This window comes from Chelonia mydas, chromosome 10, assembly GCF_015237465.2.
Source record: "Chelonia mydas isolate rCheMyd1 chromosome 10, rCheMyd1.pri.v2, whole genome shotgun sequence".
NCBI lineage: Eukaryota > Metazoa > Chordata > Testudines > Cheloniidae > Chelonia > Chelonia mydas.
The window spans coordinates 78,657,195-78,945,552 of NC_051250.2; the positions used below are offsets into that span (position 1 = coordinate 78,657,195).

Genomic DNA, 288,358 nt, shown 5'->3' on the forward strand with positions numbered 1-288,358 from the left:
ATATGTAATGGCCCTATGCTACTCGGTTACCTCCTCTGGCACCATTCTTCTTGCGGGTTTGGCAGACGGGCCTGGCTTCTTCTGGGTCCTGTCTCTAGCCGAGCCTGAGTGTTTTCATTGTCTTGTCCCAGTACACAATCACTTGGCAGTTCTTCCACCTCCCTGGCAAAAGTACCAGCGGGTGCTGCTTGGAAGGAAAAATTTCTAACTATTGTCTAACCCTGGCCCAGCCACCTGATGTATGGAGATTCCCAGGGAATAACCCAGAGACATACAATGTGTCAAACCAAGTAATTTTAATAAAGGTAAACATTAATTAACAGTGCAAACAAATACTTTTATGGTCACCAATGCCCAACCCTGTGACTTACCCCAGAAGGGAATAATGTCCAGTGTTCAGGGGCCCTGGCTGGCTGGTGCGGGTGATGTGGGTCGATGAACAGAGAGCAAGTTATCCCAATGCTTTAGGTCACAGTTGTTGTATAGGTGACTTCCATCCAGTGGCCCAAACTACCTAGCTAAGGGTTGATGCACTCACAAACTACATGATGTGGGTGATCTTCAGGTTCGGATCCTGGCCTGGCTCCCTCAGCAGCTGTAGGAGGGGTCTGACAGTCTCAGTCAAGATCCATGCTATCCTATGCTGGTCATGTGGCATTTTTCACTGCCAAAAGTATCTTGCTTCTGCCTCTGAGGTAACTTTCCCCATAGAGGGACTCAGGGAACAGGCCCAGACTATATAAAAATAATTCTAAAAAATCACAAATCCTCATTTCTTATTCTGTATAGCCCAGCTGCAGATTAAAGCAGGCAGGAACTCCAGAGCTAGCAACAAGAAGGATTTATTGCTGCGTAATAACTGCTTTAGCTAGAGAGCTAAGGGACTAACCTAGTGCTAAACTAGGTGAGAGCTTTCCCAGCTGAAACCTATAAATTGAGAGCTACCATGAACAGGGACTGGAACACGCTGAAGTCTATGGCTGCCAAGGCCCTAGAGGCCAGTTTTTGGGGATGATCCTGCATGCAGGCATAGGACTCCTCAGCTCTCCAAAAAGCATGTTCTCCCTTCAGTAGCTGGCTCCTCTCTACCCTGACAAGGCTCGTCTCTCCTCATAACATGGCTCCTCAGGGGCCTGCTCATCACGAGAGCCTTCCTCATTGGTTAGGCTAATTCATTGCCCTTGGCTTAACCTGTCAATTATCCACACATTAAACCAGCCTCCCCCCCCCCCCCCCATGTGCATCTTTGAGCAGGCATGCTGGTGGCCTTCTAGACACCTGCTGCAATAACTTCCCCATGGCCTCTACCGCTCGAAGGAGCATCTCCTCTCTCTCCCTCTTGGTTGCCTAGTGCCCAGGATTCTGAGTCTATCCTTGACCCCCCTGCCTCCAAGGCACAGAGGGCCTCTCCCTGAGCTATTACCACAGAGACACCCAAGAACCAAGGTAAGGTCCACAGGGGTTACATTTAGATTGATTCGGTTTCTTGCAGATCCAGAATGCACAGTCCTCGTGTCTCTAGGAAGCGAAATGTACAGCTGTTGGATTTTTTTTACCCAGCAAAACTCTATCAGTGTAAAAGGAAGCCACTTTTCCAACCCTCCTCATCTAAGATGATTTCAGTAAACCAGAACGGAGGCTATATTGTGGAAGAAACTTGAATTCACAGCTACACTTCGGCATGATCTTTGTTCCCGACTGGTGGAAAAGAGCTTGGAATTTCAGCACAATGTGGATTTAAGGTCTGCTTTTCACACACATGCGTTAACAAAAAACCCCTTCTGTACATGGAACTCAATAGCCAGTTTGTCTAACTGCTATGACATTTTTATCCATGGGCCAGGAGATGGAGGCTACAGGAGGTTTGTAATGAAAAGCATCGCTCTCCTGTCGGTGCCTCTGGACTTGCTGGAGGAATTTATGCTAGAGCAATATTTCCAACAGATATTCAATAGAGGCAAGGAGAAAAGTCCTAATTTATTTTTCCCCTCCTTGCATAGTAAACATCTGGAATGTACATGGGTCTTTTCATAAATTAGCGTTAGTATTGCCAGACCTGTGGGTTTCCTGCGGAACTGGGTGGCTTTTTTAATGGAGAGCAGCAGGATCATTTTAATATCGTGTTTTCTGGTGCACCAATCACTTTTTTCTTTCTGTTCCCTTGCTCTGGCCACCACTGGAAGTGCTCGTTCAAGTCCGAGCTGCAAGAAGTAGTGAGAGGCTGTAATGTAGTGGTTGATGTGAGCTTCAGCTCCTTTCGTGTTATTATGTTTTGGTTGGGGCTGGGAATGGTATGGTGTAGCTGTTCTGAGAGCCGGTTTGAGACTGTGTATTATTGTGATCCCCTGACTGTTTGCCAGAGCAGCAACAACCAATACCTGGAAATCTCTCTCTCTCTCTTTGTCTTGCCAACTGATGATTTTATCACGTTTCATTACGTTTGGGGTGAAATTCTGGCAGCGTTAAAATCAATGGGAGTTTTTGCATTGACTTAAATGGGGCCAGGATTTTACGTTTTTTGGTAAAGTGTCAGGTCCTGGAGCCACGTGATTACATGAGAAACTCAGCTTTCATTTAAAATAAAAGGAAATGTCCAGTCCTCGTGGTTTCAGAGAAAAGCTTGAAAATATGAACCTTAAAAGGCTCAGAAACTAGAAGGCCAATAAAGTGATCCGCAAATATATTGTTTTTTAAACCTTCTGATTTTTAAGCCAGTCTTGTGACTTCTTTTTTGCCCTGCCTCAATTTGTGAACACTTGGGGTTGACAGTACTGCTCTCAATCTCGCTGTTTCTCCCTGCACCAAATAATTCAATACATTTCTGAAATTCTACACTTCTATAATTGTATAAGCTGTAGAAAGGAAAAGGACAAAAACAGCCCAAGTTTTATAAAAGCACATACTAACGGTGCATGCACAAAATGCACAGGGTGTGTACAAATCGATGTGTGCACCCAAAAACTGTATGTTAGTTTCTGGGATTTACAAATGTGCTTCTGAAAATGCAGGCCCTCATGGAGAAACAGTTATTTTTCAAGTCTGAGAGAAATGTGTCATTTTTACACAGATCTTATTTGAAAACTTAGGGAAAAATAAGACATATGGGGCCAGATTCTGCTTTCAGTTTCATTGGTGCAAATCCAGAGTGGATTTGCCTTCAGTGGAGTTATCCTGAATTTATTTTGGTGCTATTGAGAGCGGAATTTGGCCCATAATCTCTATCCCTGTATGTTTCTTTGGGAATTCAGACTCTTTGTTTATATGTTGTGTTGCATAATGATATTTTACGTTAACAGGTGGCCTTTCATGCCCTTGATCCCAAACCACTTTACATCTAACCTAGATATAGAAATGACTTCATCTACCACTGAAGAGGAGCTTGGCAGTGCTGTAAGATCCCTCTCCTACCTGGTACAGAGCACCTTCAGCTCCCACTGGAGACTGTAATTTTCTTGAATTGGTTTTTGCCTGGGAGTCAGATCTGGGATCTATTTATGGTTGTTCCTCCAAGGGTATGTCTAGACGATGATTAAAATGTGGGAGGACAGGCTGGGGGTGGGGTTTAGAATGTATTAGCTAGCATATTGTAATTAACACCTTCTAAACCTCTGCTGTAGACAAGGCAAGTTGTACTTTGGCACATAGGAGCTGGTTGAGTGGAAGCCTAGGCTCCAAAATAACTATTATTTTCCTTCTAAAAATGACAGCTTACATTAGGCTGTTTCTGATGGGGCCAGGAGGGAACTGCTGATGCCAAACAAGAATGGCTTCAGACCCCTGGCTAGACTCCTGTCTCCCAGCTCTGTGCCTTAACCACAAGACCACTCCTTCTCCCCTTTGATATGGCCATTTCTTAGTCGACCAAAAGGCACTGACAAAAGCCACCAAACAGTATCCAAGCTAGAAAAAAGCACGTGCTGTGCATTCAGAACGTCATTTCAGTCAAGTTCAGGGATCAATAGACTAGACTCTGTTCTGTTAGACAGCTTCTGTGTGCCACCACGGAGATGGTTGTAATTCAGTGGTGGATAATCGCTATATGTTCTTTGGGATGAAAAGCTCTATACAAATTTTATATTCCTTTCCCCCTCTAAGTTCAGCCTTTGGCTTGGACTATCCAAAGCAGTCAAAAGTTTATTAATAGTCTGTTTCTGGAGTCTAAGTGACTCCATAGAGGGGAAATATTCTGTGCAAACAAAACAGGAAAATAAAACAATATCCAAATCCTCTATTCTGCAGTTGAGCTCAGAATGCTGTATTGTTTTATCTTTCCCTGTGAAGCAGAGATCTTAAGACAGAGTAGCCATTGCTTAAAGTATGTGATGTGATCTGATATAGAAGGGCTGCAGGAAGAGGGACGCAGGGAATATTCAGGAGTGAAATATGACTGACTCTTCTGAAAAGTAGTCTGTTTATAGCCAAGTCACTGATTTAGGAATTCGGCAGGAGAATCAAAGAGAGAAACTTCACACACAGCATGGTTTGTTATTTGATGGAATCCAAATGTTGGCATGTCATTGTGAATATGACCCTCATTACTGTTACCAAACGCATGTGTGGTACAGGTGAAATTCGTAGGGTCTACAAAAGGCCTATGCAGCAATTAAGCCCCATTTAAACCCTAAGTTTTGTGCTTGCCTTCTGCATAGGGGCCAGTTCTCCTTATATGTCCTCTTCCATCATTAATTAAACTAGCCTTATCTTTTGGGTTTTGTTCTATTATGTGCAGCTACCCCACAGGCTCTAACAAACTTGGGGAGAAAATATGACAAAAAAAAATCTCCCAGTAACAATCAAGATACAGGAGAGCAGGGTGAACAGAAGGATATGTGGATGGGCAGCCAGATGGTAATTCTGACAGGGTCTGATCAAATTACTGTGGAAGTCAATTGATACCCGTGTGTTTTGGATTGGGCCCTTAGTAGCGCTGAACTGGCTTACAACTGATAAAAATGAAGTTTGCCATCCTGGAAGTCCAGTATCATCATCATTTTGCTATCAAACTTGTGATTATTTATTTATTTTTCCTCAGAGGTGTTCTGCCTATCTCAGCTCATAAATCCATCTAAGCTGAAAAGAACCAGGGGAGAAAATGCATGTTTGCCCTAATTGACAATTTCAGCATGAACTCAAGAACCAATGGAGACACAAGTTCATCCTCACATATTTTCTTTTTTAAGTTAATTATAAGAATAAAGCACATAAGCCTTTCCTGTGTCCGCGGGTTACCCCTAGCTGTGCTTTTCATCAGGAAAAGCATCCGGCTCACTCTTTGTCCCTATGCTGCATCAGTATAAAACAATCCCCCATGGTATATTCCACTGGGATTTTGACAGCTGTTAGTGGAGAATTGTTTTTTTCATCGCCACGTTTAAACGTATGCCTCACATGACAGCTAAGTGCATTTCCAGAGTCATGTCTCTTTAGATAAATAACCCGTTAATTTTGCCCAGAGAGCATGAATAAAGAGCAGGATAGGTACATTGGAGCTAAAGTATGAGGGAAGAGTTTTAATGAGACATACACTAGTACAGAAATGGCTGCATGTTTCAGCAAGCAGCAGCTTGGAGCCATCTTTTCATTCCAGCAGTTCCAGCCTGGGTTCCTTCAGCCTCACTTTGCATCCTCCTTATAATAACCTGGATCACCTGAGAAGGAATTGTTTTCCTGGGTTTGGCTTACGTGTGAGACATCCAGGTTGGGTCTTTAACTTACAGTCGCTCATCAGTGAAGAGGAACGCATGATCTACTCACCAGTGATTTATTAGAGAAGGGTCCAGAGTTCTGTAAAACAGCTGAACTTCAAAACAAACAACAAAGTCTTGTTCCAAAGAGCTAATAGTCTAAGGGGCCTATTCTACTCCCACTGAACACAACAACAAAACTCCCATTGGCTTTAATGGAGGCAGGGACAGGCCCTTACAATGATCAGCTCCTACAGTAATATATTGCAACTTACATATTGAAGAGGAAAATATACGGCTCCCAAGATATGCAATGTGACAACGTGGTTAATCTTAGCAATACACACTCTACTTGGGCATTGAAGTGTGCTTAGTCTTTGGGCCAAACTCAGCACTAAATTGACCTTGGTGTAAATGTGGAGTAACTCCGTAAAAGCCAGCAGAGTTACTTCAGTGAGCGCAGAATTTTGTCCTGGTCTTTGCACTACAGCCTTACATATAAGTGGAGAATCTTGGAGTAGTTGTAAACAATCAGAGCTTGCTAGCTCAAAGAATCACCCCAGTGTCCTGGTGCAGGAATGATGATGGGGGAGGTTTAGATTGGATATTAGGAAAAACTTTTTCACTAGGAGGGTGGTGAAACACTGGAATGCGTTACCTAGGGAGGTGGTAGAATCTCCTTCCTTAGAGGTTTTTAAGGTCAGGCTTGACAAAGCCCTGGCTGGGATGATTTAACTGGGACTTGGTCCTGCTTTGAGCAGGGGGTTGGACTAGATGACCTTCTGGGGTCCCTTCCAACCCTGATATTCTATGATTCTATGATTCTATGATTCTATTTTATGCAGAGCAACTTTTTGGTTAAATTTCTCTTGGTCAATTTCAGTGCAGGATGTAGCAATGTCAGCAGCAGAGGAGGATTTCTACATGTCTCTTCATTTACCTGAGGCAGCTTATTGGTCTCCAGCGGAAGTGGAAATATTATGGTTGCTTTGGCAACAGAGGTGTCACATCCTCAGGTAGGTGATGAGATGTCAGAGCAAGCAGCTCCTGGGAAAGGCCCAGTTCCTCAAAGGCACCTACCTCCCATTGATTTCTATGGGATCTGGGCCAAAGTCCCATGGAGAGAAGCAGCGGGATTGTTCAGAAATATTTGTAAAACATTTGAGAAATCTTCAAATGTTAATAAAAATAAACCATATTTCAGCCATTCATATCTACTGCCAACACCCCATTGAGGTAGCTTGATATTATAAATCACGTTTTACAGATAGGGATGTGAAGGCACTGACACTAAGTGACTTCCCCAAGGCCACACAGGTAAACCAGTCTCAGAATTTAGGAATTCCTGGTTCTTAGTCTCCTGCCTAATCCATTAGACTCTGGTATGTCTCAATAATAAAATTAAAAGAATTGACTTGCATATCACTTCTCTGTAGAGTAAGCTGTGTGGCTGTCATCAAGGCCCAGGTACCCTGTGGTAAGCTGTACCTAAATTGTAGAGCAGGAGTCCTTGATTCGGCAGCACTCCCGTGGAAATTCAGCAGCAGCCTCAGATAAATTTGCAAAATTGAGGTTTGTAATGCAATACACACGAAAATAAACAATAGTTAGTGCATTTATTTTGATATTAAATTCAGGTTATTTTATGCTGTCTCCACGTTACGAGTTTTCTAATATATAGCAGACTGTCTTCTTTAGGTTTCAGAGTTAATGTCTGCTTTAGATGAATGGGACAATTCACACCTCTCAGAGCTATTGTTCTAGGCTGCCTGCTAGTTCAGATAGACATCACTACATCAGTTACTCTTGGGTCACGTTTTCTATGTTTTCCCCACAATTGTGAAGGCTAGAAACATACTTTTTCTTTTAAATGAAAGCTGAGATTCCAGGGCACAGTTCTGCTGCATGAGGGGAATTCTGCAGCAAATTCTGTCACTGTGGAATGATAGCACACTGATGGCACTGGCTCTAACGAGAGCTGGTTGGAAAGACTCTGATGAAACATGATTTCATTCAGCAAAATTTGCTGATTAGTCAAAATTGAAACATTTTGTGGTGAGGGTTTGATGTTGACGAAGTTCTGATGGAACCTAGCATGTTTCAAAACATGGCAGGCTGATGCATAGAGGAACACCTGGGAGCCCAGGCTCATGGCAGCCCATGCTCTTGGGTCTTCCAACATCCCTGTCTCTATGGAATCCCACCAGGCAGCCTGCCCTGGAACCGGGGCTCTATTTCCTTTCTCAGAGAATTTCAAAATTGTTGATTTTTGTTCAGAGTTGGAGTGAAACCAGATTTCGAAATATCTAAATCCTCCACAAAATGGAATGACCTTTCTCCTCCCAGCTCCATTGCTAACCTCACCCTGTCCACAGGTTTTCTCACACTTAGAGAGATCTGCCTCTTTCTCTACATGGTTCCAGTTTGTGAGTACTCTCACAGCCTTGCCAATGAAGGCACATCTGAATCTAGTTTCACCGGACACTTAAGTTTAATTATTGGAAAGAGTTATTGGTCTCTGAAGATTTTTACGCTGACAATGGATTTGTAACATAGTTTCTTTTAAGTGTCTCTTTGATTTTCCCTCTTTGCTTTGTGATGTCTGAGCAGTCTCTGATAGGCAGGAAAGGGGAAAGGGGAAAGATGTTTTCCAACAGGAAACACAGGAGCTTCATCTACATCAGGACAGAGGCTTCTGCACCAATCCAGCAGCAAAGGTGGTAGCCATAATGCAGACAGGACCCAGTCCTTTTTACCCCCATTGGAGCATCTAAACTTGCTCAGAGAGAGGATGGAAAAAAGGCCCACACAATACAGCTAGTCCAGGCAGAGCAGCACGCCAGTGGTGAACTCGGGGTCCAGGTTTTCCTCACGAAGACAAACCTAAATGCTCTATTTCCTTTTCATGCACATCGGAGTCAATCAGCAGTAATTCAGTTGAAGGCTGTAAGGTTACACCAGTGGAATACCCATGTAAGTAAGTGGAAAATCAGTCCTGGAGACAATAATCTGAGCGATGATAATCTCTGCATTGGAGCTGAGCAAAAGGGTAGAGATGGTAGAGATGTGGGGTGCCTGTGAATTGGGCCCCTCAGTCCACACTCTGTTCTGTTGCTTTGAGCATATCAAAAGCAGAAGCTAGAGCACTACTGATTGGCTTGCACAAAGCTTAGATCAAATTCCCATTTTTAATGTAGTCCATATGCTGTAACCACTTACTTACTTGTGTTTTTGCCTTGGACCCCAATCCTATGAGGTGTTGAGTACCTCTGCTTCTGATGGATCGAGCCCTTTGAAAGCACTGAAAATCCAATTGCATCCCAAACAAGGATACTGTTTTCCTTTGTGTTTCTTTGGGGAGCAAAACAAATTAAATCTTCATGGAAAAATTGAAAGGCAACATGGTCTAGTGAGTGGGGCATTGGGCTAAGCATCAGGAGCGCTGGGTTCTGTTCCCAGCTGTTCTGTGAGACCTTGGACAAATCAGTTCACCTCTGCTTCTCCTCCCGCCTTTGGTCTATTTAGAGTGCAAGCTCTTTGGGGGCAGAGACTGTCTCGTACTTTGGCTTATGTCTACAGTAGCATGGTAGTATAGATGCTTGCTACATTGATGGAATGGGTTATTCTGTCACTGTAGTAAAACCACACCTCTGAGAGTCGATGGAAGAATTTTTCTGTCAGTCTAGTGGTGTCTACACCAGGGCTTAGGTCAGCTTAATTATGTCTCTCAGTGGTGTGAATTTTTCACAGCCCTGAGCTAGGTTGTCCTGAGTTTTAGGTGTAGACCAGGCCTATGTGTCTGTACAGTGCATACTACAGTGTGGCCCAGACATCAGCTGAGGCATCTAGGCACGACTGCATTATAAATAAATAATAATACAATTTACTAATGACTGTCCTTAAATAATATTCCCCACCCTCCCTAATGCCCTGTTACAACCAATACAAAATAAGAATGCAGGAAAACTGAAAATCCCTTGGAACCGCCGCAGTGAACTGGTTTTCCTCCTTTTTAAAAATTGCTTTCGGTCGGCTTTTTCCTCCTTTCCTCTTTTTCAGGCACACGTTATTCGGTGCCGCTGGCACAGTGACAACACAGGGTAGAGATTCAATGAAAATGTACGCACAGTTCTGACAGGGAGAGCGGCACTGACGGGCAGCACATTCCTATCCCTCTTGATGTCAGAGCCTTCCAGAGCAGACAGAGAACAATGCACCAGTGTCAAAGAATGGGAACGTCTAGCACTGACAACACTTTCTTTCTCTTCTAAGAACATATGAATATAAGCTGAAGTCATTTTGTCAGCTGGGCAGGGGAGTAATTAGAGGGCTCACATTAGCAGCCGACGGCCAGGCTCTGAGTTGTGATATGACCAATCGTGCTAGAAAACTGGGACAAAAAGCCATGCAGCCAGCATGACCAGGGAGAGTGACCTCTGGGTAGGGGACTCCTGCAATAGGCAGAGCTGGCATAGTGCTCCTACACATCCCTTCCTAAGTGCAGGCTTGGGGAAAAGAGGGCACCTGGGGTAACTCCGCACCCTCACAGTCCTTGGCTGCTGTACCAATGTCTTGGTAACTGGCCCCTGGACACCTGACGCCATGTAGAGCAGCCTCTAGCCCTGTTTAATACTGAGCTCTAATGCAGGAAAGCTGCCAAGGAAGGAAGACTTTGCTCTGTGATTTGAATCTTCAGCAGCAGCACACACAAAATTGTACAAGATCTGACCTGTGACGTGTTGCTAAGGATATGTCTATGCTGCAAAGAAACCCGCTCTGCCATGAGTCTCAGAGCCCAGGTCAATTGACTTGGGCTCACAGCAGTCATGAGGTTTGGGCTTGGGCTTGGGCTGGAGCTCGGGCTCTGAAAGCCGGCAAAGGAGGAAGGTCTTGGAGCCCAGTCTCCAGCCCACACGGGAACAGCCATACTGCTATGTTTAGCCCTGCAGTCCGAGCCCCACAAGCCTGTGGCAATTGACCCAGACTCTGAAACTGGGCACCACTGGTTTTTCTTTGCAGTATGGACATAAATAGCTCCACAAAAACAACCCCTAAGAATGCTGATGGTCTTGGGTGTAGGTAGCAATGAGTGTGTTTGTTCTCTAGCATGGCCTCAGGTCACTCCTGCCCCTCTGTTCAGCAGCACGTTGTCAGCGTGATACTGTGTCTCTAAGGAGCGAGTATAATCTACCACACGGATCCTTAAATTCTGAGTCTTGCCTTAGACCCATGTGTTCCCAGGGAAGTTAACGGGAACCATACATGCATCTGTGGGCAGAATTTAGCCCTTGCTTTGCCAATGGATTATGCCACACCCATTATAGTCTGAGCCGTGATGTCCATCTGCCTGGGACATGAAGCGGCATGTGGTCACTCTGGGCTTGAAAAGCCTCATGGAATTTTAGGGCTTGTCTAGAGAGCAGCAGCGCGTACTGAGGGTGTGATTTCGAAAGCGCACTAATGTGTTGCAAATTACTTAGGCTGTGTAGACCCTGCTAGTGAGAAATAAATGTTCCCGAGTGTACTTTAATGCAATATTGTTTACCAGCACTCCTGTAGTTTGCACCAACAGGGTCTATGCAGATCGTTTAATATGCAGCATCTTAGTGCATGGTAGAATCACACCCCCACAGTGTCCACTGGTGCTCTATGTAGAAAAGCACTTAGTGTGTAGGGATGGAAAATCAGACTTTTAAACCAATAATGTGGTGGTTACTAATGTTTTTCCAGAACACCCAAAGGCACCTTATATGTAGACAATGAATGGCCTGCACAGGTTTAGTTAAAATGTGAAGCCGTTTTCCAGTTACAAGACTCATCCCAAGCTGCTTTTTGCTTTTGTTCCCCCCACCCCCAATAAGTTAGCTACCAGGTAGATTTCTCATGGCCCCAAATTTGCTTCAAGAGATAGAAGCAAATAGTCATGGCTGCATTTCAAACCCCTTAATAAAATGGGAGGACAGTTATCTAAGTGCTGACCCAGCCTTAACTATGGAGGTGCAAAGAGTGGGCCTGGTTCTGCCATAACTAATACCTCACTCCAGGAGTCAGCCTCATTCATGTTAATGGGACTAGTTATGCAGTAAGGAGGGTATCGTAGTCTGGCCCTGTGGCTGTAATCCACTGAGCTGGTCTAGAGGCTACACCAGTGTTAATTGTCAGTTGCAGAGAGTCCGGAATGGTATCGAGGGCCCTGACTCCAGCCTGGTTTTAATGCCAAGTGATTTAGCTGGTCAAAGAAACAAACCTATCAGAGACTTTCCATGACAAAGAGATGTTGTTTAAAGCAACTCCAGGAACAAAAGCAGCTTTTATAGGTTCATTTCCTTGAACATAGCTCCTATGGCTAAAACTGCAGCCCAAAGTAGTGCAAGTTTGGCTGGTAGTCATTAAGCAATAGGATTACCATTTTTGGTTTGAAAGCAGACTTAAAATAGAAAGACAGTCTGGAGCAAGGAAGAAACTCTGTTGACAGAACATAGGGAACATTCTTCCAATGTACATTTGTAGAGGACTATCTCTGTCTTTAATCTCAGCACTATTTCCTGCACGTCTCCTGGGTCTAGATTCCCTCTCATTGTTAGGGGTAAATCTGGAAATGACCTCAGGCAGTTCTCAGTGACTGGCGACCCATGGTCAGAATGACTAACCCAGTCTGTCTCCAGCCCTTGGACATGTCCTATTGACTAAAAAAATGACAGGCACTGACATATGAATAGAAACAAAAACAGGCTAAGAAGTGAAATCTTAACTCTTTGTAGCAAATGGAGTTTGCAATAAACATTTCAACCCCTCAGTAACTAAATGTAACTAGAAAAGGAGTACTTGTGGCACCTTAGAGACTAACAAATTTATTTGAGGATAAGCTTTCGTGAGCTACAGCTCACTTCATCGGATGCATTCAGTGGAAAATACCTGAGTGCATCCGATGAAGTGAGCTGTAGCTCACGAAAGCTTATGCTCAAATAAATTGGTTAGTCTCTAAGGTGCCACAAGTCCTCCTTTTCTTTTTGAGAATACAGACTAACACGGCTGCTACTCTGAAACCTGTCTAAATGTAACTAAACTCAATATAACTAAACATCATGCACATTTGTTTCGATGGTGATAATGTAGCAAGGTTCAGTGAGATTAGCTGTTAAGGGGAACAGGCCAATACATAGGAAGCATATAGGGTGCAAAGACCTCGAATATTCTTAACTGAACTGCTTAAAAACTGTTTTAAAAGCCTTCTTGTCTTTGTATTTCTTTAACTAAGAATATATTTGTGTATAGATAAATGTTCCTTAGACTTGATTCAGTAACCCTCCTGGGAGGAATCCCATTGAGCTCCACTTTTGTAAGTAAGGATTACTCATGTGAGTAAGGGCTGTGGGAGCAGATGCTGAGTTTGCCATTGGATCCTGGGGAGTGGACCATGTGGAGGTTTGCCGGTATAATTTAACTCCAGGATTGGGGCCTTTATTGCATCCATCCTAACAATAGCCATTACTAGTCAGTGGCCAGCAAATAGACCATTCCCTGCTATTACCACCTTCTGCCCAATGAAAATACGCACCCGGGACTTTGTAGCCCATCCTTCTTCCATTGAAATCAATGGCCAAACTCCCACTAAGGGAGCAGGATTGGGATCTACATCCTTATGCCTCTCCCAAAGGCTGCCAATTTCAGGTTCTGTCAGACCTAAAGAAGGAGGGCCCCTATTAACAATATCCCACCCCCAGATAAATGCTGGCACAGAGAGCAAGAGCATCCCAGGTAATCACAGTGTGATGTATTTTTAAGCACCAATCTGACTCTCTTTGGAATCCAATGCTAGTTTCACCATTGTCGTTACTGGGAGCAGCATTAGCATCAACAAATTACATCACGGATGTCTCTTGGCTGGCAAAACATTCCTTTTAATATAACCAAAATATACTTTAAATGCTGCAGTAATAACAATGAATACTAATGCTACTTAGAAGTGATCGAGCACTCAGTGTGTTGTAAGGATAACTGCATTGGGCAAGGGTTAACAATGAGAATAATATAAATCCTGGAGAAGAAGTAATGATATGAGGGGTGGATGTGCTGCTGTGGTCTGTTGGCTTTTTGCTTTAATGTAAGTAACAAATAATTCCCTCTGGCTCTCTGCACTTGTGGATAAGGCCATAAAAAATAAAGAAACCTCAGCTAATAAATATGCTACTCTTGCTTTTATGCCTTAGAGAGCAACATTTGTTGTTTGTCTAATGACGATATTCGTAACTAGCTGTGATCGCTGCTGTTATTATTTAGTACGATGTATTTAATATCTGCATCTAGGGAGTGAAGACCCTGAGCCTGCATTTCAAGGGATGCTGAGCCACCTCCTGTTGTTACCTGAAGGTTTTTGGGCATCTCTGTCTGGATAGTTGGGAATCCATTCTATTGTTTTCCCAGACTGTGACCCATTATAATAACTTCATATGGAAAGTGGAAATATTGGTGAGTCAGTCAGCAACACTCTTAAGTCTGAGCCAGGTATAGAACCTATGCCCAGCTATGGGGCTAGAGAGCTCGGTAGTGTTGGCAGTTGCATCTTTCAGGTAACATATAGGTCATGACCTAATCCTGGTGATTTAGTCAAAGTAATGACCTTCCTTCCTAAATTCTTCCTGTCCTAAGCTGTTGTGCGCAGTTAAACAGCAGCTGTGCTCCAGTCCAGAGGTGGATACTTTTCAGTGGTGATTGAAAACATACCACGTGCAGATGAAAAGTGCTGTAGAAATGCCAAGCAGTCGTATTGTTCCATTGTATCTATCATATGGCTGTGGCCTCCTGAGCACCCAACCTGACAGCTTGCTTTGGGGCCCCTAAATTAATAACAAACCTTCCTCCGTCCTCCCTGTCTTTCTCTGTGTCTCTCTGAGTTAATCCTCTTTGGTGTAGAGATGTGCTTAATTAACAGCTATCTACTTATTAATTAAAGTTAAAAAAACAGATGACTAAAAATCATCAACTTTTATTTCCATTCTATGCATCCGATGAAGTGAGCCGTAGCTCATGAAAGCTGATGCTCAAATAAATTGGTTAGTCTCTAAGGTGCCACAAGTCCTCCTGTTCTTTTTATTTAAAGGACATTTTAAAACAGGTAATAGACCCACATACACGGTCTTCATGAGACGCAGGGTGTTCTTGCCACATATTATCAGTGTATATAACCTGATGGGCCACAGGAAGCAATTAGTTGTAGTGGTTTTTTAAGTATCTAAAAACTGATAACGACGGGTAAGTTTTCAAAGCTTTCTGTGAATTTCTGCAGATAGTTGGTACTGTGCAATTGGCAAAGCACTGTCTGCAGATTCTACTCCAGAAACGTGCTGACCGATGTGCTTTGAATAGGGTGGATAAAATTCAGCTACCAGGTCTAGGTCAGGTATTGGTGTAAGTCCCCAGGTAATCATCCACAAAAGACAGGTGAACTTAAATGTATGGGCCAGCACCACAGCTGGTAGAAACTGGTGTAGCTCCAATTGCCTTCCATGGAGCTGTGCTGATGCACGCCAGCTGAGGACCTGGCCCCATGGAGGCTTGTTACCCAAATGTTAAGAGAAATGTGTCTCAGCTTTGTGTCTCAGATGCAGAGAGAGATTTGGAAATCTTCAATTAAGAGTCCTAAGAAATAGGATTGGGTTCTACAAGGGAGGTAGATATGTCCTGTCCCAAGTGGGAAACACCACAAGGGATTATCTGATTGATCTTGATCTTGCAAAGAGATTTTGTTTTGTCCAGACAGAGAAAGAGAAGTTGATGTCCAGGTCTAGGCCTACGCCGTCTTATAACAGCGTCTGAGATTGCATCCTAGTGTGGAGGCAGATTTTTGTTAAAGATGTTTTGGAAAATAAGCCACTGCTTCTGTTCTTCTCGCAGCAAAACCAAGGGGTTTTTTGGAGAGAGATTTCTCTTCACTATTTAGCAGTGAAACACTTAATATATGGATACAGCATTCAGAATGGGGATCTCTTTCCACTGGCATATCATGGGCAACAGAATAGACAAGGCTCTCCAGAGATAGGTGTGACTTTTGAACCACATCTTCCTTTCTTAGCAGAGTTTATTCCCGTTAACACCTAGGATTCTATTGATACCCTGACTTGCCTGATGTGTATTTAAAGATGATGTACCCTCTGTTACACCCATGAGCACCAAGGACTTCCAGGTCAGATCCTTTCCTCCGCATCCCATCACTTTCCATGTTTACATACCTCTTTACTTCCTGAGCTGGCTTTGTAGAGCTTGCAAGTCAACCAGAAAGTAGAATGATTGCTCATATGCTCAGGGTTTAGCTGATCGCCATATCTGGGGTCGGGAAGGAATTTTCCTCCAGGGGAGATTGGAAGAGGCCCTGGAGGTTTTTCGCCTTCCTCTGTAGCGTAGGGCACAGGTCACTTGCTGGAGGATTCTCTGCTCCTTGAAGTCTTTAAACCACGATTTGAGGACTTCAATAGCTCAGACATAGGTGAGAGGTTTTTCGCAGGAGTGGGTGGGTGAAATTCTGTGGCCTGTGTTGTGCAGGAGGTCAGACTAGATGATCATAATGGTCCTTTCTGACCTTAGTATCTATGAATCTATGAATCCAGAGGTGGTTGACATTTTGACCAAAAAAGGGATGAATTTTTTTGTAAAAAAATTCCCCATACTTTCGATCAGCTCTAATTGAAAGAGACCTGTTTTTTTAATGAGACCCACATCCCAGTTTGGAAGACCCAAGAGGTCTGGATAGAGCCTGGGGGAAGCATCTGACACATTTGAACGAGCCTTTTGAAGTGGACCCATTCACTCTCACTTTGATGATCCTCCTTAGCCAGTCACTCAGAATCAATAGTTTTCATTTTCTTTGGACGTTCAGGGGCAGTTTCCCCCTCTTCCTTCCCCTGTTCCTGCTGCTCCAAACTTTTGCTCTGTCCCAGCAGCTTTTTGCTGATTGGTATTTTGTGGCATTTCTGTACTGCTCCATTTGAGTTATTATTGGAGATGACTCTGAAATAACAGTGCTGCCCTATAAGATCGCTACTGCACCACTGCAGAAAATATTTACCAAAGATGTGGTAAGCAGCTCTTTACTGGAGTGACTGGCGTCTGCTCTGAAATGTACCAGACGCCAGTCACTTCAGCAAAGAGCTGCTGCAACAGAACAAATTGCCCAGGGCAGCAGATCTAGGGGAGGGAGGAAAGCCAGCAGCCCTGTCTGTCTGTCTTTGTGTTTTCCAAGGGAAAAAAATTATCTTTTTTACAAGCCTGCCCTAGTTGGCGTTGACCAGCTCTTCCCAGAAAATACCAACATAAATAGAAGAGCAAACTCTTGCATAAAAGGACAGAATACCATTTATATCTGACCTCTCTCAGGTCTGCTTTGATGTTTTGGTCAAGTTATGCTTCCTTTTCATCCCATCCCACCACATTTTTAGCTCACAGGACTCCACTGAATGCATCCGATGAAGTGAGCTGTAGCTCACGAAAGCTTATGCTCAGATAAATTGGTTAGTCTCTAAGGTGCCACGAGTACTCCTTTTCTTTTTGCGAATACAGACTAACACGGCTGCTACGCTGAAACAGGGCTACAATGGTAGCATGGGTGCCCCTCAGCCATTTGCTGCGGAGAGCAAGAGAGTTTTGTTAATTAAAGTCAATTTTTTTTATTAAAAATGTTTTTTTTTTAATGTGGGGTTGGCAGGTTGTTTCCAGTCTGTTTCCAGATCAGGTTTGTGGCACATACAAAGCCAGAGTGTTTTTGTTACTGTCGAACGTTTCCAAATGGAAAAGGACAATCCACAACAATTGTGCCAAAAAAATTAAGGGCAGTTTCAGCACTGGGTGTTATCTGCCTGGAAAAGACGCCAGAAAGGCAAACTGTTGCCATAGGCTGCTGAATAAATGCTGATAAAAAAGACAAAATATGACGTGTTTGTTATGGGTGGTAGCTTTTGTAGAATGTATCCCCATGTGCACACTGGTTGCTGTACTCCCCTTCCGATTTGAACGAAGTGTCTGTTTTCTGTGATATCATCTAACTCCTGTAGTCATAACAGAGCCAGCGGAATTCAAACTGCTAAACCCTCTTGTCTGTGTAAAGCTGGAAATATCAAAGAATGGGAGAAATGAAGCTTGAGACATGGGCTCCGTGAGACTCTTAGGTGCTGTTCATGTGTATACCGCAGCCTGGATCAGCATCTTCCCAGTGGGAAGGGCAGCACAGAGTCGTGCTGTCCCTGGAGCAGAGCAGGGACTGAATTGTGATTGAGACTCCCTGCTTCCACCTCTGCTTAATGGAGCCGGTGAACTGCTCTGCTCTTTTTCCCAGCACATTTTACTGCCTCTTCAGCACTGGCTGTTGTACTGGAGGGATGGAGCCCAGGCTCTGTCCACCTTTGGCACGGATGACAAACGCAGCTCACTCCCCGCAGCATGAGCACATGGCCAGGGTCATGATAGGGCCCCATATCGGTTTGGCTAACCATGAATTCCCTTCACCATATTTTTATCCCTCCTCCAGTGGTGCCTCCTCTGGGTGAACTCTGCAGCCAGAGCCAGGCCCCCAGGCAACTGACCACTCAAACCCCTAGTCATGTTCATTCAGTTCCAGTGTGTGTGGTGCAAGAATGTCAAGCCATGTGAATCCCATGTATTCCGCCTGCTCAGCCCCTACCGTATGTATTGGGAGGCAGGGTGTCCTAGTGGGTAAGGCACCAGACTGGGATTCAGGAGACCCCCTCCTGCCCTTTGTCCTGCCTACTTCGTTTGTAAGCACTGAAAATAATTCCAAATGTTACAGTATGCTGGTTTGGTGGCTAGCAGTGTGTTCCCCCAGAGCAGCGCTTCTGTCTTTATGCTACAAAACACAGAGCATTGACCCTACCTGTTACTCACATCCTTGTGACATTAGGGCTGGACTGTGACCCTGGAGGCTGAAGTCCTGGGTCACCCCGAGAATAAGTAAAGCAGAGGCAGAGTGACATGACCCGGCCAATGTGTCTAAGGCCCTTCCTGTTGTGACCAGCTCAAGATGATGGTCTTGTCTCCGGGACCCATTCAGCCCTTGGTGAACACTTGCCCACTGAAAACCGAGCAGAATCCACCAACCTTATTTCACTGCCTGGCAATTGGATGGCAACAACATTTTGTGGGCTACCATTCTGGGCTGGCTTTGAACAGGAGATCAAGAAATGAAGGGTGCATGGACCTATTACTGCTCCCCTGAGTCAACCGGTCCCTCTGCATTATCCACCACGTTAGAAATAATATGCACACAGTACACATCAATTCAGGGTTAGTGGAAGAGAAGGTGGATGGTCCAATGGGTAGGGCCCTCGCCTAGGACTTTGGATATCTGGGTTCAATTCCTTGTTCTGTCACAGAGGCGCTGTGTGACTATAGGTGGGTCTCTCTGTGCCTCAGTTCTCAATCTGGGTGGGGATAAGAGTAGTTCTCTATGTAACTGGGGTGTTATGAGAATAAATGTATTAAAGATACTATAATGGAGGGGCACAGGCAGATTATAGCAGGCAAAGCTCAGAGGGTTTGAAGGTTCAGTCTGCAGAGGCAGTGACAGCTTTGGAAGCTTAACTGAAGCTTGAGTCTGCAACATTGGGAAGGACATCTTGTGAGAATGGGCTCACCCGTGACCGCACCATCACTTCTGGTTCAGACAGCAATCAGGAGGGGAAAGCAATTTGTTAAAGCTCAGAAGAAGTTTGGTTTGGTTCAGATCAGACCATTTTTTATTTTACCCTGACCTATTTGCTCATCTCCCGTCAGAATTGCCTAGTGTTCAAAACTCAGCTAAGTGTGAAGGTCCAGACTAAAAGCAGGCGAGGCTGACCTACCTTTGATTCTGACATGTCTGTTTTAGAGTTCTGTATTGCTGACCATCACCATCTGTGAACTTCCCCATAACTTCAGTGAGGCGTGGGCAAAGGCGATGGTGAAACAGAGTCCCACGTGGCCTCCGTGAGGTCTCTAGTTCTTCACCCTTTTCAGGGTACAGAAAGCTCTGCTTAGGTTTGGTTTCTCTTGTTCTTATGACATCACCTAGCTGTGTCTGCTCGTGAGCAACTTGCTCCTATCATCTGTGATTTTTGTTTTTCATTTTCTGCACCACCAGAAACTGTTAGCAGGGCTATGCCTGTACTTGGTTTCCATATTTCAATGTCTCTCCTAAAACTGACAGGAGAGCTGAGAACCATCCAACTTCTTATTTCATTTGGAGCACATCAGAGGAGTTTTGGAGTAACATACAGGAAACATTTGATGCAGATTCTTTTAAAAATCCTACGAAGTCTGAATTCATTACACTAAATGTCTGCTGTGATATTTTGCTGTGCTCTGGCTTTTCCATGGATTTGGTTTAGAGAGGGCCCTGAAGTAGAAACCCTAACCTTTGAGAACTGCAATTATTTCTGTCTCTGGGGATTGGGACCTCGTTTGACACTGGCAGAAAATGACATGACCCAGGCTGTGAATTTGGCCTCTTTAAAATCAGCCTGAGTTGTCCATCTGGGTTACAATCTATCCTTTTTGACAATACCAGAGAAGAATACTTGCTGGAATATATACTATCAAACTTGTATAGTAAGGATGTATTTCAAGGGAGGAGGATGGAAAGTATTTTAAGGTAGCCACTCATGATTTATGATCACTGCTGTGAGCATTCATCTCTTGCTGGACTGTGAAATTACACCATGAGATACAGGGGTTAAAAATATTATTTTGGCTGCATTATGAGAGTGTCCGAGTCAAAGACATTTGAGGGGACAGTAGGCCAGACAATGAACCATATTCTTAGCTCGGTGCTGTCTGCAGATTGGAGTCTCTGTTACTTTTCTTCTTCTGCCCACAGCTATGTACTGAATAGGGATTGAAAATTTTTGCAGCAATAAGAAATTTTCTTCCTGGGGCAAAAGAGGAAAGAAAGAAAGGGGGGGCTGGGGAGAGAGAATGGAGAAACCCAGTGAGGAGGAGTAGGAATGATCGCCACGAAGCAGCAGAAAGGAAGAGAGCAGGGAGGAAATCTATTAAGAAAAGGCATCTTTATCTGCTGCTGGGGTTTGCAATATGCCCGTTGCTGTCAGCCCCTGAGGCTGTGGGGCCTAATAAAGACTGTACATGTTGAAATACTACTACAGCCCTGGAAACGCTGGGCTAGCCTCGCCCCACCCACAGCTGATACTCGGGAGATGGGCTTTGGAAGGCCTGGAAACTCAGCAAAGTTTGTCTTGTCAAGTTTCCATTAACTCTTCCCCATACTCAGCACCTTGTTCTCCTGCTGATGTGGGCATGAGGGTAGTAAAAGAAGCCGGGGGTGAGGCCTCCCAGGACCCACAAAGGCCCTGGATCTGCAAGGAAAATACTTGCGCTCCCCTTAGTGCCTCTTTGCTCCCTCTCGGCTCTCCTAGCAGCACCGAGGCCAGTGGGCAAGCAACTGAGACCTGCCCAAGAGCCTGTCCCAGAGAGGAGGGCTCTGGTGTGGGGAGAGGGAGACTGATCTAACACTCCTGGAAGCAGTAAATGCATGATGTATTCTCGCTCTCCCCTAAGCCATGGGTTATCACTCTGGGGGCTTGCACCCATCCTGGCCTTCCCAAATTGCTAAAGGGGAGGGGGGCTCCCGACTAGGTGGGAGGGGGGTTCTGCCATGGAAAGAGTTGAGAACCACTGGTCTAAGGCATTCGCTGACAGAACAAGGAGCAATGGTCTCAAGTTGCAGTGGGGTGGTTAAGGTTGGATATTCGGAAAAACTTTTTCACTAGGAGGGTGCTGAAGCACTGGAATGGGTTACCTAGGGAGGTGGTGGAATCTCCTTCCTTAGAGGTTTTTAAGGTCAGGCTTGACAAAGCCCTGGCTGGGATGATTTAACTGGGGATTGGTCCTGCTTTGAGCAGGGGGTTGGTCTAGATGACCTCCTGAGGTCCCTTCCAACCCTGATATTCTATGATTCTATGATTTGTAGTGCACCCATCCGTGCAGCATCTAGGGCCCAGACCCTCACAGGGACTTAGGGGCCTAACTCGCTGAGAAGGGCAGGCTTTGGACACGCCCCTCTCCTCGGCACCTGCTGTTGGCTGGCTCAGGCAGTTCCCTGCCTAATACGCTGGGGCAGTATATAAATCTATTGGGGGCGGGGGGGCGGGTATCTCCTGCCTGGGAGGGTAGATACTTCTGTGGCACTGTAGTATCAGAGCACCTTTACAATCTTTAATGTAACACTCTCCCAACACCCCCAGGTGGTGGGGCATTATCCCCATGTTACAAATGGGGAACTGGGACATGGAGAGAGATGAAGTGCCTCGGCCAAGGTCGCACAGGGAGTCTGTGGCAGAGCAGGAAATTGAATCCAATTGAGGTAAGCGCACTAGCCATCCCGCCCCCTTCCTCTTCCACTGCTTAGATCCCACAAAGCCCAGTCTCTGGGAGCCTCGGCTGAGGGACTGCTGCAGGGTCAGGAAGGAAGGGGAGCAGGATGCACAGATGACTTCTCTCTTCTGTGTCTCCCTCCCCGCCTCTGATCTTCATGTTCGTCTTCCACTGGCTGGCAGGGGTGTGAACTCTTTGGGTCTTCCTGGGGAACCTTCGGCAAGTCACAAGAGGATGGAAGTTTGGTTTCCCGAAGAATTTCAAGATTTCTATATTTGGTTTGGTTCCAAACTGGAACCCCCGAATTTTGAAATTCCTCACGAAGCAGGCGGCCAGGCATTTTGTGTATGGGATGATTGAAATGCTCTGTTTCAATTCTGACATTTTAAATTTTGTATTATATAATATAGCACAAGAGCTAAACAATTCAAAACAAAATCACTTCAAAATGAAAAATCAAAATGTTCCATTCAGAAAATGTTCAAACCAGGATGGGTCAGCAAGGTCAGAACTTGTTTTTCCCACTGGTTTTCTTCCTAAACAAAATTCGGGCAAAAGCAACTCGATTTCACAAGACTTTTTGATTTCGAAGGAGTCGCATCTTCTGAAGGAATCGGATTCCGTTGAAATTTCTCAAACCAACTCTACAAGTCACTGAAGTTGGCTGTGACTCAATTCCTTATTATGTCAAAGGGGAATGATCATTCTTCCTTTCTCCTAGCCTTTGTGTGTCTTGTCCGTTGAGGCTGTAACCTCTGTGAGGCAGGGACTATCTCTTACCACATGTAAGTACAGCACCCTGCCCAACAGGGCTTGAACGGAGTTCAGCCCTCCAGGTACTACTGCAATACAAATAATAATATCTGGGATTTTTAAAATTTACATGTTAATTATTCAGATTTTTTAAAATCTCTTCTTAAAGCCTTTTAAATATACTGAAGGTATAAAATCTAGAAAATTACCAGATTATTTTTCTTATTAAAAGAATAAAATAAAATGGTCCCTGTATGCAGGATTTGACCTCAGTTTCCCCTTTTGCTGGTGTGGCAGCCACTGCAGGTCTGTGCTCTGTCTCCCATCTCCCTGCATAATGCATCTGCATCCTGGCTCTCTCTGGGCGGGAGAAACAGGCTGATTCATTCCCCTGTCTTTGGGGCCACTTGTGGTCCTTCTAGAGGATTTGACCTTGTACAGTACCTTTGGGAAGAATTAAAAAAGGATCAATTTTAGGTAACTGGCAAACTTTTAAAACCTTCTGATGCTTTATCTAGCTTTTATTCTGAGACCTATATGACAAGCTTGAGAGCATCTCACAAGAATGTGTGCCCTTATAAGAGGCCAAAAAAAAATGTAGTGAAATAACACACCACTATTAATTACTAAAAATCCTTTAATAACCAACATTATTATAAATTATATGCACATTATGACAAGTACAATTGAGGTCTCTGTTTTTCTTGCCCCATTTTAGAGTGCCAAAAAATGTGATCTTGTTGGGAAAAAAATGAAATCAATGGCACATTTAGTCAACTTGGGACTCCTGTGTTGCATACCTGTGCTTACAATGATAGCAGGCCTTCGTTATTATCTTGAAGGCTCCATTGTTCTTTGAGCCATACTGTATGCAGGATGATTATACACTGTTGAGAAGCATGATACTTTGCTTGCCAAAACAATAACATGTCAGTTACTTAAATGAGGTACTATTTCAGATTTTTATATTTAGATGCCACTAGTAATTGCACATTTGTGACAGTCTAATTTGGGCACCAGTTTGCAATGCTGATATTAGAAAGAAAAGAGTTGGCAAATTTTTAAAGGCATTGGAATCCATCAAGTTCTGACCTATAAAAAAGCATGAATTCTGAGTAGCTAGAGGCCGGGTCTGGTCTAAACACAGCCCTTGGATTTCAGAAGTCCTGAATTCTGCTGGCAGCTCTGAAACTGACTTCCTCTGTGATCTTAGCAAATCATGTAACCTCTGCCCTGGTTCCCCATTGCAAAATGAGGATAAATACTTACCTGCCTCTGTGGGGCGTTGGCTAATGTTTGTAAATTGCTTTGAAGCATTAGATAAGTGCAAAGTGTTGTTAGGCTGCAGATCACTACTGAGCAATGAGACATCCTAGTATTATCATGGTCTGTCACATGACATAATTTCCATGCCTTGTGAGTAACATTCAAATGAGATTCCCTGTATTCACTCCCAACCAGATTTCTGCGTAGAAATCTAGTGGGTCTGCTGGAGACAGTACTGCAGAGAATAGCTAATCCCCTGCTCTGCCCCCTAAAGCCCTGAAAACCCTATGGAGGTGGAGAGAGGTGAGTGCTCCCCACTTGCAGAGAGACTCCTGGTACATGCGCACACACACACATGGAATATTTTGGATATTAGGAAAAACTTTTTCACTAGGAGGGTGGTGAAACACTGGAATGCGTTACCTAGGGAGGTGGTGGAATCTCCTTCCTTAGAAGTCTTTAAGGTCAGGCTTGACAAAGCCCTGGCTGGGATGATTTAATTGCGGATCGGTCCTGCTTTGAGCAGGGGGTTGGACTAGATGACCTCCTGAGGTCCCTTCCAACCCTGATATTCTATGATTCTATGATGCTCTGGCCTCGTATTCATTATATGAGGCAGCCGTGTAGTTCGAATACGGTGCTGGAGTGACCAACAGAAACAAAGTGGATTTATTACAGGGCTAAGTGCAGTGAGTTATCAATGGCAACTTCTGTCTTCCTCCACACACAATATATAATACAGTCACACAGCTAGCTGCTAATAGGGATCATCAAGCATTTCCACTTGAAATGGTGAATTCACCTTTCTACCCCTTTTTAGTTTGTCTTCTCAAGCCATGGAAGCATAAACTGGGAAACTGAAAAAATACGAGCCGAGGAATCCACCCTTTGGAGCCTTGGGTGTCAGAAAGCAGCCAGAGATGTGTCAGGTAAGCTCTTTAGGGGCAGGGACTGTCTTTTTATTCTCTGTGTGTACAGCCCCTAGCACACTGGGGTCCTGCTTCATGACTGGGGTGACTAGGAGCTATGGTCAGACAAATAATAAATAATGACAATCAGAGGGTAGCATTTTATTTTTTGTCATGGAAATTACCTAGGAAGGTTCATCAGTTGGAGCCAGACTGAAGTCTGGGGTAAACAGGAGCAACTGAAATTACGTGGAGTAGTGCCAGCTGATGCCAGGGTGGCATGGTGCCCTATGACTCTAAGGGCCTGTAAATAATGGGGATGTCTGTACTGATGGAGCTATAATGCAAACGCCCAGTATAGGACCACTGCCCTGCTGCCAGCCGGCTATTACAGCTGCACGGGAGGTTTGCCTCGGTGTAGCTACAGCAGGACACACGTCCCCATTGTAGACAGGCCCTTAATAAGTGTTATTGATTTATTTTGATTTAAGATCAGAAAAAGATGCCTAGCCCAAGCTCTAGGCACGCTGCCCTCAATGCAACGTACAGGTCAGAACCATATAAAACCAAAACAGCCCCAAGTCCCACCCAGCACATACCAGCCAGGCAGCAAAGTCACATCACCAAACCCAAACTCCCCATTATCTTCAGTTCCCAAAGGAAACACCACTCCACAGCCTGATTTTAAAAGAAAAGAAGAAGAGGAAGAAGAAGAAAGAGTTGCACAGCTTGTCCTGCAGGTCACCACATTTGGGCTGATTTGGAATGGAGCGGAAGAGAATTCCAAAGTCAAGGGCCTTGTCTATCCACAAATGTAGCTAAACCAGTGCAAACCCCTGTGCGGACACACTTAGACTAGTTTAAAAGTGGTTACGTTGGAATGTACAGGGGAAAGCTAAACTGCTATTGGCCAGGTTTAAATCAGTTTAAGTATCCACACAAAATTGTGCTGATTTAACAAAATCAGTTTAGAGTCACAGCTTTAGTTGAAGTCGTGCAACTCTGTGTTTAGACCAGGCCTAGGGGTCCTTGCAGAGAACTGTATAAATAAGACTGCGATGCTGCAGAGGAGAGGGAAGAAAGCATGAACATTTTAATTTTATGATTTTTTTTATTGAAATTTCATTTTCATTGACATGTCCTGAGCAGTTCAATCACTGGTTGGGAACGGGAGGGGTAGGTGGCATGGGGGTAAATTATGAGTATGTATGGTTTGTGTGCGTTATCAAAAATTTTCAACTGGTTCTAGGACCAGCGTTAAAGGGTCTGTTATAGTTGTTGGTTATATTTGTCTCTGATGTATAGCTCTGAATTCCCAAACAATTATTTCATTAAGCATTTGTGTCTGTGAAAAACCTCCATCCTTAGCTGCAAAACTACCTTGTTTTGATGGCTGAGAATGAAGAGAGAAAGGGGAATTGAGCAGCTAAAAGCCCAGAGAAATGATGGCGTGTGGAGAACTCTTTTACTACCTGTAGCACAATAAAAAATACTTGGCAGGGAGTTTGGAAGGGTCTCCTGCTACTCAAGAGCGACCTTTCACCACGTCTGCGCCCTTTATAACACTGGTAGGAGAGAGTTGCATTGCGAACATCAGTCAAGCAGGGGTTCACTACCAGAGCAAAGTTATCTCACAGGAGCAACCTCTCCCTTGCTATTTACACATTTTTATACATGTCCCTTCCTGACAAGGTAAACATCCAAAATGTTGTACAATAAAGGTAACATTTAATAAGCGGCCGGTTTGCAGTATCACTCAGAAATCTCCCCAAGGTGGCGGCTGCCACTTAAAAGAGACATTCAATGTGATTGGAAAGGTCATACAAATTATAAGTCAGTATTTTAACTATAATAAGCCCATCTAGTTTTTAATACACTTTTTTAATCCGCAGATAAGTAGTTCAGGGGAACACGTTTGTTAGCCACTCAGTTGCACGCCAAAGATTATGTTCCGAGCAGGAGAAAGCTGCTGCTACTTTTAACAAACTCTAACCTATTAATGGGCGGAATAAATCCATTTCTCTGCCCCAGAAAACGTTGTTTTAAGTGTTTAACAAAAACATTGAGGCTTTGAGCTGCCAGAGCCGCCCTCTAGTGGACTGACCTTGTAAGACAGCTGCATTGTTGGGATCTGTGACAGAGAGACGTACATACAGCCGGCTGAAGTGCTCATAACATAGGGTGTCATCTGAATAATTAAATTCGCTGCCATCTAATAATTAATCTCTCACTAGTAGTTTCTAGCCCAATATTCATGGTCATTTTATTTGGTGCTTCCGGCACGTGGGGTCTGGGCATTCTCATTAAATGAGAGACACTGTTCACAGCCCTTTTACATGCAAAATCTAAAGCCTCCGAAATTCCGGAGTGAGACTTACTCCGGAGTGAGGCAGTCAAACTGCCGAGAACTAAAGCTAGAGTAATGCTGAGAGCTACAGGGTGTGAGAGCAAGCCAGCAAGTAAGAAATCAAATCTACTCTGGAGCAGATTATAAACAGGAACAAAACCGAACGCAAAGGCTCGTGCTGGTGTCTTGTGAAATCACGGATTGCTTCTTTTTTTATTGCAAGCGCCTAGGCATTATACCAGACTGCACGAACCAACATAACGTGAATGATGCATAAACACCGCGGAGGACCAATGACGATAACGGAATTTCTTTCATTCAGTGACAATCGGTGATCTAAAGTAGGTTGCTCCAGGTCACTAGCCCAACCAATCCGCATTGAAGGGGCGAGGCACATTTCTGCTGAGAGCCAATCGAGACTTTACAAGCCTGAACTTTTGCCACCCTGAACAAGTTAATACATCCAGGAGGTGTGTCCCAGTCTCCCTGACTCCAGCGGAGGAAACGACATTAACTCTTCATGTGCTGAACGGCCAGCTGGAACAGTCCTAGCTTAGCCAGGCTTTTCTGACCGGCTTTTCCCAGTGCACCTGTCAAACGGCGCAGCGCTCAGCAGCATCCGGAACCAGAAAACAAAAAGGCCAATTGGGGGAAAACAAACAAACAAACAAAAAAAAAACAACCCGCCACCCTCGTGGTGAGGGTGTAAATTAATGTTAAATAGAAAGAACAGGAGGACTTGTGGCACCTTAGAGACTAACCAATTTATTTGAGCATAAGCTTTCGTGAGCTACAGCTCTCTTCATCGGATGTATTCAGTGGAAAATACAGTGGGGAGATTTTATATCCACAGAGAACATGAAACAATGGGTGTTACCATCCACACTGTAAGGAGAGTGATCAGGTAAGGGGAGCTATTACCAGCAGGGGGGGACGGGACCTTTTGTAGTGATAATCAAGGTGGGCCATTTCCAGCTGTTGACAAGAAAGTCTGAGGGGGGGGGGGAATAAACATTGGGAAATAGTTTTACTTTGTGTAATGACCCATCCACTCCCAGTCTCTATTCAAGCCTAAGTTAATTGTATCCAATTTGCAAATTAATTCCAATTCAGCAGTCTCTCCTTGGAGTCTGTTTCTGAAGTGTTTTTTGTTGAAGAATTGCCACTTTTAGGTCTGTAATCGAGTGACCAAAGAGATGGAAGTGTTCTCCGACTGGTTTTTGAATGTTATAATTCTTGGCATCTGATTTGTGTCCATTTATTCTTTTACATAGAGACTGTCCAGTCTGACCAATGTACATGGCAGAGGGGCATTGCTGGCACATGATGGCATATATCACATTGGTAGATGTGCAGGTGACAGATTGACAGACCCAGAAGAGTACCCAGAAGTCACCTACTACAGGGCAGGCCCAACAAACAAAATAACAGACTGCCACTAGCCATCACCTTCAGCCTGCAGCTAAAACCTCTCCAGCGCATCATCAAGGATCTACAACCTATCCCGAAGGACGACCCATCACTCTCACAGATCTTGGGAGACAGGCCAGTCCTTGCTTACAGACAGCCCCCCAACCTGAAGCAAATACTCACCAGCAACCACACAACAAAAGCACTAACCCAGGAACCTATCCTTGCAACAAAGCCTGTTGCCAACTGTGTCCACATATCTACTCAGGGGACACCATCACAGGGCCTAATCACATCAGCCACACTATCAGAGGCTCGTTCACCTGCACATCTACCAATGTGATATATGCCATCATGTGCCAGCAATGCCCCTCTGCCATGTACATTGGCCAAACTGGGCAGTCGCTACATAAAAGAATAAATGGACACAAATCAGACATCAAGAATTATACCATTCAAAAACCAGTTGGAGAACACTTCAATCTCTCTGGTCACTTGATTACAGACCTAAAAGTGGCAATTCTTCAACAAAAAAACTTCAAAAACAGACTCCAAAGAGAGACTGCTGAATTGGAATTAATTTGCAAACTGGATACAATTAGCTTAGGCTTGAATAAAGACTGGGAGTGGATGGGTCATTACACAAAGTAAAACTATTTCCCCATGTTTAACCCCCCACCCCCACCCCACTGTTCCTCAGACGTTCTTGTCAACTGCTGGAAATGGCCCACCTTGATTATCACTACAAAAGGTCCCCCCCCTCCTGCTGGTAATAGCTCACCTTACCTGGTCACTCTCCTTACAGTGTGGATGGTAACACCCATTGTTTCATGTTCTCTGTGTATATAAATCTCCCCACTGCATGCATCTGATGAAGTGAGCTGTAGCTCACAAAAGCTTATGCTCAAATAAATTGGTTAGTCTCTAAGGTGCCCCAAGTCCTCCTTTTCTTTTTGTGGATACAGACTAACAGGGCTGCTACTCTGAAACCTGTTAAATAGGAAGTTATTTTAAGTGAAATGTTACATGACTGGGTCAAAGTGAAATGGACAGATTAAAGCTTGGTGATGAATTGCAGATCAATTGATCCTGCACTGCATCTTGGAACTGCTCCTTCAATAACCATAGACGACCAATAATTAATAAATAAAACCTAAACAAAAGACCCGAAGGTTGTGTGTGAGTTACTGTTTATAACATCAATAAAGAGCAGCCTCAGAACTCCAGGGCGTCCCAAGGCGTCTCTGGGAAGCACTTCTTGGAAATACGCTTGTATTAGGGCAGGAACAGAAAACACTGTAACAAGAGGTACTTTTTGTTTCAGCTCAAAGGTGGCTTAGCGGTGCTGCAAGGAGAGGGCTCACTTCCTGGGTCGCCAGCCACGTCTTTTCGTTCCCCCTGCAGTGATGGTGAATTCGGGGGGATTCGCTGCTGGTCCATGCCCAGGCATTACCCTTCTGCCTCTGCCAAGCAAGATCAAAGTCCTCTACAGCCGCCGGCGATTAAGGACGGCATGGGCAAGACACTGCTTTTCATACAATTAAAAAATGAAGGGTGGTGGATGCTATCAATGACTTCGCATTTACCAGCTGAAACAAGACCAGATGCGCCACGCACCCCACGTTACTCCCGGCACCGGAGTTCAGCTGGAGAGTTTCCCCTGGACCGGCAAGCACTTTGGGTTTTGATCCCCAAATTTCCCCTTCCATTTGTGCTCGGGGTCCATCTTTTAGCAAACGGTGACTGGGTGTGTGCAGGGGCTGGCTGTCACGCGGCCGGGGAAAGACCATGCCCCCCCCCCCCCCAACCTTTCCCCCGTGTCTGCGCCTTTGCAAGGGATGTGTTTTCCTTTAAGAGTTAAGAAACTTGAAACCTTGTTTGCGCAACAATCAGTGCAGCAGAGAGCCGCCAAAGTGTCTAGACTGGCACATGATGGGAGGCAGCCAATGACTCCAGTTCTCTCCTAGGGGGCCCTGTGTGTGTTTTAGAAGAACAAAAAAGAGAGAGAGAAAGAGAGAGCGAGAGAGAGAGAGAGGGAGAAGGGGAAAGAAAGAAAGGCACAGTGCTCTTTAAACAGATCCCATCGCAACAGAGCAAGCAGAAGTCACTTTTTGGGGTGGGGGCTGCTCCAGGACCATATTCCAGGCGTTCCAACGTGCAGGATAGTGGATTGGTGTTTTTTGTTGGTGTTTTCCTTAATTAAGGATTTCCAGCCGCTCTCTCCGGGATATTTACAATTTCCATTCATGTGCTGAAACGTGTGTGGGTTGTTTTTTTTTCTTTTGTTGTTGTTTTGTTTTGTTTTTTTTAAAGGGAAATAACTCCCAAGTGTCTCCAAGTCTAGGACCCGGTGCAAGTGTACTGATCCAGAGCAGCCGTTCCGGATTTGCCACCTCCCCTGTTACTGTTTTCATGGCAAAGAAAGACAGTCGATGGGGCTAGTTTTCAAGGAAGGGATTTTTGTTTGAGCAGCAGCAGCAGCAGCAGCCGCGTTTGCCTTTGACCCCTCTGGCTGCTTTGTCTTTGGCTGCAAATTGCTAGTAAATGCAGGGCATCTCCTGAGCGCCTCCCGGGCCCGCCGCTGCCAAGGAGCGTTTGCAGGCGACCCCCCCGCCCCACGCCCCCCAGTGTGTGTCGATGTAGCCCCCCGCGGCGCGTCCTCGGCCCTGGCTTCCTCCCCTCCCCGCCGTCTCCCTCATGTTTCAGCCCCGTCGCAGTCTCCCGGCGATTAGCTGTGCAAGGCTTTTGCACGGCGGTGCGAGGGGCCGCCGCTTCAGGCGGGGTGGCGATCGCGGGGCTTGCGCCGGGGAAGGAGCGGGCATCAAATAAAATCATCCCCCTCCCCCCCCGGAAAAAAAAACCCCCCGAAATTACCAGCTCCGAGCTGTCGTATGTTCAGGTCCAAACGCGCAGGGCTTGTGCGGCGACTTTGGAGAAGCCGTGTCGTCCCGGACAGGGAAGGGGGAGATGGGAGCTCCAGGCACAGCCACGACCACGGGGGTGGCCCCAGCCGCAGCAAAACCCCGGAGAAAAACCCCTCCTCGGAAATCCGCCCGGTAACCCGCACCCTGGCGAGGGACCCCGCGGAGCTGCGCGCCCGGGAGCCGGGCCAGGCGGGCAGGGGGGGCCCCGCGGCGGAGCGGGACGGGCCCCGGGGCTGCCCCGGGCGGCGGCAGCGGCCGGCGGAGGACGGGGAGGAGGAGAGCCCGTGGCGGGCGCCGGAGCGCGAGGGCAAAACCGTGACTTGCTGCCTCTTCAAGGAGCGGGAGCCGGGCAGCCCCGGGCCCGCGGGCGCCTCCCCCCGCGGCCGGGAGCGGCGGTCCCGCGACTTCAGCCGGCCGGAGCCGCGCAGCCGGGAGGCCAGGTCCCGGCTCCTGCTGCTGGAGCAGGAGCTCAAGTCCGTCACCTACTCGCTGCTGAAGCGGCTGAAGGAGCGGTCGCTGGACAGCCTGGTGGAGGCGGTGGAGTCCCGCGGGGGGATGCCCGGCGGCTGCGTCCTGGTCGCCCGCACCGAGCTGCGCCTCGGGGGCCAGGCGGCGCCCCCGCAGCTGCTCCTGGGCAAGCTGTTCCGCTGGCCGGACCTGCAGCACCCGGCGGAGCTGAAGCCGCTGTGCGAATGCCAGAGCTTCGGGCGGGCCGACAGCCCCACGGTCTGCTGCAACCCCTACCACTTCAGCAGGCTCTGTGGGCCAGGTACGGAGCGGCCCCGCGGGGGTCCGGGGGGGGGTGCTCAGAGACATCCCGCGTAGGGGAGACGGGGCGCTGGAGCGGGGTGATTTCACCCCCAGCCTCGAGAGTCCTTCCCCCGCCCCAGCCTTGAGAGCAGAGGTCGCGCCCCGTCGAGCTGGGTGGGGGGGGGGGGTGGCACGGGAATTAGCCGGACTTCTAAGCCAGGTGTTGGGAAGCCCTCCTCTAGAGTCCCCGCTTGGTTTAGTCGCCGCGTACGATTTAAGTTTTGAATGCAGTTGGTTGGGCAACCCAGGTGCACCTGGCGGGCTTGCTAGGTTTGCAGGGCTGGGTCCGTTTTTATTTTTGTCTGTCCTCTTCCCCGCCCCCCCAGTAAAATTCTTTGCAGGATTTTTTGTCTCCATCATGAGCAAAACCTGTCAGATCTGCATCTGATTAACCGCAATAACTTGCACTTGAACCTGATACCCTTTAAGAAGACCTCTACCCAAAGTGCCTATCCCTGGTGCATTCAGGATCTCACAATATCCAGGCATGAGAGTTAAGGGGCATATGCAAAGATGCATAAAGGCCTACACAAGCCAAAAGCCCTAAAGCCAAGAAAATTGGCAACATCGCCTTTTTGCTCCTATTTCATGATTAGATTGTCGTTTGCTGTGTAGGCAGCCATCAGGAACTATTCATCCCCAGAGCTTTTTTTCACTAGAGTGAAAGATGGTAGGATCGGTGGGTTAGGTGTTTCAGACAACCAACCAAAACTAAAGTGGGGCCAGTGGGAAGGAATATTTTAGTTCTTGCAACACCTGGACCATTATTTTCTGTTTTAATTAAGACTATTTGTACCCTGATTTAGGTTTAAGATTTTATGCTCTTTGCTTGGATCAGTAGCCCATCACATGTGTTTCAGAAGCCCGTGTTGAAATTTAGCTCTTGATAATTCTCAATGGGATAATGGTGAACCGTTTGTGTGGGATCTCCACGCCTCTTGCAGTTAAATGCCTTGACACTTTGTGTGTAGCAGTTTATCCCGAGCCTTGCGGGACTGGATTTTAGGAAGGTACAGGACCTTTTCCCGTGTGCATCATACATTGTACCTATGTCCATCTGTCAAGCCTGAACTTCCTCCTGATTTTCACCGATTTGGTGTAGTCCATGAATTGCACCATTGTTTCCAAATGGAGTCAAGGAAACACTCTTAATACGCAGCCAGCCGGTCGATGTTATGAATCGTATTTTTCCACCCATTCAAGGAGTTTGAGAATGGCTCAGTGCACTGGAGCTGCGTGTGCATTTTCAGGCAACCCAGCATAGACACTCCTCTCCCCCCTGCAGCCTCTGTCTCCCTCTTAGCCTGGCAGGGGCGTTTCTGTCCCACTGGGCAAGGGCCAGTAGGAGGCACTAGTGCGGAGGGAGGAAGAAGGGTGCTCTAAATTGCGGCTGCTCCAATTCGGAGTCGAACAGAAGCCGCCCAGGGCACCAGTAGTAGGTCTCAGCCCCAGCCCCCCTGCACTCTGCTGGTCTGCACCAGCCCCATGACACAACAGACGAGGGAGTTCGGGTGGCATGGGGCAGAAATGGCAAACTCTGTCGCCCTGGTATCTTGGTGAGAGCCGGGCTGAGACCCATTTCATCAGCTCTCCTGGTGCTGGTCTGCCTACTTGCTGGGATCTGTTGTTTTTGTCCGCCAGGGGCCACAACTGTCCCAGGGGCATATGTGTGTGTGTGTGTGTAGGCAGGGAGGGAGCGGGAGCGGCCAGGTGGGGCAATAGACTCTACACGAGGCAAAGCCCATGGTGAGTTTGTAGGTTTAATCTACTCAGATCCCCGGAATGAATTAACCCCCAACAGTGGAGATGGCCTGTGTGAGGATGAGGGGTTTATAAACAATGGGGGAGGAGGCTCCCAAAGCTGGAGAAAGTCTCGTACCCCCCTTACAATCACCCCTTTTTGAGCTCGCCCTCCCCAAAGGGAGCCCGCAGCCCCTCTTTCAGAAGGCGGCCGGGCTCTGGTTGCGTTATGCGCATAGCTGGCACTCATTGATGCGTGGCTTGATAAGGCTCTGTGTAATTTCTGTCATTGAGGGAGACAAACTGGACTTTTCCTTGGGCTCTTTCTCCAAACATGCTTTTAAAAGGACATCTGAAAGAGTGGCACTTCCTCCCCCCCCCCTTCTCCCCATTTCGAGACAGCAGGAAAACTTCCAGAGAGCTGCATTTGCTGAGATCCGTGCTTTGGAGCTATCTTTAAAAGGAGCCTGCCTTTGACCCAACAGATCATAGACTGTTTCATGTCTGTGGATGGACATTTTAAGAAATACTTTAATCACTAATACAACTGATGTTTTAAAAGCTCCTCCTCCCAGAAGCCTCCGTGAACTAGGAATAAACCCCAGTCTCTTTGCTTCCCCATTTGTTATTTTGCTGTCATAATAGTAATTTTGTGACTATAAGCTAAATCACACCGAAGGAGACACAACTTTTAAGTGACTTTAGAAGGCAGCCTAGAAAAACATAGGTTTGCTGAAGCAAAGAATACAGGAATTAAACAGACAAAAACTTTTCTTTTATTTGGCCCGGCATTATCCCCTTTGAATTGAGATCAGTTTCAAGTTGTGCTTAAAAAGCCCTTTTTTTCCTAAGGAGGGTCCCCCTCTGCTATTTAGGTGAAGAAGTGGTGATAATATGCAGTTTGCATATTGCTGGCGCCAGTCTGACTAGCTGTTTATCTGACTGACTGGGGATCTAGGCAATTACTGCTGCCTTTCTTAAAGCTGCAGTGACCCTTTTTTTAACTTCTTCCAGCCAGTTTAGGCTTTATGAGGGGAAGAAAGCACATACTCCTTTGTGATAGCTGTTTTAGTGCAAAGAAAACCTGGCGGAGGGAACCAAATAGCCCACCCTAAATAATGGAAGTTACTTATCCTTTTTCTGTGTAAAAATACAGGGTGAGAATAGAAGAACGAAAGAAATTCCAAGATGGAAAGTCCTGACCAAAGAAAATTCTTAACTTTCACATAGTCTGAAGTTTCTTGAGGTTCATTAGCTCATGCATAAATGCTGTTTTTCTTTTGTTAAATATCTTGTTAATGTTCCTTTTTCTTGGGAAGAGCTTTTTATTTATTTATTTATTTTGCAAGCAGAAATCCTGTTTAGCTCTGTACCAATTTTTTTGTAAGAAACGACTGTATTTTATGCAGAGAACTAATGCAGTTCTTTCCCCCTGAAGATTACGGTGCCTGAGCATGAAATCACATTTTAATTGTAGCAGATGTGTATTTACGTTAGAGAAGGCTACATCTGCAGAAACGTACAGGTTACCTTTTTATGGAAAAGCTTTCCAAACAATGTAGAATTAAAACCACAAAGAAACAGCACAGATCTTAACTGTCTTTTTATCATTTTCATACTGCCAATTTGTGTTGGGACCCACCCACTTGGGGCTGGATTTTGCTCCCATTGAGGGCAATCTGGAAATGAGATTCAGTAAGAGTTGGATCTGGCCTTGATGCCCTTTCTTCAGACATGTCTATGTGCCTACTCTGGATTCCGATGTGTGTGTTCACATTGGATACCCACCCCTTTATCACTAGGTTTACAGTGTGTAACTAACAGAAGGGTGTGAAAATGCTATCTGTGCGTGACACAGGAAATCTAGTGCTGTGATAGGTCTGTTTTTAGAATGTAAAAAGTACATTTTGCAGACACCACTAATGCAATTAGATCCCATTCCTTTAGAATCAGCACAATCTGGAACGTTGGCTACTTTTTTTTGTTCTTTGAAGCTCTTAAATACTTGGGAGAAAGCGGTCTTGCCTGTGCAGATCCTGTGCACTGGAGCAGAGGAAGAGAATTGTGTGCCCTTGTTTTATTATCGTTACTGATGCTCATTTCAAGATGTAGGACCTTTACTCTTGCAGAAGCAGTGAATGACCGCAGTCTAAATCAAAACCATCATGCTCTGGAGATTGAGGTTATTTTTAATAAAGTAATCCAAACTGAACTGCAGATAGGTTAGGGAGTCATTGTGTTGCCCAAACCGTTTGTTTACAGGTCACAGTAGAAAACACACGAATCTCAATAGTCTGGGGGCCACATCAGGCCATTGAATTGTAAGCAGAACTCCTCATTGAAGCCAGTGGGAATTTCTGCTTAACAGGAATTAATTGATATGACCCTGCCAATAGCATTTGGCCCTCACTTTTTAGAATGTTAAATTTTTAAAAGCAAATTTATATAACAATTAAAAAAAAGAAAGAACATAGGAATGGCCCTGCTGGGTCAGTTTATCAAGTGATCCATCCCCTGTCATGAAGTCCCAGCTTCTGGCAGTCAGAGGTTTAGGGACACCTAGAGCATGAGGCTGTGTCCCTGACCATCTCGGCTGATAGCCATTAATGGACCTCTGTGAATTTATCTAATTCTTTTTTGAACCCAGTTATACTTTTGACCCTCACAGCATCCCCTGGCAACGAGTCCCACAGGTTGACTGTGCGTTGTGTGAAGAACAACTTGCTTTTGTGTTTAAACCTGCTCTCTATTAATTTAGTTAAGTGACCCCCTAATTTGTGTGTTATATGAATGGGTAAATGACACTTATTCAGTTTCTCCTCACCATTCATGATTTTATAAACTTCTATCATATCCCCCATTAGTCTTCTCTTTTCTAAGCTGAACAATGCCAGTCTTTTAAATCCTCCCGTGGATGCTGTTCCATACCCCTCATCATTTTTGTTGCCCATCTCTGTACCTTTTCCAATTCTAATATATTTTTTGAGATGGAGTGATCAGAACTGCACGCAGTATTCAAGGTGTGGATGTACCAGGGATTTATATAATGTTCTGCCACTTTCCTAATGGTGCCTCACATGCTGTGCTGTTCGCTTTTTTGACTGCTGCTGCACACTGAGCAGATGAGTCCAGAGAACTACCCACAGTGACTCCAAGATCTCTTTCTTGAGGGGTAACATCTAGTTTAAACCCCATCATTTTTTCTGTATAGCTTGGATTATGTTTTCCAATGCACATTACTTTGCATTTATCAGCAGTGAATTTCATCTGTCATTTTGGTGCCCAGTCACTCAGTTTTGTGAGATCCCCTTGTAACTCTTTGCATTCTGCTTTGGACTAAACTATCTTGAGTAATTTTATATTATCTGCAAACTTTGTGACCTCATTGTTTACCCTTTTTTTCCAGATCATTTATGAATATGTTGAACAGCACTGGTCCCACTGCAGATCCTTGGGGGACCCTGCTATTTACCTCTCTCCACTGTGAAAACTGATCATTTATTCCTGCCCTTTGTTTTGTATCTTGTAGCCAGTTACTGATCCATGAGAAGACCTTCCTTCTTATCCCATGACTGCTTACTTTGTTTAAGAGCCTTTCGTGAGGGACATTGTCAAAACCTTTCTAAAGGTCCAAGTACGCTATATCTACTGGATCACGCTTGTCCACATGTTTGTTGACCTCCTCAAAGAATTCAAATAGATTGGCAAGGCATGAGTTCCTTTTATAAAAGCCATGTTGACTCTTCTCCATCATATTGTGTTCACCTACGTGTGTGACAATTCTGTTCTTAATTATAGTTTCAACCAGTTTGCCTGGTACTGAAGTTAGGCTTACCAGCCTGTAATTGTCAGGATTGCCTCCGGAGCCTTTTTAAAAAATCGGCATTACATTAACTGTCCGACCGTCATCTGGTACAGAGGCCAATTTAAATAATAGGTTAAATACCACAGTTAGTAGTTCTGTGATTTCATATCTAAATTCCTTTAGAACTCTTGAGTGAATCCCATCTGGCTGTGTTGACTTATTACTGTTTAATGTATCAATTTGTTTCAAAACTTCCTCTATTGACACCTTAGTCTGGGACAGTTCCTCAGATTTGTCACCTAAAAAGAAAGGCTCAGGTGTGGGAATCTCCCTCACATCCTTTGCAGGGAAGACCGATGTAAAGAATTAATTTAGCTTCTCCGCAATGGCCTTGTCTTCCTTCCTTGAGTGATCCTTTATCATCGCTTGTCCAGTGGCCCCACTGATTGTTTGGCAGGCTTCCTGATTCTGATGTACTTAAAAACAATTTTACTGTTAGTTTTTATGTCTTTTGCTAGCTGCTCTTCAAATTCTTTTTGGCCTGTCTGATTATACTTTCACACTTTAGTGGCCAGAGTTTATGTTCCTTTGTATTTTCCTCAGTAGGATATGACTTCCAATTTTAAAAATAATATTTTAAAAATCTCTAATGGCCTCTTTTACTCTGTTGTTTAGCCATGGTAGCAATTTTTGTGGTCCTCTGTTTTTTTAAAATATGGGGTATACATATAGTTTGACTCTCTTACGGTGTTTTAAAAAAAATTCCATGCAGTTTGCAGGCATTTCACACTTGTGACTGTTCCTTTTACTATCTTTTTAACTAGCCTCCTTGTTTTTGTGTAGTTCCCTTTTCTGAAGTTAAATGTGGTGGGTTTCTTTGGTATTTTCCTCTCTACAAGGATGTTAAATTTAATTACCTTATGGTTGCTATTACCGTGCGGTTCAGCCATATTCACGTCTTGAACCACATCCTGTGTGCCACTTAGGACTGAATCAAGAATTGCCTCTCCCCTCATGGGTTCCAGAACTAGCTGCTCCAAAAAGCAATCATTAGTGTGTCTAGAAATTTTATCTCTGCATTCGGTCCTGAGGTGACAGTCAATATGGAGATAGATGAAATCCTCCATCATTGGGTTTTCTGTTTTTGTAGCCTCTCTACACTTTCTGAGCATTTCACAATCACCGTCGCCATCTTGGTCAGGTGGTAGGTAGAATATTCCTACTGCTATACTCTCATTATTCAAGCCTGATCAATTAAAGAGAAGTCTGACCAATTAAAGGGTGTTATTGTACAACCATTATTTTCGTGAGTAGTCCTTGTCTGTGCAAGTGGTCCAAGAGCTAGGTAGGTGGCCCTGATTCAAAAAGCATTTAAGCACATGCTCAACTTTGAGTCAACTGTCAGTAGACCTACTCACGTTTAAAGCTAAGCACATGCTTAAGTACTTTGTTGAATCAAGGCTGGGGTAGTGTAGCTAGATTGGATAACATGCCATTATGGTAGGCTATTACTACTGACCTTTTTATTCTATCTAGGAAGTTATAGGGACAGACCTAAGTTGCTTCATTGGGTTTACTGGATTTACGTTGGTGTGAATGAGATCAGAATCTGGATCATAATGTTTTCTTTTATGTCTGACAATAGTGTCTTTTCATTTATGCTATGCAGCTTCTTAGTCTTTGTGACACAATATCCAGCTAATTCTTGTTAAGCCCATGTTTATGTTTTGAAACAGGAATATTTTAGACAGATGACCAGACGATAAAAGCCAAGCTTTTCAAAAGGGACTGATGATTTTGGGTAACTGGATTTTTGGAGATGCACTAAAGGAGCCTGATTTCCAGAGGGTGGGTGCTCAGCACTTTTGGAAACCCCTTACAGGTGTGTTAAATTGGGCACCAAAAATCACCAGCTGCTTTTTGAAATATCTTGGCCAAGAGTTATTTGCATATGACTTTTCTGCCGTGTTATAAATGGGGATTTACCTTACCACCGAAGTATTACTTCCTAGGAGGGAAAACTTGAGGGTTTGAACTTTTAACCTGATAGAGCGCTAATATGAGGTCTTGTTTTTCCAGAGTCTCCCCCGCCTCCTTATTCTCGGCTGTCTCCTCATGACGAGCAAAAGCCACTGGGTAAGTATTTTCTCTTTACAAACTCTTAGGACATTCACGGTTCATAACCAAAATGTTGTATTGTTTTCTACCGGGGTCGTTTCCAGGCTGGTGTGTAAGGCAAATGTCAAAATATAGGAACGTGGAGCTCATCGCTAATTCTGAACAAGCATCAGCTGACAAGTTATCAGAAATACACAATAAAAATAAAATCTTCTGTATGTTTTTTATCATATCTTTATTACGAAGGCTTTTATATATGAATACACATTCTTTGCTACATCTGTATTTTTCAGAATAAATCTGCATTCAGGTGAAACACTGTCATTATTAATGAAGATGTAATGACTGGTTATCAGACTTAAATTTTTTATTGGATATTAGATTGGATTTCAGGCTGGAGTGGGGGTCAGAACTCTTGGGATCTATCCCCAGCTCTGTAACTGTCCTGCTCTGTCACCTGGGGCCTATCACCCTGTAAAATAGGGACGATTATACTTTCACTGTAAAGTTCTTTAAGATCTCCAGATGAAGAGTGCTATGTAAGAGCTAAGGATTATTAGTACAGTGTTTATTAAGAGACATGAGCTCTATAAGCTCCATACTGTAAAACATTTGAATGGAATTTCAGTTTTTCCAGTGAATTATTCTGACTTTTAAAAATATCATTGAAATAAATCTGGTCACAGCGAGGCATAAAATGTGACCTACTTTAAAATTGGCAAAATTCAATAGCGAATGCCTTCCAAAGCATATATTCCCTTAGTAGATGCTGTGCCAAATTCTGCCCTGGCTTTCACGGTATCCAGGTAAATAGGAAGTAACAAGTGCACCTCAAAGGGGGGAAGTTTGATGTGGTTTTTTTGAGAGACTCTGTAGGCAATGGGCCAGATTCTTCCAATGACAGTCACTTTGAATGGTATCTTACTCCTTTAGTTCTCCCATGGTCAGTAATGCTGGCTCACAAAAGAGGAAGTACACAAAGAGAGCCATGTTCATCACAGAGCTGTTAGAATCACAGAGAGGGGGGGATGAGGAAACATTCAGAATTTGCCAAATAGATAAGGACTCACTTGGCAAATACGTTACTCTGAGGTCTCAAAGGGGTTTAGAGAGGGCCCACTCTTGAACTCTCTGTGCACCCAGGAACACCAGACTGGGAATTGTGGGGTCATACAGACCCAAAGGACTGAGGAAAGATTTCAAAATGGCTACTTTGATCTTTTCTAAAAAAAACCCAGAACAAGCTAACAAGAAAACCGAGCAACCAAAAAAATCCCAACAAAAGCCAAAGGCTGGACCATGGTGGGCACAGTGCACCTATGCAGAGGCCTAATGGGAAGTGAGAACTTCCTTTACACTCCTTATGCAGGCTATTCAGACCTTGGGCCGGGCTGCTGAGGAGCACATGGGTGTTGTGTACCTGGTATTCTCTACATTGGTGGCGGGCAACCCGCAGGCTGCACACGGCCCGCCAGCGGATTACCCTGACGGGCCGCAGGTTGCCCACCACTGCTCTACATCCTGGAGCAGGTAGGCAGGGAGGGGTGGGTAGTGCCAGCTGAGCTGGTGTGGGAAGTTTCTTAATTCCCTGATGGTCTGGGCCAGCAGCAAATTACTAACCCCCAGAGCAAGGGAATTAGGGAGGGAGCTGTGTCCTGGCAGGATGTTTCTGAGTCACAGTGTTTCCTGGGACTGTACTTGGGGTGGTGCAGTGTATTTGCTGCCCCTTGCTAAGAGGCACAATCTGACCCGGAGAAGTAGCTCACGGTGGTTTTTGCAGTGGAGGATAGTCTGCTTCATGGCTAATGGTTCACACCAGAGGTCCAGCCATAGCGTATTCCGGAAAACAAAAGGGCTGGTCGTGTAAGTTGACATTACATAAGAAAAATAAGCTCAGAATTAATTCCTTTTAGAAGCTGCTTGTGCTGCAGGTATGGAAACCAGTGAGATGTGCTTCGTGGGTTTATTTGACTGAAAAAATAATCTGTGAGCAAACATTTGAGTGCTTAATTAAAGGGGTAAGCAAGAGAGAATAACAAGGACTCTTAACTTGTTAAAACAAAGTTTCCTTCGCTTCAGCAAAGAGGAAGGAAGGAAAGAAGCAAGAATAAACAGCTTCAAGAATTTTAATGGTGATAATTAGGTATAGTAACTATGAATTGTTTAGAGGCTTAACGTAACTTTATCCAGTACGCACCAAGTTTCTACTTGTTTAATCAACTGAACTGTAGTTATTTTTGTGGTCGAAGCAATTGAAACTTTTCATTTTTGCATGTCAGAGAAGAAAAGTTAAGCACTTACTTTCCGCCCTGGGTCAGCAGCAGTTTCACTGTGGAAGGTGTGGGCAGGCAGAGTGGCACAGTGTGTCCGTGAGCGGGTGCACTGTGCTTGTGGCACAGAAGTACTAAATGTTCTCCTTCTGTTTTCCAGATCTATCAGATTCCACGTTGTCTTACACTGAAACAGAGGCTACTAACTCACCACACATCACTCCTGGAGACTTCTCAGGTTGGCAGACGTTAACACATCAGCCGTTGAATGGTTATTGTGTTGGAGCTGTACTTGCTGGTTTTAGCAGAAGAGCAGAACTAAATATAGTTTTGTATGTGAGATTCTCAGGGAAAACAGAAAAAAAACGAAGGGGCTGTTCAAGTTGGTTGGTCAAATAGAGCTATTCGCACAATCCAAGCTGTATTAAAATGTTGTTAATTGTCTGATGCACCTTTGGAAAAGCAAGGAGATTCGGAGTTAGGGCAGGAACCTCATTCCTACTCTGGAGGGTGATAAAATCACCCTCTGTTAAAAGATCCTGCTCAAACCTTGACACAGAAGGGTGAGTTAAGAATGGTCTCTAAGTGCCAGATATTTTATCATAAAAAGAATGAATGGGCAGTTCAGATTTAATAGAGTTTTTTGTACTGTCCCTGGTGAATACTTACAGCATGAATTAACTGTTGTGTTTCGGGACTTAGCGTGCAAACCCTTGCTCAGGCGAGCAGAATCTTCTATCCCATACAGTCCTGTTGAAGCCAGTGAGCAAGAGTTTGCAAAATGAGGCCCATAGGCCCTTCTTCTGGAATTGGCTCCCCATCATCTGTGCAGAACCTCATTGATTTTAATGGGGCTTCACGTAGGCCGAGAGGTCGACTCGCTGGCAAGACTTTGTAGGTTTGGAGACTTAGATTGTAAGATGCTTTGGACAGGAACCATGGTGCAATTCCATGGAATTCATCCCTGGTGTAACTCCACTTACTGCAGTGGAGTGGTGGGCCGAACCATTCTTTCTGGTGAAACTCAGACAGCAAGGATAAAATGTTGGCGGAATGGCTGGCGAATCTTTCATGTTCAATCAATGGCACGTGCACTTATGGAGTGGGCGTCCTTTGATCGTTCTTTTGTAACGGTTCACAGAATTATAGAAGTCATGTCTGTTAGGTCAACTTGCCCATTCCTTGGCCAGCCTGAGATTTCCCCATACGGTATATCCTCGAGTGCAGGTGTTCCCAAACCATAACGATACGTGAGCTTGATGTTCCATCCATTCACAGCAGTTTTTAAAACAGTGGTTCAGAGGTGTAGGGTAATGTGCCACCAATCTCGGGCCAATACCTGAATCCCAGGTTGAGAATGCCAAACTCCAGTTCAAAGCCCATTCAGGTGGATCTGAATTTACTACTGTACGTGTGTCATGCCCATGTTTTGGGGGGAGGGATAGCTCACAGGTTTGAGCATTGGCCTGCTAAACCCAGGGTTGTGAGTTCAATCCTTGAGGGGGCCATTTAGGGATCTGGGCAAAAATTGGGGATTGGTCCTGCTTTGAGCAGGGGGTTGGACTAGGTGACCTGCTGAGGTCCCTTCCAACCCTGATATTCTATGATTCTAACCAATAAAGTCGAGGAGCTGCTGCTCTAGTCCTTATGGCTCCTTTGCCTAGTGGTACTGTTTTGTCACACCTACTTGTTATTGTTCCAGAATTACATATCTGAAAGATACAGCTACTTTTAATTAGTTTTGGTAGTGGCTGTTAATACACTCACATGTAGTGCAGTATTAGAGATGAGTCTTGTTTGTTTTGTTCAGTGACAAGGCGAGCCCAGATGGGCAAGGCTCAATTTTTAAATACACCAGAAGGTATGAGCTTTCTTGTCCCTTTGTTTTCTTAATCCCAATTTTGCTGGTTGTTGGGTTTACAGACATGCTTAAAGATCATCAGAGGATTGTGGCTCCCCCTAGGGGACTGAGTGATGTTGCCTGTATAATAGTGTTAGGAGACTGCCTCTTTGCCCTACTCCTTTTATCTCGTCAAAGAGTTTATCGCAGGCTTTGGGAGAGTGATGTATTTCTTGGGGCATTTAAATAGTTCCATACCACATGGCATTTTGAAGAGGAATGTGGTGGTGGCTGGCACTGCAGCACAATAATAACTTAGAGCTCTTCTCCCTTACACATTTTTTCATTTTCATTGCCCTTTAGGATTCTTTTGGTGCAGAATATGTCTTGGTGTTTTGACAAACTGAATCAAATGTGCCTGTTGTCAATTGTCCATAGCAGGGGAAAACTTGATAGCGGGGAGTTGGATTGTTTTGAGTTTCATTGTAATAAATATATGTTTGCAATTTCTAACAAATTCCTTGTGCTGTGTATAAGTACATAATGCTTCTGATGTCCCTAGCTTTTATGGCACTTGGATGATAGCCGTTAATTGTAGCTGCAGAATTTTAGAAACAGAGTTCCTATGGATGGTGTTGATTTAGTTACTGTGTTATCTGAGTTGGACGTCTGCAAGGTTTTCCGCAGTAGAAGAGATATTTTAGCTTTTACTTGAACAAAATAATGTTAACGTGACCAGGATTGCACTGAAATTGGATACCTTCTCTCCCACTGTGTAGTTTCAAGTGGTGCAACTCTTAATAAGAGTCTGGGGCTAGGTGATTTATTTTCTCCCAGTGGCCATGGTTACAGATAGAGGATAAGAGTTTCATTGAAATTAACCCATGTGTGTTGTCAAGCAGGAAGTGAAAAACTTAACATAGAACAATGTAAGTGCCATATTTTGGTCTGTTTAGTTTCTGGTGCAACTTACATATATGCAATGACATACAAAACTTAGGTCTGCCATGCCTTCTCTGTGTATCTAAGAAACCAAAGTGTGCATTTAACTCCTGTTCCAAAAATAAGAAAACTTTGGATCTAGCCTCAAGCCGCTACTATTTATTACTTTAGCTTTGATCACCAAAAATGCTTTTCCTACTAAAACCACAAAATTCACTTTCTGGTAACAAAGAGGTCCATTCTTCACTGTTGTTAGTTTAGCTGATGAACTTCTAGCCAGGAAGTTTTAGCAAGAAGTCAAATGGTTATCTCTGTAAAACAAAACAAAACCCCTCTCCTTTTGAACTTGACCTTATTTTCATGAGCACTGTATTGACCCTAGGAATCTTGAAAAGTCTCTAATGAACCAGCAAATCCACTATGAAAATTGAAAAGTATGGGTGGCTTAATCATAGCCTGGAAAAGGACACACCAAAGCTAATCTTATCTTTTCTCTTTATCAAAAGCCTTCTTAAGATTGCATTGGAAAAAACAGACATTTATCAAGCTATAAAGGAAAGCTTCTTAAATGTATTGTGCAGAATGTTCACACTTTTGTTCTGTGCAAATGCACACAACCATGGAATCCCTGGACCCTCCCTCAGCTGGGGCTTAAAACATTTTGGTCAGTAAAGTAAATCTTTTATTCCGGGATAATGCTATGCCAAGTGTACTCTCCCATGAGCAAGCAACCCGTAAAGGCAGCGCAGTCTGGAGCCTGGGTTGCTGCTTCTGGTTTCTTGATAAGATATAACAGGTTTTGAAGATTAGGATTGCACAGAAAAGGCAAATACAAATGTTTGGTTCCAAAGTCTCCAGTCTCTTAGTTCAAGTAGCTGCAGATTTAGGGTTTGGGAGTATAAAGAGAGGTCATATATTTTCCTCATTGGAGTTATTTCCCCTGCTATATATTATTACTGCTGATTGTTGTGGGTCTGTATTTAAGGGGGTCGGGGGACAGGACAAGTAGGTCTTGATCCTGCAATGGCCTGAGAACATCAGAGAGACTGGTACACATGCTTACATTAAGCATATGCTTAAGGGCCTTCTTGGATCAGGACCGGAATGCTGAGCCCTTTTCAGAATCAAGTCCTTATCTGTGCACACGCACACACACTCATGCACGCACATGTGCACATACAGAGTGACACATGGCTCAGTCGTGAGAAGGGGCGTGTGGTTGGTCCAGTGATGGCCAGGTCGAAACTTTGGTAAGAACGACTTACGTATTGCTAGTAGAACCGCTCAGTGTGAGCAGGACCCAGCTTGGGCCCCGATCCTGGGAGTCGTTATGTGATACACGGCGGGGGCGCTGGCTGCAGTGCACTGGTGAGCGGATGCTAAGTACGAACACAAGTGAAGTCAGACTCAAACAATGTGCAATCTTCCATCTTCAGCAGACGCTCTCCTTGCCTACTCCCTTACTTGCAAGTCAAAGGGCAGAAAAGGGATGGGCGTGACAGTGCTATTCTCTCAGGCTTCTCCCCCCACCCCGCCCCACCCCAGACTTGCTCTTCTGCTACTAGTCATGGGAAGCTTGGCAGCCATCCATCAGTACTCTCATTAGTGCCCTGCTCACTACTGTTTACCTTGCAGTTGTGTGTGCAACACACTGCACCAGAGCTGAGCAGCATACCCGCCCGCACTGACTGCAGAGAGCAAATCTCCAGACTGGGTCCGCAGTGCTGCAGTGTTCACCCCTGGGCTCCTTGCAGTCCCATGGGGAGAAGGTGGGGCCTGCTAGTTCAAAGGACAAAAAACACCAACAGCCCAAAATCAAAACCTCAGCCCCGTGACTCATCATTGATGGAACATTAGCAGTAATTTTTTTCCCAGACAGTTGGCTCCTGTTCGAAATGCCAAGAAGCTGTTGTTCCCGTTAGACTTGCCTGGCATTTAGAGGGCTGCGCTGTTGTGGAAACTGGTTCTTTACTGTTGTGACACGCTCAAGCAGATGGAGCCATGCTTTGCAGTAGGCACTGTGTAGGACGGTCCATGGGGCAGTGGAATTTGCTCACCTTTCTAGGTCCCTGAGCACTGAGGGATGTCTTCTCCTGCACAGCCAGCTTTTCAAAACCCCATAGCCTGGCACTTCATTACTGTCCACGGCCAAGCACCCAGCAGGCTGTACATCAGCTCAGTGTCTGTCCAGCTAGCCAGCTGTAATAAATGAATGTGAACAGTGACCCTCAGTTCTAATTTAGCGGGGCTGTCGACTCCTCCAGGAGTCTGGAGGGGTATATGCTATGTGCTGTATGAAGAGTAGTGGCTGTGTTGGGGGTATTATCCCTAGTACTGTGCATGCTACAGTTTTCCAGTCTCCTTCTCTTAGAGCTTTGCATCTCTAGCATTTCAACAGCAAATCTGACTTCCTAACAGGCTCAGTCTGTCACTCGGTTCTCATTCCATCATCAGACTCAGTTCCTAGGGGCCCAAATCCTGAATGGGGCTGAGCATCTGTAACTTCCAGGAACTGCAGCAGGGGTTCCAAATGCTCAGGCACCACTCAAGATGGGTCCCATTTGGAGCCTACTCTGAATACTGACTATGTCCCCATTCCTTCCCCAGTGCTTTGAGGGGAGCCAGTCAGCTTGATGGCATGCACCTGGCTTGATCACATAACAAATAACCCCACTCCCACTCCTAGGAGCTGAGCGTTGTCCCCTACGGCTCCGTCATTTCCATAGGAAGATCCCCATTCAGAGGCTCTGAGCCCGTGGGTAGAGCCTGGGGTTGGGAGTCAGGACTCCTGGTTTTTAGTCCTGGCACTGTCAGTGACTCACAAATTCCCTTTCACTTTTCCATGCCTCAGTTTCTTCATCTATAAAATTGGGTTAACAGCGTATACTTCACAGGGACCTCAGATGTTCATTAATGGTTTGAAAACATATTGATCTGCTTGGGTGGAAGGTGAAAAATATTATTGTCTTTATTATTATCTACGATGGAGCAGTTAGCTGCCCTCTGGGGCTTCAGGAGCAAGCAGAGGTATTGGGATGCTAGATTCCTTTTGGAACAACAGTAGAAGGGCATAAATATTAGATGCAGAAACAGGCTGGCATCAGCTTTGCAGTAACTGTGGGTGAAATTCACTCCTGTGCAGGGGGCCCTGGGACATTTAACCCAGTGTGCGCACATTAGGCCAGACGGAGATCGATCTGTGTGCCTCCACGGAAACTGTTCAGTGAATAATGGGTGGTGCCCTGTTCCATGCCAGAGTCAGTGCCAAGCTTCTGTGAAGGCTATTTTCTCTCAACATGAGCAGCTAGTCTCCACAACTTCTCATGTGTCGCTACGTGCCTGTGCTTTATTTCTCTCTTAATCAGGGGCGGTATAGATCTTTGTGTTGTGCTTATGGAAATTCCTTTGAGAATTGAGTGTTTGCTGCAAAGTGCTAACCCTGGGTGTCAACATTGTCCGAAGGGAAACTTTATTCCCTTCATAGGGTGTGTGTCTGTGTTATATGTGTAATGATGCCTACTGATCCAATGCAATTCAGTTTTATTTTCTACCAGGCCAGCCTGCATAACCTGTGGGCCCCACCCTGTAAGATGTTGCACACCTTCAAGCTCCTGTTTGGAGTCAGTATTCTTGGGTGGACTTTTGGAGTCAATATTCTGACTCTGGAGGCACTAAGCACCTTGCAGAGTCATGTACAATACGTCAAAGTGATTTCGAGTTAAATACTGTGTAAAAGCAAAGGGGGGGAGGATAAGAACTACAGGAAAGGGAGAAAAACGAGTTATGGGCCAAGAATTGAAATGAAATGGAGAGGCGGTGGATGGGGAGCTAGACAGGAAAGCAGCTGCAGATGGCAGGAGCTGAAAAGGAGAAGGCTCTCGCGCTAATAATGGCAGATGTTGTGGAGCAGAGGTGGGCAAACGCAGCAGACATTTTTCCGCATGCGTTCTTCCGGATTTTAAAATTATTCACTTCTGCTGCGTTCACACCCCTGATGAATTTGCATCCCACAGACATCGAGCGTGCTGACGGGAATGTGTATCTGAAACAGTGACTGTTAGTACTGTGAGAATATTAGTGAAAAGCAGATTTCAGCTTTGGGATCATGGCTGTTCACATCAGAATCCTTATTCACGGTCTCCAGTGAGGGCGCAGAAAGCTCACCATGTGGCCTCCCTGCCTCCGCTCAGACCAGCTCGAATGTCAAATGCTCATACCAGACAAAGAATTATTTGTGGAAATTAATGAACATTTTGAATAAGGAGTAGAGTCTAGAAAATACAGCTCTGTTTGCAGATGGCTCCCAAAGACAAGAGGTGAGAGTTGTCAAATAAATGGTTTGTTACAAATTATTCACCCTGCACTAATGTGGAGGGACAGAGAGGGGAGGCCAGTGCTAACCTAGCAGAGGAACAAGAAATGGAATAGAGAGAGAGACTGGCTATGAAGCAGCCTGAAGGAAATCCTTGGAGGGTTTTTAAATACAATGAGGGCGGTTTTGATCTAGGGTTTGTTTGAGGTTGGGGGTGACACGTAGGTGTCATGGAGGGTTTTTAAATACAATGACGGTGGTTTTGATCTAGGCTTTGTTTGAGGTTGGGGGTGACACATAGGTGGGTGTGCGAATGGGGCAGAAGAAGGAGGGAGGCTGTAGAAATGGAATTGTCCGAGTGATCAAGAAGGAATACGCCCCTGAATTGCAACTCAAAACAATGCTAAGGCACAAAGCAATGGGCATGGTATTTTCTGCTTTCAGCAAGCATTTAGGATGAACATAAGGGAACATGTTTTGAGGCCCAACTGACTGGAGAAATGAATACCCCCTCTCCACCGCCCATCCCTCCCAAAAGACTGCCAAGATTTGTGCTAAGAAGGAAATTTATGAAGATCTCCTCTGTTAGGAGTATGAAAAAAAAAAAGCCTCTAAATATCTGAGGCGGATGTGTGTGGAAACTGGGCAAACATTAACCTTTCCAGGTTTGAAGAGAGATTGTGAAATTATCTGTTAATAGAAAACCCGACATTATTTTTCACATAAATTAAACCGGGAAGGAATTTTTTGTTGGTGGTGAAACGTTTGTTTCTGTAGTGGTGCCTGCGGGCCTGGGAACGCGGGTTCCGCCTCTTGCAGCCATTTCGCTCTGTATTTGGGATTGTGGCAATAGATGAAATCATTCTTTGTACCAGGCTCTCCATTTCTTTGTGTAGGCAACAGTCACTGCTCCCTGAGTTAGGCCTTGATCCTGCAATTTACCATGTACAGCAGCCTGCTGGGCTCGGGGCCCCTTTTATTTCATTGGGGCTCCATGCAAGTGGGTAGTCTGCATTTGCAGGATCAGGGTCTTAAATAGTAAAATTATTGCATCGTTTTTTAAAAGTTCATTTTGAAAAAGCCAGTGCATGTCTGTGCGTCCAGGTTAATCGTAGACAGATGTTTATTTGCGCCTGTAATGTTTTTCCTTTTTCTTTCATATTTAACTTCAGGTTAGTTGGCATGTCTCCCCACTCTGAGCAGACTATAACAATCAGGGCTCGGCTAAAAAGTTTTCTTGTCAGGGTAGCGTGTTTGTTGCCAAGAGCTACTTCTTTGATGCAAAAAAATACATCCTGGAGGTGCTTTGTCAGATGTTTTTATATTAAATATTTTCCCTCCATAGTCCTAGTTTGCCAACGGGAAATAAAGTGCATCTATTTTCCAGTTTACTTTAGAAAATAATTCTTGGCTTCTTTCCCCATATAAAGGCTCTATAAACCTTTAAATTAAAATCACAGAGCATGATTGAGCAATATCATTACTCAGTAAGTTGAAAAAACCCAACCCAAAACAGTAAGGTACCTTCACTTTGTTTTTGTTAATACAGAATTTTTACCATGTCTGGAATTGACATCAAAGCCAACACTTGCATATAACAAGGTGAATCACTGTTCAGATAACTAATTAATCTTTAAAAGGAAAGTTAGGGAAAGTCTGTGATATGGCATGTGTAATATTTTGGAACACGCAGGTGGCAGGGAAATCCAGGTGTTGTAGTTTATTTTACAGCAAAAGTTTAAAGTCTTTCTGGATCGGCATTAAATACACCAAAAGCCAACAGGTTTAAGGGAAGACACTGATGGGCGTCTGCACTGGATTTAGAATTGTACCTACCGCTGTAGGTGGCCTAGATGACAACTTTATGAATGAAATTTATTTTCTAAGAGAAGGCTAAAAAACAAGCAATAGACTGTGCAGGTTGGTTGACTTTTAGTAACATAGAAAGAGAGTCCATTATATTAGTGTAGGAATAAGGAATATAATATAATACAGGATGGTCCACTAGCGCCATGTGCTGCTGAAAACGTCGTCCAGAACCATTGGACTTAATGAATATAACCTGGTGTATGTTTTGCAAATGGAAGGAAAAGCTCCCAAGATCAAGCTGAATGTTATATGTCCTATAATCTATAGCAGACTGCAGAGGATAAATCCCTGTGCACAGTTTTTGCTTCATTTAAATATTGCAACACATCACCGATTGGGTTGCAAAATTAAATATGAACCTTGTACTTGAGTCTGCTGTCATTTGTGCATGCGTGTAACTATTCAAACAAAACCTGCAGGCGAATATTTAAGGCCTTCTCCCATTGACATCAGTGAGAAAATTCCCATTGATTTCAGTGGGAGCAAGATCGAACCCTGAGTGGAGACTCACTTGGGAAATGTAGGCCTTAGTGTCAGGCGTCTGAATGGAGAAGAAATTCAGCCAACAGGTCAGCAATTGCAGAAGAATTTCTGAGGTGAGTTACACCTGTTCATTAAAAAGCCTACCTTGTTATGGGCCTACCTGCAGCCTTCTCCTCTTTGAAATAAAACCTAAATAGAGCTGTGTTAGTAGCCAATGAAAAATAAGCATGTCGAGTGAGCAGGGCCTTCAGAGTATTCCATTGTGGATGCAGTAAGATACTTATGTATAATGAAATCAATTAACTCTCCAGCTCTTGCTAACATCAAGTAAAGTTTGTTGTTCTCAGCTCATCTACCTTTTACATGGCCGAAAGGAAGTAATCACATAATCGTATTGGCTTCCTGAGAAGGGCATTTTCCAGGCTGGGATGAGGGAAAATGTCCCTGGCTGTGACATCACAATCAGGTATGCAGAGACCGTGAGCTTTTACACCACATCCTTCTTGCTGAAAGGCTGGAAAGGGAACTCAGCCAAGAGTAGCCTTCTTCCCAGCTTCATTTTAGGGGAGCAGAGAGGGGCAGCTGGAGGAAGACCATGGCATGGACCTGTATCTTGTAGGACCCATGTCCACTTGGCATCTTGTTTCCCTGCACACTGCACATCATAATGCCATACGGTAGCCATGCATGGTGCTTTACAGGTAAATAAAAGACACTTTCCTTGCCTGGAGGAGGTTCTTTTATCAGTGTTTTTGTACCCTGGGACCAAACTACGATGATACTAGTTCCCCAACTGATTTTCCACACGGATTGCACAGTAGGTGTGCGTGTGCCCCATGCATCTGAGACCGGATACTTTTTGAACAGCAGTGTTTGTTGGGGCCACACCTGCCTCTTGGGAGCCCTCGTGACCACTGTAGCCCAGGTTATAAAGGGTGGAGTGGCCTCAACCACCTCTCGTTTCCTTGCTAGCGATGGTGGCTGTGAGACAGAGCCCACAGTGTCTGAGTTACTGTTAGTTGGTGGTTAGTTCACTAGATACATTTTATTTAACCCGTTCTATTGCCCAGCTACTTTTGGACTTTGTTTTCTTGTTCCCCTCACCCCCTTGTGCAAGGTATAGACTCCCGCAAACATATGCTCCAAAGGGCCCAAGTTAAGTCTCCAGGGTTCGAGATTAGTCCATCTTTGACACAGTAATGCCATAAATACCGGGCACTCGCCCTGCCTCTTGTGGCTAGGAGAAGGGCATGTTCCTGAGCACTGTTCAGTATGCAAATCCCCTCGAAGCGCGCTCAGAGAAGATAGAGTGAAGCAGCATCTCTGAGGAAGATCAGTGCAGATGTCTTCCTATCCAGGCAAGCAACCAGAGAGGACCCCCTCCCGCCATGGTCAGTTACGCTCCCTGGTGACTGCCCCCCGTCTCTCCCCGTGATGTTATTCTGTGCTCAAAGGGTGCTCAATAGCTTCACTGGTCCACCATTCATGCGCTGAGCCAGGAGAAGGCCATCAGAAGCAATTCTCCAGAGACCAGGGCATGCACAGATCTCCCGCCCCAGGCAGGAGACAAAAGTTCTTCCCCAAAGCTCTGACATCGAAGAGCCTCAAGGCAGAGTCTTGGAAAATCGGCTCAGGTGGTCGCGTCACGCAGCAATGATTGTGCGGCCCCTGGTGCCACTCATGCAGCAGAACCTACTTCATTGCTGAGTGGCACTGAAAATATCCATGCCCATTTTATTGGCACCAAAGCTAAGGTGGCTTGGGTGCAGATGGCATGGACGGATTCGTCAGCACCAAGACGGTTCTCGGCACTTGCTGGTTAGCTGTGGGACTGGTACCAGACTTTCCCATCTTGGACAGGCTGAGAGACGAGAGGATGACCCTCCATTCGCTGGAACTGGGTACGTTCTGGATGTGCAGTGCAAACGACGACAGCACAGTGCTGGGTGTGGTGAGAGCCTGGTGCTTTTATTTAGACGGGACTGGGTCAGTTAGAGCCTCACCTAGACTATTTGTTGCATTTGCAGAACAAATGAGAGGACAGCTGGTATCCTTGCCAAAACTATCTCAGTGGGTGGCAGAAAGGTCTCAGGCTAACTGAACCCAGGCAGCGTCCGCAGCTTTGTTGAGTATCGTCCCCTTGACTGAGGTACATAGGGCGGTGACCTGGAGTTCAGTCCCTACTTTTAGTACTTGCTATGCCTTGCGGCAGGCTCCGAGAGCAGATGTAGATTTCAGTAGGTCCTTCCGTTGATATTTAAATAGAATTCCTGTTTCCTGCCTCTGAGCATGGGTTATGGCTCGCTAAGCGTCAGGTGTGGGATCTGCATGGACCGTCCCTCGAAGACGCAAGGATGGTTACTTACCTTACAGTAACTGTGGTTCTTTGAGAGGTGTCCCTGATAATTCGGCATCCTGACGTATGGGATTCTTTCTTGGCGAAGGAACTGAGAGGTGCCTCAGGCTGCCCTGCCCCTTACGCTCTAGGCTATGGTAGTTGCAACAGCTCCCAGAGTGCGGGGCCTCAGTGGACATCTTGGTTCAAAAAGAATCTGATCTTGCGTGCATGGGGTGCATGTGCGCCAAGAGTGGAATCTGTGTGGACATCACGTCTTGAAGAACCACAATCACTGTAGGGTAAGTGACCATGGTAGCACTAGTACAATAGTGTTTAGAAGCCTCAGTCAAGATCAGGGTCCCGTTGTGTAAGGTGCTGTACAAACCCTGACCCGAAGAGCTTATGTCTAAATAGACCAGATAGATGAAGATTAGGAGAAAATGATTTTTACCCCACGTTCACAGACGTGGTACCAAGGCACTGAGAGAGTAAGTGATTTGTTCAGGGTCACCCAGAAAATCTGTCACAGAGCTGGGAATTGAGTCGAGATCTCCTGAGTCCCAGCCCAGGCCCTTAGCCAAAGAACTGGGCTTCCTCTCCCATTATGATGAATATTGCTTGCACTTCTCTATAGATCTTACGGCATTTTAAAAAAGTGGAAAATCGCCATTGTCTCCATGTAAAAAATGGGAAAATGAAGCACCGAGAAATGACTTGTGCAGGGTCAAATAAACAGTCAGTGGTAGAACTGGCACTCAAAGTTAGGTCTCATCAGCGTTTTGCCTGGGCCAAATCCACTGTATCAGAGCTACCCCGCAGACCAGACTTCTACATTCAGACATGCACGTGTAGCTCCGGTTGATTTAAATGGGATGCCCAGGGACCATGCAGAATGCAATCGTGGGTACATTGCCACATAATTCCAGATCATTTTTAAATTGCTGTATGATTTGTGCTCCAGAATCTCACGTGTGATTTACAAAGAAATAAATTCTCTAACCCTTACGTTTGCAACGGAAGCCTTCCAAACCTGAACTCACTGTGAACTGGTGCAGCAATGCCTGTCTGAATTTGCAGACAGCCCGAAACAATAACTCCAAGAGCACTTTGTTTTTCAACAGAGCTGATTTGTCTAATCAGAAAGACTTTGGCTTGGACAGGTGAAATAGCCGGGACAGGCAATATTTGAGGACTGACTTTCCCATTTAAGTAGCTTAGTGAAGGGAAGGTTCACTGTTCATTTTACAAAAAAGACAAACAGTTTGCCTTCCTCCCCCCTTACCTGGAATTGGAAGCGGGTTTGAGTAGTTAGCAAGAATGTTTTCCATGTAGAAGTTCTCTGAATAAGCATAACACCAGATAAACTATGTTTTTGTCTCTGTTTCATTGAGTAGCTATGATGTTTGACCTTGAATCACAGAATAATCATAGCCCTCGTTTCTCCAAGCATCGCACTTAAAAAGGAAACTTCAGGAAATAAACAAGTTATTTAAAAATAAATGAATTTAGTCTTTCTAGCCAAAACATTACAATCTTGTTCCCTGTTAGGAATTGGATGTGACTTTCTAGGTAGTAAAAACGTGTTTGATGTAACTCCCGTTGTATCTTTTAAATAGTGCATATCTGATGGGACAGCTTCGTTTGAGCTTGACTTTTTTCTCTGTATGTGTGTGTGTGTTTTGTTTTTTAAACAGATTTGCTGAATGCTGGAGATAACTTATTTACAACCTTTGAATATGGTGAATGGTATGAAGGAGAAATTCTGGCTTCTGATATGAACTGGTAGGGAGAAGTTAGAATTCAGAGTTACAGTCATAGATGTTTTGTTTTGGTGCTTTAAGGAGGAGAGGTGTTTATAGGCTTGATTTATAACTGAGTTACTAAGGTTTTCCATGGAAATAACTTATTAAAAGCGTGGCGCACACCGAAACGATTGAAGTCTGTAGATTTGGTATTCATCAAAGGTACCTCCTTTCCTGGAAGCCGATAGCTAACTCAGCAGTTCACCTCTGGAGGACGCTCAAGGCTAAAAGGGGTGTGCGGTGTGAGACATGTTTTAGTAAGGGGGAAAAAAACAACAAAAAGCCCCTCCTCCTAAGACAAACTGGAAAGAAAAAAAACAGTGACTCCAGGAAAACATCCACCGTTCTTCAGAGATCCTGATGGTTAAACCTGCCTCTCTGGAACACAGGATATTTGTGTGGATTTTACTGTGCAATTCAGCAGCTGACAAGTACAGGCCTTACCGTTTCTGGCTGTGCTGCCTAAGACTTTGAACTGCTTAGCTTCCCTGGGACCACAGGCTAAATCTACTGGCAGAGCAGTCTTGGCTCTGGGTCGGAGGGGACTACAGACATGTGCATTGCTGTTTGTATCTCCACCTCCGCGCTCGATTCTGCCCTGTCCTGGTTGGTGTGGAGGTCAGGGGGAAGAGAAAGCATGGAATCCTAGTCCTCTGGGCGGGGTCTGCTGGAAGCCTGGGGCTAGGCATTCCAGAGGGGATGAGGGGAGCCCCATTCCATCTCCACGTGGGGGCTAAGGGAGGAGCTGGCTCCAGGAGCAGAATGTATGCTGAGGACAGCAGCGGCTGCGCTCCCAGGGGCATTGTGTTTGAGGCACAGTGCATCCTGGGAGCTCACACTGAGACAGTGCGTCCACCGCCCACTCCCAGTGCCGCTCCCGTGGGCTAACTGCAGTGTACTTTTGTTGGTTGCCTTCCCTGGGATCCTCAGCCATGTGATGATGTGCTTCCTGGCCTCCATTACGCATGGCCTCCGTCCACAGGGCAGCAGTCCAGAGAAGTTTGTTCCGATTCTTTAATATCAAGGCAGTGTTTATTACTCCCCACTGTTCACCTTTGGCCAGAAAAGTGATCCACTATGCAAATATCCTCAGAAATATCTTGCCCCCTAGAGGCAAAGAATTGCAGAATGATGGATGCCACACATAGAGAATGTGGGGAGGGATAGCTCAGTGGTTTGAGCATTGGCCTGCTAAACCCAGGCTTCTGAGTTCAAGCCTTGAGGGGGCCATTTAGGGATCTGGGGCAAAAATTGTGGATTGGTCCTGCTTTGAGCAGGGGGTTGGACTAGATGACCTCCTCAGGTCCCTTCCAACCCTGATATTCTATGATATTCTATGATTGTAAAACGCCAGCTTTATCTAGTGCTTTCTCCCAGCAGCGAGCTGCATTTCCTGTCCCTTATAGCTCACATTCCTGCCTCAGACGCTTCCCTCAGGACGAGGGTACCAGGGTTAATCTGAAGAAAGCGTTGCTGTGGGTCTAAGTACCCGCGCAGCCCTCAAGCAGAAAGGAGGGCTGGAGTGACCTGCTGCAGTAAGAAGAGAGTTGTGCAATAAGCCACCAGCACTAAGACTGATAAAACCGGCTGTTTGGTGTTCTTGTAAGTATAAAAATATTTTGCATGGAAATGCCCGTCTTGGCTGACCTCCTCCTAAATTACTAAATGCTGAACTGTAATGGCCTTTACAGCTCCTTGGTTTGGAACAGGGATTAGACCATGTCCAGCGATAAAACCCTGGAGCATGTTAACAGTCTGTTCCGCTGGCCCCTTCCTTGATTTATTTGCTTGGTTTATTGCCCTTGATGGGAATCTGAATGTCAGTTTAGTTAGTCATAAAGGGAGTTCAGTTTGTTGACAGCATCAGACCTGGAAGTAGATGCAGTTTAAAATCACCCCCAAAAGCGAACCCCTCTGCTGAACTTTATCATGTATTTTTAAAAATATTTGATGTCAGTTTGCTGACAGTTCTGGAAGCATTTTGCTTTTAGCACACAACAGTCTCTGTGTGCATGGATCTGTTGGCAACACCGTTCTCCCTGGCCCAGAAAACTCTGGGTTCGAACCCGACATCAGGGTGTTGGGTCATGCCCGTGTCTGGTTCTGCGGTGCAGCACCGAAGGGTGGCAGTCCATCAGAGGTGCCAGCCTTCAGGGAGCTATTGAGCTGAGATTTCTGGTCACCGTCTAAATGGAGGTAAACAAACATCCCAAGCTGCTTGTTGTGACTAAGGAGCAACCTTGGTTTCCAGGCTTATGTTCTCTTGTGTAATAAAACCTGTTCTTTCTTGAGTCTAAAGCTGGGTGTAAGAATTGCTGAGCACGGACGAACTGCTGTGCTGACCTATGCCGTTGCTGTACCAGCATTGTTAAACTCCTTGGTTTGTAATGCACATTATGTATGAAAGGTGCTGCAGAAAACCAAATAGTCAAAATTCTCCACTGGTGTGAATGGGAGACACCCAGTTGAAGTCATTGGATCAGAAGATCACAGAATATCCATTGTCTGAGAAGTGGGAAATCCTGTCTCCTTCCTGAGGGCAGAGGGCCATCGGGCTACAGGACCAGTGTGGTTCTGCTGTGTGGCATTTGCAAGGGCTGTACATAGGGCAGGCACCCCCGTTGTAGGGTGAGGCCCAGCTGTATGTACTTTCCCTGTGGGCAGAGGAGACCTTGAGGCAGGGGAGGGACAGTGCCGGCAGATCCGTTCTTATGTGGCTTCTCCATCTCTCCTGCGAGGGAAGGACTAGAACCATGGAGGTGACTCTGACTCTTAATCGAAAATAGCAGCCTCAGAACAGCTCCGCCAGCTCTTTGCACTCAGGCGGGAGGATTATTCACCGCCTTCCTAGCCTCTCGCCCCATTACTCCGGCACAGAGGGTTTTGCCTTAAGAGAACACCAGGCAATTGAAAGGCTCAATGCCGTAGTAGCAAAGAAGCTTTTGAAACTCACCTTCTATTCAGCTCAAGAGTGATGTTTCCTTGTGGCTGCTCGGATGCTGGTGTGACTGCAGTATACTGTGCGACCACCTGCCGCATCTCAGCGGCACATGACACTGGGACGTATGTTCTTAGACCACCTAACAGGTATGTTTCATTGAAAGGATGTGGGCTGAGGGCTTGTCTTCATCTACAACGCTACGGTGCAGCCGCACCACTGTACCCCTTAAGTGAAGACGCTACTCCGCTGACAGCAAAGCTTCTCCCATTGGCATAGTTCATCCATCTCCCCGAGGAGCGGTAGCTGAGTCGACAGGAAAAGCTCTCCCATCAGCATAGCGCTGTCCACTCCGGGGGTTAGGTCTCCTGGCTCCCAGCTGCGCAGCCGGCACGTGCTGGGGGGCGGTTCCCCCTCCCCCCAAGCCTGGGAGCCAGGGGAGCGGAGCAGGCTGGGGCCGGGTCACTCCACTTATCACAGCGGTGAGTTCAGGGTCGGGCCTGGCTGCAATCTTCAGGGGAGTGGGGCCAGGGCTGGGGCGGGGCGAAGCAGGGGCGGGGGCCTGGGGAAGAGCTGGAGCAGGAGCTGGAGCAGCACGGTGCCCCACATTTCCTGGTGCCCTACGCAGCTGCGTGCTTTGTGTATGGGTAAGGACGGCCCTGATCGTCGTGTTCTTCCCGGTGACTTTCCTGGTTCTTTTTTCTTAGTTTGTGTTGCAGCTGGAGGGAGGCAACATCAGCATGCTTAGTTTAGGGAAGCCACAGAAGTTGAGCTGTGTAGTTGATTGGTTGGAGGTCCCCACCCTTGATCCAGCTCCGCAAGGAACCTTCTCCCTTTCCCTAGCTCCGTTCCTACCATTTCCCCTCGCAACATATCTCAGCCCCGCTCCCTCCTTTCCCAGTACAGTCTGCTCTGTGCCTCACTGTTCCCGCCACTGAGCCTAAACTCAACAGCTCCCGTTTCCCCTCCCAGCAGCCGTTTTGCCAGCGCCCCTGTGTACCATGTGTTCCATCGCAGTGGGCCCCTGAGTCGCAGCTGGGCTGGCTGTAGACTTGGAACCTCACACTCTGCTTTGTTTATTTGGGAGGATTTCTGCCCTCCCCACTCCACCGCCCACACCCTGATTTTACAAGTTTGGGGCGCTCTCTTGTCAGAAGTACTCTTCAGAGGCAGGGGTGAGAGGGACATGTTCCTCTTCCTCCCCAAAGGCTGCTGCTGAAAAGGAAGAGTAGGCATGAGTCTTTCTCCTGCTGCTAGGCACCTCCTGATAGCACATAGCAGAGGCCACCTTTCCACTGCACTCCTGGAGCATCAAGCTCTCCTGCACTGTGTTGTCCTCCGATGAATTCCCTCTTACATGGACTGTAGCTCACTTGGGAGGGCAGTAGCATGTGTCTAATTTTGGTCACGTGCCTACTATTAACCAATGGGATTTCAGAAAGCACCAACCCCTTTTAAAAAGCTGTATAACGTCCGAGAAGAACGTCATCTGAAATACCTGGGCTTGGGAGCGGGTTCTTCAGCAGACGTGTAGCGCCCTAGCAATGAGTGTGTCAGATTTATCTACATAGCCCATTGAGGGAAGAAAAATGCTCCAGCAGGCCAACTATTTTTTGGATCTTTCCATTTATTAGGGCCTAGTTTGAGATTTTTTTCCATGGGAAAAGCCAAAGAATGCTAAAGGCTTTGTTTAAAAAAAAAAAAAAGACAGTTGACCATTTTCTTTGTTTTTTAACACAGTTTGCTTCAAATAATTGCCTATTAAAAAAACAAACCGCAAGCATTCCTTGATTGAAGAGAAGGGTCTCACTCCAGGTTGCACAGAAAGCGGTGTGGGGACATGTACTTCTGAACGTTGGAGCCAGATCCTCAGCTGATGTAAACTGGACCAGCTCCATTCAGTGGGGATACGTTGATTTACACCAGCTGAGGTTCTGGCCCCCGCCGGTGCCAGGTTGACATACGTGCTGATCCGCAGCACTTCACCTTCCTTCCTTCCTTTTCGTGACTGTTGCAAAGTGTGACCCTCGACAACTGAACACTTGTTCCCCATTCTTGTCAGAGAATTGGGATTCAGACAACGGTCTGTGTGTGAGGCGATACGCTGGGAAAATGTGAGTTTGTCTAGTTCAGAGAATGACTTGGTTGAGTCATCCTTTCCAGCCAAGAGGCTCAGTAATCTGTGAACATCCCTGGCTGCTCCTCAACAGTGCACATGGAGCAGAGAAAGCAAACATTGACCGTTGGGACTGTAAACTCCCCAAGCTCTGTTTTTAGTCACTTCTGAATGAATGACAAGTTATCCTTATTCACTAGGGCCAAACACTGCCTTTGAAAACACATACACAGCTTTCGGCCAGGCCAACAGGAGCAGTACGTACATACACAAGGGCAGAATCGGCCCCCTGAATCCTTACGCATCTTTTATAGTTGTGATCTCGGAGCATTAAAACTGTGCTCCCATTTACCCTCACAGCTGCCGTTCACACTACATGTGACATATGTAACAAGCTACATATGTTAGTTTTTTTCCCCTACATTCATAGAATTTAGGTCCAGAAGGAACCATTGGATAGTCTGACTTCCTGCAAAAGGCAAACCATGGAATGTCACCCACTGACTCCTGGTAACGAGACCAGTAAGTTGTGTTTGACTAAATCACCTCTTCTGTATATTTGATGTCCACCATGTACAACTCACCCAGCCTTTAATGATACTCTTGTAGGGAGTCACCCATATGCATAAAACAGAAGATAGGTCAGATCCTCAGCTATTGAAGTCAATGGAGCTACCTTGATTTCCACCAGCTGAGGATCTGGCCCAAATACTTAACTCCTCCCTATAAGGAGGTTTTCTCTTCAGTCTTCTGTACTGGTTCAGAAACCTGAGCCCGGGCTGGAGTAGTAGATCTTGAAGAAAGAAAATTAATAGGTAGGGAAAATTTTCCCCTTTCTGGATTTACAGAGAAAGGATCTGAGCACAGAGCTAGGAACTTTGTGGGTGGAGTATGCTACATATTTACTAACAACTGTTATTTTAAGATACCACACAAAAATAACATTCATGAATATATAGGCTACTTTTGGGGCGATGTAGCTAATATCACTTGTTAGGAATACAGTTTTCTACTTCTTGGAGTTCTCTGTTTGTGCCATAATGTTGAGCATATTGTTCACACACCTAAGTCTGCATTATTAGCCTTTAACATTCATGTGTTGTGATTCACATATCGCTGTGGTGGGATTTGGTATGGCATAAAAAATGTAGTGGCATTTCATAGTGCAAAAACAGGAGGAGAAGAGTTGGAACTCCCCTCACTTTCCTAGTTATCTGTGTTTTTAGTGACTATGTCCCAGTGCTGCTTGTGTTCTCAGAATCATTCATTTTTGCAGGCCTAACAGGTAATGGAGCTGCTGATAAAATAAATATCACTTCTGTTAATGAACGACTGAACCCCTCCATTCTAGTGGGTCTGGGCTGAGCTGGGGTGACAGGAGCAGTGATGTAGTCTTGCTATTCTCCTAAACATGTGTCCGCTCGACTCAAGCTTAACTTTGTGTGAAATAGTTGTTCATAGTTAGTGACAAGCCCAAGCTCCCAAACTCAGATCTGGATTCCAACCTCCCCAAAGTTTGGTTGTGTCCAGTGCAAGGTGTAGGTTCATCCAGTTATAGAGAGAGAGGCCAGAAGTGAAATCCAGGTCTGGGGTGGATTCTGAAAACACATTCCTCAGAGATTACGGGGGTTCACGTCCACAACTTCCACTGAGGTCAGTAAGTGCTGCAGCTGCATAGCTGATGGTGGGATGACTGGGTCCCTGTTCCCCTGGCCAGTTACATTGCTGGGGCTTCTGGTCACCCTAGGTGTGAAAGCCAGTGGAGATATCTGCAGTGGTGGTGTAGCAGTGTTGGTCCCGGTTTGTTCTTCTTCAAGTCTGAAGAAGAGCTCTGTGTAGCTCAGAAGCTTAAGTGTTTGTCAAGCTCAGATGGCAGCAGAGGGAGACATTCCTAGAGGCTGTGCGTCACCGCCGCGAAGCTGTCTAGCCCATCGGTGGCTGCTAGTGCAGACCCACAATCTTTTGGATGTTTTGCTCTTCTGAAAGGCCTCATGAGGTGCTCTATGGAGAAGCAGCCCTGGGGGTCTGCTGCTGATGCCGTGTACAGGGTACACTCTACCCCCACATACAGCAGAAGCAACTAGTAGATCAGGCTTTTATCCCACTCCTCTTCACGTTTCCAGCCTCTCCCTATGAAGCAAGAGAGGGCCAGATTTACTGTGGGCATGGCCAGGCGCAACACCATTGAAGGCAGTGGGGCTGGGTTCATGCCAGCTGGGAACTTGGTGGAGGGAGAGGGACAGCACGCACGCTGCCAGCCTAACACTCAGGCCAGTCACCTGTTCCGGTTCGGTATCACTGCCCTGTGCTGGAGGCAGGCACCCAGCGGACCTCAGGCAGGATCCTTGCCTGGCACAATTTCAGAAGGGGATTTCAGAGGTTCCCGGGTGATGCACGTGGTGCTGCAGCTCAGAAAGAAAGGAGGAGAAATAGAGATGGCTCCGTTCAGGCAGGCTGCAAAGGAGATCTTTTCTGAACTTTTGAGACCCTCTGTTGTCTGGAGTCACTTGATCTCAGGGAATATATTATTGTCCTGCTTTAACACCCCCCCCCCCAACACCCATATTTCTTTTGTGTCAGTGTCTTTTATCCAATGGGAAAGAGAAACCTGGGGGAGGGTTGTGGGGGGCAGGTAAGAGGAATTCTCCGGCTTTTTAATTCCCCCCCCCCCCCCCCCCCAAATTTGGTAATATGCTGCCCACTCTGAATCTGTCTGCTGTCTATGGCCCTCACGTTGGATGAGCTGAGCTTCTGAGGGCTCATCTGTATGAGAAAACTGCACTGGTATGTGGACTCATATGCGTAAAAGAGTGGCTTATTTCAGTTTAATTAACCTGTTCCTAATCGACTTAAGCTAAACTGCAATAAGCTGCTCTTATGCAGAAATCAGAGTCTCCACACAGCCTCTTGCACCAGTTTAACTACACTGATGCTGGTGCAACTTTCTCATGGAGATAAGTTCTAAAAGACAAGTAATTTCTTAAGGGCCAGATTCTGAAATCCTTGCTCCACCTTACTCCACCGAAACTAAGTAAGGGCTAGATTGTTCCATCCTCATTCATACCAAAGTAATACCTCACTCCTTGAGTAGTGCTATCAAACCCAGTGTGGAATAAGCTGTGGGTGAAATCCTGGCCCAGCTGAAGTCCATGGGAGTTTTGCCATGGGATGGGAGCCAGAATATCACCCATTGTGTGTAGGGATTTCAGAATGTGGCCCATAATGTTCCCATTAGGACTTAACAGCACTGGAGTTAGTCAGAGGAGGTGGGGGTGCAGAACCGAAACCAGAGATGGTTCTGACCCACCAAAGCTGGCAAAGGGTGCAGAAGTTTGGAGGAAAGGCGTTTTTTTGTGCTTGGGTTGGTTTTGGGGTTTTTTAGGCCCATCTCTAAACACAGTAAGATGTTCCCTGTGTGGGAGCCCTTGCTACTTCATCGTCAGCATTGCGGCTTACAATGTACTTTGTGGGGGGACCCTGGTGAAAGTATCGTCAACTTTCTCCTTTTTAAAAACTGGAGTCCAAACTTTTGTGGCCTGCCAAGTGAAATGAAAGGCGAAGTTTCTGTTTTCTGCTGTTGTTAACCGAACAGGTTGATGTGTCACTGGCAAGAATGAATACGTCAACCTAAAGTGGTGGTTTAAGGTTTTTTGCCAACAGTTTAAAGCAACTGTTTGTTGTTTGTAGCCAGCTGCACAGTATTAAGAGGTCTCCTCCCCATCCCTCTTTCTCCTCCATCTCCTCCCTGCCTCCAGGCACCTCTATGGCTAATCCACAACTGTTTGGCATGGAGGCAGGGCAGCTCTTTCAAGTTTACCTCTGGGAACCCCAGTGCTTAAGAGGTGTTTTCACAGGGATGGCATGCTTTTTACCAGAGGTGGTTTTTACCGCCCTGGAAAAAACTAGCGAGGCCCAGTTTATTTATTTATTTTTTTAAAAGTAAAATTGCAAATGGGGCTAATACTAGTATAAGTAATTAGACTATTGAACATCGGAATGTCTGTATATGATTTGGTTTGGTATTTTTTCAAGGAAGTTACACATGTCATGACTCCTATTTCAGTTTTCAATATTGTATAAACAAAAGTCAAACACATTCAGTTCCATGAAAACGCCAGTAATGCAGTGTTGTAGGCTTGAAGCATTTAAGCCGTCGGAAGCATGCAGAGCTGCAGACTCAGTCCAGGTGCATTTAGCCATGCAGCATTCTGCAGCAGAAGACCAACTCTGGCGCAGCAGGTAGACCAAGCCTGTCCCTCAGTTTTGAATGGATGCATCCAAAGTATGAAGAGCTTCGTTCTGGGCTTGCTGGACACTGATCCAATTATTGTTCCCAGTTTCCCGGTTTAAACTGGGTTTAAGATGGTATTAAACTAGTTTTTCCTGGGAAATTTCCAACCCTGCATGTTCACCCAGTTGATAATATGTCACATCTGTATTCTCTTAGCTGAACTCATTTATGCCCATTCTGGAAAGGTTTATGCCCATGTCCCGTCAAAAGAAACAAGTGAAAGAGATTGAACCCATTTTTGCCATACTGCAGGACACTTTCCTAAGTGAATTGCATGCAGTGTAAGCCTGAGATGTATGGAAATTTCCACTCTGGAGGAGATCAAGGAAATTCCTTTGCAAGTACAAAGTAAGGTAAAGATCCTGTATGCATGGAGAGTTGTTTTCCCCCTCATTATTGAGCTATTTTAATGAAAGGGAAATGTCAGCACAAGTATGTACAAACACAGAGCTGGTTTTAGAATGGAAACACTCTGGGCAGCTCCTTTGCTTTATGAAACAAAAAAATCCAGTGGCTTTTTAAAGTTTTCAGGTAATTATGGCCATATATTCTTAAAATACCCTTAGTGTTTTCCACTCAGAACCAGCGATATGAATCTTTCGAGCTGGAATTGAATTCAGCTGTGCTTGAAAGGGTCAGTCATTTGAAACTTTTAACATTAAAGATCTTTGCAAATTAGTTTTGCTCTTGCCATACTGAATTTGTTTGTGCAGAAAACCTCAGCGACTTTTGGTATGTGTCCTTCTTTGAAGGGGTTTGCTTCAAAGGCTCACTCACACTTCGTATTTTAGACTCTGAGATACACTGCCCATGAGGCTTGTTGCTTTTGGTGGAAGCCTCAGCGACTGGCTGAGTTCAAATCTTAAGGAAAGAAAAACGAGGCTTACATTTTCAAAGCCACCTATGGATTTGGATGCCCAATTCTCGTTCTTAATAGAAATTGAACATGTAGATTCTTTAGGCACTTGGAAATGTGTAGGTGTGCACATATATGCACATGCATGCGCATACATTTGCTCACATATGTTGCATGTATGACAGGGATGCGTGGTCAGTCTGGTTTTTATCTGCAGTAAGGTGGTGTGTGAAACTGGAAGTGCAAAATTGGGAGGCTGTTTGGAAATTTGGCCAATGGAATGTTTGCCATCTGAGTGGACAAAATCAAGTAGGACCCATTTAATATTGGGGTTTGTTGGGTGCTTACTTTTCCCTTTGTTACATGTTGACACTCTCTTCCCCAAAACCACAACCACTTCTCCCTTGAAATGGAACTACATTGACTTAAGATGGAGTGATTGGCTTCTAGTCACTTGTCTGAGAATCTGAAACCCTAATTGAACCTTGGTGTAAATGGCTGTACCTCCTATAGGGCTACATTTCATCTTGCAACACCATTGATTTCAATGGCGGTGCAAGTGTTGTAAATCAGAACAGAATCTGTCCCCCTCTACACTGAACTCTCTTGCATCAGGACACCGTTTGGTCCCATTCTAAATATTGCTAAAATGAGACTTTATGCCTGATCCTTCCTGCACTTCATGGCTTCACTCCTGTTTTGCACAGGTGTGAGAGGAGAAACTTTTATCAATGAAACTTAGATGCTGGAGAACATGGAAAATGCGGGCCGAAGCTACAGCTCCTAAAATTTTGGCACCAGTCCCAACAAACCTCTGCCCAAACTGTCCTGTGCAGGGGACTAGACGTGAAACTATTTCATTATTTCATGAGAGCACTGCATGAAATGAGTGGTCACTCTTCAGCCTATAACAAAAGGAACGACTTCTTCAAACAACATGTATCCGTCTTGCGGAATTCTTTGCTGTAGATGGCCATTCAGTCAAAACATTGGCTGGATTTTACAAGAGCTGGATTAGTTTGTGACCAGTAATAACATTTTTAGTTAAACATACATGCTAGGGCACAGGAAATCAAAGCTCATGTTTCAAGGCATAAGCAGATAGCATAAAGGGAACTGGAAGATAGTGTCTTCTGGGACCGCATAGTGTCCATTGACTTTTCCGTGTTTGCATTGTCAGGGTGGAGCATCATACATTGGCATCAGGGTGTTGCCCATGATGGGCCCGTGTTGTAACTTGGAAGGGTATATCCTTCATTCATAAAAATTCATCAACTCTTGTCCGAGGACATAGGAAATTCAAGGAATCCATGTTGTTTGTCTATCTATCTAGCAGAGAAATAATCTATTTCAAACCGAGTGACTGATTTAATGCCAGAAGGTATTTTCCTCCATTACTACTGTCCTGCCCCTCTTCCTTAATATATTGATCTTTTGGGAGGAAAAAGAAGAGTTTTCCCTGTTTGTTGCCTTGTGGCTGTATTTGGTGCTGGGAATTGTTTATGTTGTAGTTTTTGCACCTTCCTTGTCAAGCATATTTCCAAAAACACCCACAGAATACAATACACTCAATTACTGTTCCAACACTCTTCTACAAATGTACCTGCCAGAAGTGGATTAACAATAATAATGTATTGGCATTTCAGTACTTGCTTACAGACTACTGGGGCCATTGTCCACAGACGGCATCTTACGTTTTTCGGACGTGTTGTCAGAATGCTGCAAGACTTTCCGGGGAACGCTGTTCTCCAGGAGGCTTGCAACATCTGGGATATAATTCCGCTGACCGACGGGTGGAGGCAGCCCACAGGCAGACCCCTGTTACATGGGTGTGTCAAGTCTGTTCCACATTGGGCTCTTGTCCCGTCGATCCCTTGTGGTCGCACAGGAATGGACTGAATGGCGAATGATCACTATGTCCGACTCTTTGGTTAGGAGTTGAAGAAGAACAGTTGCTTGAGGCTCCAACGAGATTAAGGGATTGTGCTAGGTGCTGTACAAACATATAGTAGGAGATGGTCCCTGCCCCAAGAAGTTTACAATCTAAATAGACAATCAAAAGGTGGCGAAAGCAATACAGTATTATTATCCCGTTTACAGATGAGGAACTGAGAGGTAGAATGAGTTCCCCAGAGTCTGTGGCTAGGGTCAAAAAAGTCAGAGGCCTGGCTAAAACTCCATGTCTACCTCCTCCCTTTGCCATCCACCAATAGGCCCCAGTGTTGCAGAACTCACACTAACCAGATCTGCATTTCTGAGATCTCTAAAAAGAGGAACATAATCATGCAGAAACTAAATGAATTGACAACATCAGTGTAGGTTCTGTATGCAGAGCAGCTGCAGGAGCTTGTTCTAAATTGGTTGCCATTCCTAGGCGCGACGGGGGAAACACATTGAAAAATTCCCAAGCAGTCATATAAAACAATTTTAAAAATGAGATAACTGCAAAAATACCCATTTAATTACTGCCGTGGCCATCTGCGTCCTTCCTTGTAAGAAAGAGCTTATGGTACGTGTCACATTCCTTTAAGAATAAAAGATACAGCAGTTGTCAATCACTGAGATCTCTGCTAAACTGATTTCTGTTTCTTTTTTCAAGTGTGAATTTAAGGGCTAGGCAAAGGGTGTTGCATGGGCAGTCGTGGGAGACAGAAGTTCTCATTCTTCACAGAACAGGAGAGTACAGGCAGTGGCATTGGAAGGATTAAAGAACACTTCAGTCTCCATGAGCATTTAGTCCTTGGGCTGATTGTTGTGACCGTCAACCGAAGGAACATGCTGGTGGATTTTGAGATTTGAAGACGACTGGCCACTAGCAACTGAACTGAGACCATTGGTTTAGTTCACTCAGTCAGCAGCTTTCTGATGGCTACGGAAGCTACTTACCTGAGCTGGATTTGAACCGGTGATGGTTCACCAGTAGATGGCCATTTAATAAAAAAATACGGAAAGGCTCGGCACTTTAAAATTTCTTTTTCCAAAAGTAACCTAGTTTTGAATGCAAAAATGTCAGAAACTGGCAAACATAACATATTTTGCAGACGATATCTGCATGCAGAGTTTCAGTGCAGTGCAAATTTTAATGACTGCTTTTTAAATGCAGGAGAAAAAGATACTAATAGAACTGCCTTCGGATGCTTGGGTATTGTGATGCTAGTGGGAACTGCTTTAATAGCAGAATACAGAACGACCGTAGGCATTGTGTAAAAAATGCAGGTTTGTTGTCCCCTTCAAATGTAAATGCTTCATTTGTGGCGAATTATATTTGGATTGTGTTACCCAGCTGATCCGAATGAATAGACTGCGTTTGAGAGGTTTATTTGTATTACACGAGCAATCCCAGTTTAAATGGGGACAAACTAAATAACACAAGAACATTTTTGAGAGCTAAGAGATAATCCTAGATCAGCTGTAGTTTGAACTTCTCTAGTACCCCGGTGTATAAAAATCTTGTTTTCCTGCCCTTCCCCCTTTTCCACTCTCATTGAGATTTATACACAATATTATTGAAATCCTTACACTCTCCAACCTCCCACCCCCAGGTAGTTAGGCAGGCTGTGAAAAGTACACAATTGGAAACAGCTGACTATGAAAATGAATTTTCCCTTGAAGGCAGGAGCAAGCTGTGTGCAGAGGCCTGGCAAGGTTGAAATTGGCTTACAGCAACGCCAGTGCACGTTCATTGCTTGTTTCTTGGTGCCTGTCTGGCATTCTTTCAGCTCTCATAGTCTTCAAAACGCTTTGCTCCTGGGTCTGTTGCTTTTGAAACATACAATATTCTCATGGGTTTTCCCCCTTTACCGCTGGGCCATGTAAACATGTTTTGCTTCAGGTTTATGGAGAAACTTCCAAAGAAGTTTGGCATGCTGGAACCTCAAGGGAATTTCTGTGTCCTGCTTAGGTGCTCCCGAGAATCCCACTACACACCGATCTGCATCTTTCAGTGTATTTGAAAATCAGGCCCTTAGTGCCTCAGACTGGCTGGAGGTGCTTGCAGTAGAAAAGTTTTGAACTTGAAATGTAGCCCAAACATATACAGGGAATTATGTTTATATTACAGATGATATATTCTGCGGGATCTGCTGTATAGATCATATCTCTGCAGCGATTACTCTACCCGCGGCTGAAATGCGACCACCTCCAGGGTGAAATCAAGTCTTTGCTTAGTAGTGCATAGCCGTATGATTCACCACAGATTAGGATGGGAAGTGTCCAGAATACTGTAGAGTTTCCAGCTCCTCCTCCCCATTTGGGAAAGCCCTATAGAATTGAGTAGGGATTAAACCAATAGATTTCTATAGAAAGTATACTAAGGAGCTATAGAATTCATCAAAGAATGCTATTTCTCTAGGCTTTCTGATATGGAAGTCTATAGTAGAGATGCAATTTTCTGTTCAATTCAGTTGGACAGTCCGAAAAATCCTATTGGAAAGTTATAATTTGTGCTAAGTGTTTTCGGATTGATTCCTGGGGCAGTGATGATGGTAACGAATGCACTGACCTTTACAAAGCTACACTTGGTTCAGGGCGCAGCAATCAGTTTCCTCAGCAAGACAGCCCACTTAGAACTCCTCATCCTAGGGCTCCATTCTCTTCACTGACTGCCAGTTCGGGATGGATTGGAACCAGTGACTGAGCCACTTCATATATCCACCGATCGCCGGCAGTGGTTTCCTTTGGTTTGGTAAAACAAAAAGACTGATGGAATAATAATTGGTCATCAGGCTTTTGGTTCTCACTTCAGATCCCTCACTGGCATCCATCTAAATTACCAGAGGGAACTGCTTTACCCTTTGTGATCACAGCCTGCCATCACACATACATTCCTCTGGGGCAATGGAGATGCCAGCCCTAGGAGTGAGAGTGGGGTCTGCTGAAGACAGAACTTCCTTGGTGCCCAGCCCGTGAATCCAGAACTCACTCCCAAGAGATCAGAATGCACGTGATCCTCTGCACCTTCGCAGCGAGACACAAAACCCACTTCCTCAACAGTATTGACAAGAGTCGAACAGAGTTTACCTGTTGCATATGGTGTCGGACTGACTCAGCAAAGGACAAGGAGCCATTTTCAGCCCCGGTGTGACTGTAGAGGAGTTTTGTCCGCTTACCTAGGAGCTGAATTTGTCTCACAGATTCCATGGGTCTGGAGAGAACCTTTGTTTCATACCCTTTTCTGTATGTTAGCAGTAATAGCCCTGAGCCTTCTTTTGAGGGGTTTACTTTTTTCCTCTTTAATATGAATGTCGTGCTGATGTCATGCGAACAGGCTGATACGCTCTACAAGACACGCCACATCACCAGCGGCCACGTAGGTTTCCCCACAGTGCCCCATCAAGCTGCATCAACTTTGACTTGGCAGCGTGCCCTCCAACGCCGTTCAGTCCCTGGTCCTCCTGATTGGTTTTAGTGGTCATTCTTGTGATCTGTGCAGCTGGTCTGAGACCACTGTGTGAACTGACAGTGCGCAGTTGACCAGCTACCATCACAGGATGGATTTGAACCAGTCACCTAAAGGCAAAGGGGTTAGCAGCCCACAGCCACTTCGTATTATTATTATTTGCCTGTTTTATTACTGTAGTGCCTGGGGACTTTGTATCCACATTTCCCCCTTTAGTGCCTTTCTTCTGATGGGGTAAAACTCACAGAGTCAGATGCAGGGAAACATCTGAATGATGCAAAGAGTTTCCGAGCCTGTGGAATGCTAGTCCCATCCTGTGTGTGGGATAATGACTGAATTGCTCCACGGGGGAAAAGGTAGAGTGTTCATATGTGGAGGCTCTGTTTCATTCTCCTTTCAGCCTCACTCTCAGAGACTACTGTTGTTTGGCTGCTTTGGCCGGTGTTCAGTTTCCAAGATGCTCTCTAGCCCAATGGAACTCCCGTGGGGAGGTGAATAAATCAGGAATCAAGATTTGGAAATAATGCGACTCGAGTACTTCCACAGTGGTGCCTCTCTGTTTTGAATAAGGTTGTGGATTGTTTATTTGAGGGAAGAGAAGCCTAGGCCAAGCATCCTGCTTTTCAAACCCGACTTCGCAGCAGGAGCAAAGACCTCTGAAGCGGTGTGTGTGTGTGAATAGTCTTTTAGTGTGACTGTGTAGAATTCTCCGTGAACAGAAGGTGTGCTTTGCAGCAAGGTAAAGAAGTAAACTGGAAGTCATCTCCATTTATCGTAGGGTTTTTCAGCCATGCATGAATAAGAGGGCTCTTCTATTCCTTTTCGTTTTCAAAATGACAACCCTTGACTGACAAGAAAAGATGCCTGTGGAAAGGTCTGAGATTAGTCTAGGGGCTGGGTTGGTACAGGGCTCCACAAATCTCAGCGCTTTCAGAATCATGGGAGTCTGAGCCCTGAGTTTTGCGATCAAACAAAACTTGTCCGAAACTGCCAAGTATTTTTTTCCTGGTTTTTGGTTAAAACTGCTGCTTTTTCCCCTTATTTCAGTCCCGGGCACTGGCCTGCTAGAAACTTGGCCCAGATTCACCAAAAGAATTACAAACATATTTATGTTTCTGGAGTTGTCAGGAAACCTGAAACCAGGTGAGTTTGGCTTAGTCTCGGGTCTCATTAGGGAAGTTTTGCACAGCTCTAATTGGTTCCTCCCGCCCCCTTTGCACAGTTTAGCTCAAATTACTGTTTGCCGATTTCTTATAACGAGTCTCTGTGCTGTACACCACTGTGAAAATGAGTGGAAAATCGAATTGGCTGTGAACTTTAAAGAGTTCAGGAATGAATGGCTGTTCTAATATGAACGTTATGGGCTGGGAACAGAGCTGATGTATATAACTCAGACTGGGATTGTGTGTCCCATACTAAAGAATGTATTTCCAGGACGCAATCTTCTGCTCAGCTTTCAAGAGGTGCGCTGCCTTTGCCACGGATGGCCACCTCCAGTTACATTGTAGTCTTAACAGTTCAGGCAGATCTGCTGGCGAGGTCCAAGGGGTTTTCTGTGCACAAGGAGAATGTGGAATGGAAGCAGGAAAGAAAGCTTCATCTTCAAGTTATTGGAATGGTAAGAAGTGTTCTGTAGGTGTGTGCGCACACACACACACACACTCTCACTCTCTCTCTCTCTGATGTGGTGATAGGCCACAAAGCAGACAGCCACACAACCAAAGCTATGAAGCCAACTTGTGGATGAAGGAAGACTGGGTTTCATTCTTCTTTTGTAAGTTGTGCTGCTTCCTTTTGCCTTCAGGATTTCATTGTGCAGCCAGTGACTCTCTTGGCTAACTCAAGAGACCCTTTGCAAAGCTTAATTTCCTGCAGCAAATGAGAAGGTGGAGACAGTGAACCTGGTTAACAAAGGGAAGGGGAAGAGCAGTGTGAATATTCAGTGGTGCCGGCAAGACTGTTCTGGTAGATGCAACCTACAAGGCTAATCATGAACCCAGGACAGAATGAAGCAGGGTTTTGTGTGCGTGTGGACTGTGCACCTAAAACAAAATCTTTAACAAGTTCTGTTGGTGCAGAAAAACTTCATAATTTTAGAAGAATCTTTTTAACCTACAGGCTTAACAGTCTGTCCTTGGCAATTGAAACATGTGGATCCTTTAAACTCCAAAACAACTTAATAGCAGCTCCTGTTTTTAAAAAGTGATTCTTCATACCTTTGGTGTGATTTGTAATGTTAGGGTCTCCCATGTCTCAGCGTCAGTTAATCCACATCCTCAATGCCGCCTCAATTCAACCCATTGTTTACACGCTTGACACCGTGTGTGAATGGAGACTGGCACGTCCTCGTACAACAGTTCGCTTTTTAATGGGTTTGTGGTATTTGAATTATGACTTAATGTTATTTATGCTATTCCCAGTAAATGGCATTTTGGGTAGAATCATACTAGTTATAGCAGGCAAACTAGTCCCCACCGCAGCACGCTGAATAATCTAGCCACAGCCTCGATAAGTAGGCTTTCTAATTAAGGATTGGCATTTCTGATTTTTGCCAGGGTGGGGCTTGTGAATTGTATTTATATTTAAAAAGACCATCCTGTTTATGTTAGCAACTGGGGGGGTTCTCTTTTTCCTGCTTTGAAACCAGGTATGTGCGTATTGTTTTCACATACACTGAAAAACAACCTGGGCCAAACGTGTAAAAATACCTTTCAGTTTTGCATCTGCAGTTAAGCGAGGGCACAAATGCTAGTATGTAGGCACCTGTACCTTTGTTGTGCTTGCAAATAGCTAGATGTTTAAATGCTAGTGTTTGAATGCACAGTTCGTTTCCAGCACAGTTTTAAGCCCAAACTAAAATAGAAGCACAGAGCATTTTACCTGTAAAATTGGTGAAAACATTAAAACACAAGAAACCTTTAAAATTTGGCTTTGTATGGAATTAATGGGTGGAGAAATATTTGAGGTAACGTTTGAGGTGGCACCTGTTGCCCTGTGTTTGGTATGAAACTTTGCCATCTTGGTTTATTTTCTTTGGCAACCAAGCTAATGAGGGGTGTTTGGATGATCATCTGTGGCATGTGAGGGAGAAAACCCATTTTTAAAAGTCAAAAATAATTCAACATATCAGCCTCTATCTGCTCCCATTGAAATCAGTGGCAAAATTCTCATTGACTTTAATCAGAGCTGGGTTAGCGTCATTGTTTGAAGTCAAGAACATGATGTAATGAGCAGCAAATAGCATTAATTATCATCTGAGTAGGAGTTTAAAAATATCATCTTTTTATTTCTTCCTTTTATAGTAACCCTTTGGAAGCTAAAAGGAGAAATCTGTCCCCTTCCTAAATGTTTTCCAGATCCATTACGCAAACACTAGCTTGTTATTGTAGGGTTGCTTATGAGCACTGTGTTACCTTCATATTACATATCTATACTTGTCATTTTATCAGTTGATAGCTATGTAGAGCAATCTCAACAGAGATTATCTAAAGAATACCATAAATGAATATGCACTGATATAGCTGTGTGTGTCCCAGGATAAGAGAGAAGGTGGGTGAGGTAATATCTTTCATTGAATCAACTTCTGTTGGTGAGAGAGACAAGCTTTTGAGCTTATATGTAAGCTTGTTTCTCTCACCAGCAGAAGTTGGTTCAATGAAAGATATTACCTCACCTACCTTGTCTCTCTAATAAGTGAATATGGAGTTTTATACTAAAACATGCTAAACAAATAAAGTCAAACGTTTATGGAAAAGTCTTATAGAATTTGATATGGATGAAACCAATAGGGTTTCATAAATATTTAATAGGGTTCTATAGAAATTATTCCATATAAATGCAGAATTTAGTAGAGAATGATATCTCTTCTGTTTCCCCCCCTCCCTTTCTTTTAATTGTCCTATAGAATTCTGTGATGGGCATATAATCTTTTCAATTCTGTAGAGTGGCTAAAAATACCTATCACGAGATTACAGTTTTAATTTAAATTCTGTAAGTCTTTTCCATAAAGGGAGATAATCTAAGGCCTTGATTCAACTAAATGCATATACTATAATTTAATCACATGAGTAGTACCTTTGACTTCAGTGGGTCTACCGGTGTGCTTAAAGTTAAGCAGGTGCTTAAGGCTTAGCTAGATCGGACCGTAAAGGAACAATGTGGTACAGATAAGCATAGTGTGATGTATTTATTATACACTGTATCTGGAATATTTCAGAGAGCACAGGGCTTTTCAGAAGCTTTTGGACAGAACAGTGGAAAGCAGTTTGGTGATTATTAAGGGTAATATGCTCCTTGTTTTACTAACATTACTAGTCACAATGGTTTTGTGTAAGTGAGGTGAGCAGAATTTGGCCCTAAAATAGGGGTAACGTTTTCAAAAGCACCTAAGGGATTTAGGAGCCGAAATCCCATTTTCAAATGTGATTCAGGGCCAGATTTTCAGAAATTTTGGTGACTCAACATGCAAATAGGCACCTATTGGGATTTTCCTATGGGAGCTAGACACTAAGTGCTTTTTATAATCCTACTGGCTGCCCACTTGCATCTTTATGTGCCTAAATACCTTTAAAAATCTGGACCATGGGCAGTTAGGAGCTTAATACATTGACTTGCAATCACACTTAGGCTCCTAAATGCCTGAGTCTCTTTTGAAAATGGGACTCAGGCTCCTTACTCACTTCAGTGCTTTTGAAAATATCATCCTAGATGATCAGGCCACCTCACAGCATTGGACCCTTTGTGAGGATGCCAAACCAGAAAGTACTTCCCATCGCATCTCTGTTGCCTCTATCAAGACCTAATACTAGAACTCCCAGAATGAAATACAGTCTGTGAGAAATGTGAGATGACCCAAATGTTTATAGACAAGATCAAGTATGGCTACTTGTTTCTTTAGAAAGAACCCTCTCGTTTTGATAAAATTTTGTGTCACAATAAAAAAAAAAGTATCTGGTGAATTTTATGTATCTGGTTCATGGCACTATCTCATGCCTTTATTGAAAACTCCCTGTTGAAGTCAGCAGAGAGCTAGCTACTTAATAACTGACGGCAGAGAATGACATTTAAAGTGGGTTGCTCATTTAAAAAAAAGAAAAAAAAGAGAGAGAGAGAGAGAGAATTGAGTACCCAGAACCAAACTCTGCTCTTAGTTACAGTGGTGTAAATCCAGCACACATGTAGTCAATGGAGCTACTCTGAACGTACATCCATCTCACTGAATTCAGCTACCGGAGCTCATCCTGGGGAGTGGTTTAGAATAAACTGAAAAAATTAATGCTGGTTAGAAAGTAAGTGCAGGCTGCTCACCATATAATCGGGTTGGGTATCAAGCACATATTGAACGTTTATGTCTTGACACAACTTACCTTTTCCAAAGCCAGTTGCCTCAAAGGGCACCATTCACATGGCTGAGGGCATTGGGGTACAACAACGAATAAAAATTGAACAGTCCTAGAAAAGCAAGGAACGGGAAAGCCTTCAGATGATTTTGTCTGAGATAAAGTTATGTAACCATTTCAAGAATAGCACACTTTCATCTTGAAAACAGCAGCCTTTAACTGCTATCCAAGTCTTCAGTGACTTTCTTTGCACTTCATCAGACGCAATACAATGCCGTTAATTTGCAACTTCAGGAAACTTGTATTTCCCCAGCTCAGTTTCTTGAGGGTTTTGTTTTCCCTCAAAGAAACCTAAATGGCAGTAAAGAAACAATTTAATGGAAACCTGCTAAATGTGCTGTTTGCCCCATTAGTTAGGAAGGTCTGCTTTTATTTAAGAATTTTAGTTAAGCTTGGTCACTTGCTGTGATCAAGCAAATTACTGCAAAATCTTCAGAGCTTACTGATTACAGATGTAGTAGTTGATACAACATCTTTTCCTTTACAAAAGCAAGTATTCACCTTTTGGGGATATGGCTTATTCCAAGAACATCCACTAGTGCTGCTGGAGTGAAGGGCCTGTAGCATTTCTGCTATAGAGACCTGTATTGCAGTGGGGAAGTGTTTTAGAATTCAGCTATAACAAATGAGGTTTTGCTTCAAACCTGCCACATGGCATTTGAAAGAAAATCATTTCATTCTTGAAGCTGTAGGACTGCAAAACAAATAGAAGTGGCTTGTTTCAGATTTACATCATTTTTGCTCTGACTTGCAAAAAAAAAATCCAGCAGTGTATTTGAAATTGAAAAATTGCAGGTCTTCCATCCATAATGCAGACTATTGTGTGGCTACTGTAGGTAGCTTGGAAAAAATATTGAGTGACCACTGGAGTTGTGTTTACTGTAATGGTTTATTACACATCCACACTCCATTTTGGGGGGAGAGAGAGGTGGACCAGGTTAGTAATTATTTCCTGCTGACTTTTAGCATGAGGAGCACCCAATGTGTAAGTGTAGCAGAGGAATGGTGTGCATTTTTGAGTTCTCTAAGGGCTCTTTGTCACAATTGACTGTAACTGTTTAAGAAGACCTTATGGTCTGTTGGGTCCAGAATTAGCTTTCGAAAATGTCTGTGTTTGTATTTTTAAAAATTGTAACGCGTGTGCTTAATCGGTAGACAGCAATGGTTCTGACATAGAGATTTATGTCCTGCTAAGTACATTGTAGGAATTTTATGAAGTACCTTAAATATTTACACAATAAGCATTTAAGAAAACTCTGGTATGTCTCCAAAGGAGCTGTTGATCTTTTTAGATCCTTCAGACGATTAATATGCATTTTTAAAAAACTTGACTGTGCTCCAAGGGTTTCTTTTTCACCTAATTGCTTTTAAATAGACAAACAAATGGAAATTCATACACAGGAACCTATAAATAACATTAATGACTGTCTTGAATCCTCAGAAGCCAGGAAATACAGAATCATGACTGAAACTTTGTCCTTAGCTCCTCAAGTGATGGTGGATAGTGTAGCTGATTAGATTCTCTGCCAAGAGACATTAGAATAGTCTCCTGACCTTACACGCCACTTTACCTAGCTCCTAGGGTTGCGTTAAGGAACAGAGAAGAGTGTTGTTTAATGTGTGGAGGTCAGGACTGGTCATGAGAACTAATAAGACTGATTCTGTTCCTAGCTTTGCCGCCACACTTTGGACAAGTGTCTGACCTTGGTATCCCAGTTTACTTGTCTCTGACACGGCGAAGAGTGTAGCTTACTGTCTCATCGCAATCTAGTGAGGCATAATTCATTAATGTTCATAAAGCATTGTCAGAGCCATATATGCAAGAAGTTAAATTAGTGCAAAACGTAATTATTACATATATATATATATATTTTTTTTTTTAGAACTCTGATTATGTTAGCTTTTGTGGCTGTAGTTGTCCTGACGTTGTGGTTTGTGACTAGCCACTTAGCCTTCTGTGTTCCTAAAAGAATACCGTGCTCCTATAGTGATGGTTGGAAGGCTCTGTCGGTTAGTGGAGATTAGGCAGGCTCCAGTATTTCCTCAATATCCTTTTGATTCCTGTGACAGTAACACTACAATATTTCCTATAAATGCAAAATCACTTCAGGCAGTTGGCACTGCTGTCGTCCAATTCATTTTTCAATGTATGTGGGCAGCGTACACCACATGCGGATGGGTGGTGCCATGTGATTAGGCTTGTGGTGGTAGACAGAAGCTTGAATATTTTGGTTTACACATGTCACAAGACTTGTGTGTTCTCTGAGATTTAGCATCCTGTTCAGCTCCAGCTGAAGTCAACAAAAGTCTCCTTTTGACCTCACTGGGAGCTGAATGAGGCCCTCAGTTCCCTTCTGTTCTACTCCCTTTATTGTAGCTCGATCTCCCTTAAACGTCAGCATTTTAAAATGTTCTCCCCACCACCAACTATTGGCCATGGGTAAAGATCATTTATAGCAACGAGTTCACTCTCCACCCATGTGTTCCAGAGGGATGCAGAGACGTTGGAATAAACAGGATGTCTGAGCGATCAGACAGCCAGCTTAGTGCAGCTTTCAGACTTCTGCCTTTGTTTGGGAACTGCCGCTCTGAAGACGCCATGGAAGCAAAATGGTGGCATCCCTTTACACGAGTTCCATGTGTCTCCATCTTTCTATACCAGCTTCTGCGCTCCGTAAATCTGGAATCACTTCGTTTATTCAGTCCAGTGTCACTGAGAGCAGAATCTGGCTCTGTGGCCTGAGGGTGGACGTTCTCGTTCTTCTGACTGTGCAGCTGAGGAGCTTGTGAGTTGGTAGTTTCTTAATTTGTCCAGCATTGAGATATAGAAAAGGGTGGCTGACTGTGATTAAGCCTTGTAAGGTGCTATGCGCTGCCGTGACGTGTCTTCAAATCCCTCGGACTTCACTGGGTCTTGCTGCTACACAACACCCTGTGGGAGTTCTCAGCCCAGCTAAGCCCTTGCTGCACTGGGAGGTCCACTGAGGTAAATGCGACCCCTAGTGGAAATTCCGTGGAAATCTGTCAGCTGGTTTCAGTTGGTCAGCTAGGTTTTGGAACAGAGCAATGGATCTGCTGGTGGTAGTGGTTATTAGGGCTGGTGTTATTTCGGTTGGATCTTACAGATACCAGTAGAAATCAGCTGCCTGATTCTAACTGAGTCTGCGGGCATTTCCACTAGAGATGGCTCATGTGGATGAGGACTGCTCCGATAAAGGGTGTGCAGAATTACCACCCAGGCCCTCATAGTGAAATAGTCCCTCCGAGGAGAATCTGGACAAAGCTGGAATACTGCTAGACTGAGCCCTTTTTTTGGCCTACTTTAGAAAAAATGGTCCAGACCCCTGGTGGTTGCTGTTTCCTTTTATTCAGGGGCGCATACTGTAATGCTCCTCCTAGCTGGCATTACTAGAAAAAACCATATCGCCTCGTTGAAAGTCTGTCTGTTTCCCTCTCGCGCGCACACATGTCAACCCTTCAAATAGATTTTATTCCACTGATTTCATTTACCTCCTGCTGACGTCCATTACTGAACTGCTTTCCCTTTTTGTCCAACTAAATTAAAGGAGAAGGCTGAATCGGAATTGACACACACTTTAGTGGCAATAGGTCATAACTTCACTGAGCCCTAAGCAACAACTGGATCGTGAGCAGTCTCAGAACTTGTGCTCAGCTTTTTGTTGAGCTGCATGTGTGGGTTCTTTTCTCTTCACTCCGTATGACTTGCTGATTGTTTTGTGCTCCCTGAGATGCACAAGTTTCTCCCACTAGCACAGCAAACGGATGTTTAGATCACAAAGGAAATAAGCATGCTGGTTTCTCAGCTCTGTACACAGAGACTAGCCATCCAAAATAACTGACTGAAGTCTTAAATGCCAGGGGGGAAAATGAAGGCAAATCACTGTAAACAAATAATTGGTCTTCCATTTCAAAATGCTACACTTCATCCCCAAGGTTGCACGTCCCTCTTGTTTCAGTGAATGTTGCATTTATTTTTGCTTTTTATTTAATGAATAGTCACTTGCAGAGGTAACTGTATTTATTAACATTCATTGTGCAGCAGAGTCTTGCATCAAAGGTGGTATTCTAGATGATTAGAAAGGTGGATTTAGTTGGACACTGAAGTCTAGATTGTGACTTGGGCTACCTGGTTGCACAACAGAACTTAGGGGAAGTAAGAGCCTATAATTCTTCATTTTGCTGAGGTGCACAGAGCCGTTAGGATGGGTACTTCAGCTGCTTGCAGCTTGGGGGCAGAACCAGCCCTGTCAATCGCTGACTGACGGGGAAGCCCCACCTCTGAAGTTCCCATCCGTTTTCTCTGCCTCCCCAGTGGCCGGTGACTCCTCTTGCCTTTCCTGCTGCAGAGCTTTTGGGAAGGAAATTGCAGACTTTATTTCCAATTCCTCACTAATATTTGGACTCAGTAGTGTGTCTGTCTGATTCCCAGCTGTGTCCCAGGGCCGCATTTACCCTTTTGGGAGATCATCTTTGCCCCTGCAGGCTTCACAGTGCAAGCGAGGTTGAGTAAGATCATCCACAGTTTCTGGCCTATGCTGGAGACAAACGGATCCTCCAGAATAGTGATGGAAATTGGCAGCCAGAGATTTGGGGTTGTCTCGTTGGGAATTTTTGAAGCTCTGCAGTAGGAGATGTTGTGTTTTTTAATCAAAGTACATGTCATACTGTCTGTAATTCGGGGAAGTAGAAATGAATTATCTTGGCTGTTGATGTTTTCCCAGATGGAGACAGATTCAGGGGGTGGGGCATTCCCTTGCTGCCTGCGATTGGCAAGGCTAGTCCCACCCCCTAGCTGTAAGCAGGCTGATGTACCTGTTGTAACAGGTCTGTGGAGCTTATTACTTTAAGCCCAGGTCTATAAACTTACAGCGGTGTGACTACGTCGCACAGGGGTGTGAAAGATCCACACCCCTGAGCGACGCGGTTATAGCGAAGCTCTCCTGTCCGCGTAGTAGCATCTTCACTGTATGTTTTAAGTGCCCGAAGAAAAGAAATCGTCAGGTAAACGCAGAATTCCACCTGGATGGGCTAGGAGTAAGCAGGCACTGTCGGCACCCTTATTCCTACCCCATCCCTATCCCCTGCACCTTGGCATAGCAGGTGTCATAATGCGCTGCTGATATAGGTGAGCAGAAAATTCCTACCCCTAGAGCAAGGAGCAAGCAGGGGAGGAATTGTGACTCAAGAGGGTCTCTGTGTCTCATTTCCTCCTACAGTACTCCAGAGTGGGGCAGCTTGCTCACCGGCCTTTGCTCTGGGCTGTGGCTAAACTCGCAGTGTGGCCCTAAGAATGTCACTCACTGTCGGACAACACACAGTGCAAGATGGCCTTCCACATGAGCTCACAAGCTAGAAGACAGAGCCAGGAAACCACAGTGCAGTGGCAGGCCAGAGGAAGGCGTGCCCAGTAGTGGGATGTTTATATTTTGTAATGCTGGGTCTCTGGGATTAAGAGACTCTTTGGAAGGGTTGGAATGAAGAGATGCTGGATGCCTGGCATCGTGAGACCAGGAGGTAATTCCGTGCACCTAAAGGGTACATCTACACAGCAAAACAGGACCCGCAGCAGCTGACTCAGGCTTGCACTGCGGGGCGAAAAGTAGCCGTATAGACATTTGGGCTCAGGCTAGAGCCCGGGCCCTGAATCCCAGCAAGGGGGAGTGTTAACACCTACCCTGCTATGTTTAGCCGGGCAGTGCGAGCCCAAGTTAATTGACCTGGGCTCTGAGACTCGCTGCTGCGGGGGATTTTTTTTGCTGTGGAGATGTATCCAAAGCCCCCACGGAAGAAGGAGGGAAGACTGGAGTGGGAGAAGGACACACAAAGAGCTGTGAGGCAGGCATGATGGATGGAGCAGAAGGCATGGAAGGGTTAGGTGACAGCGCCCGTTTGCGCCACTCAGAAGGGGCTGCTGTATTTTTTGCTAAGCCAGATTGGTGTGAATCAGAGATACAAACAGCGTTGTGGGTACTACTGGGACCTCTCAGGCGTGACGGTAATACAAATGATGATAACTGTCATCTCCAAAGACTTACAGATAAAAGTGTCACAAGTTTTAGTTTAAAATGTGAAATGAATAAATGAGACGGCACAGTTATCAGCCATCCCTTCCCACTCCATTGGACCCACGGCTGGCTTCTGGTCCTCTGCAGAAAAACGTTATGCATTTAAAACGGTGCTTGCGATGGAGCATCACAAAGACTGATATATTTCTCCGTGCTAAAGCTGCCAAACTAAAGTTTTTGGCCAGTCTCTTTTCCATTGAAGAATTCACTTCATGGAACCCTGTGATACCGTCCCTGGTGAGAATTAGCCAGTTAAAGCCACATATTCCCAGAATCATAATGGTGACAATGGAATTACTTCAGATTTACACATAGATGCGAGAACTAGGGGTGCTGCAGCACCCCCTGGCTTAAAATGGTTTCCATCATATATAGGGTTTACAGTTTGGTTCAGTGGCTCTCAGCACCCCCCTCTATACAAATTGTTCTAGCACCCCTGGATTTATGTCAGTGTAGGGCAGAAGTTTGCCCTCTGTGTGCATGCAGCCACAGAATAGGTGGAGCTTGCAGAGACTGTAAGACCTAGTGCAGCATCTTGATCTAAACAACCTCTGCTTGGATCAGGGTGGAGGCCTGTATGCTGGGAACCTGTAGTCTTTGCTGGCTGCACCACTCTAGTGAAGGTGAACTTGAGTGCAGTGGGCTCCATTGTATACAAATCAAGGACATCCCATAGGCCCAGGGTGCGTTGCCAGTCGGCAGCCCCTCAGTTGTGCAAACGTCTGGACGCTCCTCTTGTAGAAACTCCCAGAGTTTCCCACTCCAGCCAGGTTTTGTAAATTTCATTACAATGACAATGGGGACTGAATGAGAGGGCTCCATTCGTTTGGTTTTTTTTCCCCTTTCTCTCCATGGGAAAGCTCTATGTAACATTATAATTACGTTAAACATTGCGGTCCACTGAGGTGGGGAAGAAGAGGATGGGGAGTTTTTTTAGACTTTATTTTATTTTTTCATTTGGAAATGAAGCCTATTGCAGTCATATTGTCACAGTTAAAATAAGGTTTAAATTACAGGGCTGGCTGTGGGGTTTTTTCCCCCTTTCTTTCAGAATTTTTGCCAACATGCAATTGACTTAATGAAATCCTGCTATTTTGTTTAACGGGGATATTTTTTGCAGATGTTGATTTAACCCAACTTTATAAAATATGTGAATTGTGCAGTTTCTTTCCTATTTTTAACCATGTAAGGATTCTAGTTCACTAACTGGACAGCATGTATAATGCCAGCAGCATTGTTTACTGTATTCAGGTTTAAGAGTGTCCCATCTTTACCTACCACTCACACACACTCCTCTCCCCACCAGAAATAGTGGGAAATCTGAGGACAAGGAGTAGCGCTAATCTGGTGTAAATAGGAATTAAGCATGTGCAGGCGGTGGAACTGTGTCGACAACTCTGCTGATTTACTCCAGCAAAACATAACAGACCTCACTTTTTCATTGAATATTTTTTCTGCTGCTTTTGGGCTTATTTCTTTTTGTGTATATTTGTGTGTGTGTGTGTGTGATCTGTACTCACAAGGGACTTTAACAATGAAGTGAAAATGAGATAGCATGGTGCCAGGTAATCTTTTTAGCAAATGCTATTGGACCTACTTTGCCAAAAATGTTTATTTATTTTTTTAATCAATTCACATTGAAGAGAGAGAGAGACTAACATTTGTCCCTTGGTGCTAAACTGTGTGTAGTGTGTACAGTCTTGAACTCGTTAGCCACAATGAAGCATTCACATGCTCTGTTAATCTGACTGCCCCTGATTTGCAAACATTCCTACCGCCCCTCCTGTCCTCTTTTCCTTAAATGAGAAAGTCGTTTAGTGTTATACTCAATCAAGCAGTCTTAATTACCAGTGTTAAAAACTGAATTCTTTAGAGTGACTTTCCCTCTTTGCAGGAATGTTCTGTGTGCCTAAGTGAAGGACTGGCAGAGCTAAGAGCAGTAATGCTGATCAGGCTGGGCATTTTAGATTTGCTCTTTCTTGGGATTAAGTTGAATGCTTTCTAAAAAGGTGATTTATTTAGCTTTAAAGTCTTGTACTCGCCCCCAAAGATGTCTGCTTGTCCAAGAAAGCTCGGAGGATATATCAGTCAGTTGAAGGCCCTTCCGTTCCTGGGAACAATCGTATTTCTCCTGACTACAATGAATCCCATAACGAACCCACAAATGATTACAGTTACGTTACGTTGAATGAGTGACACGGAAAACCAGGAGACTCAAAGTTAATGCTGTCCCTGTGTCTTCACTGTACGCTTCATGCCTTAGGTACTAACGTATCATATCAAATATCAAATCATACCATACTGTATCAAATCAGGCCCCCTGTTCTTTGGTGACACAAAACAAGACATGATTAGTGGAGTTACTGTGGATTTGTATGAGTGTAACAGAGCAGAATATGATCCACTGAGTTTGAATTTTCTTCCGTGAGTTGGTTTCTCTCCCATCAGTCCCCTCATTTGGTGATTGTGTGTGTGTGTATGTTGGTATTTTCTTTTGTTTCCACTTTAAAAAAAATAATGTTTTTTAGAACTGAAAACAGATTTCTTTGGGAAGGGTGGGTAGTTGGCATGAGTCACCTCCTTTCTCATGTGTACATGCATGGTTAGGGATTTTGTCAAATGGGAAATTACTGTGAAAATGCTTTGGGGGATTTATAAAAGCCATGCATTACTGACTTGCTGGCTGTAATGGATTTCTGCTAGATGCTATGGATTTATCTTGAATGTACCTGCTTTTTAGATAATTTAATAAATACATGGGGTCCAGTCTCACCAAATGAAAGTATGTGCAACCACAGAGCAGAGTTGCAGCTGCCAATTCCATGTCTGAATTTGTTCCATTATGTTTATCTGATAGACTTCAATGCATTTATGGGGCCCATTGTAGTGAGTATATAAAACATGGTTAAGTTTCTTCCACAACTGTGTTTAATCCACATTAGCGGAAACCATCCAATATGTGCCCTCATGTAGTACAACTGCTCCCTTAGGGTTATTAATTTTCTCTACCGAATTTTGAGTGAGGAGTATTCAACAACACACTTCAAACTACACAATCAGCGCTCCAGTATAGTATGCAAATGACAAGAATTATTTTCCACTGATCTTTTCTCTCATAGGGGCCGATTCATGATGCTTTCATAGAGAGAGAAGGATAGTTCAGAGAGGCAGGAGTCTCCAACATGAAACTTTCAGTGAGATGATTATGAATATTCAAAAATAAATACTGATATAGAGCTGAAATCCTGGGGCCCTTAATTCACTGTTTGTGCGGGAGTGAGAGCCCAAGTATTTGGGCCATGAGTAATCCTCAGTGGGGGTAGGCAGAGCAGAGGAGCTGCTGACTGTAAGCAAGGGCTGGAATAGTTATTGAAATGTTTACACGTATATAAACAAGCTAGTGATCAGAAAAATGTACCAGTGTGTGTGTAGATGTGCAGCGGTGCATGTTTATGTGCCTGTGTGTGCGTGCGTGCGTGCGTATGCGTTTGGGGGTGTCTGTATGTGTGTGTTCGGGCGAGTGAGAATACTGGCAGACCAGGGAAGAGCAGGAATCTTTCCCACATTCTCCATCCAGATCTGGATAGTTAAAAGTGCTACTGATGATGCTACTTAATCCCCACCATTGCTCCAGTCCTGTCCCACAGGGCAGAGTTAGCTACCGACCACAAAGAGCCCACTTCCCCAGAATCACCCTTGCAACGCACAGACCTCATCCCATTATCAGTCGGCCTGTCTCCAAAGGAAAAGAGGGGTAGAACCGATATACGATACCATTATATCCCTGTATTATAGCTCAGCTGGCTTCATACTTACAGAGGTACAAAGGACAATTAGGTGTCCAATTCACACTGACCCTAACTCCCCTCTCCTTCCAAAGCAAATCAACAAGCCCCCCGACTAGGTTATACAGAATCACATCAGTTGAGCCACAGACCAAATCCTGCAGTGCTTTCTCAAGACCTCAGTGGGAGTGTTACTTGGGGCAGGACCCCATTGGGCTTTGGCCCAGTAGGAACAAAGCTGGAATCTTAATTTCATGTTGCAAACCACGTTGTGTATTGCTCCCATGTATGTGTGGGTATTGATCATGTATTGAAAAAAGCCTGGTGGTTGGTTATGGGGCGAGGGGCTGGTTCAGGTGGGCAAGGAATGGGAGTCACTTGCAAGATTATCCTGACCTCCTTGGGCAGAGGGAGGCGCACTGTGATGTGGAGTCTGTGTGGGTACTGAGCGTTAGCGTGGTGGGAAGGAAGTAAAAGGGGACCCCAAAGAACCCAAATTGTGGGGGGTGGGATGATAAAACTTGCACTCCAGTTGAAACAGGCACAGAACTGTCCGTGCTGCAGGGCCCCCTTTGAAGGTAATTTCCTTCACACTTTTCTGGACACTGTCACTTCCTTTCTTGTCCCAAAACGCCAAATCATCCAAGGGAGAAAGAGAAATGTCCCAGCCCAGCCATCCCATCCAGACCTGTGTCTAAGGGTCCACTTGCCCCATGAACACATGTTAAATTACAACTTGTCCTTGCTACATTAGGGTATTAAATGTGATCTACCCCTTTTATCTTATTGTAAATGTACCAGAGCACAGATTGTTGCTTTTACCCTGGGTTTGACGGTGATGCCACGCCATCCTTTGGGCCGTGAAAGGTGGTCGCGATAAAGGAATGCTTGCCAGCCCTTGAAAGCTGGGCTCGGTTCCACATGCTTCCCAACTCAAAACGTTATTCCTCGAGCCAAGGGTTGCACATTCCTCAAGAGCCATGTGGGGTGTCACAGGATCACCCTACTCAGGAGCAGGACTGTGGCAACAGGGTTGTAGAGAGGAAGCAAAATTATTCCTCTTCAGCCATTTCACAGCCCAGTTGGAGAAAAATACTGGATGAGCTCCCTAGTTCCTCACCTTTTGCAAGCCCCACCAACCTGATATTCCTCAGCCTGAGCTTGTTCTCTGGGTCGGCGATATGGTTTTCTTTGAGCTTTCACACTCAGGGGTATTTTCAGTTGTATTGGTGTACAGCCCACAGATGCCTGTCTCCAGAACCCCAATTTTCTCTCTAGTCTGCTGCTTGCAGCCATGGGCCAAATCCTACCATCTTCAGTCCATGATGGTCAACGTGGTCTCAGTTCTATCAGACTTTTATCTGCCTCCTACATCCAACACCTCCCACAGCAAAAAACAACAACAACAAAAAAACCCTGTGAAAATCACTTCAGTGTCAACATGAAGTCCGAGATCAGAATGACACTGAGTGAATTGTCTCTAAGTAGGAAACAATTCAGTTGGGAGTTAATTGTAGGCTCCTTAAAAAAAACAAATGTATATCCGTGAAATCATATCTGCATCTAATCAGTGGTTTGGTTTTTCTTTTTAAAGAAGCCTCATTACTAGTTTTCTGGTTTATAGGAAAGCATTCAGAAGCTATTTCACTCACAGCCTATTTTGTATCTGAGGTTGTTCAAAAGCTTTTAGGCCTGAATTTTCAAAACTAAGCACTGTGGGATATCAGCTTTCAGACACCCAGCTGGAGACCCCTTAAAGGGCCTGATTTTGAGAAGGTGCTGAGTGCACGCCTTTGGAAAATCAGATTCCATTAAGATGTCCCAAAAACTGAGGCACCCCAATCACTAGTCACTTCTGAAAATTTAGACTAGATTTGGGTTTAAAGATAACCTAGAAATGAGTCTAGTTGTTTGAACTGCCATTTGACTGGGAGTCTCACAGCTCCTTCCTACCGTGTGTGATTTTACCACTGAGTCTGTTCATACGCACAGAGCTTGGCAGGAGCTCCCACTCCCTCAGTGTGCAGAAACTTTTGTGACTGGGGAGTGCAAGCAAATGTGTACAAATATTTTCACTTTGACAATTACAAGTGTCTTAGTAATACTGAGGATAACAATGGCCAAAATAGCATGAATAGCTAGTGATAACGCTTAAACTTAGCTAGCATGGCACTTGCAACATTTTCTGGGCACAGTTGTCCTTTGTTATTCTAAAATGCTTATTCCCCTGTTAGTTATTATCCTAAAACCCTGGAAAAATCTGCCACAGGTTTTCCTATCCTCAGCATGGAGGCCGCATCACTAGTGGTTAGAGGGAATGTGAGTCAGGAGTTCGAACACGGCTTAACATGCTTTTAACTTGACCATGGTCAGATGATGTGGTGGTCAACTGGGGCTTCTACGGACTACTGCAATATGATGAATACATACTATTGCAATCATAATGATATCACTGCTGGATGGACATTAGTGTTCACACAGCTGCTTTATCGCCAATGGAACTTCATTGGTGGTTGTGCACCGGCTGGAGGTGTGAGGATTTGAACATTTGTAGACATGCCTTTACAGCTGCCTGACACGACAGTCTTACAAAAACCGTGTCTAGGTCCACATAGAACACCTTTGTAAAGTGGTCATTCCGGGTCTAGGCTGGCCGGAAGAGCAGTGTTTATGGTTTGTTAGTGTGAAGCATGCACAAACGGTGTTTTAACCGCCCCAAATCTCTGTGCTTCGGGTTATCCTCTTGTAAGATGATCGTCCAGTAGTTAAAGCAGCTGACTGGGAATTCTGGGAATTCTGCATTCTATTCATGGCTCTGCCATTAACTCATTGTTTGGAGTTGGGTAAATATTTGACTTTTCTCTCTGCTTTCCTTTCTCCATCTGTAAAATAGTTCTCCTACAGGGGAGCTGAGTCTTAATTCGTGAACCTTTGTAAAGTGCCTTGAGAGCTAGGCCTGAAATGGAAGTGCAAAGTAGCATTATTTCTGTTACTATTAAAGTGTACCTAATAATTAGTTGGTGTTTGTAAAATGCTTTGAAGATCTCAGATGAAGATGTTTTACAGGCACAAATAATTACTATTAGACTGTTTTCAGGGTCCACTGGTTCGGGGAAGCATCCCCATCTCTGCTCGTTGATCAGTTTTATCTCCCCATCTGTCAAAGATTAGTTTTCTCTCAGCATTAAAGTTGGGATTTTTTAATACACTCTGCATTGATCTAACTGTGCTTCCATTGAAGTCAGTGGTAAAACTCTTGTTGGTTTCAGTGGGAGCAGAGTTAATCCAATGGAAATCTCACCTCAACTGTGGGAACTGCATTAGATAGTTAGTACATTGTTGTGTGTCAGAAGGGTGGTTGGGTTTTTTCTTTTTCTTTTTATGTTTGATTCTAAATGTTCTTTCTTGCAACTTGTGGTCACAGGATATGGTTGAGATATTGCAAGGAGCCTAATGTAACTAAAAGGATTTGGCAGGCTGAATTTCTGCCCACTATCCCAGCCAAAGTAGGAAGTGGTTAGGGTGGCCAGGAATGCAGCATGCGTCCCCTAGATTAATTAATAACAAGAGTTGGCTCTGTGCCACCCCAAGCAGCAGAGAGATAAAGCAAACAAAGGATGGTTAACAGTGGGGGGAAGGAAGAGTTTGACTTTGCTGTGGCTAAAAGGGAAACATACAACTGAATGATTTATGATATGAGTTCTCCCAGATCTGCAAGTGTTTTCTGTCTTATGTTTCTGGTAAAGGACTGCAGGCATGCTTTTAGGATCTGAGAGTCACAGTTCCCAAGATTTGAAACTTTGGTAGAGGGGTTTTTTAAGAGATTTTGGTGCCACTTCACAGTCCCCTTCTCCCTACCTCCAGAGGGCGCTGTGTGGGTGATTTCTCCATGTAGCCTGTTTTGTGTCCTGAGAACAAAGCTGAAGGGCACGAGAAAAAAAGCAGAGAAAAGCTAAATCTTGCCAGAATGAGCCCAGAAGCCTCTGGTAGCTGTAGGCCCGCAGATTTCTTGGCAAGTTGATTTCTGTAATCTTTTTCTCCTCCCCTGCAACCCCCACTTCCCATCTTCCATCTTGTTTCTCTCCCCTCCTCCTGGACTGTAGAAGATTCCTGTCTGTTTGGGTCAGGGCTGATTACCCCAGGAAGACTCCTCTGCCACTAATCGCCAGGACTAGCTGCTTATTCTCTGACATGGAGTACGTATCACCCAGTTCTCTTTAGGCCTTGGCCTCTTGCCCTCTTGCTTTATCAGAAGAAATGGCCTTGACTGGAGTATTTGCTGAGATCCTGCTGTCGTTGAAGTCAGTGGCAAAACTCCCATTGACTTGTACGGGAGTGGGCACTCGGAGAACAACTGAAAAATAACTGGTAGCGAGGGGCTGGATCTCCATTTGAGAAGCCTCTGGCAGGCAGTGGAGTAAGGCAGTTGATCACAAGAGTCAAAGCTGCCAAAGAGGTGCTGCTGTTTCACTACTGTACAGCAGCCTAATGCTGGTCAGAATCTGGGACATTTGCTGGGACTGGAACTGCCCAGGGCTGATTTCCAACACCTGAAAGAGTCGCCGCCAAATTGGGGCTGATGACAGCTCTGCTGCTTTCATAATTGGCAGCAAATGTAGATGGTTATATTTTGGGCTCCTTTTTATGACATATTTAGATGACTGTGTTAACTTTACATGCCATCTACAGAGCAGTTACGTGTACAGCATAACACACAGATGTGCTCAAATGTCATGGATGTGCCTATGAAACTTTTAACCATGAGAAATGGAGATTAAAGGGACTAAGTTACCTTGGGAAAAAAATCACCTTTGTACCAGAAAATACTGTACTCCATGGAGTTTGCAAATAAAGTAAAAAGGTCAGCAACATGCACAGGGTGCCAGTGACTGCCATATTTGAGGTTGAGAAGGAATTTTTTCCTGGGTCAAATTGGCAGAGACCTTGGGGTTTTTTTTGCCTGCCTCTGTAGCATGGGGAATGGGTCACTTGCTGGTTTAAACTTGTGTAAATGGTGGATTCTTAGTAACTTGAAGTCTTTAAATAATGATTTGAGGACTTCAGTAACTCAGCCATAGGTTAGGGGTCTGTTATAGGAGTGGGTGAACGAGGTTCTGCAGTTCTAGGTCAGACTAGATCAGTGGTTTTCAACCTGTGGTCCACAGACCTCTAAGGGTCTGCAGACTATGTTTAAGATTTCCAAAGGGGTCCGCACCTCCATTCAAAATTTTTAGGAGTCCACAATTGAAAAAAGGTTGAAAACCACTGGACTAGATGATTGTGATGGTCCCTTCTGGCCTCAAAGTCTATGAGTCTAAAAATAAATACTTGGTTTTCAAATTGTTTGCTTTTTCATTGTTTCTCCTGAATAGCCAGTTTCTCTCTTGCCAAAGAGACCCTCAGGGGAGTAGAAAAAAACTTTATATGATATTTAAGTATAATATTCAGGACACACTATTTAAAAGGCAAGGGAATGATGTGTCAGAAACCAGTTTCTTGAAATTATTTAAAAAAAAAAAATCCAAGTTGAGAGTGTCATTTAAATTGGAGTTTTCAGACCAGAACTGCAAGCCGCGCTTTAACTGTAAAAGAGCTGCATATGGCTCGCAAGCCACGGTTTGGCCACCTCTGATCTGACCTGTTCTTAAAAACCTCCAATGGCGGAGATTCCACAGCCTGCCTAGGCAATTTGTTCCCGTGCTTGTCTACCCTGACTTTCCTAATGTCCAACCTAAGGGATGGATTCTTCAATCACTGGAAGTTTTCCCTGAGCAGGAATGGCAGAAGTGGCGCTGTCTGTGGATATCTGTATGCAAATGGTACAAGTTTGTCCTTTGTGTGGAAGGGAAGTCTGTGTTGTATTCCACAAGGAGAGATTCCTCTTCCAGAGAAGATCCTGCTGAGAGAGCGATGGTACCTTCAAGCCCCCATGCTGTTCTCTGGACATCCTCACCTCCCATCGCCTTCTCAGTGAGGCACAGTGGCCTTTTTGAAGGAGCAGGGCCTATGCTGCCCATGCAATCCAGAGGCCTGTGGGAAGTTCTCCTCAGCTGTGCAGCCCCCAGTCAGACACATGCAGCTCAATTCCCTCTGCACACATTCTGGCTTTCCCTCGGCAGAATTTTGCAGTGGGCTGTATGTCCCTTTCTCAGGGAGGCAGCCCATGGCTCTATAGCCATGACTCCATTTCCACGGGAGCTACACATACCCAGTGCTCCTCCCCTCAAACGATGTCTGCTGCTCCTCTCTCCCTCCCTCCTATTCCCTCAACAGTATCCTCCTGAGTCGTCCTCCAGTGCAGGGTGCTGAACCCCTGAGCTCCTCCCAATGGGAACAAACAGGGGGACCCTCACATCTCATATTTTTTCTATCCTACACTGGATTTTCCTGCGGGAGGGACAAACACTAAGAATTGAAGCCTGACACTGGGCTGTTTTATGCTGTGTTCCAGCCCTAGAGGCCCTTACTTTGGTGACACGTGAAAGAGAATCAATAAAAGAAATTGCGCTTATTGAGGGGAACTTTTTGTTTTTCAGTTCCTCCACAAAATGGCAAAATGTTGGACTCTGAAAGAGTTCCAGAGCTCTCCTGTGAGGGGATAACTCACATTTGCAGAGCATCTGCCTTTCCTAGGATTGGTGGCTTATTTTTCTGAATCTTAGAACTGAACGAAAAATGGCAGTTCCGCTTGTTGAGAACGGATAGAACAGGAACCAGTGGCTCTGCAGGTATCTCAAAGAATCAGCCTCCATAAATAAGCAATTTTAGTAGCGATATTTTAACTGAAAAATGCTGCCATCTGTCACAAATCAATATCTCTGCACCTGAGAAAAGCAGATATAAATGCTTGTAAGAAAACAGTGGAAAATAAGAGCATTTGGGATTATCATGTTCTATTCAGTATACATGATCACAGATGTAATTTCTCCACAGGCAGAAAATCCACACAAGCTTCTTTATGTTGGAGCTTAATATAATGTAGTGGTTGGGATTTTTTTTTTGTTTCTTTTTTAGTGATCCATTCCAGCTGAAACTTGTAAGGCTGAAGTATGTTAAGTATATTGGTTTAACAAAAACGATTGTGAGCATTGCTGGGGCAGATTGACAATTAATTGTATTTTGTAGGGCCATAAAAATTCCATTTCTGCTGTGGAAAGTTTTAACCTCTTCGCTACCCTGGAACTTGTTTCAAAGAACATTAGCAGGGTTCATTTCCACTGATGGCTCCCTCGGGGTCTGTCACAAGATTTTTTGGAATATGTACGTTTTCTTTCTGCCGCACTTTCTAACTGGACCTTGCTTAGGAAATTATTCACTGCCAACATTTTTTTCTAAAATTATCTCAGTTCTATGCTTTCTTATAATACGTCGTGTTTATTTTGAAGCAAAGGTAAGATATTACTGAAAATAAAAGGAAGATTATATATATATAGTCTAAAGAGGGATAAAAGTAGAATGGAAGGCCTTCTGCAAGCTTCTCCATGGAGTGAGTGAAGGATATGACTCCATAATAAGGTTCCAGAAATGGTACATGGCCCAGTAACACATTAGAAATTCTTTATTACAGATCAAGGGTGGGATTTTTCAAAAGTCCTAAGTGACTTAGGAGCACAGGTTTTATTGAAAGTTGGTGGGACTTGTGCTCCTAAATAATTTGGCCACTTCATAAAATTGCACCCCAACTCTTTTACAAACAGACCCAGATATTCAAATTCCTGTCTGTTAAAAGAGTTTGGGTGATGCAGTAACTTTGTTACATCACCTTTCCTTTGGGCAACCCATAGTAACATGTGTAAACAACATCCTTTTGGGTTAGTCTGTAAAAATGCAATGGAATGGGGTTACAGGTCTTAGTCCCCTTGGGAGTCTCTGCTTAGAAAATAAAACAGCTTGATTTGTGACTATTAAAATATGATAGCACTTGAATGGTAATAAGCGTCAAAGCATTTTATTAATTAAATTCTGTCTCGGGACAAAAGTACTACCGGTCTCCATTGCCTGTTTACCATAGTCCGAATCACAAGAGAACAGTGACCAAACTTTGACAATAATTCTCTGAAAACACACATGCTACATGATATGTAAATCTCACTCACAACCATGTATCTGTATTATGGAAGCACCTAGTAACGCTAAAGTTAAGGGTGAATTCAGATTAGTATATAAAGTACTGTTAAAATCCCTCCATTTCACATGCTAATGGTTAAATTTAGTCTCCAAATTTAACACACTGAGAGCCCCGATTCTGCAAAGTGTGCTGCATCGAAGAACCGCTTTCGTCCTTGTGGTGGAGCCTCATTGATGTGCCACATGGGTGCTGAGGTTTTCCCTGCACTGAACAGCTTGGACCTAACTCTTTAGCACATGCTTTACTGAATAGGGATGGCTTAAAGTATATGCAAAAAAAAGGAGGACTTGTGGCACCTTAGAGACTAACCAATTTATTTGAGCATAAGCTTTCGTGAGCTACAGCTACAGCTCACGAAAGCTTATGCTCAAATAAATTGGTTAGTCTCTAAGGTGCCACAAGTCCTCCTGTTCTTTTTGCGAATACAGACTAACACGGCTGCTACTCTGAGACCTGTCATTAAAGTATATGCTTATAGTTAAACACTGCTAAATTGGGGCCTAAATTCAAATATTAACGTATGAAGCAGAGATATGTTAATCCTTCATGTTGTATAATATCTAGTGATTTTTCTGTGTTTTTTGGAAAATTTTTGTAAAATTTGATGGAAAATTCTGTTGTGCTTTTAAAGGCAGTATGAAACAGCCAGCAAGGACATTTTTTGTTAGCATTTTGTTTACAAGAAGCATTTTATTAGTGAAGTGCTTTGAACTTTACTTACATTTAAAGTGCTGTCAGCTCACAAACCGTCAAAACCTCAAGTTATGTTTTCTTTACCTTGAGACCCCACACAGAGAGAGAGAATTTCCTTTTGGATTTCCTTTTGGATGTGTCTGCTGGGAGGTACAGCTTCACCAGGGGAAATGGTGACGCTAAGGAACAAGCCCACAAGTAAACAAGAGCCAGAGTTCCAGTGTATATATCTGATCGATAAAGCCGGCTTTGATGGCAGAGATAGCTCTGACGCCAGCCAAAATGTGGTTGCTATAAGTTGTCGCTGCCTACAATGATAGTTGTTAAAAATGTGGCCTGTACCACCACAGAGGAAGGCAGTCTAGGGCTAACATACTTCTCTTTCTTCCGAAAGAACTTGAACAAGCATGGCTCTGTCCAAAAATCCCTCCTGATCTTGTCGTCAGCACATAAAGGGCAGCATGCAAAGTGGGGGGGAATAGGCTATTTATTTAAATTGCAGGGATATGACTTTCTGTCCATTGCCCCTGCTGTCTGGTGAGTGGTAGAGCCTAATGGCTGGAGGCGAAACTAATACTTGGCAGTGGATAAGACACAGAGCAGGCTCTCTTGTAATAGAGGCTGGCTAAAGTGCTTGCTTTATGTCAGGGTTGCAAGATGAGTTCATCTTTTCAGGATTTGTTTGAATACGCTGAGAGATAAAAGAATGAAAACCAATCCACCTCGGCACAGGCAGCCACTTTGTTTAGCAGGGGAGACTGCCGAAAGGGAGGCTATGTACGGGGCACATAAAGAGACCCTTTAGAAAGCTCTCCGGAGGCTTTCATTTGAACCTTTTAACTGTCTCCTTTCAGTGTGTTTTATTTGCCTTTGGGCCGTAGATGGGTTTCCTTTTCAGCTATTGCATGGCTTTTAAAAGCCATTATTAGCCCACTCACCCCCCAAAGAAAAGTGGGATTGCAGGGGAGACGTTTAGCTGCCTTGTCCGTCCAAACACAGTTAACTAAAACTAACATCCGTCTCTGCTCTAAACATAGGAGATGTTTCAAATACTTTTTTCACTGCTTACCTCCCTCCTTTTTGGATATCCTTGAAAGGAACTGAAATGAGGGGAAAAAGAGATGAAGTGTGTTGGCTGGTTGTTTTGGATTAGAGATATTGAGTGGGTGTGTGGATGGATGTGTGTGTACACACCAGTTTGGGGGTAATTGATTCTCAAGTCTTGTCTGGAAGTTATTTTAATAAAGGCATCTAATCTCCTGCCTTCATCAACAGTGATGTAATGATTGATTAGGAACATCCTAGTTGAAAAAAAAGTCCCTTGTTTTCACTACTTCAGACAGGGAAGAGGAATTCCTATCAAATTATTGCATATTCTTGGAAAGTATGCATACTATCGGGGACACTAACAGCCTGCTATTAGAGCTGGAAATTGATGTAGAGCGTATGCTGCATTCCTTCATCGTTGGTTTTATTGGACAGAAGGCAGAGCGATTTGCAGTAAAGAATGGAAAACACCTATTAAAAATGTCTAATGCTGACTGTTCTAAAGAATTTTACTTTTAATTCAGTGCAAAATCAAGTTTTGAAGTTATCCTCTCTTTAGTTTGTAGGGAAATTTAGGGTTAAGTGGTAATTTCTGAAAAATATAATAACAAAAACTACTTACCTAATGGGCAAACAGGGCTTTGCAAAGGTTGTGAGGTTAAACAGATGCAGAACTCTGTAATTGCTAGCAGGCTCCAGACTTTACAGATGAAAAGCCACAAACTTTACTGTAGCTCAATCTATTGGTCTGACTAAGACTTAATGTGGGACAACAACAAAACTTAACAGTTCGTGTGGGGGTACATTGGGCATCTCAGATACATGATATTTTAGGGAAAAGATGATCTAGAAAGCTAGCAAAAAGATACAATTTTTCTGCACAGCAAATGATGTTTGTTTACACTGTACACCATGGAAGATTTAATTACAAATGAAATTCAGCTGCTCAGTACCTGATTTCTGTTCTTTCTACTATAGTTTTGTCTGTTAGTCATCCTCTGCTCTCCTCATAAAATTTAAGCATTTCAATAGAAATATATAACTGTTATGTTTTAGTATTTTATAAAGAAGAAAATAGGCATGCAGACCTGGAACAAAATAGTATTCTCACTGGATGGCAATAGACGGGGGAAATTGTAATATAAGGCCAGGTTGGTTATACTCATTCCAAACTCCTTGAATTCAGTGGGTTGTACAGACATAACTGAGAACAGAATTTGATTTGGCTGATAGTGTTTTGGAAATCCTTGACTGGCTGAGACTTCAGTCAAGTACAGATTTATGTTAATATCACTGATTATATTAATGCAGTTTTGCAAATACTGCAGTAATACTGCAAAGAGGTTCAGAAACTTCTTTTTAAGCAGTTCTCTAAGTCTTAAAATTACTGTTCTTCATTCCGATTAGAGATTTGTGAGGTTGAAGAACTCGCTATGTCATATTTGGATCTAAACAGATCTTTTTATGAGTCAAAATTAACTTTGAATCTTCTTCCCTTACTCACTTTCCTAAAACTGCATGTTCCCATGACTAGTGCCTGGCAAGTCATCTTGACATGTTTTGGGAAGAGCAGAGTCTAGCTGACAGTATTTATTGATGTGCTTGGATACATGTTCATCACGGAACTGTGGATGAAGTCATGGCTCTTCCAGAGAAAGCATGCTGATCATTTAACTCCCCCGTAAGCCATGGGCTGTAGGTTCTTTCGAGATGATAAAGGAAATAAAGGCTTTTGGTCAAAGGGTTAAAGAAAAAAAATCTTCAGTGTTTACAAATTCATTGTGCTGTGAACAGTCTGGAGAACTTGGAAGGGCTCTTTATGATATAGTGACTCACTGAGCTGTTTCCAGCCCTTTAGGAAGATGGAAGGGAAATTTGCCGGAGTTGGGATTCATTTTTTGCTTTGGAGCCCAAAGCAAACAGGTTGTAAGGGTGCTTTTGTTTATGTAGGTCAATGCGATGTGTCGAGCCAAAGGGCTAAGTTATGTGATTGTGCTGGACGTTACTTCCCTAGAATAATTTTCTTAGTTGAACAGGAACTTTAACTTCCGCCCAAAGGTTTTGACAATTAACTGTATCCAGTTTGACACAGCCTCTCCATGCTAGCGCTCAGTGTGTCAGAAGGCAAGTGGCAGATCTTTTATAGCTAGGCTTTAAAAATTTATTTAAAGGGTGGATTTAAAAATGGTAGAGTCCAAGATGGAATATGCCGTTTGGGGTTTATGAGATGGTGAAAGGTTAACCTTGTGACTGCCTGTGAGCTAGTCAAGAGCTGAATAAACCTCTCTCTTATCTCTGGGTGTGTGCATGTGAAGAATGGCGGCGGATACAGTTTTAAAGACTTCATCTGTGAAGTTTAGAAGCAAAACATGGGGATGACTTTGATGGGAGAACAAAAGACTCCCATTTTGTCAGTCCAGCCTGTGTCATTTGCTGATTTTCTGGATTCAGACTGAGATTTTCAAAGGCACCTAAGTGAGTTAGGCGACTAACTCCCAGTCAGTTTCTGTGGGATTTGGGCACCGAACTCCCTGATGCTGTTTTGAAAACCGCAGCCCCAACATTAACCTCTCTCTAGGCCAGGTGTTGGCAACCTTTGAGAAGTGGTGTGCCAAGTCTTCATTTATTTACTGTACTTTAAGGTTTCACGTGCCAGGGGCCCGCAGTTGGAACCCCAGACTGGCAGCGGGGGCAGCAGATGGAACCCCGGACTGGCAGCGGACTGAGCCACTCAGCCCGCTGCCGGTCTGGGGTGCCGGCCGCCAGCCCCTGCCAGCCGGGGTCCCGGCCCCGCTCAGCCAGCTGCCAGCCCTGGGTGTTCCGTCCATCCAGGCCAGCAGTGGGCTGAGTGGGGCCAGCAGCCGGGGCACTGGCTGGCAGCAGAGTGCCACTAAAAATCAGCTCGCGTGCTGCAGGTTGCCGACCCCTGCTCTAGTTATTCCATCGTGCAGCTGTTTGTCTTTTGACAGTGATTCTTATTGTGAAAAGAAAAAAGATTAACAAGCAGTCATTTAAACGTATGTTATCTTTTTCATTGTGACAGTAGTTCTGGTCCTTCCACTGCTGGATCGAAACCTTTTCGTAATGAAAGGTGATGTACTTGTTTTTAAAGTAGGGGTGCCATAAAGTTGGACTAAATTTTCGATCAGATTGCTGCTAAATTCCTGTCTAAATTAAGTGGCTTTTGAAAGACTGACAAGCGAGGTGACACACACCAAGGGATGGGTCAGTGGTTAAGGAGTAGCCTACGAATCTGGGAGATCTGGGTTTAAGCTCCTACCACAGATTTCCCGGCTGAGGTTGGGCAGGGAGCTTAGCCTCTCTGCAGCCCAGTTCCCCCGCTGTAAGAAATGAGGGTAATAGTATTTCCCCAACTTGTATTGTGAGGCTAAATACATTAAAGATTGGGAGGGGCTCAGATACCTTGGTAATGGGGCCCATAAAAATATGTAAGATAGAAATTCAACGTTTGACTCTTGTGTCAAGCTGTACACAAAGGAAGGCTCAGTGTGCTTGGGTGCTGTTTTCAGAGCTGTGCTATTCTGTGCTTATTACATTGGTTATTAGGGACCTAATTCACAGCTAGCTTGAACACAATTCAGGGCACCGTAATCCGTAGTCCGTCTGCAGAAGCATTGTATATTGTGCCGAAGATCAAGCTCAGCTCAGTCACGCCCTTTTTCTTCAGCCGGGGCACTCATTTTCTCAGGCTGGACAGTGGACATTCCAAACAGGAAGCCCAGAAGGTATTTCCAGTGCAAACAGAAGAGCACTTTTAATACCCGTTCCCCTTTTAATTGCTTCAGCAAGGAATGGGCCAGCCTGCAAATCCCGGCAGCTTGCATTAACTTCTAGCCTGACCTCCCCTTGTGCTAATTATGGATCTAAAAAAAAATAAAAACCGAATCAGTACTAGCACATGCTCTCATTTATTTTATTTATTGGCATTTCTAAGGCATCTGTTGCCATAGTAACCCAGTGCCAAAGAGTCCTGAACTCCTGCTCAGAACCCCATGTAAGTATTAACATCCCCATTTCACAATTGGGGGATGGAGGCACAAAGGGTCAGATTTTTAAAGGCATTTTGGCACCTATCTGTAGAAATACCCTGGCAAATCGGCCCTGAAGTGACTTGCCCAAGCAGTAACAGAAGAATAGCTCGTTGACTTCAGGAAAGCTACCGTGACTGGTGTATGTAGGTGTAACAGAGCTGGATTTGGTATGCCATATGTTACAAAGAAAGATTTTGGTGGAATTTGGGCTCCTGAGTGCAGCAGCTAAATATCAAAGGTAGCTCAGGAATGGAGAACATATCAGTGAGAAACTGGTGTATTTATTGCTAAACTCAGCCATGAATGTCTTATTTTCTGTATGTATAATACCCTATACCAACAAAATTAACTTCCCATTGGAAGTATTTCCCTCCTGTCCCTCCCCTTCCTCCCACCACCAGTTTAAAGATTCGGAGTGTTCCTGGATGGGCGTTGGGGTGGAGAAAAGGAGAACTATAATAGGGGAAAGGGGAAGCTGCAGTGAATCCACTGTGTGTTTTCTGCTCACCCATCCCACTTGGCCTAAATGTAACTCCATCCCCACCTCACGCTCACTCCCAGGAAAGCCAGAGTTCTCCTGGCACAGTATATGTAGAAACACAGCGCTTACGCTAATGCATACCAACTTTGAGCTTTCTACAGCAACATCCTTTGTCTCATTGTTTTGGATTTTTAGCCACAGAGCTGGGATTAGGAGATAGAGATGTGTGTTGCCACTTTCTTTTGTTCTTGCAGCGTATGAAAGTGATACCTGTCTGCCCATCCGTGTATATTTTATGCAAAATTCACCTATGAACTTGTGAGTAAGACATAACCAGCAGTGGTTTTCGCATTAACCTTTCTGTTTTCCCTTTGTTGGCCAGGCCGTAGTACAGAGTGGAGCTGGGGACTTCTGTTTCCTTGCAGATTCACCAAGCCTCACTGATAGAATCAAATAAATCTTTGAAACAAAGGCCGTTAAGAAAAGACTAAAAGAGCTACATCTGTATAAATTGGCGAAGGGCTTGTCTGCACACACAAACTGTAAGGCTTTAACAGTATAGTTAAAGCAGCACAACCCCCCTAGTGTGGATGCAAGGGAAGGGGAATATACTGTATTGGTGTAAGGCACCTTCATGCCAGTATAACTGTGTCCACACTGGGGATGTGCCAATTTAACTACTTGAGTAGAGAATCGCACCCCTAACTGAAATTGTTAGGGATACAGACCAGGTCACAGAAATGATTCACAGGGTAGTGAAGGTGGTAATGAGATAAAGAGAATGTATTTAGGGTGGTACAAGGAATATCACTCGGAGTAACAGGGCAAAAGTGAGAAGGGAGAAATTAAGGCTGAATATTAGGGAAAACTTCCTGACAGCTCAATTAGAGTGTGTAGCGACCCCCCCGGGGTGTGTGTGTGTGTGTGTGCGCGCCAGGGAACCCCATTGCTTGGAGCTTTACAAACTAGAGTAGAAAACGTACTATTGAGAACAGTCATGGGAGCTGGATTTGGATTAACTAATAGACCTTATGCATCTTCTGTTTCTAAGATCCTGGGAAGAAGAATCTTATCTGAAGTCCATCGCCTGTGTAATGTAGGAGTAAATTCAGCCCCAGGATCCTACCTTGTCTTTCATCCAAAATTTTAGTAGCCTGCTTATGAAAGGCAGTCAGATAAATTTCGTTAAGTGTTAGTGCTACTGACCGTGCAGCTTCTGAGAAATCCTGTTTACAACCAGAGCATTTGTGGAGCCAAAAGATGCTTTTAGCCTTGCCTAGCCTTTTATGGAGGAAGTTGAAAAACAGGTTTCAAAAGCTGGAGGACTCTGAGGGTGAAATCCTTGCCACATTGAAGTCAACAGGAGTTTTGCCCTTTTACTTCAGTGGGTCCAGGATGTTGCCCTAAATTTTTGGTAGCCGCTGAGCACTGGCTTGCTCCTTTGTCTAAGCCACCTTAAGCAGCAGGGAATCATCTAGCAGGTCTCATTCCCCACAGTGTAAATGCCTTCAAACCTCCGGGTGGGGATTCTGTAGAAACAGGGCTGGAGCTTCTGCTTGGCAGCCATTCACCTGGATGCGCGAGTGTGTTGGGTCCTGGAGATTATATATACAGATGTATGGGGGATCGGGAGAGCCGTTCTCATACTTCCTTTGAGGTTTGTGCCTGTGACAGCTCATGAGCATTAACATAAAGGGGCTAGTGCCGGACAATAAACATTCCCCGTCCTTGTCTTGCTTGCAGCCAGATTTTTGCCAGGCTGTTCTATGTTTAGAGGTGGAAAAGCCCAATTTCCTACCATTTTTCTCCTCCTTCCCGCTTCCCCCCCCATTAAAGTTGTATAGCTACAACTCAAGTTAAACTCTAACAAAGCAGCTTAATTCAAAGACTGTTAATGGGAAGGAAAGCCCATTCCACTCCAGTGTAATTTGAGAATGAAAAGAAATGGGGCTGTAGGCTTGTGCTTTAAATCCGGTGCCTTAATAGAGGCTCTGAAGCAAAATAATGGCATCACCCTGTGTGTGAGTTAATCAGACTTGATGGCATGAAGGCAGAGAGGTCAACAGGCCACGGTCTTGTGATATATTGTCAGGGAGCTTAATGCACGGTATAGAACAAGGCTGGCTCAAAGCAGAACTCCTTGCCGGGTTTATAGCTCTGGGACCCTTGCCCAGAACAAGAATGTTAGGCGTATTTTATACAGAAGTGGCCAACTTAGATTGGTTATGAAAAGACCAGTCCCTACATGCAGTAACAAATGAAGTAATTGTTTTCTTTAATTTTTTGTTTGCTTATTTATTTAAGCATGGCACTTGTAGCTAAACATAGTTTTGCCAACACTTATTTAGCACTAAACAAATCTAAAGCCGAAAAATCTAACTCCAAAGTTAATGTCCTTAAAAAAAAGGAGCTTTGTATAGGTGAAGGAAAGTGTGCATAGCTCACTCTTTTGATGGGTTTAATCTGTGCACTTCATTAGTATTTTGAATGCCGAGAGAACTCTGATGCTGTATATCACTAGTAGCTGGAAGATCTAAGCTAAAGCTAATTGAAATGCCACTGACTCAAATAGAATGGAGAATATGGATGAAGAGTCTCTGTTTATAATACGGTCATCCTCGAAATCACAGAGTGGATTTTTGGAAAATGGCCTGTAAGCATCAGGATTACGTGTTTGGAAAGAGCCTGTTTCACCTTTTAGGGCCCCTTTTAGAGATGTCAATTCCTGTACAATTTCTAGAGGCACTGTAAATAGTGATAAGCGTGAACTTTAAAGGCACCTCCAGCTGTCCCAATACCTCCATTCTTCATTGAACGTGGCTCAGAGAAGGAAGAGACCTTCCCGTTGGTCCAGAAGATCAGTAATTCAAGGTTACATACAAATATTTGTATGGTTTTATGGAAAATATTATACCCTTGGCATGAAAGGTGCCTCACATTTCTTGTTCTCACTAGAGGGACACCAGAGCTTGTGTCAAAGATTGTTAGCTAGCAGAAATCTTCCAGAATATGCTTGCATTCAAATCCTTTACCTTGACAGGTAATAACAGATCATGGGTATATCTGTGCATTACATGTTAATATGAGTTTGCCTTTGAAAACCAAGGTACATTGTTTTATATGTTCCGTGACGATGATAGTGAAGGCCTGGCTGAAGTAACTTCTGTTTTCAAAAGTGAGCTGGAAGAAATTTCACCGACATTTTGTGTCCTTTGGTCTCCTAGATTGTCAAAGGAGAATATTAGTGTTTAAGTTAATATGGGAGTTTATTCCCTGGTATTCTGATAAAATACTTCCCCCATCCCCTGACATCAGGTGGGACATGAAGGAACTTGCTTTGGTTCTGTTGGTATTTGAGGAAAAGTGCAGTTGGCCAGCAGATAATATGTGTGATACTAAAGTCTGAAACTATGCAGTTGAGTCACTTGCTGTGATCAGTGAGAACTGTCGGACCTGTGGCCATCCTCACCTTTAATATTGAAAAGCATACCATGGAGGCTATAGCTCCCAGGCTTCTGTGTCCCAAGACAGAGCACTGCATGCTGAGACTTTTGATTTCCTTGACCCCTACCTATATGTTAAAGAGGAAGAGCTCTACAGTCAGCTAGGTTTCCCCTTCCTCCAGAAAATTGAAGGGGCTGTTAATTTCACTACTCATGTCAGTTAATATGACTCGCCTGAGTCAGTGTGGCATGTTCAGCCCCCTAAGTTGTAATCAGTGCTACTAACCAGCTAAGAATTTGCACCTCCTGTTACATATTTATTTTGTTTCTCCCGACCCACCACCCAATCTGGCCTTCCTGGTTTGTATCATCCTCCTGCTAAGTCTTGTCTTTTGGATTGTAAATTCTTTGGGGCAGGGACCATTGTTTATATGTCTGTATAGCACCTAGCCCAATAAGGTCCAACCTGCTTGTGGCCTTTAGGCACTATCACAATACAAATGTTGAAGTGTAATAGGTGGGATCTGCGGGATCCTGATAAGTCGCTGGAACGGCCCACAGCTTAGACCATTTGGATGGCTCTGATCTAGGCACAGAGGGTTTGCTGTGGGATTGACTTAGTTTGGGGTTTCTTTCCTTGTGTCATTTGCAAGCAGTGGTAATTATTAAAAGGGTTATTTATTCGTGTGTGGCTTGAAATAGGCCAATGCTATATCAGCAACCTTGAATATATCTTTGCTTTTCCCCCCCCACAGATGCCAGTATGTCACCTGATGCCATTAAGCAGAGCCACTGGTGTAATGTTGCCTACTGGGAACATCGGACTCGTGTGGGACGCCTCTACACAGTGTATGAACAGTCTGTCAGTATATTTTATGACCTACCTCAAGGAAATGGCTTCTGCCTCGGACAGCTAAACCTGGAAAATAGGAGTGAGACTGTTAGAAGGACTCGAAGTAAAATTGGCTATGGGATTTTACTTAGCAAAGAACCGGATGGTGTGTGGGCCTACAATCGCAGTGAGCATCCTATCTTCGTCAACTCCCCAACACTGGACATTCCCAATTGTAGGACTTTAATAGTACGCAAAGTGATGCCTGGCTATTCGATAAAGGTATTTGATTATGAGAAGTCTTGCCTCTTACAACACGCCACGGATCTGGATTATGCAGATGGGCCCTACGACCCAAACAGCGTTCGGATAAGCTTTGCTAAAGGATGGGGGCCATGTTACTCGAGACAATTCATCACGTCATGTCCTTGTTGGTTGGAGATATTACTCAGCAACAGTAGATAACAATCAGCCTCTGCCGAAAGAAAGGGAAAAAAAAGAGAGAGAGGGAGAGAGAGAGAAACAAACACAGACTATCCCAAATATCATCTACCTAGATTTAATATAAAGTTTTATATATTATATGAAAATATATATTATACTTGTAATTATGGAGTCATTTTTACAATGTAATTATTTATGTATGGTGCAATGTGTATATGGACAAAAAAAGGAAAATGCACTTTGGCTTATATAATTCTTACAATACAGATTTAAAAAAATTATACAGCAAAAATAGGAAAAAGCCCTAATTTTGATGTATGGTTTTTTGAAATATTATTAATACCAGACAAAAAGCTAATACCAGTCACTCATTGATAATAAAGTATTCGCATATAGGGGGTTTTCATTGTCTTTTTTTTTTTTTCCAAAGAGGGAAGAACAGTTATTTTTCTGTCTTTAAATAAAGTTCTGAGCAGTCTCTCCTCAGGCATTCTGGAGTCAATTTAGATTTTCCAGAGTGAAGATTGCAGGCTCAAATCCATGCCAATTCACTTAAAAAAAATCAACTCCTTTCTGACTAGAGAGCTCCAGTTGTCTCCAGTGCTTCATACATGAAGGGAGGCCAAGAGCAAGGGGGTAGAAAAAAGGATTAAAGAAAATCTGTTTAAAAATGTAGTTTTGTGTGCTGCTCTGTATTCCAGTTGGTAAAATAAGTTTGCCGGTTGGGATGTAGTGAAGTGTGTATACGCATGCACACACACACACACATTTAGCAAATTAATGGGTGACAGGATTGATGGAAAGGACAGAATACAATCAGAGGCCTGATCCTGAAACACTAAGTCCACGGGGTTCAGTTTGCAGTATCAAGGCCTTGCAGCTATTCAGTCTCTCTTCAGTCCTTAGTGGAGAAGCCCAAGATTTTAAAAAGCGACTGGCAGTTTTGGGTGCCTCCATTTTTGGAATGCACAACCTGATGATATACCTTGAAGCAGCCTGAATTTCAGAAAGCTGGGAATGGATGACTGGGGATGGATCACTTAATGATTCCCTGTTCTGTTCATTCCCTCTGGGGCATCTGGCATTGGCCACTGTCGGAAGACAGGAAACTGGGCTACATGGACCATTGGTCTGACCCACTATGGCCGTTCTTAAGTTCTGAAGGTGCTTGAGCACCCTTTTGAGAACATCTTATGCCTTTTAAGTATCTCAGATCAGGCACCCAAAAATGGAGGCACCCAAGATCTCCAGTCACTTTTCAAACACTGTTGAGGCATTTTGGCCCCATGGTTCTCAGGAAGCTTGTACTGCCACTCTTCTACTAGTCTATATCTCAGCCACTCAGCTAAGACTGCAGAGCATTGTTTTGTAATCCCATTTGGATTACGAGGTGCAGTTGTGATCAGAAAAGTGACTGAATAAAAGGCCCTTCCTGCCTTAGCAGATCTGCACCCTTTGTGAATTCAGGGTAAAATCTGCTTACTTTTTTTGACAAAAGATGTGATTTTCCTACTTTTTATTCCTGTTAGCACCTCCAAGCCCACCCAGCCATGGGAGAATGTTGGGAGTTTTCTGGCTCCTGCATTGTTATCAGTACAGTTGATAATTGCATTGTTCATTTCTAATGTGGCTCCCTCTTGCCATTTTATTTTGAGTCTCCCAATATTTGTTTTCATAAATCCCCAGTTTCTGAAGTCCTGAGATTGTGAGAATTTCAGCTTTCATTTAAAATAGTCAGTTTCTAGCCCTCATAGTTGCAGAGAAAAGCTTGAAAATGTGACCCTGGAAAATTAATAAACTAGAAGGCACATCAAAAGAACACCAAATTTATTATTTAAAAAAAAATCATATGAACTTAAGTCAATGTCGTGATTTTGGGGGACCTGATTCATTATTTTTTTGTAGCAATAATGAGTGAGGATGCACAAGCCAGGCGCAGTACTGCTCAGTTCTCAAATCAGGGTGAGTTTACAAAGCTGCCGTAACATAAGAACGGCCATACTCAGCCACACCAATGGTCCATTTAGCCCAGCATCCTGCCTTCCGACTGTGGCCGGTGCTTCAGAGGGACCGAATAGAACAAGCCCATTTATCGACTGATCCATCCCCTATTGTCCAGTCCCAGCTTCTGACAGTCAGAGATTTAGAGACACCCAGAACATGAAGTTGCATCCCTGACCATCTCAGCTAATAGTTATGGATGAACCTATCCTCAGTGAACTTATCCAATTCTTTTTTGAATCCAGTTATACTTTTGGCCTTCACAACATCCCCTGGCAACGAGTTCCACAGGTTGACTCCATTTTGCAAAGAAGGACTTCCTTATGTTTGTTTTAAACCTGCAGCCTACTAATTTCATTGGTTGACCTCTGGTTCATGTTTTATGGGAAGGAGTCCATAACATTTCCTTATTCACTTTCTCCACCCCAGTCCATTATATTACAGACCTCCTTAAATCATCTCTTTTCTAAGCTGACCAGTCCAAGTCTTTTTAATCTCTCTTCGGGTGCAAGCTGTTCTATACCCCTAATTATTTTTGTTGCCTTTCGCTGTACTTTTTCCAATTCTAATATATCTTTTTTCCTATGAGTCAGCCAGAACTGCATCAGGGTCTGGGCGTACCACATATTTATACCATGGCGTTATGATATTTGGGCAGTTAGAAAAAAAAATCTTCTCACTTGTAAAATAAGCAAACTTGATTGGGAAGTCAGTGAGACACAAGCGTGGAATGCCACGGTGCCATTTTCACAGTCACTTTTCAAACTATAATCACACTTTAAATGATATTTGATTGGGACCAGATTGGTTGATGTCATGCAGCATAAATATTAATATTCTACTTTATTATTTTTCTGTTTATTTTACAACAATTATTGTCACGATGGTGTCAAAACATGTAACCATCATTTAAAGCCAGCTCTTGAGATAGCGTACCAATCTTTCTTTTTGCTTAGTTTTATTGCATAAGGCCATACCATCTACATCACAGGCTACATCTGTCACGTGCAGTATTTTAAAAGGACACTTTCATGTTGTGTCACTTCTTTAAAAAAGAACAGCTCTCCCTTACTCCATTTCAGATAGTAACTTTGATTATTTAACTTCAAAAAAAAAAAAAAAAAAGGTCTAATTTACTGTTTACCATTTGTGATATTTACCTTTTTCAAAGTTCTTTTTAGAAGTCCAAATCCCACTGAAATTCAATGAGAGTTGGACACTGAATGCCTCTGCCCCTTTGAAAAACTCCAGTCTTCATGCATTTCAGTCTGTCTGAGCAAAGAAAAGAGAGTGGTTTGTTTCATTTTCTAATTCGCATGTACTGGCAAGTTCCTCGGGGTTTGGATAAAACAGTATGGGGGATATTTTAAATCCAAACAACAAAAAACCCAAGCCCAAACCTTTCCTGTTCCCATTATTCATTTACTCTTTCATGTCATGAGAACAATTTTAGTGTTAGATTGTATAAAACTTGTTCTTTTTTTATCATGCTTGTGTTTAGGGCTTTAGTAGCTGATGGTCTCCTTTTAAGCAGAGCACGCACATCTTCTTACATGGGGGTCCAAAATGGCAGTTTACCAGAAGCCCAAAGGAACGGCCATAAAATAGATCAGCTTGTACTACCCCACACCTTTGATGTGGACCAGGTTCTGCCTGTGGAGACTACAAGTCCCAGCATGCACTTCTGTATCACTGAAGTACCCAGGACCCAAAGTCTGCGCAGGCCACTGCCCAGTAATAAAGATGAAGGTTGCCATAATGTAGAATGCCATAGGACGTACTCCCACCCTCTCTGGCCCGATGAAAACCATGGGCCTGATTCTCCACTGCACTGCCCCTGCTGTCATCCTTTGATGCCCATGCTACCGTTCTGATTTGATAGTTTTACCTCTGTTTTCGACAGGTGTAAATCAATTCCTAGACACAGCGCTGCAGAGTCAGGTTCCATCTATTTATAACGTAATTACCTGTGATACTAATAACATCTTGGCTTTATAAAAGAGAATGAATTTCTGACATCCCATTTACTTTGCACTGTTTCTGCTGTTTAATTTTTGCACTTCACTCAGCTTGAACAATGTTAGTGACTTTTCTTGAACTCAGTTCCTGGCCAGTATCACTTATAGGTCCTCATGAAATAGCACAGTGGTAGCGTTCAGGTTCCCAATGTGCAATGGAATGGTTACATTTAGGATTTTTGTATTTTTAATTTCATGTGCACTTTTCCATGAATAAATCTGGAAGCTAATTTCAGTTGACAGTGACTCTTGAAATGCAAAATGCGATTTAGCTTTTAGGAAGGGGCTATGAAATAAGACATCAGCTTTTGTTTTTCACTGCCAAGTTGGGTCCTTTAATATATTTAACTAGGACCTTTTAGTCCTTACCCTGTTCTAGATCCTCACTGTGCTTAAGTTAAATCTTCTGTGAACTCAAGTCTCTGCACTACTTTTGAACCTGATGGTTGTTTGGTAACTATAAATCAGGACTTCCAACAGCCCTCATTGTGAATTTCAAGCAGTGTCCTGTTAAAAAGACCTTGCAATCAGACCACCCAGAACTCACTTCTAGTCACTTCATGAGTCATGCTTTGTAAGTTCAAGAAACCCAGCCTAAACAAGATGGTTTTCAGAAGATAAAAAAGAAAAGAATGTTCCCTCTGAAGAAGGTGAATAAGCTTCTCATTTTGCCTTTTCTGAGAATAACCTCAGCTTGGTCTCTTGGTCATGCTGCTTTTATTTCATCAATATTCCTTTTCCGTATTAATTTAGTTTGGTAGCGAGTTAGCCAATGCATGTACTGCCAGCATGCCTCAATCCTAGCTCAGAGACACCAGCTTTCGGGGCAGGAGGATAGATCAGTCTTCATGTTTATTCACATTCTTATTTCCTCAGCTAGAGCTACCCCCAAGGGTCGCTTGTGGTGGTGTTTTTGTGTGAGTTGGACACCCGTTTTCTGGGAAGGGGAGTGAGGCCACAGACACATTTCACATAGGTGACCAAGCAGCCCTCAAGTGGTAAATGAGCTTACTACTAACATGTTGGATTTGAACTAGCAAGTTCCTCTGGACCCCATTTCCAACCCACCAAATCTTCCAGTCTCCCCTGTTTTCACATTGACTCTATGCTCTGTAGCAGAGCTAGCCATCAAATACTTCACTTACCCAACTGCTCAGCACCAATGCCTTCTAAACCAGCTCAGTTATTTTCAAAGATTCAGACACTGACTGTCAAACCAAAAACATGCATTTGAATCACAGCTAAGCAGTAAATCTACCTTCCTCTCCCATAGTGGGAAGAGGCTTTCCATCAATCAGTCAATCACATATTGAGTTCTCTCCCTAAATGCATATGACATACACAGAAACCTGATGCAGGCAGCTGCAGGAGTTTAAGTGGAGAACTGTCTTTAGCTCCGCCTCATGCACTCCCCTATATAAATGGGAAGACCATAGCCACCTGCTCCTAATAGTTGAGGGAAGTAATAGGGTTACTTTGATTTTCAGTTGTGCTAGTCTCTTCTCAATACAAGCCTAGCTTCTTTCAGGTCCTGTTAGAACAACATTGTTTTTGCCTTACCCAAGGTAAGTAAGGGGTTTTCTGTTCTTCTTTGTTCCTGAATCAGAGACCAAATGCATAGTTAAGTTTGCTTCTGCTGGAAGAAAATAATTACTTTTGTGTTGATGTGGAAAGTGCTGGTACCATGGGGAGGAATGGATGGTCTTCTAAATCCTGAGATCTGTCTAAGTAGTAAACATGATGTTCTCTTACTGCTGGTGCAAGTTAAATGGATATAATGCAAATAACCAAATCCTGCCCTGAAAGTGGGAGCCAACAAAGAAACCAGACATAAGTAGAAATGAACTACAGGAGCAAAGGTCAGCTCTAAACATCCCCAAAGTTTGGTGGCTGGCTGGATTCAGGGGTTTGGATCAGGCCCATCACTAGAAATGGTACAGTAATGCAAAGTACAGCTTCAGATAATTTGCTCCAGGCTGGTTTGGTGTAAATACTCTTCTTCTCTCTTCCCCCCCTCCCCCTTTTGCATTTGAGGGAGGAAGTTGATGTAAGCACCAAGTTAGCTAGCCTTGTTCAAAGCCGGTGTAGGTAACGCAGCATGTAAAATGTTAATGTCCTCTAGCACCTTGTTTACTCTGGTGCTCCTGCTGTTCCTGCCCCTCACCCTCTGGTTTCCAAGCAGTGAGCATTGAGGGGGGCAGGCTGGTCCGCCAGTCACCAGTGATGCTACGGGTCTGGTAGCTGCTCACCTAGCAAAGCACTCAGATTCCTGACCGCAAAAGATAAAGGCAAAGACACATTTGTATCTGTGAGCATGGGCTGCGCTGGGGACTTCAGTTCGTGCTTAGAGACTCTAGAAACCATGGTTAAAGGCTTGGCGTCAACTTGGTTTTGGCCACTCTGGGAAATGTTGACCCATTTCCTGACTGGACATTGTAGGATTGTCATTTAATATAGGGTCAGTCATGTTCTTCCTAAGGGAAATGGGCACTCTCCTGCATTGTCCCTTTAAGAGGGAAAAGGCCAGTTCACCTGTGACTGGGTCAGATGACCCCTAAGGCAACTGTGCCCTGGAGGGAGGGAGGGAGGAAGCCTGGCAGAGTCTGAGCTGAAGGAGATGCTGGTGAGGACTGCTCAAAGCTAGGAGCCCTGGATGAGCAGGACACTGGGACAGCAACCCCTAAGGGAAAGGGGAAGATCCAGCCTGGTTGGGGGAAGCCAAGCCTGGAAGCAAGGGGCAGTTGCTGCGGGAGGGTGGATCCCCCTGAGCACAGTAAGACTTGGGCAGGGAGGTGTAGGGACTGGAACCCACAGGGAACTGAGTGAAGGGCTGTGGGCGGACTGGCTGCTCTCAGGCAGGGAGGCCTGGAGGGTGGGCTCCTGGCTTGGGGGCCAAAGGAACAGGGAACAGAGGTGACTTGGTAGGGATGTCTCTGGAGAGGGGACTGGGAAAACCTGCTGTATCTTTAGACGTTTACTGTAGGAACTGGAAAATGGTTTCACTACAGGGTTAGTGAGGAGCTACTGCACAGGTGGATATGAATAGTGTGTGCACATAGGTGAGCTTGTATCAGACCCTGAAAGACTGTTCCTTTCATGGATGAAAAGGGTAAACTGAGGCAAACAGGCCTGTGGTGCTGCAGCCTGCCATTAGGTGCCCCAGGCAGGGCCACCCTATGACACGAGGTACAGCGAAGAGAACTCCTCTCATGAGCAGGGCACACCCTGGTGCTATTATCTCTTCTCCTGCCCTCAATGCCTGTGTATGCAATGGACAAACTATTTGCTGACGAGCACAGGACAAGAAAATCCTCTCCAGAACTGGCTTCCCCTGACAACCAGTATAGAGGGCACCAGGCACCTAAAAGACCTTTGTCAGTGGCAGAGAAGAGCAGTAGGCTCCAGATATGTCAGCAGCGTGTAGGTCTGGGCAGGAAACAAAGAAAGTTTGTTGTCCCCCACCCCCACCTTGATGAGGAATTACTTGTATTTTGGGTGGGACAAATACCGAATACTACAAATGCTCAACTACAACCATGGGGCTAAGTGCCTCTCCCTAACACCAGCGCCACACTCAGGAAGCTCCCTTGTGTGTGACAAAATCAGTAAGAACATAATAGCCATACTGGGTCAGACCAATGGTCCACCTAGACCAGTATCCTGTCCTCTGACAGTGACCAGTGCCTGATGCCTCAGAGGCAAGGAACAGAAAACGGCAATTAGTGAGTGATCCATCCCTTGTTGTCCGGTCTCAGATTGTGGCAGTCAGAGGTTTAAGGACACCTGGAGCATGGGGTTACATCTTTGATCATCTTGGCTAATAGCCATTGATGGACCTATCCTCCATAAACTTACACAATTCTTTTTTGAACCGGTTATACTTTTGGCCTTCACAACATCCCCTGGCAATGAGTTCCACAGGTAGCTGTGCGTTGTGTAAAGAAATACTTCCTTTTGTTTGTTTTTAAACTTGCTGCCTATTAATTTCATTGGGTGACTCCTGGTTCTTGTGCTAGGTGAAGCAGTAAATAATACTTACTCACTTTCTCCACACCATGATTTTATAGGCCTCTATTATATCTCCTCCTTAGTCACATGGGTGGAACAAGGCAGGGCTGCGGGGGAAGGGGTGGAATTGGGAGGCGCCTGGGGCTCCAGCCAGGGTGGAGAGATCTGCCATGGTCCCAGCTGAGACTGAGAGCTTGATCCTGGCCAGGGCTGAGCTCTCAGCCCCTTCCCCCTGTACCAGTGGCCCTGACCAAACTCTCAGCCCGCCCCCCTTCACCCACTGCCCATGGTAATGGCAGGGAACATTAACTTAATCCAGAGGGAAGAGTCTGAGGCAAATGGTGGGTGCTCAGGATGGATCTTGCTAGTTTATGTGGCTAACTTGCTTGGAGAAGCAGACATCTGTTAGCCCAGGATAGTGCACTCTAAACCTAGAAGTGTTTATCTTGTGTTTTAAAATGATCAAGCATCAGAGGTCTAATGAAGGGGCCTAATTTCCCTCTTGGTGGCATGGTGTAACTGAGATGAGCATTACACCCCAGGTAACTGCTGTTACTGCACTCCCCTGTCACTCTGGCTCTTTGAGAATATGTTGAGATTGTGTTCTCTCCAGGAGGCACGTTTCTAAAGGCATGGCCCAGAGGGAGAATGGCACAGGTGGACCGGGGCTCTTGGGGGTAAACTTAAGGGCTATTTATGGCAGCCCTAAGCTGTACTTGGTCTAAGGGGATATCCCCCTGGTCCCTTATGGCACAGTCTGGATGCTGTATCCCATGGCAGCAGAGTATGGAGGCTGGGTTGGGACAGAATTTGTCCTGTGGTTTAAAAATAAAATCAGAGGGAAGTATGATTCCTGTTGATTTCTGAGGCAAAACAGGCCACTGGTTCTTCATGTACTGGTCACTCTGTGTACTCCACTCTGGGTATGCATGAGCTCCATGCACCTGAGAGCAGGGAATTCTTGCAAGCAGTGTCTGGTTGTCTGCACTTCTGCTTTCCTTGTGCCCATGCTGCTCCAGTCCCTTCTTATCACCGCATGGCTGGAACTGGAATCCTCCAGTGTCTAGAACTGATCCTACTTTACCAACTGGCACACCTTCCTCCTTGTGTGGGGTAAAAGCTCATTCCACAAGGGCACAGGCAGCCTCAGTAGCATCACTTCAAGGTCCCCTGCTTGATATTTGCAGGGCAGCTACCTGGAGTTTCATCCAGAGTTGAGACGTTATGCCCTGGTCCAAGCCTCCTCTGCTGACTCCTCCTTTGGGATGGCAGTTCCACAAGCAGCTATACCCCCTCCTCATCCGAGTGCTGGTTGTCAGTCACCTGCGGTGCAATACACAAAGGAACCAACACTCGAAGAAGGAAGGGAAGTTGCATATCTTGCTGGAGTTCTTTAAGATGTCTGGTCCCTATTTGTCTCCCTTGCCCTCTCCTTTGGATCATGACTGGATTTGGAGTAAAGAAGGGACTGGGGAGGCAGTTGCTCCACTCTGCCCCTCTTACCCTATATGTGGAACAGGAGGTTAGCAAGGGCACAAGTGTGGGCCACCAGTGGTGTTTGTGAGAATTGTCTAGTCTCGGATGCATGGAGAGCACATGTACCCACAGTGGAATACAGATAGGGACCATGCATCTCAAAGAACTCCAAACACAATAAAATAAGTAATCTCCCTTTTTGATGGCAGGTTTGCATTTAGGCAACTGCTCTCTGATGACTATCTTATGGGCAAGACACGTTAGCTGAAGATGGAGACCTGTTAGGTCATCTAGTCCAGTGGTTCTCAACCTGGGGCACGCAGAGGTCTTCCATGGCTAGGTACGTCAACTCATCTAGATATTTGCCTAGTTTTATGATAGGCTACATGAAAAGCACTAGCAAAGTCAGTACCAAGTAAAATTTCATAAGACAATGACTTGTTTATACTGCTCTATTGAAATGTAAGTACAATATTTATATTAAAATAAATCAATTGGATTATAATTTGGTAAAAATGAGTCAACGTTTTTTCTGTGATAGTGCGTTCTGCAACACTTCTGTATTTTTAGGTCTGATTTTTTTAAGCAAGTAGTTTTTAAATGAGGTGAAACTTGGGGGCACACAAGACAAATCAAACTCCTGCAAGGAGTACAGCAGTCTGGAAAGATTGAGAACCACTGATCTAGTCCATCTTTCTGCCAATGCAGAATTGTTCATGTATTGAGACATTTCTAGGACTGGACAGAGCGCTAGAAAAATCAAGTGATGGGGTTTCCCTCTTTCTCTTGGGAGACGGTTTTACATTCTGGTAGTCCTCACTGACAGGACAGGTCTCCTGACATTCAGCCTGTTTTCTTTTTTTGTTCCATTATTTCTAGTTACACCTCATGTTACTGCTCTTCAAAGTCTTCGGTAGATGCCCCGCCTACATTTCAAAGGGAGCTTCGCCCTTGTAAAGGAGAGCAGAATTTGTCCCTCTTTCTTCATTCTTTCTTATCGAGGGTGCTTTTGAGAGGGGAGTCTGAAAGGCCAGGCTATAGTGGGTTCTGTCTATTCTATGGCGGTAGAGACCCTCTTCTAATACAGAAAAATTAACCTCCAAAGCCTATCACAGACTTGGGTTGAAGTGCGATTCCTGGCTTGCAGCTAGCAGCAGCTTCCTCTGGTCAGGCTGTCACAGGTTTTTTCCATTTCCATCTAGAACAGTTTGCTTTAGCCATTTTTGTTAGAAGATGAATGCTAGGGCCAGCAACCTTCAGGAGCCGAGGATAAAATAAGTATTTACTAAGCATAGCATAGTCCTCCAAAAGTTTTTGTGCAACTCTGATGTGATCAATCAACTTGCTACATCTAAGAGTTACTTTTCTTAATATGAAGGTCTCCAGCTATTTCTTGTCCAGTGCCATCTGGGATGATACGTGGAGCATATGGAACAGTTGGGTGTAAAACGGTCTTGGATTGTACCTACCCACTTTAAAAGCATTCACATTTTTCTGTAAAAGTGTGCAGGGAAATAATTATAATTTAAGATGGAAGCTTGTTAGAAAGACTTACTCACTACTGTAAATGGCTGCCAGCAGCAGGGCCCACTGAAGTAGGGTTGACACAATTTAATGACAGTGTTGATGGGGAGGAAGCAGTTTGGAGCCCTTTCTGGTTTTCAAGCACTATCACAAAGTTGTACTTGAGCCCTGCAGTCAGATCTGCCCAGGCATGAATCCCCCAGTGGGTATCTGACTGCAGAATCAGTCCCCCATTTCCAATATTGCAGTGGAAAGTCCAAATTAAAGAACAAAACGGTTTGAGTGGGATCAAAAACATTGAATTAATATTTCTACTTGTATGAAGTTCAGCAAAAACCTGTAGGCTTTGCTCTGCAGAGTGTAGTTACTTGAGGGGATCCCTTTAAATGGAATAAAACTGCCTTTTAAAAAAAATCAACATATTGAACAGATTTTTGCATCAGCCAATTGCTGCAAAGCAAATTGTTGGAGAAGAAAATGGATGTTTTCCCCTTCAGAGGCAGTTGGGGAAGCAGGCACCTGCAGTGAGAAAAACATTTATTGTTCCTGCCTTTGGTGCACGTTACTCTTTTGATTTTAAAATAACCTTTCCTTTTACAGCACAGAATATAAAAAAAAATTAATGCTAAGGTACCACATCAGATATTGTACAAATCAGAGGGCTGCCATTTTGGCCACAATGCTTAAGGGTCTGTCACTCTTTACACTACAATCTCTATTTTCAGGGTGGTATCTCTGCAGTAAACATTTTCTAGAGGATGAAATTTACAATACTTAATCTTGGCCCACCACGCTGGATTCCTTGCTCTCTTCCCCCGTGCACTTTGCCACTTTTGTATTGGAATGTAACGGAAAAACAGGGGCTGTTTTAAAAGCGTCATGCACGATGGCTATCCTCTTTTCCCCTCTCAAAAAATGAAACGCAGCTCATAACTTTTTATTTTGTACAGATAATTTTTAAAAAGTAAAGCAAAATGGTGGGTTATGGCTTTAGCTAGTGCCCATTAACTTCTCTGGTTCCAGAACTTCAATGGGTTTTAAATGGTGGGCTTGACCCTTAGCACTGATCTGCCCTCATTTTTGCTCCTTTATCCTCAGCCAATGAATCACAGTGGTCCCCAGGAGGTCATTTCAATAGCTGGGGATCACTGGTGTGCAAGAGTCTTCTGGCTGCTCCCCCTTTGCTTTGGCCAGGACGTGTTTCCTTTGGGGTTGCAGTGGGTGGTGGCATAGATCTAGCAAGGCCAGCTGTATGTTGCTGGAGAATTTCCTGTGCAAAGGGAATCCTTAGTTAACCACTTAAGTCACCTTTAAGTCTGCTTTACGCTTCCTGGAGTGGCATGTAGCAGACGCAAGAAAGGCTGAGCATCTGGTCCTGCATCTGTATCTATATTTAAAAACCGGGGGGGCGGGGGGTGTGGTGGAATATTTTAAGGTTCTGCATGTGGATGCTATAGTGAGGAGCTCTGTGCTTATCTGCAGTACCATGTCCCTGCTATTAAGAGGCTGGGTTTGGTGACTTCAGGGTGACTCTGTGGGCACAGGGTCTATGCTAGGCCATGTGTTGGATAGATCAGAGCCTTCGTGTTCTTTTAATGTAGCTCAGTGCAGTACCCACGCACCTATACAAAAGCCACAAATAAAAGAGAAAAAAGAAAACATTAAGAAATTCCAAAAACAACCCTCCTCCCCTTCATTAAAACCCCCCAGTTAAGGTTGCTAATGGCAACTACTTAGTTACTGACCTGCATTTATCAACCTCAAATTCAAGGCCACAAACATACATGATTTTGCCTTCCATTGGCAATGGTGTGCGTAATTCCACAGAATACAGCTCAGCATTTATAGAGCTGTAGATCTCAAAGTCCTCCCCAAAGGAGGGCAAGTATTCCCATTTTACCAATGGGAAGACCAAGGCACGGATCACTAGTGACTTGCCCAAAGCCAATGGCAGAGCAGTGTCAGCTGGTGAGCCATGCAGCGCAGGAATAGTCTTTGATCTGGGTTTGCACAGCACCCGGTGCAATGGGGTCTCAGTTGGGATTTGGTAGTGCTACTAGAATATAAATATTTAACAGCAATAAAGCTAAGGTTAGAACCCCAAGATCTCCTGGCTATTTACTACTATTACTGACTCCCCTCTTCCAGAGCCTTATCTACTTAGCAGCACTGCTTCCCAGTATATGGCGCACATAACTGCTTTCTTCTTGAGAATGTTGTAAGTACAGTACTTTACCAAACATGTCCAACTGCCAGTTTGACAAAATATATTAACTGGTCATATGTTTTCACTTAACAGTATTCTCTCAAAGAAAACTTTTAGGTACCATATATTTGAGTGACCAGTTTGTGGGTCAGAGTTAAGGTTAAATATACTTTAACCTTTAACACACACTTTTTATACTTGACAAGAATGAATTTATTATATAGGCAGTGTCAAATTTATAGGAGCCAGAAAATGAGTAATTATGGTTCATTATGGGAGTTTTGTGAAAGATGGGGCTGGTGAAGACTCTGCTGTTACTTAGCTACCTCAATTGTTGTTTTACTCTAAGCCGTTTTAAGGGTAGGGTGATGAATTGTGAGTCAGGAGACTTGGGTTCAGCTCTGCTGCTGAGCGGGTGTGACTTTGAGCAAGATGCTTCCCTTCTAGTCCACTCTTTCCTCTCCTACCGTTTGTCTTGTCTCATTAGATTGTAGGTTCTTCAGGGCAGGACTGTTTCTTACTATGGGCTTGTCTACACTTAAAATGCTACAGCCTAGCATTTCACTGTAGACACTACCCATGATGATGAGACAGCTAGTGCTGTCTACATGAGGACTTTGGTCAGCTTAATTACACTGCTTGGGATGTAATTTTTCACACTCCGGACTGGTGTAGTTATGCCAACCTAATTTTCTAGTATAGACCAGGCCTTAAGTGTCTGTACAGCATCTGGTTTAATGTGGCTCTGATCTCGATTGCAGCTTCTAGTTGCTACCTTAATGCAAATCTTTATTAAGTAATTTTGGATTTGAAATAACCTTTCTCTCCTCTCCTTTCTGGAGGCTACTAGGTGCACTGAATTGCTGAGCTTATGGAAATCACACAAGGAAGCTGAGCATGCCAGTCAAATGGCTGTAATTGTTATTCTAATGTCACAGATGGTTGCTTCATGCCATTTTATGGAGCTTGTTCAGAGCCCTCCTAACGTGCTGTATTTAAGGAAAAATTGGACAGTTAAAAGTAATAAAAGAAAAAGAAAAGAAGGTAAGAGGAGTCAGTGTAAAGGGGAAAGGGAAAATTAGGAGTAGCATGGGACTTCATTGCTCCTTTTCTGTCATTTCCTTTCCTTCTTTCCTGATCCCTTCTTTCATACCATAGGAGGGCTGGACCTATCCGCACCTATCTTGGCTCTTGAAAGACAGGCACGTGTGTTATGCACCAGCCTCACTGTTGAGGTGTAAGAAATCCTCCTTCAGAGACCTATGTGTATTTAGGGGGAGATGTTCAGAGGCACAAGGGGTCAGTGAGGCTCCCAACTGGCACCCCTTGACTTCCTATGGGACTTGGGTGGCTAATTGCCTTAGTGCCTTTCAAAATGCCCGCTGTAAATGATTGAAGGTAACTGCTTAGATGCCTTTTGGTATTCAGGTTCTAATTTCCATACAGGTGCCCTATGGTCTTTATGATCAGATCTAGGAACGTGTCTCAGTGCGACACTGCAATTGATCACCAAGGGTTATTTCATACCAAGTAGTTTTATTCCTGCTTTCCTAGAATGTTTTATCATGTTGCTCTTCAATGAAGCTTTGCTTGCTGCTATGTTGGAAATTCTAATCTGTTTTCCTGATTTATGACCAGGCACAAAGTAGCATCTGTACGATGTACACTGTGGGAACAACCCAAAGTTGCTCTGCAACTAAACTGGTTTACAATTATACTGAAACCTATTAAATTAAAACACATAGCACATATATTACACAATAAACCACAGCTATTTCATGGATCAAATTAAATTTTATTTGGGCAAATTGCAACCTTTCTTACAGTTGTGCCTTTGTGAAACCATTTCTTTTCCATAAAAGCAAGCTTTTTTGGCGAGCATTCTTGAAGTGTGCATTCCCAAAAATTGCATCTACAGTTGCTATTTTTTTAGATGTATGTGGTTAATTATCTTGTCCCATTTAGGACAGATTCAAACACGAGAGAGTTGTCCTCCTTCTATCCCATTCTTTGTTCTGCTGGAATTTCTTATTCCTTTCCATTTTTTATTAGCTTGGCTATGGAAGTCATCAGAAAAACCTTCTACTCATTAAAAAGCAGAAAAGCATTTCCCGGAATTCTTGAGGAAATATGACTCACTAAATCACTCTCTAACAACTGCTTTGCTCACTCTGCTGCAAAACAACGTAGCTCAGTGGATAATGGTGGCTTGGAAGACGAAGGTCAAAAACAAATCTCTGGGCATGTGGATGCAGATCAGCTTGAACATAGGGAGCCATAAGGCATTAGATGACAGGACTAAAAACATAGCCCAATGAAGGGGGCGGAGAACTTGTTGGCTGGTAGTGAGTCTGAATGTTTACAGGCCTGAAAGAGAAATTATGGTTTGGGAATGGAGACAGTCTCTAAACCAAGAATTCAGAGGTTCCTGGCCCTTCTTGTTTGTTGGCCATTAATTGCCTAGTGACAATCCCACACAGGGGATTCCCGTTGACTGTCCCTGTGTGTGTGGCATAGAGAAGATGCATTCCTATCACAAACTTCTGGCTTAATTCACAAATGTCAGTCTTGTAGGTAGATTCTTTCCTTAGCTCCGCTCAGAATAACTTGCTAAATGTTACTCTTTAGTGGGCAAACAGGTTTGGATGAAATAAAAATAACCCAGACAACTCTGTGAGGCTTGAAAAAATGTTGCGTCAGTGTTCTTCCTGCCTCTCTGTTTTCCGGTTTCAGTCAGGGCCAGAGGTAGAGCCACCAATGTTCTGTGAGAAAAGCTTTTCCCACAGTATTCTCAGCCAGGACCAGGAAATACAGGATATCTCACAAGTACAGGCTTCCTTGGGTGATATCCAGCCCAATTTGTAGACCAATGAGATTCAGGTAAGCATCAGATGAGCATCCAAACATTTAATTTCTTTAATGAACTGAATGGAACCTTTGCAACTCTTAAGCTCACACTTTTTAGTCGTCATTGCTCTTGGGGCAAGCCAGAATTCTGAAAATGCATCTGTTAACACTTGACACTGGCTCTTTACCAGGCAAAGCTAGTGTTCAGATTCTTCTACTCTCCCGTTCCATACCATGGCAAAACATTTGCTTCTCATTTCTCCATGGCCAGAAGAAGAATTGCCACAAAGCATGGCACTTGAGGGCAGTGAAAGAAGGAAGGATGGGGTTCTAGGGGGATCCTGGATGTGTGCCCACGAAGCTCCTGAAATGTCTTTAAAGTTTTAGAAAACTAGAAAAAGGCCCAAGTTTCAAAGTTCCAATCTGGGTCTAACATAGAATCATAGAATATCAGGGTTGGAACGGACCTCAGAAGGTCATCTAGTCCAACCTCCTGCTCGAAGCAGGACCAAGTCCCAGTTAAATCATCCCAGCCAGGGCTTTGTCAAGCCTGACCTTAAAAACCTCTAAGGAAGGAGATTCTACCACCTCCCTAGGTAACGCATTCCAGTGTTTCACCACCCTCTTAGTGAAAAAGTTTTTCCTAATATCCAATCTAAACCTCCCCCACTGCAACTTGAGACCATTACTCCTCGTTCTGTCATCTGCTACCATTGAGAACAGTCTAGAGCCATCCTCTTTGGAACCCCCCTTCAGGTAGTTGAAAGCAGCTATCAAATCCCCCCTCATTCTTCTCTTCTGTAGACTAAACAATCCCAGCTCCCTCAGCCTCTCCTCATAAGTCATGTGTTCTAGACCCCTAATCATTTTTGTTGCCCTTCGCTGGACTCTCTCCAATTTATCCACATCCTTCTTGTAGTGTGGGGCCCAAAACTGGACACAGTACTCCAGATGAGGCCTCACCAATGTCGAATAGAGGGGAACGATCACGTCCCTCGATCTGCTCGCTATGCCCCTACTTATACATCCCAAAATGCCATTGGCCTTTTTGGCAACAAGGGCACACTGCTGACTCATATCCAGCTTGTCGTCCACTGTCACCCCTAGGTCCTTTTCCGCAGAACTGCTGCCTAGCCATTCGGTCCCTAGTCTGTAGCGGTGCATTGGATTCTTCCGTCCTAAGTGCAGGACCCTGCACTTATCCTTATTGAACCTCATCAGATTTCTTTTGGCCCAATCCTCCAATTTGTCTAGGTCCTTCTGTATCCTATCCCTCCCCTCCAGCGTATCTACCACTCCTCCCAGTTTAGTATCATCCGCAAATTTGCTGAGTGCAATCCACACCATCCTCCAGATCATTTATGAAGATATTGAACAAAACCGGCCCCAGGACCGACCCCTGGGGCACTCCACTTGACACCGGCTGCCAACTAGACATGGAGCCATTGATCACTACCCGTTGAGCCCGACAATCTAGCCAACTTTCTACCCACCTTATAGTGCATTCATCCAGCCCATACTTCCTTAACTTGACTTCCTTAACATGACCCAGGGAACCTGAGTCTTGCATCTTGGGGGTACTACACTCAAAGGTGGTGTCTTTCAGATAAGATGGGCTTCCTTTGTCATGGTGCAACTTTATTTGGATAAAGTATTTGCTGCTTGTCTTGAACTGTAATGGAGAGTTGCAATATACGGTTAGGACACCGCATTTCTCCCCAAAGGCATTTACCCAGCAATGGGAGGTGAAGTGACCCTTTAGAATTCTTTTCACATTGGCTTTAGTGCACTTTGGAATGAAAGGGGATGCATTAAAATAAGAGGATTACTTTACACAGAAGAACCCTTAAATGAGGAATTGCTTTGGTTTTCTCAGTCACTGAAGTTGGCCAGGTCCTAGTCCCACCATTGTTTTCATCATACATCAAGAAAGAAGTAGCAGACACGGGTTAGAGGATTACAGAGCAATCCTCGGAAGAGACGGGTGTTTGGCGCTCGGGATGGGTTTTCTTGCCTGCTGTTGCCAATATTGCACCTGAAGCACTGTTCTGGACAGCAGTACTTTCACCAGGGATGTGGCAGCCCCATTGCCAGTCATGGTTCTAAAATGTCTTTTTATATGAAGCACGACTGCCTTCCGGAGAATAAACACTACTTCGGGAAATGACACCACAACCAGAGTGTTTTGACATGACTGTCAGGGCGTTGTGGGAATATGCCATAGCCCCTGGTGTGTAGCGGGTATTTTCTGCATGCCTCTTCTAGCTATTCCTTTATGTACATGCCTGTTTGTGTATGGAGGTGTGCAATGGCCTCTACTGGTGCATGTGTGCTTAGAAGTCACCACATCTGTGTCTCCAGATGCTGCTTGATAACAGTGCAATGTCTCTAGCCTGTAGGACGACATTGTCACCACTACATTGAGTCTCTTGCTTTGAGGAGTTAATGGAAAATGATCCTAGGAGGTGGTGTGTATTAATATTAACCAGGTAACTCATATCCGTTCTGGTATTCTTCTTAGGCAGAGTTTTAAATATATTTAATCTTGGTGTAGTCCAGGTTTATTGGTAAGCACAGCTGGCTGAATGAAAAAATTAATTGTGAATAGGTTATCCACCAATTGCAGAAAAATAATTGTAACTTTTATCTGTCAGACAGGGTTCAACCTGGTGGATCTGAGTGGAGGCGTTTATTCCTGTACCTGGGCATTATAAACTTCAGGATCAAGGCCTGAATACTCAAGACTACAAAGAGGGGGTTGGGGGGAAGACTCTCATTGTTCCTGTTTTTACAAATGGGGAATTGACAGACTAAGTGATTTGGCCAGGGTCACGCAGGGAGTCTGTGACCGAGCTTGGAATTGAACTCCGATATCCTGAAGCTCAGGTTGCTCTTGTGGCTAAGGCACTAGGAATTTCTCATTATGAAGATCTCTTTAATGATGTTTAGATCTCAGTCCTAATTTATTCTGGGGTTTTAAATAACCCCAAAGCAAATTGAGGTCTTTGGTTTGGGCCTATATCTAGCTCTAATGGGTATAATAGAGAAACATAGATTGCCTTCATTACATGACCAGTGCCCTAGGAGCTCCATGACTTGGTCTGCATGAGCTTGACTATCTTGCTTCGACCCCTTCCCCCTCCTACTTGTCTGTCAAATGGTTTAACTTTTCCACTACATACTTTCCTCTCACATGGCAGATCCTGCCCCTCCCCACATTTATTCCCTAAAATACATCTTACTGTGGGCTGAGCTAATGACTGAGGACTGGTTAACAGCAGTGAAGTGCCTCGCTCCCAAGTCTGATGACGGTGGCCCTTGTAAGGTTTTTTACTCCATGGAATGTCAAGAATATTTCATGCTCCTTCTCCCCCATTCTTCCCCACACCCATCCCTTCTTCCACTCCAAACCACAAATAGAAAGCAGAGGAGGGAGGGCTGCAGAATTCCTGATGCACTGAAAGCTTTTTCCAGTCCTTTTCCTGTCTCTGCATCTGAATCCTTGTAAAATCTGGACATTGACATGGATACAGGAGCATAGGATGTCCACTTGGTGCTAAACAGTTATGGTTTCATTTATACAGCTGTGGCATTTCTCTTGTTGGGATACTGACATAGGTCAATAGTATCTGTCTATGTATGGGAAATGCATTCAACCAGACATTTCAACGCTGCAGATCGGGGATTGGGAAGACTGGACCACAGCATACTGTTAGCTGTCATTGCAGCAGTGTTTGGGACTGTCTCCTCATGGAACCTTTCTGAAAATATACACAATGTTTCACAGATCCCTCTGGGCACTACTGTCATACAGTCAAGAGCGATTATAATGCAGTCTCTGAAATGACATCTGCACTGGATTTATAGAGTTGTATTCAGTAGGACTGTGTTCACAGGCAGTTGACTGTTTGGTAAGCTGCAAACGAAATCCATAGCACAAAACTTAATTATTTGTTGGTGGTAGCTGTCAGTTACCCAGTGAACAGCACCTCTGACCCCTCTTGGTCTCTTTGATGCCCTCTCTCCTCCACTCCCAGACACCTGGCTGTGGTCTCTCTTGAGGTGGAATCATGTGACTTTCCCATTCTTAGGCTTGGTCCTGGGTTACGTTCCCCTGGGATCAACTATGATTACCTCAGCAGGCCTGACTTCAGTGGCTGTTTCTCCTCTCCCTCCAGGAGCAATGACAGTGGTAGCCAGTGACCAGACAGCCACCTTAGAGTATGGTGTTAATTTAGCACAAAAACATTTAATAAACAGAGCTTAAAGATATAAACCAGTGTTGCCTTTACTCATTCCTTTCCCTGTGTCCAGGCAGCAATAAGCCTTGGGGAAAACCCATCCTTTCAGATTCCTCTGTAAAGAACATCTTCATCAACCTGTCTCCCTGTTGGTTGACCCCTGCCCTCCTCCTCAGAAGGGCTTTTTAACCCACGATCTCTGGCTCCCAGCCTGGCAAATTGAGGCTTGTATCTTCATTGGAGACAGGATCTGGATCCTCAAAGCTGATAGCCTCTCCCACTGTCTTGTCATTGCCACCAGGTGTTTGTCTTGGAGGTTATGTACCTGGACCCATAGTGTGTGTTTCCCTGATTGTTTTCCCTACAGCCCCCTATTAAGCTAGATCAACGTAATCACATGGGAAAGTCCTATAACCCAACATACAATAATGCACCCAGCATGAACCAGGTCACCTACAGGGTTAATAGAACAATTACACCTCTGTATTCTTAGGTTATTACATAGCGATTCTCTGGCAGCTAGCTATCCAGCACTAGTATCTCCAGCAAGTCGTGAGGGGCGTTTTCTATGAATGGACTAGGTAATGCACTCCTAAAAGGACGCTTAATCCAAACAGGGATCTGCAACCTGATGCTACGGGGACCTCTTGAACAGGAACTTCAGCTCCCAGGCTAAGGTGGTCTCTTAACCCCCCCCCCCCCACAGGTAATATAGCTGTGGACCCTCAGAGGGAGTGAATGTAATGTCAGTAACTATTTGCACTGATTGCAGTCTGTACAGTTGTTTCGTTATTAGTCAGCTGTCCATGCCAGGCAAAAGCATGTTCTGTCACCACGGCAATTCCTTTGATCTGCCATTTCAGAGCAGAGAATGTGCACCTATGACATACAGGGAAAAGCAAATGGGGGCGGGGGAAGGGGCAGCTCCGGTAGGTTCCAAGGAATTTAGATGCTGATCCCGAAGACACTTAAGCATGTGCTTAACTTGCGTCGGATTACCCTGGTGGAAACTGAAGCATGTGCTTGTTTTTGCAGGATTGGAGTGTGGTGGTGGTTTTAATCCCATTTTGCAGCATTGAATGGTAGAAGCTCTTGCACTGGAAGATGATATAATTCTCTGTATCCATGGAATTTAAATGCCATCACCAAAGTCTGAGCACTGAATATTTTTATCTTCTCAACAACCCTGTGAGGTACAGCAGTGCTAATATCCCCATTTTATAGATCAGGATCAGAGGCTCAGACACAGTTACTTGTCCTAGGCCAAGCAGGATATGAATGGCTGAGCAGGGACATGAGCCCAAGTCTCCTAAATTCTAGGCTTGTGCCCTAACTGCTGGCCATCCCTTCTGTTCTAATTGTGTAGGCCAGCTGTTTCGTTGAGGGGGTGTTTTCTACCTTCTGCTTGTTGTCAAATGTAAATCATCCATGATTATTCCTGGTTTATTTCAGGCCTCTCTCCAAAATCTTTAGTATCTTCTACTTTTTGGTGAACCCCTTAAAAAAAAAAAAAAAAAAAAAAAACTCAAGGAAGGTGTTAGATCTTAGCAATGCACCACCAGAGTGGTGAGTTGTTACAAATCTGATTGACAGTACATGTATTGGTAGGCATCGGTCAGACCTACCCGTTCTCCTCCCATTCTTGTAAATGTTGAGAAAAGCGACTCCCAACACCTAATGAGGGTTGAGGGCTAAGTGAAAACTGTGAGATTCTGTTGGTTAATGCAAAACATCTGAAACCGGTTTCACTGAGCATGCGCGGTCTCTTTTTGTGGCGGTGGGGTTACTTGACACCTCAGTGGATGCTGCTTTGGAGCACAGAATTGAAACCACAAGCCAGTTTACAAAGAACATACATGAGATCTGCTGGGAGAGGAATGCTCACCCTCCAAATCTAAAGGGGGGAGGAAAAAACCCCTGAGACTTCTGCAAACTGCTTCCTTTCCATTTATTTTTTTCTAAATAGTGTAACAAATGAAACAGATTGAACATCAAAATGCTATTAGCTTCATTATTGTATGCCAAGCTTGAACACATAGGACTTGAGTACTCAGAGCCTGCGCAGTTAACAGTTAATTATTACTGAAATGATGTGTCTGAGTTAAACTCTTAAAGGACTGAAGAATTATGGAACTGTAACGAGGAAGACCCATTCTTGGCAAACACTTAAGTGATTCAAATACTAGGGAATTCAGCATGTTTTTCTTCTTCCTCTTAACACTTCATAAGCAAGCTGATGCTCCAGATCGCATAATGTGGGTTGAATCCATCTATCTAAGGAACTGACATATTAGAGTTGCCACTTAAGCATCAACTAACTGAAGCTATTTTAACCCACTGTTACTTTAGAAACTACCAAGTGTTTAATTTTTAGATGAAACTATTGAATGTGATCTGAAAGAGGAGTTTGCACCAGGGTTGGGTTCTGCTCCAACCCCAAGAGAGCCGGAAGTAGCACAAAAGGGGAGGTGTACTGCCTTGTAGTGTTTGGTTGTTGAGCCCTCCTACTCCCCTCTCCGTGTGTAGTGGAGGTCTCTTTGGGGTGTCTGTAGAGCTGACCAAAATAATTTTAAAAATTATGCAAAATTGGGTTTAGATGAAAAGTAAACTTTTGTGGGAAGTGCCTGGCCGCCCCCGAACACTCAATTTTTTTCATTGGAAAACCAAAAGTTGAAGAGATTTTTTGGCTGGGAATTTTCACTTTTTTCAGCTAAGTGTTTTCTACAGACCATTTCCCTGTCTCCCAGCCAGCTCGAGGTGGTTTGTCTCTTCTTAGAGCCTGGCCAGTCTGTGCCCTCTCTGGGAGTTTCTACGCTGCAGCTGGGACTGTGCCTCACTTGCACTAGTTCTGCTTGAGCTAGCATGCAAAGAAACAGCAGTGTGGACCTTGGGGTGCAGTAGGTTGCTTGGGTTACCAGCCTGCCTGATCCCCTCAGTCCAAGCTTGGATGGCTAGCTTGAACGGCCACCAGTGCCACAATGTCCATGCTATTTTTAGCTCACTTGCTTGAACAGAGCTAGTGTGAGTCTGTCTACCTGGCCTGGGAGGCTTGTTCCCAGCCGCAGTGCAGACACCACGCATGCACGGCTCTGAGAATCCATATAGTTCCTTTTAGTCAACCATTAGCTGGGCAGGAAGTCTCCACCTCCCTGAAGGCATGTTGTCTTGGGTGATTGGCACATGGGTGTGAGAGGCCACACTGCAAAGCCAGACTTGAATGTGTCCACTCAGCTGTGTCCACACTGGGGCTGCACGCACTCCTGTCAGGTGCTAGGACTTCTGGAGGCTGTGTGCTGCTGTACTCTGTGCTGATCTGATTCTTTCTCAGAGAATTGTGGGAGAACTTGTGTCTGTCCTGGGCACACGGGGCAATTATGGGAAGGCATTGGAGGACCATGCACTCGAGTTGTATTGCTTGTATCCTCAGTCCTTGCTGCAAAATGGGCAGGTTACCAGCCTGCATGCTAGATTCCCCTGAGCAATAGCTGTAAAGCACTGCTAAACTTGAGTGAGAGGGTTTTGTGTGTGGGAGGGAATCCAAGAGGAAAAGAGTATAGGTTAACTCTGCATTGAAGACACCCTGAGTGTTCTCCTGAGACAACATATCTTTGTTCCCTAACCCTGGATCTGCTGTTTATCAGTTTCCCCTTCTGCCACAACACTGCCCACAAGCTCAGAAGGAAGAGAGTTCCTTTCTCTGTGCCCTTGACCCATACATAGGTCATGTACACTTTTCTTTCCTGGAGACAGCGGAGAGCTCTTTGCATTAATGATAGCCCGTAGCTTTTCCAAATTAAAAAAAGTCAAGCCCCAATGGATTATTAGTAGTATTTCACCTGAAAGGAGAAAAACAAAGTTGATGATAGACCTACTTTAACATGGAACCTATGCTAAAACCCTGCAAGCTGACACTACAAATGTAACTCTCATAGAAAAGTTAAGTAGAGCTGGTCGGGAAATGAAACTTCTGTCCTATGAGGAATTATAAAATTTTCTTTCATACTGCTTAAGGAGGAAATGTCAAAATTCTGAAATATTTTGTTTTGGAAACATCAAAATGTTTTTACCAAAACATTTCATTTTAATATTGACATGCTATTTAATATAAAGTTAAATGTTAAAGTGGCCAGAACGAAATGAGAAAGTTGGAATGAAATATTCCATTTTGATTCAAACATTTGTGAAATTTTTGTCAGATTGTATAGAAATCAACATGCTCCTCTGAAACATTTTGACTGACAAAGCAGCATTTTCCAACACAGAGCTGTCCCATTTAATTTTTTTCGACCTACTGTATACTGTTAAAATGCTGGGCTTTTGTACAAGGTAGACTGGTCTCTCTATCTCAGTCCTTCTGTCTTTTGGATGTACCACATGGTGTGTGCCTCCCAGATTGAAATTTATGATAGTGTGGTTAGCAGCTAGCTCTTTTATGGTTTCCCCTGTCTTCGAAGTAAAGCTCTCACAGATTGCAAAGAGGGCAGAGATAATTGATCAGATGTCAAAATGCACATTAGCTTTTATTTCAATGGATGCAGTCAACTTAACAGGTATTTCACCTGCCCCAAGTCCAGTTTTTGTAATTGTCACATTTTCCTACTATAAAGATGTTTTTAATCCCTACTGCTCAGAGTGAAAGACTTGCACAAACCTCAGGGGAAACCGACTGACCACACAAATCCTAACTGCGTAAAGACGAACACCTGGGCATAGCTTGGTTTAGATGAATAGCCACACTGAAGTCAATGGAACTGCTCAGGTACACAGTTGTGCTGCTGTTTTGTCCTTTGGAGGATCAGGGCCAAAGACAGATGCAAAAAGTAAACCATCCCAAAAAACGTAGCTAGTTGAATTTTGTTGTTTTGGCCCCATTACTTTCTGCCTGAGGCACTTAAAAACCCAGTGCAAATCCACACAAATAACAGTGGAAGTCAATGTACACACCAAACAGGATTGTTGATGGCTATTACATTATAGTCACAGTGTATGCATGTAACACAATATACACACTCTCATGCTGCTATACTTGACCTACATGATTTTAAGGTGGACTTCATGGAAATCTACCCATGAGAGGTCCTCCACTGCACTGGAATGGATTTAAAATAAAGACCATATTCAAGAAAAATTTCCCACTGACGCCAGTAAGAATTTTGCTTAAATATGGATTTCAGGACTGGACCCAAAGCTTTTAATGATTATGTTGCTGAGTCTGCTCGTAATGGTAGCTGGTTGGCATAAAAATCAAGTGATATTTGTGAGAGGTAGCCATGTGTATGAAATTCATCACCAACCTTCCTTGTGCTTTCATGCGGGGTTAATCCCAAGTGTATTATCTATTGTTTCGCTATAAATAGATGTAGGGACCTTCTGCTGGCTAAAGCAGGAGGGCTAGTGGTTCTGCATACTCCCCCTGAGGTCCTCACAGTGATGTCTCTTTCAGCAAGATGCCACTCACCTGCAGGTGGCTCAGGACTGACCTCCATAAGTCAGTATTTTCTCTTCAAATACAATTCCACAGTCTACTCCTGCTGAGAAGTGTTGCTTATCTTTTGAACTCTCAAAGAGCGAGGCTCAGCAAAGCGGGGAGCTGTGCAGTAACTAAATACATTGACATTAGAGCTGTAGGTGGCTGAGTCTGCCACGAATGTGCTGCAATTAACTGAGATGCATCCTGAAACATCCTTACGCTGATACAAATTTGGGTTTAATTTGGGAGCAGCTCCATGCTCTTCCCTGGTAAATAAGTTACTGAAATCTTTGTGGTGTATCCTCTGACCCACCTGTGGTGAAGGTGTTCGGAACACCGTCCTTAGGGGCCAAACTGCCTGGGTGTTTCAAAGAGACTGGGCCAAACTCTGCTCTCCACATTTACACGTTTATATATAACTCAGAGCACAGTTTGGCCCAGTTGTGTCCTAAAAGGGCAGCTGAAATGGGGTCCTCTGGCAGCCAGACTGGGTTGGCTCTAGATCAACTTCAAAGACTTGCCTCCTGGAATACTGTAAGGTACTAACTTGGTGTGTGGGTGAAAGCTGTTGCATCTAGGGGCTGGCCCAAAGGGCAGATGAAGGAACTACCACTCTTAGCAGCTACAAGGGAGTTTTCTCTTAGCTGCAGTGGTAGAGGCTTGTTTAAGAGCCGAAGGAGCAGAGTTTTAATCCCTGTTCCCAACATGGGTGGAAGAGATTTGCCTGGTAATTGTGGCTGTCACTTGCAGGATGTGAATGTGTCACTCCATTATACAGCACAAGCCTTAGCCAAATGTGGAATGTGCAAAATCTGAGGTTCACCCACAATAAATGAGACATGAGATGACTAATTCATGCTCACATGAACACTGGGATGGAATTGGTGTGGGCTTCCATTGGTCCTGGAATCCTTCCTCCTGCAAACCTCCCATTAATCAGGGGTGGGCAAACTACAGCCCGTGGGCACAGGGGCCACAGCATGGCCCCGCTCCAGCTGCTATGCGCTCCAATGGCCCCCTCCAGTGCTCCAATCGGAGCTTTAGGAGGCGGTGCCTGCAGATGGGGCAGTGTGCAGAGCCCCCAGCCATACCTCCGCATAGGAGCTGGAGAAGGGACATGCCGCTGTTTCTGGAAGCCACTTGACGTAAGTGCTGCTCGGAGCCTGCACCCCAGAGCCTCTCTCCCCGCCCAACCCCCTGCCCCAGCCCTGATCCCCCGCCTGCTATCCAAACCCCTCAATCCCAGCCCAGAGCATCCTCTTGCACCCCAAACCTCTCATCCCCAGCCCCACCCCAGAGCCCCAGCTGGGACCTGTACCCCTTCCTGCATCCCTGCCCCAGCCCTGATCCCCCTCCTACCCTCCAAACCCCTTGGTCCCAGCCCAGAGCACCCTCCTACACCCCAAACTCCTCATCCCCAGCCCCAACCCCAATATTGTGAGCATTCATGGCCTGCCATACAATTTCTATTCCCTGATGTGGCCCTCGGGCCAAAAAGTTTGCCCAACCCTGCATTAGACACTGCCTGAGTCAGCACTGCAGGGAGAAGCAAGCTGTGCGAATGAAGAAAAAATGGCACAGATGGCTGCAGAACAACCTGATGGGAAGAAAGTGGACAGCAGTGGACTGCTGTCAGGAGGAAGAACAAATAACAATCCTGGTTCAAGATGACGACAACTTAACAAAGAGGACATCACAACAATTAAATATATGGAGGCAGTACTTTAGTTTAATACTGAATGACAAGCCAGTGGCCAATACCACAGATATTGTGGAAGGGGAAGATCCTGAAGTAGGACCTATTGCTAGAGTAGAAGTGAAGGTATATGGATGGCGATATATATACGTACACGCGCGCGACATATATAAGGTGCTGATTTTTATATAAAATCATATTGGGGGATATTTTACAACACTGAAAATATAGCAAGGGAAAAAAGTTCAATCTATTTTTGTAAGAGATGGCATGGTGTAGCCCTGGCCTGGAACTGGAGAGACCTGGGGGCTGGGATGGCTTCTCTTACTATGGGTGTGTACAGAGCTCGGTGCACAGGGGCCCCGATTCTTGTTGGGGCCCTTCTCTAGGCACTGTTATACAAATAATAAACAATAAAAACCTTCAAGCCATACACTTTCTAAATGTGAGCAATTCTCAGGGAGAGAGCTCATGTCCATGAGCCTGCTTTCTTCCTAGATGGGAGTCTCACAAAAACTTATACTGTACTTAGACCAATGTCCCACTTCAACCTTCTGATTAACTGCTATATTTTCTATGAGTAATTTCCACAAGGTGCCTCTAACTGTGAATGCAGAGGTTGGGGTTTTGTGTTCCATTAAAACTGAACGGTCTCTTGCATTTGGTTTCTTCTTTTTTATTCTTTGTCTTGCAAGAAATGTACCTGACCCTGCAAAATCCAAGCCCCGTTAGCCCTTTGCTACAAGTATACTAAAAGAATAGTTGAGATAAGAGCACTTATACATTTTAAAGTCAATTTTAGAGTATTATTTCTGCCAAGACAGTGACCCCTTGTGGATTTTACAAAAGTCTTTAAATCTATTTTGCTTTATACAGTCAAACTCTCATTTCAGACCTTGCCATTGTCCCTTGCAATTCTGAAGTACTGGAAGATTTATTATTTAACAGAGGCTCCAGTATGATTTATGAAACTATAGCTGAAGCATATTGCGTGCTGGTTACAAATTGCAAACCTATTCTGTGGGACATGAGCTCCAATGAGCAGTGGATATATTACACTGTAGGGAAAAAGAGTTTAAAACCAGCTGGCAAACTGTAACATCTATAGCACTCTTCTTTTGATGAGAAGAGGATCTACATCTGGACTTAATACCAAAACATGATGGATTGACACAGGGTTTCATAATATCTTATACAAACTAGATAACTTTCACTTGGTTTCCTAGAGCTGCCATGATAAACTTTGAGTAGAGTGCTACATTCCTTTTCTCCTCTTGTTTCCTCACATGTCCTTTTATTGTATTGGCTGCTTATGTCTGAGGACTTAAGATGCCCACCAACACCTAGAAAGGGGTCGGAGCTCAAATACATATGGGCAGTAAGTTTGAGAGGTTGTGAGGCAACAGTATAGCCCCATATGTGGAATCATCACTTTGGCTAAATCCGCTACCTATAAATATGCACCAGATGTTAGTGGGGAAGAGGGAACTGGAACATATTATCAGGAAGGGTGTCTCTCTCGCTAAAATGAAAGCTCTCCCCTGGAGACTACTCCTTTAGCTGCTACTTCTTGCTCAGCTGTTCAAGGAAAAATGACCTGAGTACCATATGCTCTTGGTAGCACTCTGGGCTCTGTGTGCACGCTGAAGGACATCCCTCAAGCTCCCTCCTTCCAGAGGCAATATCAGTGGGTCAGATTCTCAGCTGGTGTAAATTGGTGTAGCTCAGCTGAAGTCTATGCAGACTTCAGGAAGTTTTTAGACAATAGAATTATGCCAATTTCCACCAGCTGAGGATCTGGCCCAGAATCGTTAGCCTATCTGAAATTAAGTTACTGGTTAGAGTTGGCCTAATGGTCTGTAATGAATAATTCATTCAGTGAATTTTGTCGCCGCCTCTTGTGGCGATTTTCTTGAATGAACTTATTCAAAATGGAAAAACTTCTGCAAATACAGATTCTCAGCCTGTAGCTTGTCTGTAAGCCAGTCACTTTGTATTTGACAGTTAAACTTTTTTGATTGGGTACAGAGATCACATGGCATTCTTTCTACTTCTTGATTGGGTGAGTGTAACTCTTAGGATCAGATTTCTAATGTAGTCACTTGGAATTTCAAAGTTAAATTATTTTTTTTTCTGCCAGTGTTGTGTAATTGACTACCTTAAAATTGGCTATTTGGGTGAATAGTCCTGCCAGGAAACTCGCTTGCTTCCTGAGAATAATCTGGCAAGTCCAAAGGGAGTGTGACCAGAAACTTTAAAGAAACACTTTGTAAATATTCATTTGAAGTCTCCAGCCAGTTCTATTCTTTGAGATACTTGCAAGTAATTTGTTCTAAATGGAATTCCCCTTTTTGCCTCTACAGCTGTTCACTTGCAAGGATGATTGTGTTCTATAAGAGGAAGGCTTTCCTTGGTCATCGATTTGGTACCTTACATACAGCAGGTTCTTTGAAATGGAGTGGATTGCAGATGATTCAACCTGATCTGCGTAAGAGAGGCTCTGTGACACTTCTGTTAAGACACACAAGAGTTAACACTGCCACGGACTTAGCATGGATAACTTTATTGGGAACCAATAAGATGGCAGAATTTCCTGTAAACTGTGGAGACACTCAGGTACCTTGAAGAGATACAAATAGCTAGACAGGCAGTTGGTAATACTTAAGGTCTGGTGGGCTCCTTTCCTCTTAAAGACCTTTTATAAACATCCCAACTAAGTATTAGAACTGCCATTTTACAGATGGTGCGGCTATGGCAGTGTTTGCCTTGTCCTAGGCAAACGTGGTTGGAGGTGGGATTAGAACTCAGGAGTGTCTGGGTGTTAATCACGTGCTCCCGCCAGTAGACCATGCCTTCCACTAAGAGCAGGTACTTGGTTTTAATTGATTCCATGCCTGGGACGTTAGGAAGCACTCAGTGGTGGCATCATAACTTCCTCCCATTGCAGTCAGTGGTAAAGCTCCCACTAACTTCCATGGGAGCAGGGCTAGGCTGACATTGAGAGCTGCTGAAACTTCCAAAGATGGTTGCACCAATCAAAACAAAATCCAGAAGAAAGGCAAGTAAAACAAGATCTGGACGCTTGCTTTGGTTTGGATAAGCTCCCAAAGTATAGATGCTTATCCAGGCTTTAATTAATTCAATTCCTTGAGCAGGGGTTTGCTTCCTTAGTGAACTGAAATATACTCCCGCCCTGCTGTGCATCATCACTCATGCAAGACGGTCACTAAATATTTTGCTGCCCTAAACTAGCACCTGTTCTACCCTTGTGGGAGCCCACGCCAGAGATGAGGAAATGTGAGGAGACTGGTGCTAGGAGGATTGTAGCTTTGCCAGTATCGGCTTAGGAACCCGAAATGCTTTCTAAACAGTGTCCGCAGACCTTCCAACACTCCTAATGCTTCGTCGGAGTGATGGCACTGTCTTGGAGCAAGTGTTCAAAATGCCCCTGCAACAGTTCAGGCCAAACGACTGCAATACTAAGTGTGGATGGCAGCTAGACAGGTTCAGCTGAGCCCCCAGCATGTTGTCAGCCAGTGTTGAAGATTTCCATCCCAGTAAACGCTGCACTAATTTCAGTGGGAGTTTTGCTGGAGTAAGGACTATAACATGGAAAATTTAGCCTACAGCTGGACAGAAGAGGAAATACTTCCCATTCAGTCCTGGAGCTGTGATAATGCAGGGTTCAAAGTGTTTGAGCCTGCCCATTAGAAGCCCAGATGCTCTAACACTACTGTATTTATTCACACAGCTTGCTTCTCCCTGCAGTGCGGACTCAAACAGGGTCTAATAGGAGGTTTGCCCAAGCAAGGATTCCAGCACTGAGACCAGTGAGCCCAAACAAATTCCATCCCAGTGTTGGTCAGAACATAAATTTGTCATCTCTCCTGTCTCATTTGTTGTGGGTGAACATCCATAAGTTTTTACTTGTGCTGTATAGTGGCAAATTCAGGCTCTGCAACTGACAGCCCCAACTACTGGGCAAATCTCTTCCACCCATGTCGGAAACAGGGATAAAACTTGGCTCCTTCAGCTCTTAAACAGGCCTCTACCACTGCAGCTAAGACAGAACTCCCTTGTAGCTGCTAGGAGTAGTAGTTCCTTCATTTGCCTTGTGGGCCAGCCCCTAGATGGCAACAGCCCTCGCCCACACGCCAAGCTAGTACCTTATAGTATTCGGCAGGTAATCTAGAGCCACCCCAGTCTGGCTCCCAGAGGACCCCATTTCAGCTGCCCTTTTAGGACACACTGGGCCAAACCGTGCTCTGAGTTATAGCAGTGTAAATGTGGAGAGCAGAGTTTGGCCCCGTCTCGTTGGAACACCCAGGCAGTTTGGCTCCTAAGGACGGTGTTCCGAAGAGGATGGAGAGTAAACTCTAAATTTCCTGGCTAAGACTCATTGTTCTAATAAGGTTATGAAATACTGACATGGATTTCTGAGATACTAATTAGGGATGGGCAAACTGGAATGGAGAAAATAAGAGATCCCCTTGCATTCTTCCTGGGGTTAGAGAGATCAAGTTAACTTCCCCCCAGTTGCGTCTTGTGCCGCACTCCCCATCCAGGTTCCAGCAGGGATTGGAAGGAGAAGTGCTAAAACACTGTGGGAGGCTGTAGATCTATTCACAGGATTTCCAGACCAACTCAGAGCAGGATGGTAACCTAAACCTTCTGTGAGCGCGCCTATTCTTGTGTGATTTCCAGCTCCCTTTTCAGACTCAGGAGCCTGGTATAAGATCATAGATTAGCTGAGAAATCAAAACTTTTAGATGCTTACCTGAACCTCCAAACTGTTTGAGATTCGTGTCTTATTAATACTTCTGCTTTGTACAGCATCTCTCCTACAACGATCTGAAAACAAATAAATATTAACACCCCTCCCGCTGCATTTGACAGATGGAGAAAACCCTGCTTCAGAGGGGGTTAGTGATATTCCTAAGGTCTCACATCAAGTCAGTGGCAGAGTTGAAAACAGGATCCAGGAATCCCAGCTCCGAGTGCTTACCTCTAACAGCCTCAATGTAGCTGTATGTAGAGCCCATATGGACATCACAGGAGTAAAGTGTCCTTCATCTTTTGTGCATAAATGTAGTGTGCCCGTTCTGACAAGTACACCCAGAGAAATTGGTTCCCACTTTACAACCTGTAGTAAGGTTGCCTGCTCCTCCTCTAGGCAGCCTCCAGTTATCAGTTACCATCTTAAAGTATTCCTGGTTGCCAGTACCTCCCCTGGTCAGTCCTGGCTGGTGGTGCTTCTATGGAGCCTTCCAAGCTGTAATCCTAAAAGAATCCTTAGGCTGTCTGCTGGGGTGGATTTCATTTTGATCACCTAGCTGGCCCAGGGAGGTGTACTGGCAACAATGTGTGCCTAGGAACCTGGCCTCACCCCTGAGGGATCCCTGTGTGGCCACTGAAGACCGCTTCTATTAGATACGCAGTGGTTGGTGCGATATGAACATCAGATAAGTTCTATATGGATGATCACATGGTATTACTCCTGCAGCATGGATACTTTATTTTACAGAGCTTGTTTCTCATTTAATAAACTCCCTCCTCTTGGAGTTTCTAGTTTTAGCAGCCAGATAAATGCACATAACACAAATTTTACTGAAAGTCTGGAAAAAATGTTTACTGATAGGAAACCTGGAGAAAACAAACTGGGAGGTGACGTACTGCATCTTAATTGAACAGAGTGGGAGCCAGAAATTTCTGGTTTCGAACCTTGCCTGTATTCTTCTATTGACTCTACTACTGGCTTTGGCCCAGGCACTTCCTCTCTCTGAATGTGAAACAGGGATAATGATTCTTAATTAGGATTAACTAGTTAAATATTTAAAATAGAAGGTGGCAGGAGCTGTGCAGGTGCATTGATTATAATTATTGGAGGTGGTGTTTAACATGAGAGCTGCCCTGAGTTTGTCCCTCAAGCTGGAAATGGACCTAAACCACCAAGTCTGGTTCTGCCTTGGACCAAAAGCAGAAGTTCTAAAATTCCCACAGAACGGCTGCCCTTGGTGAAACTCCAAGCCTTACTAGAAGCAGGAAGAAGTGTGAATCTCCCAAAGAAGTCTGTGGTGATACAGTATTTCCAGTCCAATTTTACTCATGAGGTCTGGGTAGCTGAGGTGAATTTTCCATCTACATGGGAATGTTTGTGTACCCGCATCTGAACTTCATCTCTGAGCCTTTTTTGAGGTTCAGTGTCTTGGGCATTTATTCTCTGAGACAATGGAGTCAATGTTGCCTTGAAGAAGCTCTGATGCAGCACCTGATCCAAATTCAGAAGTTGGTGTAACTTGCACCTTCATCTGGTCCCCTCCGTATTATGACACTAATTTAGACTCCCTTCTAAATGACCCGTTGGATGTTACCTCTGAATTTGGCCAACTCAATGTAAGGAAGTCTAAGATGGGTGAGAAGAGCGATGTAGCATGATAGATAATTTACACCCATTTACTCATCTCTGAATGTGGCACTCAGTCTTTGCCCATGCCACCTCCAATAGAGGTAAGACCTCAGCTGGAGAAAATTGTGGCTATCTGGTGGGCTTGTCATGCTTCCTGCGGGTTTGCAAGCTGCATACCTGCCTCAGTCAGCATGGGGCCCATTGAGCTGTTCACCACTGTCAATCTGTTTCCTTTTCCCTCCCTTAGGTTTTGTGGCAAACAGAATCTCAGGGAATCCCATCATTTCCAAAAGAGGGTAAAACAGGATTTTTTTCCCCTGCTCATTTGTTTTTCTCCATTAGGTTTTCATTTGTTGTCCCCCAAAATTGTTTGAGCCCTGAGTTCAGTAGCTCCTTCCCTTTTGCCGGGGAAGTGGCCTTCTGCTGTGGATGGGCTTGTGCCCGCCCACCTTCCAGGACTTGAATAGGTGTTTTTCTCCATCTTCAGTTCCCAGATTAGGCATGATTTTCAGAGCCAGGGAACTGCAGTTGTAGTCAATCTAGCTCCATCACTAAACAGTTTGTTCAGAATTGTAGCCCTGCTGCAGTGTTGAAGAGGTGATTGCTATTAATATGGTGTTGAACACAGAAAAGGAGCGTCTGGAAATCTAGCACGGCAAGCTGTGGCTGAATATATCTCTCGGGCATCTAAGCCAAGGGAACGCCTATCACATCTGACCAACACAACTGAAGATGCAAAAAACAAACCAAAAGATCAACATTTCTGTTTTCTTGCTAACTGGATCTGACTAATTGAAGCGACATTTGTCCGTCTAGAATCTTTCTGGTATTACTGTTTCATGACTAACCAGATCGAATCTGATAGGAAAGAAGACATAACTTTAAACCTACTCATTGGTTTCACTTTTTTCAACTCAGCAGCCATGGGACATGCTTTTAATTTTGTGTTTTAGCTAAATAGGGCTGGTTCTGATTAACAAAGGAAAGATTGCAATCAGAAAAGCTGTCTTTGTCTGTCAGGTCATGTATGTACAAGACTTGTTCTAGTAACTCATCGTTCAGTAAAACGATACCCACAGAGGTGCTTCAGTTAATTTATGCAGTTACTATCACGTATATGAAGTAACAAATTACCCTAAAGTATATTTTTTTAGATGAAAAGCTCTGGCTATATTTTTTCTACTATACTAACATGATGGCTGCTAACTTTCCCCCATGTGGCATCCACTAAATCTTTAGGCGTATTCACGTGGCTGTTTCCTTGGGTTATAAATTGCATATAAATTAGGTGATGTGACCCTGAATTAACTGTGTAGTTTGTCCTGTATGTATCTGACCCAGTGTGGAATTTCATTAAGACCTATTTTCAATTGTAAACTTAAAAAATTCTACTCACAAAATGCAGAAATATGGCATTTTGGCATATTTACAGTATAAAGACTTATGAACTGTACAAGAGACATACATAACATAAGCATAGGGTATATGTTACTTATAATGCACAGGTCAAAATCATCCCTGGAGTTAACAAGTCCAATTTTCAATGAAGTCATGGGCAATTGGGCCAGTTTATACCGGAGCCAAATGTGTTCTGTATACAAGTAAAGGGATACTTAAGCAAAGATACACGCTCTAAAGTACTAGTAACAAAACCCTCAACCCTGGGTGAATACATCCGCACCTGCGTGGGCAGCTATACGTTTATAATGCCTGGAAAAAACTGTCCTCCATAAACCCAGTTGGCTGATGCTATCAATATAAGCAAACATATCTTTTATTCTAAACACTTCCAGCCCTGTCTCTTCTGTACAATGAAGATGTAATCGATGTCTTAGATTGCAAGCTATTTGGGAGAGGGACAATATCTTCCTTCATGTGTCTATGCAGTCCTCAGGACAACAAAACCCCAATCCCAATTGGAATTCCGAGGGGTGATTCTAATATAAATATTAAGTAATTGTTAAGGCTACGTTTTAGTCACTGGTATTTTTAGTAAGTCATGGACAGGTCATGGGAAGTAAACAAAAATTCATGGCCCGTGACCTGTCCATGACTTGTACTATATACCCCTGACTAAATCTTGGATGCTCTGGGGCGGGGGGTGGCCCGGGGGCACTGCAGACAGTCCCGCGCTGGCCACATGGGCTGCTCTGGAAGTCATGGAATCCGTGACCTCCGGTGATAGACTCGCCGCCTTAGTAATAGTCATTCAGCACCATGTGGGTTCACCTGTTATCTGTGAGATTGTGGCAGTTCTAATCATCTTGCTGAGGGATGCAGATAACATGCTGTTGGAAAGAATGACCGTTATATTGGCATAACTTACATGTTTAAACTGAACAGCAATTGGTAGGTTCTTACTGACGATGAACATTAGCAAGACTGTTTTTGCACCAGGAAAGTGGCTTTTTAAATGACCCAGATTGACTTTATGACTTTATTGTAAACTTCTTGACACTTATTCAAATGTTTGATTAGCAAAAAGTCCCTTAAGTGGTATTCCAGATAAACCCGTTTGTATTGTCTGTAGGTCATCAGGCCATAGATCACCACATGGACAACATGTGCATTGCTCCAAGAACAGGTCTGCAACCCTTAGAATTATAAACTTGCATTTCCAAGGATTTATAACGAGGCTGTAAACATTAGCTTCAGGGTGAAACTGGCGCACGTAGACTGTGCTGTAGAGAGAATATGCTGTGCATTAACAAAAGCAACTATTTGGCACAAATCTCCTGGTTTAGTTATGTGAGTACCAGTGTAAAAATATGTAACTGTTCAGAAGTTTATCTTTCTATCTGAACAATGGTTTCTTTTTTACATCATCAGATTGGGGGGTTTAATCCATAACATGGATTGAATTGCTTTTATAAATTGTATTCAAGTTTTTGAAAAGTCTAAGCTATCAAACTTTTTAAAAAATCATTTTAAACTTAAGCCAACACTCAGCCTCACCTGATTCAGTGCTCTGGAGAGCTGGGAAATGACATTTTTTTCCCTTGGAAAATTTTCAACAAAAATGGAAAACAGTAGTGATTGTTCCTTTTCTTTGAAATTGTTTCCACTGAAAAAAAAGGAAAACTCCAACCCTCCCTCCCCCCCCCCAAAAAAGTTTAGCTTTTTGAATTTATTTTTCAGTGGAAATTCCAATGTTTTGATAAAAATGGAAATTTTCTCACACACTAATCCCAAAACAATTCAATGGAAAAAAATTTCATTCCTATCTGTCCAGTACCTTCCAGCATTTAATCAATCAAATTATAATCTTGGCTTCATTTGACTTCAATGGCCCTACACTGATTTACACTTGCCAGCTAAGCTTCTGGCCCCTACATTAGGCCTTGATCCTACTCCCATTGAAGTCATTGGTGATTTTGCCACTTTCTACAATGGGAACAGTATCAGTCCCTTGGACAGCTAATGAGGATGTCATGTTGTATTGAGGTTTAAAAGTAAGACCACAAGCCAAATGATCTTCAATCAAACACATAAAATGATCCAACAAATATATAGCTAATATCACGTTTACTCTTTTGTGCATTGCTCTATTAATATTAATGAGCTTATTGAATAAAGAACTCTCTCAATGGGTTGCTTGGACTGAAGTCCTATTTTACTTGTAAATTTATCCGTCATCTTGAAAGTTTTTGCATTTAGGGTCAGAGCTGAAATTTACGCTTATATAGGTCATAATTTCTACAAAGCCTCCCATCCCTGCCGTAAAGAATTTTCAAACCGTTTTAGAGGTGTCTAGGGCTTTTCTTTCCCTGAAAACAGAATTGCCTATTGATTTTGGAGCTCTGAGTCTCCCCCACCCCCGGACAGGCCTCTGTGCATATATATAGAAATGAAGAGCATACCTTCCATCTCTGAAATAATTAAACTTGATGACTTAACTTTAGACCATGAAAATTAAAAGTTCACTTTTTCAATTTTGTCCCATGTTGTAATCTATTCAGTCTCTGGGGTCTGTTTGCTTATCAACTGTGGGGTTACCATGCCTTTTCTATCATTTTTTTTCTCAGTCTGGGAAACGTGCCACAAGGTTATATCTTGGGATGTAAAAATTAATCTATTGGAATGTTGCGAACTTCAGAGATCAGTGAAGTCTCTGCATTTGTGGTGCTAAGTTTGCATGTCTGAATGGGTGTGTGCGCTCTGAGGAAGTGAAATTGTCTAAAGGTCTAATCCTGAAGTTCTTACTCCATCCTTACTGGGCAAATATCTCCAAAACATTTTTCAGCAAATATTTACTAGAATAAAAAATTGAATTCACTTCACTTCAGCTGAGCCTGCACCATTTGCTATATTCACATTCTTCAAACTTTCTAGCACACGAGCCCACTGTCGGGAATGTTTAGCCTGTGTAGAAAAAGCACATTTTGAACTTGTCAGTATTCACCCTGGCTACCAGATTCTTTGAGCGAACTCTTATCCAATCAATGAGTGGAAACAATAGTCTGTGACTTGTGCATCCTGGCAAAGCTGACCAACATGGCCTGGAATACTCACCACAAACTGCTCACACCGAATCTATGGAGCAAGAATTGTTTACAGGTGAAGAATTCCATATAACAAATACATTCCAGTAAATCGTAGCCTGCATGCAGGCAGTTTGCTAAGGCAAGGTTTAGTGCTTACCCCTGAGTATCCTCACCTCCAATAACCTTCTTGAGTTCAGTAAGAACTACGCCACGTCAGGAAGATGGCAGACTGGGCAGTGGTTGCACTTCCTCTAAGAGGCAACATGGTTTGGAGAGCTGAGTGGAGCTGTGTGGTGTTGGGCAAGTCACTTGACCCTTCTGGTTCATTTCCCCCATTTATGCAAAGGGGATAATCTTCACAAGCCCTGTGGGAGGAAGGCTGTTTAGTATTAATGAGCGATTAAGTGCTGTGAGCATGTTAAACACTCATACTAGTGAAATGTCAGAACTCGAAGGCTCCTGATCCAAAGTGTACTGAAGTTGATGACTTCAGTGGGCTTTGGATCAGGCCTTGCTTGCACTGGACATGATCCTGCAGGCGCTTACTGCTCTGCCTACTGCTTACCGCCAGGGGTTACCCCACTGAATTTAACGTTAGTAAGAGTTTTCAGAATTGGGCCCAGTATTTGATCACTGCTACTCAGTGGTTAAGAGCTACGCATACTGTGTCCTAAAGTGCCCTGTTTTTACCTCATCTGTTCTTACCTCCCTGACTCAACTGTTTCTCATTCACCTCTTGATTCTTGTCTCTGAGACAAGTTCTGTGGGGAGGGTATAGTCATTTTGTGTTTGTGCAGTGCCTAGAACAATGTGGTTGAGGTTTCTAGCAGCTGCCCTAAGATAAAGGTTTAAAAATAATTGTAACCTATTCCTGCATCGCACTGCAGAAATGTGGGGCTCAGACACTGTAAACTGCCCGAGAAATTCCCTAATCAAACACTGTTTTCTAGGCTCCATTTCTTAGGATAGGCCTAAGATTTTTTTTAATTATCTGCCTATGTAGTCAGAAAACCACATTCCAACTTTTAAAAGGTCATCAGGAACTTTAGAACCTCACTGAGACCCTGTAGTGCTTCTAGCAGTCCTCTGGAAGGCTGTGGAAAACAAAACCAAAGAACCTCACCACCTTTTCTGATCACTTTCTTTTAATATGCAATACTTTTCTGTAAACATCACCTGGACACTACTGTATAACAGCCCTAAATGTTTGCTCATAAATAGGTTAGAGACTTATACTAGCCCAAGCCTCTCCACCTGCCAAACGAACCGCTCCCAGTACAGTAGAAAAATCTGTACTCCTCTGCAAACTGCAAGTGTTCATGAATTTATCCTTTCTATGGGCCGGATTCCAATCCTTGGCTCACATGAGTAGTTGTCACTTGTGTGAGTAGCCATTGAAGTGAATGGGACTGCTTGCATGAGTAAGTTCTAGGTTAATGCAGATGTCTTGAAACGCACATGGTGGAGAGGAAATGGGCTCAGGACTTCTGCCTCTTCCACTAATTCGTTGTGCAAACTTAGGCCAAGTATTTCTTTCCCCGGTGTCTTGTTCTTCTCTTTGTAAAACAGACCAAAAGTTTAAAATCTGAGAACCTAAAGTTAGACTCCAAAATTTATATTTTAGGTGCCTAAATATGGACAGGCGAGCTTAACCTTAAGAACCCACATTTGTGGCCACAATATTTAATACCCTCACTTGGATGTTGAGGCTTGTTTAATTATTGGTAAACCCCGCTGAAGATCCTCAGAACAAAGGTGCTGTGTGTTGCTATTATAAACTCTCTCTGCTAGTACCACTTGTTGAAATTGATCGAACTTATAACTGTTGATTGCATTGTACTTTTTTTTACTGCTGCCATCAGTTGTATTATCTGAAGTGCACTAGGAATGATTTGCAATGTTGAAATGGTTGAGTTAATTGGCACTAAGAATGTTGTACTATTATTAGGTGTGCCTTAATGTAACAATCTCCATTTTCTTATATTTACTCTGTACTACTGAGCAAACGCAAAGATAAAAGAAGGTGGATTTAGTACTCTTAGCACTTCTCTCTTTTGCACTCAAGCCAAGTTGTATTTTCTTTTCTGTGGGTTCAGGCCTAAAAGCAGCTCAGGTATGTGCAAGTTTAAACAAGACAAACCAGGGCCTCATTTAAAAATTACTCTCTCCTGGATAATATTCAACACAGGATTAATGGTAAAGTGAATGATGTCCTCTTTTAAGCTCCTGTGACCCTTTGCACTTACTTAGCATGCTGTTGAAATGAAACGTTTGTTACATGGCAAAGTTCTCATGCTGGAAAACCTGGCGCTACTGCATTTATGGAAACCTAAGATGAATATATTAAGAGTAATCTGAAGAATAATTAGATATTAATTAATAGATATTAATCTGCGGAACCTTCTTTTCAGTGACGTTAAATGAGAAGTGCTCTGCATATGAGCTAAGCCGGCATTCCATTCACCTCTACCTAGCACTTCCAGCATATACCAGGTAGCTTGTGTTCAATCTGTAGGCTACCAACAGAAGATACACGAAGTTACCTGTGCAGAGAGGAAGGCTCAGCCTGGCTGCTCTCCATGGCCTAGCAGGTTAATGCTTCAGCAGGGTCAGCAGTTCCCCAGCAGTCAGAATAACTAACTCTCATCTGTCTTGACATTTTTTTGGAACCAAACTGTCGAGGCTGGATTCAATTTTTCAGGCCTTGGACCTGGATCCAATCAAATTTCACAGGTTTTTATATGGATGTGAGTCCAATGACTTTGGAATTACTGCTGATTTACACTAGACCAGAACCTGTACTGGGACTCGTACTGTTCGACATACTCCTAAATGATCTGGAAAAGAGTGAAGAGTGATGTGGCAAAATGTACAGACAAAACTTAATTACTCAGATAGTTAAGTCCAAAGCTGACCGGGTAGAGTTCCCAAGGGGTGTCTCAAAATGGAGAGACTGGGCAACAAAGTGACAGATATTCAATGTTAAGTACATAGTAATGCACGTATATATAGTTGGGATTATGTTTTGCAAAGTGATGGGGTCTAAATTAGCTGATACTACTCAAGGAAGCGATTGTAGCATCTTTGTGGATAGTTCTCTGAAAACACCTTCTCAATGTGCATAGTCCATCAAAAAAGCTAACAGTGTTAAAAACCATTAGGAAAGGGCTAGATAATAAAACTGAAAATAACATAATCCCACTATATAAATCAATGGTACACCAATACCTTGAACACTGTATGTGGTTCTGGTTGTCCCATTTCAAAAAAGACATGAGAACTAGAAAAAGTACAGAGGAAGGCAACAAAAAATGAGGAAGGGGATGGAACAGCTTCCACAGGAGGAGACTGGCACTGTTTATCTTGGAAAAGGTGGTGGGGGCAGGGAATGATGGTCTCTAAATCATGCATGGTGTGGAGGAAGTGAAGAGGGAAGTGTTATTTATCCCTTACCCCATAATAATCAGGGGTCACCCAATGAAATGTAATAGACAGCAGGTTTAAAACAAACTTAAGGAAGTACTTTACACGATGCACAATCCACCTATGGAACTTGTTGCTGAGGATGTTGTGAAGGCTAAAATTACAACTGGGTTTTAAAAAGAATTAGATAAATCCATGGAGGATAGGTCCATCAGTGGCTATTAGCCAAGATGGTTAGCAAGCAGCACCATGCTCTAGGTGTCCCTAAACCTCTGGCTGCCAGAAGCTAGACCTGGACGACTTGATTGCCCTGTTCTGTTCATTCCCTGTGAAGCATCTAGTGCCAGCCATTGTGGAAAGACAGGATACTGGGCTAAATGGACCTGGGTGCTGACCTTTTATGGCCGCCATTTTTATGTTCTTATGTTAACCAGGGCCTGTGTCTTGGCTCTGGGATGAGAGAAGGTGCCAAGGAATTTGTGCTTCAGGATGGCATCGGTGCAGGGCTCATGGATATGATGTTGGTGCAGCACTGCACATGCAGCCTTTCATTCTTGCATTTTACCCTTAGCTCTGTCCTCCAAATAGATCAGTTATTCAGCCTGAACTCAGTCTGAACATTTACTGATCCGTCGGAGGACTGTTCAAGTGCTCACCAACAGCCCTAAGGGTTTGCAGCCTAGCCCAGTGTAGATCAGATGCCGCTGTGATTAAATCATAGTGAAAGTAGGCACAATTAAATACATTAGTCATTCTAGATTAAGGACAAATCTAATAAATTGGATGTGCAATAATAATTGTATAGCAACCTTTGTCTTGATGTTTATAAACAATTGATTGCACAACATCAGTTAGTTAATTTGTACAACACCCCTGGGGCTAGGTAGCTGACCTGGCTGGCTCTGTCACTAACTTGCTCTGTGACCATGAGGCAAGACTGATATCCAGGGGTCAGTTCCTGTTGTCACACCCGTTAATCTCCCATCGCAATTAACCATGGGAGAGACCAAAGATGACCGTACACACTGAGAATGCAATAGAAGACAGTCGTAAATGTCAACATAAACTGCCCCTTTCAGCCTAAAATAGCACTTGAAATTGTCAGGTTCAATGGTGAGGGGCTCTCTGCAGAGAAGGGTGATGTTCCATCTTACATGTAGGATGGATGTTACGTGCTTGCAAGAGACAGACAAACCACACCAAAATTTCCTGGCATGCATGTGGCTCCAAACACCAAAAGCAACATCTATGGCACCATGGTACTCAGACATGGTGAAAAAAGGGGTGAAAAATGCTGCTGTGAAACACCATTTACTTTAGTTCATACTGGCAAGTGACTCATGCCCCATGCTGCAGGGGAAGGTGAAAAACCTGCGCGTCTCTGCCAGTCTGACCCACCCCAAATATGGTGACCAGTAAGACCCTGCACCTGTGGGCAAGACCCACCAGCCAGACATGTGGGAAAGAATTCTCTGTAGTAACTTGGAACGCTCCCCATCTAGTGTTCCATCTCCGGCAGTTGGAGATGTTTGCTAATAGCAGTGGCAGATGGGTCATATGCCATTATAGGCAACCTCATTATAACACCCCCACTGTGAACTTATCAAGGTGTTATAACGAGAAGTATTTTTTCCATGTTTAGAGATGTATGAAAGCTGCAAACATTCCTTGGCGCTCCATGCTGGTAGTGCAGAGGGTAAATGCACCAAGATCTCTTGGAGTACCGGTTAGCAAATGCAGACAAGTTAAAGGTTGTGCATTGCTTTCAGATGGACCAGGAAGAAGTGCCCAGGCTAGCTGCAACCCACTGGGGTTAGCACTGTTAGGTGAAGTTAGAGCCAGTGGATAGCTGGCTTAGCAGAAAGGTCTGACATCCCTGGACTACTTGCACGTTTAACCATTAATCAATGGACGTTGACCATACGCAATTGATTGTGCACCGTTTCACTGCTGTCAGGTAACCCTTGGGATTTCTCCATTCCTGCCTTTCACCAGCACAGATCTCCTCTTCTCTTTGCTTTGGAAGTACAATGGCTGCCTCCTGGCATCAGCCGCCAGTTGCTGCTGCTGTTCTACACAATAAAAGTAACGGGTTTTCCTCCACCCAATGTTAAGATTGCTTGTCTAGTGAGAGGTTCCAAGCTGTTCACTGTTAATGCTGGAGGAAGCAGCCTTTATGAAGAGGAGCTGGAAGTTCACCAGTGCCCTCAGGGGGATCCTTTTGTGACTGCCAGCTTCCTGGAAGTGGCCTGGAGAGAGAATTTACCCACTGGCGCGCACAAGATTATTTGCAGACACACCCTTCAGAAAGGGCCCAAGCCGCCAATTTTTAATCGGGATCCGAATCCAAACTTTCAGAATGTCTGAGGGTGTTCTTAGGTATTTCCAGGGCACCATCTTCATAGTACCTCGGTGCCAAGGGCCCGAGATTGGGTTTTGCTTTGGGATGGTCTCTAACTTGTGCTATTTCCTGGACATTGTTAAAACCAAGATGAGAAAATGTTGAGACACTTACAAGGCAACACTCTCATTGGCAGGGATGGGCGTTTTGCTTGAGTTTAGGGGCTCAAAACTGGTTCTTTTTTTTCCAAGTGGGGAACTACCAGCTAAGGATCGTTGCTGGTGAAATAATATCCTGATCTGTGTCCAAAGGTCAAACCTCTGTATAGCAGCTTATTTATGGGTGGAAGGAAGTGCTTCAGTGAAGATAAAAATCAAGCTAATGAGTTGGCTTGATGTGGCCATTTTCAAAAAGCAGTATAAATAAACCATTAAAAAGGCCAGAAGGTGGGTCCAGTTATCAGTTTGCTCAATGTGCAGGTGCAGGGGCCGCACACGGTGACTTGCTCTAAACAGATGTAGAGAGCGAAAGCTATAGTGAGCAGCATCCTTTGAACCTCCCCATTCCAGGAGGATCCTGGCATGAAGGGATTCTTTCTATTCACCTTTCAGAAACTTCTGAGTTAAGAAAAAGGGACAGAAGCCTCGTTCTTAACTCCTGGAATTAGTCCTGGGAATGCGGTCTATAAATATTTAAGGTTTAAAATAATTATTTACAAGTTGATACAGAATAACATCATGTAGCCCTACCATAAACAGAGGGTTGAGAATGTCTGAGGTATTATTCTTTGCCCTATTCTTAGAGCACGTTCTAGGGGCAGGTAAGCAGGGCAGTTGCCCCAGGGTGCCAACTTCTAGGGGGTGCTGTTCCACTCAACTGGTTTTTGCTTCAGTCTTCTGATTGACCTTCTTGTCTCGGCTGTTTTGGCAGGAGGGGCAGTGTCTGCCCTGGCCAGAAAAATGCCTAGGGCTGCTCCTGTCTGTGCTTAGTCTCCTTCTCTTCATAGAGAATTTGTGCATGGAACAGAAGGGATTGTCTTGGCATTGATTTGCAAACCAGTATTTAAAGGGGATAGCGCCTCAGCTCTGCTCAGCTTGGGATCAGAAAAGGATGGAGCCAAAAAAAGAGCTTGAAGTTACCCCTGTGCCCTTGGTCCTATGCTCCAAGTTGCACCAAGCTGGTCAATCTCCAGGGCCCAGTGGCACCAGGGGTTATTGTGCAGCCAGGGACTCTGAAGTGCTCTGGTCATGCACCTGAAATGCTACCTCGGCCAGGGCTGCAGAGGAAACGTAGGGCTGTCTAGGTGTGCACTGGAACACTAGAGCAGCGGTTCTCAAACTTTAGTAACCAGAGGACCCCCATTTTGATTTAAAATTTTGCCACTGACTCCCAAGCCCCCTGCTCAGCCCCAGGCCCCACCCCACCTCTTCCTGCCCCTGCTCCACCGCTACCTCTCCTCTTTCCCACCCCTCCCCAAGTGCCCCCGCCCCTTCTCCTCTCCCTCCCAGCGCTTGAGGGAGGGGGAGGAGTTGATCGCGGGGCCTGCAGACCCCCTGGAGTACCCTCGCAGACCCCAGCGTGAGAAACGCTGCACGAGAGGATTATTCCCCTGCATCACAGGAACCCTCAGCAGACTCCTTAAGCCAGGTCTGCCTGCTCTGTGCTAGAGGAGTGGCATAAAGCAGACTTACCAGGGGCTATGGCGTATCTAGCCCCTATCCCTAATGGCACAATAGGCAACAATTCTGCCCCGTGTTCAGCTGTCGCATTGAACGCAAGGCACAGGAAGCTAGGTAGGGCTGGCCGTCGGAGGCGTTTGAAAAAAGCCCGTATAGCCGCTTACCATTCTGCAGAAAACCTTCTACAAATGTGATTTACTCCTGAATCTTTTAACCTTCATATGTTCTTATGACTCTCAGTCTCTCCTGTGCTACTTCAGAAGGAAGAAAATAGGCTAAAACATTTGCATCCTTTCTCTAGCAAACACATGCTGGCAAATCACATCCGCCTTATCGGTGTCTGCGTTACCGGCAGTGGTGACTGCTCACTGGAAAAGCCTGGTGAGCGAAGTAATTGAGTGGGTCTTTTCCCCAAAGAGGGTCCTTGGTTAGAAGGCAAATGCAGTAGTTGAGTCACTCTGCAGGCATATTTTTGTTTTTCATGTGTTTTCGGGGGTATCTAAACAATATGATTACAGCTGGTCAAAAATGTTTCTTATGGACCAGCTTTCCATCAGAACCTTCTAATTCAATGGGATCAACACGTTCCACGGGGATCTCTGTTCTGTCAAAATATTCAATGGAAGGCAGGCTGGCTAGCTGACAGGCCAATCTGCCTGTTTGGTTTCCTGCCAGGCTTTGGGCAGTTTGCCCAGGCTCCCTGGACTTCCTTGGCTGCTCATCTGCCCACCTAGGCAGCTCCTATACAACTGTAGCGATAACTTTCTGTGCCAGACAAGAGAGCCATTTAAACGTGAGAAGTGAAGCCTTTTGCAGGGTTTTATTTGAGAAAACGCCCAGAAACTTGTTATAAAACAAGTTGGGCTTGTTTGTTTCCCCATCTTTGTATCTGTGGGTTGTGCCTTGATCGTAAAGTTCCCTCCAATGGGAAATAATGCCTTTAGCATTTGGTTTTAGGCATTATCACCACTTCTGTCATTTTTCTGTCACCCCAAGCACCATGTTGTGTAGCTGCTGCTTTCAAAACCAGCCCTGCCCTTCCCTGCGTTAACTACAGCTTTGCTGCTGGAAATGCTCGGATGACAAGTTTGAATGCTGCTGTTATGAACGTCCTGCATCAGGGGCTAATACATATTTTTGTACTTGAATTCCATGTTATGCACTATCACTAGCTGAATAGTCTAATATAAATGCTGTCTGTGGGGCTGACTATCATACTGTATTGATATGGCTGAACAATAAATATTTATATGCAAATAGTGAAATATATTCTATATGCTGCGAAGCATGTCCCTAGTGCCACACCTGCAACTCCTTGTTAGATAGCTGTCAGAACAGTCATTGACCCTGTCTCCCATGTACCATCACAGAGACATTGAGACCAAATTTCAACCCAGGCTCTGATGGTGGGCACACACTTTGTGGTCATTTGCACAGGCAAGCTGGGAGTTTGGGCACACAACTCTCCAGTTTGTGTGCAAATGGCTTGCTGAGGTGTAAAATGTTTATGTACCCACTTCTGCAGGTGCAATCAGTTACATGCACCGAACTGGACACCAATGTTGCCCTTTAAATACTGTACTTTTATGACTCATTTGGTTGCTTTTCAGGATAAATCTATTTTCTGCAGTGTTTGCTATGTAACTTTCATATATAACTGTTAAATGCATTGCCAGATTTGTCTGAACGTCTTGCAAATTTCACTTACCAACCTATAATAGATCTCTTTAGCAATGGTGGATCTCTTTCCTACCAAAATGATCTTAGGTGAAATTAGTACCTTTTAAATTTAGCCAACAAGATCTGTTTGTACTCTAAATGTTGTGTTAGGTCCAGTATTTAAATGTGCTACCCAGTGCTGACAGCAGTCAGGTCATGGATTACTGATTTTCAACTATGGCACGTGCTGCAGGCTATGAAAGAACTGAGCAAGTATCTTTGATGTATCTGAAACACCAATTTTCTGGGAAGTGCTACATATCCAGTGGGGTTACATTCATATTTCAATCTTTAATTCTTACAGGTAAATTGGGCCCAAGGATGTTGTCCGATACACATAGATTACCAAATGAAATGTGGTTAATGCATATAAAATATGCCAAGATTAATCCAAAAAGGGGAATGAAGACAATCCTTAAGTCAGACTGGTAAGTGGTACCTTTTGGAATAATGTTTGTGAAACATACAATCAGCTGTGCTAATAACCTTTGCTGTGTGGTCTTCCCTGACGGCGGTTAATTAAGCATTAAGAGGGGCATTGTATTCATCAGAGGCAGGAATGTTAAACACAAGAATACCATTCTGAGATAAGGTTCTTTGATTGTGGTAATGCTTGTCTCGAAATCCTGTTGATCCTTCTGCTTACAAACAGGATATGGTGGTTTAGCTCACTAGGCAAATACAGATAGTTTGGAAACTGAAAAAGTCCCCATTTCACAACAGCTCTCAAAGCCCTGCGTGAGCAATTGCTTATCTGATCTGTGCTTAGCTTTGGTTTTGTCCTTCTGCTCGCCTTCTTTCAATTTTCTCTCAATAGCTGTTGACACTAAGGAAGAAGCTCGATATTTCTACTGAACAGTCCTTTGCATCATGAAAACCACCTTTGTTACTGATGCTGCCTTTAGCAGGCTCAGCTGAAGAGGAAGAGGTTGAATAGGCCTTGGAAACTGAACTAGGGCTGCTCCATTAATGTAAGAATTGAGGGAACAGCTTTGGGGAATTTTAAACTGCCGACCATGATGTTTGGTACCCTGACTGAGGCTGAGGTGGTACTTGACTCATCTCATTGTCATCTGAGTTCAATCAGACTGTTCCTGGAGTAAGGTTCTACACAGCTGAAGGAAGGGTATCAGAGTCTGGTCCTCTGGTAATAGAATGATACTCCACCCTTCCATTTGAAGATCTCAAAGTGCTTTATAAACATTAGTGAATTAAGCTTCACTGTCCTCCTGTGAGATAAGTATTATACCCATTTTACAGATAAGATGCAGGCACAGAGAAATTAAGCTGACACGATGTGGTAGAACTAGGAATAAAACCCAGGTTTTCTGATTTCCAACTGTATTTTCATCACAGGATCCTTCCTCCCCAGCAAGAGGCTAAAATATTTCTCCCCTTCACTGGCAGCTGGGTAGGAGTATGGTGTAAAACTTGTATGATGGCCATGTACACCTGAGTGATTCAGTACACAAAGGGAATTCCCAAGTGGCCACATCTACTGGGTGAATGTAAATTCTGTGCTGAGGTGATTGGGGAAGAAGTAGGCTAGGCCCAATAGAGAAAGAGGCTCCCATTTTTTTCAGGCTGCTTGATGACTCAGGCAAACATCTCTGCCTCCATTACCCTGCAGAACGTGATTCACGTGTAATCTTGACAATTTAATAAAGACTTGAGAATTAAATTTTCTCTTGTGATCCAGCATCTAAACTTTCACTTAAACAGTCAAACAGCCAGGTCCTAGAGCTGCTGTAAACTGGCCCAATTTGGTGTCATAAATGATCTGGAGGATGGTGTGGATTGCACTCTCAGCAAATTTGTGGATGATACTAAACTGGGAGGAGTGGTAGATACGCTGGAGGGGAGGGATAGGATACAGAAGGACCTAGACAAATTGGAGGATTGGGCCAAAAGAAATCTGATGAGGTTCAATAAGGATAAGTGCAGGGTCCTGCACTTAGGACGGAAGAATCCAATGCACCGCTACAGACTAGGGACCGAATGGCTAGGCAGCAGTTCTGCGGAAAAGGACCTAGGGGTGACAGTGGACGACAAGCTGGATATGAGTCAGCAGTGTGCCCTTGTTGCCAAGAAGGCCAATGGCATTTTGGGATGTATAAGTAGGGGCATAGCGAGCAGATCGAGGGACGTGATCGTTCCCCTCTATTCGACATTGGTGAGGCCTCATCTGGAGTACTGTGTCCAGTTTTGGGCCCCACACTACAAGAAGGATGTGGATAAATTGGAGAGAGTCCAGCGAAGGGCAACAAAAATGATTAGGGGTCTAGAACACATGACTTATGAGGAGAGGCTGAGGGAGCTGGGATTGTTTAGTCTACAGAAGAGAAGAATGAGGGGGGATTTGATAGCTGCTTTCAACTGCCTGAAAGGGGGTTCCAAAGAGGATGGCTCTAGACTGTTCTCAATGGTAGCAGATGACAGAACGAGGAGTAATGGTCTCAAGTTGCAGTGGGGGAGGTTTAGATTGGATATTAGGAAAAACTTTTTCACTAAGAGGGTGGTGAAACACTGGAATGCGTTACCTAGGGAGGTGGTAGAATCTCCTTCCTTAGAGGTTTTTAAGGTCAGGCTTGACAAAGCCCTGGCTGGGATGATTTAACTGGGACTTGGTCCTGCTTCAAGCAGGGGGTTGGACTAGATGACCTCCTGAGGTCCCTTCCAACCCTGATATTCTATGATTCTATGACCCATGATCTTAACCAAATGACTGATCAGGATGGAAGACATCTCTGCATTTTGTAGATCGACTGAAATATCAAGGAGCCAACAGTACGGTTTCACAGCTTTGCTGGCCCATTCCTATTTTTACACCGGAACATGTCTGTATAAATTAGCATGCCATGGCCTTTTACACCCTTCCTCACATAATTTTTCATAAATCTGCAACATAAAAGTGCTGCATGTAATGAGCCCAGCGTTGCTATGTGCACTTTCGAAGCATAATCCTATAGTATCTGCTAAGCGTCTCAGTCTGTTCCATAAATGTAAATGCTTTACTGGCTTACAAAAGAGGTGCAGATGAAGAATTGGCAGAGGTGATTGGAAAATGGAAAAGCAACCAAAGTTATCTGTGCGTTAGCCAGATTTCCCCCCTTAGTTAAATGGTAACCTGCTGGAGTTGGTGGAAGCTCAGAAGTAGTACTGACTTAAAACACGAGTCATTCATCTCCAAGAGGGTTGGGTAAACATCTGCATTTGGCAGCCAATGAAATGTGTTTTGTAGCTTCCTCCTAGCCCATGTGACAGCCTGAACAATCCAATATGACTGGTAGAGGCTCAGCTCAGGACTACAGGTCCTGAAACCTGGATGTTCTAAACTTCAAAACCCAAATTGAAACTCAGTTGAAAACACAGATGAGCCCAAAATGAAAACAAACCCCAGGACTGAAGTCCCACAGAAATGCTAGATGATGAAATCTAGACCCAGTTTCTGACTCGGGGCCTTCTTTAATGGAACCTAGAGTTCGTATCAAAGTATTCACTTTACTGTGGCTTCAATGACACTGCAAATAGACCTAGGTTTCTAAATAGAGCAGCAGGTTGCCAGTGAGGTTTGGTTTGAAACGGGCTAGTGAATTTTCTGTGTCAAGATCATTTCCATGACTCTAAAGATCAAGAAGGTTGGGGTTCAGACCTTTTTCCATGTCTAAATCTCACTTCCAAACCTATATGCAAGCTTCAGGGGTGTGTGTGCCTTCCTCACATGGATTCACTAGGACTGGCAGGGAAACAGTTGCTATGCAGATTTAGTAAAGAGAAAAAAGCCATTTTAGAGAGTGCAGAGAGCAAACTCAAGAGCTTGCTTTTCACGCTCACTTTTTAATGCTAGGAGTGGAGGAGAGGAATGGTGCGGGGGGAGTGTGGAAGGAGAAGGCTAGAAGGTTATGGGGAGCATGGAAAAGAGGATTGGCCAAGTGCATATCCTGGTCCAGTTGGGTCACCAGGATAAAGCTCTGCCTTGGCTGTTCTGTGCTCTGGGACCATTCTGCAGCAGGATGTACCGAGAGCAGGGTCACCTGTAGTCGCTTCCTCAAAAAGGCGGCTGGTGGTCCAAGGAAGTGCTAATTAGGAGAACACCATGCAGAGGTGTGGGATGGGCAGGGCGGTCATGGCCTGGGGTGCCAGGACAATGCAGCTGACCAGAATTGCTGTGTAGGCATGAATTGCCCCTACTATATACAGCCATAACAACAATGGTTAGGTCTGTGGGTCTGGTTGCTGCTGAGGTTGGGGGCACTGGCTGAGCCTGGATTTAGAGCTAGGGAACACTTTATTTGCAAAGCCACAACAGTAATATGTGCTGCAATGAAGCTAACTATTAAAACAGTTGGTTTCCACTAAGTGACCAAATTAAAAATACCAGCTAACCTGTGCGGCAGGGGGCCAGTCCAACACCACAGCTAGGATTAGATGTTCTTTCGAAGTCTGGGTGAGGGAGCTCAGCATAAAGCGCAGCATCTCTGAGCAATCAAGTGATATTGCTTCTGCTGGCTTTGCAAAGCACAGAGTGGGCTCAGCCAACCAGTGAGCATGACTTGTTCCATGTGAGTTTGGGAAGCCAACAGAGATGAGACACTTAAATGTACCAACAAACGTTTCAGCACCTCCAGAAAAGCTGGTCTAACCCTGAAGAAAAATCTGGCTGTCTTCTGGGAACATGAGTCAAACTCAAACCAAGGCTGAGTTTAGGTGCATTTGAAATTAGTTGAATGTTGAACCACTTCTGGAAGAATCTGGGTTTCAAGTCCTGTAACAAAACCGTAAGCCAGGCAAGGTGTGTGTGGTTTAGGATTTTTGTCTGCTCAGGACTAGAGTAGCAGGATATTATAGGTTATGTCGGAGGTCCATTAACAGAGCTGCTGGGAAACTCGGACAGCATACCTGGAACTAGCTAATGTGATCAACTTTTAATATAGTCAATATCAGCCCTCACTGTTAGTTGAAAATCAAGTACCATCCATGACCATGATGGGTATCTTAAAGCCTTTTTGTTGCTAGTTAAACTAAACCCCCTCTGCTGAGCAATAAGATTGTAATTGATTCATTCTAATTAAAGTTAAAGCCATTATAATTTTTGTAGCACACCTTGGCCCTTGACAACCAATGACTTTGTCTGGTGGTCATCGTCGTTGATCCTTTGGGGTAAAGGATGATCTCTTCCAGAGGTTTTATTTTTTTATGGGCCCTTTGGTGACCGAGGAGTCTAATCTTTGAGCCACAAACCCATTGGCAGATGTTGTAGACAACGTTGGAAGGCAGGGTTGGGCCACGATTGCTGCATGACAGTTGTCTGTCCTTTCCTTTCTGGCTTTTTTTCTGCAGCCAGGGCAAGGCTATTTTCCTCAAAGTGGTCGTTCCTTCTCTGACAAGTCTTTGCCAGTTAGCCCTTTCCTGGGCTACTGTCTCCTAGTGTGTGGTGTCGATGCCACATCTCTTGTTTGTCTTGTGGGTGTCTTTAAAGCACTTCTTTTGGTCTCCCCGTTTCCTTTCTCCTTTGAGTTGGGCGTACAGCAATTGTTTTGATAGGTGTGCATCAGGCATGCGTACACAGTGCCCGCTCCACCTCAGCTGGTACTGGATAATCACGGCCTCAATATGGAAGGTGTTGGCCTCGGTGAGGACACTGACATTAGAGCGGCGATCCTCCCGTTTTATGTTGAGGATCTTCCAAAGAAAGTGCTGGTGCTGGCATTCCAGGTTTTTCAGGTGTTGTCTGTAAGTCACCCAAGTCTCACAGCCATAAGTGAGTGTTAGGATTACCACTGCTTTATAAATGAAAAGTCTAGTGTCTTCTAATGTTGTGGTTGTCGAACACTCATTGAGACAGTCTGCTAAAGGCAAGGCTAGCACAGCAAATTCTGCGCTGAATCTCGACGTCTGTCTGCCCTCTGTGAGGGATGGCTGCTAAGGTAGGCAAAGTGTTCTACATTTTCCAGTTCTTCTCTGCCAATGTAGAACTTCCTTGCTGGGTCTCATGATTGACCAGGAGCTAGTGGAGAACTTTTGATTTGCCGATGTTCAGGGTTAGCCCTGGGCTTTTGTAAGCTTCGCAGTTAAGGGCTGGATATTGCCATGCTGTAAAATATTCCTTCTAAAAGCTCTAGTCTTGGACCAAATTCAGCCCTGGAGTAAGCCCACTGAAACCAGTAGTTGCAATTGCTAAATATGGGCCAGTATGTTTTAAACACGCAACTCTCTAGATTTTACAAGCTCATACACATGTGCAAAGAGACTCCAAGATAATCAGCATTGAAAATGTTTCTCTTGGAAACTGTTTACATAACATTTAAATGGAGCATTTAAACCAAGGTTTGTTTATACAGAGAGACTGTCATGCCAACTAGCAAAGCAATTTTACTTTTTTGGCAGATAGGACTGAAATCACAGCCTCCGTTTTTACTGTCCTGCGCTCCACCCTGCCATGTACAATGGTTTGCAGCTCTGCAGTTCAGAGGATTCCAGTGGCGCCCTATCATGCCACTAGAGTTCAACTTGTCAATATTTCCAGGACCAAATCTTGCTTCAAGAGGCTTGTAACTCCTCATAAAAACTGCACTTTGAGCTGAAAATTGGCCCTGTGCATGGGGAGCAACCTTCCTTTACTGAATTTGAAATAAAATTCTCAGTTTTTTTTAAACACCTACTTCTATCTCAAATCAGTTTATTTTTTTAGAAACCTTTCCAGGATGCCAATTTAGAAACAGGGAGGAAGGGGAATGAGTGATTTTATTTAGAAATGCAGTTTTCTGGGCCTACTCATGTTACATTTTCTCAGTGAATGATTCTTGAAGAGTTTGAGCTTGCAGACTGAACACTGAGCGTAGATGTGCTGGGGACCATTGCCACGTCACTTCAGTGATTGGCTATGTGCAGAAATCCCCTTCAAGTATGAGCGCACTGTCAAAATTATCTCAAATTACCATGATTGCGGTGGACTAAGGAGGATTTATATGATACACTAACTTTATTGCTTGGGATTTACAATACAAATGAAGTGTAGGAAACAAGCCTGGGGCAGACTGGAAGATGCCCTGTGACATGCCCCAGGGTACAATCTGGACTGTGGAACCCCTGTGCCCGCTCTCAATCTCCTGCCAGGCTGTCTCCGGCATTGCTATGCCAGTGAACAGCAAACCGCTCCAGGCTCTGTTCACTCAGCCATCCGCATACAGAGGCACACCCAGCAAAATTACATGAAGACTCTCATAGCCACTTGTGAACCGCATACAGAGACCCCAGCAAATTCCTCCAGCCTTGCACCCCAGAAATGTGTGTCTTGTACTCATCCTTTGTGATCAATGCAAGCTCATTAGTTTGCCACTCCTTCGAAGTGTAGTGGACATGCCCCAGCTTCTGTAATCTGAGCAGATCCCACAAGCACTTTAGACAAACTCATTGGTTTAGATTAAACATCAAAACAAATGTATCCACTAGAGAGAGACTAAGTGGTATTGGCATAGATTAGAATTGGTTACAAATAAAATAGGAAAACAGCAGACTAGTAATTCTAAAAGCAAAACTTCACAGCAGTTCCTGCTAACTGGAACGCTTTCCACTTAGGTCCAGCCCTTCCCAAAGTCTCAGTGGAGACTGGTTTTCCAGACTCTCTTGCTCCCTTGTGCAGAGATCGGAAGGAAGAGGCAGGCCCCCTGGTGACATCACTGTCCCTCATTGATACAGCATGGATTTTTCTAGCACCTGGAGAAAAGTATCAGGGGTTAGGCAGCCCTCTTGGTGTGTATGAGCTGCTGACCATCCTTGATTATGAATTGCAAACTTTTGCTCACACCTTTTGTCTACGTGAGGCCTCTAGGTATGGCCTTGGCATGTGGCCACTGTTTTCAGGTTTTGTCCTCTCTGAGGGACAAGTCTGTGGGCGTTTCCCAGACTCGCATGTTTCCATAACAAGCATATGGCAAAATGTCAACTTCATAGACACAGCTACATGCATTTCAACAGAATAATGAGGTTTATCAAATTCAAACTTTTCAAAGGATACCTCGCAAGGCATACTTTGTACAACACAAAACCTATCATCATCATAACAGTGGTGAATATGTGGTGTGACAGGGTCAGGCCAGATGGATACAGGAGTGCTTTTTTTTAAAATGAAGGCAGGTATATTAGCCTGAGGATAAGCAGGTCCCTTTTCCCTTGGTAACTGAATGGAGGTTACTCTAGGTTAATTAGGACACCTGGGGCCAATCAAGGGCCTGCCAGAACCTGTTAAAAGCCTCCCCTCCAGCCAGATAGGGGCCTGCTATAGGAGTTGTAGGAGAAAAGCACACTATTGGAGATCTGGGCAGTGCAGATGCTGACAAATACCAGGAGGGAAAACCCCGCAGGTACAGAGGCGAAGGACAGGGGAAACCCTACCTGACAGAGCAAACGGCCCTTCCAGGCCCCAGAAGTCTGAGGGGAGAGACTGAACTGGGTCCCTGGTTTGTTGCCACCATGCCTACCAGAGACTAAGGCTCCCCTCTCTCCCCCGTCAGGAAGGCCGGGAGAAACCCTGCTTAGACAAGGCATGGACAGCAAGCCCAGGCACGTGGGGAAATTCTGAGGTAGAGAGGAATACCCAGGCCCACCGCTAAGTGGAAGCGCAGAACCCACTGAGGCAGAGAAGGAGCTCTCACAGTCGGTACAGAGGGTAATGTGGGGTAGTCTGTCACAGCCCCTAGAATGGGTATAGATAACCTCATCCCCAATACGCAATGGCAAATGCTCATTAACTTTAATGGAAGCAGGATCAGGACTAGAGGCTTATGAGACTATTGGAGTGGCATTTACTTTGTATGTGATATGGGTTTTCTATGGCATTTTAACTCCGTGCCATGAGGTTACAATTCCCCAAAGTACCCTTCCTCTCAGCACTGATAGCTCACATCTTCAAAGGTCAGGCAGTCAAAAAATAACCTCCAGAAGGATTCTGGGTGATGATCACCCTTGGGGGAAAATGCATGTGCCCATGAAAAAATACGCACTGTGCATATGCCACATAGTATCAACAGTGGGAGCATTTCTTAAACGCTAGAAGCCTCACTGAAAATGCATCCTACAGCTGTCTTCTCTTTTCCAGTAATAAATCCCCAAGGACGTTCTACATAAGAAAGTTGCACTGATTTAATTAAACTAGGGTTGGGGTTTTTTTACACCATACTGTATAAGAGCTTTAGTCATGGATCCGGATTCCATTGCTCTTTGGTTCTGTATAAACAAATTGTGTTAGTTAAACATTTGTAATCCCCTGGCATGAGCACTCTGATTTTTGGTAGGGGCATTTTATGTTGGTTAGGAATCAACTTAGGCTAAATCAACCAAGTGCTGTGAAACCTAATTCAGAGTCAGGGCGGAAACGCGGTGGGGGAAGAGAGGGTTTGCACCAATGCAACTAAACTCGGTGCAGCTTTCTCATGTGGACAAGTGACCCATGGACAGATGAGGCCTACATTTTCGAGAGACTGATATGGATGGCTCATTTCTTGGGTGCCCAGCTTGAAACACCAAGAGACTTGACTTTCAGAGGGTGTAGTTAGTCAATGCTTCCTGAAAATCATGCCTTTAAAAGTGTCAAGTTGGACACCCAAAAATTGAGGTACCCGCAGTCATTTGTCACTCTTGCAGATGTAGGCCTGGATTTCTCCAGGTGTATAATCACTGACTGTATACTGCAGGGTTCACAGACGAAATAATGGGTAGAGCTCTAAGTGGAAAAAGGTGTTATATTTGTGTGTACCTTTTTGTGTAGTGTACCACACCCAGTCGCGGAACTGATTGTTAGGTACGGCAGCGCTCTCACAAAATAAATATTAAAAGAAAGAAAACAAATTAATTATAACTCACAATAAAATATAATGAATGCATAAATGCAAAATTATCTATTTCCATGCACAAATATGCAAAACAATAAACGTTTCTATTATCGCTTCTATTGAGACCATAATCATTCTAGATAAAACGTATCTGTTCCCAGGAACTTGCCATTGGAGCGTACAGTTGTTGACTTTGCAACTAGTTGAACAGATTATTCTTATTTATAAAACTGGGCAAGATTAAAACTCTGAATATAGATACGCTGCAGACGGTAGGAGCCAGCAGGATTCTGAAGCCTGTAGCAGCTGTCAGTGTGCAAGCTTTTAAACAGTGAGCCACTCAGACTAATCTGTTAAATTGATGCTATGCAGGGAAAATCTAGGATTTTACAAAAACTGGTATTTTTTTCCTTTGGGAGACAAACATTCATGGGTTGTTGGTTTATCTGTAGGGTGAATGCAACAGCAGTTTCATCTGACACTGCTGACTTGGGAAACCCGACTTACTAAGAATAGCAGCCTAAAGACTCAGGGTGAAAAACAACAAATGTCCAATCTTTTTACTGCTATTGAAGAAATAACATGGTACAGCAATAGCCAGAGGCTTCAAAATTAAATCAAATACATGAACAATATCTGTGGGTAACCTGTTTCAGAGTAACAGCCGTGTTAGTCTGTATTCGTAAAAAGAAAAGGAGTACTTGTGGCACCTTAGAGACTAAAGCTCATGCTCAAATAAACTGGTTAGTCTCTAAGGTGCCACAAGTACTCCTTTTCTTTTTTGTGGGTAACCTGGCTTCTTTTAATGAGTGAGGTGTAGTGAAAGATGTGTGCAGCCAATGCATCTTTGCTACTGGAGAAACTTGCTGTTGTGAAGAATTCTTCATGAGCTAATTAGCACCTCGGAAAGTGAGCTTGTGACTTGATAAGAGACAGAGGAATTAACTAACGTAGCTCCCCTCTAGCCATGAATTCGCTTTTGCCAGAAGTAAGCACAGCCCAGAGCAGAGAGTTGTTTCTAGGGCCATGCTTGCATGTAGAACCCTGTTTAGTATATGGTGCTCTAAATATTACATTAGAACCACTAGGGAGGCCAGAATGGTCCAGTCCTAGGGCTCAAAATAAAGAGGAGAAAGTTTTTGGCATGAGTCAAAGTGAAGAGCAAAAAAGTATATTCTGTTCTCAAACTTCTCTTCTCCCCTCTAAAGCTTTGACACTCCCTGTCCCTATTTGTGTGATTATTTCATACCAAAACTTACTACACTCTAGCAGTGTAGATCTGTATTTCTAGTTACAGTAGAATCTCAGAGTTATGAACACATCAGGAATGGAGGTTGTTCGTAACTCTGAAATGTTCGTAACTTTGAACAAAACATTACGGTTTCAAGTTTACAGCTGAACACTGATTGAATACAGCTTTGAAACTTTACTATGCAGAAGAAGAATGCTGCTTTTAACCATCTTAATTTAAATGAAACAAGCATAGAAACAGTTTCCTTAACCTTGTCAAATCTTTTTTTAAACTTTCCCTTTATTTTTTTAGTAGTTCACATATAATACACTACTGTATTGTGTTTGCTTTGGGGGGCAGGGGGCCCTCTGCTGCTGCCTGATTGTGTACTTCCGGTTCCAAATGGGGGGTGCGGTTGACCAGTCAGTTCATAACTCTGGTGTTCAAAATATTGAGGTTCTACTGTAAAGTGGACTGTGCCTTTAAGGCCACCCCAGGAAAGTTACTGGCTGGATCTGGGCTTGGTATATACAGAGTGGTCTCTGAGTAGCATGTTTGTTGGAATCTCCTGGACTGTCTGTGCTAGTTGTTTGGGTCTAATACTACATGGAGAATATCACAGTAACATCTGTCCTACACCATGAATTAGGGTGGCATTATCCACAACTCTGGTAGGAGATGGGTGACCAGATGAATTCTGCTCTGTTACTTGGTGTAAAATGCACAGTAACACTATGGGAGACATTCTCCACTGGCATAAACAGATACATCTGTGCTTGTCAGAAATTGCACCAATGTAAATAAGTTAGTCGCTGTGTTCATAACTGAAGTAGACAGTGTTCATTTACAGGCTTATCTGAAGTCTGTGTCTTTTTGTTACCAATCGAAAAAGAAACAGTAGAATCAGTTTGATTTGTCTTAGGTACTCTGACTCTGAATTAGACCGAAGTGAATCCAAAAGGAAAATAAAGACTTAGAAGTGAAATAATAAAAGGATAGAAAAAAACATAGCTGTATGCCTTGTTTTGACAACTATATGAAAGGATACTTTAATTTCCTTAGTGTAAGTGATACTAATGGAGGGAACAAAACAAAAATATAATCAGATGAAGCCTTCTGTACTAAATGTTAGGATTTGGTGAAACACAATTAGGAGGAAAGGGCATGTGTGAGAACTGGATTTGGCCACTAATCTTTTCCACATTTGAAGCTGAAAAGGAGACAGCTCAAGAAATACTGTCAAATCTCTTGCTTTCAAAAACTGCAATATGAGGTTTGGCTTCCCTTTGCCATGTTCCAAAGCACTAAGAACATTCCTTAAACGTGTTCAAAACAGAAAATGTTTTTCATTAAACTCAAATTTTGTTCTGATTTAGATGGAATATTTTTCAAGACAAAAGTACAGTAAAAATGGTAACCTGGTGAGTTCAATCAGGCAAAAGAAGCAGACAAAAGATAAAGCATATGTACTCACCTCAGTGTGTGATTTTTAGAGACCCAAATCCCATTAATATAACTAGGAGCAATAGAATGACTCTATCTCTGTGCTTAGAAAGAAAATTATACCCTTTAGTCTGCCCAGATGCCAAATATAAAAGTCTGGAAGCTGGACCTCTTCTTCTTCCCTTATGAGTCACCAGTTATCATCCTCACAGCTGAGCACCAAAGATTACTGTGATTTTTGTCTGTAATTAGTCGCCATTACTACTAGGCCATGTGAAACCTTCTCTCCTTCCATCAAGCCCTGAGTGCACTTTTCTCTGACATTCTCAGCCCCGGTTGGCTGTCCAGGACTGGCAATCACCTGGGCTTCCTGCATGGCAGTGCAGATTGCTATCGCTGGGGCAGTGCTTCCCCTGACTGCCTTGGGTCTGTGCCCCACAAAATGGCTGAAATGTTGGCCCACCACCCACAATATCCCACAGTCCTTCTGCAATTTGGGTCACAGCTTCATTTTTATCCCTCTTGAGAAGGGCAAGAGGCTTCTGAAAGGGGATGTGGGAGGGGTGGAAGGATGGGGGTTGCTGAGTGTGGGGTACTTGTTGAGTCAGTGGGGACAGGGGCTGGGTAAGGGGGCTTTGTGCTGCTATGTTGTGGAGTGGGATTGAGAAGACCACATGTGATACTGCTTTGCAACTATTGGCAAACTGATGATATGGATCGTGTTATTGAGCTGTGTGCTGAAAGCTTCAGCAAATGAGCTGTCTAGAGAGAACAGCCAGTGCATTGCACCCGAGGTGGAAGAGCAGACAAACCTGGTTCTACCATAGTTCGGGTTTGGATTTTTATTTTCCTATGTGCCAGTTCTTGGTTAAGTGCATCGTCTCGTCTTGTTGCTATAACATCTAACGGCAAAATAGTCCGAGTAAAGTTGGACTATGCCACAGGTATGTTATCCATTGAGGAAATCCATAAGAGAAGCCTGGTGTGGGTGTAACACTGAAACCAGACCAGAATTTTCCCCAAAGGAAATGCATGGACTCTGGGAGGGGTTCTCCAGCCAGCTATGGCCTCTCTGCTTCTGCAGCGGTGAGAGGGCTGTAAAAAGCTCATTTGCCAGCAGGCCCAGCGTAGCCTCTTTGCAAAGTCTGGAGCAGGGCTGGGCTGCGGAGAGGAGCAGAGTCCTGTACACTATGCAGTCACACTAGCTACTCAGAATAGCCACCTCTGTCTAAGCCTCCACGCCAGGAGAGAGGAGGAGAGATGGATTACCGCTTCACACAAATAGTCTGGCCCATTTCAAGTAGTCTGAACCAGCTTGGGTCAAAGTGGAGAGTGGTCCAAGCCCTTGTCGAAGCTGGCATTCATATTCATATTCCTGGAAACAGTCTGGCTGCCTCCTAATAACACAACGTCTGTAGGTAGGAGTCATTAGGATGCTAACACACCTATTCCTACTTGCCTCCAATATGACTTAGTGTCATGATGGCCAATCCAGGAATCCACAGCCTTAGTGTTACCAATCAAGTGTTCCCTAATGACATGAAATGTAGCTAGTTTTGAATCATGGTTCTACTATGGGTGCAGAAGGCCACAAAGGAAAATCGAGGAGAATGACTGCTGTAACATCAAAGCATGCAAAACTGACTGGAGACTGGGTAAGATAATTGGCTCACTGGGTAGCTCTGTCTGTACATGGTGACTTCAGCGTCAAGAAATCTCCATCAAGAATACAGAATAGAAGAGTGGGAGGTTTGCAGCAACAGCTGGTGGGTGTAGTTCAGACTGATCCCGTTACACATGATGCTAGTTACCATGGCTGAGGACAGGAATGAGCCTTCCTTTCCATTTAAACTGAGTTTCCTAGGGGGAGAGACAGAGCTAGAGTGGCCTGGGATTCCTGTGGAGGAGGAGAACGCATTGTGTTCACTGGAACTCTTGCAGAGCAGGTGGTTGGGATTTGACTTGCCCCATGTCACAGGAAGTCTGTGGAAGAGCAGGGAATTAATCCCAACTCTCCTGAATCCCAAGCTAGAGCCCTCACCACTGGCCCAGCCTTCCTCTCAACCCACTGAACCACTGATACCTTCAGCCTCTTGGCTAATTAATGAAATCTGCTTATTTAGCAGTTTTGAATTAAATTCACTGGGGTGAGGATTTTTTCTTACTAGCTGTAATTCTAGCGAGAGGCAGATCCTCAGCTCATGTTCATTGGTAATGGTTCCAGTGACTCTGAATCTCTAGGAAGTAAACTGCAGAGATGTGGGATTTTTATAGCCATTTATAGCTGCCGTTTTGTTCCTTTCAGTCAATATTCACCCTATGTGACAGTAAGTCAATTTCCCAGGTTAGAATGTGTGGTGTTTTGCTGTTAGAAAAAGGGGAGGGGGAAGGAGGATTTAAGGAGGGGAAGTGGAGGAAATCGACATTGTACCTCATGCCCAACGCATTGACAAGTCAAATCACAAGATGGCATAACAGCAAAAGAATGGGGCATATGGGTCTCACCTGCAGGTCCCTCTGATTTCAGAGACAACATGCATTCATTTTAAGGGCTTTCTGAATCGGAGCACTTCAAGGAGGCGGCTCAAATCCAACTGAAAAATTTGTGAACGTGTCCTTCAAAATCTGATCTCTTCCTGAGGCCTAGATGGTGACTGGATTTACGTGTCCTAGCAAGGGGGGAGTGAGAAACCCCCTTACATGGGCTACCTGTATGTAAGAGTGGGTCTCTGTATGTAAGAGTAAGAAGCAGTGGGGCAGGTGAAGAGTGGGTGGAGCCCATGCCTTGTATTTACTGGCTAGCACAGCTTAGCTGGGGTGTGTGTGGTGAAATGTTGTAACTTCCTCTTGGTACAAACCAGCGGCAAGGAGCAGGCAGGAGTGGGACCCGATACTTTCTGGGACCACTCCTGGAGTGATGCAGACAATGCAGCTCCTTGCTCAGGACTCGGCCTACATTCAAACTCTAGCCCTACATTTGCCAGGGCTCTCATCTGTCCATTGCAGCTTCCAATTACTGCACTTACTGCATGGTAAACTCCATCTGTTGAGGGGCTGTGCCAGCTCCCCTGTATGCTCTTTTCAGATTTCAAAGCCACTCAGTCGGAAAGGGATTAAACATAATTAGGTCGCTTTTAGTGGATGAGGTTTCCTTTTACATTTCTTATGGTTCTATTTCTCCCCCCCCACCTTCTCAGAAACCCGATAGTTGGCGAGTTCAGTGATCTGGATTAGCGGGGACTCAGACACAATGTGAACTGCTCCAAGGTTCCCATCTAACTTTTCCCTTCACATCTATCTGGGAATTCAGTGCTAGATTGTCAGCCCTGGGGACTGATGTTCTTCGCCCACAGGTCCAATGTGGGAAGCAGCATCTCAGGTTTCCCCACTCAACCTACCTGGGTGTGTAGCTCTGCCTAGGAGTGACCACCTCTAGGGAGAAGGGGCTGCTCATTTTTCACCTGTAAGCAGTGTCAGGATGAGCTCCACCCTGACATCTGGTGGTGAGGTGTGGCAAGTTGTGGAAAAAAAACTTCAGGGGCTGATCTCATTTGCATAGGCACACCCACCCCGCCTAGACTGAGGCCATAGCTGCCCAAATGGTCACTTCGGCTGCTGTGGGATCCCCAGTGTCTCTGTTATTGGGGCAGGAAGAATAAATTGTTATTACCCTGATTAGGGGAACTGTGCTTGGAACTGTACTTGGCCTTTTGCTATGATGGAGGGACTCACCATCAACTAAGTAGCACTCGCTAGGCAAGGGTCATGGGTTCCAAAACTGTGTGAATGGAGAGAGACTTGAGACAGGTATTAGTACCTGGTGGTGTGGGCCCCTTTGTGAGGGCCTGAAGCACCAATTGCACCTCTGTCTCTCTCCACTGTGGAATGTCAGAGCTAATTTTGGGTCTATTAAGAGTCTTGCTACAGGTACTGTGCTGCATTCACTTTGGCCTTATGGTGCACCAGCACTAAGGCCCCCACTACTATGAGCTGAAATCACTGAGAGCTGAAATCACTGAGCACTGTGTCAAGTAGTGGGGAGCCGGAAGATCTAGAGTGCAGTGGTGCCGTTCGTGAGACGGCGAGCTGTGCCGAGCGGAGCCGGTCGTGAGACGGCGAGCTGTGCCGAGCGGAGCCGGTCGTGAGACGGCGAGCTGTGCCGAGCGGAGCCCCTTACCCCTTTCCCCCACACACAGGCACATTTTAGCCAGACTGGGGGAGTAACACTATGCAGATGAACTTTTGAACTCTGGGGCTGGACCTTTTGGACTTTGGGTGATTTGTGGATTGCTGGACTCAAGAGACGTTTGGGTGCTGGGACTCAAGAACCCGAGGGAAAGGGGCATGCTCCAATTTGCTTGGGGTGGTTTTTTTTGCTCATGGGTTGTGTTATGAATCCTGTTGGTGGTGTTTCCCCAACATAATGCCACATTGTTTCTCTCTGTTATTAAAAGGCTTTTTGCTACACTCAGACTATGTGCTTGCGAGAGGGGAAGTATTGCCTCTTGGAGGCGCCCAGGGGGGTGGTATATATTTGTCCCAGGTCACTGGGTGGGGGCTCGAGCCGGTTTGCATTGTGTTATTGGAATGGATCCCCTAGATATTGAACCCGGCCCTTGTTGCTGCCAGCTCTGATGGGCAGAAGGGTTACACACCCCATTTCAGTCGCTGCTCTCTGTAATCTCTCCTTCCAAAGCACAGAAGCTGATATATAACTAGGCTTGGCGGAATTAGCTTATTTATGATTTTGGTGGATAATCATTTTAAAGCTTTTTTTTGGTTATCTATTTAAATTTTCAGTTGAGAAATTATTCAAGGGTCAGACAATGAGGGGGAGTCAGACAATTATTTAACGACAGTATTCTGTTGAGATTCAAAAGCCAAAACTTTATTAACTGTTAAAACAAATTGTCAACGTCGCACTTCAGAATATACAAAATAAATCAAGCTCTAACAATTTCTCGAGCACCATTGTCTTTGCCTAGCTGTAAATTTCAGGTAATAGAAATTTGTCAGTTTGTGTGCACAGCGTACACTTACCAGTCAACCAAATCTGATCTTTCCAAGCCTGTCTAATGGGAAAGGGACTCTGAGTAAACTGCAGATTCACGGAAATGACTGGCTTCAGACATGGGCACACCCTGCCACGGAAGTCAAGGGGAGCTGTCAGGGCAGAATTTGATTCTGCATTTTGAACAGTAACCCATGGAGCTTTTTCTGCCCGCACGCCGCCTCCCTTAGGGCCAGATCCTTGAAGTCAAAGGGGCTTAGCACCTTATGGCTCAGGCTTCTCTTTGAAGGAGCGGCAATGGGACCTAGTGGATATAGCACTGAGCTGGGATTTAGGAGACTGGAATTCTGTTTGCAGCTCTGTCACTGCCTGATTGGTGATTTTGGGCAAATCACTTCACTTTTCTGTGCCTCTATTTCCCTGTCTCTAACACGGAGGTGATACCCCCCACGACTCTACAGTAAGTTGAGATCTACAGATAAAAGGTGGTGTTTTGTAGGCTTTCACTGTGAATATATATATGGGGACAATGTATACCTTCAAATCAGCGGCACTGCTATGGGTACCCGCGTGGCCCCACAGTATGCCACCATTTTTATGGCTGACTTAGAACAACGCTTCCTCAGCTCTCGTCCCCTAACGCCCCTACTCTACTTGCGCTACATTGATGACCTCTTCATCATCTGGACCTATGGAAAAGAAGCCCTTGAGGAATTCCACCATGATTTCAACAATTTCCATCCTACCATCAACCTCAGCCTGGACCAGTCCACACAAGAGATCCACTTCCTGGACACTATGGTGCTAATAAGTGATGGTCACATAAACACCACTCTATACCGGAAACCTACTGACCGCTATGCTTACCTACATGCCTCCAGCTTTCATCCAGACCACACCACACGATCCATTGTCTACAGCCAAGCTCTACGATACAACCGCATTTGCTCCAACCCCTCAGACAGAGACACACCTACAAGATCTCTATCAAGCGTTCTTACAACTACAATACCCACCTGCTGAAGTGAAGAAACAGATTGACAGAGCCATAAGAGTACCCATAAGTCACCTACTACAGGACAGGCCCAACAAAGAAAATAACGGAACACCACTAGCCGTCACCTTCAGCCCCCAACTAAAACCCCTCCAACGCATCATCAAGGATCTACAACCTATCCTGAAGGACGACCCATCACTCTCACAGATCTTGGGAGACAGGCCAGTCCTTGCTTACAGATAGCCCTCCCAACCTGAAGCAAATACTCACCAGCAACCACACAACAGAACCACTAACCCAGGAACCTATCCTTGCAACAAAGCCCGTTGCCAACTGTGCCCACATATCTATTCAGGGGACACCATCATAGGGCCTAATCACATCAGCCACACTATCAGAGGCTTGTTCACCTGCTCATCTACCAATGTGATATATGCCATCATGTGCCAGCAATGCCCCTCTGCCATGTACATTGGTCAAACTGGACAGTCTCTATGTAAAAGAATAAATGGACACAAATCAGATGTCAAGAATTATAACATTCAAAAACCAGTTGGAGAACACTTCAATCTCTCTGGTCACTTGATTACAGACCTAAAAGTGGCAATTCTTCATCAAAAAAAACTTCAAAAATAGACTCCAAGGAGAGACTGCTGAATTGGAGTTAATTTGCAAACTGGATACAGTTAACTTAGGCTTGAATAGAGACTGGGAGTGGATGGGTCATTACACAAAGTAAAACTATTTCCCCATGTTTATCCCCCCCACACCACGGTTCCTCAGACGTTCTTGTCAGCTGCTGGAAATGGCCCACCTTGATTATCACTACAAAAGGTTCCCCCTCACACTCTCCTGCTGGTAATAGCTCACCTTAAGTGATCACTCTTGTTAGTGTGTATGGTAACACCCATTGTTTCATTTTCTCTATGTATATAAATCTCCCCACTGTATTTTCCACTGAATGCATCTGATGAAGTGAGCTGTAGCTCATGAAAGCTTATGCTCAAATAAATTTGTTAGTCTCTAAGGTGCCACAAGTACTCCTTTTCTTTTTACATATGTATTGGGAGACTCTTGAATGAGGGTTTTGCTTCTGATTCTGAATGTTGATGTTGAATTCTTGCCTAGAAGTTAATAGTTAAGACTGAATTAAGGCAATCACGAGAGAAATGAGCTGTTCTGAGCTGCCCATAGTGAGAAAAAGTAAAGAAAAATCTTTATAGCCTAATTGGAATGGCTACTTTAACCTTTTAGGTGACCTCACATGAGCTACTAAAGAGTAGCAGTGATCAGATGTGATATCTCCTGTTCTCTTCCCAACTTATGCTAGACTCTGATCCTTGGGAGCTAGAATTGGTTAAGGGGAAAGGGAGAAGCTCCCCTTGAACCCAGTGAAGCACTAAGGACAGCCTAGTCTTCTCTCTTGATCACTGTGGGAAACTGACAACTCATTAAAATCCAGTTCTCTTGAAATAGAAATGGCTTCTTTACGCCCCCAGTAAACAATATATTTACATCAGAAAAGTCCTGGCTGAACTTAGGCAGATCAGTCTTCTCAGCATCATCTAATTTTACTCCAACCCTGTTATTACTTGACCGTTTCCAGACAGTGTCTCCCCACTCGGGAAGCAAAAATCTTTGTGCTGTCTCTGAAATATACATCAGAGCCATGACTGCAAATTTTGTTTGTGAACAAGTTTCCTTCCCAGCCCGATCCACTCTGAGCGCTTGCCTAGCTGGGCAGAAAAGGAGCGGAAGGGAGAAATGGGTTTGAAAGGGAAAAGAGAAATTCAATGCCACTTCAGTAAAGTGTACAACCCCTTAAGAAATATTGGGCGTAAAGAATAAGCTTGAGAAGGCTAGGGAATTTTGGGCACAGTTCTTAGGCAAGTCACCAACTGCTGGCTGAGAATTGGGTTTCAGCTTCCCACAGCTGGGTTCAAAACTAAACAATCCAGAGGAGCTACAGATGAGGTTTCTGCTACTGAGGGGGGATCTGGAAAGTTCTGAAAGTTGGTGCTAATAGCTAGTATTCCTTGGCCTGGCCATGCAAAATCTCAGCCATTGGAGTGGATGGAAGGTAATAGTAATAGGATGAAATTTAATAGTGAGAATTGTAAGGTTATGCATTTAGGGATTAATAACAAGAATTTTAGTTAAGCTGGGGACGCATCAATTAGAAGTAATGGAGGAGGAGAAGGACCTTGGAGTATTGGTTGATCATAGGATGACTATGAGCCGCCAATGTGATATCGCCATGAAAACAGCTAATGCGGTCTTGGGATGCATTAGGCGAGGTATTTCTAGTAGAGAGAAGGAGGTTTTAGTACCATTATACAAGGCACTGGTGAGACCTCACCTGGAATACTGTGTGCAGTTCTGGTCTCCCATGTTTAAGAAGGATGAATTCAAACTGGAACAGGTACAGAGAGAGGCTACTAGGATGCTCTGAGGAATGGAAAACTTGTCTTATGAAAGGAGACTCAAGGAGCTTGGCTTGTTTAGCCTAACTAAAAGAAGGTTGAGGGGAGATATGGTTGCTCTCAATATATCAGAGGGATAAATACCAGCAAGGGAGAAGAATTATTTAAGCTCACTACAAATGTGGACACAAGAAAAAAGGGCTATAAACTGGCCATTGGGAAGTTTAGACTTGAAATTAGATGAAGGTTTCTTAGCATCAGAGGAGTGAAGTTTTGGAATAGCCTTCCAAGGGAAGCCTTGGGGGCAAAAGATTAAACTCGATAAGTTTATGGAGGAGATGGTATGATGGGATAACATGATTTTGGTAGTTAATTGATCTTTAAATATTCATGGTAAATAGGCCCAATGGCCTGTGATGGGATGTTAGATGGGGTGGGATCTGAGTTACTACAGAAAATTCTTTCCTGGGTATCTGGCTGGTGAATCTTGCCCACATGCTCAGGGTTCAGCTGATCGCCATATTTGGGGTCGGAAAGGAATTTTCCTCCAGGGCAGATTGGAAGAGGCCCTGGAGGTTTTTCGCCTTCCTCTGTAACATGGGGCACGGGTCACTTGCTGGAGGATTCTCTGCTCCTTGAAGTCTTTAAACCACGATTTGAGGACTTCAATAGCTCAGACATAGGTGAGAGGTTTTTCGCAGGAGTGGGTGGGTGAGATTCTGTGGCCTGCGTTGTGCAGGATGTCGAACTAGATCATAATGGTCCCTTCTGACCTTAGTATCTATGAAGGTGCCAGCTAGAGGAGGTGACACTATTAACGTCTGCCTAAGAGGTCATTTCATCCAAAGTTGCACAAGTGAACAAAACAGTTTAGGTCCCTGATTCTGCAAATCTTCCTAATGTAAGGTGTGCTCACATGAATAGCCCAATTGACTCCAAAGTAATACTGAGATGAATAAGGGTGATAGCAGCAGACTCTTTGCTAGAGTGCTCATTGTCCAGATGGCCCATCCATGTTTCATCAAAGCTTAGAGTGGGACTCAACATATGACACTTTACTGTGCAATATAATAATGAATAAATAGGCAATTGTTCTTGCTCCCTCTGGGTATTCATTGCAGATTAAATTCACCATCCTCCTCCTCCTACTGCTCCCCCACATATAAGGCCCAAGTAAATAGGCTTTATGGCACATGGAGGTCAAAAGGGTGTGGGCTCAATCTCCACCCGACTGGCCTAGGGAAGATCCGAAGTGAATATTGCATTCCCTGTGGCACTTCTTACAGGAGTCATGGCCAAATGGATCTGTGCCCCCACCTCTCCATGGTGGCACATGCAGAGCTGGTGTGGAGCCCAGCTGTATTGCATGCAGGGTGTGTGGCCCTGGGAGGGCTGATGGGAGAATGACAGCATGTGAGGATACGGATCGTTGTGAACAGCAGAAGAGTTCATGTGTACATCATCAGTGGTTCCATTAGGAATTCCATTTGCAGTGGGCATGAAGAAAAGGCCCCCTATTCAGTCTCCTCTGCTCCACTCCTAGCATCGGCAGAAAGGAGCAAATTCTAATCCCACACGTACTGCAGGGTGCAGTTAATCTGGAGGAATACAGGGCTGTGCTCACATGCCTCCATCCGGTCTATGAAGTGGAATACTTGGGAAACTCCTAGGGGCGAGGATCAGCTCTTTGTTCGGTGTTTGCAGGGCACCTAGCACAACAGTCCATGACTGGCTCCTAGGTGCTACTTCACGATAAATACTAAACAACCGGGTGCTCAAGTAACTAGAACAAAGACACTAACAACCCCACAAACAGGTAAAAATACTTTGCAAGTGTCCTTTTTCCTTCGTTTTTTTCCCTTTCTTACCCAAGTTTGTTTCAATGAAGTAAGATGAATTCTGTCTTCTAATTTATAGTTATTTTTCCTATCTTCTCTTACTTGGCAATTCTACTCGGACAGATGCACACTATAAAAGGGTATTAAATGGTAGTATTTTTAAAGTAGTCATCTTATTTTCATGTATTTCCCTTGTCCTCCCCAACTCTGATATTCATAATGAAAATCTACAGGGTAGTTGACCCAGGCTAGCCTTTAATTTGTGTCTGTGCATCTGCTGCTTGATAAGTGACCTGCAGTAGTGAGCCTGCACCTGTTTTCCATGTGTAAACAGCCATGTGCACAGACAAACAGGAGTCTCAGGTACACAGACTGGCCATGCCTCCCTATTGTGTGGGTAGCTAGGCCAGGGCGGAGGCTGGCTGGAATATGGGGTGTTTGGAAAGAGTAAATCGGAATGACTGGAATGACGCTTCTGGTTGAGGCATCTGCAGGGAGTGGACCCGGGTCAGTTGGATTGAAAGGCGCAAAATGAGGATCTATTGATGCCAAGATTATATTCGTACAATGTTTTACTGCCTGATTTTCAAGCAGCTTTTCTTCTCCCGCTTTGTCTCAATTTAAGAATAAAAAGATTCTTTCTTGTGGATACTTCAGTAACAGTAAGTCACCAGCTTTCCTGTAGACTGCTCGCTGTCGTTCATTCTGGCCTTTGGCCCTTGGAGCTGATACTGGCTTGTATTTACAAGCCCAGTAATTACTGTCCAGGACCTGTTATCAGTATAAATACATACGAGGGAAATTGCAAGGTTACGGTTGAAGCTTGCAGGTTTTTAGACTAACAAATATTTGAGCCTGAAGCAATGTTCCACTTTTTATTTCCCCTTTAAGTGGATTTGGGTAAGACGAGAGGTTGTCTGTCAGGTTTGATGGAGTCCATAAGATTCAACCATGTTCTACTGTAATTAACACTTGAAAAGAATTTACCTGGGACTTAGCCCTTGGCAGTGAGGGTAGGAACTATAATGTTAGGGAATAGTGCAAGCCCTGTGCATTTGTTGTCCTTTAGTCCAACGCTAAATAGCAATGACTGGGAAAGGAAACTCATTGACAGTGTTTTTCCTTGACAGTTGCTTGGAGTTTCAGTGTAGGATACTAGCCAGCTACACGTGAGTATCCTCTAGAAACACAATAGGAATCCTCCTTACAGGCTGGCTTTGCAACCAGTTCACAAATGGCAAAAACATTTCTATAATGAGTGGAGATAAAAGGTTATAATTTTAAGATGGTGCAGGGGGGAAATGAAGCAAAGGCTGAAAGCTAAACTGTGACTGTGTAACACTTTGTGGAAAACCCTGATGGAATAGATGGCTGCCATCTTTCCAAGTGCCATCCCCTATCCAGGCCAGCCTATTCCACAAGGGAATACATCTCATTAACTGGGCCAAAGAATTTGGCAGCCACAAGCCATTCTCTCATTGTATTGCAATAGACTGCAGGAGCCCCTGTCGCTGACCAAGACCCCATTTTGCTCAGCGCTGCATAAACAAGAACTGCCCCAAAGAGCTTACAATCAAAGTGTCAGACAACGAGTGGAGACAGTCCTTGAGCACCCACTTTTGTGTACACCCAGTCTACATTTGGACAGGGGAACAGGAGAGCTGCTCACCCAACTTGCACCCTTGAGTTAAAAGCACAAATCCTCAAGTCTTTACTCAAGCAAAATTTCCATTAAAGATAATGGGAGTCTTGCCTGAGCAAGGACTTTAAAACCAGAGTACAGGACATTGGGTTTGGTTGAACATGAATAAAATCTTAATTTTTTTCTAAAACTATTTATTATGTGTAATAAATATGGACCCAGCATCAATATGCAGCTTGCTCACCTGTAATGGGAGTTCTGAGATCACCGCGCCACGTTGTCACTTTTGGAATGGGCCAAGTGAGACTGTGCAGAGGTTGCCCCGAAGAATCACCTCCTCTCCTTTGGCTGCCAGTCGTAGAAGTCAGATGGAGGAGCAAAGCCCCCCCAGCCCAAGGGGAAATTGGGGGACATGCACATCTGCTGCTACAGTGGCTGTAGCTAGTTTGGTCACTGTGCCAGGCTTGCTCCATGGGCTGAGGGGGGCTACAGCCATTGCCCCACCTCTTCCCCCCCCCCCATTGGGTAGGATCTTGCCTGGGCAGTGTGAAGGATACCAGTGTCAGACCCTTAAGCTCTGTGTGCAAAGTGGGGGGAACTCCGTGTGATTTTTACCTCCTCCCCGGCCCCATGCCTGTGCACCTACATAGGGGCCTCTCACAATCTGGCTCTTCATTACTCAGGGGCTCAACATGTGAGCAGGGCTGCTCAGTTCCAAAGCATTGGTGCCAGGCTGCTTTTGAGGTGCCAAGGCCCACATCCTGCTCTGCCTTCCTGCTGCTGGGAGGAAATTCTCCATATTCAAAACAGAGGGTGCATTATCTCCTCTCCACTGCTCAGAGCCCTCCTCTACTGTCTCCAAACACCCAGTGCCGGTCTTCCCTGGCCTCTCTGTGCTGCTCCCGCTGCAGCACCTCCCCTTCCCTGCCAGCTTCTCCCTCCTGCAGTGGCTTCCCAGGGGATCTGTCTGCTCCCTTCTCTTCCCTGACGGCTGCCTGATCCATCCCAGCAACCTCCTTCCTCCTCCTCCCCAGCACCCTGGGGCTCTCCAGGATATAAATTGAATTTTTCCGCCAAGATTTTTCTTCCTCTGTGAGTACCTATATGGCTTCCACTTCAGTAGGATCTGAGCACTTGGCCATCTTTAATACTGCCCCTCCCAGGGCTGCTGTGAGGACAAGGCAATGCTATTATCCCCCATTGTACAGCTGGGCAACTAAGGTACAGAGAGAGTGATTTTCATAAAGGCAATCTGGCAGAGCAGGGAACTGAACCAAGGTCTCCCAAGTCCCTAGCTAACCCCCTTCCCACTGGATTTTACCTTGAATGGGATATGGCGTAAGTCCAGCGAATCAAACCTTGCCCGATTTGCCGGCCCACATTATTAAACCAAACGGCATATTCATGTCAGTGGAGTATAGGCAGGAGTTGTGCCAAACCACACTCAAACCAATGAGGGCACCCACTAAACTTGATACTCACACGTGTGGCTATGCTAATGTCCAGTCCGAGTCTGAATAATTCCCCCGCTTCCATCTCAAGTAACGTTGGGCTCAGATGACTGTTCTCCCCACAGGTGTCAAGAGAAATTTGCTAATCCATAGCCCCTCCTTAATAAAGCAATTTTCAGTTACTTTGGGATGGTCCGGGCTACTTAGTACCTGTCCTTCTCCTTTTTTAAAGCTAACTCTCACTCTTTGCAGTTCAAGTGATGCTCTGGGGTAGGTGAAGGCTACATCCCTATGTCAAAGACAATACATCAATTCAAAGCCCGCTGTGTCTCGCATTAGACCCATCCCAACCCCGTTTGCAGGAGGATGCACTCACGCTGCGTTGTCTGCCTGCTGTGTCATGCTTGTGAGCTGGCAGGGGATTGAAATGTACAAGCATCTTGCTGTCTGTCTTGTACATTTCAGTCCCCTGCTTGCTCACAACAATAGGGTGGGCGTGTGAGCCGAGCAGGAGAACTGTGTGTTCTGCAGGGGAACGTGTCTTTGGAACTGAGCCAGTGCCTTGCTACGCCGCTGGCCAGCGGAGTCCATGACATTTCAGCAATGTTCTGTGACTTTTACAACAATTATTCTGGATCTTTACCTGTGCGGGTGAACGTAGCTTTCCTGACAAGCAGGACAGTTACCGCAGTGCTGGGAGCCATGCCCAGATCAGCCAAATGCTGGACAGGATTTCCTCACCCTGATCTGCAATGCTTTTGCTCTTCTAGTCCTGGAACTTCCAAGCCTGCTCTGCTAAAGCACCTCACTCTTCTCGACCTGCCACGCTGCTGCTCTTCCAGTCCTGAGCCTTCTGTGAGCAGAGGAAACAATGCGTCGAGTATTAGTGTATAAACTGGTCCACAGTATCGGCAAATACAGTACGTTCTGTGCCTGACGACAGAACGCTATGGATTGAGCTGGGCAAGTCTGCTCTTTCCCTTGTAGAAAACCCATATTTATGACTTGAAGCATACTGGGGGGAGCTGGGAAGGATGCCAGAGAGAGTGTGTCACGAACTCAGAGGCACTCCTAGCAGGGGTTCCTTCATTGCCGAAGCCGCACACCTCGCTTGAGCCTAATCTTTCCAATGCTGTGTGTGAGGGAGAGATTGCAAGTGGCTCCCTGGGTGGGGAGGAGGAGGAGGCGGCTGGGTGGCAGAAGTTACAATCCTTAGCTTGCCTGTCATTGCACCAAAGTGGCCTAATATTCACCATCAAGATACTGAAGCCAAGAGCTGAGCAGGTTTCAGAGGAGTTGGACATTCAGATATGGAGAATACCTGGAGAGAGAATAGAGAATATTAAAAACCAGAGTCTGGGAAGGGCTATAAACTCTCCTGCTTCGGGGCATCAGCCAGCTGAGGGGGGTCAGGAGGAAACTTTAGCCTATAGCTGCCCGTTGCAGGCATCCTTGCACCTTCTCTGAAGCAGCGGATACGGGCTGCTGTGCACGATGGAGTACTGGACTGGATGGCCTGCCGCTCTATCCAGTCTGGTGTTTCCTTTGTTCCTAAGCTGAGCCCAGACAACCGCTTCTAGGTGTGTTTTAACTGAGGGTTCTGATATTTTTGTGTTTATACAGTCAGCTGTTCCACGGGTTACTGCTGCGTGGCTATTTTATACTGTTGCTGAGCCAGCCTGCCACAAAAAGGCAGTCCCATTCTTAAACACCACGACCTTGTCAAAATTAATTGCATTTTGGCATCCAGGGAAGGCCACTTTGAAAACTATGACCCGTGGCTCATTTTCCCCCACCGGCGCGGGGGGGGGAACACGTAATGCTTTGTACAGCGTCCTGAGACAAAAGGCACCTGAGTGTCCAGAATTCGCTATGAATAATGGGAGGCCGTAGCCCGGTCGGTCAGGTCCCATTAGTCTCTACTGGAACACCAGTGACATTTTAGTTTTCCTACGTGACAAGAAAATAAACGTTTGTCGTCATTTAACGACTCAGACTTTGCATTTCAAAGCATTAAAAAAAAATACTGGTTTCCTTGAGATCACAAGGAAACTGAGGTCTCAGTCTGTCGGAGGTCTGGCCCAATCTGTGTAATACCTTCCTAATAAATAACCTGACTGGCTTTAGCAGGGCCCACTAGTGCTGTTTGTTCATGCTCAGTAGTTAAGGTGGTAATTGTATTGATAGATACCCCAAAGGCTTTTACAAATAGCATGGACTACAGAGCTTCAGGGCAGAGGGGACGAGTGCTTTAGAAGATTCAACTCCTCTGTGCTTAACAGCCAAAGGCAACTTTTGATGGCTAAGGAGGTGTAGAAGGCATGTCCCTGACATCAGATAAGTGAGGAAAATTGTGCCGAAGTCGCTATTTTTCTTCTGTTGACATTAAAACACCTCAAGATGAGACGGTTTATATTTATGTAGTTTGGGGGTGGGGAGAAGAGGACACTTTAAAAAAAAATTAACCCCTTAAAAGACAAGCCATCAGTGAAGATTTCAAAATGTGCTTCGTGAGCTAAGTACTCCAAAGCAAGGAATCAGCAGGCACTGCCGATCATTCAGCTTGCTAGGGCTGCTGTTAATGCTGGGGACAGATGTTCAGAATCTGAATGCGAGGGTAGATTGGGTCTATTACCTCATAGCACTGCTGTAAATGATGGGTTGATAACCTCTGCCTTTTCAAACACCCAATGTACAACCCCACTACAGAAAGGATGTGCACAAATTGGAAGGAGTCCAGCAGAGGGCAACAAAAATTAGGGGGCTGGTGCACATGACTTATGAAGAGAGGCTGAGGGAACTGGGCTTATTTAGTCTGCAGAAGAGAAGAGTGAGGGGGGATTTGACAGGAGCCTTCAACTACCTGAAGGGGGGTTCCAAAGAGGATGGAGCTCGGCTGTTCTCAGTGGTGGCAGATGACAGAACAAGGAGCAATGGTCTCAAGTTGCAGTGGGGGAGGTCTAGGTTGGATATTAGGAAACACTATTTCATTAGGAGGGTGGTGAAGCACTGAATGGGTTCCCTAGTTAGGTGGTGGAATCTCCATCCTTAGAGGTTTTTAAGGCCCGGCTTGACAAAGCCCTGGCTGGGATGATTTAGTTGGGGCTGGCCCTGCTTTGAGCAGGGGGTTGGACTAGATGACTTCCTGAGGTCTCTTCCAATCCTAATCTTCTATGATTCTAAAGGAATCTGCGTGGGGTGGCTCCTTTTCAAATATTGACTTGTTGGGTTCCCCCCCCAGTTTCACTTTCTGGTATTTGAGAATATTAAATGACGACTAATACATGTTATCTGCATTTGAGCCTTGCGAATTCCTGGGTTTCAGCTTTCCATAAACATGACTGTCTCGTTGCATTTACGCATTTCACAAGTAAACTGCAGTAGGCACATTGACGCTTGGCTGACCTCTTTATTTTTATGACATGAGTCAAAATTTCACAGGGAATTGGCTCCCCTGTATTTCAAGGAGGCCAAAGGTTTGATGGGCTGAAAACTCCCAAAGGCATTGGAATAGATTGTCCACAGATTTATAATTCCTGCAATGCACAGCAGCGATATCCACTGGTATTTGACAAGCAGAAGCATCTTACTCGCAAGATGGCTTGAAATATCAGATAATCTTCTCGACTCTCTGAACTGTGTGCTAGAAAGGTACATCATTAGCACTAAAATAGCCCTGGTCTGATTTTCTTTTTTTTTTTTTTTTCCCCTCTTTGCCTGCTGGGCATATCAGGGCCTCTGTATCTGGCTGTCGATCTAAACCTGGAATTTGAATCACATTCACAAACCTTTTTCAGTAGTGATTCCTGAGAGCAATAAGCTCTTTGAAGGTTTTCGCAAAAAGAAAAGGAGGACTTGTGGCACCTTAGAGACTAACCAATTTATTTGAGCATAAATAAATTCAGTTTTTCCACTGAATGCATCCGATGAAGTGAGCTGTAGCTCACGAATTAGTCAGTGGAGTTACCAACATTAACAAAAACATCTTCAGTTTTGAATAAGGAAGCTGGTAGCTGTTGCTCCCAGGAAATTAGAGACACAAGGTGAATGAGGTAATATCTTGGACCAACTTCAGGTCTGGTCGAAGAAGAGCTCTGTGTGGCTCGAAAGCTTGTCTCTCTCCCCAATAGAAGTTGGTCCAATAAAAGATATTCCCTCACCCACCTTGTCTCATAAGGAAGAGATTTGTGGACATCTTTTGTCACTGAGCGTCAACGCACACAAAAAGAGGCTAAATGAATTGGATAATTTACGTATGGTACCATATCTATTTAACAGTGCCCTCTGTGTTTGCAGTGCTTTATAACCCGATGATACTGGGTTTGGGCGTTGAAAATTCCATCCCATACTTGGAACCTACTATAGTCCGCATGTGGGTAATCTCCAAGGCTCCAATTCAAGAAAGCACGGAAGTACATGTGTTAGCCAAATACAGATGCTTTCCAGAATCAGAGCCTAGGTGTTGAGCATGCTTTGTGACACAGACTGCTGGACGGTTTGCTAACCTGCATCTTTGCAATATGTACAGTTGATCTCCTTCAGTGTTAGGAATGGTTTGAAGTATTTTATAATGTGTTAAACGTCTCCAAGTACGGTCTCTGTAATAAAAAAAAATGAAGAGTACTTGTGGCACCTTAGAGACTAACAAATTAAGGTGCCACAAGTACTCTTCTTTTTCTTCTCTGAAACAGACTAACACGGCTACTACTCTGAAACCTGTCTCTGTAATGTTACAAACCAAACTGTCAGTTTCTTTCCTCAGGGCATGTCTCACTTGGAATCACTTATGCTCGGTTGGAAGGATTCAGTTCCCAGCTTTCCAGATCTACCATAAATACAACAGCCTGATATAATTCCTCTCTTGAGGAATGCAGCATGCAAAGCATGACACCAGTGTTAAGCTCAGCGGAGATATAAACATAGAGAAGAATATCCATGCTCCGGTGTTAAAAGCCTCCTTCCTTTTTATGGTATGCCAACACTCCTGTAAAATCTCACAGCTTTAACACCACAGAAATGAAAACAGACAGCTTACTGCACACGGCTGGGCTCTGTGCCAGAGTCCGCGTTCTCAATAACATTCATACGTTAATCGAGATGTTTTGGTTCCTTGTTGGGTCTCTGGAATCTTTGCCCCCATGTGAAAGAGTTCTTCTCTTGCATGTTAATGCCTCTGAACTGCCTCAAACGCTCCATAATGGATCTCATGAGCCTGCTCACGGCCGGATTGGAATAGTGAATCCGCCTCGGTTAGCTTGAGTCTCCACAGGAACACAGGAGTCAAAGGGGGAAGAGTGGTTGTGAGAGGAGTAGGTACTGAAACAGCCAGGATCTTTGGACATAGCAGACCTCTTGGGAGAGTTGCTAGAGGGATTCATCCTCTTTTCCTGAGCTCAAGGGACTGCTTCCCGGAAGAATGGTCTCTTCCTCTTCTCTTCACTGGGACTAGTGAAAGGAGGGGAGACTAGAAGTATCTTTAGCCTCCATCCCTGTCTCCCCCAATATTCTGAGGGGAAAGCTGGAAGTGCTGGTGCTGTGTCAGTGAGAGCACCCCAAACTCCACTTGCTGCTTGATATTTTATTTTATTTAATCCACTGTGTATGAGAAGGGTACTATTGAGATAAAGAAGTTCCCTCATCCCTAATCAGATGACCATTCCAGGAGCACCAAGTTGAAGAGAAACACTTCTTCAGTCAGGTCCTGAAAAAACACACTCTTCTTCCATCCCACCAACTAGCTACCTCTCTTAAATTTTGGTAACTAATTTTATGGGAACAGCACAATCTGTATACCGGGTTGCCAATGTTAATTTCCTCCAGGACTTGGTGTTTAAAATTGTGTTGGTGTGTAACAGCACAAGCAAGTTCCCAGAAATGTATCTAGAGGGGTATTTGCATGGATGCTTTCCAGATCTGTGTGTGCAGTTATGATGATTGCAGGTGGACATTAGGTGCACAGTTTCACATACTGGAGTCCTTTTAAAATGGCTTTATTTCTTATTCATTGCCTCAGGCTGTCTTTCAAAGTTCTGCATTTCTCTTCACTGCTTTATAATATGAAATCTCTTCTCACAGCCTGGGGTAAGATCTTAGCTACAGCACACAAATCTGTTTTCTCTTTTGGCAAATATCTCTTAGATGGTGATGGAAACGATTACCAGGAGACGAAGGGTAGCATTTTCAAAAGCACCTAAGTCCCATTTTCCAAAGAGATTTAGGTGCCTAAACTCCTATTGACTTTTCATGAAAGTCATGGTCTGACGTGCATAACTGCAACTTGACTGGCGGCCTGAGCTGGTGAGATGTAGCGACAATGTTGTAAGGCCAGACAATAGGCTTTCGATTTCTCAATGATTCTGACGTAGTCCCATCTTGGGTGAATGAAATATCATGAGCAAAGATGTCGTACAGACAACATCTGTTACGTGTCAAAATGTCCATAACCATTCATCTTTAGACCACACTCATGACGTATAAGGGCTGCAAAGGGTGTCAATTGCTTCAGCTGGTAAAGCTCCCTTCTGCTTTCCATCTATATTTTTTCCTCCTTGATGATCCAATTATATTTGCACAAAATATATTTGAAAATGAGCACATTTTAAATTTTTTTACCTGTTCTCTCTAACGATTACACAAGAGAAGTCTCAATCGGTTGCCACCTTACCCACACTCCCTTTCCTTTCAGATGGCAATTGCCAGACTCAGGTGCCAAATTGCTGGAAGTTTTTCCAGCAGCAGCGTTTGGCTGCCAGTTACACTGGCAGCCTTGGATGGTTCTCTAGGCCTGTTAAGCGGGAGACAGCAAGTCCGCTTTTAGCCTCTTGCCTTCCTGGGTGCAGTTTATTGCTAACTTTTGATTCACGGGAAATTGTTTTCGTTAGTGTGGCAAAAATTCCTTATAAAATGTCTATGGGCTGCGGAAGTATAGCCACTGTGACCTCTTCTTATGGCTAGTTACCTTTCGGTGATCCCATAAATAAAAATGTGCATTAGGGGCTTTATTTTCCAGACCCTTGACCCTCTTCCCACTCGCTGAGCATCTTCGGTTTTCCCCCTTGCGAGACACCAAAAGACACTAAGGCCATGTCTACACTAGTGACCTTACAGTGGCACACCTGTACCCATACAGCTGTGCCACTGTAAGATGGCTCGTGTAGCCACGGTAACTATATCTGCAGGAGAGCGTCTCCCGCTGAAATAGCGCTCTGCCTATGGGTGCTTATGCCGGCAAACCTTGTATTGCTCAGGCTTTGTGGGTGGGTTTGTTTTTTCACACCTCTGAGCAACAGAAGTTTTGCGACATAAGGGGTAGTGTAGACATGGCCTAAGAATCAGCCTGTGTTTTGTTGTGGGAGCTAGACATGGGCTCCGACCTGGACTCCGGATCCAAACGTTCTCAAATTTTGAAGGGGTTCAGAATCCAAATCCAAGCCAATTTCGTTGCTGGCCATAATTAAATACAATGGACTGGCCCAGAGCTCTGGATCAGAACAGCTCAAACATTGAGACGGGAGAAGGCTGGATCTATGGCCCACGTTGGCAGTGCAGCCATATCGCTAAAAGTAACACTTTTTCTTTCAGTTTAAAATGCAGATTTTTAAGCATTTCGGGTTGGTGTGCTACCAATACAGGAAGAATAGGTGGTTGTGTAAGCCTCAGGGCAGTCAACAGTTGTAGCTGATCATTCATTCCTAGCACACCTGAAGCTCCCTTCAAGCCATTTGTTATCTATGGTCTTGGGTGCACATGTCAATTATCCCCCTTTCTCAATCAGAGCTAGAGAGGTGAACTGACTAGGCCAAGGTCACAGAGGGAGTCAGAACCAGGATTAAAACAGGCTTCTACTCCTGCACAGAGGCTGCTAGACTCTGCTTCTGTCTTCCCAACACTATGAAGCTGATTTTGCCACCCTTACTCCCACTGAATAATACTTCACTCCAGCCGTAGCCCCACTGATTTTTACTGGGGAGTAAGGGTGCTACTCAGAGAAAAGCGTGGTAGAAACGGACCCTGTAAGAAACCTATCCTTTTTTTCTCCTTCTGACTTCCCTCTCCCATGAGATCCTTCCAGGATCCACACCCCATACTCCTTGCACGTTTGTTTCCTGTTCCCGGAAAGATGAATGAAAATGCTGATGACAAACAGCTACTTTAAACTCCTCCAGGAACCTCCTGAAGACGTGACTTTCAGCCTATTTCTCACATTAATGATACACCAGAAACAGAGATTCTTCCCTTTGGAAAACATAGTTTGCGGAAAACATCTGAAGGGAGCCCTGGTGAAAAATCCAAAACATAGATGCTTTCGCTCTTCCCAGGTTGCAGTCAAGTACATGTGAACAAAGGCAGGACAACCCTGTGCATGAGTATCGGGTGTGCTACCTCTTAACGGATGGGTGCCAGCATCATGAACAAGCAGTTACATTTGAGTCCTGCCTGGGCATTGATCAAGGAGCTCTTCTCTTATTAGGCTGGTTAAGTGGGAATAACCATGGTGGAGAACATATTGGCCTGGCAAGTCAAAGATGCCACCAGGAGACCAATGACCTTCCAGGATGATGCTTTCCTACTGGAATACTCACAGCAATGTCTGTAGCTTTGTCTGATGAATGTATTTCAGAATCTCTGTTCTTCAGCCCATAAGCCTAAATTAGGACAAACAAATCATTTGGCTAGAGATTTTCATTCTTTCCGATGCCCTCAGTCCAACATTCCCACGCTAAAACTGTAGCTGCTCTGATCTCCACCAAGGGACCTTTTACTGAACTTGTGCAGAGCTCCACGGACGAGACACGCTAATCTTGTCTCTGTGAAAGGAGGCACCAAAGATGAGAGAGTTTCATTTCAAGAGGTTTGGGGGCAGGGGACCAGGTGGGGGTCAGAAACACGCATCAGATGTGCACATCAGATATTTTTATTTGGAAACTCAATCGCTTAATTTCTCCTTGTCAAGGGGTTACAGATAAACGCCGTGGCTTTCTCACGATGTGAGCTGCTGTCCACGGTTACTTGGTTTGATTGATGTTCTCTCCTGCATAAAGTTACTTTTTGGAACAAGAGACAGTAACTCTGCTGGAGAACAGCAATGAGTTTCCCTGGCACCAACTACAAAGGAGCTGCTGCGCAAGAGGTGCACTGAGGATGAGGTAAATATTGTGAGGCTGAAATAGGTGTGGAAAGCACTCTCTGCACTCATGTTATGCTTCAAAGATGGCAATAATTACTGCATTTGAGACTGTATCTGTCATCAGGGCTTTGATTAAAGATAGGCTAGAATAGTTCTGCAGTGTTTTTTTCTTTAAATACCCGACTTAACATCTTTGTCCCAGTCTGTACGATGCAGGAAAAATAACAGGAAATTTGTGTTCTGGATCATTTTCTAATGTAACAATTACCTCCCCCATTTAATGTTAGGATGAATTGCACTTTTAGATCATGCAAATGTGGTTGGACAACAATTAATGGCTTTAATCCTAAAACCAGGAGAGAAGCTAGTTAGAGCAAAAGATGGCCCTTGTATAGCACTGACTGCTGAATGCTTTCAATCCATATAGCCTCTCTTGAAAGGCTTCCATCCTCTGAGTGTCAAAATCCATCACTTCTTCCTGATGCCATGAGGTTTTGCTCCACTGCACAGAGCAGGGAAGTTGAGAGCCTGCCCCAAGATTCAGATAATGCAACACCGGATGACAAAAGGCAAAAGAGAATAACAAAACTACAGGGGAAAACCAAATGTGAGACCAGTGCGATGGAGAGGGGAAGTAGAGTCTGGTCCGGAGCCTGCTGACATTTAGATCAGGCTCATAGAGCCAGAATGGTTCAGCAATGCCTAGCGTGTCTGTTGCTGGGAAGGAGTTTTTCACTGGCACATTTCCCATTCTCGTGGTGTCACAAGAGTTCTCCCAGAGATGGCCTGTAACTTCCCACTTCTGTGAATGTGTCTCGTATTCAAATCGTTGCTGTGTGGCAAGTGCCTACAAATCAATGTGGTGATTAGTGCAAGCCCCACCCACCCAATCCAGCCTAAGTAGGTGCTTCGCACCTCGCAGGCTCCGCCCTTTCGCTGCGGGGAGGGGGTTTTCCCGCAGCCCGGCGATGCTTCGGTTTTGGGGTTCCTGAGTCACTGACCTGTTCAAGAAAATAAAAATCCGAAATAAATGGCTCCTGATTCTATGTGTAATCCAGAGCTGTTATCTGAACAAGGCAGCACTTGCCCTGCCAGGCTAAAGAGTGCAGCTGTCCCGTGTGATCACCTCTCTCTGAAGTGCCAAGGCTCCAAATCAGCAGCAGGAGGGCACTGCCATTCAGGCTGGTGGTGTCTGCAGGTGAAAGGGTTACTTGGAAAAGTGCTCATTGACTGGAGCCTTGCGGCTAAGAAAATGCTTCAGAAATGGGTGAAAAGAGCAGATGGACCAACTCTAGGAATCTCTCATTTTCCTAACCACCTCCCCAGGGTGAACCCAGGCTTAAGGTTTCACTGCTCACAACGAAAGTCAACAAAGCAACTGTCTCCTCTAACTTTACAGGAGGCAAACAAATATCTGGAGAATGTCCCTCTTAAATTCTGGGGTCGTTTTCCCCATTGGGAACAGCTTGAAACAGAAGAGGCTGTGGCATGTACAAAGGCTGTGTCAGACACTTTATCAGCTGCTGTCGCCGGTTTTATCTCGGTGCATAATAGCTATGAAGGGAAATAGTTTAATCTCTAAATGAGAGCTCTCCATGCGACTTTTTCCTAAAGGGTTCTTGTGCCCTCGAACAATAAATGCCATGTATGCTCTGCCAGCCTGGGGTTGCTAATCATATTCAAACTTGTGGGCATTTCTTTCCCAGGGCCAGCAAGGCCTTAGTACCTCTTTGGACTTTGCCCACGCTTATGCAGTCTGGCGGCAGGCTGTCACAGCTTGGCGACGGCAGGTCTGCTGGCTGATACAGACACAAATGAGAGATCTGCATCGCATGGGTTTGATGCTTCAGATGCACAATGATGTAACCAAGTCACTTGGCTGGCAGCATCCTGCTGCTACAATGCACCAGTATCAAAAATGCCCAAAGAATGCAGCCCGAGGGCATGGTGTCACCAAAGCAAATTAGAACCCCAATTGAAATGTCAGGCAAATGAAACACAGAAGAACTTGTTTAAGGAACAATAAGCGATGTGTTGTTCCAGGATGAATGAGCTGATCTAGTGTATGTCAAATGTTTACTCTGGGTTTTCACATAACAGTCGATGCCTGATGCTCCATTTCTTGTTTAAGAAGTCACTGGAAGTTCACAGAATTTTAAAGTGTGGTTCTGGTCAGCTGTAGATACACCGGGCCAAACTTGTTGCTGGTGTGAGCAGTTGCAATTCCACTGGAGTCAAATGCCATATAAGATGGCGGTATAAAAATGTTACCAACTTACTCAATGTATTTGTTCCATTGTGTCTTTAATTCATGCCTGCTTCCTCTTCTGACAAAAGAAGTTTTTGGAAGATCCCTGCAGGTCCGGCAGAGTAAAGAAGGATATTACTCTGCTTATCGCATCCCCAACAGAATTGTCTGCCCTGCTTGAGACTTTGTATTGGCTATGGTCAATCTCAAGCATCTATAAACATTTTGATGTTCGACCCAACTCTCTTTCAACATGTCGAAGGCCACTTAGCTCTCCTTAAAAAGGAAAGGCCAGACTGGGTCATTGAAACAAAGCATGAGAGGATGGGCAGGATGTTGTATAGATAGGATTGTTTCTGGAAAGGTTCCAAGTTGACTGAGATGCTAACTATTCTTCACGATGATGCTACATTTGACATGCGGCAATGGGGCAAGTTGAAACATGATGGCCTAGAAAATGTTTGCTCTACTCTGCCATAAAAGCTGCTCGGAAACATTCAAAACTGCACAGTTTCTGGCAATTAATGGTTAGAAATGAGAGGGGGATACAACACAAATATTTTGAAATGTCAAACACTTTTAATGTAAGAATGTGCCTTTTGCTCAACTTCTAGTGCCTCAGGCAGTCACGGGGAGACTAAAGAGAATCTTAAGATGCGACATGCTTATTACTGCTCAATTTCAGTTGTATGAAAATACTTAGAGGGAGGCTCATGGCCCATAAAACCAATGGCAAAACTAAAAAGTGTTGTGGATGCCTTACTCCTCTTGCATCACCACCTGTTATGACTGGTTATGTTTGGACCCTGGTGAGCCTGCCTTGAATCTTTCACCCCCAGACCAGGCAATAATGCCTACTGGGAAAGAAGCTGGAAGAAGCTTAGGTGCTTTTTCTGAACTTTGAGCATGGCTCTTTCTGAAGGAAGAATGGAGGCATCCCTGTCCAATTCCCATAGCAGCCAGTGTTAAGAGGTTGTGCTTGGATTTGTGCCTGGGGCTAGCCCTGGAATTTGAGCCCAAAACTGAAGTGTCTGTGGAAGGAGGAGCCTACATTTATGAAACAGTTTTAGAATTAAAAAAAAAATCACATTTCGTGTGAGTAACTTTTCCACCACCTTAAAGTAAGAACCTCCAAGACCAATGTCCTAAACTCCCTGATGCTGTTCAGAGAGTTGGGTGACAGACTCCAGATCCAGCTGCCACCAGCTTCCATCCAAACATCTCAAAGCTCTTTACAAAATTCAGTAAAGTATTGCTTGGTCCTGCCCCCCTTACACGTGTGAGCAGTTGTGATTCAGAGCGCCCTCAGCAAAGGGTTTCCTGTTCTTTCCAACCAACTCTTACATCAAACCTGTCAAACTCACGACACCAAACCTGTCTTACCTTACGTGTTACACTCTGTGGCTAAATACCCTGTATCTACGAAAGGGCCATAACTTGTCAAGATTCATAATCACTGCAAGACACATGTACAGGTAATATTTAAGAATAATGTAATTATATTGAAAGTATGCTTTATGGACTTGGAGTAAGTTAGTCACTCAGGGATGTGTCTCCATGATGGCCCATTCAAGCGGAAAGGAGTTGTCACCCAGCCTTGCTTAACTGGTATTGTAATGCTGGGCTCAATTGTCTGGTCTTGCGCCATCTCAAACTATCAGTGGGAAACCATCAGAGACCATGGCAAACAATCAAAACCAACTGGAGGTGTAAAAAAAGACACTACAACTGACGGGATCGTCCTGCCTAAGAATAAAAACAAACAGTGGGAGATGGGGGAAAGGCACTCTGTATCCATTTACTGAGGAGACAGCTTGGGGAGTGGGGATGTTCTCATGAAAAATCAGATCCTAATTGCTGTGAAGCCAACCAGCTTTGCAGTGGACTGGCCTCAGGGGGAAAATCTGTTAGGTAGGAAAGGTAAATGTTAAGTGCAGACCCAAGTTTGTGTTTTAAGATTTTGTTCTGTATTGTAGCCTTGTTTCCTCCACTCTCTCCTGTTTCTAGTTAACCATTCTTTCTTGAATCCCTTTGTTTTATTACAAGTGCTGTGTGGCTTACAGGAACGATGATTTAAGGTAAAACTAGTAAGCTCGGGTACACTGTACCTTTGGGGAAAGAGGATCTGGATTTCCTGTGACTAGCCAGTGTCAGGGGCTGGATATCAAAGGGGAATGCTTCAATGGGATAAGGGGACTGGGGTGCACCTCTTGATAACCTGCAAAGCAAAGACAAGGCTGGCATAGCCTAGAGGTGAGTGCTTAAGTGCCTAACAGGCTATCTCTCACTAGAGGCAAGGGGTAACAAGGTGACTCAGTCCTGGTGCCCCAAGAACCATCACATGGTTCCACCGGCTTCTCTGGTAGTGAAGGGCTGACCAGATGCATTGACCCCTTTTCTCATGGCGTTTAGTGAAGTGAGTTTTTTACCCACGAAAGCTTATGCCCAAATAAATCTGTTAATCTTTAAGGTGCCCCTGGACTCCTCGGTGATTTTGCTGTTCTAACTGTATTTCAAGGCCAGTATTGAATACCCAGGAAATCTGGATACTTCTGAAGCATCCAGGCAATTAGGTGCATCACAGGCATATGAACTTCTGGGTCCGTAAAATCATGAGTGGTGAGGAGAAAGTAAATAAGGAAGTGCTAGTTACTCAAACACAAGAACTAGTTCACTGAATGCATCCGATGAAGTGAGCTGCAGCTAACGAAAGCTTATGCTCAAATAAATTGGTTAGTCTCTAAGGTGCCACAAGTACTCCTTTTCTTTTTGCGAATACAGACTAACACGGCTGCTACTCTGAAACAAGAATTAGGGGTCACCAAATGAATAAGGCAGCAGGTTTAAAACAAACAAAACCAAGTACCTCTCACAATGCACAATCAACCTGTGGAACTCCTTGCCAGAGGATGTTGTGAAGGACAAGACTATAACAGGGTTAAAAAAAGAACTAGATAAGTGCATGGAGGATAGACCCATCAGTGGCCATTGACCAGGATGGGCAGGGATGCAAAACCATGTTCTGAAGTGTCCCTAGCCTCTGTTTGCCAGAAGCTGGGAATGAACAACAGGGGATGGATCATTTGGTGATTACCTGTTCTGTTCATTCCCTCTGAAGCACCTGGCATTGGCCATTGTCCGAAGACAGGATACAGGTCTAGATGGACCATTGGTCTGACTCAGTATGGCCGTTCTTATCTTATGCTTATCTGACTTTTCTGATACTGGACTTTGAGACTGCTCACATGAGCAAGGGTGTGTAAAGCTGGACTCTTAAATCCACTGATGTAATCAAGCTTATCTTACTTTTAAAGGAGAGCCTAGTGTGTCTCATAGCAAACCACAGGGCATTGAGTTAATGCTGCATTCACATGGCAGTTGCCGATGGGAGTCAGTATTTATGCTTCTGACTATTCAGAACTATTCTAGCAAGCTTTGTCTCGTCTATTGAAAAGAAATTTGTTGACCGTTCTGGAAAGCTTAGTGGAATGTTGAGGTCTCTGGCTGTCAAGAAGAGTAAAGTGGGAAGAATATGAATATAACCCGACAAAAGCCGTAAAGGCAATTAGAGGCCCAGATACTGAAGTAGCCAGGCATGAGCCCATCACTACCATGCACACGAAAGAGAGGAAAGTCTTAAAAAGAGGCTGTGCAAAGGAGACCCTGACTGAGGCATATCCGGTTGGTGGGGCTTTCTTAAGGGAGAAGAGATGGAGATTATCCTCTATGTGGATCATGAAGGTGTTTGGGGGTGGTGTCCAATGCAATGTCAAAAATCATTAGTGCCTCTAGAGATCAGATTGAAATGGATAGTTCTGGACTTGATCCTTCTGTATCCTTCCAAACCAGAGGTTTGTGTTGGAATGCATATGTGTAGGTGTTCCATCCAGGAGATGCTCTGCCTTTTAGGACAAGACACTCACTGCACTCTGGTAGAGGAAGAAATATAAGATACTTTCATCCTGCTCTTTATGAACCTAAAAATGCATCGGATGAGTTAGTTGTAAAATGGGCAGTCGTTATTAGTGTATTTTTCTGTTCAGAGAATGTCTTTGCTTAGCATGTTTGTGGTGGTAGCATTCAGTGGTGAATCTGAACATGCAGGGACAGAGTTGAAAGGAAGAGCTCTTAGAATGTGGCTCGACATGATCTCTTAGGGTAACTGAAAGCTGGTCAGAAGTGGACAATCAGCAAGAAAAGGCCATCCTGGTTGGTTGACTGTGACTGGTCACAAAAGTAAGATAGTACTGGTTCTGATTCTCCGGTATGAAGAGGTGGGAGAGAAATTAGTTATTTGGGACATCAGTTCCCTTAAGACCAGCTGTTGGCATGGTTTCTACCTAGGGTGACCAGACAGCAAATGTGAAAAATCGGGACGGTGGTGGGGCGGGGGGGGGATAATAGGAGCCTATATAAGAAAAAGACCCAAAAATTGGGACTGTCCCAATAAAATCGGGACATCTGGTCACCCTATTTCTACCTAGGCCTTCATAGCAGGCTTTCAGATTTTTCTATGTGAGGCTTTCTTCACAGAAATGTCATGTTAAATTTTAGATCACTATGCTTCTCACTTGGACACCTAATATTCTGTCACTTTAAAAATACCTCATCTGCATGTGCATTCTTTTCCTAAGGATAGCTACCTCCTGGTTCATACCATTTCTCTCTGGCTGGGCCTCTTCGAGGCTTTGCTCATAGAAGTATAAGTTTCCATCACTCTGCCTTGTTGATTTCTATCTAACAAGCAAAGGCTGTGATGAGTTCCTTGCCTTATCTTTCCTTAATCGGTCTTCATGTCTTGATAACTGACAGAAGCTGTCTCAGATGAAATTAGCCTTTTTTATGCGGCATCTTCCTTCAAATCTTCAGCTGGCAGCATCTCTTGACTCTGGTGTATTATGTCATTCATTAGCACAGTGCAATGTTGTGATGTGCCCAAATGATTAAAACATTGGATCCCTGCTGGAAAGCCATGTGTGCAATCTCTTTTCAGCAGGCAAAAAAACCACTAAACCTGTTGTTCCTTGAAGCTACTTTCCAAATTGAAATAATTTAGCAGTTGGAATAGTAGAGTATAGATCAAGTGTGAAGAGCACATGAATCTCCTGTCTCCATCACCATAACTATAAAACCAGTCTTTGAATTTAGACGTCTCTAGCGTAAAAATATCTGAAGGACCCAGAATCCTGCCACTAGCTCAGTGGTATTGAATACAAGTGTTTGATGTCCATTATTCATCCACCACAATGAGAGTTTGTAGTGTAGGTATCTATTATAGGGTTTTACCTAATCCAGGTTAGACCCTGCTGCTGCCTCAATTTCCTGTCTGGTTGATTCTCAGACTAAAGTAGTTGGAAATATTTTGACAATGTGTTTTGTTGAAAATTGGAAAGTGTCAGCTGTGGAAAAAATTGAAAATTTTGTCAATCTTCAAAATGGAAAAAAGTCTGTGGCAATTACTTCTGGTTTTAGACATTTAAGCTTATTGTAAAAATCAAAACAAAACACTTCAGTTGACATGAACTGGTTTTACTTTTTCATTCTGATTGGAACAGGAAAGCCATTTCCTGCCCCCCACCACCCTCATGCTTTCCCCAGGGGTTCTCCTGGCCCTTCAGTCTCCCTAACTAGATATGTTCATTCTTGTGCTGCTTTTGTGTGGTTTGCCTGGAGGGCTCAGTCAGTACGTGGGACAGTTTTGGGGGTACCCAGGACTGAGTCACTTATCCCCTGCCTGCTGTGAGAGGGATTCTTGTTTGTGCTTAGCTGGGTGACTGCTCCCTAATACCACCAGCCTGCTAGCTACCCAAGCCCTCTCCTCTGGGCTATGCCAGCCCTTACTTTGCCTTTCAGGTTAACAATAGGTGTCCCCAGTCCCTGAGTCCCTTCAAAGTGTTCCCCTGTGATATCTGGTCCCTGGCACTGGCTGCTCACAGAAATACCAGGTCAGTACTGTATACACATCAACTCCCCTTAAAGTGCCTGCCCACCTTTTGATGGTATCCTTGTGTTCCTGTCTGTTAAGAGATCCTCATAACAATGCATCAATACACAATATTTGCAAGTGGGAAGCTGTTTTGTCATCTATGTACGTTAGCCGCTGGGCCCAGTTCTGCTCAAGTGCGACCGCATTGTACCTAACTTTAATCTCACCTGACTCTACAGATCGCTTCTGATAGTTTTTGTAAATGGGGTGCTTTCCCATTTCACCTCTCCTCTTGCCCTCCATCCCAGAGAACGGCCACTCCATTGCGTCGTCTTTATGCGCCATCTTCTCCAGGCAATCTGTAGCAAAAGTTAAATTTCACGAAATGTGCTTGGACAGGCTGCATGGTACCTCCAGTATAAATACTGCGTGACTCCCTCCTTTCAGTATTTAGAAGGTGAATTGGGTCCAACAGAGAAAGCAATGTGGGTTTCCGTTTCTCAGAAACTGGCAGTGGCCAGCAGGAGCAGCAGTGACTTGTTGATGAAATTCCAGAATTATTCAAAAGCCATTTGATGTTTCTAATCACCACTGCTCTGGCTAAATTCTTCAGATTGATATAGTGTGTAGAGGATTGGCTTTGCACGTGGAGTGCGGTCAGCACTAGAAGCTGAGAGGCTGGAGCATACTCAGTGAGGACAGAATCTTCAGACAGTTTAGTTGCCAAACTCTACAAGTCTGAGTATGTGTTAACTTGTCAGAGGCTCATAACTTGGCCAATGCGGGGGTTAATTTTCACAGGAACAGCAAAAGGCGCCTCCCTGACTGCAGGACAACACCTCCCCCAAATGTCAACTCTGTGCTCCAAAACATGGAGGTGCTAGAGCTTCTCAGTTAAATGGTTGTAAGAATATTTTAAGCGTGGGCAAAACTGTTTCTTAAATCTTGTTCTCAAAAATGGCTGAATCATTTTAGCTGAACCTTTCCAAAAATTTGTCCCAATTCAGGCCCTGGCATGTTAAATTTCAGCCTGTATGACTGAGGTTTGGCAAACATAAGCAACTGAAAACAGGGTCTTATAATGGAAAGTGTCAAGCAACTTTAACTGCAGGCATCTCTACCTATGCTGCCGATACTGTATTCTGGACATGACGCTCTGTGGAAGCCCCCTCTCCTTCCATGTGACACACCCATTCAAAGACACCTTGCCCGCTGTCTGCCAGTGGCACAAGTTCTCTTCGGCAATAGATGCTTCCCATTTAAACTTTTTCCTGGTGTAAACAACCCAAACCAGGTTACTCTAGTGAAGGAAGGGGGGCTACCAGATGATATTTCTGCCCAAGATACTTTTTGCAGCATGTAACTTTTTCATGAATCTGTTGTCCGCTTACTAGCTTGTGAGTGTGTGACAATGCCCCTTACAAGCATTGCAAGGTGAGGTCAGACAGGAGGTCAAAGAATGAATGAACAGTCTGAAGCCGATCATATTTGGATTCCCTTGCACCTCTCATGTTAGTACCCTAGTCTAGTATGAATGTCTACTTTTTTGCGGGGGGGATGGTGGTTAAAACTCTTTAGATCTCAAGGTCTTGTTTTTTTGTTTTGTTCTTTTAACCTTAAGTAACAGCAGTTTCCAGATAATTTAGACTTAGGAAATGAGGATCAAATTGCTTTCTTAATCCTTTGTTTTTGTAAAAGGGGGTGTGAACTACAAGAAATATCTTGTTCAGACCCAAACATTCTGATTTATTTCCAAGCCAATAGAACTCCTCTTGGAACTAAGATGCCTTTTATGATGATGATGATGATAATAATAAAGAGGGAATGTTCCTGGATTGGTGGGATTGCTCAGCAAACAGAAATAGGAAAAGGAGAAGGATTTCTCAAGCTGTTTCCTGAAGTCCAAACATGACTGAAAGTTTTTATAAACTTTCTGCTCAGGTTTCAGGAAACAGCAAATGAAACTGCATTCCTGATTTATTTATTTTTTTTGAGATGTAATAAAATATCATCTATAAGCCTGTAGCCTTTCAAAGTGTTCTCTGGAGGGCAGGTGAAGAGTGGAGGCAGATTGACTGATGGCTGGAATAAAGCCTCATTATTATCTCTGGGATTATAATTCCAGTCTATTCTGAGGGTCCAAAGTGACAGGAGTTTGGTCATCTCAATTTAGTTCTGGCTGGATTCTTGTGAGCATTGTATAATGTTACACGTGATTTTGCACCACTCTGTCTACTATTACACAATCTGTAGCAGGGGCTGATTTTCTGAGGAGGCTGAACTTCCATTCACCTCTGAAAAGGATGGTCCTTCCAAACCCTGGCCTTAGGCAGTTGAGTGTGGCTAGTGTGAAGTATCTGTCCTGCAAACTAGCATCTGACACTGCAATTAAAAGTTGGGATTTAACTTCCCAGTATTGCTAATCTTTCAAGAGCACCAGTGAGGAGGAAAAAATGGTAATGCTTAGATAGAAAATGCAAATACACAAATCTAGATGGGAGAGGCAAATTTGCTTTGCTGAACTACAAACCCATGTAAACAGTGAGGTTTCAACAGTGTGAGTGAAACATGTACATTATGGGGTTCATGCTCTCGGGGGGGGGGGGGGGGGAGAGGAGAGAGGAAATGAGATCAGAGGAAAACTGTGGAGAAAAAAATGAGACCTAGAGTGAAAATCAAACCCAGCGATGCAAGCAACAGGAATTCATATGGGAAAACACATTTTTGCCCTATGTAGTTTTCACAATTGTGGCAGCTTTGCTATTGGGGGTTTTATCCCCCCAAAATAGCACCGGCTTCCTATATCCCAACAAACATTGTTTATAATCCCTAAGGGAAAGAGAAGATTCAATTACAGGAATAACAATGGCCATATAGGGTCAGACCAATGGTCCATCTAGCCCAGTATCCCGGTGGCCAGTGCCAGATGCTTTAGAGGGAATGAACAGGACAATTATCGAGTGATCCAATCCATATCCTCCAGCCCCAGCTTCTGGCAGTCAGAGGATATTTTTTGCAAACTCATCCTACAGTTTAGTGATTCTCCCATTACTGTCTAAGTCCTCATCCTGGGGTCCAGCTGGTCTTGGCCTGATGCAGGACCCCTGGGTGTGCTGGGAATGGCAAAGATGCCCATACACCACTTTTGCTGCGAATGCTAGGGACCAATTTGGTCCCAGACATAAATTGCAGATTAGTCTCAACTATCCCAGCAAGTCATAGCCCACAAAGGGCTGTTACCCCAGCCAGGGATTGCTGGAGTGCAGCAGCGTTCTGGCCACAGCTGCTCCCCCTCCTCTTCCCTCCGCTGAAGGAGACTAGAAGGCAATGGCAGAGAGCCAGCTAAGCCTGCTCAAAACTGTATTGAAGGTAGGGCTGGAGGAAAGCTGGCTTCAGGATGGGGGAGCCACAAATACCATCTCTGTAGCTCCCTTCCCACGTGGGCTCAGTGCTTGCTTGGGCGCAGCAATGCATTCAGCACTTGGTTACCAGAATCACTAATCCTGTCCAAAAGCCAGGCAATATATCCTGTGAAATCAGATAACTATTGCGACATGGTGGGACACTTTAAAATATGTAGCTGATTTTGGAGTTAGCGCAGGTGACGGTTAAATATTAGGATAACATTCTGTGCCTGAATTTTTAAAGCCATTTTAACCCAGCCTCTCTTTTTGTGTCCAGAATTTGCACCCACAATTCTGAGGAGACAACGAAGGGTAAAGGTGGGTTTTAAGAAGAAGCCTTTACTGTTATGTGGGGCTTAATAAATGTAACAATACTACTCAAAAATTCCAGCTTAACTATTGAGTACCTAGTGCGAAGTAGTATTCCTGGAGAGTGAGCCTGCTTGGTTTTTTTTACAATTAATCTTTAGGTCTCTGTTAGCTGTATGGACAATAAATGCACTTAATAGATTATAAAGTGTTACAAAATATACTCAACATACCATCAAGTATAATATGCTGGAGACTCAAAGCCTAACTGTGAGTGCAAAGTTCTGTGGCATATCTTTTTGCTTAATTCCCACTCCCTTTTTATATACACACTCCCCATTGCAGAATCCAAAGGACCATGATGAATGCATATGGGAGAAGCCAAACTCAAGAGAAGTCAAGCAGATTGCAACAAGTGCTCAGAGTTCACTGATCTTCCCATATTGAGCATAACATCTCCATAACATAAGAACAGCCATATTGGGTCAGACTAATGGTCCATCTAGCCCAGTATCTTGTCTTCTGACAGTGGCCAATGCCAGGTGCCCTAGAGGGAATAAACAGAGCAAGTCATCAAGTGATCCATCCCCTGTCGCTCATTCCCAGCTTCTGGCAAACAGAGGCTAGGATAAGTCAGAGCATGGTTTTGCATCCCTGCCCATCCTGGCTAATAGCCATTGATGGACCCAATCTCCATGAATTTATCTAGCTCTTCAAGACAACCCAGGTTCTGACCCCAAAATTCTCAACCATAGGCATATGGACCGTCAGAGAGGACCCACCAATGGCAGCCTCCAGGGATACTTATTTGACAGCTAGGATGTGCCTCTGGTGTCAACTTCATTTAATCCAGTTGAATACCGAAACAAAACCCAAATTCCTTACTTCTCTCTAGCCACAAGGGCCTTATTGAAACAGGCACTGACCTGGACAGGGGTAGGGACAGCTAGTTACATAGTTTCCTCCACCTCCTTCCTTCCTTCCTTCCTTCCTTTCTTCCAACAATCTGTGACCCAGCCCTGGACAATGGGGGAAAAATGGCTTCCCCAGCCCTGCCAATTTTAATATAATTGCCCAAAATATGCGGGAACTGGTTCCATGTCATCCAGCAGTCAGAAAAGGCCTCATAACTCTTCTGATGAATAAACCCCATCATAATTATTTTACTTACAAGGTTTTGAAGTTTGGGATCGTTCGGTATAATTTCTGCCTCAGCTTTCCAAAGACACGAACACTACTAATGATAGTCATAAGAGTTACAATTTTGTTTCACCAATTTGCATGTTCAGTTTTTTAATGGCCATGGCATTTGTAGTCTGGGTTATTATAAGTGAGATTTTGTACCTCCAAATAGATGATTACTGTAATTTAACTCAAAATATAGAAAGGTGCAGCCAAAGATGTCTTCATCTAACCTCAATGTTTCTTTTGCTCTTCTAGACTTGGCTACCAGATTTAGCTGGAACATCAAAAATGCTATGGGCTATTTTCCCTGAAATGACATTACTGAAGGGGGCCCACAGAAATGAGCATAGGGAAAGCTTGACAGGCTTGCAGGGACAGATGAGAAATAACTACCCGGCACATCAATAAATTAATCAATGGAGTTTTTCTTCCTTTAGCCTCAAGGGAATCTGCGCCGGAAGGTGCTGCAGGTCATTGCAGACCACTCCCATCACCATCTCATCTAGAGCATGAAGAGTTCCTCTCTTCGGACTAGGGATGGAGAACATGTTGGGATACAATAGGGTTCTGGGGCCTGCTTCTGTGACATTTGAATACACTCAACTTTATTTGAAACAGAACTGACGGGATCCCAAATTGTTGAACTCCTTGATAAAAATTCGCCTGCTCGGCTCAATGGTAGAGTTCTTCTGATCTTTTAAAGTGAACTTAATTGACACCTTGAACTGGGAAAAAAATAAAACAACCCCAAACCTGGCTTGATTCTGTTTTGGGTGAGGGTCATCTCAGAATGGCTAAGACTTGAGGAGGAAGGATGGTCCAGTGGCTAAGGACCAGCTTGAGACCTGGGTTCAATTGCCTGCTCTGTCAAAGTGTCATAGACTTTACAGTCGAAGGGACCATCATGTGTCTGTGCCTCAATTCGCCATCTCATGGGGTATTTGCGAGGAGCCCAGATACTATGGTAACAGAGGCCATGTTAGATGTATCATCTTGTCTGGAGTAAGAGATCAGAAGCTGGTATTGCTACAGTTCAGTGGATATTGTATTCACTTTTATCAACTCCCCTGGGAGAAACTGACAATTGGAATGCTGCATCAAAGATCAATGGAAGAACTTCAGCTTGACAGAAAACATGCAGACCCACGAACCACAAAGAAACTTTGGCCTCTAAGCAGTAACGGAGGAGCATACTTAAGTAGGAGCAGGTAAGATGGTACAGTAGCATACCAGACTGGAGGAACAAAGAAAGAAGCATTAACTCTAGAATGAAGAGGTTTGGTTAGTTCAGTGCTGGTAAGTTTCAGATAAGCATCTAAATTCTGGGTGCCTGTCTGAACACAAGCTCCATACCTTCCCCTGGTGTAACTCCACGTATCGTGTCTAGAAGGAAAAAGATGAGAATTTATCTATTCAAGGCAACAAATGCAAGGAAGTTCAGAGTTAAACATGTCACTAAAGCTGATTGGGAAACTGTTTCTCCTGCAAAAATTTACTTTTCTTCAAAAACATGAAAAGCAAAAATGTTAGTTTCAGACATTTTTGGCCAAAAACTGAAACATTTTCAGTTTTTGGAGGAAAAATAAAAAAAAAAAAAATTGAGGCAAACAGACACTATCCATGACACTTTTGTTTAATCAAAACCCCTAAAGTTTTAACAGAAAATGTTCAACCAGCCCTACCTGTCCCATGTTGTTCCAAAATAATAACTTAGTATTTAGCACATCATCTGCAGTTGTGATGAGCCCTCTGCAGCATAATTCAAGGATGAAACAGTGCAGTTTTTCGTCCTAATTCATTTTCAGTGGAATGATGATGATTCGATCAGTGAGTCGCTTTGAGTTGCTCTGAGCTCTGTTCCAGTTTCGTAATCTCTGGAGCATATAACCACAGAGTAAAATGTAACAGTTATACTTAGACTATAAAGTCTTCAGCTCGGTCAGCTTGCCTTCACACTTTCTGGTAAAGCACCACCTGTACTGAGCTACAATTATAATAATCCCAGAAACTATTTAATCAGATCTAAGGCACCTCTTCATTTTTGTATCTATCTACTGTCCTGAGATTATAAATGGAATTTAAGTGTATGAATCACAGCAAGATATGTCACACACAACAGAATCGTCTATCGTGTTATAGGCAGCATAGTGGTCACCATTAAACGCTTTTGCAAGTAACTAACATCACCGCGGTGTTCCCAGAATTCCCATGGCATTCCCTATACCGCAGTAATGTTATCTGCTTGCAAAAGCAATGTTGTAACAGCCTTAATGGTGACTGCTGTGCACTACTTAAGGAAGCCTTAATCTCCTGATCGTTGAAACAATAGACAGTTATGCCATCTTGGGAGCTGTTAAGGTCTACGTTGTGTCAATGGCAGTAACTTCACGTACTCAAAGCCATTATGAGACTTTCCAGTGCGTTATAGTTACTGCCCAAAGACAGAGCTGCTCTTCTAAATGAATTCATTCAGCCATTAAATCTTGAGAAATGTGCTGAGGCTGCATTATAGCAATAAACCCCCATGGCGTGGGCACCAATGTGCCATTGGAGAGTGTCTTGTGTGCATGGGGAGGCATGGGCTGGCCAAGGGCGACTGGCTTCCACCCAATCCGCTGGCTGAAGTACGCCCTCTGGCACAGGCTTCCTACTGCAAGGGAAGAGTTTTACAAACCACCTGTGGAGGTTATGCAGTATATCCTTTCACCGTGGAAAGTAGTTCCATGGAAGAGGGGAGAGGATGTCCAGAAGGGAGGCTCTACACCCCTTTTCCCTAACCTTTAGAGTATTTTGTGTGTGTTTTTTTTTTTTTTAAATATTCTCCAATGTGTTGTCCCCTTTTTGAGTTTTCCATCTGGGCTCCTTCCTCCTATCCCCTAGGAGCTTTTTCTAGCAACAGTGCTTGACACAACAACCATGTTCAAATTCAGGGTACTTCCCTTCCCATTTGGTTTTTATAGTGTAGAGCAGATCCTAATTACATTTGTCCATATAACTAGAAAGCTGGCAGCTCCCAAACTGCTGCTGAAAGGGCCTTTGGAACCTGGTGTGAGTGTCCGTTTAAAACACTCACTCTTCTTCCCCCTACTTCCTTTCTCCTCCTTGCAAACCCCGATGCCTCCCTTCACTATCTCGTCCCCAACACTTGTGTTTGTCCTCCCGCTGACACCCATTAACATCATGGGCACAGAATTCTGTTTTCAGCAGTGAGGATGGACCCAGCTGTGCACTATAGGCAGTTAATACATGGGCATAATGTTATCGGAAGGGCCCAGCTGCAGGATCCTTGCTTGAGGGCTATTTACTTTCATATCTTTTTAGAAAAGTAATATCCAGAGCTTAGCACAAGCACCAGGCCTCGGGGCGAGAAAGGTGGGAAATAAAGGAAATCAGTGTCATTAACATGAGTAATGTTAGTTACCAACTATTTCCTTAAATTGTTAGTCCTCCTTTTATTTGAAGTCATATGGACTGGCAAGCATCCAGCCATTCTCCAACAGGTATTTCCCTTCTGCCCTCAGCCTTCATCCACCAGGATCTTCCAGTAGGCTTATTCTGTTGTGCCTGAAAGAAGAATTATAGAAGTGGTAGAAGGGAAATACCCATTGGATCGTTAAGACCTTCCATGACAGACTTGGGGATTAAATCAGATTGCTCAGTTTCTATAAAGCTCATACTACGTGTGCTCTCAGCCAACCGCTAAAACTGTACTGTTAACAGGTTATGGTACATCTTGTGACACACAAAGTAATATAGATAGAACTGTAGCCTGAAGATCCAGAATGGAATGTGGCATTAACAAAAATTGTCCAAATAATTAGTCAATTTGGTATGAGCAAAGCCCTGAAGCTACCCATTTTAGTTTGGGGCAAATCTATATTTTGATACACAAACAACTCTTTTAAAAAAAAGTCTGTAGATTTCACTCTTTTTTTGATTCAGAGGGTGGTTTTTTTCAGGTACATGCAGTACCCTGATCCTTGACGGACATGGAAGCTTTGATTGCAGATTGCATTTTTGTTTGTTTTGACCTTGAGTTAGCACCACTTCTGCGAGGAAGGTTAACCCATTAAGTGTGTGTGACTAATGATTCAATAGTGGTAGAACCATTGTTAGTAATGCGCATGCTCTATTCCACACTAGACCAGAATGGAAACGCAAAATACTCTGGAGCCTACTTCCAACATGTGTTCACAGCAAATGATACCAGTGAAAGGCACTGTCAATCTCTTATTGATAGGAAAGTCAGTCCTATTGTGCCAGGTATCAGAGGGGTAGCCGTGGTAGTCTATCCACAAAAACAATGAGGAGTACGGTGGCACCTTAAAGACTAGCAGATTTATTTGGGCATAAGCTTTTGTGGGTAAAAACTCCCACTTCTGAAGAAGTGGGTTTTTTACCCTTGAAAGCTTATACCCAAATAAATCTGTTAGTCTTTAAGGTGTCACCAGACTCCTCATAGTCATATTGCGGATGCTGCATTAGCAACATGGTTGAGAAAACGCTTGATTTGAACATTTCTGTTGCCCTGAAATTTCAGATGCTTGTTCTGTCCAGATGTGGATATTTTATTTTTGGAAGCTTGCTAAGATTTCATTTAGCTGTTTAAAAATGGGATGGTTACCGATTAAGACATTCAAGATGAATGAGTTCCTGATGATGGGAGAGTACTGAAACAAGGGCATGCGACAACTTCATTTGCATCGTGGAATCCTAGTTCTCAAACAAAAAAAACCACACAAGGAATTTAAAAGCAAAAACTCAATACTCCTGCTACCTTCTCGATGAGATTTTACATGCACAAGTATATTCATATTTGTGGTGCTCACAGCAACTGTAACTAAGCCACATTATGCAGGCAGAAAAGTTACTGCCACAAAGGATGATATGCATTGATAAAAGAGCTGAGTTGCCATTTCTGCAGAAGCCGTAACTTTGAATTTCCTGATTATTTTTTCCTGCGTGCACATGGCATTAACTTATTTGTGTGTGTCCATGAAATATTATTGCATTCCACCACTTGCATGACATAACAGATCAATGTCTGGAAGCCCTCCGTGGTTGTTTTAAGTTTCCATCCCCAGAATGTAATTATTGTGCATTATGCAGTGTTTATTTAAAGAATGAAAAATCCTGTGGCAATCAGAGGGCGTGCCAAGTTACAGGAAAAATGCTTTTAAAAATCAAATAATATACGGGTGTGGGCAGCTGGTGTTCATAAGACCTAAAAACAAAAATGTATTTGTCCCCCAGAGTGCTGAGGGAGTAGATATCCTTACATACCTCTGGTCCTGGTGGGATAACCTTAGTCAGGGTTCACCCCCATTTCTGTCTCTTGCCTTAGGGAACCTTTCCCGTTTACTTATTTGAGTGTGTTCTAAGCGTCTAAGATGTTTGCCAACTCCTCCATCTGTAATGCTGGCTGTCAGCTGAGAGACCTCTCTGGTGTGCTCCACAGCTGTTTTAACATCTTGGCACACCATTCAAAGACCCCAGCAAGGTTGCAATAGCTTCTCCTTCATCCTCAGGAAATAATGGATGGACAAAATCTGAAAGCCACCAGAGAGAGAACAACATAATTCAGCCCATTCATCTGTTCATACAGACTTAATCAATAGTGCCTGGGATCAAATGGGACTTGAAGTGACCGTAAGCTAAGATAACATACTGGTTAAACAGTCTATGGATTTATTTTATTTTAATATTAATCAAGCTTATTCCAGTAATGCCTCGGGACCAATGAACAATGGGGTCCCATTGTGCTAGGCGCTGTACAACCACAGACCCAAAGCACTAGACAAGACTGGCACAGGGTAGCTTAAAGGGACAAAACATATCAGCAGTGTACCCGACATGATTGTGCTCAAAATCTCGTTAGTTCCCAGATTTTGTGGGGCAGGTGAGTTGAGTTGGGGATGAACTAAACGGAAAAACAAGACAAGTGAGGGAAAGGGGCTGGGCAAAGGGGACAGAGCAGATGAGGAGAAGGAAGAGAAAGAGGGAGGGGAGATTTACCTGCTAGCTTGGTGGGAGGAGTAATCTATCAACTCAATGTGATTGTGCATAGCTACTGCAGTTGTAAGATTATTCTATCCTGCAAGGCACTGATCGACATTGTGGGTGCTCCAAGCAATGTGGTTGATGGGGCTGGAATATAAACGCAGTTAGGAGCTTATGAGGACAATTAAATACTGAAGTGATGCCACCACATCGGTGCTCATGTGAGATGCCCTGCAAGCTGTACGGTGATTGTGATTGCCCAGGCTTGTCCCGCCAGGTAAAATGAAGTTATCCTGAGCGGTATGGATGAGATCCCCTGCGAACGCCTGTGGTAACAGCAGAATTGTACAAGTGGGAAACGAAAACAGATGTTTGCCCAGTGTTCTGCGTAAGCAAAGCTACAGTGCTGCTGTCTGAAGAGTCCTGGCAGACGGGCCTTGATCCTGCAGAACTTTACTCATGCAAACAGTCCGACTGAGCTCACTTGGCTGCTCCTGTAGATATGCTCGCCAGAAGGGGCGCTTGATGAGCCTGTCAGCCTTGTGTTGTAATTAGAATGGTCGCTAATGTTAAGCTCTGAGAATGGAAACCGCACTGCAGATCGGCACTTGGGTGTGAGGGGCCGCACTGCAAAGCCATGCTTGTGTGTCCCCTCCGCTGTCTCATTGCTGGGGTTGCACTCACTCCTGTGAGGTGCTAGGACTTCTGCGGGCCTGTCCCGTGGTTCTCAGCACTGTAGTAAGCTGGGCCACTCTAGTTCTTTTCCAGGGAATTGTGTGAGAACCTGTCTGCCCTTCTGGGCGCACAGGAGGAATTGTGGGAAGGCAGAACCTTTGTGCTTTACCCTGCATCCTCGCTGCAAAGTACGTGGGTTACCAGTGAAAGCCTGGCTTGGGCTTTAGCCAATACCCTAAGAAGGGCCAGCTAGCACCATCCCTGTCAGGTGAGAGAGTTTTGTGTGTGGACAGGAGGGGGGCTAGAGGCAACACCTGAGTGAGAGCCTGGGTTAACTCTGTGGTGAAGACTAGCCCAAAGACCATCTGCCATTTTTGTACATTTAGTGCTTAGATACCAAGGTGACGGGTATTTAGAAGTGCCAGAGGATGACTGGATTGGCTGTACAGAGGCATTACTTGCAGGCTAGCTTCAGAATTTATCACGGAATGGCAGAAATAACAATGTTCCAGCTGCCCCATTTCACACACTCTTGTGGGCTTCCCGCCCAAATGTTTAACAAAGGGCTTCACGTTGGGAGCCTGCATACTCTGGAGAACGTCAGTAGGGCGGTTCCTTTTTCAGTTATGAATGGCTCCTCAATCAATCTGCTGAATTAATGCAGGGAAACCAATGCCTTGGATGGCTATTGCATCTGCAGCGGGGAGGTGATGATCTGCAGAACCGTCTCACTGAAAGGCTGGCTATGCTAGAAGTGCGTTTTCTGCGTGGAATTCCATAGGTCGCTGGCTGCAATTGCTACAGAGCATCCTGAACCACACAATCCATTCACGTAGCCTTGCTTGATGATGTATCACACAGACATTTTGATCATTTTAGGCAGTTTTATAATCATACTCACGGGCAATATGGAGCTTCCACTGTGGTATTGATGCGTAGCCCACAAGGGGGAGCTTTATGAGCTCTAGCACTGTATCATTTTAAACGCATTTTTGATGGACCACTTCGATGTCGAAAAGGCAGTATTTTCACAAAAATGTTGAATAATTTCAGCTGACTCTAGGCGAGTTAAACTGACAAAGAAATTGTAACAGCAGGATTCCCTTTCATCAGCCCACTTTCTCTAGTTTTTACAGTCAACAGAACCATGCAGTTTCTGGAGGTGTAGGACTAGCCTATTACACAAAGCAAACTGCTTTAGGAACAAACATTGGGTCAAATTCTGCTCCTAATCTGCCAAGGCCCAAATGTGGGCTGCACTGTCTGAGACAAGTTATTCATGCAGGAAATTTTAAAATGCTGGGAGATTTGCTCTTTTCTGGTGAATAACGTTTTCTATAACTTCAGTTTCATCATGCTTTATTTCAGAGGTAAATGGATTCCTGCAATTCAAGCGAGGGGACGCCAGACTTGAATGAAACACAGGGAACTTTCAGGCGAAAACGAATGGCTGTTCCTCATTACGAGAGACATTTTGAGAAGTCTGCTTCTGGCTTTCATTGGCACTGGTGTAAATCTGAAGCAATGCCATCCACTTCAGTGGTGTCATGGCAATTAGCCCCAGTGGAAAGGAGAATCTGGTGCAATGTGAACTCAGTATTATGATACTAAGAATGGAAGATGTTTAGCTCACACGCTTAACAAAACCCCTTTGCTTTTGCTGCAACCTCCAGGTTGGAGTTTTTTCCTTGTTAGTTGACTACCGGTTAGCTGGAAGGACTTAGCACCTTGCTAAAGGCTAGTCTGAACCCTCTCCTAAGGTTTGTTCTAAGCTTACAAGCGTTTGTCCAGGGTATGTCGAGCCTGGGAGAAAGGTGTGCTTTTAAAACAGGACATATTTTAATATCCTAGTGTAAACATGGCAAAGAGCTCACACGCTTGTTAGCTGGTTGAGATGAACCCTAGAGACTGGGAGAGCTGGGTTGCCGACTAGTATCCAGGTTGTTTGACTTGTGGCTTGCTGCTTGCCATCTGCCATGCTTCATTTGCCATTTGCAATAGTCAACACCCCCTTCCTGCTCCTCCCTTCTTGATACATTCACTGCCTCCTGTTAACTGAGCACCAATGGCTGGCTCTGCCATTCTCTTCCCTTACCCTGCTTCACATCTGATTTCTCCTCATCTCAGGCCTCCTCTTCCTTTTCCCATTTCCACCTGTGTCCCATCATGTTCCTCCTCAATCATCCCTCCCACAAGTTCTGTCCCTTCCTCATTTCCCCTTTGTCCCTGCCTGCCTGTCCTCTCAGTAAAAATAATACAAACTATACATCCATTTAGTGGAATGAAATGGGAGGGAATTAAAACCGGAGCCAGCAAGAAGCAAGTCTAAACTGAACAAACATTAAGCGCTGTTCTCCCCTATTCTCTCTCCATCCCACATTCTGATCAATTTACTCACTAGAGAGATACTCAGAGTAAGGGAAGGACTTGCAGGATCAGGCCCTTTGATTGTAAACTCTTCAGGGCAGGGACAGTGTCCTCAGCCAAGTCTCCGGCATGCCAGGCACTCACATGGTGGCGTAAATAATAATCACGGCTGCTTGGGCTCATCTCTTTTCCAGGTGGGTAGTGACATTAATGTTTAAGGAGAACATCCATGAGAGTCCCAGGCAGTCTACAGAGTAGGTGAGACGAGGACACACAATTTGCTCTCCTGGTCTATTTGCTATTAAATTGTCAAATATTAGATTTTTCTAAAAATTATGATGTCCCTTTGGTGGCCATTACCAACACAGGCCATTGTCTGGGTATTTGATGTACTAGAGAACGCACCATAACTGAAAACTGTAGACTTCATGGAACTTCTAAAGAGTTGTTCTAATTCCATCCTTTTCGGTCACTCTCTGACATTGGGCTACAAGGACTCCCTCTGGTGGATAATTTAACACCTGCAAATACATATAGAATTTTTTTTTAAACCACATATTGTGTAAGTCTGCTGTATAAGGGGACTGGCTTACATAAAAGCCTGCGAATTTAAAGTCTGTTGTTTTGGGAGTTTTTGAACGTGTAATTCTGGGGAACTGGATGTCTCAGGACTTGATAACTGGATTATAGAACCTTCCTTTCTAGGCCAATAGCCCAAATCTCATCCAGGCTAATAGTAGCTGAATTACCTTTCGATAGACCACAGACCAACGTGAAATGAGTTACCTTGCTTCTGTCCAGTTCCCCTTGTACAGTTGTCAAGAATTATTTTTTTAAATTCTTTCTTCTTTACCATCCAGCCGTAAGAACAAAGCGATTGGTTGCCACGGAACCCCTGTCCTATGCAAACTATGCAACTCTCAGGTCTGACCTGTCCCTATCTGCAGCAGTGGACTAGTGGATGTTATCCATAGACAGAGAATGGCCATGTATTTTTAGTCTAAGTGACTTCCATTTTAGATTAATGGAACACGAAAAAGCGAATGCAGAACAAACGCGCAGTCTGCAGGAGACAGCACGGAGTGCATCTCCTGTGTAACAGTCTGTCTCAATGGAATACACAATGTCAGCTGCCTCCAACAGAGTCTCAGTGCAGAGCTGCAGGACACAGAAGACCGTCATAAACACTGTACAGCACAGTGAAGGCTCCCTTTCTTGCGAAGTTCCCTACCAAAGTTCATGTGAAGAGCTTGAATTCACTTATGTAGCAGCCCCCATAAAATGGCTGTAGCTGGGTTGTATCAAAAGAGCCTAGGGGAGACAGATAATCCACCTCCTGAATTTCTGAGATTTAGGCACCCAACCCCCTTGGGCTCCTTTGAAATTCCCAGCCTCCAGTTTTGCCACCACCAGCCTTTCTATCTTGGCTTTTGCAAAGATCTATAAAAGCACCTCTGGGCATTGTGATATTTGTGGGAGAGTTTGATAGGGGATCTGAATGGGCCCCTCATTGTGTCTTGTTTAACATGGCTGTTGTGCTAACATAGCTAACCTTTCCCTCGCTTAGCTCATTTTATAGGGACCTTATGTCTTTATGGACCTGACCCTTTTCTCTTGCTCATGTAGCTCTTTCTTTCTGTCCATGTAAAATATTTTAAAATCCAGTCTTATCTGCATAGCATTTGCGTTTGGGCAAGGAAAGGAATGTTCACGATGGATAGACCGTGAAGGTGAGTCAACAAAACAGGAGATGGAAGACACTAGGCGGATGGAGCCGTAGCAACCCAAAGCAAACAGTACAAATGATGGCCAAGGTCAAGGGGGAGGGGGTGGATTCTCCATTACTCACCATTTTAAAATCCAGAGTGGGTGCTTTTCTAAAAGCTTTGCTCTAGGAATGACTTTGGGGACGTTCTGTGGCCTGTATTATGCAGGAGGTCAGATGGTCTATGAATATGAGCTACACGCATCTGAACACACACGGCAGAACCACCGGAAAATGTGATTTGTGTTTTATTGTCCAGGCTTCGCTGTGCCAGGTGCTGAAAATACCCAGAGTAAGAGGCAGTTCCTGCCCCAGAGAGCTTAACATCCACACAGCCAAAGGGAATATCACTAGCCCCATTTCACCAGTGGGGAACTGATGCATGGAGAGGCTAGGTGACTTGCCCAAAGCCTCACAGGGTGTCGGTGACACAGCTGGAAACTGACCCCGGATCTTCCGATTCCCAGGCCAGTGCCTTCTGCTTCTAGAATAGAAATAAACATGCAGAGAAGCTGACTAAAAGCTGAGCAGGGGGGAATTCAAAACTTCAGCTTAGTTTGCCCTCGGGTCATGTGCCACATGAGGAGAATAAGTGTTTTGGCCTTTAAATTTAATTGTAGTGCTCATGAAAGGCCTGGGGAGGGAAGCCCAATATTCATTCACTGACCAGGTACAGAAAGAGGAACAGGGAACACCCCCCCGCCCCTTGTGGGGCTGGTCCAAAGCCAGTTGAATTCAATGCGAGTCTTTCTAATGACATCAGCTGACCTTTGCATCAGACTCTTCTCCACCAAAGTGCCTAGATCCTGTGCCAGATGGACCTGGTGATGAGGGAGAAGCTCATACGTCGAGGTACCTCTCTACGGCAAATTAGACTTATCCCATCAACTCATTTCCCTTAGGTCACCAAATAACCCACAGAGGGTAGTAACAGCCTTTGGGCTCTGCTGATCTTCTCCAAACTCAAGACTATGACCTAAATGTACTAGGCTCTATGTTCCATTACCAATCGCCCAAGGATAACACTTAAAACCAAAAAACTTGTCTGGCTAGCAAGCAAATCATCTCAGCCTGGCTTAAAGGCTCATCTTTTGCACATGCTTAAGACTGCTGGAGGCTATAGATAAAGGATCCATTCATAGCAATTGGGTGGTTTTGAAAAGAAAGTTTATCATGTGAGAGACAGAAGGTCTGTTGTTGACTTGGCAGAATCTGTATCCTTTGGTCCCTGGGCACTGGATGAGACGTGTAAGGGAGTGGCTTTGTGGTCAGCAGGCCAAGGTTCTGTGGCACTGAAATGACAGCACATTCATGACTTGTTTGTGTGATCAGGTCTTTATTTCCTCTCATTGTGACACCTGACATCCAGTTGGTAACAGTGGTGCTTGAATTTATTATTTATTGGCTGAGTCTCTTAGTGCTCACCGTGATGTCAGCAGTGTTTTCTTTGTTACAAGCTGGAAAAGTATGAGCCAATGATCAAATAAAGTGCTGCGGGCAGGTGCACAAGGCACATAAATGCCAGAGGGCTGCCGATTGATCACCAAGCCTGGGAGAACACAGTGTGTGGCTGTCTGCAGCTGGAGGTGCTTTCCTACCACATGCTTAGCTCTGGGAGCGTGTCAGAACCAGGCCTCTCTATAAAACACAAAGAGGCAAATGGGTTTCTATAGCGGAGCAGAAATGACCTGCTAGCACAAGCCATAATCCTCATTGCTGTTTTAGCAACTGTGATTCTTAAATTGAGCAGTACCTAACTCCTGGTCCGGTCCCATTTGAAATCAGTTAGAACTATTCAAGGCATGAGGTGCCACTCAGCGTGGGTAAGGATATCAGTCTCTAGTCCTGTGTAAGCAGAATGAAATAATCTGTACAACACCCTTCTAACACTCTGTATATATGTGTACCAGCATACACTTCTAACACTCTGTATATATGTGTACCAGCATACACACACACACACACACACACACACACACAAACTTCGCGGTGAAATCCTGGCTCAGTGATGTCTGTTGGCATTCTGCTGCTAACTTCAATAGAGCCAGGATCTCACTCCTAATGCTATAGGAAAGCACTGTACAAAGTTGAGTCGGTATCATTACGTTGCAAGCTCTTTGGGTTGGGCTGTCTTTTTTCTGTTTGTACAGCACCTGGCGTAATGGCATCCTGGTCCACGACTGGGGCTCCTAGGTGCTACGAAATGACACCAAATAAATGATGATAATGCATCCCTATTGACAGGTGAGGAAATTGAGGCCCAGGGGGAAGTGATTTTCCCAGGGTCACCCAGCAAGTGAGTAGCTGAATCAGCAATAAAACTTACAATACATTGTGTCATGTGCACAGTGATAAACATCATTCTCTTCCGTTACGCAACTTAGGAAAACACTTTCTACCTGGGTAAGTAGCTTTGTTCCAATGTAACAGGGTGAAAGAGGTTTATTCCATGTGGGACAAGTTAGACAAGATGGGACAAATTATGCCCCACGCTGCTCACTTCCGTGAGGTTGTAGGAGGGGGAAGCAAGGGTAAATATGGTCTTTGTACAGCTGTAAATCAGGAGAAATTATATTGAAGTTGAAATGGTTGTAAAACCAGTGGGAGTGAAAGGAGGAGCATGCGCAGCCACTGGGTACTAAAGAAGGCACAATTTAAAGACCTGGGGCCAGATTCTCAGCTGGTGGAAATCAACATAGCTCCAGTGACTTCAATGGAATGGGGTCAGCTGAGAACCTAGCTGTAAATTTCTCTTACCAAGGGGTGGGAAAGATCATGTCCCTCTGGACTTTAGCTAAGTAGCAACTCTTCATTTTCCGAGGACAACAAACTGTAAGCTACTTTTTCTAGTAATGTTTGCTTTAGAGCCCCACTCAAACTCGCCAGGGCAAACCTGCAGCTGAATGTAAGTTCCTTCCTTCTTCCTATTAACTTTTTGTTTTTTCCTTCCTATTCAGTGGAGATTTTTTTTTTTAACACTGTTTGCATTATTTGTAGCTCTAGAAAGCTGTAGGACAGGGTGGATCAGTGGCCTACTGCACTGGGCTGTGCAGGAGATGTGTCCTGTTCCCAGTTCTCTGCCACAAATTTGGGGTGTGACCTTTCCCCTGCGTGTGCTCATCTCCGCTCCCAGATTGTAAGCTCTTCTAGACAGGGACTCTGTTATCTGTTTGTACGATGCCACGCCCATTGGGTAGCCCCTCTGGCTCTGCCCTAATACGGATAAGTTATACATGGATGAACTTCAAATTCCAAACTGCTCGTTTGGGTTCACCTCTTTCCACACCTCTTTTCATTCCCTACCGGTGAAATTCAACCGTCTGCAGAGGTCCAGCACAAATCCTTAAGTCCTAGGGCACCATCCTTAATTGTTTGCAGGGTCAGTTTGGGAGTCATTTTTTCCTGATGGTGCAGTAAGTCTACCTTTTGGTGCTGTAAGAAATAACCCACAGTTTAGGGGACAAAAGAGTTCCGTTTTCATTGTTGTTCACTTGTCACCTTTGGTGTTACCTCCTCTCTCGATTTTACCCCAAGTGAAGCCCTGCTCTGATTAGGTTAGAATCTCAGAGTATGTCTTCACTAGCAACGTTAAAGCGCTCCGAGAGAGCTCTCCCAGCACTGTGAAAAAACCACCGCACAAGGGGAGTAGCTTCGGGAGGGAACGTGGCTCTGTCTACAGTGCCACGTTACAGCGCTGAAACTTGCAGCGCTCAGGGGGGTGTTTTTCACATCCCCGAGCGAGAAAGTTGCAGCGCTGTAAAGTGGCAGTGTAGACAAGGCCTCAGTGTGACGTTCTGTACCTTGGGGGAGTGTCCTGGAGTCCCCATATTCCTCATTTTTAAATCATCACGATCTCGTATATAAAGCAAGCCTTGTTAAGGTATCGGGGGAAAGGTTATGATCTGCTGCAAGTCATTTCTCTGTCCATATATATGTGTCATTAATACATATGGAGTGATGAGAATTGGGTTGTGTGGCTGTCAGTGCTGTAAGTTGAGGAATCAGCCAGATATTTGCTCACCAGAGGCAATAACAAGGAAAGTAACCAACACCCAGGTGGGGTGTTAAACAACCCATCAACAGCCATTGTCCAGCAAGGGAGCTACAATGCAATGACACCTGCATGAGGCCACACAGGGGAATTGCTCCACCCTGCTTGGAGACTCAGCAAGGCCCACCCAGACATGCCTGGACTTGTGCTTTCCAAGCACATGGACTGAGGGTATAAAACTGAACACGGGGGGGCCAGGCTTGGCCTTTCTCCTTCACCCACCTACGGTGCAAGCAACAAGGATACTCAAACTCTAACCGATGGGAGTGGCCCAGATTTCAAGGGTGAAATCTGCGTACTATGAACTGCAATATCCAGTGGAGGTGAGAGAAACTGCTTGGTCTAGTTGTTGTCCAGTCTGATAGAGCTGAGAGCTTAGACTGCGGGCTTATGTTTTATTTCTGTTGGTAACTAACTCTGACTTTTTGTCTATCACTTAAAATCTATCTTTTGCAGTAAACAGTAAAACAAATTTATTTATCTTTACCAGTGAGTTTGTATGACGTGTGTGGCAAATCTGCTCAGATTTGCAAAGGCTCATGTACGTCCACTTTCCACTGATGAAGTGGTGAACCAATTAATAAATCTGTATTGCTCGTCTTGAGCAGTGCAAGATGGTTTATTCCTGGGGTACAGTGCTGGGAGCTGGGGGGATTTGGCTCTGTGTGATTCGTGAGTGGCTCTGGGAGCATTCATGCAATCTAGCTGGGCGTGGGGCTCCACGTGCAGTTGTGCTGAGTGATCACTGCGCCTGGCGGGGTTTGCTGCTGGTCACTATCAAGGCCCTGTGAGAGACAGCCCAGGCTGGAGAGAGTTCAGGGGGCACAGTAGTCCCACACTCCCACCCCGGGGGAACCCATCACACGCAGTTTTCATTTAAAAGAGAAAAATAACTCTCTAGCCCTCATGGTTGCAGAGAAAAGCTTGAAAATGTGATCCAAGCGCATCCTAAAGGCTCTTAAAGTAGAAAGCAAAGAAAGAACCTCAAAAAAAATATTTTTTTTTACTCTTCTGATTTTTAAGGCAATCTTGTGATTTGGGAGCCTTCCAACTCTGATTTTGGAGAGCTTAAGGCTAACACTACTGCCCCTTTCCCAAGAAACAAACCAAACTGTACTTCTGCTTTTGTTCCCTGCTGTGCAGAGAAACTCAAAATACTGCACTGCCTGCTTTTCTTTTCAGTGGTTTTGTGAGCAGCTCATTCTTAAATGACTTTGTTACTAAAACATTGGACGACTCAAGAGAGTCCGCATAACTCTTTAATTAAGAACTGAAGAAAATCATAAACTTGTTACTAGAGATTGTTTCCAGTGCCCGGACAAATAAAAATGTATTCAGAATTTAACTGGAAACCCAGTCCTGTCTCAGTTGAGTCAGCATCATCCTGTATCGACCAGATTCCAGGAGGATACTAGACCAGATACTTTTTACATAAATGTACTTGCTCCATCTTTGAATGTCCTATGCCATGATTTTATGGGCTTTCATGTTAGTTTATTTTCCTTCTCAAAAGAACAATAGTTGGTACAGTCTTCGATGTCACTGCAGGTCATTGTGAAAATTGCTATCCTGTTTAAAGAACCACACCCAAACATACTAATTAAAAACAGACACACAAGCATGTTTGAGTCTGCCTAGCTGAAAAGAAACAAGAGATGTCTTGGCTTTTTTGCTGTTTCCCTTTCTCATAGAAATTAGAGGTGAGAAGGACCTAACCTGGTCATTTATCTCATCTGCTTGGGCCAATCCAGGCTTGTTCCCTTCAGTCTATTCTCCAGGGATTTGTCCTGCCTGGGTTTAATTGACTTGAGACATGGTTTCTACCACTTTCCTTGGGCATTTGATCCACATCTAAGATATTCCATTAGCATACATCTCCCTGCTTTTCATCTGAAATGTTCCTTTTCTTCCATCCTATTTGCTTCTAGTTGTACCACCGTTTCCTACCCAAAGAATTTTTCTTCCTCCTTTGGTATTTACACCCTATTTATTGCATGTGATTATTATCCATTCCCCTTAGTCCTAATCCATCATCATTTGGAGAAACTATAGACCGTAAGTTAACTACAGCAGGGATGAATTGCAGAGCAATCCGGACTCTTCACTGGTGAATGTTTAGGCCGGTCCATGCTTCTATTAAAGGGCTGAAAGATGCTGGGTCGCCAAGTGGCCCAACAAAAGAGCCTGAAATGTTCTGTCCAGGCTCACACCGCATCTTTAGCCATTGCACCAAGCCTGTTCACAACATGGTCACGTTCACTATGTCCTGTGGTTGCTACCAGTGTTCCGCTAGGTCTGGGGTACTGGAGGGATTCCACTCGATTGGGACGGGGCTCTAATCCTGCACATTTTGGGCAGAGCAAGAGCTCATTCCCCAATTATGGGCCCCTACTTTGGGGTTCAATCCAGTGATGTTTTGCCACTGATGCCAACAGGACCATGACTGGACCTTTATGTTGCAAGCACCTCAAAGGCAGTTTGCCAGAGTATCCCCTCTTTGTTGTGCGGTGGGCTAAACTCACTGTCAGCCCTTGGCTGTTTTCGGGGGGGTCTGTGGTCGTGAAGAGTTCATTACAATTACAAAGCTGCTGACTCTGCACAGATCTGAGTGAAAGTGCTTTGCTTGCAGGCACCTCCAAGACAGGGGAGGGGGTAGAGCAGTGGGGAAGGGTGGGGAGTGTGTGGGGGGCGGGGTGTGTAAGTGTGGAACGAATTGTAAATGTTTCTGACCTACTTAGTTTACTGAGCGGGGGGGCTTTGGCTAGCCAACAATTGCACGTTCAGTGTGTAATAGCAATGCAGTGACGAACTGCTCACAGATCAGACATTCCAACTGAATTTCCAATGAGATTAAGGAGATTACATGTAACAGCTGTCTTTTGTGTTATGCAGCCGGTCCCAGGAGCCTTGAATGGGCCAAGACACCAGTCAGGGGAAAAGAGGGTGAGCTGAGGCAGGGCCTCTATGCACTGCTGGAGTGAGACTGACGAGAGAAGAGGGTGCCTAAAATGAGAAGAGATGAACTGTTTAAGATGGGTAATTGGCTCTGGCATTGGCCCAGGCAAAGATGTGCCATTCAGTGCCACCTATATGCTTCTGTGCTCCCTTCCTTTTAGCTATGGGAGCCAAGCACACACAGCGCCTTGTATTAGCTTTACTTTTTCAGAAAACATGTCGGCATCATTGGTTTTCTTTGCAAATAGCCATTTATTTTGCTGGCACACTGAATGGCATTCTAAGGGCATGGTGTGGTTTGCTAGGTTGCAAAGGAATGAGTGCCTTTCCAGCCTAGAGCTTTCAGGCTCGTCTACCCAAGGAAACTAACTGGTATAATTACACGGCTATAGCTATGTATAGTTCCCCTTATGGACGCTCTTCTGGAATGAGTTACTTTATTCTGGTCTAATTACTCCACTTCTGCAGCAGATTATACTGCGGAAGTTCTGCTGGTCAGTTTCCTCCTATAGACAAGTCTTTAGTCTTTTTGCAGCTGGCTTCCAATTCTTCAGTCAGAATGAGCTGGATTTATAGGAGTTAGAACATGTACTACTAGCTTATGGAGCTTTTCCTCCAGTGCTAGTAAAACGTAAGGGTTCTCTACAAATCTCTGCAGAAGGACCTGATGCTCTGTCTCGTTGAACTGCACTGGGCACAAGAGTGGAATGTGGCAGGAAGAGGCATAGATGGCTTAAAACCAGTCTTGTGCATCCCTCTAAAGCCAGAGCGGGACCACTCCAGCCTGCAGATCGGCTCTTACGGCCCAGCTGTAAGAGCTGCTCCAACTCACACTTGGTGTCTATGGCATTGGCTGATCCAGCAGCTAAGAAACGCCAGAGTTCAGCAGTGTACCAGCCACGCCGCCTACACCAATTGCTAGATTCTTTCCTGCCTCTCAAAAGCAGATGGGAGAGAATCAGAGAGGAGGTTATGGCCAGATGAACATTCAGGGTGGCTGCTCGGCAGCTCTCAAGTGTGCTGCTGACACAGGCCTTGCACCAGGGGGGGATTGGTGCCCAGGGGCAGAGCCCTGCCATGCTCTGTACACTAGCAAGGCAGGAAGCGGAGACACAAGAGCGGCTGTAGCAAATGCATCAGCAGGGAGTTTTTGTTCAGAAGAAGTAGTCTATGCTGGGCCTTGGCATCCAGATTGTGTGTGTGGTGGCCCAAAGGGACTGTGATCTAGAGGCAAATGTCTAGCCGAGAACATGCCACCACAGTGGTGCAAAGGGGCTGTAACCTGGTTACAGAACTGGGTCCCAACATTTCCCGGTGGCCAGATCTGCCAGTTTCAAGGCCACGGGAGCAATTTAAAGGGGGCCAGAATTTCACAGATAAATTGGCCCGATATATTTCAAATCAAATGTATAGCACAGCAGATTGGGAGCTGCTGGATCTGGTCCGATTTAAAAACTGCCTGGACTTTGCTTCACAAAATGGCAGATGTCCCTGCAGGCAGGCAGCCGCCTTAGATATTTAAAGGTGCAGGAAAGTAGGGTGACCCAATGTCCTGATTTTATAGGGACAGTCCCAATTTTGGGGGCTTTTTCTTACCTAGGCGCCTATTACCCCGCACTCCCTGTCCCGATTTTTCTCACTTGCTATCTGGTCACCCTCCAGGAAAAAGAAGGCCAGAGCACAACAGCCACGGAGCTGTCTGTGCCACAGACAACAGCCGTGTTCCCATTTCACATTCCAGGAGAAGAAGCAAGGAGGACGACGTTATGTCCACTGTTTACATCAATTCTCCCGCTCTTCCCCCCCCGAAATAAGAGGCAGGTTTGGGTTATTGTGCTGTAATTGGAAGAGCCAATATCTAGAGATATGCTTTAGTCAAATACAAGTTGCTGGGCTCAGGACAGGGGTAAATGGATGTAATTCTATGGCTTGTGATACATAGGTCAGCAGACTAGATGATCTAATGGTGTCTTCTGACTTTAAACTCTATGAATATCTCATTCTATTTGCAAGGGATACAGGCGATTTGAACAGACAGCATGCTGTGAGATGGATGAACTGACTTCTCCTGTTATGTAGAGTCAGGAAAAAATTGGATTTCTGCTGTATTTGTGCTTGCTAATCTGCAGCCTTTTCCCTCTGGGTTTCATCAGATATATTGTGAGAACAGCTAATAAGGGTGGCACTTTTAAAATAACATTTTGCATCAAAGAGCAGAGGCCCCGTTGGTGGGGACACGGTGTCCCAAGTACACTGAACACACACGCAATTCATTTGAAATCTGTCTCCTGAAAGAGGCTGGCCATGGGAGTGATCTATGGCTGATAAAGCAGTTAGAACAGCTGACCCTGACATCCCTGGATTATCTGATGTTCTCAGCATTTATAAGCAAGCAAAAGCTAGTGGCAGTCAGACCGACTGGCTCCTCTCAGAGCTTGCAGCCCAGATGGGAGGCGAGACCTTCCATCATGAGGCTTGCTTTTCCTGAGGTCAGCTAAACAAGCCCAGCGGAGAGCGCGCTCTCACCCTCCCCCACCAAAAGGCCACTTACAAATTGACTGGATACAACAGAAGGCCTGTGTGCCTTTGCATGTCACTTGTGATTGGTACTGTGGTGTAAAAGAAAAGGATACGAAAGTAGATGCCAAGTTACGAGCACCTTCCATCTTAAAGCTGTCCCCAACTATGTCTGAATCTGATGCATTAGTTCCCCTTTTCTTAAATTGAATCCAACAACACAGTAGAGCTCTGCATTCACTTGGAAGGTTAATCGATCTTACGATGAACCTGGCTGGAGTGTCAGGTTTGTGACTCAAGGTGAAAGTAGATGAGGTTTTGGGTAGTTTCTGTACACACTTGGGTGGCTTTTGGACATAAGAGGAGCTTATAACACTTCTTAGTTTATAAATTCAGTTGTAACTTGTAAAGATTCCCCAGATATTCAGCCACCATCTTTCCTGTCTTCATTTCATCCAAGTATTCCTGTGTATATCCCTGTCCCCTTTTTGTTAAATAACTCCTCTCTCTCCTTGCAGTTTCTTTTGAGTATTTATCAGCTTTTAGCCTGTCCTTTAGTCATGACTCAGTAAAGTTTAGACATGTATAACTCTAGTGCTTATCCACTAAAATAGAAGAGAGGATGATTTCTTCTGCTAGATGGCTGGTGATGGTGTAAGCAGACTTGGCAGAATTCAATTTTTATTTTTTATGATTTAATAGAGATACTTTACTTAATCCATTTAAAAAGGGAAATGTATGGACTCTGCAGCAGGCGATGATCTGCCTGAAGTAACTTGACTTCACGGGAACAACTGATCTTGCAGACATATCAAGGTAACAGATATGACTTTCTGGGTTGTCTTTCTAATCACAAAAGAAGTAGCTACTCCAGGAGGCTTCCAGTCTGAGATGTTCTTGTATGTTGCAAGAGCTTTCAGTACGTTTCAGAACGGTGGCCTTCCTTTTGTGGGTGAAGTTTGCACCCTCATGTTTACACCTGGAGTTCAGTTCACGATGCAAAACTGAATAGCTACATCTTCTTGATTCCAGGTGCAAATTTATTTAGAAGTACAACCACTCCAGTTGATACTCATGGCTCCTTTTGTGGCTGCCAAAGTGTGGACACAAATTGCACCCACAGACAGGAAAGGCAGGCCTCAGCCTGGTTGCAAATGAACACTATGAAGTCCTCTATTAAGAGGAAGGATGTTGTGAGGCTAAAGCACAGGATTGAGAGGTTAACACAGTTCAATGCATAGAACTGGGAATCAGAAGATGTAGGTGCTCTTCCCAGTTCTGCCACAGGTTTCCTGCATCTTGAGCAAATCACTTAACCATTCTGTGCCTTAGTTTCCCCCACTGTGTAATGGGGATAACAGTACTCAGTGTCCTTCTATCTAGATCTCAGAGTGTCCATTATGCAGGTGAACCCTGGGGTGAAGTTAAGATGGAGCTAAAACTAGTGTACACATTTCTCCTCTCCTGAGTTCCAGGATCTCCCTGCCATCAGCTGCAAGATCATCATGGAACCCAAACTGCAACATACATATACAGGATGGGGGGGAAGTAATCATCAGGCTGCACAGCACAATACAAACCATATCAGTATCCCCATCCCCCTAATTCCCCAAAGGAGGATTGCTCTCATCCTTCTCAGTCTTCCGAACACCTGCTCAAAGGGATGAGATGAGAGTGAAGCTCCTTGGGGGAACTTGCAAATGTTCAGTGTGTTTTGGTGTTTAGTAGGAAGAGACATTTATATGGTCCTGTCATTCCAATCTATTTTCTTGGAAAAATTATTTCTTCCCAAAAGTTGTGGGTCTTTTCATTAAATGTTTAGTTCTGATCATTTCTGATGTTAGGGTATGTTGCGTTCTCTAAAAACCAATTCACAGACTCTCCTAACCCTAGGAACATGGCCAGCCAAGCTGCTTTGAATCAGAACTGAGTAGATGAATGTTTGAGTGTGTTTTCTGAAATGTCTTCGTCCATCTGCAGCCCACAAAGTAGCACAATCCAAAGGGCAGCTGTTAAACAAAGTGAAAACAGACAAAAGACTGAACAGCTCCCAGGAATGAATCCTGTTAGAGCATCTGGTGGCCAGTGTGTCGGACTTCAGCCTAAATCAAGTCTGGTGAATCTTCATCCCTCTCTCGGGTCCCCAACGCTGATTCTTCGTTAAAGTAAACCAGAGAGATCCCTCCCATCTGTCTCTGGCTTTTACTGTGTCTCTGCATTGTATTAAAGGGCCGTGCATGTCGTATGACACCCATCCTTTGGACTGCACTCTCCTGTGGACTGCAGACGGAGAGCAATATTTAATCCCTTATTAGGGATGGCTTCAATCAGCATCTTGAATGATTTCCAGTTTCTTTGGACTGCCGCTCCCCATAGTCCTGAACTGAAACCTGCATTAAGTTCTCCTTTAATATTCTGAATTATATTGGTGAAAGAAAGGAGTATATACTTGTGGCTGAATAATGGTTTGTCTACAATGCACAGTTAACCTGAATTCTTAGCCTGGGTTTTAGCCCAGCTGCCCCTGCCGTCCACACAGAAAAACTTGGGGACTAGGTTTGGAGCTGCTTTAAACCCATGCTATTTTACCAGGCTGGGAGTGTGGATTAGAGCCCTGGCCCTGTTTTAGCTCGAACAGGAACCCCCACACATTGCAGTGAAGACGCAGGCTAAACCACTCCAGTGCTGTTAGTCCCCCCGTGCCTTCCCATAATTCCACCCTGAAGGACAGTCAAGTCCTCCTGCAATAGACACAGTTGGCTGGGAAAGAATCCTTGAGCCTCTTGGCCCAAAGGGCCCTGGGATGCACCCCCAGACACACAGGGGGCAGTGCAGCATCAGTGGCATCACAGCAATTCAGGTAGGGCTTTTCAGTGTGGCTGCTCACGCCCAGGTGAGGCTGACCCCTCACCTGGGTTAACTGGGCAGTGTAGACGAAGCCTCAATGACTCTTAATCCCAGGCCTGAAACTGCTTCCACACCCCCCCCCCGTCCCCGTCACCGGGTGGCCCAACACCGCACCTCAGGAATCCTACACATAAAACACCTCTTGGGGCACAGATCCATGTTCACCACCAAGCAACCCGACATCCATCAGACCCTCAGTTAGGACGTGGTCTGTTCTGGCCGTCACAAGTTAAAATCGTCACAGGCAGCATGCTTTGTTCTTCGGCCTCCCAGTCTCCGTCGATGGCGTTTTTGTTCCTGAATAGTTGTAGAAGACGTGACACTTGGGAATTCATCATATCCTAGGTCGTAAACAAGGGGTGAAAGAATTGCAACTCCTCCCAACAGCGGAGTTTTGTAGGAGTCCCCACTAGCAGTCAGTTCAGTAGCCCCCCTTTACAAAGTTATTTTATTATGGCAGTGTATGGGCTGGATGCCTCCCAAGTGCCCCCTCTTGGCCTGAGCTCGCTCTACAGGCAGCCTGCCTCAGTTTCCCCCCTTCAAAGGGCTTCTTAAATAAACGCCACGCAGGCTTTTTTGTCTAATAATGCTCCTTCCTCCCGGGTCTAGTTTATTGATGTAAGACACCAAACAGAACTCCGCCTGGGGCTTCTTGTCTCCCCCTGACTGTGCTCTCTACAGCTCCTCCCTGCCTTGGCAGGCCACCCTCAGCCCATCCTGGCTGAAGACTTTTCCTACTCCCATGGAATCTGCTCTCCATGGCCCTCCGCTGCCTTCATCCCTCTGATCAAGCTTCCAGGCCCAAACCCTTCTTCCTGGTTAAGGGTCTCCTGCAGAAGCTGCCTGCTCACTGCAGCTCTTCTGAGCCTCAGCCACAGCCTCCTTTGCTTGTCTCTTCCTGAGCATCCATCTCTCTCCAGCTTCCTGCTGCTCTTAGCATGGGAATCACCCTGATCCCGGCTCAGGTGGGCCTGCTTATTGCCTCTGGCCATTAAAAGGGCAAGCCGCCCTGTTACTCTTCCCTTCTCTTACATGGGAGGGCAGGCATGGGTGAACTAGGAGTTGGCGAATGAATGCTGCAGGGGCAAGGAGCATATAGCAGAAGGTCTTCAGTGAGTGCTTCTATTCTATTGTTTTCAGTCGGCATGTGCCCCAGTCACAGTGCTTGGCTTAGCTCCAATTGCTCAAGATTGTGCTCTCGGAGTGAATTAATATTATGAATAAATATTTCTGAAGCCCCAGAACTTTACATGGTGCTTTACAGTGATTTCAGCCAAAAGTCACCATCTGAATGGTCATTCATTTTCTCTAGGATTAGTAGTGTAAAACTTATGCACATTGGCTGCATTGGGGCAAATCCTACTCCTTCCACCATCCAGAGAAGGACCTAGGTATAGCAGGAGGCAGGATTTACTGGGGCTAAATAATGCGAACGTTACAGGTAGAGCTGGTCGGGAATTTTCAAAACCAAAACCGTTCATGTAACGGGGATGGGTTTGATGAATTTCCCAACACAAAGGAAGTGGAGGGAGGGAGTTTCAAAATTTTTCTAAATGAAAATTTCTGATTTGTTTTTAAATTTAAGCTAATTAGACTGAAAAAGGTCAAAATCAAAACAAAATGTTTTAATTGACCCAGAATGAAAAAAAGTTTCAAATCTTTTAAATATTTTGACTTTGTCCCAATTTGAGACAGGAACAATTTTTTGAACTCTTGAAAATGCTCGCTCATTTGCTCTGAATATGCAGAAGTGGTAGCAAGAGATGCGTTTATATTCTTTCTTTCAAAATACCTCTTGGTTTTGTCCTAGACTGTATACCTTGATACCAAGAGGACCATAGAGATTTGAATTCTTAATGCAGTAAGTGTATGGTGTCTGGAAATGAGCTCACTTCTAGGTTGTTGGGTTTTTTGTAACAGATGTTATCTGACAGGTACTCTTGGTCTATACACATGACAAGTCCTCTTGCCCTGTCTCATAGGGGACATTTACATGCTTTATAATTGGGTATTCTCAGGGAAACAACATAACTGTCATAAGAAGCCTTGAGAAGTCAGGCATATCATATTTTACAATACAATGATTACAAATCTAGAAATCAAGAAAGCTATTCAGTACAACCCGCTTAAATGTTTTCCTCTCCAAGTGAGCTACCTTGAGGGTGGTTCACAAGAAAGCATTTGCATTAGAATGTGCACTTCCTCTACAATTCTAATTTCTACCAAGATCTGGATGCTCTTATAGATAATCCACAGAGAACTGTTTCAGAGTAACAGCCGTGTTAGTCTGCATTCGCAAAAAGAAAAGGAGTACTTGTGGCACCTTAGAGACTAACCAATTTATTTGAGCATGAGCTTTCGTGAGCTACAGCTCACTTCATCAAAGCTCATGCTCAAATAAATTGGTTAGTCTCTAAGGTGCCACAGAGAACTGTGTAGATTGTTCTTCTTGCTGTTAGCTACAGTGCAGCTCAGGCTATTGCTACATGATAGGTTTTCTCTAGATGAGGTTTTCACAAAATAGCCCTAGATCTAGTCTAAAGTGTGTGGTTATCCAATGCCAAGGATAGACTCAACTCCTAATCCAATGGGAGCTCAAGATGAGCTTCTTAAGCAGAGTCCCCATTCTAGAGTCTGGACTCGTATCCTGGTAGCTTCCTTGTCTCCTTGGGCTAAAATGAGGGGAAAGGCCATGTTCTCAGTTGGTGCAAACAGGTGTAGTCAATAGTGCTAAGCCAGTTCACGCCAGTTGAGGATCTTGCCCTCAGCATATAGCTTTGAAAACTGGAAGCGCTATATTAAAGTATGCTGATTGTGCTGTAGTTTCAGCATGAAAATGGAATAATGTAATGCCGAATCTTACCTGCAGTTCCTTGGAGACCTGTAGCATGTTGACAAGTTGCTGCCAAAGAGAAATGGGAGAAATAAGTCAAAGCAAGGAGCACTCCCAAGATCCAGCCCTTTCTCAGTTTTCAGTGTAAATTAAATCTGAAGTCCTAGTGTATGTAGAATTTCACTTTCCATAAGGGACCAGTCAAGGAGCCTGATGGTAATTGTCTGTTAATAGGCTGCAAGGGAAATGCTGAAGTTTAGGCTTAAAAAAAAAAAGCCAGCAACTTTAATTAACACTTCATTAACAGCCTCCTTAATGCAAGGCAGGAGCATTTTCCATTAGGTTGCAATGCCCTCAGGCACTTACTGGTAAAATGTTGCTCTGTCCCCTTTCTTTGGTGCCTGTCTGTCTCTAAAGGATTAGGTGGTGCTGCTAATACCCTTCCTGAGGTGGCCTCATTTTGGAAGAAGGGTGAAGTGAAGTTGATCCATCACTGTATCCAGTGAAATCCGTCTTAAGACCTCACCCAAAACACCAACAAAAAAGAATTGCTTAGCGGTATGGCCTAGTGGACAGAGCACTGGACCGGGACTCAGGTGATTGTGTTCTGTTCCCTGGTTCTGCTACTGGCCTGCTGCGTGACCTTGGGCAAGTCATGTTGCTGCTCTGTGCCTCAGTTTCCACTTAATGGGGATAATGACACTGACCTCCTGTGTAAAGTGCCAGGTTTCAGAGTAGCAGCCGTGTTAGTGTGTATTCGCAAAAAGAAAGGGAGTACTTGTGGCACCTTAGAGACTATATATTAGGTGCTCAAATATATTTGTTAGTCTCTAAGGTGCCACAAGTACTCCTTTTCTTTTTGTGTAAAGTGTGTTGATGGAAAGAGCTAGATAAGAGCTGGGGTGGGATGGTGGTGGTATTAGCAAAGGTCATTTTTTAATTACAGGTCAAACAAAATTGTTAGAAACCTTGGAGATGTTATAAAGGGGGGTCTCAATGGGGAAGAATGCCTGTTAGTGGAGCGTCTTTAATGCAGGCTTCACTGTAGCATGTAGTTTTATCCAGCACTTCAAGGCTTGCAAGGTACCATCTAATTCAGTCCATTGGTGAAGTACATGAAACTGCCACAGTCCCCTTCTGATGGGGTGTGGGGTAGGGAACTTGAATTGACAAGCTAGCACTGTATGTATACATGATAGGACACAGTACCTCTGTGTCCCACACACAGCATAAATAGAGCACAGACTGGCTGCAAGAGCTGGCAGAGCCGAGGTCTATACCTCCTTCCCTGCAGTCCCTGGTGCCGGGGGCATCCTAGGGTGTGAAGGGGTGGAGCGTGGGCATGGCTGGAACCTGATGCATTTTAGCAATCACAGCTGGCAGGTGGTTACTTTGGGACCATTGCCAGATGGTGCAGCTCAGAGCAGCCACCAGGTTTCTCTAACTTGTATTCAAGGTAGAGAATCGGAGAAATTTAACTGGCTCCCTGACATGGCTCCCACCACTCCATGCTGTGCCCGGTGAAAGCTGGAAGCAGCACAGGGTTTAACTTGTATAGTAAATCCTTCGGGTCTATCAAATTCATTGCCTCCACGCATGTATGAGAGCCACTCCTCTTACCAGCCAGGAAATTCCAGCCAGCTGATGGAGGAACAGATTCACATGATGTGGTGTAGAACGCCAGGCTTGTCTGGAACACCAGGAGTCTAGTGCTGAAACAAAGAGCTTACAGCCAAAATCTGCACTGATTTACATGCAGTGCAACCCCATTGACTGGAGGGGGTACAGCAGGGACATGGTTATGCCAGGGCACAATTTATCATGGATCATTTAACCCCTTTTGTCACTCGGTTTGCTAGATTTGTGGATGAGCAATTGCAATGAAGATGATTTAGGACTGACTTGCTCTTGCAAGCACGCTGGCTGACACCCGTCCCTTGTGCAGAATCCACACGAGGACTATACACTGCTTGTGCACAGGGCTGGGCTGCTACATAGTGGCACTCAAAGGGGTGAGCTTCACTCTGCATGGGCGAACCCCCACAAAACTGAAGTGCTCATGCAGAGCTGGACCCTCCGACACCATTTTAAATGCTCATCTCCTGACAAGTTTACAAACTGGTGCCCTGTCCAGACCTGTGACATCTAAATAAAGTTTCCTTTTAAATATAGATTTCCTTAAAGCTATTTTTCCATTGTCAAATGGGACAGATTCTTTAGGTCTCTGGCTCCAAATTAACACCACCTTAGCCCAGGCGGTAGAAGCTAGCTGCTAGCTGGGAAAAGTCCTAAAACATTTCTGGCAGGGCTGTTTTCAAACAGCAAATTCACAAATCCCCAGCTTAATTACAGCACAGCAGGATGACTTAGAGTGCCTGCAAGTTAACACAATTTAGGATGTGCTATAGCATTTAGCTGGGACTAATCTTGTGACAACTAAATTTAAGTGCATTACATCATTATAACTCAGACACTCATTAGTCTCACTACTTCTTCCATGCAGACAGGGCACTTTTCTGCCATTTTCAAAAACTTCTTTCCAAAGCTAGTTAATGCCATTTGGATTTCACAAGAAAACAGATGCTGCCGCTGGTACGTGGGGGGGCCGACACATCCTTTTGCATAAACATCTATACACAGGCTTTCCATAGGGTGTTTTCTACAAGCTGTTGGATGACGGCAGCTGGGAGCAGCTCTCCCTGCATCAGATCAAGTGGGCTGAGTGACTCTGAAGTGGTTTCAGTCTATGCCACAGTTTGTGTGGGACAGGAAGTCCTAAAAAATCATTTTTTGCTTTGAAAGCACCAAAACAGAAACTTTCCCCATCTTGGATCTGCAGAAAACAAATACAGGTTAGATGAATAGTTCAGTTCAGAATGATTTGGCTATGAAGTTAGCTGCTTCTATCATCTCTCAAGCGCAATGAACTGCTCTTTTTGAAGTCCCCTCTGATCAGTGGCAAGCAGAGTTAACAGCGCTGTGTGAAATACTTGCATCACATCTCATGCTCACTTGAAAGGCCGCCTGGGTTTGAGGTGGAGTACGTGCTGCAAGCCAAGCAGGAGGAAATTTAAACAGTAAGAAAATCCCCCTTCACCAGGTGAACATTCACCTCCTAGCACTCCGGCAGTTTCCCTGCAGCAAATCCAGAAATGTCCCCCTGTGCACCCACACAAACCTGTTACCTTACCCTTCAAGTGCTGACACCTAGCCGTGGAGAGGAGGCAAAGCCAGGTCTTGTTAGCGTGAGGGCTGAAGAAGGGAATGAGGCGGTGGAGGGTGTGCTGAAGCATGTTGGACCCAGACCCAGTGCTTTCTCTCATGGAGCCTTCACTTCCATACTTTAGTCCTAAAATTAAAATTGTTTAGACTGAGTGCCTGGGATTGCTCTTTGTGTATGGGACTGTAACATGCAGCAGAAGATGATATTTTTACTGGGTTAATTGTGATTCCCTATAGTCCACTCTAAGAAGATAATACGTTAAATATGTTTTTACTGAGGGAAATACTGATTGTTTTCCCAAGATTATAAATTAACTGGAGTTAAAAATATTCAGTTCCAACCGTCAACCATTCTCCAAGAGATTATCTATACTTATCTCTCTAGGGTTTTATACTTAACCCAGCACTGTGATATTCAAGCACATGACTCAATGGTACCTTAGCTCTGCATTCAGATCACAGCTTAGTAAAACCAGGGACCCAGCTTTATTTGGCTTACTCCTTAAAGAATGTAACAACCTTAATCTGTCTGGGGCAAATTCTATTCACCTTACTCGGGTGAGTAATCCTGCAGCAATCACTGTGTGAGTCAGAGGAGCAGGTTTTGTGTGTTTCTCTCTTTTTTGCAGTTCGTATGAAATAAATGTAACGCAGTTCAAGTTTTGGTACAACAAAGTCAAGCTTTCTATCAGAAACACATGTTATAAGCGCTGCAGGCACTGAGTGAAATCTGATCTATGGAGGTTTCCCTTAAATCTGCACTTTCTCATTTGGCTCTCTTATTAAAGCCGTATTTCAGAGCTCTCTAACCCTCTTGAAAGATGATGAATAACAATAAAAACATTCACTGGAGGACTGTCATCGTTTCCAAAGGAAGTGTAATAAATACTTTACAACAAGAGTTTTTTCTCTATGTACAGCCATAAACTAGTTTTAAGTTACAACTTATTAAGCCTCTAAACAATTAGAGCCAAGCTTCTGAAGAGCTGTCTAACTTTGAAAGAGGCAGTTAGAGGGGATATAAAGATGGGTGCAAAAGAAGATGGTGTAGTCCTGTGGATTGGGCACTGGACTATGAGCTCTGAGGCATGGGTTCTCATCCCATTTCTGACACAAACCTGCTGTGTGACCTTCAGAAAATCGCTTTGCCTCTTTGAGCCTTCATTTCCTGTCTTGGTGCTATTTCTTACATGTTTACAGTGCCTAGTGCAATAGGGATCTTGGCTGGGGACCCTACAGAGATGTCTACATTGCAGCTGGGAGCAAGCTTCTCAGCTGGGGTAGATAGATTTGTGCAAGCAGGGCTCAAGCTAGCATGTTAAAAATGGCAGTAGGGACATTGCTGCTCTGGTGGGCACTCTGGCTAGCCACCTGAGCTCAGTGCTGAAGGGTTGGGTGGGCTTGAGAGCCAGAGTTTCAATGTCCGCACTGCTCTTGTTGGCATGCTAGCCTACCCGGGCTGGAGGTTCGCTCCCTACCGTAGTGTAGGCATACCCTATGTACTATTCTACTACAAATAAATACCAATAGTGTCTGAGAGTCATAGGAATGTCTCCTCTCGTCCTTTACTGAACCTGAAAACAATCCAACTGTTGAGATAGTCTCCCTTGATATTGGTGTGTTTCCAGGGAAAGAAGATATTCTTCCATTCTGAGCCTTATATCACAGGTCGGTTTATAAATGGAGACAGGTCAGAGGATGTGCAGATGTGCCTCTCCTGGTCTGGTTTCCTAGTTAGTAAATCTCATTGAAATACAGATGAACAAGCCAAGCAGTTAGAATCAATAGAAGTGCTCAGGTTTTCTAAATTGCAATATTAATCCAGGGACGTGATTGGAGCATACACAAAATCTATGATCCCAACGGAGTGTAAAGGCAGTTGAAGCTCTCCCGTGTTTTACATTCTGCCCTTTAATCTGATTTACGAAACTTGGAACTCCTTTCAACAACCATAACGTTTCTTCATGTGAATAACTCTCCCTGCAGCTTGTCTGTAAAGAGACCGAGGCAAGTTTCTTTTGTTGTGAACGGATTTTCTTGGAGCAGGGGAGGGTGGAAAGCAGGTGAGTGAGTGTCAGACCAGGAAAACTTGAGACAACCTGCCAGAGAAACTCATCAGAGGAGATTGTTTTTGTTTCCTTTTTAATTGAAGGAAGTTTATGGATTGGAAGAGCCAAGTTTCATAACTGGGCCACTCTTAGTGAAACAAGCCAATATGAGCAAGCTGTGTCTGCAGCTTCCCCCTGCTTCACAAACTTTTGATGATGCCTATTACCTGAATACACCCAAAAAGAGACACTTCGGGATATTGTAAGCACTACATGGGCACTGATCCCATTGATGCCATGCTTGCATATGGTCTGCAGGAAGAAGTGCTTTGGGCATCTGAGAAGGAGGTGATTCTAGCTACAGCTAAAGGTTGCTTGTGGGGGAATTCAGTTTGCAGCTCTTCACAGGATTAACAGGACAATGGGTTAATAAATCTCTGGTCGCTTGGATGGTATTTTAATGATTATTGCAGGTCTGATAGCCTGGCTCTGTTTGGGGACAGCAGGTCTCCTAGCACACCCCAACTTGCTTTCCCTACATAAGACCGTGTTCAGAGGGTTTTCAAGATGCCCCCCTGTGTGGGAGAACTCAATTGAGCCCAGAGTCTGAATTCCTGACATTTCTGCTCTCGAGTGTGCTTGGCTTGAAGCCTCTCAAGTCAAAATGGAGAATTGTAGCAATAAATATTAGCAAGCAGCAGTAGGGTGACCAGATGTCCCGATTTTAATAGGGACAGTCCTGATTTTTGTGATCTTTTTCTTATATAAGCTCTTATTATCCCCCACCCCCGTCCCAATTTTTCACATGTGCTGGCTGGTCCCCCTATGCAGCAGCAGCGGGGCTCCTAGACTCTAGCATGTCCTCTCACCAGGCTCGATCATGCAGGCAAAATGCCCGTTTCAAGTCACTGATGTGAGAAATGAAGCTTCTGAGGTTGACTGAACTTGTCTGTGAAAGGCCCGCCCAAGTGGGCCCGTGGTAACTCTGAAAGCTCTGGCTAGATATCTGCAGTTCTCTGTCTATCCAGTCTGAGGATCCAGCTCTGTCTCAATCTCTTAGGGCTCCTTAGAGAATCCCCACCCTGAAGTGGGAGCAGAGTCGAACATAGGCTGAGGGTAAGCCTACCTCCTCAGTCAGGAGTCAAAGCTCAGTATAGATATATCCCACACGAAATGCAGCCAACCATGGAGAATGAAATGCAGGGGCTGCTTCCTACCCAGCAATGCTACAACTAAGGACAGGAGGGCGTGACGAATACCCATCCAATCAAAACTATGGAGGAATTTGAAGCAGTTGAGCTCTGTCTTTCTCCAATTTGCAGGAAGTAAAAATCAATAGCTCTGCGTCTGGTTGGGGAAATGGGCCTTTGGTTAATTGGGGAGCTCTATGAAGATCACTACTAAATCCTTTTTCATCAATTAAGAGATAGATATGGTGCTCATGGATTCAAAGTTATTGCACCAGTGTCTGGTGACCTTCTGGACTCAATCCCTCCGTGCAGAGCCTCCAGAATTGTATATTGCGAATACTTTTTTTAGTATATGGAGATAATATGTCACTTTCTGAAAAAGACTTCTCGTTGTGACTTGGAGCCAGAAGCCAGAAACATTTCAACCTTTAAAAGAGACATTGGAGAATGATTGGGAGGTTCGTTCACATCGGATTAGTCAGATGTTTCAGATTGTGCACAAGGAACTCAGTAGGTACTGTATATTAAATTATGCTGCTGAACCACAAAAAATTTGCTTAGAATGCATCAGTCACTAGAGGCCTTATTCTATATTCTTGGTGGACCCAGAACTCCCCTCAGTTATATGGCAGACCTGGTTGTGCAGGGAATGAAGGGTCAGCTCAGGCCCCTTATAAGATAACTGTTCTGCTGGTGAGAGACAGTTTTTTGTCCAATAAAAGATATTACCTCACCAACCTTGTCTTTCTCTTATCCTGGGACAAACACAGCTACAAAAATGCTGTATATAGCAGAGAAGACGACAGCACAAAGATCTGGCCAGCCTGTATGTTTTCTGTGTCTGTGACTTGCAGGTGGGGGAAAGACACCATGTGGGCTCAGGAAAAGATAGGGATGGAGACTTGGCCAGCCCGAGCAGATGCAGAAGCAGCTGCAGCAGGGAACTGCAGACACTGACTGTGGTATCAAGCTGCTTTCTAATGGTTTTACTTTGAATGTTCTTTCCCTTCTGGTGATTGGCTGCTTTTTCCAACCTCTTCCCTAACCCATGAGTGGAGGCGGGAGGGGCGGGGTGAGTTATGGAAGTAACACAATGCTTGAAGGTTCATCAGTGTTTACTCAGCTTGTATGTTCTACCCCTTCTCACCATCATTTGTGTTTAGGCTGTAAGTTCTTCAGGGGAGCTACTGTCGTCTTCCTATGGGCTTTGACAGTGCCTCCCACAATGGGGTCAGGTCTCCGTCAAGGTCTGAAGGCACTACTGTAACACACACAATAATCATAGCATCATAGGACGGGAAGGGACCTCGAGAGGTCATCTGGTCCGGTCCCCTGCACTCGTGGCAGGACTAATCTAGACCATCCCTGACAGGTGTGTCTAACCAAGTCTTAAAAATCTCCAATGATGGAGATTCCACAACCTCCCTTGGCAATTTATTCCAGTGCTTAACCACCCTGACAGTTGGGAAGCTATTCCTGATGTCCAACCTAAACCTCCCTTGCTGCAGTTTAAGCCCATTGCTGCTTGTCCTGTCCTCAGAGGTTAAGAAAAACAATTTTTCTTCCTCCTCCTTGTAACAACCTTTTACATACTTGAAAACTGTTATCTCCCTTCTGAGTCTTCTCTTTTCCAGACTAAACAAATCCACTTTTTACCATCTTCCCTCATAAGTCATGTTTTCTAGACCTTTAATCATTTTTGTTGCTCTTCTCTGGACTCTCTCCAGTTTGTCCATATTCTTCTTGAAATATGGCGCCCAGAACTGGACACACTACTCCAGCTGAGGCCTAATCAGCGTGGAGTAGAGTGGAAGAATTACTACTTGCTTGCTTATAATGCTCCTGCTAATACATCTCAGAGTGATATTCACTTTTTTTTGCAACAGCGTTACACTGTTGACTCATATTTAGCTTGTGGTCCACTATGACCCCCAGATCCCTTTCCGCAGTACTCCTTCCTAGGCAGTCATTCCCCATTTTGTATGCGTGCAACTGATTTTTCCTTCCTAAGTGGAGTATTTTGCCTTTGTCCTTATTGAATTTCATCCAACTTATTTCAGACCATTTCTCCAGTTTGTCCAGATCATTTTGAATTCATAGCCACAGTCAGTAGCAGACGCAGATCCTTTGTACATGTTCCTTGGATCCTGCCCCACTGGCAATGCTATGAGCAGGGCCTTACAAGATCCTGTTCAAGCATGTAAATCCCCCATCCTACCAGCTTCTTTTATTGCCAGGCATGAGAAATCCCTGGCTCTTGGCATCTCAGCCAAGTTGTACAGAAGGCAATAAACAGTGTCTCTAATTTTGCAGAGATCCACCAATTAGATGGAGCAGACAGTCTGATCTCGGTGTTACCATCCCAGTCCCCCACAATTATCTTGACCCTGAGAATCCCAGAAGTAAAAACAAACACTGGATTTTAGGGTCACTTGGGGAGAGGTTTCTCAATGCCTGTAATTAGCAGCACTGAAAGGGAGGACATCAGCTACTCTTTCCCAAAAGCTTGGTATAGGTGCCAATCCTTTGTTTATCCTGCTAGTAATAAAATTTCCCAGCCTCCACTAAGGGCTGGGATTTAGAAACATGTTTCTTGGGATCCTTCCCTGCCTTGGAAGTTTCTAGGATCAGCTGGTTTCAGAGTAGTAGCCATGTTAGTCTGTATCCGCAAAAAGAAAAGGAGTACTTGTGGCACCTTAGAGACTAACAAATTTATTTGAGCATAAGCTTTCATGAGCTACAGCTCATTTCATCGGATGGATGCAGTGGAAAATACAGTGGGGAGATTTATATACACAGAGAACATGAAACAATGGGTGTTACCATACACATTGTAACAAGAGTGATCAGGTAAGGTGAGCTATTTACCAGCAGGAGACCAGGGTGAGGGGGGGAAACTTTTTTGTAGTGATAATCAAGGTGGGCCATTTCTAGCAGTTGACAAGAACTTCTGAGGAAAGGGGCGGGTGGGGGGGGATAGTTTTACTTTGTGTAATGACCCATCCACTCCCACTCTCTATTCAAGCCTAAGTTAATTGTATCCAGTTTGCAAATTAATTCCAATTCAGCAGTCTCTCCTTGGAGTCTGTTTTTGAAGTTTTTTTGTTGAATTGCAACTTTTTGGTCACTCGCTTACAGACCTAAGAGATTGAAGTGTTCTCCGACTGGTTTTTGAATGTTATAATACTTGACGTCTGATTTGTGTCCATTTATTCTTTCACGTAGAAGACCAGTTTGACCAATGTACATGGCAGAGGGGCATTGCTGGCACATGATGGCATATATCACATTGGTAGATGTGCAGATGAACAAGCCTCTGATAGTGTGGCTGATGTGATTAGGCCCTATGATGGTGTCCCCTGAATAGATATGTGGACACAGTTGGCAACGGGCTTTGTTGCAAGGATAGGTTCCTGCGTTAGTGGTTCTGTTGTGTGGTTGCTGGTGAGTATTTGCTTCAGGTTGGGAGGGCTATCTGTAAGCAAGGACTGGCCTGTCTCCCAAGATCTGTGAGAGTGATGGGTCGTCCTTCAGGATAGGTTGTAGATCCTTGATGATGCGTTGGAGAGGTTTTAGTTGGGGGCTGAAGGTGATGGCTAGTGGCGTTCTTTCGTTTTCTTTGTTGGGCCTGTCCTGTAGTAGGTAACTTCTGGGTACTCTTCTGGCTCTATCAATCTGTTCTTACAACTACAACACCCACCTGTTGAAGTGAAGAAACAGATTGACCGAGCCAGAAGAGTACCCAGAAGTTACCTACTCCAATTAACCTGCAAAGAGTCAGGTGAGGCCATTAAGCTAACGTGACCACCTGACTAAAAGGCCCCTCTGATAATATAAAAGGGCTCACTCTAGTCAGGAAGAGAGGAGCCAGAGGAGAAGAAGTGCGGCTGAAGGGCTGGTTAATGAAGACACCCTCAAGTTACTGGTAAGGGAGCCCTAAGGTAAGGGAGAAGCAGAAGAGCTGTGGGGAGGTAGCCCAGGGAAATGTAGCAACTCTGGCAGTAAAAGGTTGGCTGCCAACAGCTGCTATCATTAGGGTCCCTGGGCCGGAACCCAGAGTAGAGGGCGGGCCTGGGTTCCCCTGAACCCACCACTACAGAAACACCTCCTGGGTGGGGAAAACAGGCCGCTGTCAGAACAGGAGGCTAAACTGTTTTGGCATAAGGCCGTAGGAGCAACAGACTATGGGAATTCTCACCAACCTCCATTGCTGGCTTATGATGAAAAGGACTCAGTAGACTGTATTCCTGGCCCTAGAGAGAGAAGGGCTACGTGGAGGGTTGCAGTGAGCCTCTGAAGCTAGCATAAATTGCCTGGAAGCGCGGGACCCACGGGGACAAGGTCGGAGCTCTCCCACAGTACGAACTAGAATTTAGCACTGCCCTCCATCTTCCCTTTGGCATTGGCCAGAGGTGCCCGAGGCATACAGTGGGCCTCGGAAGAATCTAGGAAGTTTCCATTGCTACTCTTAAGATTGCAGATTAGCTTTCTTTGTGTTTTTTTCAACCTGGCCTGATGTGGGAACGGCAGATGCTTTGATTAAATGAGTTTCGTGTTTAACTGGGTTATCTGTAGCTTCTGCAAGTAGTTTGACTCTGCTAAAATGGCATTTCCAGTTTTCCTACAGTCACACTCAGGAAGTCACCAGCAGCACTCTGCACCTCCTACAGCCGCCGTATTGCGGGAGCTTCCTCCTCTGGGCCCTTCCTGGCACCCCGACGCTTTCCTTGGCTCGCTGTCACCCTGCCTCCGGCACTGCCATGTTAGTACCATACTGACAGGGCTTCCCCTGTGGGCCTGGGCCCTGGGTCCCACGCACAAAGGTGCTCCTTGGTGCAGAGGGGATGGGTTAACATTAGTGATTGACACCCCCCCCATTTCCTCTCCCCATGCTCTCTGAAGTGCCCGAAAGAGGGGGTTATATACCACAGCATGGGGCGACACCCTTCCTTCTACATGGGGAAGAGATTTGTGCTCAGAGCGACCGACCATTCCATGTATGGCTCCCTAGGGCTTAATCTGGCTTCTACTTAACAAATAAGCTCACGATGCTAGGGGCTCATAATGTGTCTGCTTTCTTTGCTGCCTCAATAACTTGTTTGGGAGAATTCTGCCGCTATATTTTAGCATTCACTACCATGCAGGAGTATATATTGTACAGAAATAGCTTTCTAATTTTAATATCTATAGTAGGGTTATTTATCTGTGTAAATAATTCTAAGCATAACTCAGTCTTTCCCTAAGTCTCGAGAAGAGTGTAAAAAAAAAAGTTATACTATCAGAGACAGCATCTTTAACTACTTTTGCAAAGAACCATCACTAAGTTTTCCATATTTTTCTCAAAGTTCAAATGTATCAGATCTTCAGATAAGTAGTAAACCCCTAAGTGTAGCTTTAAAGAAGTGATGGCTTCAAACAGGAAACAATCATCCATGGGTGTGGAGCTCTTTCTGTCATTGCCTATACATTTACTAATAACTTACATCACTGTAAAACTGAATAATCTCTAAGACTGGTATGCAGTCACCCACTGAATATAAAGTACATAACATTTTCCTGGTAGCATTTTCCCATGTGTCAAATGTACTTCTAGCTTTATGTTGCAAAAAGGTGCCAGTTATATTCTGATTACTGCCAGGACAAATCTAACAGCTTTTATTATTCCATTGAAAGTGTTTCTGCCAATGCGATCATTTACCCTATTTTTAGGGCTAGCCATCACACCACTACAATTTCTGACATTCAAGTCTCCTACTACTGCCATCCATGAAAATACAGTATCTTCATTACTTACTTTCATCGTCTTGGTGATATCCTCCACAACTTCAGTGTAGATCTGTGAAAGGAAATTGTGGGCTAGCCCTGATATTGAAATATTGTCAGACTGGGGTGACTTGTATTCTTCTTGCCAGGCATGTGCTGTGGGTAATTTTAGTGATTTGGCAAATTCTGCATTTTTACGTGGTTCTGTACCCTTTGATTCTGCATTTCTGTTTGTGTCACCAGTCTGTTTGCAGAGAGCATAGGCTTTAGCTTACATGCAATACAGGTTTACTAATTGTTCTGTACAGTTTTAATGGCTCTCCAGGTTTTGAACATTCTGTTACAAACAGAATACAATACCAGTGGGAACCCAGGCAGAAGGTAAGACTTCCTTGTAATGCCATACAGAACCATATAGCAAAAAACCCTTAGCCCAGCCATGTCTTGTTTGAATCTTGCCAAATTTATTCACAGCTCATTTTCAGTTTGAAATTCTTGGATTCTGAACATCTGAAACCAGTCTGGGGTACAGGCCATTTTTAGTCCGGTTTCTCTTCTGTTTCATTTTGGTATTTCTACTGCTTCACATCACGATTGTATCTGACAGCCCATTGAAGCACACAGGGCCAAATTAGGCTGGTATAAATTAGAGCAACTCTGTTGAATTTGGTGTAGTTACATCAGCCTAACTGGGAACAGAATCCATCCTGCTGTGTTTAAAACAACAATCTAAGGCAGACCTCAGTGTTTTAATATATGTTAAGTGTGTGGTGCTGGGTACCCTGCAACTCTGGCTGAACACCAGACCTGGATGCAGTTTAATTGTGGTTCTGAGTGGTTCTGGGGGAACAGGATTTGACCCATCTCTAGATGATAAAGTTTAGGGGATAATTGTTTATGGCAGTTTTAGCTTGACAGTAATGCGGAGCCTGATGTAACGTGCATTTATAAATATCCCTCAAATGTAGAGACCATATATAAGGCGAGAGGTAGTTTAGTCTGACACATTCAGACCTTGCCCTTCTGCTAACACTGCCATCAACCATTCCAGTTGTGGTGGTGGGATATGTAAACGTTTGTCCACTAGGAACCATAAGTTCATTTCATATGGGCTTCGAAACAGCCGTTAGTTAATGCTAATCTGTGCTAGATTCTAACCAGCAATCTAGAGTAGAAAGTCTTCATATACCAGGGCTGATCCCTCACAGTTGTGCTATCTAGAAATAGAGAACGAATGTGCAATGATGTTGTTTTATTTTTACATAGATCTCATTGAGCTGCTTGAAAGACAATACTCCTTGCAATTTACCTATGAGAGTACAGGCCTTGAGATGACATTTTCAAAGGCAGGTTTCAAATTTGCACCTGCAACTCTGAATGCAAATGCTGGATGCCAGTGGGACGCTTGTGCAGTCAGACCTATGGAGCACTTGCATTTGCATGCCAACACACCTTGCACGAGGCTGGGCATGAATCCCTGGCATGCTCATCTCTGGCTATGGTGTGGCCAGCATGCCCATGCAAGCACATACGGAATCTACTTCAAACTGATGCGCTGGTTGAAAGTTTTCGTACAGGCTGTAAAACATTTTATTCACTTTCTCCTTTAAAGCCTTTCCAAGCAGACTTTGGTTTGGACTGCTTCTCACGCTCTTCCTCCCCCTCCCCACAATTGCAATTAGAGCCCCAAACATTTTTCGTAGAGCGCTAACAGGTTGTTGGCAGGTGAACTATCAGAAAAACCCCACCCTGACCTGAAACACATTTGATGCAAAAAAGGATTCATAACGCAAAGGAGGATTTGAGCTGATAATGCAGACCTCTGTGTTGCCATTAATTGCCTTTAAACACAAAGGAAGTCCTACCAACAGAATTGGAATTTCTGAATACCTAAATCTAAATGAACCAAAATTAGTTTGTTCATATCTAAAGCCTGTATATGGACTTCGGTCAAATGGGCTGGGAAAAATATATACAATACAATAGAGTATATAAATACTACACAAAACATGAGCCCAAGCAATTGCTGTCTTTTGCAGAGACACGCTCTAGTTCAACCACAAGTTGCTGGGGTCAGCAACTTAATGCGACATTTGATTGCCTCTGTTATGTGGGATTCAGATTAAAGGATCATAATGGTTTCTTCTGGCCTTAAAACCTATGATTACAGTAGAAGGTAACTTAGGACTAGAGCTGATTGGGGGGAAAACATTTTCATGAGGAAAAAATCTGTTGACATCTAAACATTTCACAGAGACTGATTTTGATGAGGTTCTGAGGGAACAATGGAGTTTATTGCTCCAGGGCACCTCGCCAGGCAGACTGCCCTGTGGCCAAGCTCCATTTCCTTTCACAGAGAACTTTGACATTTTGGGCTTTCATTCCAAATCAGACCGAAATCCTATTTTCTTAATGTCCAAATCCTCCACCAAATGGAAGTACCTTTCTCTGCCCTGTTCTTTGCAGCGTGTCTTCAACCCTCACCCAATGTGAACAGCTCCACCTGAAGCAATAGGCTTTATACGTATACCTCTAAAGATATAATTTGGCTCTTAGATTGAAGCCCGCCTAATCTTGTTTACATGCACATGCAGAACTAGATAATGATGCGGGGGATGATTTTCAAAGACAGAGATGAGAATTGGGCACCCAATTGCTATTGACTTTCAGTGGGACGTGGGCATCTAACTGACCTGTATGCCTTTGAAAAGTCTCCTCTGTAGGGGGATTTGGAAACACTGGAAAAAGGATACCAAGCTTTCTACAATTTATGAGGAGAAAGTTCTGCTTTGGACAGAAGAGTGCAAAGAGCTTTCTTAACAGGGATCATGTACTTTGACTCATTTAGATTCAAATCCTAAGGTGGTGGGTCAAATTCCACTTGTCGCTGTTGGGAGTTTGAGCAAGGATCGAGTACATACCTGTCAGGCTGGGCATGTGTGGCACGTGGATTTTGAAGTCAGTGGAATGACACCAGCAGGGGATATGGCTTTTGTTGCTGTATATGCTAACAAGCCAAGGATTGCCAGGAGTTTTGCAGAGCAGAGAGGGAGGGAGAGTTTGGTCTAGCACAAACAACCCTCCTCTCAAATGCCACGTGTTTGAGCCAGAGTCGCAACCAGCTCCACCCCTAACATGCATGCACACACCCAGCTCTGAGCCATTTTCAGAACTGGGGACACCATGGAAGAGGGTGTGGCTGGATTTAATCGGTGCTGCCAGCAGCAAGTTCTTTAATTCTTGATGGCACAACTGCAGAGCTTGGGATGCCACTCTGAGAAAGCAATAATGCTACCCACAGTGCCATAGGTCTCCCACTGTCAGCCTGCTGCAAACTGAGAAGACAGTAGGAACAAAGACGTTTGCTGAAAAGATTCTATTTGTGACCATAAATAATGATGTACATCCCATCTAAGAAGGTACACAGGATTTTCTAAGGTGGGGCCAGGGGGTCGGGGGAGAGGGGCTGATGGAAGCTTGTCTTCAGAGGGGAAGAAGTGAAGTGAGTATTGAGCCTGGTTCAAGTAATGAGCCTGTAATTCTGCTGACATTGATGTGGGCAGCTCACTCCTTATAAGTATCTTTGGGTGATTCCCTGGCAGAATCTTGAAGTTAAATACAGACTTAAACCCCTGGGTTATACAAACTGGCACAGTTTTATATGTGCTACTAAAGTCTGCCCACTTGTAGAAGAGATTAAATGGGTCGCACTTCGTCACAGGGACACGCCAGTCAGTATTAGTGCTGACATGGAGTTGTATGGAGATTGGATGTGGTGCTACACCTCCAAATATAAACCAAACCCTACCTTACAAGTATAGGTTCCGATGCTGAAGACACTTATGAACATGAGTGACTTTCTGTTCCACTGATCTCAGCAAGTCTGCTCTGATGTGTAAAGTTACTCATGGGAGCGTTTGCAGAATTTGGCCCATACCTTGTGTGTCTCGCATAGTTTGCCCTCAGTTGGAGTACTTCTGAGCACAGACTGGGGATCCAGGATCAACCCATTCCCAAAGTATAGTGATAGTCAGATATCAAGGGCTTTGGTTCAAAAATGACAACTGCCCAACAGGAACAATGCCGCAAAGACCCACCCCACAGTATCACAGATTCCCAAAGGCTGTAGAATGTCCGTGCCTAATTGGGTACAGAATGTGAGCGAGGCTATCCAGCAAAAAATTAAGATGTTTGTACACCAATGTGAGGAGCCTGGGTAACAAAATGGAGGAACTAGAGCTACTGGTGCAGGAAGTGAAACCAGATATTCTAGGGATAACAGAAATAGGGTGGAATAGTAGTCATGACTGGACTACAGGTATTGAAGGGTATGTGCTGTTTAGGAAAGACAGAAATAAAGGTAAAGGTGGTGGAGTAGCATTGTAGATCAATGATGAGGTAGAATGTAAAGAAATAAGAAGCGATGGAATGGATAAGACAGAGTCCGTCTAGGCAAAAATCACATTGGGGAAGAATTGTTTCAGAGTAACAGCCGTGTTAGTCTGTATTCGCAAAAAGAAAGGAAGATTTGTGGCACCTTAGAGACTAACCAATTTATTTGAGCATGAGCTTTTGTGAGCTACAGCAAGAAAACTACTAGAACCTCCCCGGGATAGTGCTTGGGGTGTGCTATAGACCGCCGGGATCTAATCTGGATATGGATAGCACCCTCTTTTGATGTTTTTAATGAAGTAAATACGAATGGAAACTGTGATCATGGGAGACTTTAACTTCCCAGAAACAGACTGGAGGACCAGTGCTAGTAATAATAATAGGGCTCAGATGTTCCTAGATGCGATAGCTGATGGATTCCTTCGTCAAGCAGTTGCTGAACTGACAAGAGGGGATGCCATTTTAGATTTGGTTTTGGTGAGTAGTGAGGACCTTATAGAAGAAATGGTTATAGGGGACAACCTTGGTTCAAGTGATCAAGAGCTAATTCAGTTCAAACTGAACGGAAGGATTAACAAAAATAAATCTGTGACCAGGGTTTTTGATTTCAAAAGGGCTGACTTTCAAAAAATTAAGGAAATTAGTTAGGGAAGTGGATTGGACTGAAGAACTTGTGGATCTAAAGGCAGAGGAGGCCTGGGATTACTTCAAGTCAAAGCTGCAGAAGCTATCGGAAGCCTGCATCCCAAGAAAGGGGAAAAAATTCATAGGCAGGAGTTGTAGACCAAGCTGGATGAGCAAGCATTTCAGAGAGGTGATTAAGAAAAAGCAGAAATCATACAGGGAGTGGAAGATGGGAGGGATCAGCAAGAAAAGCTACCTTATTGTGGTCAGAACATGTAGGGTTAAAGTGAGAAGGCTAAAAGTCAAGTAGAGTTGGACCTTGCAATGGGAATTAAAACCAATAGTAAAAGGTTCTATAGCCATATAAATAAGAAAACAAAGAAGTGGGACCGCTAATCACTGAGGATGGAGTGGAGGTTAAGGATAATCTAGGCATGGCCCAATATCTAAACAAATACTTTGCCTCAGTCTTTAATGAGGCTAATGAGGATCTTAGGGATAATGGTAACATGACAAATGGGAATGAGAATATGGAGGTAGATATTACCATATCATATGGAGGTAGAAGCAAAACTCTAACAGCTTAATGGGACTAAATCGGGGGGCCCAGATAAACTTCATCCAAGAATATTGAAGGAATTGGCACCCGAAATTGCAAGCCCTTTAGCAAGAATTTTTAACGAATCTGTAAACTCAGGCGTTGTACCGTATGACTGGAGAATTGCTAACATAGTTCCTATTTTTAAGAAAGGAAACAAAAGTGATCTGGGTAACCACAGGCCTGTTAGTTTGACATCAGTAGTATGCAAGGTCTTGGAAAATTTTTTGAAGGAGAAAGTAGTTAAGGACATTGAGGTCAATGGTAAATGGGACAAAATACAACATGGTTTTACAAAACATAGATCATGCCAAACCAACCAGATCTCCTTCTTTGAGAAAGTAACAGATTTTTTAGATAAAGGAAACGCAGTGAATCTAATTTACCTAGATTTCAGTAAGGCGTTTGATACGGTGCCATATGGGGAATTATTAGTTAAATTGGAAAAGGTGGGGATCAATATGAAAATTGAAAGGTGGATAAGGAATTGGTTAAAGGGGAGACTACAGCAGGTCATACTGAAAGATGAACTGTCAGGCTGGAGGGAGGTTACCAGTGGAGTTCCTCAGGGATCGGTTTTGGGACCAACCTTATTTAATCTTTTTATTATTGACCTCGGCACAAAAAGTGGGAGTGTGCTAATAAAGTTTGCAGATGATACAAAGCTGGGAGGTATTGCCAATTTAGAGAAGGACCGGGATATCATACAGGAGGATCTGGATGGCCTTGTAAACAGGAGTAATAGGATGAAATTTAATAGTGAGAAGTGTAAGGTCATGCATTTAGGGATTAATAACAAGAATTTTAGTTATAAGCTGGGGATGCATCAATTAGAAGTAACAGCAGAGGAGAAGGACCTTGGAGTATTGGTTGACCACAGGATGACTATGAGCTGCAAATGTGATATGGCCGTGAAAAAAGCTAATGTGATCTTGGGATGCATCAAGCGAGGTATTTCCAGGAGAGATAAGGAGGTGTTCAGTGCCTTGTATAACGGTACTGAGACCTCATCTGGAATACCGTGTGCAGTTCTGGTCTGGTGTTTAAGAAGGATAATTCAAACTAGAACAGGTACAGAGAAGGGCTACAAGGATGATCCGAGGAATGGAAAACCTGTCTTATGAAGGGAGACTCAAGGAGTTTGGCTTGTTTAGCCTAACCAAAAGAAGGCTGAGGGGAGATACGATTGCTCTCTCTAAATATATCAGAGGGATAAATACCAGGGAGGGAGAGGAATTATTTAAGCTCCATACCAATGCGGACACAAGAACAAATGGATATAAACTGGCCATCGGGAAGTTTAGACTTGAAATTAGACGAAGGTTTCTAACCATCAGAGGAGTGAAGTTCTGGAACAGCCTTCCAAGGGAAGCAGTGGGGGCAAAAGACCTATCTGGCTTCAAGATTAAACTCGATAAGTTTATGGAGGAGATGGGATGATGGGATAACATGATTTTGGTAATTAATTGATCTTTAACTATTCATGGTAATAGGCCCAATGGCCTGTGATGGGATGTTAGATGGGGTGGGATCTGAGTTACTACAGAGAATTCTTTCCTGGGTATCTGGCTGGTGAATCTTGCCCACATGCTCATGGTTCAGCTGATCGCCATATTTGGGGTCAGGAAGGAATTTTCCTCCAGGGCGGATTGGAAGAGGCCCTGGAGGTTTTTCGCCTTCCTCTGTAGCATGGGGCACCGGTCACTTGCTGGAGGATTCTCTGCACCTTGAAGTCTTTAAACCATGATTTGAGGACTTCAATAGCTCAGACATAGGTGAGAAGTTTTTCGCAGGAGTGGGTGGGTGAGATTCTGTGGCCTGAATTGTGCAGGAGGTCAATCTAGATGATCATAATGGTTCCTTCTGACCTTAATATCTATGAAAGCCATTCCATTCCAAAATTAGTGCATTTTGTTTCTCTCATGGACCTTAGCTCTCTGTCAATGTCCAAATCTCCCCATTCAAAGGGAAGTTTTTCTAAAGCACAGATTCAGCTCCCCAGATATGTTCCTAGTTCCAAAGTCTCCTTTTCCATTTGCCAGGCACAGCTCTGGAACCACAGGTGCTTTTCCCCCCAGCGTGCTGACCTGCAAAGCTGGTTTTCTGATTAGATTTTTACAAGGTTTGAGCTTATTGCATTGACCATCACCCCCCATATCTGTTTCTCACAAATGAGGGCCCTGATCTTAATGCCAATGGGAGCGTTCACTGACTCCAGTATGTCCACAATCGGCTCCTAAGAGCTCTTCATCTTTTCTTACTGGAGCTGAGCAGACAATGATTGATCTGATTAGAGTGGCCTCTCTTCCTGTTTCCATGGATGCTGTGTGGGCACACTGTGATTTATGCAATGATTCACCTAACTGTGTGTGTGGCAATTTTTTTTTTTTACTGTCTGCACTGATCTGGGTAATTCTGACTGACCAGATAAAGTGCATGGCACCGTTTTCTGTTCTCTGATTAGATGAGCAGTTATAGGCATTCAAATACTGAGGCAAGCACCTTTAAAAATTAGTTTTCCATGAGTATATCTGCTGTGGCTTTGAAATTCGCTTTTTTCAACCATTCACACTGGTAAAACTTGATCGCAAAAATGTCCATGGAGAGTGAACATAAAGGGCTGTGAACGTTGCTAGAGGGAATTCACTTTAAAAGCCAGGTTCATGTGCATGAAAACTCTCTTGCATTTACTTACCTACAGCTATCTCTATGTACATACGTATCTGCTAAATTTCCAGTCTCTGTGCAACATCAGATGATTTGTACCCAGATTGCCTGCCTTCAGCTTCCTCACTGGTGCTATGCTCCATTAAGCCCTCAGATACAGTGGTGAGTCAGGCAGTATAAGTGAAGCACTGAGACCCAGATTAAAACGACATGCAAGAAATTTAGACTTTAGAGAATCAAATAGGGAAAAACTCCAATCAGTTTGCCACTCACCTTTTAACTCCATTTCTCACTCCATGAAAGCTTGGTATAAAATGCTTCCCTTTCATAGGCATTATAGAAGAGATCAACTGGCATATTGTCTGGCAATGTTACAAAATGTTTCAATAGCCCTAATCAGCACTAGAGGGCATTTCATTCTGATCTTGATGCAAAGTGATATAGGAATGTAACTCTGTACCTACAAAGAGGAGAATGGATCAAATCAGAGAGACGGTGGTGTAGAAATTTAAATGGCATTCCAACGTGTGGGTAATCCAGCTGATTCATCCATTACAGAAGCAGCAGTGACCGTCTTACAAAGATTCTCTAAAGCAAGAGCGTGAGTGCGTGGTTAAATCTGGGTCTCTGTCGAATGAGGTTGAATATGAATAAAATAGAACATTTCTCAATGACCTCTGCCACCTAGTGGTAAAGCCTAGGTGAAGCCAAAAGAGCAATTGTTTTCATATGTTTGGCTTTGTAGCTTCTCCTTTGGTTTGCATTATGGACGATAGTTGCACAGTTTATCTACCTGCTATCCTGATGGATGTTTAAAGGCATATACGTCTATTTAGAAGAGTTAAATAAACCTTATCAACAGAGTTTCATGGAAGAAAAGCTAAATATATACTTGTTAGAACTATTGCGTTCTGTAACCAGTTGTGCTACGTGTGCCCTGTTTGCTCTGAGGCTGTCTATGGTATGAGCCAGGGTGTGATTTCCCCACTCGTGTACACGTGCTCACGCGAGCTCTGTCCTCTGTATGGCTCGGTTGTGCCTCTGCTGCCCATGGTACCCAGCTACCCTGCTATTTATACCCATACGAGCTGGATAGGGGCTAGCACAAGTCGGTGTAGGCAAGCAGGGGAATCACCCCATAAATTGTAGTTAGACACAGCCTCAGTCAAACTTCTTTTCTAACTCTCTATCTGCTTGGTCTAAATATTGTAAAGTGGGTGCAGTGGGTTGTCTGAAGCAGAGGATAAGGGAAATAGATCCTGACTCAAGAGGCCTCCGTTTTAGTCCTGGCTTTGCCATTAGCTAGCTGAGTGACCTTGAGCAAGTCACCTTCCTTCCTGGTGCCTCAGTTCCCTCAAATTCTCATGTGGTTAATGATGCCTCCTTTGTTAAGGGTTTTGGGGCCTTGGGATAGGGATAAAAGGCTGGTGGTATTATTATTATCTAATTTACTTTTCAGGACTACAGAACTTCACTGTTCAGACTTTGTGACAGAGGAAACTTAGAAGAAATGGAATATAACTGACCACAGTGAAACCCTGTCTCTTCCTAAGCCTGGTGACAAAGTTTTAGTATCACAGCTATGGAAATTAATGGATTCCAGCTTGAGAGTACTGCTTTAGGCTGCAGGCCCTAGTCGCTGAGGCTGGCAGAAGTTACCTGAAGAGAAATTCCCTAGGGGTGGTAACACTTAAGTTGCAGCCAGAAATGGTGTATGCATTGTGTCAGTGCTGTGTGCATGCACAGTGTATTTTCTTTGTGTATGCACTGGATCAGCAAATCCTACAGGTACTACTCTTAGTGGGGCTCTGGTCTCCTGTATGTACCTTCCCCCTTTGGCAGAGAAAGCTGCAACTTCTTTGCATGGCCATAACCTGGGCCCTCTGTAGCAAGAAGTGGTGCAGGTTGAATCTGGCCTTGTTCATCTGAAATAAAGAAGAGAAATGGAACATTTTAAGATCCAGTTTTCAAATCTGTTGTGCATGATCACAGCTTCAGGTTGGAACTTGGGTGAGTCCAACTGATGTCCTCACATCGGTTCTGAGGAGCCATGTGCAGGACAGGGTCATCCTGTGATGTCACCAATGTTTGACTGTTGAGTTCCCAGTGTGGAATTTGTAACATCTGAATTCATGAGTGATGAATTGTGGATTTAAACCACTCTGTGGAGATGAAAAGCTGAGCTGCTCTTTGCATGTGCTTCCTGACTTCACCCTTACTATTTATATATGGACCAAGACCACATTGTGCTGGGTGCAGTACAAACACAACAAACGATCCCTTCCCCAGATTCTTACAACAGTCTTAGGGATTCAAAAGGGAGGGTAATGCCAGGCCTGAGTACATCACATAACCAGCTAGTTGAGGTGCTAGCCTCAGGTTGACCTTGAAGTATTCTGGCTAAGGACAATAGGTCCTGTGTGTGAAATGGCTAAAACCAGAAAGGTAGAAGAGCTTAGAACAAACTGGATCTATTAACAATAGTAATATACACCTCTGCAACTCCTTTCATCTGAGGATCTCAAAGCTCTTTACAAGCTTTAATTAAGCCTCAGCACCTCTGGAGGTAGGTATTAGTTTTCCCATCTGTGAAATGGAGATAATGAGGCATGGAGAGATTAAGTGACTTGCCCGAGGTCACACAACATGTCAGAGGGAGGACCCAGATCAGAATCTAGAACTCCTGATTCCCAGTAATACGTAATTATGTAGTCTTAACTTCCTGAACTGTGTAGTACACCAATGACGCGCACATAGCCTGTATCATACAGGAGGTCAGACAAGATGACAGTAATAGTCACTTTTGCCCTTAAAATCTAAGATGGCAAACAATATTCTGTGCACTTATTCACAAAAAAAAAAAATCTTAAATTGGGATTTTGTCTCCAGTATAGCACCTCTCCTTATACCATTCCTTCCTGATAAGAACTAGTCCTTCATTTATTTAGTGACACAGTATATATCATATGCCATTGTTTAAACAATAATAAACTGTACTGGAATGAAAATACCCCCTAACCACTATTCACCCCCAAATACCTGTTTGTTCATAGGATACACTGGTTATTTTTCCATCCTTGTTCCTGGAAGGGTGCCAGTTTCAACAGCTAGAATGACAAAGACTGATGTCTTCTTGCCAGTCAATCTGTTTGAAGTTCATAGCCTGAGGAAGTACTGCCTTTGGGGGAAGAACAATACAAGAAATGTATTGCAATTCAGAAGCATCCAGCACAAATACAGAAGGTACCGGAGGGCCTACGTGTTCTAACCCTGACCTCTCAAAATAAACCTTGCATGGAAGTGTATCACATTTTCCTACCTCACTCACCCCATCTCTGATTTGAACTCTCTCATGTTGACTAGCCTTCATGGGTTATAGTCCTATTTCTTTGGCAGTTGACAGCAGTGACTGCTGGATGGTGATGTCGCCTCCTGTTTCTTAGCTGATTGATGGAACAGATTACAGTAGCAGACTCTCCTCATCTATTCTTCCAAGTGCCCATGCTGGTATTGCCCTTTTCCAAAAGCCATTACTCTGGCCAGCCATGACCACCACTGTTGAAGCACAGCCACTTGCAGTGAACTACTTGGCTTAGAAGATGAGCCAGAACTGGACAGGCTAGCCTGTAACTTTCATCATACCGGAGAGATGCCCCTCACTGAGTGTGGTCAGCAGTGAAGGAGCAGTTCCGAGTCTAACCCTTCACTAGTGGTATCCCTGGTAGTCACCAGAACAAATGGGATATGGCCAGCCGTCTCTCTGTGGTAATATTTGATGCTTATAAGTGAATAAAGCTAACTGGTCACTGAATTCTCTTAAAGACCATGGGCCCCAGCCTCACTGCATTCTTCATGTGAAAGGGGTATTCCCATAGCAAAAAAATTGTGACCCATTGAACTCTGGCAGCTGGAAAGGTCCCTTGGGGCAAGGTGTACGTTCGGGCAGATCTAAGGCACAGTAATGCCTTCTACATCCACTGTCAATGCATCATCTCCACAGCTAGCCAGAGACTCATTGTCGCAGCAGGTCACTTCCAGACTCAAGTTTAACTTGTCACCAACTCCACATTTCCTAGGACTTGACTACTAATTTGAAATGATTTAGGAATTAATTCCAGTTCTGCAGTTTCACATTGGAATCTGTTTTTTAAGTTTTTGTTGAAGAATTGCCACTTTTAAGTCTGTTATTGAGTGACCAGGGAGACTGAAGTGTTCTCCTATTGGTTTTTGAATGTTATAATTCCTGATGTCAGATTTGTGTCCATTCATTCTTTTACGTAGAGACTGTCTGGTTGGCCAATGTACATTGGGGGGAGGGATAGCTCAGTGGTTTGAGCATTGGCCTGCTAAACCCAGGGTTGTGAGTTCAATCCTTGAGGGGGCCATTTATAGATCTAGGGCAAAAATTGGGGATTGGCCCTGGTTTGAGCAGGGGGTTGGACTAGATGACCTCCTGAGGTCCCTTCCAACCCTGATATTCTATGATTCTATGATACATGGCAGAGGGGCATTGCTGGCACATGAGGACATATTATCACATTGGTAGATGTGCAGGTGAACAAGCCCCTGATGGTGTGGCTGATATGGTTAGGTCCTATGATGGTGTCCCTTGAATAGATATGTGGACAGAGTTGGCACCGGGGTTTGTTGCAAGGTTTGGTTCCTGGGTTGGTGTTTTTGTTGTGTGGTGTGTAGTTGCTGGTGAGTATTTGCTTCAGGTTGAGGGGCTGTCTGTAAGCGAGGACTGGCCTGTCTCCCAAGGTCTGTGAGAGTGAGGGATCGTCCTTCAGGATAGGTTGCAGATCCTTGATGATGCACTGGAGAGGTTTTAGTTGTGGGGCTCTAGGTGACAGCTAGTGGCGTTCTGTTACTTTCTTTGTTGGACCTGTCTTGTAGTAGTTGACTTCTGGGTACCTTTCTGGCTCTGTCAATCTGTTTCTTCCCTGCACCAGATGGGTATTGCACTTACAGACCTAAAAGTGGCAATTCTTCAACAAAAAAACTTCAAAAACAGACCTCAATGTGAAACTGCAGAACTGGAATTAATTTGCAAATTGGACACCATCAAATTAGGCCCGAATAAAGACTGGCAGTGGTTGGGTCATTACAAAACCTAATTTCCCCCATACTAATTTCCCCCTACTGTTGTTTACACCTTCTTGTCAACTCTTTGAAATGGGCCACTCATTACCACTACAAAAGTTATTTTTCTTCCCTTGGTAGCCTACTGTTAATTGAATTGTCTCATTAGTCTGACCTTGCACTTGGTAAGGCAACTCCCATCTTTTCATGTATTTATACCTGCTCCTGTATTTTCCACTCCCATGCATCTGATGAAGTGGGTTCTAGCTCACGAAAGCTTATGCCCAAATAAATTTGTTAGTCTCTAAGGGGCCACAAGGACTCTTCGTTATTTTTGCTGATGCAGACTAACATGGCTACCACTCTGCAAACCTTCTTAGAAGATACTCTATTATTCTCTCTCAAAATATGCTTATACAGTGTCTTGTCCAAGACCAGTAGGGACTTGAGATGATATCATCAAATAGATAATAAAATAAATACTGACTACTTTAGTTCCATTGGTTGTCACTTTGCACGCACACATCCATATTAAACACAGACTTTAGAACCACATATTTTTTCTGCGAGTGACTAATTGACTAAGCCATCTGACGGTTCTGCTTTCTTTGGCTTCCCAGGTCTCCGCACCAAAGTTAGTGAGTGGGACCGGCTTTGGTCTACGGTACGGCCGCACTTGTTTACAAGGCATAATCACCCAATCAAACATGCACGGCCTCAGGTTAACCTTAAACTTGAAGTTTTAGTTGCATGTTAACTAAAGGAGATAGACAGGACTATAACCCCTCAAAAAAGAACCTGAAACAAACTGGCCCATTAGGCTGTATATTTACACTGCTGTTTCTAAACTAACTCCCTGTGCTACTTACCACCACAATATTTTACCAAGCACTCTAGAATCCAAGATGCATTTTTGCAACTCCAAGTCAGCAGAAACTTAGCAGTTTGTTTTTTCTTCTGGAAAGTAACTAGTTCCTGTTCTTTAAATCCTAGTTAAAGCCCAAAGAGGCACCCGTCTGACTCCTACGAGCAAAATCCTCTTCTGTTCTTCGCACCAAAAGTGGCAGGGTTTCCAAAAAGCAAAGCGAGTAATGAAAGTAACATTTCATTCCTAAATATAAGTGGAAAAAGCCATGGCTGTGGCACAGTCACCCTTCAGTAAAGAAAATCAAGCAAACCATTAAGGGACACTAAACCTTGTGCTTCAGGGCTTACATCAATCTCTAACTATTAGAGATCAGGCTGGAGGAAGCAGATTATCCCACATCTGCCTGCTGCGGGGTTCTTACACCTTTCTCTGATGCATCTGGCAATGGCCACTGTCTCAGACAGGAGACTGGACCCTGACTCTGATCTAGTCTGGCAATTCCTACATTTCTATTAATTGGAGCTGTCTGCATAATATATTTAGCAGCTTTGTAGGAACTGGTTTCAGTTGCCGATCCCCAAAATAACTCCGTCCGGCTGCTTTGCAACTCTTCTGCTTTGGTTTCTTCTGACCATCTCAGGAGCTGCATGGCTGCACTGCCAAAGGGAAGAGTGTACATCCTGAATTTTGGGTGAGATCTTCCCAAAAGCAGCCCTTCCACAAGCATTGCTTCTGCCATGAGACCTACTGGCCTTCAACAAATTAAGAACACAGAAAGAAATAGTCCTGATGACTTTTTTGACAATTCGTCCAGTGCAGAATTGGCCAAAATATGACATCAAAAGCAATTAAAGGTGAGCTGGTGCCAAAACAATGAATTCACCAAACTCTGCTACACTTGTTGACTACGGTAATCATCTCTGAATCAGTGACTTGTGCAGCTGTCTGTTGGAACCCTGAGCCAGAGGGCAAGGACACTGCCTGTTTCCTGGAGAACAAGGAGTTAACACCAGCCCAGCTCCCCTTTATTTTGCCCAAGTGATTAGTCTGAAGGAGAGACTCAAAAAAGAGGAAATTGAGATTCATAGACCTGGGCTGAATCCCATGATGGGGAATTTTTCCTTTTATTTTTAGATTATATTAGAATTTTTTTTTGCTATGAGCACCCAGTCTTGAAGAAAAGTTTGCGAAGTGAAGCTGTTTTTTCTACTGAATCCCCCCAGAAGGTATCCTACACTAGTACAGTGCATAACTGAGCTGTTGTAGGGCGAATGGGGGAGCAATGCATGGCATAGTCTGTCAGGGGAGGCTGACAAGGCTCGATTTGGTTAACCACTGTTAGGTGCTCTGTAACTGGCCTGTATATTTCTTTGCTTGCTCTGCACAGTAAAATGTCATGTATTTTCCCTAGTATGTGTAAGTACTTTAGGCTGCAAGACTCCAAGAAAACTTTTCAAGGGACGGATTTCAAAAGGTCTCTTGGAAACGCAAATGATGAATCTGTGGGTATGTGTTTCCAGGAGGAAAAAATCCCCAGTTGACATTTTGTATGGGCAGCTGCCTACTTTGCGTGCACACATTTCAGGGTTTCACACATGCAAGCTCTTTGGAAACTCAGCCCTCGTGGAACCAGACTCTCCAGGAAAGGAAAGGCAGAAGGGATATTTTAGCGTTCTCGGCTGCACTTTTAAACTGAGCTCTGTGCAATTTCCTGAGCACAGCAGCCTGCTCTCTCTTAAGCTGAGCAGCACATTCTAAGGGTGGAATACTGAGACTTTAGGTGAAAGTCAAGTCCGGTTACGGTGAGCAACTTTGGTTTGTTTCTATTGCCCAAGAGAGCTGCATTTTAGCTTAGTGAACCTCCTCACCACTAGCTGAGGGAAAGCCATGAGATCTGGGCCTCAAGACGTATTTTTGAAAGGTCCTTTGAGACACTCCACCGGGGTTCCACCTTGTTTCTTGTTTTGGAATCACTCCGCCAACTTTCTGTAGTGGGGGTGGGTTCCACGCTGTAACATCTTTCCAGCTGGTAGATCTGCTAAGTGAGAATAGAATCATGTATCATATTCCAGTTACACACACACACACACACACACACTTATGCAAATTTAATAGATGTGTAACCAAGCAGATTCTACAAAATCTTCTAGCATACCATAGAAATTACTCCAGAAACTCGTTAGCTGAAATGCTGGCTCCATTGATGATGATGGCAAAATTCCCATTGACTTCAATGGAGCCATGCTTTCACCCCTATGGTTTAACAGAGGAGAACATCCTTTCTAAAGTGTTTTGTGGTTTGGTTTGGGTTTTTTGTGATCATTCTATAGAACTCTATCACAGGGATACTATTCTTCATTAAGAAGTCTTCATTCCTTTCAAATGCTAGCTTTGAGTCATTCTTCATCATTTCTCATTTTTTGCTACATTCTATAGGGTTTTTCCATAAGGGCAATCAGCCACTGATGATGAACCATCAATAAACTTTGTTTAAACTAAGTTCAAACTACTACATATTAAAGTTCTTCTCATGTTTTCAGTTTTAAACCTCAGCGTATCGTTCGATGACTGTTTTCCCATGGCTTATCCAGCTTACTTATGTAAACCAAGTTCACTGAGATGGCAGCTCTGGGGCCTAAAGGGAGTTGTCAGGCATTTTCAATCGCAAGAATTCCTCTTCTGCTACTGCGAAAATTTTGGGCACGATGCCGGAAGTTTTCGCACCCAACCAGAACTGGCGCACCCCCAACATTTTGCTGGTTCCAAGCCCACTTAAATAGTAGTTTAACATAAACAAGGCTTCACTGGGTAAATATTCAAGCTTTTAGTTAAATATTAGTTATTCTGCTGGTTTGGGCTGGGTGCCAGACATAGTGGCTCTCTTCAATAGTGTATCCAGTGCAACAAAAGGTCCTGTTTATTTTGTTCTTGGTACTGATAGATTGCAAAGATCTTTTGGATACATGACATGGATTGCTGTAGAGAAGGGCATTGTGAGTTGAGCTGTAGGTACTGTTGCACACTAGTAACTTCACTGAGACTGGATGCTTTCCTAGTTGCACAATACAGCACCTCCTCTAGGGCTCGATTTTTGACTCTGCACAAGAGGACTGCCCCCACGTCCACTCCTGTGTGGGTTGCCTGAAGCTAGTGTTCGGGAGCCGGAGTGCAGGGAGTGAGCCAGGGATCAGCAGAGTCATGGCTCCACCCCCTACCCATTAGCCAGCACAGGAATATTTATGTGGGAGGTACTCTAATTATCTGCTGGCATCAGCCAAAAAAGCCTTGAGCAAGAAGGAGTCGTTCAGAGGTACGCGTTTGGCTTTGGTGGAGTTACTGTAGATATACACTAGTGTGTCTGAAATCAGAATCTGGACCTGGGAATTCTCAGCTCGTAACCCATGCAAACATTACCCGAGTCTAAACCGGCTTAGTCTTGAAAACTAGATTCCATGGGTTTGAGACAGCATTTCCCACCACACAATGAAATGGGATTTTGCTGTTGCATCAGGAGTCTGCCTGGCAATCTGAGCAGAGATTAATATATCGTAGTTTTAAATACTGCATCACAATTGCTCAGATAAGTGTGGATTGAAGGACCGAAATATTGCAGGATGACTGAATGAATCATTTAATTAATATTGAGCTTCTCTAATGGTCCTGCAGGCGGATTTAGCTGTAGAAAATTATCTATTTTATACAGTCATGTTGCCTGACTCTTCAAAATGTATTTTACTATGAGACTTCAGTGAAGTAAAATATATATCTATAGCCTAAAAATCTTAAACTCCTGAAGTGCATGTATTTTTCACAGGCCTATAATTATTCCACAGCAGGTTGCCCCAAGTTGTCCAAACTTACCAAAACAATTCTCCTTTCTGTTAAGCCTGATCATGAGAAAACTTAGAGCCCTGCAAGAAACGCTTTTGTGGAAGTCTAGAGTTTAGGAAATTGCACCAGAGTGGCCTCTTCCCCTCCGATCCAGTGACTCTGCCCAACTAGGGGCAGAGCTCTTCTTGACCTGCTGCTCACAAACTGGGAAGAATTAGTGGGGGAAGCAAAAGTGGATGGGAACCTGGGAGGCAGTGACCATGAGATGGTTGAGTTCAGGATCCTGACACAGGGAAGAACGGAGAGCAGCAGAATACGGACCCTGAACTTCAGAAAAGCAGACTTTGACTCCCTCAGGGAACTGATGGGCAGGATCCTCTGGGAGAATAACATGAGGGGGAAAGGAGTCCAGGAGAGTTGGCTGTATTTTAAAGAATCCTTATTGAGGTTACAGGGACAAACCATCCCGATGTGTAGAAAGAATAGTAAATATGGCAGGCGACCAGCCTGGCTTAACAGTGAAATCCTTGCTGATCTTAAACACAAAAAAGAAGCTTACAAGAAGTGGAAGATTGGACATGACCAGGGAAGAGTATAAAAATATTGCTCGGGCATGCAGGAGTGAAATCAGGAAGGCCAAATCACACCTGGAGTTGCAGCTAGCAAGAGATGTCAAGAGTAACAAGAAGGGTTTCTTCAGGTATGTTAGCAACAAGAAGAAAGTCGAGGAAAGTGTGGGCCCCTTACTGAATGAGGGAGGCAACCTAGTGACAGAGGATGTGGAAAAAGCTAATGTACTCAATGCTTTTTTTGCCTCTGTCTTCATGAACAAGGTCCGCTCCCAGACTACTGCACTGGGCAGCACAGCATGGGGAGGAGGTGACCAGCCCTCTGTGGAGAAAGAAGTGGTTCAGGACTATTTAGAAAAGCTGGACGAGCGCAAGTCCATGGGGCCGGATGCGCTGCATCCGAGAGTGCTAAAGGAGTTGGCGGATGTGATTGCAGAGCCATTGGCCATTATCTTTGAAAACTCATGGCGATCGGGGGAAGTCCCGGACGACTGGAAAAAGGCTAATGTAGTGCCCATCTTTAAAAAAGGGAAGAAGGAGGATCCCGGGAACTACAGGCCAGTCAGCCTCACCTCAGTCCCTGGAAAAATCATGGAGCAGGTCCTCAAGGAATCAATTCTGAAGCACTTACACGAGAGGAAAGTGATCAGGAACAGTCAGCATGGATTCACCAAGGGCAAGTCATGCCTGACTAATCTAATTGCCTTCTATGATGAGATAACTGGTTCTGTGGATGAAGGGAAAGCAGTGGACGTGTTATTCCTTGACTTTAGCAAAGCTTTTGACACGGTCTCCCACAGTATTCTTGTCAGCAAGTTAAAGAAGTATGGGCTGGATGGATGCACTACAAAGTGGGTAGAAAGTTGGCTAGATTGTCGGGCTCAACGGGTAGTGATCAATGGCTCCATGTCTAGTTGGCAGCCGGTATCAAGTGGAGTGCCCTATGGGTTGGTCCTGGGGCCGGTTTTGTTCAATATCTTCATAAATGATCTGGAGGATGGTGTGGATTGCACCCTCAGCAAGTTTGGAGATGACACTAAACTGGGAGGAGTGGTAGATACACTGGAGGGTAGGGATAGGATACAGAGGGCCCTAGACAAATTGGAGGATTGGGCCAAAAGAAATCTGATGAGGTTCAACAAGGACAAGAGCAGAGTCCTGCACTTAGGACGGAAGAATCCCATGCACCGCTACAGACTAGGGACTGAATGGCTCGGCAGCAGTTCTTCAGAAAAGGACCTAGGGGTTACAGTGGACAAGAAGCTGGATATGAGTCAACAGTGTGCCCTTGTTGCCAAGAAGGCCAATGGCATTTTGGGATGTATACGTAGGGGCATTGCCAGCAGATCGAGGGACGTGATCGTTCCCCTCTATTCGACATTGGTGAGGCCTCATCTGTAGTACTGTGTCCAGTTTTGGGCTCCACACTACAAGAAGGATGTGGAAAAATTGGAAAGAGTCCAGCGGAGGGCAACAAAAATGACTAGGGGGCAGGAACACATGACTTATGAGGAGAGGCTGGGGGAACTGGGATTGTTTAGTCTGCAGAAGAGAAGAATGAGGGGGGATTTGATAGCTGCTTTCAACTACCTGAAAGGGGGTTCCAAAGAGGATGGATCTAGACTGTTCTCAGTGGTAGCAGATGACAGAACAAGGAGTAATGGTCTCAAGTTGCAGTGGGGGAGGTTTAGGTTGGATATTAGGAAAAACTTTTTCACTAGGAGGGTGGTGAAGCACTGGAATGCGTTACCTAGGGAGGTGGTGGAATCTCCTTCCTTTGAAGTTTTTAAGGTCAGGCTTGACAAAGCCCTGGCTGGGATGATTTAGTTGGGGATCGGTCCTGCTTTGAGCAGGAGGTTGGAGTAGATGACCTCCTGAGGTCCCTTCCAACCCTGATATTCTATGACTCCTTACAACAGCAGGACGACTTTTTTTTGGTTTGAAATTGGCATTGTAGCATTCAAATCCGTATAACTTCCTGCCAGTGGGATTTTAAAAGTATGACACCGTATCCCTGTATGTACAGTGGGCAAGGAATTGGTGTAGATTCAAACCATGGGAAATGATTGCCAAATGAGAGAACCTCTGGAGGTGTTATCTAGAGCAGTAGCCATTTGTGTTTGTTAAAGCATGCTGGCATGTTGTGGCCATAACAATAAGACCTTTGGGATACATCGTGGAGTGAATGCTGTTTATTCTGTGGCTTGCGTTTGAGTTGGTTGGAATGTCGGGTGCCTAACGATACCTCACTCTCACTGCTTAGAGCTAAATTACAGATTGTATTGCTGAAATAGTCAAATATTCCATTTAAATTATAGCCCTTATGTATTTCTAGGGGGTATTTTAAACTCCTCATGAAATCATACCCCTGTCAGATTTGGGTGTTCTGTTTTCAAAAGCCAGAAACATAACCGGTTTTAAAGGATGGTTGTGTCACAAATCCAGCAGGAATGGATTCTATTTGGAAAAATGCTTGTCATTTTGATCTGAGGTACTCAAGCTCTCGGTTAAAGCTTTTGAGAACAAAGGGACCTGAAGCCTGGTGATAATTATAGAGTCCAGAGTCCTACTTCCAGTTGTTAGGAAGTAAAGATGCTTTCAGCCCTTGTGAGGTGCTAAAGGGGAAATTATTATGCAGGAAATAGCCCTATACTTTAAAAAAGAAAAAAAAAGGAAAAAAAAAAAAAAGAAAAAGAAAGGGGGGGGGTGGTATGGGGGGGGAGGTGGATGAGTAAGAAATGACATATTAAAGCAAATGACAGGTATAATGGAAGGAAACTCCAGCCCAGACTACCACATTGTGACCACAATCCCAACTGATTAAACCAACGAGACCCACCCGCCTGTACGCTCTCATTGTTCTGCTACTGCAGGCTCCGATCAACAGGAATGTTTCCGGATACGTGCTGTTATTTCTGTATTTGACAGGAAACAGGCCTGGCCTAAACTGTTCATTTGTTACATTACATTACAGCCCCTATAAAGCTATCCTGTGCTAAGTATGATAACAGGCTCAAACCAAGTACCTCTGCAAGGTATAGGAACACTTCAACGGAGCTATGCTACTATTAACTTCTGATTATACGCAGTAATAGTATTCCACCATAGGAGACAATGCTACTCTTAACGTATGTAAACACCAGGGGGAAATTGTTCAAAGTCATCAAAGTGACTTGGGCTTGTATGTGTGAGTCACTTTTTCAAAGGGGACTTAAACTCTTAAATCCCCTTGAATTTCAAAAAGACATAAGCTGCTAAGTGCCTAAATCACTTCTGAACATGGGACTTAGGGTCTTAAGTCACAGGAGCACTTCTGAAGATTTCACCCCGTATTTGAATTCTGAATAGCTTGACCTTCACCGCATCTTTGACTGACACAGCTCTAGCATATATTCCTTTTTCTATAATATGTACCATAACACATTCTATTGGTTAACAGCATGCTGAAAGGATTTAGGTCACGCCTGCATTTAGCTACAAATTTCCTTTAAACTGCAGACAAATAGTGAAACTAGTTTTTCCCTGTCCCCTTCTCCCCCGCCATAAGTCCCCTCTGTTTGGCACCCTGAAAGGCTGGTCTAACTAGGGTCTTTAGCCTTCCTGTTCTTCACTCATTTTGAATCCATCACTTACAACATTTTGCCTCTTTTCCCCTAATCTGTATTCAGATGCTATTTTAGTGCCTTATAAACTGCCGTGTCAATGGACCTGTGCAGTCTATAGCTGTGAGACTGGATCAGATTATAAAGCAACGTGTATTCTCTTTTTTAATCAATACTATTCAATTAAGTGGACATTCGTTATTGGTATTAGCCCCTGTGAGTAACCAGATGAAAGCAACAAACTTGAAACCTGTGATGGAAACTAAAGTATAACATCATTACGCTCCTAAGTTAAGTTAGGCTGAAGGGTTGAATTCTGCTTTGATTTACATGGCATAGAACCCTCATTGAGTGAAATCTGCTCCATCGTGTTAACATACTTGCTCCACGACATGCTAATACTAAGCGGTCTTTGGAATTCTATGTGGACCTTTCTCCTTTTGTCAATCACACCTTCAGTATCATTCAAAACATTTTGTATGACTTATCTGACTCCCACAAAAAGGTATAATCCACTCTCAGTAGTTGCTGGGTAACTGTCCCAAGGTAGGTTCAGCCAGTGAAAGTCTGATGATGAGGATTTGTGTTGCAATGGTGCACAAAGGCCCCAGATCTGATCAGGGCTTTATTGTGCTAGGTGTTGCACAAATACAAAGGAAGACATAGCCTCTGCCCCAAAGCCCAGTAATGAAGGGACCACGAGTGGGATATTGCATGCATGCACAGTGGTCAAGGTGATAACGCCCTGCCCCACTGAGAGGCCAAGCCACATAGAATAGTGGGGGAGAGGGATACAGAAAAATCTGTCCAATTTTTATACACATTATCTACTCTTTGAGAAAATAAATCTACATTAGCCACTCCTGACAGTCTCTTCAACCCCTCCATTATTACATGGGAGTGCAGTGAAGTACCTGAAATAAACCATACAATTCTGCCAGCCTGCGCCTGTCGCTGAATTCAGCCCTTGATTTTTAAAAATAGCAGTTTTTCTTGTTAGCCTCCAGATTTTTTCATTAGTTACTACAAACACAACAACTTTATTTAGAGAATGTATTTAAAGCAACAGACCGATTAACTTTGAGTAGAACAATGATTTTTTTTCCCAAGTATCATCCTGCAGTAGAGTTAAATAACCACTACTCAAATGTTTGAATTATAGGATACATGTTCCTGCTTGCAGCTTCTGTCAGGAAGCTGGCTTTTCAACACTAATTTCTTATAAATAAGGTGTTTCTAAAGTGCAGCTGTGTTTTGCGTCTCCAACACATGCCTTTTTTTCTATCTGACACTTCAAAGACTTCTGCACAACAAATTGTACTCAAAACATTAAAATTACTATTTTCTTTTTCTTGTTTTTCTCTGTAATCTCTGTTTTCCTGGCTGTAAAAACCCAAAACCTTTCAGATTAAACTGGAATGGCCCAAAACACTTTCTTTAGCATAAGGGATCTTTTTAATGCAGCCTTTTGGAGCTAGTGTGGAAAGCAGACCATATTTCACACTGCACAAACATGGAGATTTTGCATTCTCTTCCGGGTGCACCAAATAAGTTTCACCTTTCAGCACTAAAACATGGGTTTTTAAAAACAAATGAAGTGTTTTAAAAAGAGATTAATATAGCTGGGCTGGGTGATTACTTTTTTTGTGGTGACCAAGATGAAACCATTTCATGATCTTTTGTGAAATAAAGTAGGAATAAGAACGTGTTGGAAGAATTGTTATGTTAATTAGTAGTGTACAATGGAGAGAGAATACTACACTAAATTCTCCGGCTTTATAGTTTTAGTTTTCATAACCTAAGCCAGCATGGTAGAAATTCAAGGAACTGTAGTGACCCAACAGCTAAACCAAGTAATACAGAGAATGCTTCAGCTAACATGTAAGTTACCATGATTCTAAATTTCAACAAGACTTCTAAACAAAAGGAGATTGCAGTAAACCACCACCTATCCCCATTATGGTTACATCTTGCACTAGACCAGATAATAGGAAATAATTTCAGGTGCTATTATTCTAGGGGCTAATAAAAGATTATGGACACTTTCTCTTCTGCTGTACAGTTGCTCGGCCATTTTAGTGTGCCTTTTAACAACAGATAAGTATGTACATGTCCTTGAAAGCTAAACATAAGCAACATGCTTAAAGAAACAATGAACACTCTCTATAAGAATTTAGCATTTGGCCGTTAGTTGTCTGAGTGCTTGTTAATGAAAATCCAGACAATCTATTTAACTTAGTGAGCATTGCTGGGGTACAAGAGAGAACACGGAGATGAACAAATGCCAACAGGAATATGCTCAACAAAGCCTTTTGTTTTTAATAGCTTGGTATGACTTATGCATCCCACTATCTGAGTAGTCAGCCTCCCCTCGCAGACATATCACCTTGTGCTCTGAGCCCATCAAAAGCTAAGCAAGGGGCAAGGTCAGTGCTTAGTTAGGAGATTCGTAAGGGACATCTATGTGCTACAAGGAGATACGTTAGCAATTCAGTAGGTAGCACTCTTCTGTGTCGGTAGTGAACCGATCGCCCCACATAGTGCTAGGGGGTGTTGGGTATGTTGTAAGTGCTGTCTTTTTCAATCCGAAGGAAGCTCAAAGTCCTTTATGATGGCAACCCATGTAGTACCTGTAAGAGGGCTTCCGTGGGGTTGGAAGGAAGATATGACCTATACATCCCCTTTCTGTGCTGCTCCCCATTTTGGATCTCTGGGGCAGGTTTCCATTTGTTCACTGGGGCCCTGATTCAGAAAAGCACTCAAACTTAAAGTTGAGCACATTTTTATGCTTAAGTTCCATTGAGGTCTTATGCTTAGAGGCAAGTGCATGCTTAATTGTTAGCCTGAATCAGGGCCTGAAGTGGCGGGGGTGGTGGAGTGGAGGGTACAGGGAAGCACCCTACAACTCTTGAGTAGCTGCAGGATGAGTCATGAAATTGCAGCTTTGCTCAGTGTCTTATCAAGTGCAGTAAACCTGTTAACCCCATGGCACAGAAACTTCAGCCATCTTGTTCAGTCTGAAAGGATGCAAGCTTGGTTTTACAGGGTTTTGCCCTGGTTCAGACAAAGCTCATCCTCTGCAGCGGCTGCCCTCGTGTAGAGGTGGATGGCCAAAAAGGTCTGTTCTTCAAACCAGGTGTTCAGCCAACGCACCTCCCCTGTGCTCAGTGCTAGGCAGGTGAATAACATTCACCGTGCACCGTGGACTTAAAGGAGTAGCCAAGCAGAGGCAAAAGGGGAAGTGGGACTCCCTACCTGGCAGCTGTGGATTCAATTCATACATTAATTATCAGACACAACAAGTGGAAACCAGGGCAGTGTCTCAGCTTGGCTATGCTGCTGTGGTTGGGGTCACAGGGAACCCAGGAACAAAACCAATTGTTGCTAATTCCCATGTTCCATCAGCTACATTTCTTTGGCACAGATCATATTTTTTAGCCTTCTCTGCATGTCACATACTACTTCTCAATAGCTGCAACATGCTGGTTCTGGACTGTTCCGATCTGTTTGCTGGAACTGCTATTAGCTAGAGTGTTGAGAATCTCAGTAATGGATGATTGAGGCAGGCAGTTATAATTGTTTCCAGTATACTCCTATGGAGTCAGTAAAGGGAAAAATTAGTTTGAAGTTTATTTCTGTCACAATCCTGCCAGGAGTTTCCAAATACAACCTAAATATTTTTCCTCCTAACCTGTAATGGACTGTAGCTCTGAGTTGCGAGCCAACAAAGCTTCTAAAGATTTCCTGGATGCCCTCAGAGCCATGCAGAGATTTCAAAGCCTTGCACAGCCAAATAAGCCAAAATGGAGCCCCCAGGTTTTGTTTGCGAAGTCAGCCTTTTCCAACTTCTCCAAGAGAACCGAAAATGAATGGCTACCGCTTTCAAACCTGAGTGCCTAAATTAAGCTCCCCAATCTATGTTTAGGCACCGTACAAGTCCTAGTGAGGCCAATGGGAGTTCCACATGCTCAGCGGACTTGAAAATCAGGCTGTCTATGTTTTGGATCCTAAATAGAGTTTTAGGAGTTTCAGGGCCGTAACTGTGATGTGAAAGATGGACCTCTGAAGCCAGGCTGGGTCACAGAGTTCAGTAGTGAATCACAGAGGAGTGCCCCCTACTAGGTCACCAACACCATCTAGATCATTATACTCCAGTTGGGGGTTGCAATCCCCAAGGCAGGTTGTGAACAGGTTTCAGACAGTTGTGACCACCCTCCTTTGCTTTATGGCTAGGTGGGGAGGGAAGTCATGGTGTGAGAAAGGTTGGGAAGTCTGCTGCCCTAGGTGCCTCCTTCGAGGCCTCCCAACCAAGCCCTGACCTGGCCAAGCACAGTTTGTCCTTGGAGAGTTGACATTTCACAAGATGGCATGGGTGCTACAGGAAACAACAAGCAATGTGCAACAGGACAAGTTATCTTTGCATCCTCCGCTACTGTAATCACACCTCAAGGCTCAGCAGGATAGCACAAGGGCCCCTTTGGCAGACCTTGAGTGCCAAGAAGGAATTTACAAGAGACTTGTGTGCTCAAGCAGTAGGCAGTCCTAATGTTTAGGACAAAAACCTGGATGGTGAATCTCTCTGGCAAAGTAAATAAAAGTTCTGAAATAGGATCCTTTAACCCGTCAGTGACCTGGGATACCACATGACTAATTATCCACATACAACAATGTCTGCTTGATAACTACAATTATCCATTGTCATTCTCCATGTCTTTTAGTCTGTTTGGTAGCATGAACATATGACTGTATGTAACCACTTACAGCAAACAAACTTACACGTTTGACTTGCCTTCATTTCTATTCAGTGCTTACCATGATTCTGATTACATCCAAAGTGCTTAATTCTGATCCAAGGCACCTACCAAATTAACACATTGTTAACCACAGACCTGCAATGTCTTTGCCTGTGAACAACTGCTCTGCAACTTTTAACTCCTTATTGACATATGACTTAAACTGTGTGTGTGTAGATACATTATGGAAAAATCATTCATACAGTTCTGTAAATTTACAAAGAGATTGAGGTAATATCTTTTATTGGACCATCTTCTGTTGGTGAGAGAGACAAATGTTCACGCTTACACAGAGCTGCTCTTCAGGTCTGGGAAATTACTCCATGTCACAGCTCAATACAAGGTGCGACAGATTGTTTAGCATAAGTAGCATAATCAGGGATGATTCAAGGTGAAGTAACCTGTCACCAGCCCTTGTCATGGGGAGGAAAAGGAAGGTGGGGGAAAGGCAGCTGGGAGGGGGGTGTTTGTTGTAATAAGTCCTAAACCAAGCGTGTCTGGCATATACAGTTTAACACACTCAAAACTGCTTTCACCAAGCAAGGACACTCCACTAGAGAAGTAGAATAGAATGGGCCACCCAAATACCCAGTGAGAACCTAGTTCAATACAGAAATAAAATCCCCTCTGACCACACACCCCTGGTTGTCACCTACTGCCCCACACTGTAACCCATACAGGAATCAGCAAACAACTGCAACCCATACTTGATGGGGATCCTATTCTGAAAGAAATCTTTCCTGGACCCCTTTTTCTAGCCTTCAAACAAGCCCTCGACCTCTCCAAGCTCATCATCAGAAGCAGCTCCCCACACACCAAGGGGGACACACTCAAAGCAGCACCAGACCCTGCCAGAACAGCAGATGCAAAACCTGCAGACATAGCTCCACCACTACAGTGATCAACACCCCCCACAACTCGCCTTTCAAGATCCATGGGTTTTACATGTGCCTATCACGACATGTGGTGTACGTCACCGAGTGCCCTAAATGCCCCACTAACAATTATGTGGGTGAAACCAGGCCATCACTACGTACTCAGATGAACTCACACAGGAAAATAAGACAAAAACACCCTATCACCTGTGGGTGAACGCTTTTCACAAAGTGATGACTCGATATCTGACGTTTCAGTCCTCATCCTGAGAGCAAACCTGCACAACGCTTTCAGAAGATGAGCTTGGGAGCCTAAATTCATAACTTTGCTAGACACTAAGGCTATGTCTGAACTACAGACCTTACAGCTCCATCGCCGTAAGGGTTCCTGGGTAGCCACTCTATGCTGACGGGAGAGGGCTCTCTGATTGGCATAATTAAGCCACCCTCAACAAGTGGCCATAGCTATGTTGTTGGGAGAGCGTCTCCTCTCCCCATAGTGCTGTCCACACCGGTGCTTTTGTCAGCAAAACTTAAGTTGGTCGGGGCGTGTTTTTTTCGCACCCCTGGCAGACAAAAAGTTTTGCCGACAAAAGTGCTGGTGTAGACGAAGCCTAAAACTCATCCACCACACAGAGATGCTGGATTGATGGTTTATTAAAACAATCTATAATCCTTTAACAACCCTCCCCCCACCCAGTTTCATTTCCCCCCTTTTTCCTTCCTCCTCATGACTGGAGGGGTGTTAATGGGCCACTTCACCTCAAAGGGTCCCTTGAAATATGGGTTAACTACTTACGTTAATCCTTTTCACCTTGTATTGAGCTGTGACACTCTCAGTACATTTCCCAGACCTGAAGAAGAGCTTGTTGTCTACAGTTTTGTACTTGGCTTGTAAACTCTTTAGATAGAGGCCATCTCTTTAGTATATGCTTGTACAGGGCCTACCACAAGGGGGCCCAGGCCTTTTGGGATTACTGTAATATAACTACTACTAATAATTAATAGCTAACGGAGTGTTTTAAAACTGACCCGCTAAAACTGGTGCAAATTTGTGCATAAGACAAGGTATTAATTAAAAATAGATCAGACATGACACTGGATAACGGTTAAGTGAGGATATGGTGGCTGAAGATGATAGAAAGCAGCTAGGATGGATTGTTGGAAGTGTGTGTGTAAAGGAGAAGAGAGGAGGAACAGAGTGAATGAAAACAGTGATAGTGTGACAGAAGACAGTAAAAGTCATGATTGTGATCTCCTTCATCTTCATCATCATGTTCCTATTATGCTTCTGGTGTTTAGGTCAGTGCTGAAGCTCCTCCACTCCTGTCTGTTTCTGGCAAGTCTTTCCATGGTTCCCCAGCTATGGCCCAGGTTTTTCAGCTCGGCTTCCACAGCTCTTCGCCATGTTGTTTGCGGATGGCCTCATTTTCGCTTGCCTTCAGGTGTCCATCTTACTGCTGTTCTGCTGATGGAATCAGTTTCCATCCGAAGCACATGACCGATCCATCTCCAGCGCCTCCTGGCAATGATGGGGCTCAGATCCTTTTGGCTGAATTGTGTCAATAGATTTTGGTTTGAGATTGTTCTGGGCCAAAAGATATGGAGGATTTTTCTGAGGCAGGTTGTATGGGATGAAGACAGTTTGGACATGTCAGACTTTGTCAGTCCCCAGCATTCTGCACTACAAAGTTGTGTTGAAAGTATGCAGTTCTGATAAATCTTGAATCTGATCTCCTTAGACTGGTGTAAATCAGGGGTAACTGCTTTTAAGACAATGAAGTTGCACCATTGTAAAATCAATGTAAGGCCTTGTCTTCACACACACACACTCTTGCACTTGTTTAGTTGAACTGGTGCAAACGCCCATGTGGCAATGCTTATTTCAATATGAGCAGCTCACTTTAATTTAGTTTAAACCTGTTTCTAATCAACTTAAGCTAAATCATCATAAGCCTGGTTTACTCTGAAATAAGTGTCCGCGCAGCTAGTGTAATTAAATCGGTTTAAACTCACATATTCAGTTCAACCAGATCTGCATGGCAAGAAGCCCTAAGTGAGATCAGAATCCAGCCCAATTGGAGCAATAAGGTCAAAGTATTGGGAAGTGTATATTTGGCATTGTAGCTGGACACCATGTCTAATGTGTATTGGGGCCAAATTATTTTCTGCTGCAAGTGGGTTTAATTCCATTAAATTAGTTTGTTTACACCAGATGTTTCCACTTCATCACGCCTCTCTGCATTACATTGCTGCAGAGCATTCTCAAGTACCTCTGTATTTTAAGAGAAGGGGGTATTAGGAAAATAACTACCTCAGGACATGTAAAAATATTTAGTCTCTGAGGGTATGCAGCAGCTGGGAGGTGTAATAACCAGCTCAGGTCGCCTGACCAGATGTCCTGGCATTATCAGGAGCCGCCCGATATTAGGGGCTTTGTCTCATATAGGCAACCTATTACCCCACTTCCCACCCCATCCCGTTTTTTCACTCATGCTGTCTGGTCAGATGAACATACACATACTTGGATCACGTTAGCGAGCTAAACGATAGCAGTGTGGTCCCAGAGGCATGGGCAGCAGCACAGGCTAGCCACCCGAGTACGTACCTAGGATCTAGGATAGAGTTGTGCTTGGGCAGTTACCCCAAACCACCACTTACAACACCATGGCCACACTGCAATTTTTGGCCTGCTAGCTGGATCAAAACTAGTACGTGTTTTGACATGAGCTCAGAATTACACCTCCCAGCTGCAGTGTAGACGTTCCCTTAGATAACTGGTCGGGTTGGCTCTAGAAGGTGGACTTTAGCCAGGCTGTTGTGCATATAAAGAGCATAATTAACAGCACATGACATACATCTCATAAAATCTGAGTCTGCAATACACAGTAATAACAGTGGAATCCTCAGCACACGGATGAATTTTAGGAAAAGAAAAGTTTAGCCAGGTGGGTCAATGACTAGTAAACAAAGATCATCCATTAACCCACTGACCTTTTTCCAGTAATTGTATGCAGGACATTTGTCTGTCTGTCTTTCCAAGGTGGTCTCGATGGTAAAACTGCCCACCTGTGTAACCCAGTAAAGTCAGCTCCATGTCTTTTGGGAAATACAAAGTAAGACATGGAGATTCCCAGGCAGACTTTGGGCAGGTCTACACTACAGCCTAAGTCAATATAACTTACATCACTCAGGAGTGTGAAAAATCCCCTCCTCCCCCGAGCAATGCAGGTTTCGCGCCGTCCACACTGGCGCTGTGTCAGCGGGAGATGCTCTCCCACCAACATTGCTTCCATTTCTCACCGAGGTGGAGTAATTACGCTGCCAGGAGAGCGCTCGTGAGATTTTAAACCTACGTAGCCGAAATCAAGTTCCCCAGAAATCCAGTTATCTCCCAAGATTTTTTCTACCTTGTATGGTGGAAATCTTGTGTGTGTATGTGTGGTGTATATATATAATTTAGTTTTGGTTCATTAAATTTCCACCCACCTGGGCCAAAATCTTGCAAGAACATGTTGTGGGACCCTCTGTATTGACCTGGAATTCATACTTCGTCCATATTTAAAGCTTGTTGTGGCAGACTGACTGCAACCGTTTTTCATCCTCTAAAACATTTCTAGGTCAGGACAGGGAATCATACCTGAAAAGCAAAAGAAATAGCCTTGGAGGAGGATGTGTTGTGAATCTATAAATATATAGATGTTTCCAGCATCAAATGAAGTGCCAACAAAAGCATTAGGTCACTGCCCTATCAACCGAGCAAGCAATTGCTAGCCTGTTGATGGAATTTATTAATTAATTTTCAGACAGCTGATCTCCCCTGTAAACCAAAGCAACTTCTGAACTCATCAGTTCAAAAATATAAAAACTCCTGACCCAAATTAAACCTCTGTTCTTCACATGCACATTTAGCAGAGAGAAATAAAACATCTCCTCATATGCATCTCCCCAGGTTATATTTATTTATCCATTTGTGGCACAGCTCATATTGGTGATTGCCATGTAATCTTGAATGGGTGCTAGCCCTTAAATTGTCTTGACTTTGATTTAAGCATCTATTCCCCTAATTCCTTCAAATTCTCACATGTTTTCTCACCTACCACATGGGGCAGTTAGGGGAACACTTAGTGTGGCTTTCACATAGAGTATCTTAAAAGATGTAAAAACAATGGGGAGTCCTTGTGGCACCTTAGAGACTAACAAATTTATTTGGGCATAAACTTTTGGGGCTAGAACCCACTTCATCAGATGCATGGAGTGGAAAATATAGGACTTAAGCAGACCTAGAGAAGACAGGATGCATTGGGAAGTCCAGAGAAGCAAAATCACTTGGAGTTGTTTTTAATGCATTTTTTTATCTCAATTCTTGAGATCATTACGGAATACATGAGATTGTGGGGTATGAATGAGAAAGGGGAATAACTGGGTGAACCCAGGGAGACAGCAGAAGGGGGAAAATTTAGAGCACACAGGTGTGTGCATGCATGATAAAGGTCAGAGAAGTTGCAGAAGACAAAAAGTTTAAATGTGATGTCCTGGTCAGTGGAGAGAATGAGATGGGAGACCCGAGGGAAGCCAGGGGAGAAATCAAGAGAGGTAGACTTCAGTCTGAGTTCATTGAAAATATTCATTATTTAGGTGCTTCAGAGAAACCATTTAAAACCAGGTCCCTCTTCGGAAAAGCTTACAGTCTCCATCCCTGATTCTGCAATCACTTATGCATGGTCATGTAAAATTGAACATATGAGTAAATATTTGTGGGATTGGGACCTAAATGAGTGACCTCACAGAGAGGCAATGACTATTTATTCACTTTAGGTAGACCTTCAACTTGAGGGTTCAGATGTAGTTTTTTTAATTATTTTTAGCAAACATACTTTTATTTAGTGTAAACACTCCTATTATTACGGGCAAGCTGGCAGAACTAGATTTTTAGGAATGATTTGAATGAGACGGGCATCACTCCTGTTTGTTTACAATGCTTTTCAATAAACACCAGCAGTATCTTGCCGATTTTTTTTTCTTTGTCAGCTGCTATTGTAAACATGCGTGGAGAAACGTGCCTTGGTTTTATATGGCCATAGCCAGAAAAAAAGCTAATATCCCCTATCACCTTCAAGAGCTAGTCAGTCCCAGGAAAAAAATATTTGAGACTGGATAATTTTATCATTAGTTTTAAAAGATGTATGTGAATATTACCCACACATTTCCAGACAGCTTTAATTTCTCCCCCCACCCCACCCCCCGCCTTCTATTATAGGGCACTTAGCTTTGTCGTCAAGCTGGTCTTCTTAACAGGCGAGCCATGCACAAAAACAAAACTATATATAAAAATTAGGCAAGGGGATGCTACAAAGTTCTGCAGAACTCTAGCAGTTGCTGGGACTTAGTGCTACATGTCAATGAGATGCTGCTGAACCAACAAAGAGCAAATTCATGACTGGGGTCCTGTCCCATATGAGGTCATTTTCTGTTTAAGTTTGGCTCATTAGTCCAGCAGGCTTGTTGATACAGCTCGAAGTGAGGGTGACAAGTGTGACTGGGTTGTTGAATTAGGCCTGCCCACAGAGCCTGGCACACAGAGATTCATCATTGTCTCTCTCTGGGAACAGGACCATTAATTACACAAACTGCTTGAGCCAAATTTTCCAGCCGCGTGTCTCTCCGAGGTCATTTCTGTTTCAGAATCATCAGATTTTGACAGCAGAATGTTTAAACAACACAAGAGCAGTTTATTTTGAACAATAAAGGATAGGTTCAGGTCATAGGACTTCATTAGGTAACTTCCTTTGCTTTAGATTGGGTGGATTTGGCTCCCTTCCAAATCACCAATCAAAGCCTACCTCTGAAATACTTCATGTCATCTCCTTTCTAAAGGGAGCACTCATGATCTATATTTCACCGGGGGGCTTCGGAACAAGAGAGTTCAAGATGAGATGAGTTTTATTATGCTGTCTTTTCTCGTGATGTAACAAAACAGTCCCATAAAATCCCGATCACAAGACATCCTTTTTAAAAATAAATAAATGGCAGTTAGAAAAATCTGTTGCCCCTCCTTCTCTAACCAGCAAGGAAGATTTTTTTCTTTAAAAGAAAGTTTTAAACACTAAAATCTGTTTCCCATTTAGAATTCCCTGTCAGTATTGATTCATGTATTTTGGGTCACAATTTGGAAGAAAAAGACTGAATTTGTCGGGAAATTAATCTTGGGAGACATCTGAAATTGCTTTTGAGATTTTTGTGTAAAATTTTCAAAAGTGCTTAAGTGATCAGAAACTTAAGTCCCATTTTCAAAAGTGAGCTAAGAGCCAAAGTCTTATTTTCTTTCAACACACTTAGACTTTTGAAAGTGGAACCTAGGTACCTAACTCTCTTGAAAATTTTAATGTTTGTGTCATTTTTTACTGAACTGGAACCTATATGTGAACATTTTTCCCATGCTGTAAAATTTAAAATGACACTTTCTCCCTTCTCCTTTTGAGAGGAGATACCTACAGCTTTATGCTCATCCCTATCTATGAATAATAATAAAGGGCTGGTGGGTTAATGCAAGATGGTCACAGAGATGCGGTAGCCTTTACAAAGCTTTTAAAGGGTATTCTCAACCCAAGACTAGAAACTTACAGAATGCTTTAGGATACAATGTGCATTGGAGGAATTCCAGCAAAGGGCTTCCTTGTGCTAGTAAAAAGAAAAGGAGTACTTGTGGCACCTTAGAGACTAACCAGTTTATTTGAGCATGAGCTTTCGTGAGCTACAGCTCACTTCATCGGATGCATAGCATATCGTGGAAACTGCAGAAGACCTTCTTCTGCAGTTTCCACGATATGCTATGCATCCGATGAAGTGAGCTGTAGCTCACGAAAGCTCATGCTCAAATAAACTGGTTAGTCTCTAAGGTGCCACAAGTACTCCTTTTCTTTTTACGAATACAGACTAACACGGCTGTTACTCTGAAACCTGTCCTTGTGCTAGTATTTATCCTGTTAGACAAACGAATTGTACCTCAAATTAAGGCTCAGCAATACTTTCATAAGAAAACCTGAAATGAGGCACCACTTGCCTGTCACTCAGGTTTGGGTTTCAAGCATGAAATTTAGGCCAGGTTTATCAGAAGATTGACTAGGGTTGTTGATCCTTCCAGTGAATCAGGTATCAACTTTGGATGCTGTAGCAGGATGCATGGTTACGATGCAATACCAGGTAAAAATCACTTGTTTGAAGTTACTTTTGAGATACAGAGGTTTATCTGAACCCTCCACTTAAGGTTTAGGAGATAGAAGCGCAACTATCTCCAAGAACAGACCAATAAACCAACCTCCTCCCACCCCTACACCCAGCTTTTCTGTGAAATAAAATGATATGAGCTTCACACGACTGTAATCATCATGCCAAGACACAGCATCGTGACCTTTGTATTTTCACACCTTGACTTGGGTGTGTTAATGATTGTGATGTCATCATGTCATGACCCAATATCACTATGACTCAATTTTTCAAATACATTTGGGTGCTCTTTAATGACCCAGCGGAACAAATCTACACAGACACAACAGTTTCACAACAGAGGGCAGCATGAGACTCCTTCTTTGCAAATATCTGCTGTTTAAAACGAAGGCCCAAGTTAGGCATGGAGGGGATGAATCACACACAGATATTGTTCAAAACTGGCTGGTAAGCACCTAAGGTCATCAAGTCTCTACCTGTTCCTCCTCTGAACATTCACACTCCTCTCTGTGTAAACAGCACACGTTTGGAGGGTTTGGGTCTCAGCATCACTCCTGCTTAACTCATAGACATATTTAAGACTTACTATTGAAGTTACTAATGACCTGATCAGCTGTAACTTTCTCAAAAGCCTGATCCAGGCCTCCTTCGCCCCTTCTGAGAACACACATGATACAGGCAGGGAAGTCAAGAACAGGAGCTCTTAATTTAGCCATGCTGCCATGAAGAGTAGCCGTACAGAGGGCAGCCTCACTGCCTGGGTGAAAAACATCCTCTGAGGAGATGTACTGAAAATGATGGCATTTCCCCACATCTGGTTAGTCTCTGGGGAGACAACCTGCTCCATACCCACCTGACACCTTAGCAATTCCATGAATTTAAATCAGCAATAAGTTACAACCCAGCAACTCCTTCTGAAGTCAGAATGAACTCAGTGAGTTGCATGGGATGCAAGTCAAAAGTAGATATTGGCCCCATGACTTGTATTTTGTCCCCCTAGCAATTATGCCTGTCATCTGACTTCTGGTAATATACAGTGGCCTAAATTCTACCCTGCTTCACATCCATGTTGGTGTCACTGGAGTCACTCTAGTTTGAGGGCAGGATCTGGCCTAGTGGGTTTTACTTGCTCTAAATAATGAGTCAAAGAGTCAGCCCTGTAAATAATTTAGTACTAATTGAAAAAATACTTTATTCTGCAGCCATAGCAATAAAAGGCTTACATTACTTTTTGCAAATTCGAGTTTTAAGACAATTATGACGTGAATCCAACCTTTTTTATTAAAACAAGTAATTATGGGCTAAACCCTCTTAAACCTCAAGGATTCTTTTTTTTTACTAATGCTGCATAATAAAGTAATTATGTAATTAGAAGCAAATTACTTACAGAACCAGGGATTATTTTTTTACTGAGAACAATAAATGAATTCATCATTTGTTCCTTAGAGTGAAACTCCCCAAAATGGACAGAAAACCAAGAAATAACAATTAAGTCTCTGAAATGGAAAGTTCCTTTCCCATACAGAAGATTTAATCAATGCACGTAAATAAACTGGCATTCAGAAAACAAGTACCATGATTTCTTCCTGTGCAGTGATACGCTTTTTCAGATGGCCTGAATAGGTTGCTAGAGGTGATGTTTCCATTGGGATACAACCATCCCTCTTCAAGCACAGAATTCCCTACATATAAGGCAGCAGGTTTAATTGTTCCATAACTGCCATGAGAAGTATGTGGGGTTATGGATTCATGACACCTCATTGTATTAAAAAGGAAAAAAAAAAAATCCTGCTCAGAATCTATTACAACCCTGGGAAGGTTGGTACAATAAACTAAGGCTCTATGGCTAAAATACTGTGAACATGTTCATCTTCATGACTAATGAAGGATTTAGAAATAAGCCTCAACCAAAACCCCAACTTAGGGGGCATATCTGGAGCCCAACTATCCATATGCATATGAATTCTGTGACATTCTATACCTTGGGGGGGCGTACCATAAACCCCATATTCCTCATTTTTATATAAACCTGATCTTACATATAAAGCATGCCTTGTAAGTTATCAGGAGAAAGGTTATGATCTGCTGAAAGTCATTTCTATATCATTAATGCATATGGAGTTATGAGAATTGTGTTGTATGGCTGTCCATTAAAACATGCTGTAAGTTGGGGAATCAGCCAGACATTAGCTCCCCAGGGGCAACAACAAGGAAAGTAACCAATACCCGGGAGGGGTGTTAAACAATCCATCACAGCCATTGTCCAGCAAGGCAACTACAATTCAATGACTTACCTACATGAGGCCACACCAAGGGAATTGCTCAACCAAGCACATGGACTGAGGGTATAAAACAGACACAGTGGCCACATGCTTGGCCTTTCTCCTTCACTCACCTATGTTGCAAGCAACAAGGTCACTCTGAAGACTCCAACTGAGGGGACTGGCCCAGATTTCTGTGTACTATGAACTGCAATATCTAGTGGGGTGAGAAAAACTGCTTAGTCTAGTTGTTCCCCAGTCTAATAGAGTTGAGAGTTTAGATTGTGTGCTTGTATTTTATTTCGGTTGGTAACTAACTCTGACTTCTTGTCTATCACTTAAAATCTATCTTCTGTAGTCAATATATTTGTTTTACTGTTTTTTTTACCAGTGAGTTTTTATGAAGTGTGTGGCAGATCTGCTCAGGTTTTGCAAAGGCTGGTGTATATCCACTTTCCATTGATGAAGTGGTGAACCAATTAATAAATTTGCACTGCTCGTCTTGAGCAGTGCAAGACTGTATATTCCTGGGGTACATTCCTGGGAGCTGGGGGGGATTTGGCTCTGTGTGATTCGTGATTGGCTCTGGGAGCATTCATGCAATCCAGCTGGGCATGGGGCTCCACATGCTGTTGTGCTGAGTGATCACAGCGCCTGGCGGGGTTTGCTGCTCGTCACTATCAAGGCATTGTGAGAGACAGCCCAGGCTGGAGAGAGTTCAGGGAGCACAACAGTCCCAAAGTCCCAAGCTGCACCCAGAGGAACCCGTCTCAAATTCTATTTGCCATATACAAGCAATGACGAATTACAGTAAATGGCTATTAACATAATGAACCTTTCTGAAGTGAAAGTGTCTTTTACTTGTATACATGTTCTTTGTTTCTGCCCCCAACAAAATGAGACATAATTTCCTATATATTCTATTCTTCCCTTAGTAACAGATGTTAGAAAAGATCTTCTTGGAAACTGAAGAAAAGTAACTGAAGTTTAGTTTTAACGTGCAACATCAAATTCTTCTGCCATTGCATCAGGATAGGACTAGCAAGAGGCAAGCTACAGCATATGTTTAGCATTAAAAAAGGGTTAGACTTCATTTTATTTCTAAGCAGGAAGTTTGTTCACATAGAAGCCCTTTTGGGGGAGCTACTTATTTTCTAATCTTCTGGTAATAATGCAAGTGATACAGCAGCCTCAAGATAATTAAGACAAACTGATTTCCAAATACACAAAGCACGTAGGGAAACAGAGAAGGGCTTCAGCGATGAGACATAAAAGAGTTTATTTTAAATAAAGATTACAAAAATAACCTACTGTCAAAGATGATGGGAAAACGATTAAATAGTAATTTAACATAATTATAATCATGGGTGAGCTAAGGGCTAGCTTAGTCAATTACAATCAATCTTTCTGTCTGTGTCCATATTCTGACTTCAGACCTGCATCCCCACTGCAGAAATATGCCATCTAGAAAATGACTGAAAGAATGTTGGAGCTATTGAAAGTGAGCAAATATCCTCATTACACTGAAAAAGAACCCGGCTATATCTCTGCCTATTGCAACCGCAACAAACCTTTTAACAACTGCCACTGGAGTTAATCACCGAGAATTGTACCTTACTGCTGTTGATTGCCATGAAGTGATGTCTCGCTGAACAAGGAGCAGATGGCACCATCATGCTTGGCTGTGTTGAAATTTTATGAGCATGGTGGATTCTTATTTACTAAACTAACAGAACTGTACGTGCAGAAGCCACTTAAAAAAGAATGGTATGGAACATCTTGCTCAATCAGTGGAACTGCATCATTATCATTCACATAATGTGCTTATGCTTCAGAGAAACAAGAAATAATGTTTACAGGAAAAAGATACTAAAAAAAAAAAAAAAAAGTATATGCCTCAATGGGCAAAAACCAGCTGCTTCCCCAGCGCCGTCCAGAAGAGTGTTTGGAAAAAGATAAAACTATAAACTAAGGGCCTGATGTAACGCCTGTAGGTCTCCATTGGGATCTACTGTTGGGAGTTGGCTCAGGTCCAAAATAGATGAGGTGAGGAGATACTGATATTTAATACCAAGTATCTGGCTCTAGAGTTCCTAGTCTAAAACAGAGATTGCTCAGTTGTTTCTAAACTAAGGACACTAAGGCCATGTCTACACTAGCACTTATGTTGGCAAAACCTTTGTCATTCAGGGGTGTGAAAAAAACACATTCCTGAGTGACAAATTTTGCCAGCGTATGCGTTCATGTGCACAGCGTTATGTCAGCAGGAGGCGCTCTCCCACCCACATAGCTACCACCGGTCGGTGAGCTGGTTTGATTATGTCAACGGGAGAGCGCTCTCCTGTTGGCATAACGCGGCTACACGAGTGCTCTTACAGTGGCATGGCTGTATCAGTGCCTGGGCTGCTCTAAGCTTGTAAGTGTAGACACGGCCTAAGGCCAAAAAAAAATCTAACTCATCTCAGTAACCTAATTTAGTGCTGTTTTCCAAGGTTGTGATAAGCCTGGGAAGTCTATCAGACTCCTTAATGGAGCTCAGTCCTGCCCTCCAATCATCTGTAGCACATTTGGAAAGCGGGGTATCAGTTTTGGATGTGTAACCAATTGTATACAATGAAAGCATCTTGCTGGCCTAGTATGCTTTATTGCGCTGCAAGGGAGCTGCGTTCAAACCCTACCCGCAACCTCTAGCTCCCGAGACTCAGAAGAACAATCTGATCTCAGTTACACTAGTGAAAATTAGGAGTAACTCCCATGGAGTTTCCAAGATGGAACTGAGATGAGAGTTTGGCCCCTCCCCTCTTCTTTCAGACATTCTTTTTCGGTTTCTTGATCTCTTTGTGTCTCTTTTCTCTGTGATCTTTCCATGTATGTTTATTTCTCCTCTCTATGCCATTTTCCGTCTTGCTTCAGGGCATAAATCAACCACTAAAAAATGGAGGTTAAAAGGCAATTTCTCCTGAGAGCAGTTATTCCATTATGATCCACTAAAGGTCCTCTTGGACCTTCCTCTGAAGCATCTGGTACTCGCTAATGTCAGAGAGAATACTGCACTAGATGGAACACTGGTCAGAACCAATCTGGCAGTTACCTGTGTCCATGCTTTTTTGTTCTCCTATCCCTACTTCCCCACCCCTATTTAAAACTACACAACCACTACGTCCGTTTTACAGAATTCCTGCTTTAGCAGAATGCTCCATATCAAGCTGTCATCGTATGCCAATAGCCACACCAGAGATGTGCTCCATTCAATATATGCCTGACATAGGCACATTACAGATTCAGCTCCACTTAATTAAACCAGTATGGTATTGTGAGTATGACAACGATGTCATGGTGAGTGATTACCATGCAAAATTAGGGACCTCGTTCCTTTGCAAACAGGGAGCAAAGATCATTTCAAAGCCTTATTTGCAGATGGGAATCCTGCAGGTGGACACATCTTTGCATTTGTCCTGTTAGGATATCAGGCTGCAAACTGGTAGCCTTCACTGATTTTAGTGGTGGTATGATCCTTTCAGAGGAGGCTTCTCAGGGTTTACCTGGGACAGAACCATTATCTTAACCAGCTACTAGGAATTGGCTCCGAGCACACTCGGCTATGTCTGCTGTGCCTTCTCTTTCAGCTGTCATTGGAATCCACCAGTTCCTTCATAATCCTTGCCTTGTCCTGTACCATTCCTTCCCTGTTCATTAAAACCCATTAATGTTAACTCAGAAATGTTTTCAAATCACTCTGAGATTATCCGGTGGAGGGCAGCATGCCATGAGAATGCAAAGTGCAGTTGGGTCAAACCCAGCAGTAGTTCTTCATTCAAGGGCTGTTTAGCCCGAGTAAAGACTGCAGGATTTTAGTCCTTATCTATGTATTCTTTTAAGCACTGCCTCACCTAAGGAGACACCGAAGAAGCTCTGCCCAGCCATTCCTATGCACAGTGTTTTCCCCAGGAATTGAAATTGGGGGGGGGGGTCAGGGCCGATGAGGGGTGAGACCGTGAGGTGAAGGTGGGCTGTATGGCACCATAGTAAAAACTGAAAAATGTTTCATGACCATTTTATTAGATTTTAAAATCATCACACAAATTAAAGTTGGCTACTCAAGCCTTCTATGAACCACTACGTCTACATCCTTCTTGGTTTTTTGTTATAATTTTGCACAACTCTGTTAATGAACTTCTTGAATGCAATGCGTACATCTTTGGTGGCTTCTCATGTGTCCGGTACTTCCATTCCTTCAATTGATATGCTCATTAGTTCATTCACAAGATCAGGCAGAAGGTGACTTCTTTCAAAACACAAAATTCTATTCAATGATTAAGGATTCAATATAAATGCCTTCATTCGTCAACTTCTGGACTGAAGTCTTGCTTCTTCCAGTACTTTTTCAATGGATAGCTCTCTGATTGATCCAAACGTAGCTTCTATTGCTGGACAAAGATCTACTACTGTTGTAGCAGATGCCTGGATGGCATTGTTTCATGACCCAAGTGGTTTCAACAGTAGACTTACAAGAGAGAGAATGGCAATAGTCTTCTCTGAATGTAGTAGCAAAAGGAATCCACCAAGCTCACTACTTAGATCCATCCCATCTTGGTAGATACTTTCCAAAGCCAGTAATAATGGCTGGAGTAATTTTAAGACAACAGCCAAGTATCGCTCATGAGAAAGCCAGAGGATTTTCCCAGGTTGGACTAATTTGAACTTCAATCCCAGTGTATTGTCTATATTTTACAAGATATTCAGTCTTTTTGGACTCTTGCTGAAAAAAAAATATAATGAAGACATTACATTTATAGCTTTTTTAATGTCTTTTGAAGAGTCTGCAGCTCGTACTAGCGCTAGTTGGAGTAGATGGCCTCTGCAGTGTGTATAGGAGAGATTAGGGTTACACTTTTCTCTGAGCAAAGCTTTTGCTCCACCATGTCTTCCAGAGAAGTTTGCAGCTCCATCAAATGCAGAAGTAGCCATCTGTTTGGGGTCCAGTTGACAAGCATGTAACTCTTCTAAATGTGGGTTGTCACAGATGCAGCCAATCTGTCTTCTATAACTTGAACATCTTGAAATGCATGTACTGGCCTACCACTGAAATCAAGATAACGTACACAATGACTTAATACTTGATGACCATTTGCACTGTCGCATTCATCAGCCATGTATGCAAATTATCTGAATGCAGTGAGAGTTCTTCATTTTTTCAACTGTTGAGTCTCGCACCACATGCGTCTAGCCAGTCAGTTGAGTTTCTTGCAGAAAGACAGTGAGCATTTGCTGGTCTTGTTCAGAACCAGTGTTCAGCTTCAGGATGAAAAAGTGACAATGCACTTAACATTGGCCTCCAGTTTGCAGTGTGTGGTATCTCTTGCCTAAATAGAAAGTATGATGCCACAGCCATGTTTGTTTGCATGAACTTTGTTGTGTAACAGCCTCATTAACACTCACGGGTGTCGTCCTTGGTCAGTGGAGACTCAGAGGTCAGAGATGTTTTCACATGAGTTCACCTCCCAGGAGGGGGGCAAGAAGGCACCTTGCTCATTCCTCCAGCTGCTCACTGTTCATTCTGGCCACTGTTGTTCGTTGTGCCACCGTTCACTCCATCGCTCGGTTGCCAATGGCCCTGCGCGGTCACCTTCTGCTGCCACCTGCCAGTGTGACCTCTGTGAGGTGGTCTCTTGAGGTTCCACCCAACTCTCAGTGATTTCAGCTGAGCTCTCAGTGGGGGAACCTTGCTGCTAGGGCAGGCTGGGCCATCTCTTCCACAGAAACACTGTCCCACAGCAGGCCTAAGCACTTAGACCTGATTTCAGCTGTCAGTGGTCACTTAACAGAACAAAAGACTCTCTGTGGAGCCTTATCAGCTCTGTCTTTAAACAGTGGAGAGGGGCTGGTCAGCTAGTACTTGTGACTCAGGCAGACCATCAAACTAAACACCTGTCCCCACCCTCTCTCTTGATGCCCTCAATCAGCACAGGCTAAGTACAGTTCTACTGCCCTTTACTCCTACAATAAGAACAACATTTCATTACACATACACACACCCCCGCATTCAAGTGATTTGTAACCCAGCCTCAGCCAGTATCTATCACTTGGGCAACACAACTCTATTTGCTGGATACCTAGGTACATTAGGTGTGAATGTAAATACAGTCTGATCCTAAAGCTTTTCCCCCGAGCACCCCGCTCATCACTAGCTGTCAGGGAGAGCTCATTTAGACTTTGCTTACAAATCATAATTTGAAATTATTAGGTTGGCCAACATCACCGAAATGAATGCACTGACATGGTCATAAAAACAACAGCTGTATAAGGAAGCTAGTCTATGTCCATACTTTTCAAATCTATTCTACTTTTTCAGATACACTTATTTTATGATACACTTTAAATGCTTTTAAAGTGTGTGTTAATGTTTTAACTTCAATTCAAATTTCCAAACAATCACTAAATTGGCAACACTACATGTAACTAGTTCACAAAACTGGGGTGCCGGGGGGGTATTGGGGAAATTCAGGGGGGTAAACACCCCCATGGGGGGTGTACGGAAATCTCTGCCCATGCACCCTCCACCATTCTGCTGAGTACAGATGGCTAATACTTCTGTTTATAACATCATCAAAGATTTCTTTGCCTCTAGCTTAGATTCTAAGACAGGAGCCTGACTCTGATTTACAGCAGTGTAACTCCATTGACTGAAATGATGTACTCCTGATTTACATGGGTGTGAAATCAGAATCGGGCCCAGTTAATTTGAATGCTGCATGCTGGCCATTCAGCACTAATCAGCTGACCTCTCTTTAATGACTCAGCCAGGAAAGGGAAAGTTAATGCACAGAATCTTAAGTGTAAATAGGAAAATATATAATTTGAGAAGTACCTCTCCTGTGTGATTAGGTTTGACACGCCTTTCTCACCCTCCATCCATGGGCATGTAGCCATGCTATTACAAGAGACCCCATAATCTATATGAGGCAGGAATGTAGACCGTTCTGGTGACAATTTTCTTGTTTATGGTTCAGAATCACTGGAGGGGAGTAATAGGATGGGAAAATCAATAAGGTTAGGTTGTAGCATGTTGTAAAATAGCACTAATGAGCTGAGTTTTAAAAGGCGAGGAAATGGTTCACATCTGGGCTTTTCAGAGCACTGCCATCAAAAGAATTTTATGAATGTAATGATGCAGATAGCAATCCTAGCTGCATGCTCTAGCTTGCTGAAGGTCCATTGCCTTTAAGGGGTCACATCGTATTTCCTCCTGTTATGTGAATCATGAACTGCAGGAGCATGGCTGAACTGAACTGCTTAATTGGAAGCTACAGGACACTCCCTCACATGGATTTTGCCATTTGTATTCTGATTACGCGAGTCGTTGATCCTGTGTCTGTGACATCGTTTTTTCTATACATCAGTGTAGAGCTCAAATAAGGCTCTGGTCTGCTCATAAGTCACTCCAGAGCAAAACCCAAACCTTGTAGATTGCATGGAAAAGCAGTGAATCTAATCCAAGGAAGGAGTCCATCCTGCTATTAATAATCAGCATCACATCAGTGGTCTGTGCTGCCACTCAGCTCGTTTCAGGGAGTGCACTTTGGTCAAGCCACATGGGCAAGGTGCTTGACTAGGCATCAGGAGATCTGGGTTCTGTTCCAGGCTCTGCCATAGATGTCCTAGGCACCCTTGGGCAAGTCATATAAACTGCTATGCCTCCCTTTCTCATCTGTTAATAACACCTGAGTCACTGAGGATAAATGTTTGTAAAGTGCTTTGAGATCCTCATCTGGAAAGTGCTAGAGAAGCACGAAGTATCTATCGGATCAATCACACAGTGAAAGGCAAGCTCATTTTTAAAAAACAAATGAAGCCCTAGGCTTTTAAAAAATAGCCCTACTACAGCCATCTTAATTCATCTATTGCAAGAACACTTCTTGATATACTAACTTTGAACAACTTCTCTCTTAGTCAGCTTGTCTTCAGATCGTTTGTACCCCCAGTTTCCATGGATAAATATCCGGTCCATTTCAGCCATAACGTGGCTCAGCTCCGTAAGAAAAAGTCATTTAAGAAGGAAACAAATCATAAATGGGAAGCAATAAAAGTAGGGGCTGTGGGAGATACCCAGAATTATTAACTGCATCAGAGAGCTCATTTCACCTCCGCACTTAAACAGGGGGGCAAAGGGGGAAATAGCTTAATGCAAAAGACTATACGTAGGGGAAGAATATAATAATGAATTTGATTTTCATTTGGAAAAGGGAGGTTGATCTGAGAGCTGAAATAGCCTGATTATTGCCAGAATGTAAATTTCCCCTCGAAATGTGGTTGCAGTTTATCCTAATCATATTCAACTTTAGGCAATGAAAAAACTTCTTGCTATTTGTTTTGGCTTCTCTTGCTCTTACAACGTCTGCAAAAATATGTCATGCATGAAATGGTCCCCTATAGTTTGACAAGTTATTCCTTATGCTCACTAATTTTTCATTAAGAAAAATGACAGAAATAGCTAGATACTTGGTAATGGTTTTGTGCTGAGATTAAAGATTAAGAAGCATGTGTGTTAGAATTCCCTTGTTTGGCACTATTATTTCAGTGTTGTGTAAAATATAGGGTCCAATCCTTTCTCAAATGAGAGATTACTGAGAATTTTCCCTGTGGAAAGAATGCAGGATCGGTTATAGAGTATGTTCCCTAAACAGACAATCTATTCACCAATCTGCATCAGACGTTGTTGTTATACATTCATCCAAAAATAGCATCCAAAGGAGCTGGTGCCATTGTAGTTTAAAAGAGGTCATTCTTAGTATTCTAGTAGCATTAGTGGTCCTGTTGTATTAGGTGCTGTACGGACACACAGTACTAGGCCCACAGACCTTACAGTCGAAACAGGCAAGACAGTCAAAGGTGGGAGAGAAAACAGACTCTCAGAGGTCAAGTGACTTGCCAAGTTGTCACAATCGGTCAGTAACGGAGCTGGGTCTAGAACCTGGCACGCTGGTGTCCACTCCTCTGCCCTGTTCACTAGATCACACTGCTCTCAAGGAAGTTAATGCTTAGAAAATTATGAAGGGGTCTTTAATTAACCTCCAACCTATTTTTTTCCCCCATGTCCTATCATCTTTAAATGAAAACCCTCGAGAACCTAGAGACTTTTGCTCCCACATGGAGCTGCTCTGGCTTTTGAACAAATTAAGTGGATGATACTTTAAAAATATGTTTCTCCACCCTGCTGTATTCTTTTTGTTCTTGGAAAAGCTCTAAAAACCATGAATTAATCTATTGCATTCCTTTCTTTTCTGTTCTGTATTGGGTGTTTTAAAAACTACATAATTTTTAATAGAAGACATGTTTTCCACTCTCAATCCATACCACATCCCGCCAGTCAAATTCGCTGTTGAATGTGTGTGGCAAGATGACGTGGGACTTGTCTACACGAACAATTAGTTCTCAGCAAGCTGGGGTGTGAACTTCTTTGACAAAGGACTAGCTCAAAACACATGAACAAATTGTTCATGCACGTCAGCAAGGTCCACATGGACAGTTAGTCCACGTCAGGCTAATGCGGGGTAGATGCACCGCCCCAGCTTGCCTCAAACTAAATGTTCATGCTGACAAGTAAGTCCTATGATTAGCACTTCCCAGAACAATATTGCTCTCCCTTCCAGTAATTCAAGCCCAGGGGATGTGCCCACAGAACTGAGTTGTGGGGCTCAGAACGCAGGGGAGCAGCATTCTGCCCCTGCACACAAACCCTTCAACCCCAAGGCTGCAGGATTGGGGCTCCACAGGTCAGGATGGGATCTGCTGGCGGGGGATGGAGGTGGGGAAGCTGCAACACTCTATTGCATGCTCTGAGCCAGAGCTAATGCTCTTCCAAACAGAATTAGCTCCTGCCCTGCCTGCAGAACCCCTCTCAGAGGAGTTCCAGAAGTAGCTCTTCTATTCCCTTGGGAAGATCCACTAGCAGCTTGACTCCAGATGGCGCCATGGGGGAGTCAGGCATCACTGACTACACTACTGCCTCTGGGTCGGGTGTGATGCCTGCTGCTCCCTCCCCTCTGTGACCCTTGAGGGGAACATACAAAAGGAGCTCAACAAGGTTTGTCCCCATCTCTGAGGTTCTGCCTTGGGATGGCAGGATACGGCCCAGACTTTCCTCAACTAAATTCCTTAGACTATCCATAAGATGAAAGGCTACCCTGATGTCAGAGGCCCCTCTGCTCTGCTGTACACAGTTAACTAGCTTATGTCTCCTACATAGGCAGTCAAGCTCAAGCCTTTGGGTGCCTCCAAATGGCTCCCATTTAAATCAGCAGGATCAGTTTGTGCAAGGGGTGGACAACAATGGAGTTATAGATAGATCTGAGCTACTGGCCATCTCAAGCACACCCCAAAAGTGAGCTGATTCTAACTTGCTGAGGTTCCCTCTCCGGTGTCTCCAAATTCCAAATAATTGAAGCACAGCAGGTGCTTCTGAGAAGGTTCATGGGAATAAAGGGATTATCAAAAGTGCTCACTGTTGTTCTAACTCTGATCCCACGGAAGTCAAGGGGAGCTGAGTTAGGCCGAGGCTGTGTGCTTTGGAAAATCCCACCCCTGTTGTACCTTAAAATGGGCATGTGGTTAGAGACCGTGTACTGGGAACCAGCGTCCCTGAGTTAAATTCTTCTCATGTTTGCATGGCCTCGTGTGGGAGACTATAGTTACCGCAAGTCTCTTCACCACTCTGCCTCAGTTTACTCACCTGAATGCATTCATTCAGATTTCTAAAATGCAGCTATAGCCGTCTAGCCAGTGTTCTGGGGACTATCCAAAAATAGGAACGACAGAACAAAGAGGACTGCCCACAGTGATTTAGACTTTTGAATTTGGCTTCTTACAAATGAACTAGTGAATGAAGAGTCAAAACAGGTACTATTTGCCAATTTAAGGAATTTACTTTGTATATTTTGACATGTGATGTTGATAATTTGTGTTAACAGTTTATAAAGCTGTAACTTTTTGAATTTCATTGTCTACTGTCTGAGCCCCCCATAACTACACACCACTGTGAAAATTTAAATTGATAAAAATCGGAGGGTGGAAAAATCCTTCAAGCCCTTA

The 288,358-nt window shown here is 44.2% G+C and overlaps 1 protein-coding gene and 3 long non-coding RNA genes across 6 annotated transcripts; 2 read left to right on the top strand and 2 right to left on the bottom strand.

Moving 5' to 3' along the window:
• The first annotated feature begins 30,596 nt into the window (after positions 1 to 30,596).
• On the top strand, positions 30,597 to 106,384 carry SMAD6 (SMAD family member 6). Its single transcript, XM_037911517.2, has 4 exons — positions 30,597 to 32,435; positions 40,101 to 40,157; positions 42,570 to 42,647; positions 105,464 to 106,384. The coding sequence occupies exons 1-4, from the start codon at positions 31,634 to 31,636 to the stop codon at positions 106,003 to 106,005; spliced, it is 1,479 nt and encodes a 492-aa protein (XP_037767445.1). The 5' UTR covers positions 30,597 to 31,633; the 3' UTR covers positions 106,006 to 106,384.
• LOC122461912 lies at positions 103,415 to 111,437 on the bottom strand. Of its 2 annotated transcripts, none has more exons than XR_006284163.1 (4): positions 111,149 to 111,437; positions 109,146 to 109,253; positions 105,593 to 105,627; positions 103,415 to 104,485 (listed from the first exon to the last, which is right to left on the bottom strand). It is a non-coding gene; the product is annotated as an uncharacterized LOC122461912 (long non-coding RNA). The 2 variants fall into 2 exon arrangements; XR_006284162.1 differs by having other exon boundaries at positions 109,146 to 109,257.
• Positions 111,418 to 211,694, top strand: LOC122461911. 2 transcript variants are annotated; one of them, XR_006284161.1, is made up of 4 exons: positions 111,441 to 111,568; positions 153,828 to 153,951; positions 202,026 to 202,796; positions 209,632 to 211,694. It is a non-coding gene; the product is annotated as an uncharacterized LOC122461911 (long non-coding RNA). The 2 variants fall into 2 exon arrangements; XR_006284160.1 differs by lacking the exon at positions 209,632 to 211,694 and having other exon boundaries at positions 111,418 to 111,568; positions 202,026 to 203,524.
• Positions 211,695 to 220,978: 9,284 nt separating this feature from the next.
• Positions 220,979 to 230,942, bottom strand: LOC122461913. The gene is made up of 3 exons (XR_006284164.1): positions 230,844 to 230,942; positions 227,689 to 227,727; positions 220,979 to 225,166 (listed from the first exon to the last, which is right to left on the bottom strand). It is a non-coding gene; the product is annotated as an uncharacterized LOC122461913 (long non-coding RNA).
• Positions 230,943 to 288,358: the final 57,416 nt, after the last annotated feature.

What these genes read in the sequence shown, in the direction of transcription:
- SMAD6 (XM_037911517.2), top strand. Translation starts at nt 31,634, where the DNA reads ATGTTCAGGTCCAAACGCGCAGGGCTTGTGCGGCGACTTTGGAGAAGC. An exon ending in CAGCAGGCTCTGTGGGCCAG is followed by an intron (nt 32,436 to 40,100) that starts GTACGGAGCGGC and finishes TTGTTTTTCCAG; the next exon opens with AGTCTCCCCCGCCTCCTTAT. An exon ending in CACTCCTGGAGACTTCTCAG is followed by an intron (nt 42,648 to 105,463) that starts GTTGGCAGACGT and finishes CCCCCCCCACAG; the next exon opens with ATGCCAGTATGTCACCTGAT.